The sequence below is a fragment of the Xenopus tropicalis genome, chromosome 8 (genome assembly GCF_000004195.4).
Source record: "Xenopus tropicalis strain Nigerian chromosome 8, UCB_Xtro_10.0, whole genome shotgun sequence".
Taxonomy (NCBI): Eukaryota; Metazoa; Chordata; class Amphibia; order Anura; family Pipidae; genus Xenopus; species Xenopus tropicalis.
Window position 1 is genome coordinate 37,096,093 of NC_030684.2, and position 285,490 is coordinate 37,381,582.

Sequence of the window (285,490 nt, forward strand, 5' to 3'; positions counted from 1 at the left end):
TTTTTTGTGTCAGTATTGAAATATTTAACAAATATTTAAACATTAAATAAACCCAATATGGATGTAAGCAGCTTAGTTAGGAACAAGTATAGTGAACTGTTTTATTTAGTAAAACAGTTCAATGTTGACAAGTGCAAAGTTATGCATTTTGGTAGAAATAATATCAACGCGAACTATCTCTTGAATGGTAGTTTGTTGGGGGGTTTCCTTAATGGAAAAGGATCTAGGGGTTTTTGTAGATAACAAGTTGTCTAATTCCAGGCAGTGTCATTCTGTGGCTACTAAAGCAAATAAAGTGCTGTCTTGTATAAAAAAGGCATTGACTCAAGGGATGAAAATTTTGCCTCTTCATAGGTCCCTGGTAAGGCCTCACCTTGAGTATGCAGTGCAGTTTTGGGCTCCAGTCCTTAAGAAGGATATTAATGAGCTGGAGAGAGTGCAGAGACTGCAACTAAACTGGTAATGGGGATGGAAGATTTAAACTATGAGGTTAGACTGTCGAGGTTGGAGTTGTTTTCTCTGGAAAAGAGGCGCTTGCAAGGGGACATGATTACTCTGTACAAGTACATTAGAGGGGATTATAGGCAGATAGGGGGTGTTCTTTTTTCCCATAAAAACAATCAACGCACCAGAGGCCACCCCTTTAGATTAGAGGAACGGAGCTTCCATTTGAAGCAGCGTAGGGGGTTTTTCACGGTGAGGGCAGTGAGGTTGGGGAATGCCCTTCCTAGAGATGTGGTAATGGCAGATTCTGTTAATGCCTATAAGAGGGGCCTGGATGAGTTCTTGAAGTTGAATATCCAAGGCTATTGTGATACTAATATCTACAGTTAGTACTAGTAGTTGTATTTATAGTTTATGTATGTGAGTGTATAGATAGATCAGTATAGGTTTGTGTGTGCTGGGTTTACTTGGATGGGTTGAACTTGATGGACTCTATGTAACTATTATGACAGAGAAAATGAAGTCATTAAAAATTAGAAATGATTAGAAATTAGAATTATTTTTTGTAAATGGATTCTATGGGAGATGGGCTTCCAGTAATTTGGAGCTTTCTGAATAAGGGGTAGCATACTATACAATAATTGGACAATCGGGGCTCTAAATGTATGAGCTAACAGGCTAACAACATGAGGCAGGGACTGGTGTAAATAATATATTTGTAGAGTATTCTGATTTTTACATTATTCGCCATGTGAATGCACTAATAAATAAAATGCACTAAATTTGCCCACATTAAGTCATACATAGCAAACCAATAAGATCTGCTTTTTAACAGGTCACCAGTAAATCTGCTTCTCTACAGGGCTTTGACTTTGCATTTTGAAGGCCTAGAGGAGGGTGAAAAGGGAGGCTGATATCCTTATATTGTGATCTTACCATTTCTCAGGTCCAGTCCACATGGAAATGCATTATGCCTTTACTGAAGGCTATTACTCTCTAGCTTTGATATAGCTATGATATTTAATATTAAGCACTGTTAATAAAACTGCCTTCCTACAGTTAATTTGCCAAATCTAAATTTAAGATGCAGTATAATTATAATCCCTTCTATAGTGCTTAGTTTAAAAAATAGCATATTTTTTCCTATTAAAAACATGCTATTATCAGTTTAAAAAATACATGCTTATTTCTATTAAAAGAATAGTCAGAATACATCCTGATAACGTCACATTTATTTATTGGGTTTTATCAACCAAATCTACACATGCCCTTATTAGCTCAAGTCAAGTCAAGTCACTATCAAGCTGCCTATCCAGAATTTATCATTTTCTCTCTGTGTAGGGTAGTAAAGGAACCATCATTTTCAATTTTAGTGGCACTGGACTCTTAATATTTTCCACACAGTCCCATGATTAACAGCAAACACTTGCCTTGCTGCAGTCATAATACATTATTATAAATATTTAAAAACATACACGGTGTGATCTGCCGTGGCGAAGTCGCCAAATGAGTGGATTGTTTCCGGATATGCCCACCTTGGACCAAACAATCAAATTAAACTGGCGGGCATATCAGGGCAGACCAACAACTTGCATTTAAAAGAACAAATGGACTGGTAACTTTACCCAGTCCTTCTAAGATGTACATTCACACACCCCTGGCCTGGAATTTGTGTCTGTACAGCTGTATAGGCAGATAATGGTGGGACGTGATGTCTGGCAGTGGCTCCATACGAGGAGCTGCACTTGCGCCTGAATCTAGCAAACTAAAAAAAAAAAAATTTGCACAGATTTCTTGAATTATGAGAATGAAAAGCTGTGATTCTGAGAGCAAGCATTTGTACCCTGAGATATATCTGCTGTCACTTTATGGTAAACTATGTGTATATTTAAAATCTATATATGGATCATTTTTGCATTAGATAAGCTTAGATATCAGATTTTCTGAAAGCTACAGAGCTTTATTCACATATAAGAAAAGAGGCTGAAGTACAAGGCAAGGCACTAGAAATAAAGGAGAAGTTAAATGACAGAGCAACTCAAGCATTTGTACTTCAGATTCAGCCTATCAGTTGTTTACATGTCCAGCCAATCAGTGAAGAGCAGAGGTGACTTGTGGATAACGGATACTTGGTCCCAACAGTCTTTTGTGACAGTTGGTGAGAGAGGAGCTAAATGATGGAGATTCTGAGCGTTGGCATGCGAAAAAGAAGAAGAGAAGAAGAAGAAGAGCAAGAAGAGGAGATCATTTCCCCTGGGTGCAGCCCTGAATTCAAAAGGGCCAAGCCCCAGGGTGATCTGCGTGGGACCAGCACCCCTACAGCTGAGGAACCGGTGCCAGAGGGGGAGCCATGGAACACCCTGACCAACCTGGCTGATGCCCTGCAGACCTTCAGGGAGTATGGAGAGGAGTGTTACCTCTATAAAAAAGGCCTGGAGGGAGGTTATCAGCTGGAAAATTTCCTAGAAAATCAGAAGGATATAAATCCAACATCCTGGAACCACATCACCACCCTAATGATTAATGTGCACAGGTACCTGAGATTGGACTTTCAGACCCTGTGCCTGGGTATAAACTTCCTGGAGCGGTATGTGTCCTGCACTCCTACTAACCCCGACACCCTAACAAGAGTGGGAGCCACTTGCCTCTACATGGCTTACAAAGTGGCTGAATTACGGTACCCCCTCCCCCCCAAGCTCTTCCTACCTCTGTTTGACTACAGAATGACACCAGCTGAAATGCGTCACCTGGAGAGAACCATCCTAAGGAAGTTGCTGTTTCGCCTGGGGGTACCAACCATCGATTTCTTTTTGGAGCACTTCTCCCTGTTGAGACTGACCAACCAGGAGGAGTGTTCCCCTGCCCAGCTCACAAGAGCAGCCAAAAGCCTAACAGCTGCCCGAGGCATCGCAGCACTGTGCCTGAACCAACATCAAGACTTCTACATGCACAAACCATCTCTCATGGCACTGTGCTGCCTCAATGTGGCAGATAAAATCTATTCTTATAACAACCCTGTCAAAGTGGCCCCCACTGACTACCCAGAACACCAAATTGAGGAGTGCATGGAAAAGATCTGCCATCTAGTCTCTATAGGCCACTATTTTTTACATCCGCTTCTGCCAGGAGTTTATCCAGCAATCTTTCCAGCTTTTAATCCTCCCACCACAAGGCCTGCAGCAACACCTACCAACCAACATCTACCTGAAGGCAGAGAGAGAACACCAGAGGTGGCATCAACATCCAGGGACACAGCAGGTTCCCAGCACTTAGAGATGGCAGAAAGATCCAGCCATTCTCAGGACATGGAAGGGGCCGGTTATGTGCTACACAACACATACTGGCCCACTGATCCATACGGGCAAGTATACATGCACCCCTACATGCCAACACCTCCATACTGGCACCCATACATGCCCCCAGTTTCCTACTGGCACCCATACATGCATACACTGCTGTACCTTCACCCATACGGATACATATTTCCTTACTGATAGACACACGCACACACTGAGGCCTACATGTCCATACTACTTACCATTTAATACAAGTGACAGTATTGGGGATCACTATTTCTGGACCATGGGTGGGTGACATTGCCAGGGCACCCAGTACCATCATCAAGCAGAGCTGTCACTTTCCATACACTCTTAATTACCTATGAACACATTTCCCTACAGACAAACAGAGGCAAACATGTATTTATCCATTACTGTACATTTATTAACTCTTTCAAAGCTCCATAAGGCGTATTGATCCTGGGAATAATTCCGATTGCCATTTAGGAGTCAGGAAGGAATTTTTGCCTCTAGTGAAGCAGATTGGCTCAAGCTTCTCTCTAGGTTTTTCGCCTTCCTTGGGATCAAACAGCCCTATGTGGTGGGGTTACCAGACCCTCTGGTGATGGGAGGACACATATAGAAGGTGCATTTATATTGCAGCGTGCAGCTCTTTCTATATGTGCCCTCTGATTTCCAGTGATCTGATAACCCTACAGTGAGCATCACATTTCATAAATTATATTTTTAATAAAGCTGTGATCTTCACATATTTAACATAAAGTTGTTGTCTGCATCATTATTTATGGGTTCTGGGAACCAAATTAGTAGGTATATTAGCATTAGTTAGATATATTAGTATTAGGTATATTAGCTGGGTAATAAATGGTCTTATGTAGTAACAGAGCAGTGCCATTCCTTCTATGAGGCAGACTTACCCTTTTATTAGATTATAATAATAAAATAAATCTAAATGCCTAATTAACATCATTGTTTCCCTTTACAATCTGCCTAAGGAAAATATTAGCGGGGGAGGGGGGGGGGGGTTGTTTACCCAGCATTTTGAAACCCACCAGTGAAATAGACCTTTGTGCAATTGCACATGGAGAAATTCTGGGCCAATGCGCCATAGAAAAAACTGAAATTGCCCTTCTAGTTTAAACAAGAGCTGGTACAAATGCTTTTTAGGGTCCCAGCTTAACCAATCTATGCTTTGCGCCCATCTATGCACTGAACATGACTTCTGCCTGAGGGTTTACAATAAAACTCTATGGTCAGTTCTGAGAGAGATTTGTCTGCAGTAAGAGGTAATGTACATGGCAGCCAAAACACATTTTGGGACTTGCATAGGCACAATGTAATAGAAACGGATGTTTTGCCTTTTTAAACAAAATATGCCCATACAAATGCAGGGAGGCTCGGTAGGCCCGTATTTCCCTCTGGGTGCATCTGTGCAGGGAGGAATCCCCTCCCCAATGAGCTGGCAGGAAGGAAGGCCTGCAGAGGCAGTGCTGGGGAGAAGCAGAGAGTAGGGTGAAGGCACAGAGATTATTGTGTGTAGGAAGTAAGTGGGGAAACCCCAGTGGCAGGAAAACATGCTCTGTTTAGGGTGCAGAAGCAAAGGGAGTCCTTGTCAACAAAGCTTGCTCTTTTCAGGACATGGAAAGCCAAAGGAAGTCTTTCTCAGGGCTCTAAAGAAACTGCCACATAAGTGAGGATCCCCCAGCAACTCAGCGACCAAACACGTCTGCAATATTATGCACCTTATTTAAAGTTACAGTGTTCTGAAAATAAACCTATTAACCTTTTCTCTGTGAGTGACTGTGGTTTAGAGACATCCCCAGGGAGGGGTATTACAGCCCAGTCTGTCCTGACCCTGGGCACAGCCATGTTACAGTATACCTGCTCTCCCATATAGCGGAGGCACAGGACTCCTGTAGCACCAAAACAAATTGGAAATCAGGCAGGATTTCCTTTTAGTAGCAGAACAGTGTTGGCTACACAAATGAACAAAAAAACCCACAGAACTACAGTGTTGGGCAGTTTTATTAAACAGAAATGTAAACATCTTACAATCATCACAAAAAAAAATAATAGCAAGAAAATATAGAACTTTAGTTATTATTCATTTCAAAATAAAATATAGTTTTAGGTCTCCAAATTAAAATAATACTAGCAATAATATTATTGAGGATGGCAGCTGTTTAGGGAAAGGAAAACTATGTAATAAAAAAAAAAAAGCATCTGTGACAATATTCACCTTTTCTTTAAGGTGTTTGCTTTGATTTTGCTGCATATGTGCCAATATATAGGCCTCTTCAAAAATAATATTCTTTTGTGATATACTCACAGCAATGTTGGTATGTGAATGCTGAACTGCCCTTTTCAGTTGTGGCTGGAAATCTGCCTAAGCAGTAGGTTGTACCATGGCTGTAAGGGTCAAGATACACAGAGCTACTAGTATCAGCTTTTATTTCATAGCTACTAAACACCAGAAAATACCTGCCATAGACAATACTGAGAATTCCCTCTGCTAAAACACACGTAGAGACAACTATCAGTGAATGAACAGCATTGCCTATCTTAGTAGCCATGACAAGTAGCTGCCACTAAGTAGCTCTGTGTATCTTCACCCTAGGGGCTGTGGCACACGGGGGAGATTAGTCGCCCGTGACAAATCTCCTTTGTAACGGCGACTAATCTCCCCGAAATGCCATCTCACTGGTGAAAAATGTAAATCTCTGGTGGGATGGCATACGCTGCGCCGCGATATCCCAAAATCGCAGAAGTTGCCTTAAGAGGAAACTTCCGAAATTTCAGGAATTTGCGGAGCCGTGTATGCCATCCCTCCGGCGATTTACATTTTCGCCAGTGGGACGGTGTTTCGGGGGGGATTAGTCGCCCGAGACAAGGGAGATTTGTCACGGGCGACTAATCTCCCCGTGTCACAGCCCTAAGAGTGATGGCACACAGTAAGACTTATCGCCGATGGTTAAATCTGCACTATCGTGCGCAACAAATCTACCAAAAATGACTTACTAAAGTATAACATTAAGATCACTGCAAGTAAAGCCTATTACTCATGGTGGTCTGGCTTAATTGTTGGAAATTGCCTCCCTTGGCATTTTCTAACTTTTAAAGAACTTTTGTGTTTCAATAAAAACAGTATTATTCAGGGAAAATATACATACAAATTGCTGACAATATTGCAAGAGAACTATCAACATGGCTCATCTCCTAACAGTGCAATTTGCAAATTTTGCCGTTTCTTTACCCAGAATTCCCAGCGTAATAGGAGATGCCTCCATGACAATCTGGGTACAATGCACAAATATTAAGCAGATTGCAGCTTATGTTTATATTAAATATGAAGCATTATGTATCCTTTCCAGAGGCCCGTGCATGTCTCATTCTGCAGAGGCATAAGGCCAATAAAAAAAAAAAATATATATATATATATATTCCTAAACATAAAACTTTTATGTCTATTTGGATAAATTATTACAAGCTCAAAAAACAGTATAGAATTCACTAACGCACAATATGAAGTAACAATTATATGTTCTTGCAAAACACAAGTTCATAAATAAAATGGATGGAGTGGTAAAATAAAAAGAGACACAACAAAAAAATCTTCCAAATGAAAATGGGGAGAAATAATTAAAATGAAACCAGCATCAGAAAGAATTCAGAGAAAGCCCTAAAACGGGCAAATCCTATGTGCAGCCCGCTAGAACTTGCTGAACCATAATTTTTCAGCCTCCATCAACCACATCTGTAGGGCGGCAGGTTTTCCATTATTTCCCTAAAATGGTATGTTTGTACACATACATGGAAGATAATGGACACATTTGAACAATATGAAGCTATCTTGCATTAGAATCCTATTGGCCAAGGCCTACAATGATGACTGCATGTGATTTGATTGCTGGCTTAAGGGACAAACATTTAGATCTGCCCAATTCACCCACACTGTGTGTGTGATTAAACTGGATAAAGATCCACTTGTCTGGTGACTTAGCCATACCAGAAAAACATTAAACATATGGCTTTTACTCATCTAAAGGGGTTGTTCACCTTTAAATGAACTTTTAGTATGTTCTAGAGGGTTAGTATGGGTAGAGGGTTTTAGTATGTTGTAACGGGCTATTCCAAAACAATTTGCACTTGGTCTTCATTTTTAATTATCTTTAGTTTTGTAAATATTTAGCTATTTGTTCAGCATATCTCTAGTTTGGAATTTTAGCAACTATCTGGTTGCTAGGATCTAAATTACCCTAGCAACCAGGCAGTAGACTGAATGAGAAACTGGAATATGAACAGGAGAGGCCTGAACAGAAAGTAATAAAAAACAACAATAAAATTGTAGCCTCAGAAAGTAATAGTTTTTTGGCCGATTGGGGTCAATAACCCCCAGCTGAAAGAATCAAAGAGGAAGAAGAGGAAGGAAAATAATTAAAAAACTATAAAAAAAATAAAAAATGAGGAAAAGTTGAGAAATGGCCAATCTATAACATACTAAAAGTTAACTTAAAGTTGTACCACCCCTTTAACCCACTGTACCTGTATACTTGTTGGTTGAAGGAGGCGAGTAACAGATACAATGCTAGAAGTACTGGAAGGGTGCTGGAAGCAGCAATTGTACAGCAGTCTTTACAAGAATAGATCTCAGTGCATTTACTGCAATAGATGGTATAACTGATCCCAGACAATCTGAAATCTCTACACTGGCGGTACATGCACATCTTGTACATGCACATCAAAATTGTAACTGGCTGTTATGGGTTACTATACCAGAGCAAATTTGCCCACCTTCAGTAAATCTTACTATTTTGTACAAGGGATACGCTGAATCCATAATTTTTGCATTCAGCTAAATACTGAATCCTTTGCAAAAGCTTTAGATGGATACCAAACCCTAAACCTAATTTTAACATGTAAATCAGAGGATCCTCCATTAATATTGTATATGGAAAACTGTGTCTCTGCCAATTGTAACATGATAATAAAGGACAAGGAAAGGGAGAGTCACTGAGGTGTGGCAAGTTATCTGCCCACCCTCCTCCAGTGATTTTAGTAGCCACTTATTTCAGACCCCAGCAGCACCCCTCATTGTTTTCCAGAAATTCACAGCCCCAGGTACTATTCATTTGCTATACTCTTCCAATGTCCCAGCACGCTGTACACTTGTAGATCACTGAAATCAGCAAAGATTTAACTCCTGCACATGTGATCACCTAAGCCTAGGGTAATGCAGGGGATGCAGGGGCACCATAGAAGCAGGGAGAGAAGTAAAGTACCCAGGGACAGTGCTTTTATGGGAAAAAAAAAGAGTGGCAGCCTGTGGTCTAAGGTTACCAAATAGAATCAAAGACAGGGTGGCAACTTGGCACCTCCCACCTTTCTCCTTTCAGCATTTTATTCAGATTTGCAGAAACTAAAAAATTAGCTACTGTGAACATAGTTAGGATTTGTTTAAATGCCTAACTAAATCCTGGATCTGGTGCATCCATAAATGTCACACAGGAACAGAATTTTAAGTGCTAACTTCAAGTGTACAATGGTATAACTGATCTGGTCTTCCTTCCATCAAGATATGTACAGTTGCTTTAGGAGTTCAATTGCTATAGAACAATTTCATTTTTACTGCAATTTGGTAACTACACTGGGATTAACAGTACCAAGTCCCTCTGCCAGCTATGCAGGTTATAAGACATTTTTCTTTTTGCTATGTCAAAGAAAAATTGATCTCCTTTTACATTTTCATATCTAAACTGATTGTGTTGTATAACTTTTTCAGTTGTATAGGGTATACGTATATTCCTTTTATGTTCGATTTTTACTTTGAAGTATACTTTCCTTGAACAATTTGATTTGTTTTGCGTGTCTGCTTCTTTAAATATATTCTTTCACTAGGATATGCAGAAGTATCAGGATCATATAGCAGGTCCAAAATCCTTATGTAAAAATCATGTTAGAAAACACTGCTAGTGCCTGCACTTGAAGACTAGTGCTGATAATTGCACATCTTACCCATTACTTTTGGTTACTCCTTCACAGTGGCTCTCAGGATACCAGCAGCTTTAGTGTAAACAGACTGTATATGTCACTGCATGGAACATCCGCTGTGGGGTAAGGACTCCTGCAGGGTGATGGCTACTGATTTAGAGAGATAAGTCATTGTCCCAAAACGTCCACTGGGGGCACTGTCATAGAGCAAATGGCAAATACCAGTCGTTGGATCAACATTCAACATGGTGTCATCCGCACCAAGCACCTTCTGTGAATGATAGAGATGAAAGAGAAAACCATGTTAGCTGTACCTCAACAGGATATGGCCATAACATATTTACCCCAATTTCCATTATTTCATAGTCCATTATTGCTGTTTCAAGTAAGGGTTAGGAAATATGGGCATGAAAAAATGGCAGAGAAAAGGGAAGCGGGTATTTGCAAAAGTCTGTCATCCTTTACATTTAGCGCCTTCATACGTTACCATTTATTATCTGACACATTAGAGGTCAGATTTCATACGGACATGTTTGTTTGCTTTGCATCAGCTAAACTTCCTTAGGGCCGTGACAGACGGGGAGATTAGTCGCCCGCAATAAATCTCCCTTGTTGCGGGCACCTAATCTCCCCGGAATGCAATCCCACCGGCTAGAATGTAAATCGCCGGTGGGATGACATATGCAGCGCGGCGATTTCCCAAAATCAGCAAAGTTGCCTTGAGAGGAAACTTAGGCGATTTCGGTGCTGCGTATGCCATCCCACCGGCGATTTACATTGGCATTTCAGGGAGATTAGTCGCCCGCGATAAGGGAGATTTGTCACGTAGCGACTAATCTCCCCATTTGACACGGCCCTTAACTCTTACATTTAAACAGAGCAGATAAGCTCAGGCAGCATTGCATTCAAAGTAAAGTAGATTTTTAAAAGGATAAATTATCCTGCCATGTAATGTGTGAGACACTTGCTCTGTACCTATAACCTGTGCCAAAAAGCAAGATGGGACAGCGGTTTTTAAAAGTACCATAAGCTATTTTAAAGCTTAAGAATATGCTTCATACTTAGCACTTCTTTAAATGGAACTCCAGCTTCCAAACCAAAATTTGTTAAATAGCCCCACACAAAACAGAAACCTCTAATATACCTATCAATGTAATCTGTTTCTTTAAAAAGTATAAATAAATAACCTCTATATAAGATAAAATCCAGCGGCAAAACAGTTCTTCTCTTTCTGCATCATTTGAAATCCTGGCAGGGAGAAGGGACTAAAACATTGATGTTGCAAACTGTAACAACTTCTCCGCAGCTTAGATGGCATGCAGGAACTACATAATCCAGAATGCATTGCATTGTGATGGAGAACAGGGGCCAAATCTTAGGTAACTGTTCCAAACCATATTATTACATTAATATTTACATTAATAATAAATTACTGCATAAATGAATGTCATACCCAATGTGTAAGGCACCAGGAGTTTTAGAGCTTTAGATAGTAGGCCTCAAACCAGCATTAAATGCTGTAGTATTAGCTACCACCCTGCACACAGATTTACTACTCTCTCCCTGGTGCATATAAAAAGAAGCTATGCATCTACTATGGTTTAGTAAAATGGTTTGACTTTACAAAAACAAGGTTTCCCACCAATATAATAGTTTAAAAAAATAAATGTCTCTATTATATGCAATAGATAAACTATGCATGTGCCTTTTCGATCATGCAGCCATTTCTTCCATAGATGCAACCTTTGGCTTCACTACCCTAAATAAATAAAATGACAGAAAAGAATGAAGCTAATGCATGGGCATGGCAGGCTATCCTGGCATTCATTATAACTGATAATTAATGACAATTAAAAGTGCACCCTAATCAGTCTTACATTCATTTGATCTGAGGGTTTGCATGCCCTTAAAGTGCCATGGCCACAGTATTTTCCATGAGATAAAAGTAATCTAGGTTAAAAACTATAAAATAGTTTTTAAAAACTAAAAATCATGATCAAAATAGTCAGCAATAGTGCAATAGCAATAGTGTCAGCAACTAATTACTGATAGCTGCACAACAAATAGTACCTGGGCATAATTCTTTCTGAGAGTGACTGATACAATGGCAGTATCTGACCTCACCTAATCTCTTTGAGCAGCCCATATGCCTCTATTAATGAATGCACCATGCTGGCCTAGGAAGGAAAAAAAAACATGATTTGTATGTGCAATGCATTTTAATCTTATATATAATTGACATAACCTTGCATCATAACACTAACACTGAAAAAAGTTGTTCCTGCTGGCCATTCACATACATTTCTTTCATAAAAATTTCAATACGCGATTGGCGGCCCACAAATTATGATTATCACGTGTATTATAAATACTGGTTGGTTATGGGATCAGTTGGGTTAGAAAATATCTATTAATGCACCATATCGGTCAGTGTGTAGTACATGAGCAGATGAGGGCGTGAATGGGAGCTGAAGCTCAGCCTACTGCTGCTCTGATTGTCTGGGGTGTCCTCCCAAATGATCACAACAATAAAAAGGTGGCAGTGCACTGTATTGCTGTTCTCTTACTCTCACACACGCGTAAATCAGTGCGATAGAATATCAGGTTGGCCCACATACATCTTTTGTATATTGCATATACTGCCTACTGAACACAAATATTGGTAACTTAGGACTGTGGCAGACGGGGAGACTATTCGCCGCATGACAAATCTCCCTTGTCGCGGGCGACTAATCTCCACGAAATGGCATCCCACCGGCGAGAATGTAAATTGCCAGTGGGATTGGCATATGCGGCACAGTGATCGCTGAAGTTGCCTCTCAAGGTGATTTTGGCAAATCGCTGCGCCACGTATGCCATCCCACCAGTGATTTACATTCTAGCCGGTGGGATGCCATTTCAGGGAGATTAGTCACCCACGACAAGGGCAACTATACCCACGACACCTGTTATAATGCTAATTGCATTATTTGCCACTGTTCATTTCCCTTATCCATTAGCACTGAATGTTGTCTTATACCTGCTGATTACCATCTACCTGTGTTCATTATCCTGTATTTCAGTAACCTTAGTTCTGTATCCCTATAAGTACCCATTACTCTCCAGGCTCAATATATAATAATATAAACCAGTCCAACCAAGCCTCATAATATTGTGCAGTGCAACAACTCCCACCCACCTTAACACACTTTCACATTACAACAGCTGGGGGGGCTTCAGGACTGACCCCCTGACATATGTACAGAAATTAACACTTAATGCCCTAAACCAGAAGCCCCTGCAATGCCAGGGGGCCAGAGACAACTTAAAACCAGCCCTGGCTCTTGGATTCTTCTCTCCTTCTTATCGTTACGGCTTTTCCTTACATGTCCCTACCCCTTCAGAGACATATATTGTTTGTGCAATAATGCCCTCTGCCCAATAACATAACGCAAAATTCGGCGCTGTGAATATAAACCGGAAGCAGCGACTCCTCCTGCGTTCCCAGGACCGGAAGTTTCTCTGTGCCACAGAAGCCCTCCGAAAACTATTCAGACGCTCAATGGTTCCGACCCTACAGTTCCCCGCAATGTGAGGATCGCTCAGCCCAGTGCCACAGGGGGTCGCCAGAGCTCACTCTTTATAGCTGTATAGGGTGCACTTGCTTAGTCCAACCTCCTGCTTCCTTTTATGTGGATAGCTGCGCTGTTACTGTGTATCCAGTCGGAGAGGATCAGGAGGGTTGGGTTTCATACAGGTGCCGATCCAACAGGAAACAGTGAGGGAGAAAATGTGCTGCAGCCACAATAAACTGTATGAATGGAGCAGCTTATATTCCGCACTAAAACTCCCTTACTTTGCTGTCCCGGTGAGCTCTAGGCAAGTGCCCTTTGCCTATTTATGGCTCTAGTACCTGTCCCAAATGCACAAGCATCACAGTGTGACATATACTTGGGAAAGTGCATTCCACAGAACAGAGCTTTAGGCCAAAGCAGCTCTTCCAATAAAGGCTTCTATTACTGGCACATATAAAAGTACATCATTGAGCCCTTGCCGTGCTGATACCTCACAGGCTCTGCCTTAAATTACAGCCATTTGGGTATGTGCACTTGCAGTAGCCCCTGCCCCCCTTCCCACATGGCTGCGGGGTCGGCTCCCTCTATATTTACATCACTGAGCACTTGTATTCTGATATCACATCATATCAACCCATGTAATTCCCTCTGTTTCACCTAGTGTTGGACTGGTGTGCCACCATATTAACCCCAGATATGCCTGCATAATCCCTACATAAAATGGAAGAGTATATTAACCCTAGATGTGCCAGTTTATTTTCACCAGAAAATGCAAAACTAGCATATTAATTCCACACGTGCCACTATAATCAATAAAGAAAATAGATAAATAGCATATTTCAGAGATATGCCTGTAAGATTACTGTAAAAATTGCAAATAAACACCCTATTAAACCCATGTGCTCCCATGCTGCTTGTCTCTCTTGTAAAAAAGTGGCCAAAAGTTCAAGAAAAATCATTTATTTATAAAGTGCCAACATATTCTGCAGCGCTGTACAATAAGTGGTTTTCATACATTGGACATACAGAGTAACATATAAAGCAATCAATAACCGATACAAGGGGTGAAGAGGACCCTGCCTAAAGAGCTTACAGTCTATAGTGAGGTCCTGTAAAGAAATCAGATAATTTCCCACACTGTTCCTAATGGCTCAATCACAGCCAGCAATACACATCAGTGGAAGTTGGGGATAAGGCCCCGGGGAATGAGGGAAGCAAGTGCTACAGCACACTAAGGGAGAGAGGATCGGCGTCCTTTATAGCTGAAGTCAAATTTTTCTCTACCATTTGCAGAGCAACCAGAAATCAGCGGCTTGCTCACATAACTTCAGAGTGAATGGCCCAAGAGCCTGCCAGTTATATTCACATGCATGTGCTTAATAGTCCCAACACGGCTGCCCAAACTGGGACCCTGGAAACTGTAGGTGGCATAGCACTTGCTATCGGCATTTTCTGGCCAAAGTATCATTATTTCCCCCAACTGGAGTGTGGGCTATTGGTGTGGGTTATTAAAGATCCAAAGTTGCATTTTGTACTGCTTTAATAAAGATTTACACCAACCCTCACTTGGGCCAGCTAACCAGCATCTCACCCTTCTGCTGGCTGCTTTCCCTGGCTGCATAGCAGAGCCTGAGGCACTCAGCACAGCGATCAGCAGTTAGGTGGACCTGAGAGGGGACTGCAGTATATTTTTCCCTGTGTGAAGGCAGCAGAACTGTAATTGGCTAACCGCAACTAGAGCTGTGATTGGCTGGCATCGTTAGGATGTGCCCAATACTCAAATGTAGAAAGTAAAAGTGTAATTTTTATAGTTACCAGCCCTCTGTAGCTCACACTGAAAACAGGCACCAAATCTTATTCGTTATTGCCTACATGGTGAGGGTGACAAAAGGTAACATGTCCCCTTCAGTGTTCCTTCAGGCAGGGGTTTGAATGGCTCCTCTTGTACTTGCCAATCATTTTACACTGGATTCCCCTTTGCACAGAAAATAAGTGCTTTCCCCAAAATCACAGCCCAGAACTCCTCTTTATAATTTGCAGTATGTGGGATACCTTTAATATTATAATACATGCCTGATGTTTAGAGCTTCCTGCCCTGTATGACTTGGCCTGCAGCCTTTTACATTTATACGGCCACTGAACATTTCATTAAAGCTCATTTATTAACAGTGGGCAAACCTACTGTTTGCAGGAAAATCCAGGGAGGCTGTTAATTATTAGAATTATATAAAACCAGCAGAAAGGGGTTATTTGTGAGGAATTTGTATAGGTTTACTTGCCAAAGCTGCACCGTAAACAGCACAGGGATAGAGAGATTCTGCCTGCCCCCTGTCTGTCTGAGCTATTCCCTGCAGTCTGTCTGTCCCACTGTATTGCTCTGTGCTTTTACACAGCTTGCACAGGAGAGCACAGCTGGCCACAAGGAATTATGTGGGCATGAATGTGCCTCACACTGGTTGCTACTATATCTCTATATATATATATAAAATATTTCCCACAGACCTCAGGCATCTAGTGTGCAAACTGTTTTTTGTTTGTTTTTCTTTTAAAAAGTGCCTTCTTAACTATAATTGATTAAGGAATCTCTCAAACATGGGGATATCAGTGTTTTCTCAGATGAAAATGTTTTAGGGAGTTGGCTGGTGGGCCCTTGATACCCGGCTCTCTAGTGGGCCCTTGGTGCCCCAGTCTGACACTGATTTAGGTGCAGCACTCTGAAGGCCTGACCAATAAACCCCTGGCTCAAATAGACAGATGCTGTACAAGGTGCTGCATATATACAACCCCGTTTTTTTAAAAAATGGGTAACTGTAAAATATAAATATATATGTAAATCATATAAACCCTATATCTAATTGCAAACAGTACAAAGACAAGATATGACTGGTTTGAATTTGATGCAGCAACTTGTTTAAAAAAAGCTGGGACAGGGGCACACATATGTTGCTTTAAACCCAGTAAATATCTTTTAGCATTAATAGTTCCTCCCCAGCTTGCCATGTCACTAATGCAGCCAAATACCTTTATGGATGGAGGCTTTCGAACTGTGCATTGATACTCCTTCTCCTCTTTAACCAGGAGGACCTGGTGTACATGATTTCCAAAAAGAAATTCAGATTTTGATTGGTCAGAGCTCAGGACAGTTTTGTATTTGTGGATGCAGAGACAAACTATGTTCCCACACAATACAGTGATTACATTTTTAAAGCAGTGCCAACTGAGGGCCCAAAGATCACTGCTATCCAGTATCAACTTCTTTCGCTTTGTTTTATGCATACGGAGATTTATTTGGATTCACTGAACATTTTAATGAATTGATTTACTGTAGATGATGGACTCCCCAAATTCTTAAAAAATGATGTTGAGGAACAGTATTGTTAAATTGTTGCAATATTTGCCCGTGCAGTGTTTCACACATTGGGTACCCCCTCCCCATCTTTATTTCTGAGAGACCCAACCTCTTTGGGATTTTGTCTTCTTTAGCAGGGGTGGGCCAAGCCGACCGGGCGCCCTAGGCAACCCGGTCGGCCACCTCGCGTTTCAGCGCGCATGCGCAGTTCCGGGGGAAGGGGGGGCAGCGGCTACGTGAAAGTTCATTGCCCCCACCGCGTATTGACAAGCGGTGGGGGCAATGAAAAAGGAGCTAGGGGTAGGCAGGAGAGGCTCCTGCTTGGCGCCCCTCCAGTGTTTGCGCCCTAGGCAGCTGCCTCTTCTGCCTACCCCTAGTTCCGGCCCTGTTCTTTAGCAATACACAACTTTTCCACTCTGTCCCAACTTTTTTGAAATAAGGCTTAGAACACGTCTTCTATCCACCGAGTGCAGGCAACGCCCCCTGTTATTTTTTTTTATGAAAGATTTGGCAGCGAGCCAGATGCAGCCATCAAAAGAGACACATCTGGCTCGCGAGCTATAGGTTCCCTACCCCTGGTTTAAATGATGGCAAATCATCCCGTTATCTTTTTATTTACATTTTACACACTGTCCCAACATTTTTGGAAACAGGGTTGTACAGTATCACCTTGTATTGTTCCATTCTTTGGGCCAGCCACCCAGGTGATCAGAACAGCAGGAGGTGTATTATCTTTTTAAATCCCCTTCACCGACTTGTCATACATGCCCAGATGGTTGGGCAGTATGGTCAAATTTGGCCAAACTGTCAGGCTGAGAAGGGACAGTCAGGTTTAGAAACTTCAAGTAACAATTACTTAAAAAGCAAACCTGTTAACGAAAAACCATCAACATGGCCTATAGGTAACTATCTATATTCATATTTGGAAAAGTAGTATTTTCATGTCAGTATCAAAATATTTAACAAATATTTAAACATTAAATAAACCCAATATGGATGTAATAAACTTGTTAGTGACAAGTACAGTGAACTGTTTTATTGTAACAGAGAAAAAAGAGTTATTTTTTGTAAATGAATTCTATGGGAGACGGGCTTCCTGTAATTTGGAGCTTTCTGGATAATTGGTTTCTGGATAAGGGGTAGCATTCTATACAATAATTGGACAATCGGAGCTCTAAATGTATGAGCTAACAGGCTAACAACATGAGGCAGGGACTGGTGTAAATAATATCTGATTTTTACATTTAGGCAATGCTACATTGAAAAAGGGAATGAGAGGTTCCCGAAACTTCCGTATTCCTTTTTTACTGATTACTCCAATAAAACTGCATGGAGGCAGTATTTTGCACCTACTGAATCGTGAGTGACTTCCTTTTTTGTATTTTGCACTGATTTTTACATTATTCACCATGTGAATGCACTAATAAGTAAAATACGCTAGATTTGCCCAGGTTAAGTCATACATAGCAAACGAATAAGATCTGCTTTATAACAGGTCACCAGTAAATCTGCTTCTCTACAGGGCTTTGACTTTGCATTTTGAAGGCCTAGAGGAGGGTGAAAAGGAAGCTGATATCCTTATATTGTGATCTTACCATTTATCAAATGGAAATGCATTATGCCTTTATTGAAGGCTATTACTCTCTAGCTTTGATATAGCTATGATATTTAATCTTTAGCATTGTTAATAAAACTGCCTTCCTACAGGCAATTTGCCAAATCTAAATTTAAGATGGGGGTATAATTATAATCCCTTCTATAGTATTTAGTTTAAAAAATAGGAAAACGGGCGCATGCGCGGCGCCATCAGGAACAGACGCACCTGATGTGAGCTCCGCACCCAGGTCCGGAAAACAGCAGTAAAAACAGCAATAAGAGATCCAGCAGAAAGCAATCTGACCTCCGCAACTCAGCTGCTATACAATGGCACCCCCGGGTCCGAAAAAAAGAACGACAACCCAGAGCGCACATAAGTTTTTTCAACAACGGGGCCCAGACACTCCGCCATCTTTGCCCACTACGCAGGAACCTGATGAGACATACCTGCAGGCTGAGCAAACCACACTATCAGATGCTCCAGAATTACTACAATCGATACAGAAGCTATTCCGAATGGAGCTAGCTGCCGCGGTAGCAGAATTTGCGAAGCAGATACAGGAGCTAGGTACGCGAACTAATATATTAGAGCTCCGTACCGAAGAAATAGTAACGGCAATGCAGGCGGACCATGAAACCCTGGAAACGTACAAAGAAAAAATGTACCTAATGGAGGAAAAGCTAGAGGACCTTGAAAATAGGTCGAGAAGGGCAAACCTCCGCCTGAAAGGAGTACCTGAAACAGAAACAGACCTGGAAAAATTTGCGCTAAGTCTTTTCTCAAAGATTATCCCAAACATGCCCCAGGAACAGCTACAAATGGTTCGGATACACAGGGCACTTGCAAAACCACGCAACAAAGAATCCCCAAGGGACATTGTACTTAAATTCCAATACGAAGCTACCAGGGACGCAGTCTTACAGGCAGCACGCTTACTTACAAGAAAGGATGCCAGCCAATTACCCGCAGACATATTTGCTGACCTTGCTCCCACCACGCTTCAAAAAAGGAGACAAATGAGAGAGGCAACCCAAATTCTGCAAAAAGCAAAGATCAAATACAGATGGGGCTTCCCCTTTGCGCTCCACTGCATTATCAACAACAGGTACTACACCTTCAAATCAGCAGACGCAGCTCTCCTGGTACTGGGCAAGGAAGGCCTCACCGCACTAACACCAACGATGCCGACTACTAACAGCCCGAGACCACATAATGAATGGCACACAGCTAGGTCCCCACGGTCTCCCAGTACTTCAGATCGACAAACTCCTTCACCTAAACCCCAGAGACCAAAACCCGACAACCCACAGGAGGACAACAACGGATGAATGTCTAATCATCTACCACCACTGCTGGATCTAACACTGGACGCCATTACGGTATCCATGGGCCTGGAACAAATGCTGCCCACACCACCTAACTCTGAGGCGACAACTTAATATTAGTCGCCACCCGGTCAGGACATATATCCCCTTAGTGGGACTCTACAACAAGATGGTAACGTTGCAGAATTTTCACTGCCAGTTAAATAACTTTTTTGCTAAGTTTAATTTAGTTAAAGTTCAAATGTTTACAAAGCGCTCTAGGTTGCAGATAACTATATGGTGTATCACTGTGAAATGTATGCATGTATCTCCCTATCCGCACTCCCATCTATGGAAATGCAGATACGGATCAATTAACCTGAAAGGTCGAGGGATAACGGGTCCATCCGGTTTCAGCCGATCCCCACATGAACTAAAAAAGAATGATGGCACTGAAAATAATTACCCATAACGCTAGGGGCCTAAATTCCCCCAGAAAACGTAGACAAGCCTTTCAGTGGTATGAGCGGCTGCACCCGGATGTAATCTGTATTCAGGAAACACACTTTACAAAAACCTCGCACCCACAATTTTTCCATAGACAGTACACTAGATTTTACTTAGCATCTACACCCCAGAAAAAACATAGAGGAGTCGCTATACTATTACACAACAACCTACCCGTAATAATAACCAACACAGAGTCAGACAAGGAAGGGCAATTCATTTCTATTATGGGCACATTATACGAGAAAACCATTCGTATAACAGCAACTTATGCACCAAACGATAACCCTAAAGCCTTTTTCAATCGCACAGCCAAAAAACTTACCCAAACCCCAGTTAACATTGACATATGGTGTGGTGACTTTAACTTTCCGTTTAACCCAGTGATGGACAAATCCAACTCAACACATCTAGCAAAAGATATTAGAGCAGCAAGGGCAACTCAAGACATACTCAACACAAACCATTATATAGACACATGGAGGAAACTACACCCCAAAACGTGAGAATACACCTATTATTCCGCTCCACACAAGCAATACTCTAGGATAGACACTATCCTAATAAATTCACTAGCAACACCTACTCTAAAGGAAACATACATTAAACCGTGTGTATGGTCTGACCATGACTCGGTGGCTATCTCCCTACAAGTAATAGATATCCCCAAAAAAACCACGCAATGGCGACTTAACGAAAATCTTCTTAGCGACCCACAATTAATCATAGATTCCAAAATTGCCCTCAACAATTATTTTAGGGAAAATACTACCCCAGAAATAACGCCAGACATTATCTGGGCAGCCCATAAGGCAACCATAAGAGGCCACTTCATCCAACAAGCAGCGAAAAAACAAAGAAAAGCACGAGAAACACAAAACAGACTAGAAAAATCCCTACAGATACTGGAAAACCAAAACCAAACAAAATACTCCCACCAGGCCACTAAAAGAATCAAAGCGATCAAGCAAGAATTAGACGCACTGCAGAAGCACAAGGTAGACAAAGCAATAAGGTGGACAAACTTTAAATACTATAAATACTGCAACAAGCCAGATAGATTCCTCGCAAACACACTGAAAGACAAAACTCAAATCAACCAAATCCCACGAATCAAGACAACCCAGGGAGACATCACTTCTAACCCAGAAAAAATACGGGATACTTTTTTAGAATTCTATAGAAAGCTATATACCCAATCCCACAAACCCCCCAAAAAAATAATAAGCAAATTCCTAGCACAACACCCACTCCCAACATTAACAAAAATAGAACTAGACAGACTTAATGGGGACATCACACTTGAAGACATAGGAGAAGCTATCAAAACCCTTAAATCAGACAAGGCCCCAGGGCCAGATGATCTATCAGCTGGCTACTATAAAAAATTTTCGGAAATATTAATACCACAACTAAAAACCTTATTTGACTACATAGCCCAGGGTAAGACCATAACCCCAGAACTACTAGCTGCACACATTACATTAATCCCGAAACCCAATAAAGATCCTCTACACCCCAAACACTATCGCCCTATCTCCCTACTAAATTTGGACCTTAAAATACTTACCTCAATCCTAGCTAAAAGACTATCAGCATTACTCCCCCGGATAATACACAAGGACCAGGTAGGATTTATACCCTATAGGCAAGCAGGAGACAACATTAGGAAAATACTAAATATTATCCACCAAGCTAACAAAACAAATACACAAATGGGAATCCTAGCTTTAGATATCGAAAAAGCCTTTGACTCCCTTAATTGGGACTATCTAGAAGCAGTAATGCAATCGATAGGAATACAAGGCCCCTTCACGAAAATTATACAAACATACTACTCCACCCCCACTGCTACACTAAAACTACCAACATCCACACAACAAACCATTGAAATACAGAAAGGCACCAGACAGGGGTGCCCACTATCCCCAGCATTATTTGCCCTGGCAATGGAACCCCTGGCCATAGCGATTAGGCAACATCAAAGCATTAAAGGAGTAGAAATGGCAGGGGCAGATCAAAAAATCTCTCTATTTGCTGATGATCTATTGCTCACCATCATGAATCCATTAATCTCTCTTCCCAACCTGCTAAAACTGATACAGGAGTTCACTCAGGTCTCAGGACTTAAAATAAACCAGGATAAAAGTGAATTCCTACCATGCAACATTCCCAAAAACACAGTGAAACTTATAGAACTCAATTTCGAGTTCCAGATTAGAGAGAAATATTTACCATACTTAGGCATAAACTTAACCCCAACTTTAGACACTATGTATACACGCAACTACACCCCACTATATAGAAACTTAGTGCTAGAACTACAGGGTTGGAACAAGAAACAGATCTCTTGGGTGGGAAGGATTAACTGTGTGAAGATGATGACTCTACCAAAAATATTGTATTATTTTAGGACCTTACCCATAGCAATTAAGCAGACAGACCTACAAAAATTCCAAAGAACTATAATGACTTTTATATGGGCCAACAAAAGACCAAGGATTAATAAAAAAATAATGTACCTACACAAATCAAAGGGGGGACTGGGAGTCCCAAACTTACAACAGTACTACAGAGCGGCAAGGTGTGCCCAAATCACCGCACTGCATGGAGGAAAACTAACTCCGCTTTGGGCAGAAATGGAATCTGCTCTTATACACCCAACCTCCCTAACAAGCCTAATCTGGAACCCATCCCAAGACACCAAACTACACAAAGACCTGTCACCAATAACCCGCCAAATGCTACAACTATGGACTACACTTAGATACAAATATAGACTGGCATCAAACCCCTCGAGATTGACCCCGATTTGGGGAAACAACCTTTTTGCACCAGGATACAACAATAACCTATTCCAGTGGTGGAAACAACAAGGAATAATATATGTCTATCAGCTTACAGATGGAACAAAACCATTACAACCAACTCAAATAATACAAAAATACAAAGTACCAATAACTGAACATTACCGGACGATACAAATAGCCCATTTCGTACAACAGCTCTGGGGAAAAGTGACAATACAAAACACACAGATGGAAACTATCTGTGAGAAAACACCGATGGGACGGAAAACATTGTCTATGCTATACTACCAATTAAACCATACGCATACAAACAACAAACTACAATGCATGAAAGACTGGGAACATGATTTAGCCTGAAAGACATTTTCGTATCTACCCCACATCCTCACCACTTTGCTTCAGGAAATGTACCGCACGAGGTACTATGTGGCACATCTGGTGGACCTGCCCAGTGGCCCAAGAACTCTGGACTAAAGTTGCTGGTATCCTTTCCAAAATATTTTATACAAACATTACCCCATGCCCAAAGGTAATGCTCCTAGGACACAAACTACAAAACCTCAACAACCCGGCACAGCGACTAACACAGCACATATGCATGGCAGCAAGGATCCACATCGCAGCTCAATGGAAATCAAATTCATTACATATTGAAAAGGTCCTGGAAAAACTCAAATATATACACACAAACGAGACCCTCAAATACCAACTGGAAAATGAAACAGAACTCTATTTCCAGATATGGGACACATGGATACTAAATAAGGACAGTCTTTCTAGAGCACAAAGCTATGGGTAAGGTCCCCCCCCCCCCCAACTTGATAAAAAACAACAGATAACTGTGGGAGGTTCTAAATTAAAGACAACGAACATCCCACATTAGCAGTGAAACCTAGAGCGCAAAAAAGTTATATTGGTTATTGTTTTGTCTTTTCCCCTCCACCCCCTCCCTTCCCTTTCCCTGTTGTCTTTGCCCCCCCTCATCCTTCCCCTCCTCCCTCCCTAATATGCAACAAGCTGAATGAAAAAATCATCTAAGCCTAATAATGTACCTAACAAGCAATGTGCTATGTTTATAAAAATGTGTTAAAAATCAATAAAAACGAAAGTATACAAAAAAAAAAAATAGGAAAACATATTTATTCCTATTAAAAACATGCTATTATCAGTTTAAAAAATACATGCTTATTATTATTAAAAGAATAGTTAGAATACATCCTGATAACTTCACATTTATTTATTGGGGTTTATCAACCAAATCTACACATGCCTTTATTGGCTCAAATCAAGTCAAGTCACTATCAAGCTGCCTATCCAGAGTTTATAATTTTCTCTCTGTGTAACTAGACCCACAAACTCAAACTAAAGCCCTATAATGATGCTTATGGCATAGGGCTGATGAGACTCCAAGCACAGGAAATAGAGCACATGCAGTATGCTGCCTCCTTGCTGACCATCAGATACATCCAAGAACAAACAGAGGTGAAAGGCTGTGGCATTGGGGTCTGAAAGGCAAGTTAAGGACGAAGGTGGGGCTCAGTCATTAGTGTGATAGGGACACTAGCCATGGAAAATGGCATGGCAGCCCTATGAAATATAACTAACGTGCTGAATGGACTTGATTTTTTATTACTTTACTAAAAACAGAAAGGCATGTTTCAGATATTGATTCAAACAGGACAGGCCAGAGTGTTTGCTTCACTGTCACTTCTGGTTGTCTGTTGCAGTTGGAAGTAACGGGGCCAGGCCAATCAAACTCAAGGTTAAGTAAGTTCAATGATTCAGGGACTTGAGGCTGAATTGCTGTGTACTGTGTAGGGTAGTAAAGGGATCATCATTTTCAATTTTAGTGGCACCGGTCTCTTAATATTTTTCACACAGTCCCATGATTAACAGTAAACATATGCGTTGCTGCAGACATTTTTATAAATACTTTAAGACATACACGGTGCCCTATAGTGGCCAAATAATCCCGATATGCCCATCTAGGACCAAACAATGAAATTAAACTGGCGGGCATAGGCGCCGTTGGACTGAGGACCGCATCAACGATTTGATGCGGCCTCCAATCTGACAGCAAATCAAACCTGCCCAATTGAGATCTGGCCAGTTTTAGGCCAGATCTCGGTCTGCTAGGCCTGTCTGGGGTGCCCATACACGGACAGATAAGCTGCCAAATTGGTCTAAAAGACTTGAATTGCAGTTAAAATCCGCACGTGTTAGGCCTCCTTAACAAATATAATCCTACATTGTATGGCAACTGAAATCAAGAGCTAATATACAGAAGATGGTCTTAACACTGAATACAATATATACAGTATATATAACTCTATAATACAGTATATAATAACTATCTGTACTAAAGAATATTTGTCTGAATAAGGCAACTCAACACTTCCTGCTGTTCCAATTTTGTGGGGGGGGGTCAATCTGAATGAAGAGTATGATCCGTCCCCCAGATACTGTGCCTGGTTGGCCTGCATATACCCACCTTTTGATTACAGCAACCACTACTGTGACTTGTGCTTTACACAAACAGCTGGAGTTTTAAACCATATTGTTGAATGAAATATAGACATCTAACCCATTTGTGAACTTCTGAACAGCCAAAGTAAAATCTAAACAAATTAAAAAAGAACAAATGTTGACTCATTTATTAAAAAATCCAAAATAGCATGAACGAATAAAAATACAGAACCTAGAAATCCCTGTTTTTGTAAGAATTTTCATGAACTTGAACATGAAAACCTCTAATTCCATGAACTGAATAAAGATTTTACAATTTGATAAGGACAAGTCCCACTGACTGCTACATGACCCCTCCAGCTTTAAAATGGCAACGTTTTGGATTTGAGCTTTTATTATAATTTTTTTTTTTACACTTGATAAATACTGAGCACACTATTTTGTGTGTGCATACACAGCCTGCAAATATCAGAGCAACCACTGCATGGCACCGTCACCAGCTTAATTATAACACTCACGCTTGATCCTAATGGCAAATTACAATAAGGACATTATACATGGTGTGTGAGTGATAAGCATAGCATGGGGGCCCACAAATCACAATCACTATCCATGTACTTAGAATATTGGTTGGTTCAGGGATCAGTTGGCTTTGAAAATTGTATCTATTGATGCACCATATTGGTCAGTGTGTGGGTCATTGGCAGATGATGGTGTGAAAAGGAACTGAAGCTTCACCTCCTGCTGTTCTGATCGTTGGGGCTGCCTCACCATGCTGGCCTATGGAGGTAACACATAACATATATATGTGGAATGCAGTCTAATCTCTATATTTATCATATCAATGTATAATTATTATCAATGTATAATTATCAAAGCTGCATTATGTCATATTCTGAGCTGACACTGAATATAAATCCCTGCTATAAATCTATTGTTGTCACCTTTGCTCTTCTTTACACTGATATCTCTAACAGAACAGAGCACCACCTTCTTGTCCTATAGCTCTAGGGATGATTTATTTTAGGCTGGTACAGTTTTTGCACTGGAGGGTGCCAAATATATTGCCATTACAGAGTAATATAGGAATACAAACTATACCATGAAAATCAGGACAGAATCCATTTAAGTTACCTAACGCAGTTCATTTATTGCTTACTGTACAATTTAAATAATTATTCCCATTATTGAAAAACAGTTAATTCATATGCAAATAAATACTGGCACATTGGGCACTCATATATATATATTTATATAGATCAGAAGCAAAACTGGCATCTGTTGGGCATAACAGGCTGCCTTTGTACTACTAGCTTAGCAAAAGGGTTGTATTTATTGCATTTCATTTAAATGCCAGCCACTGGTGATGTGAATATGTCAAGTTTCACTTTGCCAAAATATTTGCAAATCGAGGAAAAAATTTGTGAAACGCATAAAAAAAATGATGCTAGAAAAATTTTGCTCATCGCTATCAACCACTTGCAATCAGGGCAGACCAACAACTTGCATTTAAAAGAACAAATGGACTGGTAACTTTACCCAGTTCTTCTAAAATGTACATACACACACGCTGGCCTGGCATTTGTGTCTGTACAGCTGTATAGGCAGATAATGGCGGGGCGTTATGTCTGGCAGTGGCTCCATACGAGGAGCTGCACTTGCGCCTGAATCTAGCAAACTAAAAAAAAGAAATTTGCACAGATTTCTTGAATTATGAGAATGAAAAGCTGTGATTCTGAGAGCAAGCATTTGTACCCTGAGATATATCTGCTGTCACTTTATGGTAAACTATGTGTATATTTAAAATCTATATGTGGATCAGTTTTGCATTAGATAAGCTTAGATATCAGATTTTCTCAAAGCTACAGAGGTTTATTCACATATAAGAGAAGAGGCTGAAGTACAAGGCAAAGCACTAGAAATAAAGGAGAAGTTAACTGACAAAGCAACTCAAGCATTTGTACTTCAGATTCAGCCTATCAGTTGTTTACATGTCCAGCCAATCAGTGAAGAGCAGAGGTGACTTGTGGATAACGGATACTTGGTCCCAACAGTCTTTTGTGACAGTTGGTGAGAGAGGAGCTAAATGATGGAGACTCGTTGGAAAAGTGAAATGATGGCGAGCGTTGAAAAGCGAAAAAGAAGAAGAGAAGAAGAAGAAGAGCAAGAAGAGGAGATCATTTCCCCTGGGTGCAGCCCTGAATTCAAAAGGGCCAAGCCCCAGGGTGATCTGCGTGGGACCAGCACCCCTACAGCTGAGGAACCGGTGCCAGAGGGGGAGCCATGGAACACCCTGACCAACCTGGCTGATGCCCTGCAGACCTTCAGGGAGTATGGAGAGGAGTGTTACCTCTATAAAAAAGGCCTGGAGGGAGGTTATCAGCTGGAAAATTTCCTAGAAAATCAAAAGGAAATAAATGCTGCATCCTGGAACCACATCACCACCCTAATGATTAATGTGCACAGGTACCTGAGATTGGACTTTCAGACCCTGTGCCTGGGTATCAACTTCCTGGAGCGGTATGTGTCCTGCACTCCTACTGACCCCGACACCCTAACAAGAGTGGGAGCCACTTGCCTCTACATGGCTTACAAAGTGGCTGAATTACGGTACCCCCTCCCCCCCAAGCTCTTCCTACCTCTGTTTGACTACAGAATGACACCAGCTGAAATGCGTCACCTGGAGAGAACCATCCTAAGGAAGTTGCTGTTTCGCCTGGGGGTACCAACCGTCGATTTCTTTTTGGAGCACTTCTCCCTGTTGAGACTGACCAACCAGGAGGAGTGTTCCCCTGCCCAGCTCACAAGAGCAGCCAAAAGCCTAACAGCTGCCCGAGGCATCGCAGCACTGTGCCTGAACCAACATCATGACTTCTACATGCACAAACCATCTCTCATGGCACTGTGCTGCCTCAATGTGGCAGATAAAATCTATTCTTATAACAACCCTGTCAAAGTGGCCCCCACTGACTACCCAGAACACCAAATTGAGGAGTGCATGGAAAAGATCTGCCATCTAGTCTCTATAGGCCACTATTTTTTACATCCGCTTCTGCCAGGAGTTTATCCAGCAATCTTTCCAGCTTTTAATCCTCCCACCACAAGGCCTGCAGCAACACCTACCAACCAACATCTACCTGAAGGCAGAGAGAGAACACCAGAGGTGGCATCAACATCCAGGGACGCAGCAGGTTCCCAGCACTTAGAGATGGCAGAAAGATCCAGCCATTCTCAGGACATGGAAGGGGCCGGTTATGTGCTACACAACACATACTGGCCCACTGATCCATACAGGCAAGTATACATGCACCCCTACATGCCAACACCTCCATACTGGCACCCATACATGCCCCCAGTTTCCTACTGGCACCCATACATGCATACACTGCCGTACCTTCACCCATACGGATACATATTTCCTTACTGATAGACACACGCACACACTGAGGCCTACATGTCCATACTACTTACCATTTAATACAAGTGACAGTATTGGGGATCTCTATTTCTGGACCATGGGTGGGTGACATTGCCAGGGCACCCAGTACCATCATCAAGCAGAGCTGTCACTTTCCATACACTCTTAATCACCTATGAACACATTTCCCTACAGACAAACAGAGGCAAACATGTATTTATCCATTACTGTACATTTATTAACTCTTTCAAAGCTCCATAGGGCGCATTGATCCTGGGAATAATTCCGATTGCCATTTAGGAGTCAGGAAGGAATTTTTGCCTCTAGTGAAGCAGATTGGCCCAAGCTTCTCTCTAGGTTTTTTGCCTTCCTTGGGATCAAACAGCCCTATGTGGTGGGGTTACCAGACCGTCTGGTGATGGGAGGACACGTATAGAAGGTGCATTTATATTGCAGCGTCCAGTTCTTTCTATATGTGCCCTCTGATTTCCAGTGATCTGATAACCCTACAGTGAGCATCACATTTCATAAATTATATTTTTAATAAAGCTGTGATCTTCACAGATTTTACATAAAGTTGTTGTCTGTGTTATTATTTATGGGTTCTGGAAACCAAATTAGTAGGTATATTAGCATTAGTAGGTATATTAATATTAGGTATATTAGCAGGGTAATAAATGGTCTTATGTAGTAACAGAGCAGTGCCATTCCTTCTATGAGGCAGACTTAACCTTTTAATAGATTATAATAATAAAATAAATCTAAATGCCTAATTAACATCATTGTTTCCCTTTACAATCTGCCTAAGGAAAATATTAGCGGGGGGGGTGGGGTACCCAGCATTTTGACACCCGCCAGTGAAATAGACCTTTGTGCAATTGCACATGGAGAAATTCTGGGCCAATGCGCCATAGAAAAAAACTGAAATTGCCCTTCTAGTTTAAACAAGAGCTGGTACAAATGCTTTTTAGGGTCCCAGATTAACCAATCTATGCTTTGCGCCCATCTATGCACTGAACATGACTTCTGCCTGAGGGTTCACAATAAAACTCTATGGTCAGTACTGAGAGAGATTTGTCTGCAGTAAGAGGTAATGTACAAGGCAGCCGCAACACATTTTGGGACTTGCATAGGCACAATGTAATAGAAACGGATGTTTTACCTTTTTAAACAAAATATGCCAATACAAATTCAGGGAGGCTGGGTATACCCATCTCTCTATCTGGGTGAGTCTGTGCAGGGAGGAATCCCCTCCCCAGTGAGCTGGCAGGAAGGAAGGCCTGCAGAGAAAGTGCTGGGGAGAAGCAGAGAGTAGGGTGAAGGCACAGAGATTATTGTGTGTGGGAAGTAAGTGGGGAAACCCCAGTGGCAGAAAAACATGCTCTGTTTAGGGTGCAGAAGCAAAGGGAGTCTCAGGACATGGAAAGCCAAAGGAAGTCTTTCTCAGGGCTCTAAAGAAACTGCCACATAAGTGAGGATCCCCCAGCAACTCAGCAACCAAACACGTCTGCAATATTATGCACCTTATTTAAAGTTACAGTGTTCTGAAAATAAACCAATTAACCTTTTCTCTGTGGTTTAGAGACATCCCCAGGGAGGGGTATTACAGCCCAGTCTGTCCTGACCCTGGGCACAGCCATGTTACAGTGTACCTGCTCTCCCATATAGCGGAGGCACAGGACTCCTGTAGCGCCAAAACAAAGTGCAAATCAGGCAGGATTTCCTTTTAGTAGCAGAACAGTGTTGGCTACACAAATAAAAAAAACCCACAGAACTACAGTGTTGGGCAGTTTTATTAAACAGAAATGTAAACATCTTACAATCATCACAAAAAAAACATAATAGCAAGAAAATATAGAACTTTAGTTATTATTCATTTCAAAATAAAATATAGTTTTAGGTCTCCAAATTAAAATAATATTAGCAATAATATTACTGAGGGTAGCCGCTGTTTAGGGAAAGGAAAACTATGTAATAAAAAAAAAAGCATCTGTGACAATATTAGCCTTTTTTTTAAGGTGTTTGCTTTGATTTTGCTGCATATGTGCCAATATATATAGGCCTCTTCAAAAATAATATTCCTGTGGGATATACTCACAGCAGCATAGGTGGCTTTTTGTTGAATTAAATGCGGGGAGCCAACAATGTTGGTATGTGAATGCTGAACTGCCCTTTTCACTTGTGGCTGGAAATCTGCCTAAGCAGTAGGTTGTACCATGGCTGTAAAGCTGGCCATACACGCACCGATAATATCGGCGAGTTGACCGGTATTGCAGGAAGCTGCTATCGGTCGACTCGCCGATCGGCCAGGTCAAAAGATTTTGATCGGGTGCCATTGAAGGCGCTTGAGCAAAATCTGCCGTCAGGGCTGAATCAGCAGAAGGAGGTAGAAATCCTATTGTTTCTACCTTTTTATCTGCCGTTTCAGCCCTGAAGGTTAGTGGCGAGTCTGATGATCTTTCGTGTGACCGATGACACACAGAGCTACTAATATCAGCTTCTTTTTCATGGCTACTAAACACCAGAAAAAACCTGCCATAGACAATACTGAGAATTGCCTCTGCTAAAACACACGTAGAGACAACTATCAGTGAATGAACAGGATTGTTTTAGTAGCCATGACAAGTAGCTGCTACTAAGTAGCTCTGTGTATCTTCACCCTAGGGGCTGTGGCACACGGGGGAAATTAGTCGCCCGTGACCATCTCCCCGAAATGCCATCCAACCGGCAAAAAATGTAAATCTGGTGGGATGGCATACGCTGCAATATCCCAAAATCGCAAAGTTGCCTTAAGAGGAAACTTCCGAAATTTCAGGAAATCGCGGCGCCGCATATGCCATCCCTCCGGCGATTTACATTTTCGCCACTGGGACGGCATTTCGGGGAGATAAGTCACCCGCGACGAGGGAGATTCGTCACGGGCGACTAATCTCCCCGTGTGTAACAGCCCTAAGAGTGATGGCACACAGTAAGACTTATCACTGATGGTTAAATCTGCACTATCGTGGGCAACAAATCTCCCAAAAATGACTTACTAAAGTATAACATTAAGATCACTGCAAGTAAAGCCTATTACTCATGGTGGTCTGGCTTAATTGTTGGAAATTGCCTCCCTTGGCATTTTCTAACTTTTAAAGAACTTTTCAATAAAAACAGTATTATTCAGGGAAAATATACATACAAATTACTGATAACATTGCTAACAGTGCAATTTGCAAATTTTGCCGTTTCTTTACCCAGAATTCCCAGCATAATAGGAGATGCCTCCATGACAATCTGGGCACAATGCACAAATATTAAGCAGATTGCAGCTTATGTTTATATTATATCATATTATTATATGAAGCATCCTTTCCAGAGGCCTGTGCATGTCTCATTCTGCAGAGGCATAAGGCCAATAAAAAATATATATATATTTTCCTAAACATAAAACTTTTATGTCTATTTGGATAAATTATCACAAGCTCAAAAAACAGTATAGAATTCACTAAAGCACAATATGAAGTAACAATTATATGTTCTTGCAAAACACAAGTTCATAAATAAAATGGATGGAGTGGTAAAATAAAAAGGGACACAAACAAAAAAAATCTTCCAAATGAAAATGGGGAAAAATAATTAAAATGAAACCAGCATCAGAAAGAATTCAGAGAAAGCCCTAAAACGGGCAAATCCTATGTGCAGCCCGCTAGAACTTGCTGAACCATAATTTTCAGCCTCCATCAACCACATCTGTAGGGCGGCAGGTTTTCCATTATTTCCCTAAAATGGTATGTTTGTACACATACATGGAAGATAATGGACACATTTGAACAATATGAAGCTATCTTGCATTAGAATCCTATTGGCCAAGGCCTACAATGATGGCTGCATGTGATTTGATTGCTGGCTTAAGGGACAAACATTTAGATCTGCCCAATTCACCCACACTGTGTGTGTGATTAAACTGGATAAAGATCCACTTGTCTGGTGACTTGGCCATACCAGAAAAACATTAAACATATGGCTTTTACTCATCTAAAGGGTTTGTTCACCTTTAAATGAACTTTTAGTATGTTCTAGAGGGTTAGTATGGGTAGAGGGTTTTAGTATGTTAAAGCGGGCTATTCCAAAACAATTTGCAATTGGTCTTCATTTTTAGTTTTGTAAATATTTAGCTATTTGTTCAGCATATCTCTAGTTTGGAATTTTAGCAACTATCTGGTTGCTATGATCTAAATTACCCTAGCAACCAGGCAGTAGATTGAATGAGAAACTGGAATATGAACAGGAGAGGCCTGAACAGCAAGTAATAAAAAACAACAACAATAAAATTTTAGCCTCAGAAAGTAATAGTTTTTTGGCCGATCGGGGTCAGTAACCCCCAGCTGAAAGAATCAAAGAGGAATAAGAGGAAGGAAAATAATTAAAAAACTATAAAAAAAAAATAGGAAAAGTTGAGAAATGGAAAGAAATGGCCAATCTATAACATACTAAAAGTTAACTTAAAGTTGTACCACCCCTTTAACCCACTGTAGCTGTATACTTGTTGGTTGAAGGAGGCGAGTAACAGATACAATGCTAGAAGTACTGGAAGGGTGCTGGAAGCAGCAATTGTACAGCAGTCTTTACAAGAAGAGATCCCAGTGCATTTACTGCAATAGATGGTATAACTGATCCCAGACAAACAGAAATCTCTACACTGGCGGTACATGCACATCTTGTACATACACATCAAAATTGTAACTGGCTGTTATGGGTTACTATACCCGGGCAAATTTGCCCACCTTCAGTAAATCTTACTATTTTGTACAAGGGATACGCTGAATCCATAATTTTTGCATTCAGCTAGATACTGAATCCTTTGCAAAAGCTTTAGATGGATACCAAACCCTAAACCTAATTTTAACATGTAAATCAGAGGATCATCCATTAATATTGTATATGGAAAACTGTGTCTCTGCTATTTGTCACATGACAATAAAGGACAAGGAAAGGGAGAGTCACTGAGGTGTGGCAAGTTATCTGCCCTCCCTCCTCCAGTGATTTTAGTAGCCACTTATTTCAGACCCCAGCAGCACCCCTCATTGTTTTCCAGAAATTCACAGCCCCAGGTACTATTCATTTGCTATACTCTTCCAATGTCCCAGCACCCTGTACACTTGTAGATCACTGAATTCAGCAAAGATTTCACTCCTGCACATGTGATCACCTAGGCCTAGGGTAATGCAGGGGATGCAGGGGCACCATAGAAGCAGGGAGAGAAGTAAAGTACCCAGGGACAGTGCTTTTATGGGAAAAAAAAAAAAGAGTGGCAGCCTGTGGTTTGAGGTTACCGACTAGAATCAAAGACAGGATGGCAACTTGGCACCTCCCAATGATTCTACCTTTCTCCTATTTGATTTTATTCAGATTTGCAGAAACTAAAAATTTAGCTACTGTGAACATTGCTGGTATTTGTTTAAATGCCTAACTAAATCCTGGATCTGGTGCATCCATAAATGTCACACAGGAACAGAATTTTAAGTGCTAACTTCAAGTGTACAATGGTATAACTGATCTGGTCTTCCTTCCATCAAGATATGTACAGTTGCTTTAGGAGTTCAATTGCTATAGAACAATTTCATTTTTACTGCAATTTGGTAACTACACTGGGATTAACAGTACCAAGTCCCTCTGCCAGCTATGCTGGTTATTAGACATTCTTCTTTTACTCTATGTCAAAGAACAATTAATCTCCTTTTACATTTTCATATTTAAACTGATTGCGCTGCATAACTCTTTCAGTTGTATAGGGTATACGTATATTCCTTTTTTTATGATTTTTACTTTGAAATGATCATGGGCACATTCCAGCCCATAACTGCTTCCTCCACAGGAAGCTGTGTGTCCACAAAGAGTTGTGCCAAAGTATACTTTCCTTGAACAATTTGATTTGTTTTGCGTGTCTGTTTCTTTAAATATATTCTTTCACTAGGATATGCAGAAGTATCAGGATCATATAGCAGGTCCAAAATCCTTATGTAAAAATCATGTTTGAAAGCACTGCTAGTGCCTGCACTTGAAGACAAGTGCTGATATTTGCACATCTTACCCATTACTTTGGTTACAGAACAGCAGCAAATGATAGGAAGCAGCATTTAATGCCAAGGCAGAATGAGGTGACCAAACTCCTTCACAGTGGCTCTCAGGATACCAGCAGCTTTAGTGTAAACAGACTGTATATGTCACTGCATGGAACATCCGCTGTGGGGTAAGGACTCCTGCAGGGTGATGGCTACTGATTTAGAGAGATAAGTCATTGTCCCAAAACGTCCACTGGGGGCACTGTCATAGAGCAAATGGCAAATACCAGTCGTTGGGTCAACATTCAACATGGTGTCATCCGCACCAAGCACCTTCTGTGAATGATAGAGATGAAAGAGAAAACCATGTTAGCTGTACCTTAACAGGATACGGCAATAACATATTTACCCCAATTTCCATTATTTCATAGTACTTTATTGCTATTTCAAATAAGGGGTAGACAATATGGGCATGAAAAGAAGGCAGAGTAAAGGGAAGTGGTTATAGGCCGAAGTCTGTCATCCTTAACATTTGTGCTTCAGATGTTACCATTTATTTTCACATTAAGGGTCAGATTTCATATGGACATGTTTTTGGCTTTGCATCAGCTAAACTTCATTAACTCTTACTGCATACAGGAACTACATAATCCACAATGCATTGCACTGTAATGGAGAACAGGGGGCTAAGCTTTGGTAACTGTTTTAAACCATATTATTACATTAAAATGCATATTATGAAAAGGCTACATATTTTTCAATTGATATATATTGCAAAGTTGCTTGAAATTATGTTTGCTTCTTAAAAAGCTAAAGTTGTTTTAAAGTAGAGTTCCCATTTAATCACAACTTTCTTGTTCAGATGCTTGGGAGAAAATACAAAGAAACTCTGTCAACTTTGAAAAAAACCCCAAAAGACTTGATGGCTGTGTGTGTCTTCAGACTAAATTATTACATAACTTAATGTCATACCCAATATGTAAGGCACCCAGAATTTTAGAGCTTTAGATAGTAGGCTTCAAACCTGCATTAAATGATGTAGTATTAGCTATCATCCTGCACATAGAATTACTACTCTCTCCCTGGTGCATAAAAAAGAAGCTATGCATCTACTATGGTTTAGTTCTTTGGATACAAAGCCATATGTGTCCACTGTTCTCCAAGGTCCTTTCAAAGTGGTTTAACTCTACAAAATAAGGTTTTCCCCCCATTGTAATTGTTTAAAAATAAATGTCTCTATTACATGCAATAGATAAACTACGCATATGCCTTCTTGATCGCGGGGACTTGGATCCTCCTCTAGAGAAGGGGTAACTATGCAGAGACAGAGATTGGCAGTAGGAAGAGGGAAATCAACTTCAGTAAAGGTGGCCCATACACGGGCAGATCTAGACTGCCAATTTGGGTTCTTCAGATCGATTAGGCAGCTTATCTGCCAATTTATGTGCATCCCTGAAGAGCCTACCAAACTGATATCTGGCCTAAAATTGATGTGGTCAGACTGGGGATGGCATTGGCTCATTGATAGGGTACTGTACCTGTCATTGAAATTCAATCATTTGTTTCAAGGGCCAAACGATTGGGTTACACCAAATACCACCCACCTTAGGTGGGCATATCGGAGAAAAGAACTGCTCGTTTGGTGACCTTGCCAAACAAGTGGATCTTTTAGTGTATGGCCACCTCCAGGCTCAAGTGCTTCTGTTCATTCCTAGTCTAGTCCTTACTCACTTGCATACTATTAATCTATCGGCACGCAACAGCAATAATATTATGCGAATGATGAGGAAACTGGTGCATGTGCAGTAGTTCCTAACAGCATGCACACACTGTGTCTATCTCTGCATTTGTCCTATATAATATAAATATACAAATGCTGCATTTAAATTTAAAAAAAACACAAACAAAAAATCAAGCGTTTTTTTTCCCAGGAAAAGTCCTACTGTTTTGATATAAATTTTCGTATCACTAGGCTACGCCCAAAATACATTTACGCACAATGTTCGCCTAGCTTGTAAACATTCTGCCCCTTTTATTTAAATGGATTTCTGCTTGCAGGATATGAATATGCATGTACATGGGATGGTACAAAGTAGTGAGAGGCTGACTTCCCAGCATGAACAGCAGTGCCTTTGTTAACAATAGACAGTTTGCCCACTGCTGCCATCTGGCTGACAATAGCAGCCAATAACCGTAGACAAAAACCAGGGTGTGGATACCATGAAACACACATTACTTTCTACAGGTGGATAGTGTTACTATAACATGCTTGATGTAGATTAAATTTCAAATATGGATAAAATAAAGAATACATTATGGATTTACACTCAACTGATATGGGCTTTGATAATGGTAAAGCAATGTTGTCCCCTGGATGGGTGGGCATGTGCTTATTCCGTTTGTTACTCAGCTAATATGGTAACTAAGATCCAGCCATAGTGGAAATCCTTACCTGCTCCTGACAGAACAGTTCATTTGCAATATGCACAATCTTTTCCACGTGGATGATACCCCCAACACTCTGGATATCTACATCAGCAAGCATGGTCAGCACCAAAATAGCTTCCACTAGGAGCTGGCGGTACTCTGGCTGAGGCACACGATTCAAAACAGATTCCACATGGGCAGAAAACTTCAGCTCACCCGGTGTCATCTGCATCAAAGAAGGAGAGGGACATTTATCAGCAGTAAAGTATAAAACACTGATAATAAAGATCAGGGGAGTGTTGCTGGTAAACTTGTCATGTGACCAGCAGCATTGATAACACAAAAATTGCTGTAAAAAATAAAGGATGATCTACAACATTTTTATAGAAAAAGAGTACCCTCATTATTGCGGCTTCTCTGGTGGATCATGGCTGATAAAAATGAAATATATTAATATCACTTAAACTAATGGTTTGGGGAACTCTCACCTCACGCGTGCTTGATGATGGTAAAACAAAACCTTCCACAGACAATCCATGGCACTGATGATAAACAACAAAAAAAAAACAATAATAATGGTAAAATGAAAAAAAAATAAAAGTGTACAAACAGCATAGCACATATTTGTGCAGTTTAATATGCTCCACCTTTTGCAGGATTAGCCAAACTTTCTGGTAGAACCCAATAGGCACTCTGTTTAAAGCTCCATCAAGGCGCCTTCTTCGAAGCCACTGGCCTTGGCGGCTATCATTGGCACTATCGCTGTCTGATATAGTGGAAGTAGAAAGATCACCAGACACAGAGAGGGAATCGCCGGGTTTCTTAAGTGGAAAACAGAGAGTAGATTGTTAGACACAATGGTGCATCTTCTGCTGTTCTGTCCAGGTCTGCTGACAATTCTCTACTCAATTCTATCATCCCAATCACAGGGAACAGAATAAGAGAGCAGAGAAGCAACAGAAAGCTCTTCTTGCATCAGTAACAAACTTCTGGAGATCCGTCTGATCTCCAAGTACACACCGATCAATTTTAAATTCAAGAGAAAATATACCCCCCTCTTTGACATGAGCTCATTCAGTTGGGCTTAAGTATAAAAGGTACATCAGGAGATACATAAAATGAAATACATTTATATTTATATCTGGAAGTTCAGATAGTGTTTATGTATCTTTCCTACACAAGCTCAACAGATTGAGTTCATGTAAAAAAAAAAAAAAGGGGGGGGTTATTTTCTCTTTAAGGTATGTCAGTGGGTATAGGTCCCCTTCAAGTAAAGGGAAACTGACCAGTTACAATATGACGGGATGTGAGAAAACCCCCCAGGAATATTGGATCCTGCACTAATATGTGCCAGCACTGTCCTTAAGAAGGATATTAATGAGCTGGAGAGAGTGCAGAGACTGCAACTAAACTGGTAAAGGGGATGGAAGATTTAAGCTATGAGGTGAGACTGTCGAGGTTGGAGTTGTTTTCTCTGGAAAAGAGGCGCTTGCGAGGGGACATGATTACTCTGTACAAGTACATTAGAGGGGATTATAGGCAGATGGGGGGTGTTCTTTTTTCCCATAAAAACGCACCAGAGGCCCCCCCCCCTTTAGATTAGAGGAATGGAGCTTCCATTTGAAGCAGCGTAGGGGGTTTTTCACGGTGAGGGCAGTGAGGTTGGGGAATGCCCTTCCTAGTGATGTGGTAATGGCAGATTCTGTTAATGCCTATAAGAGGGGCCTGGATGAGTTCTTGAAGTTGAATATCCAAGGCTATTGTGATACTAATATCTACAGTTAGTACTAGTAGTTGTATTTATAGTTTATGTATATGAGTGTATTCTGATTTTTACATTATTCGCCATGTGAATGCACTAATAAATAAAATGCACTAAATTTGCCCACATTAAGTCATACATAGCAAACCAATAAGATCTGCTTTTTAACAGGTCACCAGTAAATCTGCTTCTCTACAGGGCTTTGACTTTGCATTTTGAAGGCCTAGAGGAGGGTGAAAAGGGAGGCTGATATCCTTATATTGTGATCTTACCATTTCTCAGGTCCAGTCCACATGGAAATGCATTATGCCTTTACTGAAGGCTATTACTCTCTAGCTTTGATATAGCTATGATATTTAATATTAAGCACTGTTAATAAAACTGCCTTCCTACAGTTAATTTGCCAAATCTAAATTTAAGATGCGGTATAATTATAATCCCTTCTATAGTGCTTAGTTTAAAAAATAGCATATTTTTTCCTATTAAAAACATGCTATTATCAGTTTAAAAAATACATGCTTATTTCTATTAAAAGAATAGTCAGAATACATCCTGATAACGTCACATTTATTTATTGGGTTTTATCAACCAAATCTACACATGCCCTTATTAGCTCAAGTCAAGTCAAGTCACTATCAAGCTGCCTATCCAGAATTTATCATTTTCTCTCTGTGTAGGGTAGTAAAGGAACCATCATTTTCAATTTTAGTGGCACTGGACTCTTAATATTTTCCACACAGTCCCATGATTAACAGCAAACACTTGCCTTGCTGCAGTCATAATACATTATTATAAATATTTAAAAACATACACGGTGTGATCTGCCGTGGCGAAGTCGCCAAATGAGTGGATTGTTTCCGGATATGCCCACCTTGGACCAAACAATCAAATTAAACTGGCGGGCATATCAGGGCAGACCAACAACTTGCATTTAAAAGAACAAATGGACTGGTAACTTTACCCAGTCCTTCTAAGATGTACATTCACACACCCCTGGCCTGGAATTTGTGTCTGTACAGCTGTATAGGCAGATAATGGTGGGACGTGATGTCTGGCAGTGGCTCCATACGAGGAGCTGCACTTGCACCTGAATCTAGTAAACTAAAAAAAAAAAAATTTGCACAGATTTCTTGAATTATGAGAATGAAAAGCTGTGATTCTGAGAGCAAGCATTTGTACCCTGAGATATATCTGCTGTCACTTTATGGTAAACTATGTGTATATTTAAAATCTATATATGGATCATTTTTGCATTAGATAAGCTTAGATATCAGATTTTCTGAAAGCTACAGAGCTTTATTCACATAAAAGAAAAGAGGCTGAAGTACAAGGCAAGGCACTAGAAATAAAGGAGAAGTTAAATGACAGAGCAACTCAAGCATTTGTACTTCAGATTCAGCCTATCAGTTGTTTACATGTCCAGCCAATCAGTGAAGAGCAGAGGTGACTTGTGGGTAACGGATACTTGGTCCCAACAGTCTTATGTGACAGTTGGTGAGAGAGGAGCTAAATGATGGAGATTCTGAGCGTTGGCATGCGAAAAAGAAGAAGAGAAGAAGAAGAAGAGCAAGAAGAGGAGATCATTTCCCCTGGGTGCAGCCCTGAATTCAAAAGGGCCAAGCCCCAGGGTGATCTGCGTGGGACCAGCACCCCTACAGCTGAGGAACCAGTGCCAGAGGGGGAGCCATGGAACACCCTGGCCAACCTGGCTGATGCCCTGCAGACCTTCAGGGAGTATGGAGAGGAGTGTTACCTCTATAAAAAAGGCCTAGAGGGAGGTTATCAGCTGGAAAATTTCCTAGAAAATCAGAAGGATATAAATCCAACATCCTGGAACCACATCACCACCCTAATGATTAATGTGCACAGGTACCTGAGATTGGACTTTCAGACCCTGTGCCTGGGTATAAACTTCCTGGAGCGGTATGTGTCCTGCACTCCTACTGACCCCGACACCCTAACAAGAGTGGGAGCCACTTGCCTCTACATGGCTTACAAAGTGGCTGAATTACGGTACCCCCTCCCCCCCAAGCTCTTCCTACCTCTGTTTGACTACAGAATGACACCAGCTGAAATGCGTCACCTGGAGAGAACCATCCTAAGGAAGTTGCTGTTTCGCCTGGGGGTACCAACCATCGATTTCTTTTTGGAGCACTTCTCCCTGTTGAGACTGACCAACCAGGAGGAGTGTTCCCCTGCCCAGCTCACAAGAGCAGCCAAAAGCCTAACAGCTGCCCGAGGCATCGCAGCACTGTGCCTGAACCAACATCAAGACTTCTACATGCACAAACCATCTCTCATGGCACTGTGCTGCCTCAATGTGGCAGATAAAATCTATTCTTATAACAACCCTGTCAAAGTGGCCCCCACTGACTACCCAGAACACCAAATTGAGGAGTGCATGGAAAAGATCTGCCATCTAGTCTCTATAGGCCACTATTTTTTACATCCGCTTCTGCCAGGAGTTTATCCAGCAATCTTTCCAGCTTTTAATCCTCCCACCACAAGGCCTGCAGCAACACCTACCAACCAACATCTACCTGAAGGCAGAGAGAGAACACCAGAGGTGGCATCAACATCCAGGGAAACAGCAGGTTCCCAGCACTTAGAGATGGCAGAAAGATCCAGCCATTCTCAGGACATGGAAGGGGCCGGTTATGTGCTACACAACACATACTGGCCCACTGATCCATACAGGCAAGTATACATGCACCCCTACATGCCAACACCTCCATACTGGCACCCATACATGCCCCCAGTTTCCTACTGGCACCCATACATGCATACACTGCCGTACCTTCACCCATACGGATACATATTTCCTTACTGATAGACACACGCACACACTGAGGCCTACATGTCCATACTACTTACCATTTAATACAAGTGACAGTATTGGGGATCACTATTTCTGGACCATGGGTGGGTGACATTGCCAGGGCACCCAGTACCATCATCAAGCAGAGCTGTCACTTTCCATACACTCTTAATTACCTATGAACACATTTCCCTACAGACAAACAGAGGCAAACATGTATTTACCCATTACTGTACATTTATTAACTCTTTCAAAGCTCCATAGGGCGCATTGATCCTGGGAATAATTCCGATTGCCATTTAGGAGTCAGGAAGGAATTTTTGCCTCTAGTGAAGCAGATTGGCCCAAGCTTCTCTCTAGGTTTTTTGCCTTCCTTGGGATCAAACAGCCCTATGTGGTGGGGTTACCAGACCCTCTGGTGATGGGAGGACACGTATAGAAGGTGCATTTATATTGCAGCGTGCAGCTCTTTCTATATGTGCCCTCTGATTTCCAGTGATCTGATAACCCTACAGTGAGCATCACATTTCATAAATTATATTTTTAATAAAGCTGTGATCTTCACAGATTTTACATAAAGTTGTTGTCTGTGTTATTATTTATGGGTTCTGGGAACCAAATTAGTAGGTATATTAGCATTAGTAGGTATATTAATATTAGGTATATTAGCAGGGTAATAAATGGTCTTATGTAGTAACAGAGCAGTGCCATTCCTTCTATGAGGCAGACTTACCCTTTTATTAGATTATAATAATAAAATAAATCTAAATGCCTAATTAACATCATTGTTTCCCTTTACAATCTGCCTAAGGAAAATATTAGCGGGGGGGGGGGGTTGGGTACCCAGCATTTTGACACCCGCCAGTGAAATAGACCTTTGTGCAATTGCACATGGAGAAATTCTGGGCCAATGCGCCATAGAAAAAACTGAAATTGCCCTTCTAGTTTAAACAAGAGCTGGTACAAATGCTTTTTAGGGTCCCAGCTTAACCAATCTATGCTTTGCGCCCATCTATGCACTGAACATGACTTCTGCCTGAGGGTTTACAATAAAACTCTATGGTCAGTTCTGAGAGAGATTTGTCTGCAGTAAGAGGTAATGTACATGGAAGCCACAACACATTTTGGGACTTGCATAGGCACAATGTAATAGAAACGGATGTTTTGCCTTTTTAAACAAAATATGCCTATACAAATGCAGGGAGGCTCGGTAGGCCCGTATTTCCCTCTGGGTGTGTCTGTGCAGGGAGGAATCCCCTCCCCAGTGAGCTGGCAGGAAGGAAGGCCTGCAGAGGCAGTGCTGGGGAGAAGCAGAGAGTAGGGGGAAGGCACAGAGATTATTGTGTGTGGGAAGTTAGTGGGGAAACCCCAGTGGCAGGAAAACATGCTCTGTTTAGGGTGCAGAAGCAAAGGGAGTCCTTGTCAACAAAGCTTGCTCTTTTCAGGACATGGAAAGCCAAAGGAAGTCTTTCTCAGGGCTCTAAAGAAACTGCCACATAAGTGAGGATCCCCCAGCAACTCAGCAACCAAACACGTCTGCAATATTATGCACCTTATTTAAAGTTACAGTGTTCTGAAAATAAACCTATTAACCTTTTCTCTGTGAGTGACTGTGGTTTAGAGACATCCCCAGGGAGGGGTATTACAGCCCAGTCTGTCCTGACCCTGGGCACAGCCATGTTACAGTGTACCTGCTCTCCCATATAGCGGAGGCACAGGACTCCTGTAGCGCCAAAACAAATTGGAAATCAGGCAGGATTGCCTTTTAGTAGCAGAACAGTGTTGGCTACACAAATGAACAAAAAAACCCACAGAACTACAGTGTTGGGCAGTTTTATTAAACAGAAATGTAAACATCTTACAATCATCACAAAAAAAACATAATAGCAAGAAAATATAGATCTTTAGTTATTATTCATTTCAAAATAAAATATAGTTTTAGGTCTCCAAATTAAAATAATACTAGCAATAATATTATTGAAGATGGCAGCTGTTTAGGGAAAGGAAAACTATGTAATAAAAAAAAAAGCATCTGTGACAATATTCACCTTTTCTTTAAGGTGTTTGCTTTGATTTTGCTGCATATGTGCCAATATATAGGCCTCTTCAAAAATAATATTCTTTTGTGATATACTCACAGCAGCATAGGTAGCTTTTTCTTGTTGAATGTAAATGCAGGGAGCCAACAATGTTGGTATGTGAATGCTGAACTGCCCTTTTCACTTGTGGCTGGAAATCTGCCTAAGCAGTAGGTTGTACCATGGCTGTAAGGGTCAAGATACACAGAGCTACTAGTATCAGCTTTTTTTTCATGGCTACTAAACACCAGAAAATACCTGCCATAGACAATACTGAGAATTCCCTCTGCTAAAACACACGTAGAGACAACTATCAGTGAATGAACAGCATTGCCTATCTTAGTAGCCATGACAAGTAGCTGCCACTAAGTAGCTCTGTGTATCTTCACCCTAGGGGCTGTGGCACACGGGGGAGATTAGTCGCCCGTGACAAATCTCCTTTGTCACGGCGACTAATCTCCCCGAAATGCCATCCCACTGGTGAAAAATGTAAATCTCTGGTGGGATGGCATACACTGCGCCGCGATATCCCAAAATCACAGAAGTTGCCTTAAGAGGAAACTTCCGAAATTTCAGGAATTTGCGGAGCCTTGTATGCCATCCCTCCGGCGATTTACATTTTCGCCAGTGGGACGGTGTTTCGGGGAGATTAGTCGCCCGAGACAAGGGAGATTTGTCACGGGCAACTAATCTCCCCGTGTGTCACAGCCCTAAGAGTGATGGCACACAGTAAGACTTATCGCCGATGGTTAAATCTGCACTATCGTGCGCAACAAATCTCCCAAAAATGACTTACTAAAGTATAACATTAAGATCACTGCAAGTAAAGCCTATTACTCATGGTGGTCTGGCTTAATTGTTGGAAATTGCCTCCCTTGGCATTTTCTAACTTTTAAAGAACTTTTGTGTTTCAATAAAAACAGTATTATTCAGGGAAAATATACATACAAATTGCTGACAATATTGCAAGAGAACTATCAACATGGCTCATCTCCTAACAGTGCAATTTGCAAATTTTGCTGTTTCTTTACCCAGAATTCCCAGCGTAATAGGAGATGCCTCCATGACAATCTGGGCACAATGCACAAATATTAAGCAGATTGCAGCTTATGTTTATATTAAATATGAAGCATTATGTATCCTTTCCAGAGGCCCGTGCATGTCTCATTCTGCAGAGGCATAATGCCAATAAAAAAATATATATATATATATATATTCCTAAACATAAAACTTTTATGTCTATTTGGATAAATTATCACAAGCTCAAAAAACAGTATAGAATTCACTAACGCACAATATGAAGTAACAATTATATGTTCTTGCAAAACACAAGTTCATAAATAAAATGGATGGAGTGGTAAAATAAAAAGAGACACAACAAAAAAATCTTCCAAATGAAAATGGGGAGAAATAATTAAAATGAAACCAGCATCAGAAAGAATTCAGAGAAAGCCCTAAAACGGGCAAATCCTATGTGCAGCCCGCTAGAACTTGCTGAACCATAATTTTCAGCCTCCATCAACCACATCTGTAGGGCGGCAGGTTTTCCATTATTTCCCTAAAATGGTATGTTTGTACACATACATGGAAGATAATGGACACATTTGAACAATATGAAGCTATCTTGCATTAGAATCCTATTGGCCAAGGCCTACAATGATGGCTGCATGTGATTTGATTGCTGGCTTAAGGGACAAACATTTAGATCTGCCCAATTCACCCACACTGTGTGTGTGATTAAACTGGATAAAGATCCACTTGTCTGGTGACTTGGCCATACCAGAAAAACATTAAACATATGGCTTTTACTCATCTAAAGGGGTTGTTCACCTTTAAATGAACTTTTAGTATGTTCTAGAGGGTTAGTATGTTGTAACGGGCTATTCCAAAACAATTTGCAATTGGTCTTCATTTTTAATTATCTTTAGTTTTGTAAATATTTAGCTATTTGTTCAGCATATCTCTAGTTTGGAATTTTAGCAACTATCTGGTTGCTAGGATCTAAATTACCCTAGCAACCAGGCAGTAGACTGAATGAGAAACTGGAATATGAACAGGAGAGGCCTGAACAGAAAGTAATAAAAAACAACAACAATAATATTGTAGCCTCAGAAAGTAATAGTTTTTTGGCCGATTGGGGTCAATAACCCCCAGATGAAAGAATCAAAGAGGAAGAAGAGGAAGGAAAATAATTAAAAAACTATAAAAAAATAAAAAATGAGGAAAAGTTGAGAAATGGCCAATCTATAACATACTAAAAGTTAACTTAAAGTTGTACCACCCCTTTAACCCACTGTAGCTGTATACTTGTTGGTTGAAGGAGGCGAGTAACAGATACAATGCTAGAAGTACTGGAAGGGTGCTGGGAGCAGCAATTGTACAGCAGTCTTTACAAGAATAGATCTCAGTGCATTTACTGCAATAGATGGTATAACTGATCCCAGACAAACAGAAATCTCTACACTGGAGGTACATGCACATCATGTACATACACATCAAAATTGTAACTGGCTGTTATGGGTTACTATACCAGAGCAAATTTGCCCACCTTCAGTAATTTTGTAAAAGGGATACACTGAATCCATAATTTTTGCATTCAGCTAGATACTGAATCCTTTGCAAAAGCTTTAGATGGATACCAAACCCTAAACCTAATTTTAACATGTAAATCAGAGGATCCTCCATTAATATTGTATATGGAAAACTGTGTCTCTGCCAATTGTAAAATGATAATAAAGGACAAGGAAAGGGAGCGTCACTGAGGTGTGGCAAGTTATCTGCCCTCCCTCCTCCAGTGATTTTAGTAGCCACTTATTTCAGACCCCAGCAGCACCCCTCATTGTTTTCCAGAAATTCACAGCCCCAGGTACTATTAATTTGCTGTACTCTTCCAATGTCCCAGCACGCTGTACACTTGTAGATCACTGAAATCAGCAAAGATTTAACTCCTGCACATGTGATCACCTAGGCCTAGGGTAATGCAGGGGATGCAGGGGCACCATAGAAGCAGGGAGAGAAGTAAAGTACCCAGGGACAGTGCTTTTATGGAAAAAAAAAAAGAGTGGCAGCCTATGGTCTGAGGTTACCAAATAGAATCAAAGACAGGGTGGCAACTTGGCACCTCCCACCTTTCTCCTTTCAGCATTTTATTCAGATTTGCAGAAACTAAAAAATTAGCTACTGTGAACATAGTTAGGATTTGTTTAAATGCCTAACTAAATCCTGGATCTGGTGCATCCATAAATGTCACACAGGAACAGAATTTTAAGTGCTAACTTCAAGTGTACAATGGTATAACTGATCTGGTCTTCCTTCCATCAAGATATGTACAGTTGCTTTAGGAGTTCAATTGCTATAGAACAATTTCATTTTTACTGCAATTTGGTAACTACACTGGGATTAACAGTACCAAGTCCCTCTGCCAGCTATGCAGGTTATAAGACATTTTTCTTTTTGCTATGTCAAAGAAAAATTGATCTCCTTTTACATTTTCATATCTAAACTGATTGTGTTGTATAACTTTTTCAGTTGTATAGGGTATACGTATATTACTTTTATGTTAGATTTTTACTTTGAAGTATACTTTCCTGGAACAATTTGATTTGTTTTGCGTGTCTGCTTCTTTAAATATATTCTTTCACTAGGATATGCAGAAGTATCAGGATCATATAGCAGGTCCAAAATCCTTATGTAAAAATCATGTTAGAAAACACTGCTAGTGCCTGCACTTGAAGACTAGTGCTGATAATTGCACATCTTACCCATTACTTTTGGTTACTCCTTCACAGTGGCTCTCAGGATACCAGCAGCTTTAGTGTAAACAGACTGTATATGTCACTGCATGGAACATCCGCTGTGGGGTAAGGACTCCTGCAGGGTGATGGCTACTGATTTAGAGAGATAAGTCATTGTCCCAAAACGTCCACTGGGGGCACTGTCATAGAGCAAAAGGCAAATACCAGCCGTTGGATCAACATTCAACATGGTGTCATCCGCACCAAGCACCTTCTGTGAATGATAGAGATGAAAGAGAAAACCATGTTAGCTGTACCTCAACAGGATATGGCCATAACATATTTACCCCAATTTCCATTATTTCATAGTACATTATTGCTGTTTCAAGTAAGGGTTAGGAAATATGGGCATGAAAAAATGGCAGAGAAAAGGGAAGCGGGTATTTGCAAAAGTCTGTCATCCTTTACATTTAGTGCCTTCATATGTTACCATTTATTATCTGACACATTAGAGGTCAGATTTCATATGGACATGTTTGTTTGCTTTGCATCAGCTAAACTTCCATAGGGCCGTGACAGACGGGGAGATTAGTCGCCCGCGATAAATCTCCCTTGTTGCGGGCGCCTAATCTCCCCGGAATGCAATCCCACCGGCTAGAATGTAAATCGCCGGTGGGATGGCATATGCAGCGCGGCAATTTCCCAAAATCAGCAAAGTTGCCTTGAAAGGAAACTTAGGCGATTTCTGCACTGCGTATGCCATCCCACCGGCGATTTACATTGGCATTTCAGGGAGATTAGTCGCCCGCGATAAGGGAGATTTGTCACGCAGCAACTAATCTCCCCATCTGACACGGCCCTTAACTCTTACATTTAAACAGAGCAGATAAGCTCAGGCAGCATTGCATTCAAAGTAATGTAGATTTTTAAAAGGGTAAATTATCCTGCCAAGTAATCTGTGAGACACTTGCTCTGTACCTAATGTAAATTGCCAGTGGGATTGGCATATGCGGCACAGTGATCGCTGAGGTTGCCTATTGAGGTGATTTTGGCAAATCGCTGCGCCACGTATGCCATCCCACCAGTGATTTACATTCTAGCCAGTGGGATGCCATTTCAGGGAGATTAGTCGCCCGTGACAAGGGCAACTATACCCACGACACCTGTTATAATGCTAATTGCATTATTTGCCACTGTTTATTTGCTTTATCCATTAGCACTGAATGTTGTCTTATACCTGCTGATTACCATCTACCTGTGTTCATTATCCTGTATTTCAGTAACCTTAGTTCTGTATCCCTATAAGTATCCATTACTCCCCAGGCTCAATTGCTGGGCCAAGGGTGGAAATAAGAGCGTCCCTGGGAATGCAGGAAGGCCAGGATTCCCATCTGGAGGGTATAATAATATAAACCAGTCCAACCAAGCCTCATAATATTGTAGTGCAACAACTCCCACCCACCTTAACACACTTTCACATTACAACAGCTGGGGGGGCTTCAGGACTGACCCCCTGACATATGTACAGAAATTAACACTTAATGCCCTAAACCAGAAGCCCCTGCAATGCCAGGGGGCCAGAGACAACTTAAAACCAGCCCTGGCTCTTGGGTTCTTCTCTCCTTCTTATCGTTACGGCTTTTCCTTACATGTCCCTACCCCCTCAGAGACATATATTGTTTGTGCAATAATGCCCTCTGCCCAATAATATAACGAAAAATTCGGCGCTGTGAATATAAACCGGAAGCAGCGACTCCTCCTGTGTTCCCAGGACCGGAAGTTCCTCTGTGCCACAGAAGCCCTCCGAAAACTATTCAGACGCTCAATGGTTCCGACCCTATAGTTCCCCGCAATGTGAGGATCGCTCAGCCCAGCGCCACAGGGGGGCGCCAGAGCTCACTCTTTATAGCTGTATAGGGAGCACTTGCTTAGTCCAACCTCCTGCTTCCTTTTATGTGGATAGCTGCGCTGTTACTGTGTATCCAGTCGGAGAGGATCAGGAGGGTTGGGTTTCATACAGGTGCCGATCCAACAGGAAACAGTGAGGGAGAAAATGTGCTGCAGCCACAATAAACTGTATGAATGGAGCAGCTTATATTCCGCACTAAAACTCCCTTACTTTGCTGTCCCGGTGAGCTCTAGGCAAGTGCCCTTTGCCTATTTATGGCTCTAGTACCTGTCCCAAATGCACAAGCATCACAGTGTGACATATACTTGGGAAAGTGCATTCCACAGAACAGAGCTTTAGGCCAAAGCAGCTCTTCCAATAAAGGCTTCTATTACTGGCACATATAAAAGTACATCATTGAGCCCTTGCCGTGCTGATACCTCACAGGCTCTGCCTTAAATTACAGCCATTTGGGTATGTGCACTTGCAGTAGCCCCTGCCCCCCTTCCCACATGGCTGCGGGGTCGGCTCCCTCTATATTTACATCACTGAGCACTTGTATTCTGATATCACATCATATCAACCCATGTAATTCCCTCTGTTTCACCTAGTGTTGGACTGGTGTGCCACCATATTAACCCCAGATATGCCTGCATAATCCCTACATAAAATGGAAGCGTATATTAACCCTAGATGTGCCAGTTTATTTTCACCAGAAAATGCAAAACTAGCATATTAAATCCACACGTGCCACTATAATCAATAAAGAAAATAGATAAATAGCATATTTCAGAGATATGGCTGTAAGATTACTGTAAAAATTGCAAATAAACACCCTATTAAACCCATGTGCTCCCATGCTGCTTGTCTCGTAAAAAAGTGGCCAAAAGTTCAAGAAAAATCATTTATTTATAAAGTGCCAACATATTCTGCAGCGCTGTACAATAAGTGGGTTTCATACATTGGACATACAGAGTAACATATAAAGCAACTAATAACCGATACAAGGGGTGAAGAGGACCCTGCCTAAAGAGCTTACAATCTATAGTGAGGTCCTGTAAAGAAATCAGATAATTTCCCACACTGTTCCTAATGGCTCAATCACAGCCAGCAATACACATCAGTGGAAGTAGGGGATAAGGCCCCGGGGAATGAGGGAAGCAAGTGCTACAGCACACTAAGGGAGAGAGCATCGGCGTCCTTTATAGCTGAAGTCAAATTTTTCTCTACCATTTGCAGAGCAACGTGCTTACCAGAAATCAGCGGCTTGCTCACATAACTTCAGAGTGAATGGCCCAAGAGCCTGCCAGTTATATTCACATGCATGTGCTTAATAGTCCCAACACGGCTGCCCAAACTGGGACCCTGGAAACTGTAGGTAGCATAGCACTTGCTATCGACATTTTCTGGCCAAAGTATCATTATTTCCCCCAACTGGAGTGTGGGCTATTAGTGTGGGTTATTAAAGATCCGAAGTTGCATTTTGTACTGCTTTAATAAAGGTTTACCCCAACCCTCACTTGGACCAGCTAACCAGCATCTCACCCTTCTGCTGGCTGCTTTCCCTGGCTGCATAGCAGAGCCTGAGGCACTCAGCACAGCGATCAGCAGTTAGGTGGACCTGAGAGGGGACTGCAGTATATTTTTCCCTGTGTGAAGGCAGCAGAACTGTAATTGGCTAACGGCATCTAGAGCTGTGATTGGCTGACATCGTTAGAATGTGCCCAATACTCAAATGTAGAAAGTAAAAGTGTAATTTTTATAGTTACCAGCCCTCTGTAGCTCACACTGAAACCAGGCACCAAATCTTATTCGTTATTGCCTACATGGTGAGGGTGACAAAAGGTAACATGTCCCCTTCAGTGTTCCTCCAGGCAGGGGTTTGAATGGCTCCTCTTGTACTTCCCAATCATTTTACACAGGATTCCCCTTTGCACAGAAAATAAGTGCTTTCCCCAAAATCACAGCCCAGGACTCCTCTTTATAATTTGCAGTATGTGGGACACCTTTAATATTATAATACATGCCTGATGTTTAGAGCTTCCTGCCCTGTATGACTTGGCCTGCAGCCTTTTACATTGATACGGCCACTGAACATTTCATTAAGGCTCATTTATTAACAGTGGGCAAACCTACTGTTTGCAGGATAATCCAGGGAGGCTGTTAATTATTAGAATTATATAAAACCAGCAGAAAGGGGTTATTTGTCAGGAATTTGTATAGGTTTACTTGCCAAAGCTGCACTGTAAACAGCACAGGGATAGAGAGATTCTGCCTGCCCCCTGTCTGTCTGAGCTATTCCCTGCAGTCTGTCTGTCCCACTGTATTGCTCTGTGCTTTTATACAGCTTGCACAGGAGAGCACAGCTGCCCACAAGGAATTATGTGGGCATGAATGTGCCTCACACTGGTTGCTACTATATCTCTATATATATAAAATATTTCCCACAGACCTCAGGCATCTAGTGTGCAAACTGTTTTTGTTTTTTTTAAGTGCCTTCTTAGCTATAATTGATTAAGGAATCTCTCAAACATGGGGATATCAGTGTTTTCTCAGCAAGATGAAAATGTTTTAGGGAGTTGGCTGGTCGGCCCTTGATACCCGGCTCTCTAGTGGGCCCTTGGTGCCCCAGTCTGACACTGATTTAGGTGCAGCACTCTGAAGGTCTGACCAATCAACCCCTGGCTCAAATAGACAGATGCTGTACAAGGTGCTGCATATATACAACCCTGTTTTTTTAAAAAATGGGTAACTGTAAAATATACAGTGGTGTAAAAAACTATTTGCCCCCTTCCTGATTTCTTATTCTTTTGCATGTTTGTCACACAAAATGTTTCTGATCATCAAACACATTTAACTATTAGTCAAAGATAACACAAGTAAACACAAAATGCAGTTTTTAAATGAGGGTTTTTATTATTTAGGGAGAAAAAAAATTCAAACCTACATGGCCCTGTGTGAAAAAGTAATTGCCCCCTGAACCTAATAACTGGTTGGGCCACCCTTAGCAGCAATAACTGCAATCAAGCGTTTGCGATAACTTGCAACTAGTCTTTTACAGCGCTCTGGAGGAATTTTGGCCCACTCATCTTTGCAGAATTGTTGTAATTCAGCTTTATTTGAGGGTTTTCTAGCATGAACCGCCTTTTTAAGGTCATGCCACAACATCTCAATAGGATTCAGGTCAGGACTTTGACTAGGCCACTCCAAAGTCTTCATTTTGTTTTTCTTCAGCCATTCAGAGGTGGATTTGCTGGTGTGTTTTGGGCCATTGTCCTGCTGCAGCACCCAAGATCGCTTCAGCTTGAGTTGACGAACAGATGGCCGGACATTCTCCTTCAGGATTTTTTGGAAGACAGTAGAATTCATGGTTCCATCTATCACAGCAAGCCTTCCAGGTCCTGAAGCAGCAAAACAACCCCAGACCATCACACTACCACCACCATATTTTACTGCTGGTATGATGTTCTTTTTCTGAAATGCTGTGTTACTTTTACGCCAGATGTAACGGGACACGCAAGTTCCCTACCCCTGGTTTAAATGATTGCAAATCATCCCATTATCTTTTTATTTACATTTTACACAGTGTCCCAACATTTTTGGAAACAGGGTTGTACATTATCACCTTGTATTGTTCCATTCTTTGGGCCAGCCACCCAGGTGATCAGAACAGCAGGAGGTGTATTATCTTTTTAAATCCCCTTCACCGACTTGTCATACATTCCCAGATGGTTGGGCAGTATGGTCAAATTTGGTCAAACTGTCAGGCTGAGAAGGGACAGTCAGGTTTAGAAACTTCAAGTAGCAATTACTTAAAAAGCAAACCTGTTAACGAAAAACCATCAACATGGCCTATAAACTTGTAATAAACTTGTTAGTGACAAGTACAGTGAACTGTTTTATTGTAACAGAGAAAAAAGTTATATTTTGTAAATGGATTCTATGGGAGATGGGCTTCCTGTAATTTGGAGCTTTCTGGATTATTGGTTTCTGGATAAGGGGTAGCATTCTATACAATAATTGGACAATCGGAGCTCTAAATGTATGAGCTAACAGGCTAACAACATGAGGCAGGGACTGGTGTAAATAATATCTGATTTTTACATTTAGGCAATGCTACATTGAAAAAGGGAATGAGAGGTTCCCGAAACTTCCGTATTCCTTTTTTACTGATTACTCCAATAAACCTGCATGGAGGCAGTATTTTGCACCTACTGAATCGTGAGTGACTTCCTTTTTTGTATTTTGCACTGATTTTTACATTATTCACCATGTGAATGCACTAATAAGTAAAATGCGCTAGATTTGCCCAGGTTAAATCATACATAGCAAACGAATAAGATCTGCTTTATAACAGGTCACCAGTAAATCTGCTTCTCTACAGGGCTTTGACTTTGCATTTTGAAGGCCTAGAGGAGGGTGAAAAGGAAGCTGATCCTTATATTGTGATCTCACCATTTATCAAATGGAAATGCATTATGCCTTTATTGAAGGCTATTACTCTCTAGCTTTGATATAGCTATGATATTTAATCTTTAGCATTGTTAATAAAACTGCCTTCCTACAGTCAATTTGCCAAATCTAAATTTAAGATGGGGGTATAATTATAATCCCTTCTATAGTATTTAGTTTAAAAAATAGGAAAACATATTTATTCCTATTAAAAACATGCTATTATCAGTTTAAAAAATACATGCTTATCATTATTAAAAGAATAGTTAGAATACATCCTGATAACTTCACATTTATTTATTGGGGTTTATCAACCAAATCTACACATGCCTTTATTGGCTCAAATCAAGTCAAGTCACTATCAAGCTGCCTATCCAGAGTTTATAATTTTCTCTCTGTGTAACTAGACCCACAAACTCAAACTAAAGCCCTATAATGATGCTTATGGCATAGGGCTGATGAGACTCCAAGCACAGGAAATAGAGCACATGCAGTATGCTGCCTCCTTGCTGACCATCAGATACATCCAAGAACAAACAGAGGTGAAAGGCTGTGGCATTGGAGTCTGAAAGGCAAGTTAAGGACGAAGGTGGGGCTCAGTCATTAGTGTGATAGGGACACTAGCCATGGAAAATGGCATGGCAGCCCTATGAAATATAACTAACGTGCTGAATGGACTTGATTTTTTATTACTTTACTAAAAACAGAAAGGCATGTTTCAGATATTGATTCAAACAGGACAGGCCAGAGTGTTTGCTTCACTGTCACTTCTGGTTGTCTGTTGCAGTTGGAAGTAACGGGGCCAGGCCAATCAAACTCAAGGTTAAGTAAGTTCAATGATTCAGGGACTTGAGGCTGAATTGCTGTGTACTGTGTAGGGTAGTAAAGGGATCATCATTTTCAATTTTAGTGGCACCGGTCTCTTAATATTTTTCACACAGTCCCATTAACAGCAAACATATGCGTTGCTGCAGACATTTTTATAAATACTTAAAGACATACACGGTGCGATCTGCTTTGGTGAGGTCGCCAAATGAGTGGATTGTTTCCGGATATGCCCTATAGTGGCCAAATAATCCCGATATGCCCATCTAGGACCAAACAATGAAATTAAACTGGCGGGCATAGGCGCCGTTGGACTGAGGACCGCATCAACGATTTGATGCAGCCCCCAATCTGACAGCAAATCAAACCTGCCCGATTGAGATCTGGCCAGTTTTAGGCCAGTTCTCGGTCTGCTAGGCCTGTCTGGGGTGCCCACACACGGACAGATAAGCTGCCAAATTGGTCTAAAAGACTTGAATTGCAGTTAAAATCTGAACGTGTTTGGCCTCCTTAACAAATATAATCCTACATTGTATGGCAACTGAAATCAAGAGCTAATATACAGAAGATGGGCTTAACACTGAATACAATATATACAGTATATATAACTCTATAATACAGTATATAATAACTCTAGCTGTACTAAAGAATATTTGTCTGAATAAGGCAACTCAACACTTCCTGCTGTTCCAATTTTGTGGGGGGGGTCAATCTGAATGAAAAGTATGATCCGTCCCCCAGATACTGTGCCTGGTTGGCCTGCATATACCCACCTTTTGATTACAGCAACCACTACTGTGACTTGTGCTTTACACAAACAGCTGGAGTTTTAAACCATATTGTTGAATTTGTGAACTTCTGAACAGCCAAAGTAAAATCTAAACAAATTAAAAAAGAACAAATGTTGACTCATTTATTAAAAAATCCAAAATAGCATGAACGAATAAAAATACATAACCTAGAAATCCCTGTTTTTGTAAGAATTTTCATGAACTTGAACATGAAAACCTCTAATTCCATGAACTGAATAAAGATTTTACAATTTGATAAGGACAAGTCCCACTGACTGCTACATGACCCCTCCAGCTTTAAAATGGCAACATTTTGGATTTGAGCTTTTATTATAATTTTTTTTTTACACTTGATAAATACTGAGCACACTATTTTGTGTGTGCATACACAGCCTGCAAATATCAGAGCAACCACTGCATGGCACCGTCACCAGCTTAATTATAACACTCACTCTTGATCCTAATGGCAAATTACAATAAGGACATTATACATGGTGTGTGAGTGATAAGCATAGCATGGGGGCCCACAAATCACAATCACTATCCATGTACTTAGAATATTGGTTGGTTCAGGGATCAGTTGGCTTTGAAAATTGTATCTATTGATGCACCATATTGGTCAGTGTGTGGGTCATTGGCAGATGATGATGTGAAAAGGAACTGAAGCTTCACCTCCTGCTGTTCTGATCGTTGGGGCTGCCTCACCATACTGGACTATGGAGGTAACACATAACATATATATGTGGAATGCAGTCTAATCTCTATATTTATCATATCAATGTATAATTATTATCAATGTATAATTATCAAAGCTGCATTATGTCATATTCATCAAAAACCGTTAACTATTAGTCAAAGATAGCATAATTGAACACAAAATGCAGTTTTTAAATGAAGGTTTACGTTATTAAGGGAGAAAAAAAACTCCAAATCTACATTATATGTTTCAATCAAGAAATCACTTAAATAGGAGCTACCTGACACAGAGAAGTAGACCAAAAGCACCTCAAAAGCTAGACATCATGCCAAGATCCAAAGAAATTGAGGAACAAATGAGAACAAAAGTAATTGAGATCTATCAGTCTGGTAAAGGTTATAAAGCCATTTCTAAAGCTTTGGGACTCCAGCGAACCATAGTGAGAGCCATTATCCACAAATGGCAAAAACATGGAACAGTGGTGAACCTTCCCAGGAGTGGCCGGCCGACCAAAATTACCCCAAGAGCGCAGAGACAACTCATCCGAGAGGCCTCAAAAGACCCCAGGACAACATCTAAAGAACTGCAGGCCTCACTTGCCTCAATTAAGGTCAGTGTTCACGACTCCACCATAAGAAAGAGACTGGGCAAAAACGGCCTGCATGGCAGATTTCCAAGGCGCAAACCACTTTTAAGCAAAAAGAACATTATGGCTCGTCTCAATTTTGCTAAAAATCATCTCAATGATTGCCAAGACTTTTGGGAAAATACCTTGTGGACCGACGAGACAAAAGTTGAACTTTTTGGAAGGTGCATGTCCCGTTACATCTGGCGTAAAAGTAACACAGCATTTCAGAAAAAGAACATCATACCAACAGTAAAATATGGTGGTGGTAGTGTGATGGTCTGGGGTTGTTTTGCTGCTTCAGGACCTGGAAGGCTTGCTGTGATAGATGGAACCATGAATTCTACTGTCTTCCAAAAAATCCTGAAGGAGAATGTCCGGCCATCTGTTCGTCAACTCAAGCTGAAGCGATCTTGGGTGCTGCAGCAGGACAATGACCCAAAACACACCAGCAAATCCACCTCTGAATGGCTGAAGAAAAACAAAACGAAGACTTTGGAGTGGCCTAGTCAAAGTTCTGACCTGAATCCTATTGAGATGTTGTGGCATGACCTTAAAAAGACTGTTCATGCTAGAAAACCCTCAAATAAAGCTGAATTACAACAATTCTGCAAAGATGAGTGGGCCAAAATTCCTCCAGAGCGCTGTAAAAGACTCGTTGCAAGTTATCGCAAACGCTTGATTGCAGTTATTGCTGCTAAGGGTGGCCCAACCAGTTATTAGGTTCAGGGGGAAATTACTTTTTCACACAGGGCCATGTAGGTTTGGATTTTTTTTCTCACTTAATAATAAAAACCCTCATTTAAAAACTGCATTTTGTGTTTACTTGTGTTATCTTTGACTAATAGTTAAATGTGTTTGATGAGCAGAAACATTTTGTGTGACAAACATGCAAAAGAATAAGAAATCAGGAAGGGGGCAAATAGTTTTTCACACCACTGTAAATCCCTGCTATAAATCTATTGTTGTCACCTTTGCTCTTCTTTACACTGATATCTCTAACAGAACAGAGCACCACCATCTTGTCCTATAGCTCTAGGGATGATTTATTTTAGGCTGGTACAGTTTTTGCACTGGAGGGTGCCTAATATATTGCCATTCCCAGTGAATCTGGCTTTCTTGTCCTTTATGTTGTGACATGTTAAGTGTTAAACATTAGAATGTTATTTTTTTAAAGACAATTATGAAAGACCAACAATACAGTCCAACAATTGGCTGTGGGCTGTGAGCTTATTATCCCAGAACATAAATACAGTGCAATAATGGACTGCAATAGACCTCCAATACAGTGCACTTATGAGTGAACAGCACAGTGTTATCCATTCATGGTACAACCAATATAGTTGGGGTCCTTATGCGCATTTGCGTCAATCTTAATAAGTTTATTGGTTATGACCCTCTCTGTAGACCACAAATTAGAATAGTCCTGCCTGAAACAAAAGAATTGGGAGGATTACGATCTGCGTTTAACTGTATTGGGTTTCACTATCAAACCTTCATCATTATGTACAGCAGCATATTAACTGGCCTATTTATTATATTGTGTAACATGAAATTCAGCAATCAAACGGTATAAAAAGCTGTGTAAGATAAATGACAAGTTTACAAAGGTGTGTTCATATAGCACTCTCAGAACGCCAGCTTTGTGTGATCTGCATATAACTATATTGGGTATCATTGTCACATGATCATCATTATCTCTGTACAACAGCATATTAAGTGTTCCAACTTTTCTTGGACGAAAAACTCACTGCTGAGTTCCAAACTGTGTCCGGAAGCAATGTCAGCACAGAAACAATTTATATTGGGGATATTATGGGTGATCACATGCAAACAAACCTAACACTATGTGCAATGCTACAACGTCAGCTCAAGTGGTGTAAAGGTCCCCTCCCGGGAAACTTGTCCTCTGAAGCTATTAATGGCATTTCGGCATCAGGCAGTCTGATGGATAAGTCTGGGTTTGGCAAAGCAGGGAACATTACCTGCTCACTACATGAGGCCAAAGGTACAGTTTGTGTACGTATATTTATGTTTATTGTTTTGGCAACATATAATTCCTTTTTTGATATTATTAAGTAAACAAACAACTTTGTGTGAGACTTGATTCATTTTGCATTGGTTTAAAAATAAGTTTTTTTTGTACCCTTATAACATTGCCTATTTGTTTTCTGCCTAACTGGAGAGCCTACAATATTTTCAGTATTGTCGATGGAGGAGGAAAATGGTCTAGGTCTGTTCACAGAGTAATATAGGAATACAAATTATACCATGAAAATCAGGACAGAATCCATTTAAGTTACCTAACGCAGTTCATTTATTGCTTACTGTACAATTTAAATAATTATTCCCATTATTGAAAAACAGTTAATTCATATGCAAATAAATACTGGCACATTGGGCACTCATATATATATATATTTATATAGATCAGAAGCAAAACTGGCATCTGTTGGGCATAACAGGCTGCCTTTGTACTACTAGCTTAGCAAAAGGGTTGTATTTATTGCATTTCATTTAAATGCCAGCCACTGGTGATGTGAATATGTCAAGTTTCACTTTGCCAAAATATTTCCAAAGCGTGGAAAAAATTTATGAAACGCATAAAAAAAATGATGCTCGAAAAATTTTACTCATCACTATCAACCACTTGCAATCAGGGCAGACCAACAACTTGCATTTAAAAGAACAAATGGACTGGTAACTTTACCCAGTTCTTCTAAAATGTACATACACACACGCTGGCCTGGAATTTGTGTCTGTACAGCTGTATAGGCAGATAATGGCGGGGCATTATTTCTGGCAGTGGCTCCATACGAGGAGCTGCACTTGCGCCTGAATCTAGCAAACTAAAAAAAAAAAATTTGCACAGATTTCTTGAATTATGAGAATGAAAAGCTGTGATTCTGAGAGCAAGCATTTGTACCCTGAGATATATCTGCTGTCACTTTATGGTAAACTATGTGTATATTTAAAATCTACTGTATATGTGGATCAGTTTTGCATTAGATAAGCTTAGATATCAGATTTTCTCAAAGCTACAGAGGTTTATTCACATATAAGAGAAGAGGCTGAAGTACAAGGCAAAGCACTAGAAATAAAGGAGAAGTTAACTGACAAAGCAACTCAAGCATTTGTACTTCAGATTCAGCCTATCAGTTCTTTACATGCCCAGCCAATCAGTGAAGAGCAGAGGTGACTTGTGGATAACGGATACTTGGTCCCAACAGTCTTATGTGACAGTTGGTGAGAGAGGAGCTAAATGATGGAGACTCGTTGGAAAAGTGAAATGATGGAGAGCGTTGGAAAGCGGAAAAGAAGAAGAGAAGAAGAAGAAGAGCAAGAAGAGGAGATCATTTCCCCTGGGTGCAGCCCTGAATTCAAAAGGGCCAAGCCCCAGGGTGATCTGCGTGGGACCAGCACCCCTACAGCTGAGGAACCGGTGCCAGAGGGGGAGCCATGGAACACCCTGACCAACCTGGCTGATGCCCTGCAGACCTTCAGGGAGTACGGAGAGGAGTGTTACCTCTATAAAAAAGGCCTGGAGGGAGATTATCAGCTGGTAAATTTCCTAGAAAATCAAAAGGAAATAAATGCTGCATCCTGGAACCACATCACCACCCTAATGATTAATGTGCACAGGTACCTGAGATTGGACTTTCAGACCCTGTGCCTGGGTATCAACTTCCTGGAGCGGTATGTGTCCTGCACTCCTACTGACCCCGACACCCTAACAAGAGTGGGAGCCACTTGCCTCTATATGGCTTACAAAGTGGCTGAATTAAGGTACCCCCTCCCCCCCAAGCTCTTCCTACCTCTGTTTGACTACAGAATGACACCAGCTGAAATGCGTCACCTGGAGAGAACCATCCTAAGGAAGTTGCTGTTTCGCCTGGGGGTACCAACCATCGATTTCTTTTTGGAGCACTTCTCCCTGTTGAGACTGACCAAGGAGGAGTGTTCCCCTGCCCAGCTCACAAGAGCAGCCAAAAGCCTAACAGCTGCCCGAGGCATCGCAGCACTGTGCCTGAACCAACATCAAGACTTCTACATGCACCAACCATCTCTCATGGCACTGTGCTGCCTCAATGTGGCAGACAAATTGTTTGATTATAACAACCCTGTCAAAGTGGCCCCCACTGACTTCCCAGAACACCAAATTGAGGAGTGCATGGAAAAGATCTGCCATCTAGTCTCTATAGGCCACTATTTTTTACATCCGCTGCTGCCAGGAGTTTATCCAGCAATCTTTCCAGCTTTTAATCCTCCCACCACGAGGCCTGCAGCAACACCTACCAATCAACATCTACCTGAAGGCAGAGAGAGAACACCAGAGGTGGCATCAACATCCAGGGACGCAGCAGGTTCCCAGCACTTAGAGATGGCAGAAAGATCCAGCCATTCTCAGGACATGGAAGGGGCCGGTTATGTGCTACACAACACATACTGGCCCACTGATCCATACGGGCAAGTATACATGCACCCCTACATGCCAACACCTCCATATTGGCACCCATACATGCCCCCAGATTCCTATTGGCACCCATACATGCATACACTGCCATACCTTCACCCATACGGATACATATTTCCTTACTGATAGATAGACACACACACACACACTGAGGCCTACATGTCCATACTACTTACCATTTAATACAAGTGACAGTATTGGGGATCACTATTTCTGGACCATGGGGGGGTGACATTGCCAGGGCACCCAGTACCATCATCAAGCAGAGCTGTCACTTTCCATACACTCTTAATTACCTATGAACACATTTCCCTACAGACAAACAGAGGCAAACATGTATTTATCCATTACTGTACATTTATTAACTCTTTCAAAGCTCCATAGGGCGCATTGATCCTGGGAATAATTCCGATTGCCATTTAGGAGTCAGGAAGGAATTTTTGCCTCTAGTGAAGCAGATTGGCTCAAGCTTCTCTCTAGGTTTTTTGCCTTCCTTGGGATCAAACAGCCCTATGTGGTGGGGTTACCAGACCCTCTGGTGATGGGAGGACACATATAGAAGGTGCATTTATATTGCAGCGTGCAGCTCTTTCTATATGTGCCCTCTGATTTCCAGTGATCTGATAACCCTACAGTGAGCATCACATTTCATAAATTATATTTTTAATAAAGCTGTGATCTTCACATATTAAACATAAAGTTGTTGTCTGCATCATTATTTATGGGTTCTGGGAACCAAATTAGTAGGTATATTAGTATTAGGTATATTAGCTGGGTAATAAATGGTCTTATGTAGTAACAGAGCAGTGCCATTCCTTCTATGAGGCAGACTTACCCTTTTATTAGATTATAATAATAAAATAAATCTAAATGCCTAATTAACATCATTGTTTCCCTTTACAATCTGCCTAAGGAAAATATTAGCGGGGCGGGGGGGGGGGGGTTGGGTACCCAGCATTTTGACACCCGCCAGTGAAATAGACCTTTGTGCAATTGCACATGGAGAAATTCTGGGCCAATGCGCCATAGAAAAAACTGAAATTGCCCTTCTAGTTTAAACAAGAGCTGGTACAAATGCTTTTTAGGGTCCCAGCTTAACCAATCTATGCTTTGCGCCCATCTATGCGCTGAACATGACTTCTGCCTGAGGGTTTACAATAAAACTCTATGGTCAGTTCTGAGAGAGATTTGTCTGCAGTAAGAGGTAATGTACATGGCAGCCACAACACATTTTGGGACTTGCATAGGCAATGTAATAGAAACGGATGTTTTGCCTTTTTAAACAAAATATGCCCATACAAATGCAGGGAGGCTGGGTAGGTCCGTATCTCCCTCTGGGTGCGTCTGTGCAGGGAGGAATCCCCTCCCCAGTGAGCTGGCAGGAAGGAAGGCCTGCAGAGGCAGTGCTGGGGAGAAGCAGAGAGTAGGGGGAAGGCACAGAAATTATTGTGTGTGGGAAGTTAGTGGGGAAACCCCAGTGGCAGGAAAACATGCTCTGTTTAGGGTGCAGAAGCAAAGGGAGTCCTTGTCAACAAAGCTTGCTCTTTTCAGGACATGGAAAGCCAAAGGAAGTCTTTCTCAGGGCTCTAAAGAAACTGCCACATAAGTGAGGATCCCCCAGCAACTCAGCAACCAAACACGTCTGCAATATTATGCACCTTATTTAAAGTTACAGTGTTCTGAAAATAAACCTATTAACCTTTTCTCTGTGAGTGACTGTGGTTTAGAGACATCCCCAGGGAGGGGTATTACAGCCCAGTCTGTCCTGACCCTGGGCACAGCCATGTTACAGTGTACCTGCTCTCCCATATAGCGGAGGCACAGGACTCCTGTAGCGCCAAAACAAATTGGAAATCAGGCAGGATTTCCTTTTAGTAGCAGAACAGTGTTGGCTACACAAATGAACAAAAAAACCCACAGAACTACAGTGTTGGGCAGTTTTATTAAACAGAAATGTAAACACAAAAAAAACATAATAGCAAGAAAATATAGAACTTTAGTTATTATTCTTTTCGAAATAAAATATAGTTTTAGGTCTCCAAATTAAAATAATACTAGCAATAATATTATTGAGGATGGCAGCTGTTTAGGGAAAGGAAAACTATGTAATAAAAAAAAAGCATCTGTGACAATATTAACCTTTTCTTTAAGGTGTTTGCTTTGATTTTGCTGCATATGTGCCAATATATAGGCCTCTTCAAAAATAATATTCTTTTGTGATATACTCACAGCAGCATAGGTAGCTTTTTCTTGTTGAATGTAAATGCGGGGAGCCAACAATGTTGGTATGTGAATGCTGAACTGCCCTTTTCACTTGTGGCTGGAAATCTGCCTAAGCAGTAGGTTGTACCATGGCTGTAAGGGTCAAGACACACAAAGCTACTAGTATCAGCTTTTTTTTCATGGCTACTAAACACCAGAAAATACCTGCCATAGACAATACTGAGAATTCCCTCTGCTAAAACACACGTAGAGACAACGATCAGTGAATGAACAGCATTGCCTATCTTACTAGCCATGACAAGTACCTGCCACTAAGTAGCTCTGTGTATCTTCACCCTAGGGGCTGTGGCACACGGGGGAGATTAGTCGCCCGTGACAAATCTCCTTTGTCACGGCGACTAATCTCCCCGAAATGCCATCCCACTGGTGAAAAATGTAAATCTCTGGTGGGATGGCATACGCTGCGCCGCGATATCCCAAAATCGCAGAAGTTGCCTTAAGAGGAAACTTCCGAAATTTCAGGAATTTGCGACGCCGTGTATGCCATCCCTCCGGCGATTTACATTTTCGCCAGTGGGACGGCGTTTCGGGGAGATTAGTCGCCCGAGACAAGGGAGATTTGTCACGGGCGACTAATCTCCCCGTGTCACAGCCCTAAGAGTGATGGCACACAGTAAGACTTATCGCCGATGGTTAAATCTGCACTATCGTGCGCAACAAATCTCCCAAAAATGACTTACTAAAGTATAACATTAAGATCACTGCAAGTAAAGCCTATTACTCATGGTGGTCTGGCTTAATTGTTGGAAATTGCCTCCCTTGGCATTTTCTAACATTTAAAGAACTTTTGTGTTTCAATAAAAACAGTATTATTCAGGGAAAATATACATACAAATTGCTGACAATATTGCAAGAGAACTATCAACATGGCTCATCTCCCAACAGTGCAATTTGCAAATTTTGCCGTTTCTTTACCCAGAATTCCCAGCGTAATAGGAGATGCCTCCATGACAATCTGGGCACAATGCACAAATATTAAGCAGATTGCAGCTTATGTTTATATTAAATATGAAGTATTATGTATCCTTTCCAGAGGCCCGTGCATTCTCTCTCTCATTCTGCAGAGGCATAAGGCCAATAAAAAAAATTTATATATATTCCTAAACATAAAACTTTTATGTCTATTTGGATAAATTATCACAAGCTCAAAAAACAGTATAGAATTCACTAAAGCACAATATGAAGTAACAATTATATGTTCTTGCAAAACACAAGTTCATAAATAAAATGGATGGAGTGGTAAAATAAAAAGAGACACAACAAAAAAATCTTCCAAATGAAAATGGGGAGAAATAATTAAAATGAAACCAGCATCAGAAAGAATTCAGAGAAAGCCCTAAAACGGGCAAATCCTATGTGCAGCCCGCTAGAACTTGCTGAACCATAATTTTCAGCCTCCATCAACCACATCTGTAGGGCGGCAGGTTTTCCATTATTTCCCTAAAATGGTATGTTTGTACACATACATGGAAGATAATGGACACATTTGAACAATATGAAGCTATCTTGCATTAGAATCCTATTGGCCAAGGCCTACAATGATGGCTGCATGTGATTTGATTGCTGGCTTAAGGGACAAACATTTAGATCTGCCCAATTCACCCACACTGTGTGTGTGATTAAACTGGATAAAGATCCACTTGTCTGGTGACTTGGCCATACCAGAAAAAACATTAAACATATGGCTTTTACTCATCTAAAGGGGTTGTTCACCTTTAAATGAACTTTTAGTATGTTCTAGAGCAGTGCTGTCCAACTGGCGGCCCGCGGCCCGCGGCCCGCGACCCCCCTCTGTGTGGCCCCCCACCTGTCTTGCTGCTTTGATGGCTTACCTTTGAGTAAGCATTAAATGGTATCAGTACTGAGATTAACTGCCCCCCCTGCATGGTTCTCACCTCAGATTCAGGCTGTAATCCCTATGTATTGTTTAAACATGTAATCCCCTGTGTTTTTCACACCTTTTAATACCTGTATTGTTCACCCCCTGCAGTATTCACACCTGAGGCTCAGACTGTAATCACTTCCATTGTTCACTTCTTCACACCTCAGAAGGTACTGTAGGCAGAGTATGGCACATACAGCCAGCATAGGGCAGGTAGAGTATGGCACATACAGCCAGCATAGGGCAGGTAGAGTATGGCACATACAGCCAGCATAGGGCAGGTAGAGTATGGCACACACAGGCAGCATAGGTCAGGGAGGGTATGGCACACACAGGAAGGGTAGGGCAGGCAGAGTATGGCACACACAGTCAGGGTAGGGCAGGCAGAGTATGGCACACACAGGCAGGGTAGGGCAGGCAGAGTATGGCACACAGAGGCAGCATAGGGAAGGCAGAGTATGGCACACACAGGCAGGGTAGGGCAGGCAGAGTATGGCACACACAGGCAGGGTAGGACAGGCAGAGTATGGCACACACAGGCAGGGTAGGACAGGCAGAGTATGGCAGCCCTATGCTGCTTGTGGGAGGTGAACCTGGCAGGGGTTTGTTGTGGGAGTTTGTTAGCAGTTGGAAATAGCCATTAAATGGTCCCAAAGGTGTGTAATTATGTACTGGGGGTTGCTCTGCTATCCACAGGGGAGGAGGAGGCATATGGAATTTAAGGGTATATCTTAATATGACATAATTCTTTCACATATGAATGATGGTTGATATCCCCACAGTAAGGACCAATCATTTGGGATTTTGCTGTGCTACCACCATTGTGATAAAATAGGTGTGGTTTGAAGTGGGTGTGGTTTCAAAAAGGGGAGTGGTCAAAACTGGCTTCCATTAGCGGCCCTCCACCATGTAAGCTAGAGAAATTCCGGCCCTCGGCACCGTAGAAGTTGGACAGCACTGTAGCCACTTATTTCAGACCCCAGCAGCACCCCTCATTGTTTTCCAGAAATTCACAGCACCAGGTACTATTCATTTGCTATACTCTTCCAATGTCCCAGCACGCTGTACACTTGTAGATCACTGAAATCAGCAAAGATTTCACTCCTGCACATGTGATCACCTAGGCCTAGGGTAATGCAGGGGATGCAGGGGCACCATAGAAGCAGGGAGAGAAGTAAAGTACCCAGGGACAGTGCTTTTATGGGAAAAAAGAGTGGCAGCCTGTGGTCTGAGGTTACCGACTAGAATCAAAGACAGGATGGCAACTTGGCACCTCCCAATGATTCTACCTTTCTCCTATTTGATTTTATTCAGATTTGCAGAAACTAAAAATTTAGCTACTGTGAACATTGCTGGTATTTGTTTAAATGCCTAACTAAATCCTGGATCTGGTGCATCCATAAATGTCACACAGGAACAGAATTTTAAGTGCTAACTTCAAGTGTACAATGGTATAACTGGTGTATAACTGGTGTCTTCCTGACCTCAAGATATGTACAGTTGCTTTAGGAGTTCAATTGCTATAGAACAATTTCATTTTTACTGCAATTTGGTAACTACACTGGGATTAACAGTACCAAGTCACTCTGCCAGCTATGCTGGTTATTAGATATTCTTCTTTTACTCTATGTCAAAGAACAATTAATCTCCTTTTACATTTTCATATTTAAACTGATTGCGCTGCATAACTTTTTCAGTTGTATAGGGTATACGTATATTCCTTTTTTTATGATTTTTACTTTGAAATGATCATGGGCACATTCCAGCCCATAACTGCTTCCTCCACAGGAAGCTGTGTGTCCACAAAGAGTTGTGCCAAAGTATACTTTCCTTGAACAATTTGATTTGTTTTGCGTGTCTGTTTCTTTAAATATATTCTTTCACTAGGATATGCAGAAGTATCAGGATCATATAACAGGTCCAAAATCCTTATGTAAAAATCATGTTAGAAAGCACTGCTAGTGTCTGGACTTGAAGACTAGTGCTGATATTTGCACATCTTACCCATTACTTTGGTTACAGAACAGCAGCAAATGATAGGAAGCAGCATTTAATGCCAAGGCAGAATGAGGTGACCAAACTCCTTCACAGTGGCTCTCAGGATACCAGCAGCTTTAGTGTAAACAGACTGTATATGTCACTGCATGGAACATCCGCTGTGGGGTAAGGACTCCTGCAGGGTGATGGCTACTGATTTAGAGAGATAAGTCATTGTCCCAAAACGTCCACTGGGGGCACTGTCATAGAGCAAATGGCAAATACCAGTCGTTGGGTCAACATCCAACATGGTGTCATCCGCACCAAGCACCTTCTGTGAATGATAGAGATGAAAGAGAAAACCATGTTAGCTGTACCTTAACAGGATACGGCAATAACATATTTACCCCAATTTCCATTATTTCATAGTACTTTATTGCTATTTCAAATAAGGGGTAGACAATATGGGTATGAAAAGAAGGCAGAGTAAAGGGAAGTGGTTATAGGCCGAAGTCTGTCATCCTTAACATTTGTGCTTCAGATGTTACCATTTATTTTCACATTAAGGGTCAGATTTCATATGGACATGTTTTTGGCTTTGCATCAGCTAAACTTCATTAACTCTTACTGCATACAGGAACTACATAATCCACAATGCATTGCACTGTAATGGAGAACAGGGGGCTAAGCTTTGGTAACTGTTTTAAACCATATTATTACATTAAAATGCATATTATGAAAAGGCTACATATTTTTCAATTGATATATATTGCAAAGTTGCTTGAAATTATGTTTGCTTCTTAAAAAGCTAAAGTTGTTTTAAAGTAGAGTTCCCATTTAATCACAACTTTCTTGTTCAGATGCTTGGGAGAAAATATAAAGAAACTCTGTCAACTTTGAAAAAAAACCCAAAAGACTTGATGGCTGTGTGTGTCTTCAGACTAAATTATTACATAAATGAATGTCATACCCAATATGTAAGGCACCCAGAATTTTAGAGCTTTAGATAGTAGGCCTCAAACCAGCATTAAATGCTGTAGTATTAGCTATCATCCTGCACATAGAATTACTACTCTCTCCCTGGTGCATAAAAAAGAAGCTATGCACCTACTACGGTTGAGTTCTTTGGATACAAAGCCATATGTGTCCACCGTTCTCCAAGGTCCTTTCAAAGTGGTTTAACTCTACAAAATAAGGTTTTCCCCCCATTGTAATTGTTTAAAAAATAAATGTCTCTATTACATGCAATAGATAAACTACGCATATGCCTTCTTGATCGCGGGGACTTGGATCCTCCTCTAGAGAAGGGGTAACTATGCAGAGACAGAGATCGGCAGTAGGAAGAGGGAAATCAACTTCAGTAAAGGTGGCCCATACACGGGCAGATCTAGACTGCCAATTTGGGTTCTTCAGATCGATTAGGCAGCTTATCTGCCCATTTATGTGCATCCCTGAAGAGCCTACCCAACCGATATCTGACCTAAAATTGATGCGGTCAGACTGGGGATGGCATTGGCTCATTGATAGGGTACTGTACCTGTCATTGAAATTCAATCATTTGTTTCAAGGGCCAAACGATTGGGTTACACCAAATACCACCCACCTTAGGTGGGCATATCGGAGAAAAGAACTGCTCGTTTGGTGACCTTGCCAAACAAGTGAATCTTTTAGTGTATGGCCACCTCCAGGCTCAAGTGCTTCTGTTCATTCCTAGTCTAGTCCTTACTCACTTGCATACTATTAATCTATCGGCACGCAACAGAAATAATATTATGCGAATGATGAGGAAACTGGTGCATGTGCAGTAGTTCCTAACAGCATGCACACACTGTGTCGATCTCTATCTCTGCATTTGTCCTATATAATATAAATATACAAATGCTGCATTTAAATTAAAAAAAAACACAAACAAAAAATCAAGCGTTTTTTTTCCCAGGAAAAGTCCTACTGCTTTGATATAAATACATTTACGCACAATGTTCGCCTAGCTTGTAAACATTCTGCCCCTTTTATTTAAATGGATTTCTGCTTGCAGGATATGAATATGCATGTACATGGGATGGTACAAAGTAGTGAGAGGCTGACTTCCCAGCATGAACAGCAGTGCCTTTGTTAACAATAGACAGTTTGCCCACTGCTGCCATCTGGCTGACGATAGCAGCCAATAACCGTAGACAAAAACCAGGGTGTGGATACCATGAAACACACATTACTTTCTACAGGTGGATAGTGTTACTATAACATGCTTGATGTAGATTAAATTTCAAATATGGATAAAATAAAGAATACATTATGGATTTACACTCAACTGATATGGGCTATGATAATGGTAAAGCAATGTTGTCCCCTGGATGGGTGGGCTTGTGCTTATTCCGTTTGTTACTCAGCTAATATGGTAACTAAGATCCAGCCATAGTGGAAATCCTTACCTGCTCCTGACAGAACAGTTCATTTGCAATTTGCACAATCTTTTCCACGTGGATGATACCCCCAACACTCTGGATATCTACATCAGCAAGCATGGTCAGCACCAAAATAGCTTCCACTAGGAGCTGGCGGTACTCTGGCTGAGGCACACGATTCAAAACAGATTCCACATGGGCAGAAAACTTCAGCTCACCCGGTGTCATCTGCATCAAAGAAGGAGAGGGACATTTATCAGCAGTAAAGTATAAAATACTGATAATAAAGATCAGGGGAGTGTTGCTGGTAAACTTGTCATGTGACCAGCAGCATTGATAACACAAAAATTGCTGTAAAAAATAAAGGATGATCTACAACATTTTTATAGAAAAAGAGTACCCTCATTATTGCGGCTTCTCTGGTGGATCATGGCTGATAAAAATGAAATATATTAATATCACTTAAACTAATGGTTTGGGGAACTCTCACCTCACGCGTGCTTGATGATGGTAAAACAAAACCTTCCACAGACAATCCATGGCACTGATGATAAACAAACAAAAAAAAAAACAATAATAAGGTAAAAAGAAAAAAAAATAAAAGTGTACAAACAGCATAGCACATATTTGTGCAGTTTAATATGCTCCACCTTTTGCAGGATTAGCCAAACTTTCTGGTAGAACCCAATAGGCACTCTGTTTAAAGCTCCATCAAGGCGCCTTCTTCAAAGCCACTGGCCTTGGCGGCTATCATTGGCACTATCGCTGTCTGATATAGTGGAAGTAGAAAGATCACCAGACACAGAGAGGGAATCGCCGGGTTTCTTAAGTGGAAAACAGAGAGTAGATTGTTAGACACAATGGTGCATCTTCTGCTGTTCTGTCCAGGTCTGCTGACAATTATCTACTCAATTCTATCATCCCAATCACAGGGAACAGAATAAGAGAGCAGAGAAGCAACAGAAAGCTCTTCTTGCATCAGTAACAAACTTCTGGAGCTCCGTCTGATCTCCAAGTACACACCGATCAATTTTAAATTCAAGAGAAAATATACCCCCCTCTTTGACATGAGCTCATTCAGTTGGGCTTAAGTATAAAAGGTACATCAGGAGATACATAAAATGAAATACATTTATATTTATATCTGGAAGTTCAGATAGTGTTTATGTATCTTTCCTACACAAGCTCAACAGATTGAGTTCATGTAAAAAAAAAAAAGGGGGGGGTTATTTTCTCTTTAAGGTATGTCAGTGGGTATAGGTCCCCTTCAAGTAAAGGGAAACTGACCAGTTACAATATGACGGGATGTGAGAAAAACCCCCCAGGAATATTGGATCCTGCACTAATATGTGCCAGCACTGTCCTTAAGAAGGATATTAATGAGCTGGAGAGAGTGCAGAGACTGCAACTAAACTGGTAAAGGGGATGGAAGATTTAAACTATGAGGTGAGACTGTCGAGGTTGTTTTCTCTGGAAAAGAGGCGCTTGCGAGGGGACATGATTACTCTGTACAAGTACATTAGAGGGGATTATAGGCAGATGGGGGTGTTCTTTTTTCCCATAAAAACGCACCAGAGCCCCCCCCCCCCCCCTTTAGATTAGAGGAATGGAGCTTCCATTTGAAGCAGCGTAGGTGGTTTTTCACGGTGAGGGCAGTGAGGTTGGGGAATGCCCTTCCTAGTGATGTGGTAATGGCAGACTCTGTTAATGCCTTTAAGAGGGGCCTGGATGAGTTTTTGAACAAGCAGAATATCCAAGGCTATTGTGATACTATGATCTACAGTTAGTATAAGGGGTTGTATATATAGTTTATGTATGTAAGTGTATAGATTGGTAAGTATAGGTTGTGTGTGCTGGGTTTACTTGGATGGGTTGAACTTGATGGACAATGGTCTTTTCTCAACCCTATGTAACTATGTATACACGGCAGGGGAGCTTCTCTTTGCATGCAGTAAGAATAGGAAGCAGTCTAATTGGGTGAGGGGGTAAAGGTTTTGTCCATTAATAACCTAAATAACTGAACTCATAAAATTAATCTCTTATTACATTCAGAAAATTAATGTTTAGATTAATCTTTAATGGGTATGTTCAGCTCAGACAATAGTCTGCATTTCAAGAGTTTATTACTGAACTAGTTCTGTGCATGCCTTCCCTCTCCTGCTTCATTTTCATATCTTTAATATTGCTGTCTGGCAAGATTTAGCTAATCTGATCAATAAAATGCAAACAATGCAGGAGAGGATGGAGTGAGCAGTAACCAGTTCCTGTTTGGGCAGAATGCAAGTTGGCATTGGCAATCCCTTCCAAAGGGAGAACAGAGGAGAGAGAGATTTAGCAGTATTGATCCTGGTCTGAGCGGTGTTCTTTAAATTCAGACAACTGCCTGAAGGTGAACATACTCTTCCCCCTTTGACACACGGGGAAATTAGTCACCGCGCGCCAAATCTCCCTTGTCGTGGGCCGAAAATGCAATCCCACCGGCTAGAATGTAAATCGCCGGTGGGGTGGCATACGCGGCGGTGCAATTTGCCAAAATCACGGAAGTTACCTTGAGAGGAAACTTCCGCATTTTGGGGAGATTAGTCGCCCGCAACAAGGGAGATTTGTCGCGCGGCAACTAATCTCCCCGCGTGTCACAGCCCTTCATGTGTGTCTGGTTTACAGTATTAGTGCTGGTACAGAAACCAAGATGGCTGTGGGTAGCCTTCACAGTGTTTAGCCTTCACTTTGTTTAATATAAATAGAAGGCAAAGCCTACTTATATGTGTTATGCATCAATTTGTTAAAGCATTATGGTATTTCAATCCAAGTAACATAATAATTACCAGTGACATTCCTGAAGATAGATCCATGTCCTGTTTCAAAAAGCACACAATAAAAAAAATTAGGGACAGTAGCCTTATAAATAAAATAGGACTAAATATTTAACTATGTGTACGCAGTTAGTGGGCAAAGCGACATGAGGCATGCTAAACCCAAAAGATATGGAGTCATTATTTATTCCAAATTAACATCAATCAAAGCAGAATTTTCTCAAGGTGAATTTTACCTTTTGGGACTTTCTGCACTAAAAAGCAAAACCGTGTTGTGATTAAGCGGCAAAGAATAAGAGATTAACTATTACATTATGCATGGATGCTTAACGCCAGCCCTTAAGAACCTCCCAAGTGCAGGAGAATAGCAGACTTGTTTATTCTGACACAAGAACTCTCCTGCAGCCATCCTAGATAAATGAAGATCCGTAAGGACTGGGTTCTGAAGACATTAGAAATTTTGATATTTTATATATTGGATGTTTAATAAGCACTGGCAGAGAAGCAGAACTCATTAAAAATTACAATTATAGCAGTGTTACATCACTGGAGAAGACTGGAATATTTGGCACATCAATGAAAAAAACTGAAGCATTCCACAGCAGTACTGTATATTGTTGGTGAGGATTGTATGCGGCAGTCTTGCATCATCAGAGAAGACTGGATTATATGGCAGTGCTACATTACTGGGGAACACTGCAGTGTCTGGCAGTTTTATATCATTGTAGGAGACTTGAGAATTTACAAGTGTTACATTATTGGAGAACTGGAGGACTTGGCAGTGTTTAGAGAACCCACAGGCACAGCCAACCTCTCTGTATAGTTATACTCCAGTGATCCGTACTGAGTGGGATTGGTGCGCCTGGAATACTCATAAAAAACACAAAGGGGTATGCCCCCGAAACACGTTGTGTGCAGCCTGTTTAACACAATTAACACAGGGGATCACCCCTGTGGAAGAGCAATTCTGTGTGCCGGTTCTGTGTTTTCTATCCCCCTACACTGAGCTGTATATCAGTACTGTGGATGTTGCTCTGTGGAAAGCATTAGCGCAGCACTGTATTGCAGGCAGTTTAACAGGGAGGAGAGGCAGGAGCTGTCAAATATGTTGGCTGGGTGCAGAGTTCTAGTCGAGCAGAAACAGAGGGTCAAAGCCTCATGGGAATCAGAAGGCTGGTTGCACATTTATCAGCTGCATTTTGTCCACCTCCGGTTCTGGGCAGAAGAAAGGATGATGATGGAGAATAAAATTTGAGGCAGGAGTTAATTTCCTCTGCCCATATTTTTGCATTTTGCACACAGCGTATTGGCTTTCTTGTATTACTGCAGGTCCCTACGCCCCATTTCAGACAGCAGAGACCTGGGGCATCAACTTTCTCTAATTTAGATGACTATACCTTAAAGAGATACTGACACCAGAAATCTTTTTTTACATATATCATAACATTGTTTTCTACAAAGAGAAAGAAAGTTTGCCAGCGCTTAGTTTGCCTTTAAAAATAATTTTTACAAAAAATGAGGTGTTAGTACCACACTTTGGCCAAAATATGTAAGCTCACGTGCCACATCAAGGCCCCTCATTGTACGTGAGTCCTACACTGTCTAATGACTTTGAGTCTGTGATGCAATTAAAGAAACAGTAACACCAAAAAATTAAAGTGTTTTAAAGTAATTAAAATATAATGAACAGTTGCCCTGCGCTGGTAAAACTGGTAAGTTTGCAACAGAAATGCTACTATAGTTTATATAAATGAGCTGCTATGTCAACACAGGGGCAGCCATTGAAGCTGGGAAAAAGGAGAAAAGGCACAGGCACATAACAGATAACAAATAAGCTTTGTAGAATATAATGGGGTTTTATCTGTTATCTGCTAAGTAACCTGTGCCTTTTCTCCTGTAAATGGCTGCCCCTGTGGCTACACAGAAGCTTTATTATATAAACTATAGTAGTCTTTCTAAGGAAAACACACCAGTTGTACCAGTACAGGGCAGCATTACATTATACAGTAATTACTTTTATACACTTTCATTTTTTGGTGTTACTGTCCCTTTAACATTGTTTTCTGCAAGAACTTTATAATTTTGCCATAAAAGTCTGATGCTTTAACAATACCTGATCTGATCCCCCATGTTCCTCTATGAGGGGGCTGCCATGTTGGTGCAGCAGTAGGCCATTAGCATCAGAAGCTATAACTGTCAGGCTGAAAAGGGACAGTCAGGTTGGCAAAACAGTCAGATTCAGGAACTTCAAGTAAAAATTACTTAAAAACCAAACCTGATAGCAAAAAACCATCAACATGTATATTCATATTTTGAAAGGTAGTTTTTTTGTGTCAGTATTGAAATATTTAACAAATATTTAAACATTAAATAAACCCAATATGGATGTAAGCAGCTTAGTTAGGAACAAGTATAGTGAACTGTTTTATTTAGTAAAACAGTTCAATGTTGACAAGTGCAAAGTTATGCATTTTGGTAGAAATAATATCAACGCGAACTATCTCTTGAATGGTAGTTTGTTGGGGGGTTTCCTTAATGGAAAAGGATCTAGGGGTTTTTGTAGATAACAAGTTGTCTAATTCCAGGCAGTGTCATTCTGTGGCTACTAAAGCAAATAAAGTGCTGTCTTGTATAAAAAAGGGCATTGACTCAAGGGATGAGAACATAATTTTGCCCCTTTATAGGTCCCTGGTAAGGCCTCACCTTGAGTATGCAGTGCAGTTTTGGCTCCAGTCCTTAAGAGGGATATTAATGAGCTGGAGAGAGTGCAGAGACGTGCAACTAAACTGGTAAAGGGGATGGAAGATTTAAACTATGAGGTGAGACTGTCGAGGTTGGAGTTGTTTTCTCTGGAAAAGAGGCGCTTGCGAGGGGACATGATTACTCTGTACAAGTACATTAGAGGGGATTATAGGCAGATAGGGGGTGTTCTTTTTTCCCATAAAAACAATCAACGCACCAGAGGCCCCCCCCCCTTTAGATTAGAGGAACGGAGCTTCCATTTGAAGCAGCGTAGGGGGTTTTTCACGGTGAGGGCAGTGAGGTTGGGGAATGCCCTTCCTAGAGATGTGGTAATGGCAGATTCTGTTAATGCCTATAAGAGGGGCCTGGATGAGTTCTTGAACAAGTTGAATATCCAAGGCTATTGTGATACTAATATCTACAGTTAGTACTAGTAGTTGTATTTATAGTTTATGTATGTGAGTGTATAGATAGATCAGTATAGGTTTGTGTGTGCTGGGTTTACTTGGATGGGTTGAACTTGATGGACTCTATGTAACTATTATGACAGAGAAAATGAAGTCATTAAAAATTAGAAATGATTAGAAATTAGAATTATTTTTTGTAAATGGATTCTATGGGAGATGGGCTTCCAGTAATTTGGAGCTTTCTGAATAAGGGGTAGCATACTATACAATAATTGGACAATCGGAGCTCTAAATGTATGAGCTAACAGGCTAACAACATGAGGCAGGGACTGGTGTAAATAATATATTTGTAGAGTATTCTGATTTTTACATTATTCACCATGTGAATGCACTAATAAATAAAATGCACTAAATTTGCCCACATTAAGTCATACATAGCAAACCAATAAAGATCTGCTTTTTAACAGGTCACCAGTAAATCTGCTTCTCTACAGGGCTTTGACTTTGCATTTTGAAGGCCTAGAGGAGGGTGAAAAGGGAGGCTGATATCCTTATATTGTGATCTTACCATTTCTCAGGTCCAGTCCACATGGAAATGCATTATGCCTTTACTGAAGGCTATTACTCTCTAGCTTTGATATAGCTATGATATTTAATATTAAGCACTGTTAATAAAACTGCCTTCCTACAGTTAATTTGCCAAATCTAAATTTAAGATGCGGTATAATTATAATCCCTTCTATAGTGCTTAGTTTAAAAAATAGCATATTTTTTCCTATTAAAAACATGCTATTATCAGTTTAAAAAATACATGCTTATTTCTATTAAAAGAATAGTCAGAATACATCCTGATAACGTCACATTTATTTATTGTGTTTTATCAACCAAATCTACACATGCCCTTATTAGCTCAAGTCAAGTCAAGTCACTATCAAGCTGCCTATCCAGAATTTATCATTTTCTCTCTGTGTAGGGTAGTAAAGGAACCATCATTTTCAATTTTAGTGGCACTGGACTCTTAATATTTTCCACACAGTCCCATAATTAACAGCAAACATTTGCCTTGCTGCAGTCATAATACATTATTATAAATATTTAAAAACATACACGGTGTGATCTGCCGTGGCGAAGTCGCCAAATGAGTGGATTGTTTCCGGATATGCCCACCTTGGACCAAACAATCAAATTAAACTGGCGGGCATATCAGGGCAGACCAACAACTTGCATTTAAAAGAACAAATGGACTGGTAACTTTACCCAGTCCTTCTAAGATGTACATTCACACACCCCTGGCCTGGAATTTGTGTCTGTACAGCTGTATAGGCAGATAATGGTGGGACGTGATGTCTGGCAGTGGCTCCATACGAGGAGCTGCACTTGCACCTGAATCTAGCAAAAAAAAAAAAAATAAATTTGCACAGATTTCTTGAATTATGAGAATGAAAAGCTGTGATTCTGAGAGCAAGCATTTGTACCCTGAGATATATCTGCTGTCACTTTATGGTAAACTATGTGTATATTTAAAATCTATATATGGATCATTTTTGCATTAGATAAGCTTAGATATCAGATTTTCTGAAAGCTACAGAGCTTTATTCACATATAAGAAAAGAGGCTGAAGTACAAGGCAAAGCACTAGAAATAAAGGAGAAGTTAAATGACAAAGCAACTCAAGCATTTGTACTTCAGATTCAGCCTATCAGTTGTTTACATGCCCAGCCAATCAGTGAAGAGCAGAGGTGACTTGTGGATAACGGATACTTGGTCCCAACAGTCTTTTGTGACAGTTGGTGAGAGAGGAGCTAAATGATGGAGACTCTGAGCGTTGGAAAGCGAAAAAGAATAAGAGAAGAAGAAGAAGAGCAAGAAGAGGAGATCATTTCCCCTGGGTGCAGCCCTGAATTCAAAAGGGCCAAGCCCCAGGGTGATCTGCGTGGGACCAGCACCCCTACAGCTGAGGAACCGGTGCCAGAGGGGGAGCCATGGAACACCCTGACCAACCTGGCTGATGCCCTGCAGACCTTCAGGGAGTATGGAGAGGAGTGTTACCTCTATAAAAAAGGCCTGGAGGGAGGTTATCAGCTGGAAAATTTCCTAGAAAATCAAAAGGAAATAAATGCTGCATCCTGGAACCACATCACCACCCTAATGATTAATGTGCACAGGTACCTGAGATTGGACTTTCAGACCCTGTGCCTGGGTATAAACTTCCTGGAGCGGTATGTGTCCTGCACTCCTACTGACCCCGACACCCTAACAAGAGTGGGAGCCACTTGCCTCTACATGGCTTACAAAGTGGCTGAATTACGGTACCCCCTCCCCCCCAAACTCTTCCTACCTCTGTTTGACTACAGAATGACACCAGCTGAAATGCGTCACCTGGAGAGAACCATCCTAAGGAAGTTGCTGTTTCGCCTGGGGGTACCAACCATCGATTTCTTTTTGGAGCACTTCTCCCTGTTGAGACTGACCAAGGAGGAGTGTTCCCCTGCCCAGCTCACAAGAGCAGCCAAAAGCCTAACAGCTGCCCGAGGCATCGCAGCACTGTGCCTGAACCAACATCAAGACTTCTACATGCACAAACCATCTCTCATGGCACTGTGCTGTCTCAATGTGGCAGATAAAATCTATTCTTATAACAACCCTGTCAAAGTGGCCCCCACTGACTACCCAGAACACCAAATTGAGGAGTGCATGGAAAAGATCTGCCATCTAGTCTCTATAGGCCACTATTTTTTACATCCGCTTCTGCCAGGAGTTTATCCAGCAATCTTTCCAGCTTTTAATCCTCCCACCACAAGGCCTGCAGCAACACCTACCAACCAACATCTACCTGAAGGCAGAGAGAGAACACCAGAGGTGGCATCAACATCTAGGGACGCAGCAGGTTCCCAGCACTTAGAGATGGCAGAAAGATCCAGCCATTCTCAGGACATGGAAGGGGCCGGTTATGTGCTACACAACACATACTGGCCCACTGATCCATACAGGCAAGTATACATGCACCCCTACATGCCAACACCTCCATACTGGCACCCATACATGCCCCCAGTTTCCTACTGGCACCCATACATGCATACACTGCCATACCTTCACCCATACGGATACATATTTCCTTACTGATAGACACACGCACACACTGAGGCCTACATGTCCATACTACTTACCATTTAATACAAGTGACAGTATTGGGGATCTCTATTTCTGGACCATGGGGGGGTGACATTGCCAGGGCACCCAGTACCATCATCAAGCAGAGCTGTCACTTTCCATACACTCTTAATTACCTATGAACACATTTCCCTACAGACAAACAGAGGCAAACATGTATTTACCCATTACTGTACATTTATTAACTCTTTCAAAGCTCCATAGGGCGCATTGATCCTGGGAATAATTCCGATTGCCATTTAGGAGTCAGGAAGGAATTTTTGCCTCTAGTGAAGCAGATTGGCCCAAGCTTCTCTCTAGGTTTTTTGCCTTCCTTGGGATCAAACAGCCCTATGTGGTGGGGTTACCAGACCCTCTGGTGATGGGAGGACACGTATAGAAGGTGCATTTATATTGCAGCGTGCAGCTCTTTCTATATGTGCCCTCTGATTTCCAGTGATCTGATAACCCTACAGTGAGCATCACATTTCATAAATTATATTTTTAATAAAGCTGTGATCTTCACAGATTTTACATAAAGTTGTTGTCTGTGTTATTATTTATGGGTTCTGGAAACCAAATTAGTAGGTATATTAGCATTAGTAGGTAAATTAATATTAGGTATATTAGCAGGGTAATAAATGGTCTTATGTAGTAACAGAGCAGTGCCATTCCTTCTATGAGGCAGACTTAACCTTTTAATAGATTATAATAATAAAATAAATCTAAATGCCTAATTAACATCATTGTTTCCCTTTACAATCTGCCTAAGGAAAATATTAGCGGGGGGGGGGTGGGGTACCCAGCATTTTGACACCCGCCAGTGAAATAGACCTTTGTGCAATTGCACATGGAGAAATTCTGGGCCAATGCGCCATAGAAAAAAACTGAAATTGCCCTTCTAGTTTAAACAAGAGCTGGTACAAATGCTTTTTAGGGTCCCAGATTAACCAATCTATGCTTTGCGCCCATCTATGCGCTGAACATGACTTCTGCCTGAGGGTTCACAATAAAACTCTATGGTCAGTTCTGAGAGAGATTTGTCTGCAGTAAGAGGTAATGTACAAGGCAGCCGCAACACATTTTGGGACTTGCATAGGCACAATGTAATAGAAACGGATGTTTTACCTTTTTAAACAAAATATGCCAATACAAATGCAGGGAGGCTGGGTATACCCATCTCTCTATCTGGGTGAGTCTGTGCAGGGAGGAATCCCCTCCCCAGTGAGCTGGCAGGAAGGAAGGCATGCAGAGGCAGTGCTGGGGAGAAGCAGAGAGTAGGGTGAAGGCACAGAGATTATTGTGTGTGGGAAGTAAGTGGGGAAACCCCAGTGGCAGAAAAACATGCTCTGTTTAGGGTGCAGAAGCAAAGGGAGTCTCAGGACATGGAAAGCCAAAGGAAGTCTTTCTCAGGGCTCTAAAGAAACTGCCACATAAGTGAGGATCCCCCAGCAACTCAGCAACCAAACACGTCTGCAATATTATGCACCTTATTTAAAGTTACAGTGTTCTGAAAATAAACCTATTAACCTTTTCTCTGTGAGTGACTGTGGTTTAGAGACATCCCCAGGGAGGGGTATTACAGCCCAGTCTGTCCTGACCCTGGGCACAGCCATGTTACAGTGTACCTGCTCTCCCATATAGCGGAGGCACAGGACTCCTGTAGCGCCAAAACAAAGTGCAAATCAGGCAGGATTTCCTTCTAGTAGCAGAACAGTGTTGGCTACACAAATGAACAAAAAAACCCACAGAACTACAGTGTTGGGCAGTTTTATTAAACAGAAATGTAAACATCTTCCAATCATCACAAAAAAAACATAATAGCAAGAAAATATAGAACTTTAGTTATTATTCATTTCAAAATAAAATATAGTTTTAGGTCTCCAAATTAAAATAATATTAGCAATAATATTACTGAGGGTAGCCGCTGTTTAGGGAAAGGAAAACTATGTAATAAAAAAAAAAGCATCTGTGACAATATTAGCCTTTTTTTTAAGGTGTTTGCTTTGATTTTGCTGCATATGTGCCAATATATAGGCCTCTTCAAAAATAATATTCCTGTGGGATATACTCACAGCAGCATAGGTGGCTTTTTGTTGAATTAAATGCGGGGAGCCAACAATGTTGGTATGTGAATGCTGAACTGCCCTTTTCACTTGTGGCTGGAAATCTGCCTAAGCAGTAGGTTGTACCATGGCTGTAAAGCTGGCCATACACGCACCGATAATATCGGCGAGTTGACCGGTATTGCAGGAAGCTGCTATCGGTCGACTCGCCGATCGGCCAGGTCAAAAGATTTTGATCGGGTGCCATAGAAGGCGCTTGAGCAAAATCTGCCGTCAGGGCTGAATCAGCAGAAGGAGGTAGAAATCCTATTGTTTCTACCTTTTTATCTGCCGTTTCAGCCCTGAAGGTTAGTGGCGAGTCTGATGATCTTTCGTGTGACCGATGACACACAGAGCTACTAGTATCAGCTTCTTTTTCATGGCTACTAAACACCAGAAAAAACCTGCCATAGACAATACTGAGAATTGCCTCTGCTAAAACACACGTAGAGACAACTATCAGTGAATGAACAGGATTGTCTTAGTAGCCATGACAAGTAGCTGCTACTAAGTAGCTCTGTGTATCTTCACCCTAGGGGCTGTGGCACACGGGGGAAATTAGTCGCCCGTGACCATCTCCCCGAAATGCCATCCAACCGGCAAAAAATGTAAATCTGGTGGGATGGCATACGCTGCAATATCCCAAAATCGCAAAGTTGCCTTAAGAGGAAACTTCCGAAATTTCAGGAAATCGCAGCGCCGCATATGCCATCCCTCCGGCGATTTACATTTTTGCCAGTGGGACGGCATTTCGGGGAGATTAGTCACCCGCGACGAGGGAGATTCGTCACGGGCGACTAATCTCCCCGTGTGTAACAGCCCTAAGAGTGATGGCACACAGTAAGACTTATCGCCGATGGTTAAATCTGCACTATCGTGCGCAACAAATCTCCCAAAAATGACTTACTAAAGTACCTGCCACTAAGTAGCTCTGTGTATCTTCACCCTAGGGGCTGTGGCACACGGGGGAGATTAGTCGCCCGTGACAAATCTCCTTTGTCACGGCGACTAATCTCCCCGAAATGCCATCCCACTGGTGAAAAATGTAAATCTCTGGTGGGATGGCATACGCTGCGCCGCGATATCCCAAAATCGCAGAAGTTGCCTTAAGAGGAAACTTCCGAAATTTCAGGAATTTGCGACGCCGTGTATGCCATCCCTCCGGCGATTTACATTTTCGCCAGTGGGACGGCGTTTCGGGGAGATTAGTCGCCCGAGACAAGGGAGATTTGTCACGGGCGACTAATCTCCCCGTGTCACAGCCCTAAGAGTGATGGCACACAGTAAGACTTATCGCCGATGGTTAAATCTGCACTATCGTGCGCAACAAATCTCCCAAAAATGACTTACTAAAGTATAACATTAAGATCACTGCAAGTAAAGCCTATTACTCATGGTGGTCTGGCTTAATTGTTGGAAATTGCCTCCCTTGGCATTTTCTAACTTTTAAAGAACTTTTCAATAAAAACAGTATTATTCAGGGAAAATATACATACAAATTACTGATAACATTGCTAACAGTGCAATTTGCAAATTTTGCCGTTTCTTTACCCAGAATTCCCAGCATAATAGGAGATGCCTCCATGACAATCTGGGCACAATGCACAAATATTAAGCAGATTGCAGCTTATGTTTATATTAAATATGAAGCATTATGTATCCTTTCCAGAGGCCCGTGCATGTCTCATTCTGCAGAGGCATAAGGCCAATAAAAAATATATATATATTTTCCTAAACATAAAACTTTTATGTCTATTTGGATAAATTATCACAAGCTCAAAAAACAGTATAGAATTCACTAAAGCACAATATGAAGTAACAATTATATGTTCTTGCAAAACACAAGTTCATAAATAAAATGGATGGAGTGGTAAAATAAAAAGGGACACAAACAAAAAAAAATCTTCCAAATGAAAATGGGGAAAAATAATTAAAATGAAACCAGCATCAGAAAGAATTCAGAGAAAGCCCTAAAACGGGCAAATCCTATGTGCAGCCCGCTAGAACTTGCTGAACCATAATTTTCAGCCTCCATCAACCACATCTGTAGGGTGGCAGGTTTTCCATTATTTCCCTAAAATGGTATGTTTGTACACATACACGGAAGATAATGGACACATTTGAACAATATGAAGCTATCTTGCATTAGCATCCTATTGGCCAAGGCCTACAAGGATGGCTGCATGTGATTTGATTGCTGGCTTAAGGGACAAACATTTAGATCTGCCCAATTCACCCACACTGTGTGTGTGATTAAACTGGATAAAGATCCACTTGTCTGGTGACTTGGCCATACCAGAAAAACATTAAACATATGGCTTTTACTCATCTAAAGGGTTTGTTCACCTTTAAATGAACTTTTAGTATATTCTAGAGGGTTAGTATGGGTAGAGGGTTTTAGTATGTTAAAGCGGGCTATTCCAAAACAATTTGCAATTGGTCTTCATTTTTAGTTTTGTAAATATTTAGCTATTTGTTCAGCATATCTCTAGTTTGGAATTTTAGCAACTATCTGGTTGCTATGATCTAAATTACCCTAGCAACCAGGCAGTAGATTGAATGAGAAACTGGAATATGAACAGGAGAGGCCTGAACAGAAAGTAATAAAAAACAACAACAATAAAATTGTAGCCTCAGAAAGTAATAGTTTTTTGGCCGATCGGGGTCAATAACCCCCAGCTGAAAGAATCAAAGAGGAATAAGAGGAAGGAAAATAATTAAAAAACTATAAAAAAAAAATAGGAAAAGTTGAGAAATGGAAAGAAATGGCCAATCTATAACATACTAAAAGTTAACTTAAAGTTGTACCACCCCTTTAACCCACTGTACCTGTATACTTGTTGGTTGAAAGAGGCGAGTAACAGATACAATGCTAGAAGTACTGGAAGGGTGCTGGGAGCAGCAATTGTACAGCAGTCTTTACAAGAATAGATCCCAGTGCATTTACTGCAATAGATGGTATAACTGATCCCAGACAATCTGAAATCTCTACACTGGAGGTACATGCACATCTTGTACATACACATCAAAATTGTAACTGGCTGTTATGGGTTACTATACCCGGGCAAATTTGCCCACCTTCAGTAAATCTTACTATTTTGTACAAGGGATACGCTGAATCCATAATTTTTGCATTCAGCTAGATACTGAATCCTTTGCAAAAGCTTTAGATGGATACCAAACCCTAAACCTAATTTTAACATGTAAATCAGAGGATCATCCATTAATATTGTATATGGAAAACTGTGTCTCTGCTATTTGTCACATGACAATAAAGGACAAGGAAAGGGAGAGTCACTGAGGTGTGGCAAGTTATCTGCCCCCCCCAGTGATTTTAGTAGCCACTTATTTCAGACCCCAGCAGCACCCCTCATTGTTTTCCAGAAATTCACAGCACCAGGTACTATTCATTTGCTGTACTCTTCCAATGTCCCAGCACGCTGTACACTTGTAGATCACTGAATTCAGCAAAGATTTCACTCCTGCACATGTGATCACCTAGGCCTAGGGTAATGCAGGGGATGCAGGGGCACCATAGAAGCAGGGAGAGAAGTAAAGTACCCAGGGACAGTGCTTTTATGGGAAAAAAGAGTGGCAGCCTGTGGTTTGAGGTTACCGACTAGAATCAAAGACAGGATGGCAACTTGGCACCTCCCAATGATTCTACCTTTCTCCTATTTGATTTTATTCAGATTTGCAGAAACTAAAAATTTAGCTACTGTGAACATTGCTGGGAATTGTTTAAATGCCTAACTAAATCCTGGATCTGGTGCATCCATAAATGTCACACAGGAACAGAATTTTAAGTGTTAACTTCAAGTGTACAATGGTATAACTGGTGTATAACTGGTGTCTTCCTGACCTCAAGATATGTACAGTTGCTTTAGGAGTTCAATTGCTATAGAACAATTTCATTTTTACTGCAATTTGGTAACTACACTGGGATTAACAGTACCAAGTCACTCTGCCAGCTATGCTGGTTATTAGACATTCTTCTTTTACTCTATGTCAAAGAACAATTAATCTCCTTTTACATTTTCATATTTAAACTGATTGTGCTGCATAACTCTTTCAGTTGTATAGGGTATACGTATATTCCTTTTTTTATGATTTTTACTTTGAAATGATCATGGGCACATTCCAGCCCATAACTGCTTCCTCCACAGGAAGCTGTGTGTCCACAAAGAGTTGTGCCAAAGTATACTTTCCTTGAACAATTTGATTTGTTTTGCGTGTCTGTTTCTTTAAATATATTCTTTCACTAGGATATGCAGAAGTATCAGGATCATATAACAGGTCCAAAATCCTTATGTAAAAATCATGTTTGAAAGCACTGCTAGTGCCTGCACTTGAAGACTAGTGCTGATATTTGCACATCTTACCCATTACTTTGGTTACAGAACAGCAGCAAATGATAGGAAGCAGCATTTAATGCCAAGGCAGAATGAGGTGACCAAACTCCTTCACAGTGGCTCTCAGGATACCAGCAGCTTTAGTGTAAACAGACTGTATATGTCACTGCATGGAACATCCGCTGTGGGGTAAGGACTCCTGCAGGGTGATGGCTACTGATTTAGAGAGATAAGTCATTGTCCCAAAACGTCCACTGGGGGCACTGTCATAGAGCAAATGGCAAATACCAGTCGTTGGGTCAACATTCAACATGGTGTCATCCGCACCAAGCACCTTCTGTGAATGATAGAGATGAAAGAGAAAACCATGTTAGCTGTACCTTAACAGGATACGGCAATAACATATTTACCCCAATTTCCATTATTTCATAGTACTTTATTGCTATTTCAAATAAGGGGTAGACAATATGGGTATGAAAAGAAGGCAGAGTAAAGGGAAGTGGTTATAGGCCGAAGTCTGTCATCCTTAACATTTGTGCTTCAGATGTTACCATTTATTTTCACATTAAGGGTCAGATTTCATATGGACATGTTTTTGGCTTTGCATCAGCTAAACTTCATTAACTCTTACTGCATACAGGAACTACATAATCCACAATGCATTGCACTGTAATGGAGAACAGGGGGCTAAGCTTTGGTAACTGTTTTAAACCATATTATTACATTAAAATGCATATTATGAAAAGGCTACATATTTTTCAATTGATATATATTGCAAAGTTGCTTGAAATTATGTTTGCTTCTTAAAAAGCTAAAGTTGTTTTAAAGTAGAGTTCCCATTTAATCACAACTTTCTTGTTCAGATGCTTGGGAGAAAATACAAAGAAACTCTGTCAACTTTGAAAAAAAACCCAAAAGACTTGATGGCTGTGTGTGTCTTCAGACTAAATTATTACATAACTTAATGTCATACCCAATATGTAAGGCACCCAGAATTTTAGAGCTTTAGATAGTAGGCCTCAAACCTGCATTAAATGATGTAGTATTAGCTATCATCCTGCACATAGAATTACTACTCTCTCCCTGGTGCATAAAAAAGAAGCTATGCATCTACTATGGTTTAGTTCTTTGGATACAAAGCCATATGTGTCCACTGTTCTCCAAGGTCCTTTCAAAGTGGTTTAACTCTACAAAATAAGGTTTTCCCCCTATTGTAATTGTTTAAAAATAAATGTCTCTATTACATGCAATAGATAAACTACGCATATGCCTTCTTGATCGCGGGGACTTGGATCCTCCTCTAGAGAAGGGGTAACTATGCAGAGACAGAGATCGGCAGTAGGAAGAGGGAAATCAACTTCAGTAAAGGTGGCCCATACACGGGCAGATCTAGACTGCCAATTTGGGTTCTTCAGATCGATTAGGCAGCTTATCTGCCAATTTATGTGCATCCCTGAAGAGCCTACCAAACTGATATCTGGCCTAAAATTGATGCGGTCAGACTGGGGATGGCAGGGTACTGTACCTGTCATTGAAATTCAATCATTTGTTTCAAGGGCCAAACGATTGGGTTACACCAAATACCACCCACCTTAGGTGGGCATATCGGAGAAAAGAACTGCTCGTTTGGTGACCTTGCCAAACAAGTGAATCTTTTAGTGTATGGCCACCTCCAGGCTCAAGTGCTTCTGTTCATTCCTAGTCTAGTCCTTACTCACTTGCATACTATTAATCTATCGGCACGCAACAGAAATAATATTATGCGAATGATGAGGAAACTGGTGCATGTGCAGTAGTTCCTAACAGCATGCACACACTGTGTCGATCTCTATCTCTGCATTTGTCCTATATAATATAAATATACAAATGCTGCATTTAAATTAAAAAAAAACACAAACAAAAAATCAAGCGTTTTTTTTCCCAGGAAAAGTCCTACTGCTTTGATATAAATTTTCGTATCACTAGGCTACGCCCAAAATACATTTACGCACAATGTTCGCCTAGCTTGTAAACATTCTGCCCCTTTTATTTAAATGGATTTCTGCTTGCAGGATATGAATATGCATGTACATGGGATGGTACAAAGTAGTGAGAGGCTGACTTCCCAGCATGAACAGCAGTGCTTTTGCTAACAATAGACAGTTTGCCCACTGATGCCATCTGGCTGACGATAGCAGCCAATAACCGTAGACAAAAACCAGGGTGTGGATACCATGAAACACACATTACTTTCTACAGGTGGATAGTGTTACTATAACATGCTTGATGTAGATTAAATTTCAAACATGGATAAAATAAAGAATACATTATGGATTTACACTCAACTGATATGGGCTTTGATAATGGTAAAGCAATGTTGTCCCCTGGATGGGTGGGCATGTGCTTATTCCGTTTGTTACTCAGCTAATATGGTAACTAAGATCCAGCCATAGTGGAAATCCTTACCTGCTCCTGACAGAACAGTTCATTTGCAATATGCACAATCTTTTCCACGTGGATGATACCCCCAACACTCTGGATATCTACATCAGCAAGCATGGTCAGCACCAAAATAGCTTCCACTAGGAGCTGGCGGTACTCTGGCTGAGGCACACGATTCAAAACAGATTCCACATGGGCAGAAAACTTCAGCTCACCCGGTGTCATCTGCATCAAAGAAGGAGAGGGACATTTATCAGCAGTAAAGTATAAAACACTGATAATAAAGATCAGGGGAGTGTTGCTGGTAAACTTGTCATGTGACCAGCAGCATTGATAACACAAAAATTGCTGTAAAAAATAAAGGATGATCTACAACATTTTTATAGAAAAAGAGTACCCTCATTATTGCGGCTTCTCTGGTGGATCATGGCTGATAAAAATGAAATATATTAATATCACTTAAACTAATGGTTTGGGGAACTCTCACCTCACGCGTGCTTGATGATGGTAAAACAAAACCTTCCACAGACAATCCATGGCACTGATGATAAACAACAAAAAAAAAAAACAATAATAATGGTAAAATGAAAAAAAAATAAAAGTGTACAAACAGCATAGCACATATTTGTGCAGTTTAATATGCTCCACCTTTTGCAGGATTAGCCAAACTTTCTGATAGAACCCAATAGGCACTCTGTTTAAAGCTCCATCAAGGCGCCTTCTTCGAAGCCACTGGCCTTGGCGGCTAAACAGAGAGTAGATTGTTAGACACAATGGTGCATCTTCTGCTGTTCTGTCCAGGTCTGCTGACAATTCTCTACTCAATTCTATCATCCCAATCACAGGGAACAGAATAAGAGAGCAGAGAAGCAACAGAAAGCTCTTCTTGCATCAGTAACAAACTTCTGGAGATCCGTCTGATCTCCAAGTACACACCGATCAATTTTAAATTCAAGAGAAAATATACCCCCCTCTTTGACATGAGCTCATTCAGTTGGGCTTAAGTATAAAAGGTACATCAGGAGATACATAAAATGAAATACATTTATATTTATATCTGGAAGTTCAGATAGTGTTTATGTATCTTTCCTACACAAGCTCAACAGATTGAGTTCATGTAAAAAAAAAAAAAAGGGGGGGGTTATTTTCTCTTTAAGGTATGTCAGTGGGTATAGGTCCCCTTCAAGTAAAGGGAAACTGACCAGTTACAATATGACGGGATGTGAGAAAACCCCCCAGGAATATTGGATCCTGCACTAATATGTGCCAGCACTGTCCTTAAGAAGGATATTAATGAGCTGGAGAGAGTGCAGAGACGTGCAACTAAACTGGTAAAGGGGATGGAAGATTTAAACTATGAGGTGAGACTGTCGAGGTTGGAGTTGTTTTCTCTGGAAAAGAGGCGCTTGCGAGGGGACATGATTACTCTGTACAAGTACATTAGAGGGGATTATAGGCAGATGGGGGGTGTTCTTTTTTCCCATAAAAACGCACCAGAGGCCCCCCCCCCTTTAGATTAGAGGAACGGAGCTTCCATTTGAAGCAGCGTAGGGGGTTTTTCACGGTGAGGGCAGTGAGGTTGGGGAATGCCCTTCCTAGAGATGTGGTAATGGCAGATTCTGTTAATGCCTATAAGAGGGGCCTGGATGAGTTCTTGAACAAGTTGAATATCCAAGGCTATTGTGATACTAATATCTACAGTTAGTACTAGTAGTTGTATTTATAGTTTATGTATGTGAGTGTATAGATAGATCAGTATAGGTTTGTGTGTGCTGGGTTTACTTGGATGGGTTGAACTTGATGGACTCTATGTAACTATTATGACAGAGAAAATTAAGTCATTAAAAATTAGAAATGATTAGAAATTAGAATTATTTTTTGTAAATGGATTCTATGGGAGATGGGCTTCCAGTAATTTGGAGCTTTCTGAATAAGGGGTAGCATACTATACAATAATTGTACAATCGGAGCTCTAAATGTATGAGCTAACAGGCTAACAACATGAGGCAGGGACTGGTGTAAATAATATATTTGTAGAGTATTCTGATTTTTACATTATTCGCCATGTGAATGCACTAATAAATAAAATGCACTAAATTTGCCCACATTAAGTCATACATAGCAAACCAATAAAGATCTGCTTTTTAACAGGTCACCAGTAAATCTGCTTCTCTACAGGGCTTTGACTTTGCATTTTGAAGGCCTAGAGGAGGGTGAAAAGGGAGGCTGATATCCTTATATTGTGATCTTACCATTTCTCAGGTCCAGTCCACATGGAAATGCATTATGCCTTTACTGAAGGCTATTACTCTCTAGCTTTGATATAGCTATGATATTTAATATTAAGCACTGTTAATAAAACTGCCTTCCTACAGTTAATTTGCCAAATCTAAATTTAAGATGCGGTATAATTATAATCCCTTCTATAGTGCTTAGTTTAAAAAATAGCATATTTTTTCCTATTAAAAACATGCTATTATCAGTTTAAAAAATACATGCTTATTTCTATTAAAAGAATAGTCAGAATACATCCTGATAACGTCACATTTATTTATTGGGTTTTATCAACCAAATCTACACATGCCCTTATTAGCTCAAGTCAAGTCACTATCAAGCTGCCTATCCAGAATTTATCATTTTCTCTCTGTGTAGGGTAGTAAAGGAACCATCATTTTCAATTTTAGTGGCACTGGACTCTTAATATTTTCCACACAGTCCCATGATTAACAGCAAACATTTGCCTTGCTGCAGTCATAATACATTATTATAAATATTTAAAAACATACACGGTGTGATCTGCCGTGGCGAAGTCGCCAAATGAGTGGATTGTTTCCGGATATGCCCACCTTGGACCAAACAATCAAATTAAACTGGCGGGCATATCAGGGCAGACCAACAACTTGCATTTAAAAGAACAAATGGACTGGTAACTTTACCCAGTCCTTCTAAGATGTACATTCACACACCCCTGGCCTGGAATTTGTGTCTGTACAGCTGTATAGGCAGATAATGGTGGGACGTGATGTCTGGCAGTGGCTCCATACGAGGAGCTGCACTTGCACCTGAATCTAGTAAACAAAAAAAAAAAAAATTTGCACAGATTTCTTGAATTATGAGAATGAAAAGCTGTGATTCTGAGAGCAAGCATTTGTACCCTGAGATATATCTGCTGTCACTTTATGGTAAACTATGTGTATATTTAAAATCTATATATGGATCATTTTTGCATTAGATAAGCTTAGATATCAGATTTTCTGAAAGCTACAGAGCTTTATTCACATATAAGAAAAGAGGCTGAAGTACAAGGCAAGGCACTAGAAATAAAGGAGAAGTTAAATGACAGAGCAACTCAAGCATTTGTACTTCAGATTCAGCCTATCAGTTGTTTACATGTCCAGCCAATCAGTGAAGAGCAGAGGTGACTTGTGGGTAACGGATACTTGGTCCCAACAGTCTTATGTGACAGTTGGTGAGAGAGGAGCTAAATGATGGAGATTCTGAGCATTGGCATGCGAAAAAGAAGAAGAGAAGAAGAAGAAGAGCAAGAAGAGGAGATCATTTCCCCTGGGTGCAGCCCTGAATTCAAAAGGGCCAAGCCCCAGGGTGATCTGCGTGGGACCAGCACCCCTACAGCTGAGGAACCGGTGCCAGAGGGGGAGCCATGGAACACCCTGGCCAACCTGGCTGATGCCCTGCAGACCTTCAGGGAGTATGGAGAGGAGTGTTACCTCTATAAAAAAGGCCTGGAGGGAGGTTATCAGCTGGAAAATTTCCTAGAAAATCAGAAGGAAATAAATGCTGCATCCTGGAACCACATCACCACCCTAATGATTAATGTGCACAGGTACCTGAGATTGGACTTTCAGACCCTGTGCCTGGGTATAAACTTCCTGGAGCGGTATGTGTCCTGCACTCCTACTGACCCCGACACCCTAACAAGAGTGGGAGCCACTTGCCTCTACATGGCTTACAAAGTGGCTGAATTACGGTACCCCCTCCCCCCCAAGCTCTTCCTACCTCTGTTTGACTACAGAATGACACCAGCTGAAATGCGTCACCTGGAGAGAACCATCCTAAGGAAGTTGCTGTTTCGCCTGGGGGTACCAACCATCGATTTCTTTTTGGAGCACTTCTCCCTGTTGAGACTGACCAACCAGGAGGAGTGTTCCCCTGCCCAGCTCACAAGAGCAGCCAAAAGCCTAACAGCTGCCCGAGGCATCGCAGCACTGTGCCTGAACCAACATCAAGACTTCTACATGCACAAACCATCTCTCATGGCACTGTGCTGCCTCAATGTGGCAGATAAAATCTATTCTTATAACAACCCTGTCAAAGTGCCCCCCACTGACTACCCAGAACACCAAATTGAGGAGTGCATGGAAAAGATCTGCCATCTTGTCTCTATAGGCCACTATTTTTTACATCCGCTTCTGCCAGGAGTTTATCCAGCAATCTTTCCAGCTTTTAATCCTCCCACCACAAGGCCTGCAGCAACACCTACCAACCAACATCTACCTGAAGGCAGAGAGAGAACACCAGAGGTGGCATCAACATCCAGGGACACAGCAGGTTCCCAGCACTTAGAGATGGCAGAAAGATCCAGCCATTCTCAGGACATGGAAGGGGCCGGTTATGTGCTACACAACACATACTGGCCCACTGATCCATACAGGCAAGTATACATGCACCCCTACATGCCAACACCTCCATACTGGCACCCATACATGCCCCCAGTTTCCTACTGGCACCCATACATGCATACACTGCCGTACCTTCACCCATACGGATACATATTTCCTTACTGATAGACACACGCACACACTGAGGCCTACATGTCCATACTACTTACCATTTAATACAAGTGACAGTATTGGGGATCACTATTTCTGGACCATGGGTGGGTGACATTGCCAGGGCACCCAGTACCATCATCAAGCAGAGCTGTCACTTTCCATACACTCTTAATTACCTATGAACACATTTCCCTACAGACAAACAGAGGCAAACATGTATTTACCCATTACTGTACATTTATTAACTCTTTCAAAGCTCCATAGGGCGCATTGATCCTGGGAATAATTCCGATTGCCATTTAGGAGTCAGGAAGGAATTTTTGCCTCTAGTGAAGCAGATTGGCCCAAGCTTCTCTCTAGGTTTTTTGCCTTCCTTGGGATCAAACAGCCCTATGTGGTGGGGTTACCAGACCCTCTGGTGATGGGAGGACACGTATAGAAGGTGCATTTATATTGCAGCGTGCAGCTCTTTCTATATGTGCCCTCTGATTTCCAGTGATCTGATAACCCTACAGTGAGCATCACATTTCATAAATTATATTTTTAATAAAGCTGTGATCTTCACAGATTTTACATAAAGTTGTTGTCTGTGTTATTATTTATGGGTTCTGGGAACCAAATTAGTAGGTATATTAGCATTAGTAGGTATATTAATATTAGGTATATTAGCAGGGTAATAAATGGTCTTATGTAGTAACAGAGCAGTGCCATTCCTTCTATGAGGCAGACTTACCCTTTTATTAGATTATAATAATAAAATAAATCTAAATGCCTAATTAACATCATTGTTTCCCTTTACAATCTGCCTAAGGAAAATATTAGCGGGGGGGGGGTTGGGTACCCAGCATTTTGACACCCGCCAGTGAAATAGACCTTTGTGCAATTGCACATGGAGAAATTCTGGGCCAATGCGCCATAGAAAAAACTGAAATTGCCCTTCTAGTTTAAACAAGAGCTGGTACAAATGCTTTTTAGGGTCCCAGCTTAACCAATCTATGCTTTGCGCCCATCTATGCACTGAACATGACTTCTGCCTGAGGGTTTACAATAAAACTCTATGGTCAGTTCTGAGAGAGATTTGTCTGCAGTAAGAGGTAATGTACATGGAAGCCACAACACATTTTGGGACTTGCATAGGCACAATGTAATAGAAACGGATGTTTTGCCTTTTTAAACAAAATATGCCTATACAAATGCAGGGAGGCTTGGTAGGCCCGTATTTCCCTCTGGGTGTGTCTGTGCAGGGAGGAATCCCCTCCCCAGTGAGCTGGCAGGAAGGAAGGCCTGCAGAGGCAGTGCTGGGGAGAAGCAGAGAGTAGGGGGAAGGCACAGAGATTATTGTGTGTGGGAAGTTAGTGGGGAAACCCCAGTGGCAGGAAAACATGCTCTGTTTAGGGTGCAGAAGCAAAGGGAGTCCTTGTCAACAAAGCTTGCTCTTTTCAGGACATGGAAAGCCAAAGGAAGTCTTTCTCAGGGCTCTAAAGAAACTGCCACATAAGTGAGGATCCCCCAGCAACTCAGCAACCAAACACGTCTGCAATATTATGCACCTTATTTAAAGTTACAGTGTTCTGAAAATAAACCTATTAACCTTTTCTCTGTGAGTGACTGTGGTTTAGAGACATCCCCAGGGAGGGGTATTACAGCCCAGTCTGTCCTGACCCTGGGCACAGCCATGTTACAGTGTACCTGCTCTCCCATATAGCGGAGGCACAGGACTCCTGTAGCGCCAAGACAAATTGGAAATCAGGCAGGATTTCCTTTTAGTAGCAGAACAGTGTTGGCTACACAAATGAACAAAAAAACCCACAGAACTACAGTGTTGGGCAGTTTTATTAAACAGAAATGTAAACATCTTACAATCATCACAAAAAAAACATAATAGCAAGAAAATATAGATCTTTAGTTATTATTCATTTCAAAATAAAATATAGTTTTAAATCTCCAAATTAAAATAATACTAGCAATAATATTATTGAGGATGGCAGCTGTTTAGGGAAAGGAAAACTATGTAATAAAAAAAAAAGCATCTCTGACAATATTCACCTTTTCTTTAAGGTGTTTGCTTTGATTTTGCTGCATATGTGCCAATATATAGGCCTCTTCAAAAATAATATTCTTTTGTGATATACTCACAGCAGCATAGGTAGCTTTTTCTTGTTGAATTAAATGCAGGGAGCCAACAATGTTGGTATGTGAATGCTGAACTGCCCTTTTCACTTGTGGCTGGAAATCTGCCTAAGCAGTAGGTTGTACCATGGCTGTAAGGGTCAAGATACACAGAGCTACTAGTATCAGCTTTTTTTTCATGGCTACTAAACACCAGAAAATACCTGCCATAGACAATACTGAGAATTCCCTCTGCTAAAACACACGTAGAGACAACTATCAGTGAATGAACAGCATTGCCTATCTTAGTAGCCATGACAAGTAGCTGCCACTAAGTAGCTCTGTGTATCTTCACCCTAGGGGCTGTGGCACACGGGGGAGATTAGTCGCCCGTGACAAATCTCCTTTGTCACGGCGACTAATCTCCCCGAAATGCCATCCCACTGGTGAAAAATGTAAATCTCTGGTGGGATGGCATACGCTGCGCCGCGATATCCCAAAATCACAGAAGTTGCCTTAAGAGGAAACTTCCGAAATTTCAGGAATTTGCGGAGCCGTGTATGCCATCCCTCCGGCGATTTACATTTTCGCCAGTGGGACGGTGTTTCGGGGAGATTAGTCGCCCGAGACAAGGGAGATTTGTCACGGGCGACTAATCTCCCCGTGTCACAGCCCTAAGAGTGATGGCACACAGTAAGACTTATCGCCGATGGTTAAATCTGCACTATCGTGCGCAACAAATCTCCCAAAAATGACTTACTAAAGTATAACATTAAGATCACTGCAAGTAAAGCCTATTACTCATGGTGGTCTGGCTTAATTGTTGGAAATTGCCTCCCTTGGCATTTTCTAACATTTAAAGAACTTTTGTGTTTCAATAAAAACAGTATTATTCAGGGAAAATATACATACAAATTGCTGACAATATTGCAAGAGAACTATCAACATGGCTCATCTCCTAACAGTGCAATTTGCAAATTTTGCCGTTTCTTTACCCAGAATTCCCAGCGTAATAGGAGATGCCTCCATGACAATCTGGGCACAACGCACAAATATTAAGCAGATTGCAGCTTATGTTTATATTAAATATGAAGCATTATGTATCCTTTCCAGAGGCCCGTGCATGTCTCATTCTGCAGAGGCATAAGGCCAATAAAAAAAATATATATATATATTCCTAAACATAAAACTTTTATGTCTATTTGGATAAATTATCACAAGCTCAAAAAACAGTATAGAATTCACTAAAGCACAATATGAAGTAACAATTATATGTTCTTGCAAAACACAAGTTCATAAATAAAATGGATGGAGTGGTAAAATAAAAAGAGACACAACAAAAAAATCTTCCAAATGAAAATGGGGAGAAATAATTAAAATGAAACCAGCATCAGAAAGAATTCAGAGAAAGCCCTAAAATGGGCAAATCCTATGTGCAGCCCGCTAGAACTTGCTGAACCATAATTTTCAGCCTCCATCAACCACATCTGTAGGGCGGCAGGTTTTCCATTATTTCCCTAAAATGGTATGTTTGTACACATACATGGAAGATAATGGACACATTTGAACAATATGAAGCTATCTTGCATTAGAATCCTATTGGCCAAGGCCTACAATGATGGCTGCATGTTATTTGATTGCTGGCTTAAGGGACAAACATTTAGATCTGCCCAATTCACCCACACTGTGTGTGTGATTAAACTGGATAAAGATCCACTTGTCTGGTGACTTGGCCATACCAGAAAAACATTAAACATATGGCTTTTACTCATCTAAAGGGGTTGTTCACCTTTAAATGAACTTTTAGTATGTTCTAGAGGGTTAGTATGGGTAGAGGGTTTTAGTATGTTGTAACGGGCTATTCCAAAACAATTTGCAATTGGTCTTCATTTTTAATTATCTATAGTTTTGTAAATATTTAGCTATTTGTTCAGCATATCTCTAGTTTGGAATTTTAGAAACTATCTGGTTGCTAGGATCTAAATTACCCTAGCAACCAGGCAGTAGACTGAATGAGAAACTGGAATATGAACAGAAAGTAATAAAAAAGAACAACAATAATATTGTAGCCTCAGAAAGTAATAGTTTTTTGGTCGATTGGGGTCAATAACCCCCAGTTGAAAGAATCAAAGAGGAAGAAGAGGAAGGAAAATAATTAAAAAACTATAAAAAAATAAAAAATGAGGAAAAGTTGAGAAATGGCCAATCTATAACATACTAAAAGTCAACTTAAAGTTGTACCACCCCTTTAACCCACTGTAGCTGTATACTTGTTGGTTGAAGGAGGCGAGTAACAGATACAATGCTAGAAGTACTGGAAGGGTGCTGGAAGCAGCAATTGTACAGCAGTCTTTACAAGAAGAGATCTCAGTGCATTTACTGCAATAGATGGTATAACTGATCCCAGGCAAACAGAAATCTCTACACTGGCGGTACATGCACATCAAAATTGTAACTGGCTGTTATGGGTTACTATACCCGGGCAAATTTGCCCACCTTTAGTAAATTTTACTATTTTGTACAAGGGATACGCTGAATCCATAATTTTTGCATTCAGCTAGATACTGAATCCTTTGAAAAAGCTTTAGATGGATACCAAACCCTAAACCTAATTTTAACATGTAAATCAGAGGATCATCCATTAATATTGTATATTGAAAACTGTGTCTCTGCTACTTGTCACATGACATTAAAGGACAAGGAAAGGGAGAGTCACTGAGGTGTGGCAAGTTATCTGCCCACAAAGCAAGAAAAAATTTTCTGTGTTTGTGCCATTAAAAATTACCTTTTATTTCATACCATTAAAAATAATTCACAAATTGCTCAGAATTAGCTATCAATTATATGGATGTTAAAAAAAACCCTTGACCTACAAGGGTCATAGTGGGAATAAATACATAATATATAAGTAGTAAAAACAGGATAATCAGCCCACAATTCGTAATTGATATTGTTAGTTATACAGGTAAATTTATTAATCCATACTTCAGTGGATATTGATTAATCCTGAGAGAAGGTGCATATAAGGGGAGAATGGGGGAAGGCGAGAGAGTCAGTTCGGGGAAAACACTCCGAAAAAGACACTTATCCCCATAACATATCCCAACTATTAATTCATAGTGAGAGAAAATCGGATTACATTATTGTTCTATATATTGTTAGTGGCATTCAATCATCCACATTAAATAGGGTACTACACATGCGACATCTATATACACACATAGAGACTTTCTGTTTTAAGTATTCAAAGTCCCTCCGTGCCTGCACTTCCACAACCGCCGCTTTCAGCGGTAACTAATCACATGACCCGCCGGTCTTTTTCATAGCAGGTGCGCCCAACTGCACAGCCCCGCAGACCCGCCAAAGCCCGCCACACAGGGTCCGTGCCCGCGCCCACCCGCTCCAGTGGTATACCCTATGCAGAGGCCGGGCACTCCCTTTTGTTACGGGACAATCACCCTTTGCCTCGCACTGCCACCAACCCGTCTGTTAAAAGAACAGTCCTCCCTCCGATACTGATGCGGTTAGCACCGCCGCGTGCCCCCAAACACAGGATAAACCCGTCCCCGAGGTCACAGCTCTCCCTGTGTCCCCCACCTCCCCTGCAACCTTCAGTGCCCGCCCAACGCGTTTCGTCACGCCCACGTGACTTCCTCAGGGGCCCCCCTCCTCCAGTGATTTTAGTAGCCACTTATTTCAGACCCCAGCAGCACCCCTCATCTTTTCCAGAAATTCACAGCCCCAGGTACTATTAATTTGCTGTACTCTTCCAATGTCCCAGCACGCTGTACACGCTGTAGATTTCACTCCTGCACATGAGATCACCTAGGCCTAGGGTAATGCAGGAAATGCAGGGGCACCATAGAAGCAGGGAGAGAAGTAAAGTAGCCAGGGAAAGTGCTTTTATGGAAAAAAAAGAAGAAGAAGAAAAGAGTGGCAGCCTGTGGTTTGAGGTTACCAAACAGAATCAAAGACAGGATGGCAACTTGGCACCTCCCACCTTTCTCCTTTCAGCATTTTATTCAGATTTGCAGAAACTAAAAAATTAGCTACTGTGAACATTGCTGGGATTTGTTTAAATGCCTAACTAAATCCTGGATCTGATGCATCCATAAATGTCACACAGGAACAGAATTTTAAGTGCTAACTTCAAGTGTACAATGGTATAACTGATCTGGTCTTCCTTCCATCAAGATATGTACAGTTGCTTTAGGAGTTCAATTGCTATAGAACATTTTCATTTTTACTGCATTTTGGTAACTACACTGGGATTAACAGTACCAAGTCCCTCTGCCAGCTATGCAGGTTATAAGGAATTTTTCTTTTACGCTATGTCAAAGAAAAATTGATCTCCTTTTACATTTTCATATTTAAACTGATTGTGTTGTATAACTTTTTCAGTTGTATAGGGTATACGTATATTCCTTTTATGTTAGATTTTTACTTTGAAGTATACTTTCCTTGAACAATGTGATTTGTTTTGCATGTCTGCTTCTTTAAATATATTCTATCACTAGGATATGCAGAAGTATCAGGATCATATAACAGATCCAATGTAAAAATCATGTTAGAAAACACTGCTAGTGCCTGCACTTGAAGACTAGTGCTGATATTTGCACATCTTACCCATTACTTTTGGGTACTCCTTCACAGTGGCTCTCAGGATACCAGCAGCTTTAGTGTAAACAGACTGTATATGTCACTGCATGGAACATCCGCTGTGGGGTAAGGACTCCTGCAGGGTGATGACTACTGATTTAGAGAGATAAGTCATTGTCCCAAAACGTCCAATGGGGGCACTGTCATAGAGCAAATGGCAAATACCAGTTGTTGGATCAACATCCAACATGGTGTCATCCGCACCAAGCACTTTCTGTGAATGATAGAGAAAACCATGTTAGCTGTACCTTAACAGGGTACGGCCATAACATATTTACCCCAATTTCCATTATTTCATAGTACATTATTGCTGTATCAACTAAGGGTTAGGAAACATGTTCATGAAAAAATGGCAGAGAAAAGGGAAGCGGGTATTTGCAAAAGTCTGTCATCCTTTACATTTAGCGCCTTCAGATGTTACCATTTATTATCTGACACATTAGAGGTCAGATTTCATATGGACATGTTTGTTTGCTTTGCATCAGCTAAACTTACTTAGGGCCGTGACAGACAGGGAGATTAGTCGCCCGCGATAAATCTCCCTTGTCGCAGGCGACTAATCTCCCCGGAATGCAATCCCACCGGCTAGAATGTAAATCACCGGTGGGATGGCATATGCGACGTGGCAATTTCCCAAAATCGCAGATGTTGCCTTGAGAGGAAACTTCCCACCGGCGATTTACATTAGCATTTCGGGGAGATTAGTCGCCCACAAAAAGGGAGATTTGACGCGCGGTGACTAATCTCCCTGTCTGCCACGGCCCTTAGCTCTTACATTTCAACAGAGCAGATAAGCTCAGGCAGCATTTCATTCAAAGTAAAGTAGATTTTTAAAAGGGTAAATTATCCTGCCATGTAATGTGTGAGACACTTGCCCTGTATACCCCCAACCTGCGCCATAAAGCAAGATGGGACAGCTGTTTTTAAAAGTACCATGAAATAAGTAGCACAAGCTATTTTCAAGAATAAGAATATGCTTCTAAAGCACTTCTTTAAATGGAACTCTAGGTTCCAAACGAAAATTTGTAAAATAGCCCCACACAAAACAGAAACCTCTAATATACCTATCAATGTAATCTGTTTCTTTAAAAAGTATAAATAAATAACCTCTATATAAGATAAAATCTAGCGGCAAAACAGTTCTTCTCTTTCTGCATCATTTGAAATCCTGGCAAGGGAGAAGGGACTAAAACATTGATGTTGCAAACTGTAACAACTTCTCCACAGCTTAGACAGCATGCAGGAACTACATTATCCAGAATGCATTGCATTTTGATGCAGGGGCCAAATCTTAGGTAACTGTTCCAAACCATATTATTACATTAATATTTACATTAATAATAAATTACTACATAAATTAATGTCATACCCAATGTGTAAGGCACCTAGAGTTTTAGAGCTTTAGATAGTAGGCCTCAAACCTGCATTAAATGCTGTAGTATTAGCTACCACCCTGCACATAGATTTACTACTCTCTCCCTAGTGCATATAAAAAGAAGCTATGCATCTACTATGGTTTAGTTCTTTGGATAAAAAACCATATGTGTCCACCGTTCTCTGAGGTGCTTTCAAAGTGGTTACAAAACAAGGTTTTCCACCAATATAATAGTTTAAAAAATAAATGTCTCTATTATATGCAATAGATAAACTACGCATGTGCCTTTTTGATCGTGCAGCCATTTCTTCCATAGATGCAACCTTTGGCTTCACTACCCTAAATAAATAAAATGACAGAAAAGAATGAAGCTAATGCATAGGCATGGCAGGCCATCCTGGCATTCATTATAACTGATAATTAATGAAAATTAAAAGTGTACCCTAATCAGTCTTACGTTAATTTGAGTTGAGGGTTTGCATGTCCTTAAAGTGCCATGGCCATAGTATTTTCCATGAGATAAAAGTAATCTAGGTTAAAAACTATAAAATAGTTTTTAAAAACTAAAAATCATGATCAAAATAGTGTGTCAGCAACTAATTACTGATAGCTGCACAACAAATAGTACCTGGGCATAATGCTTTCTGAATGGCAGTATCTGACCTCACCTCATCTCTTTGAGCAGCCCATATGCCTCTATTAATGAATGCACCATGCTGGCGTAGGAAGGAAAAAAAAACATGATTTGTATGTGCAGTGCATTTTAATCTTATATCTTATTTATAATTGACATAACCTTGCATCATAACACTAACACTGAAAAAAGTTGTTCCTGCTGGCCATTCACATACATTTCTTTCATACAATTTTCAATACATGATTGGCGGCCCACGAATTATGATTTTCACGTGTATTATAGATATTGGTTAGTTCAGGGATCATTTGGGTTAGAAAATATCTGTTAATGCACCATATCGGTCAGTGTGTAGTACATGAGCAGATGAGGGCGTGAAGGGGAGCTGAAGCTCAACCTACTGCTGCTCTGATTGTCTGGGGTGTCCTCCCAAATGATCACAACAATAAAAAGGTGACAGTGCACTGTATTGCTGTTCTCTTACTATCCCATTGTATGTACGTTGATCAGTGCTATAGAATATCAGGTTGGCCCAAATGCATGTTTTGTATACTGCATATACTGCCTACTGAACACAAATATTGGTAACTTAGGACTGTGGCAGACGGGGAGACTAGTCGCTGCATGACAAATCTCCCTTGTCGCGGGCGACTAATCTCCACGAAATGGCATCCCACCGGCGAGAATGTAAATTGCCAGTGGGATTGGCATATGCGGCACAGTGATCGCTGAAGTTTCCTCTCAAGGTGATTTTGGCAAATTGGTGGGCCGCGTATGCCATCCCTCCAGCGATTTACATTCTAGCCGGTGGGATGCCATTTCGGGGAGATTGCACCCACGACAAGGGCAACTATACAACACCTGTTATAATGCTAATTGCATTATTTGCCACTGTTCATTTGCTTTATCCATTAGCACTGAATGTTGTCTTATATCTGCTGATTACCATCTACCTGTGTTCATTATCCTGTATTTCAGTAACCTTAGTTCTGTATCCCTATAAGTATCCATTACTCCCCAGGCTCAATTGCTGGGCCAAGGGTGGAAATAAGAGGGTCCCTGGGAATGCAGGAAGGCCAGGACTCCCATCTGGAGGGTATAATAATATAAACCAGTCCAACCAAGCCTCATAATATTGTGTAGTGCAACAACTCCCACCCACCTTAACACACTTTCACATTACAACAGCTGGGGGGGCTTCAGGACTGACCCCCTGACATATGTACAGAAATTAACACTTATTGCCCTAAACCAGAAGTCCCTGCAATGCCAGGGGGCCAGAGACAACTTAAAACCAGCCCTGGCTCTTGGATTCTTCTCTCCTTCTTATCGTTACGGCTTTTCCTAACATGTCCCTACCCCTTCAGAGACATATATTGTTTGTGCAATAATGCCCTCTGCCCAATTATATAACGCAAAATTCGGCGCTGTGAATATAAACCGGAAGCAGCGACTCCTCCTGTGTTCCCAGGACCGGAAGTTTCTCTGTGCCACAGAAGCCCTCCGAAAACTATTCAGACGCTCAATGGTTCCGACCCTACAGTTCCCCGCAATGTGAGGATCGCTCAGCCCAGCGCCACAGGGGGGCGCCAGAGCTCACTCTTTATAGCTGTATAGGGTGCACTTGCTTAGTCCAACCTCCTGCTTCCTTTTATGTGGATAGCTGCGCTGTTACTGTGTATCCAGTCGGAGAGGATCAGGAGGGTTGGGTTTCATACAGGTGCCGATCCAACAGGAAACAGTGAGGGAGAAAATGTGCTGCAGCCACAATAAACTGTATGAATGGAGCAGCTTATATTCCGCACTAAAACTCCCTTACTTTGCTGTCCCGGTGAGCTCTAGGCAAGTGCCCTTTGCCTATTTATGGCTCTAGTACCTGTCCCAAATGCACAAGCATCACTGTGTGACATATACTTGGGAAAGTGCATTCCACAGAACAGAGCTTTAGGCCAAAGCAGCTCTTCCAATAAAGGCTTCTATTACTGGCACATATAAAAGTACATCATTGAGCCCTTGCCGTGCTGATACCTCACAGGCTCTGCCTTAAATTACAGCCATTTGGGTATGTGCACTTGCAGTAGCCCCTGCCCCCCTTCCCACATGGCTGCGGGGTCGGCTCCCTCTATATTTACATCACTGAGCACTTGTATTCTGATATCCCATCATATCAACCCATGTAATTCCCTCTGTTTCACCTAGTGTTGGACTGGTGTGCCACCATATTAACCCCAGATATGCCTGCATAATCCCTACATAAAATGGAAGAGTATATTAACCCTGTGCCAGTTTATTTTCACATGTAGTGTATCGTGTTATAGACACGAAAAAGACAGGACTGGCACACCTCTTGTCATTAAAATATAACTTTTACTTATTACTAGTTAAAATTAGTAAGTTAAAATAGATAGATAAGAAAGTAAGGAAAAGTGTTAAAATGTTCAGAATCACACCTTGAAACCGTTTCAATTCTAGCTCTTATCCTCCTGGATATTGTTACTTTACAAAGTATCTTTATCTGTTGTAAATGGTTTCATTTGTATCAACACTGTGGTTGGTCTGCGTGTTACAATTTCCAAAAGAAGTCACAGTCCTTTCATTCAGGTACGTATTGACGGTCTTTATAAAGAAAGGTTAGAAGTAAACACACCATCCATTCAATAAACTTTAATTAACCCTTTGTGTGTCGTTTGATTTATTAGTTGATTAACCTCTATTTTACAAGGGATCAGGTGAGTATTGCACTATGTTTATTTAATCCTTATTTGCTGGATTACTGTACAACTTATCAGGTAAGTGTTGCTTATTATACTCAGGTAAGTGTCATTCTGGTGCTCTGCACGAGATAGATCTCCTAGTTATAGACTTACTCTATTTGTTTCTAGCGCCTCACCGAGTGTTTATTGGTATTCTGTTTCCAGGATCCTCCATCATGTGTGGCTCATCCTGGTACAGCTTAAAGGCATGTGCATCTTTATAGTAATTGTCCAACGTCCGATTAACACGGAATTGCTAACAGCACAATATTTATAAATTCCTTATTCTTGTGTTATAGCAGACCAGTTATAAAATGAAGCTTACTGTTGAGCCCAGCAGGGTAATGATCACTAATTAATCCTTATGGTATGCTTTTAACCGCAAATTGGTAGTAGTCCCAATGATTTATATCTCTGTCCGAAGTGAACTGACTCATCCGCTTATTGCAGCTTTCTTGCAAAAGGGCAGAGTCACTGATTACAATAGCACTGTTAACCCTTTCATTAACAGTTACTTGTTTTATCACAGATACTCATGATAATACATATAGGGGCCACATTCATGTTTACTACCTCAGTATACTTATAGTCACTATTGGCTTATTGATGCTCACGTTTTTTACACGGGAACGTTGAGACTTAAGGTGGCTATACACGAGCAGATCCGCTCGCTTGACGATGTCGCCAAGCGAGCGGATCTTCCCCCGATATCCCCACCTACGGGTGGGCGATATCGGGGACCATTTAGGTAAAAAAAATAATAATCCGATCGTTTGGCCCTGGGGCCAGACGATCGGATTATGTGGGCGGCAATGGGGCAGTCGGATCGGGGACCGCATCAACGAGCCGATCCGACCAGATTTTCTAACCTGGCCGATCGAGATCTGGCCAATTTCAGGCCAGATATCGGTCGGCCAGGCCGATCTGCTCTCCCCATACACGGGTCGATTAGCTGCCGAATCGGTCCAAGGGACCGATATCGGCAGCTATAGTCGGCCCGTGTATGGCCACCTTTACTTGCAAGTGTGCGATATACTACTTATGGGAGTCACGTTCGCAATTGCTGCCTCAATTTTACATAACCGCTCAATATGACCCTAAGCATGTATCGACTTTGCTTAGTTATATAATCGGTATACGATGCGCTGATACTGGTGATTTCCTTATGCGGCATATGAATTACTTTCTGCTTTGATAATTCGCCATGTTGCCCATTAGTGCCTAAAAGAGGAACTGCATTGGAATCCCAGCTTATGTTACCCCTATTGTTTCGGCGCCTAAATGGTTAAATATAATAGCTGACAATATTCAACGCTGTGAGTACTTTTGGTCAGTACAGATCAAACCAACATTTCCTTCCCGAAGGGACAAAGCCCTGGTGCCTACACCTCTATTTATTACCTCGGCACCCGGGATTTTACACAGCAACTAAACCATTAAGTATTTGTAGCTCAGTTCCATTTCTGACCTGAGATCCTGGTGCCTACAATTCTATTCGTTACCTCGGCAACCAGAATTTACCAAGCCACCAAGCAAAATACGGCGAAATTCCTTTAACACTGTTCCGTGTTACACCCAAATCCTGGTGCCTACCATTCTATTATTACCTCGGCAGACAGGATTATGAGACAAAATCGACGGTTGCAAATATTACCGCTTCGCATTAGACTCAGTTAGATCAATAGCCAGTCTACATTACTGGCTGAACATCACCTGAAAGTCAGATGGTGTTCCTATGCCTGCAGTCCTAGTTAATCACTCGGCGCAAAAGTTACTAAATCAAATCTGTGAGACACCAATTCTTAAGCCTAAATCCTGACGCCCACACATCCGCTTATTACCTCGGCAGGCAGGATTTGAAATGACCGATAGTTGCCAATGTTCCCAATTCGCATTTAAACTAAAATGTAAGTAGTCAGCCTACATTACTGGCTGCACAGAAAACAGGAGGTCAGAAAATATTCCTGTGCCTACAACCCTAGTTGTTACCTCGGCACAGGATTTGCTAGATCAAGGGTGTGAAACGCCGACGCGCGTTTCGCATAGAGCTTTCTCAAGACGAATTTTTGGTCATTTCCGTGGGGGTGAATTTAAACCCATTTTGGCCAATCAAATTACTAGTACTGTTTCAGCCAATCATTTTCTTATCGATTCAGCCCCTTCACCGCTACTTTTTGTTTTATTATTATTTCTTGATTTTTATTTTTTTATTTTTTATTTCTTATTAACATTTTAAGAGACTCAGGGACAGTTAATTGAAAACCTTATTTTTCTTTTTTATTTGCTTTGCCATGTTTGTTGTTGTTTGCTTCGTTTTCCGGTCTCTCACTAGTGGTCACGGGTTTGAGTAGTCGTGTATAGTTTATTTAGAGCATTTATTTATCTGACATTATATGATAGTGGAAGTGCGCAGTTGTTGATCTTTCTATTCCAAACTATATATATTTTACGCAAAGCGTCTACTTAAAGATGATTGTGCCAAATTAGTGAAGATTCTTGGTCCATCTATTTTCATTGGTGAAATCTAAAATGACAGGTGCAGAGAGAGTGAAATGAATGTGAGAAAGAAAAAGAAAAAGAAAGTGCTATGTGACAGTGTTAGAAGGTGCCGATTTGCAACAGGAGTAGGAACTCCCAAATATATTAGGGGATTTCGGATAGATAATCCTTGAATATACTGGTGAAAATACGAGTATATTGATACCATAAAAAACTACTAAAGAACTAAAAATAAAATGTGAAAATAATAAGTGCTGCAATATGGTCTATAATTATATAGACAAAATCATGTTGCATAATAATGTTCACAACAAAGTGAGTGACAATGTGTGTGTGAATATAAGTGAGGGAATAAACTCCATTTTGTATATTCATTGTGAGTGTGTCAGAAATTACTCAGATAGTTATTACGTTCGTAAAAACGTAGTAAAGTCAATGTTCTCATTCAAACCTTTTGGAGAAAGAGAGTCCAAAAGGTAAATCCATTTACTTTCTTTTTTAAGCAAGTGTTCAGTAATATTGCCTCCACGTATTCCTAACGATGCGTGTTCAATAGCCCAAAATTTAAGTTGACTGGAATTAGCTTTATGATACTTCCGGAAATGGCTAGCCACTGTACTCAGAATTTTATTATTTATCCAATCCGATTCTGCATTTTTTATGGTACTGACATGTTTTTGTATCCTCTTGTTTAGAGGCTGTGTTGTCATCCCCACATATTTTTTATTGCAGGGACACTCCAAACAATAGATTATATTCGTAATCTTACAGTTTATTTTCACCAGAAAATGCAAAACTAGCATATTAATTCCACATGTGCCACTATAATCAATAAAGAAAATAGATAAATAGCATATTTCAGAGATATGCCTGTAAGATTACTGTAAAAATTGCAAATAAACACCCTATTAAACCCATGTGCTCCCATGCTGCTTGTCTCTCTTGTAAAAAAGTGGCCAAAAGTTCAAGAAAAATCATTTATTTATAAAGTGCCAACATATTCCGCAGCGCTGTACAATAAGTGGGTTTCATACATTGGACATACAGAGTAACATATAAAGCAACCAATAACCAATACAAGGGGTGAAGAGGACCCTGCCTAAAGAGCTTACAATAGTGAGGTCCTGTAAAGAAATCAGATAATTTCCCACATTGTTCCTAATGGCTCAATCACAGCCAGCAATACACATCAGTAGAAGTTGGGGATAAGGCCCCGGGGAATGAGGGAAGCAAGTGCTACAGCACACTAAGGGAGAGAGGATCGGCGTCCTTTATAGCTGAAGTCAAATTTTTCTCTACCATTTGCAGAGCAACGTGCTTACCAGAAATCAGCGGCTTGCTCACATAACTTCAGAGTGAATGGCCCAAGAGCCTGCCAGTTATCTTCACATGCATGTGCTTAATAGTCCCAACACGGCTGCCCAAACTGGGACCCTGGAAACTGTAGGTGGCATAGCACATGCTATCGGCATTTTCTGGCCAAAGTATCATTATTTCCCCCAACTGGAGTGTGGGCTATTAGTGTGGGTTATTAAAGATCCAAAGTTGCATTTTGTACTGCTTTAATAAAGATTTACACCAACCCTCACTTGGGCCAGCTAACCAGCATCTCACCCTTCTGCTGGCTGCTTTCCCTGGCTGCATAGCAGAGCCTGAGGCACTCAGCACAGCGATCAGCAGTTAGGTGGACCTGAGAGGGGACTGCAGTATATTTTTCCTTGTGTGAAGGCAGCAGAACTGTAATTGGCTAACCGCATCTAGAGCTGTGATTGGCTGGCATCGTTAGGATGTGCCCAATACTCAAATGTAGAAAGTAAAAGTGTAATTTTTATAGTTACCAGCCCTCTGTAGCTCACACTGAAAACAGGCACCAAATCTTATTCGTTATTGCCTACATGGTGAGGGTGACAAAAGGTAACATGTCCCCTTCAGTGTTCCTCCAGGCAGGGGTTTGAATGGCTCCTCTTGTACTTGCCAATCATTTTACACAGGATTCCCCTTTGCACAGAAAATAAGTGCTTTCCCCAAAATCACAGCCCAGAACTCCTCTTCATAATTTGCAGTATGTGGGACACCTTTAATATTATAATACATGCCTGATGTTTAGAGCTTCCTGCCCTGTATGACTTGGCCTGCAGCCTTTTACATTTATATGGCCACTGAACATTTCATTAAGGCTCATTTATTTACAGTGGGCAAACCTACTGTTTGCAGGAAAATCCAGGGAGGCTGTTAATTATTAGAATTATATAAAACCAGCAGAAAGGGGTTATTTGTGAGGAATTTGTATAGGTTTACTTGCCAAAGCTGCACCGTAAACAGCACAGGGATAGAGAGATTCTGCCTGCCCCCTGTCTGAGCTATTCCCTGCAGTCTGTCCCACTGTATTGCTCTGTGCTTTTACACAGCTTGCACAGGAGAGCACAGCTGCCCACAAGGAATTATGTGGGCATGAATGTGCCTCACACTGGTTGCTACTATATCTCTATATATATAAAATATTTCCCACAGACCTCAGGCATCTAGTGTGCAAACTGTTTTTTGTTTGTTTTTCTTTTAAAAAGTGCCTTCTTAACTATAATTGATTAAGGAATCTCTCAAACATGGGGATATCAGTGTTTTCTCAGCAAGATGAAAATGTATTAGGGAGTTGGCTGGTCGGCCCTTGATACCCGGCTCTCTAGTGGGCCCTTGGTGCCCCAGTCTGACACTGATTTAGGTGCAGCACTCTGAAGGCCTGACCAATCAACCCCTGGCTCAAATAGACAGATGCTGTACAAGGTGCTGCATATATACAACCCCCGTTTTTTTAAAAAATGGGTAACTGTAAAATAAAAATATATATGTAAATCATATAAACCCTATATCTAATTGCAAACAGTACAAAGACAAGATATGATTGGTTTGAATTTGATGCAGCCTTTGAAGCTGGGACAGGGGCACACATATGTTGCTTTAAACCGAGTAAATATCTTTTAGCATTAATAGTTCCTCCCCAGCTTGCCATGTCACTAATGCAGCCAAATACCTTTATGGATGGAGGCTTTAGAACTGTGCATTGATACTCCTTCTCCTCTTTAACCAGGAGGACCTGGTGTACATGATTTCCAAAAAGAAATTCAGATTTTGATTGGTCAGAGCTCAGTACAGTTTTGTATTTGTGGATGCAGAGACAAACTAAGTTCCCACACAATACAGTGATTACATTTTTAAAGCAGTGCCAACTGAGGGCCCAAAGATCACTGCTATCCAGTATCAACTTCTTCCGCTTTGTTTTATGCATACGGAGATTTATTTGGATTCACTGAACATTTTAATGAATTGATTTACTGTAGATGATGGACTCCCCAAATTCTTAAAAAATGATGTTGAGAAACAGTATTGTTAAATTGTTGCAATATTTGCCCGTGCAGTGTTTCACACATTGGGTACCCCCTCCCCATCTTTATTTCTGAGAGACCCAACCTCTTTGGGATTTTGTCTTCTTTAGCAGGGGCGGGCCAAGCCGACCGGGCGCCCTAGGCAACCCGGTCGGCCACCTCGCCCCTGCACCTCCCCCCCCTCGCGTTTCAGCGCGCATGCGCAGTTCCGGGGGAGGGGGGGGCAGCGGCTACGCGAAAGTTCATTGCCCCCACCGCTTATTGACAAGCAGCGGGGGCAATGAAAAAGGAGCTAGGGGTAGGCAGGAGAGGCTCCTGCTTGGCGCCCCCCCAGTGTTTGCGCCCTAGGCAGCTGCCTCTTCTGCCTACCCCTGGTTCCGGCCCTGTTCTTTAGCAATACACAACTTTTCCACTCTGTCCCAACTTTTTTGAAATGTGTCGCTGACATCATAAATAAAATACAACACAACGTTTCTCAGATTCAACATTCAATATGCTGTCTTTAATAAAATATAGGGTTTAAATCAGGGGTCGGGAACCTTTTTGGCTGAGGGAGCCATAAACACCACATATTTTAAAATGTAATTCAGTGAGAGCCATACAATATGTTTGGCCGCGGATGCTGCGGGGCAAGGTAGGGTGGGTCCCAAGGATGCAGGGTGCGATGCGGAGGAGGGCGTGGCCTGCGCTCGGTGGATAGAAGACGTGTTCTAAGGCTTAGAACACGTCTTCTATCCACCGAGTACAGGCAACGCCCCGTTATTTTTTTTTTATGAAAGATTTGGCAGCGAGCCAGATGCAGCCATCAAAAGAGACACATCTGGCTCGCGAGCTATAGGTTCCCTACCCCTGGTTTAAATGATTGCAAATCATCCCGTTATCTTTTTATTTACATTTTACACAGTGTCCCAACATTTTTGGAAACAGGGTTGTACAGCATCACCTTGTATTGTTCCATTCTTTGGGCCAGCCACCCAGGTGATCAGAACAGCAGGAGGTGTATTATCTTTTTAAATCCCCTTCACCGACTTGTCATACATGCCCAGATGGTTGGGCAGTATGGTCAAATTTGGCCAAACTGTCAGGCTGAGAAGGGACAGTCAGGTTTAGAAACTTCAAGTAACAATTACTTAAAAAGCAAACCTGTTAACGAAAAACCATCAACATGGCCTATAGGGAACTATCTATATTCATATTTGGAAAAGTAGTATTTTCATGTCAGTATCAAAATATTTAACAAATATTTAAACATTAAATAAACCCAATATGGATGTAATAAACTTGTTAGTGACAAGTACAGTGAACTGTTTTATTGTAACAGAGAAAAAAGAGTTATTTTTTGTAAATGGATTCTATGGGAGATGGGCTTCCTGTAATTTGGAGCTTTCTGGATAATTGGTTTCTGGATAAGGGGTAGCACTCTATACAATAATTGGACAATCGGAGCTCTAAATGTATGAGCTAACAGGCTAACAACATGAGGCAGGGACTGGTGTAAATAATATCTGATTTTTACATTTAGGCAATGCTACATTGAAAAAGGGAATGAGAGGTTCCCGAAACTTCCGTATTCCTTTTTTACTGATTACTCCAATAAACCTGCATGGAGGCAGTATTTTGCACCTACTGAATCGTGAGTGACTTCCTTTTTTGTATTTTGCACTGATTTTTACATTATTCACCATGTGAATGCACTAATAAGTAAAATGCGCTAGATTTGCCCAGGTTAAGTCATGCATAGCAAACAAATAAGATCTGCTTTATAACAGGTCACCAGCAAATCTGCTTCTCTACAGGGCTTTGACTTTGCATTTTGAAGGCCTAGAGGAGGGTGAAAAGGAAGCTGATATCCTTATATTGTGATCTTACCATTTATCAAATGGAAATGCATTATGCCTTTATTGAAGGCTATTACTCTCTAGCTTTGATATAGCTATGATATTTAATCTTTAGCATTGTTAATAAAACTGCCTTCCTACAGTCAATTTGCCAAATCTAAATTTAAGATGGGGGTATAATTATAATCCCTTCTATAGTATTTAGTTTAAAAAATAGGAAAACATATTTATTCCTATTAAAAACATGCTATTATCAGTTTAAAAAATACATGCTTATTATTATTAAAAGAATAGTTAGAATACATCCTGATAACTTCACATTTATTTATTGGGGTTTATCAACCAAATCTACACATGCCTTTATTGGCTCAAATCAAGTCACTATCAAGCTGCCTATCCAGAGTTTATAATTTTCTCTCTGTGTAACTAGACCCACAAACTCAAACTAAAGCCCTATAATGATGCTTATGGCATAGGGCTGATGAGACTCCAAGCACAGGAAATAGAGCACATGCAGTATGCTGCCTCCTTGCTGACCATCAGATACATCCAAGAACAAACAGAGGTGAAAGGCTGTGGCATTGGAGTCTGAAAGGCAAGTTAAGGACGAAGGTGGGGCTCAGTCATTAGTGTGATAGGGACACTAGCCATGGAAAATGGCATGGCATTAACGTGCTGAATGGACTTGATTTTTTATTATTTTACTAAAAACAGAAAGGCATGTTTCAGATATTGATTCAAACAGGACAGGCCAGAGTGTTTGCTTCACTGTCACTTCTGGTTGTCTGTTGCAGTTGGAAGTAACGGGGCCAGGTCAATCAAACTCAAGGTTAAGTATGTTCAATGATTCAGGGACTTGAGGCTGAATTGCTGTGTACTGTGTAGGGTAGTAAAGGGATAATCATTTTCAATTTTAGTGGCACCGGTCTCTTAATATTTTTCACACAGTCCCATGATTAAGAGAAAACATATGCCTTGCTGCAGACATTTTTATAAATACTTAAAGACATACACGGTGCGATCTGCTTTGGTGAGGTCGCCAAATGAGTGCATTGTTTCCGGATATGCCCTATAGTGGCCAAATAATCCCGATATGCCCATCTAGGACCAAACAATGAAATTAAACTGGCGGGCATAGGCGCCGTTGGACTGAGGACCGCATCAACGATTTGATGCGGCCCCCAATCTGACAGCAAATCAAACCTGCCCGATTGAGATCTGGCCAGTTTTAGGCCTGTCTGGGGTGCCCATACACGGACAGATAAGCTGCCAAATTGGTCTAAAAGACTTGAATTGCAGTTAAAATCTGCATGTGTTTGGCCTCCTTAACAAATATAATCCTACATTGTATGGCAACTGAAATCAAGAGCTAATATACAGAAGATGGGCTTAACACTGAATACAATATAAACAGTATATATAACTCTATAATACAGTATATAATAACTCTAGCTGTACTAAAGAATATTTGTCTGAATAAGGCAACTCAACACTTCCTGCTGTTCCAATTCCTGCTGTTTCAATCTGAATGAAGAGTATGATCCGTCCCCCAGATACTGTGCCTGGTTGGCCTGCATATACCCACCTTTTGATTACAGCAACCACTACTGTGACTTGTGCTTTACACAAACAGCTGGAGTTTTAAACCATATTGTTGAATGAAATATAGACATCTAACCCATTTGTGAACTTCTGAACAGCCAAAGTAAAATCTAAACAAATTAAAAAAGAACAAATGTTGACTCATTTATTAAAAAATCCAAAATAGCATGAACGAATAAAAATACAGAACCTAGAAATCCCTGTTTTTGTAAGAATTTTCATGAACTTGAACATGAAAACCTCTAATTCCATGAACTGAATAAAGATTTTACAATTTGATAAGGACAAGTCCCACTGACTGCTACATGACCCCTCCAGCTTTAAAATGGCAACGTTTTGGATTTGAGCTTTTATTATAATTTTTTTTTTTTACACTTGATAAATACTGAGCACACTATTTTGTGTGTGCATACACAGCCTGCAAATATCAGAGCAACCACTGCATGGCACCGTCACCAGCTTAATTATAACACTCACGCTTGATCCTAATGGCAAATTACAGTAAGGACATTATACATGGTGTGTGAGTGATAAGCATAGCATGGGGGCCCACAAATCACAATCACTATCCATGTACTTAGAATATTGGTTGGTTCAGGGATCAGTTGGCTTTGAAAATTGTATCTATTGATGCACCATATTGGTCAGTGTGTGGGTCATTGGCAGATGATGGTGTGAAAAGGAACTGAAGCTTCACCTCCTGCTGTTCTGATCGTTGGGGCTGCCTCACCATGCTGGCCTATGGAGGTAACACATAACATATATATGTGGAATGCAGTCTAATCTCTATATTTATCATATCAATGTATAATTATTATCAATGTATAATTATCAAAGCTGCATTAAGTCATATTCTGAGCTGACACTGAATATAAATCCCTGCTATAAATCTATTGTTGTCACCTTTGCTCTTCTTTACACTGATATCTCTAACAGAACAGAGCACCACCATCTTGTCCTATAGCTCTAGGGATGATTTATTTTAGGCTGGTACAGTTTTTGCACTGGAGGGTGCCAAATATATTGCCATTACAGAGTAATATAGGAATACAAACTATACCATGAAAATCAGGACAGAATCCATTTAAGTTACCTAACGCAGTTCATTTATTGCTTACTGTACAATTTAAATAATTATTCCCATTATTGAAAAACAGTTAATTCATATGCAAATAAATACTGGCACATTGGGCACTCATATATATATATTTATATAGATCAGAAGCAAAACTGGCATCTGTTGGGCATAACAGGCTGCCTTTGTACTACTAGCTTAGCAAAAGGGTTGTATTTATTGCATTTCATTTAAATGCCAGCCACTGGTAATGTGAATATGTCAAGTTTCACTTTGCCAAAATATTTGCAAATCGTGGAAAAAATTTGTGAAACGCATAAAAAAAATTATGCTCGAAAAATTTTGCTCATCACTATCAACCACTTGCAATCAGGGCAGACCAACAACTTGCATTTAAAAGAACAAATGGACTGGTAACTTTACCCAGTTCTTCTAAAATGTACATACACACACGCTGGCCTGGAATTTGTGTCTGTACAGCTGTATAGGCAGATAATGGCGGGGCGTTATGTCTGGCAGTGGCTCCATACGAGGAGCTGCACTTGCGCCTGAATCTAGCAAACTAAAAACAAGAAATTAGCACAGATTTCTTGAATTATGAGAATGAAAAGCTGTGATTCTGAGAGCAAGCATTTGTACCCTGAGATATATCTGCTGTCACTTTATGGTAAACTATGTGTATATTTAAAATCTATATGTGGATCAGTTTTGCATTAAATAAGCTTAGATATCAGATTTTCTCAAAGCTACAGAGGTTTATTCACATATAAGAGAAGAGGCTGAAGTACAAGGCAAAGCACTAGAAATAAAGGAGAAGTTAACTGACAAAGCAACTCAAGCATTTGTACTTCAGATTCAGCCTATCAGTTGTTTACATGTCCAGCCAATCAGTGAAGAGCAGAGGTGACTTGTGGATAACGGATACTTGGTCCCAACAGTCTTTTGTGACAGTTGGTGAGAGAGGAGCTAAATGATGGAGACTCTGAGCGTTGAAAAGCGAAAAAGAAGAAGAGAAGAAGAAGAAGAGCAAGAAGAGGAGATCATTTCCCCTGGGTGCAGCCCTGAATTCAAAAGGGCCAAGCCCCAGGGTGATCTGCGTGGGACCAGCACCCCTACAGCTGAGGAACCGGTGCCAGAGGGGGAGCCATGGAACACCCTGACCAACCTGGCTGATGCCCTGCAGACCTTCAGGGAGTATGGAGAGGAGTGTTACCTCTATAAAAAAGGCCTGGAGGGAGGTTATCAGATGGAAATTTTCCTAGAAAATCAAAAGGAAATAAATGCTGCATCCTGGAACCACATCACCACCCTAATGATTAATGTGCACAGGTACCTGAGATTGGACTTTCAGACCCTGTGCCTGGGTATCAACTTCCTGGAGCGGTATGTGTCCTGCACTCCTACTGACCCCGACACCCTAACAAGAGTGGGAGCCACTTGCCTCTACATGGCTTACAAAGTGGCTGAATTACGGTACCCCCTCCCCCCCAAGCTCTTCCTACCTCTGTTTGACTACAGAATGACACCAGCTGAAATGCGTCACCTGGAGAGAACCATCCTAAGGAAGTTGCTGTTTCGCCTGGGGGTACCAACCATCGATTTCTTTTTGGAGCACTTCTCCCTGTTGAGACTGACCAAGGAGGAGTGTTCCCCTGCCCAGCTCACAAGAGCAGCCAAAAGCCTAACCGCTGCCCGAGGCATCGCAGCACTGTGCCTGAACCAACATCAAGACTTCTACATGCACCAACCATCTCTCATGGCACTGTGCTGCCTCAATGTGGCAGACAAATTGTTTGATTATAACAACCCTGTCAAAGTGGCCCCCACTGACTTCCCAGAACACCAAATTGAGGAGTGCATGGAAAAGATCTGCCATCTAGTCTCTATAGGCCACTATTTTTTACATCCGCTGCTGCCAGGAGTTTATCCAGAAATATTTCCATCTTTTAATCCTCCCACCACGAGGCCTGCAGCAACACCTACCAACCAACATCTACCTGAAGGCAGAGAGAGAACACCAGAGGTGGCATCAACATCCAGGGACACAGCAGGTTCCCAGCACTTAGAGATGGCAGAAAGATCCAGCCATTCTCAGGACATGGAAGGGGCCGGTTATGTGCTACACAACACATACTGGCCCACTGATCCATACGGGCAAGTATACATGCACCCCTACATGCCAACACCTCCATACTGGCACCCATACATGCCCCCAGATTGCTACTGGCACCCATACATGCATACACTGCCATACCTTCACCCATACGGATATATATTTCCTTACTGATAGACACACACACACACACACACTGAGGCTTAAATGTCCATACTACTTACCATTTAATACAAGTGACAGTATTGGGGATCACTATTTCTGGACCATGGGGGGGTGACATTGCCAGGGCACCCAGTACCATCATCAAGCAGAGCTGTCACTTTCCATACACTCTTAATTACCTATGAACACATTTCTCTACAGACAAACAGAGGCAAACATGTATTTATCCATTACTGTACATTTATTAACTCTTTCAAAGCTCCATAAGGCGTATTGATCCTGGGAATAATTCCGATTGCCATTTAGGAGTCAGGAAGGAATTTTTGCCTCTAGTGAAGCAGATTGGCCCAAGCTTCTCTCTAGGTTTTTTGCCTTCCTTGGGATCAAACAGCCCTATGTGGTGGGGTTACCAGACCCTCTGGTGATGGGAGGACACGTATAGAAGGTGCATTTATATTGCAGCGTGCAGCTCTTTCTATATGTGCCCTCTGATTTCCAGTGATCTGATAACCCTACAGTGAGCATCACATTTCATAAATTATATTTTTAATAAAGCTGTGATCTTCACATATTTAACATAAAGTTGTTGTCTGCATCATTATTTATGGGTTCTGGGAACCAAATTAGTAGGTATATTAGTATTAGTTAGATATATTAGTATTAGGTATATTAGCTGGGTAATAAATGGTCTTATGTAGTAACAGAGCAGTGCCATTCCTTCTATGAGGCAGACTTACCCTTTTATTAGATTATAATAATAAAATAAATCTAAATGCCTAATTAACATCATTGTTTCCCTTTACAATCTGCCTAAGGAAAATATTAGCGGGGGGGGGGGGGGTTGGGTACCCAGCATTTTGAAACCCACCAGTGAAATAGACCTTTGTGCAATTGCACATGGAGAAATTCTGGGCCAATGCGCCATAGAAAAAACTGAAATTGCCCTTCTAGTTTAAACAAGAGCTGGTACAAATGCTTTTTAGGGTCCCAGCTTAACCAATCTATGCTTTGCGCCCATCTATGCGCTGAACATGACTTCTGCCTGAGGGTTTACAATAAAACTCTATGGTCAGTTCTGAGAGAGATTTGTCTGCAGTAAGAGGTAAAGTACATGGCAGCCACAACACATTTTGGGACTTGCATAGGCACAATGTAATAGAAACGGATGTTTTGCCTTTTTAAACAAAATATGCCCATACAAATGCAGGGAGGCTCGGTAGGCCCGTATTTCCCTCTGGATGCGTCTGTGCAGGGAGGAATCCCCTCCCCAGTGAGCTGGCAGGAAGGAAGGCCTGCAGAGGCAGTGCTGGGGAGAAGCAGAGAGTAGGGTGAAGGCACAGAGATTATTGTGTGTGGGAAGTTAGTGGGGAAACCCCAGTGGCAGGAAAACATGCTCTGTTTAGGGTGCAGAAGCAAAAGGAGTCCTTGTCAACAAAGCTTGCTCTTTTCAGGACATGGAAAGCCAAAGGAAGTCTTTCTCAGGGCTCTAAAGAAACTGCCACATAAGTGAGGATCCCCCAGCAACTCAGCGACCAAACACATCTGCAATATTATGCACCTTATTTAAAGTTACAGTGTTCTGAAAATAAACCTATTAACCTTTTCTCTGTGAGTGACTGTGGTTTAGAGACATCCCCAGGGAGGGGTATTACAGCCCAGCCTGTCCTGACCCTGGGCACAGCCATGTTACAGTGTACCTGCTCTCCCATATAGCGGAGGCACAGGACTCCTGTAGCGCCAAGACAAATTGGAAATCAGGCAGGATTTCCTTTTAGTAGCAGAACAGTGTTGGCTACACAAATGAACAAAAAAACCCACAGAACTACAGTGTTGGGCAGTTTTATTAAACAGAAATGTAAACATCTTACAATCATCACAAAAAAAACATAATAGCAAGAAAATATAGAACTTTAGTTATTCTTTTCGAAATAAAATATAGTTTTAGGTCTCCAAATTAAAATAATACTAGCAATAATATTATTGAGGATGGCAGCTGTTTAGGGAAAGGAAACTATGTAATAAAAAAAAAAAGCATCTGTGACAATATTCACCTTTTCTTTAAGGTGTTTGCTTTGATTTTGCTGCATATGTGCCAATATATAGGCCTCTTCAAAAATAATATTCTTTTGTGATATACTCACAGCAATGTTGGTATGTGAATGCTGAACTGCCCTTTTCACTTGTGGCTGGAAATCTGCCTAAGCAGTAGGTTGTACCATGGCTGTAAGGGTCAAGATACACAGAGCTACTAGTATCAGCTTTTTTTTTCATGGCTACTAAACACCAGAAAATACCTGCCATAGACAATACTGAGAATTCCCTCTGCTAAAACACACGTAGAGACAACTATCAGTGAATGAACAGCATTGCCTATCTTAGTAGCCATGACAAGTAGCTGCCACTAAGTAGCTCTGTGTATCTTCACCCTAGGGGCTGTGGCACACGGGGGAGATTAGTCGCCCGAGACAAGGGAGATTTGTCACGGGCGACTAATCTCCCCGTGTCACAGCCCTAAGAGTGATGGCACACAGTAAGACTTATCGCCGATGGTTAAATCTGCACTATCGTGCGCAACAAATCTCCCAAAAATGACTTACTAAAGTATAACATTAAGATCACTGCAAGTAAAGCCTATTACTCATGGTGGTCTGGCTTAATTGTTGGAAATTGCCTCCCTTGGCATTTTCTAACTTTTAAAGAACTTTTGTGTTTCAATAAAAACAGTATTATTCAGGGAAAATATACATACAAATTGCTGACAATATTGCAAGAGAACTATCAACATGGCTCATCTCCTAACAGTGCAGTTTGCAAATTTTGCCGTTTCTTTACCCAGAATTCCCAGCGTAATAGGAGATGCCTCCATGACAATCTGGGCACAATGCACAAATATTAAGCAGATTGCAGCTTATGTTTATATTAAATATGAAGCATTATGTATCCTTTCCAGAGGCCCGTGCATGTCTCATTCTGCAGAGGCATAAGGCCAATAAAAAAAAAATATATATATATTCCTAAACATAAAACTTTTATGTCTATTTGGATAAATTATCACAAGGTCAAAAAACAGTATAGAATTCACTAAAGCACAATATGAAGTAACAATTATATGTTCTTGCAAAACACAAGTTCATAAATAAAATGGATGGAGTGGTAAAATAAAAAGAGACACAACAAAAAAATCTTCCAAATGAAAATGGGGAGAAATAATTAAAATGAAACCAGCATCAGAAAGAATTCAGAGAAAGCCCTAAAACGGGCAAATCCTATGTGCAGCCCACTAGAACTTGCTGAACCATAATTTTCAGCCTCCATCAACCACATCTGTAGGGCGGCAGGTTTTCCATTATTTCCCTAAAATGGTATGTTTGTACACATATATGGAAGATAATGGACACATTTGAACAATATGAAGCTATCTTGCATTAGAATCCTATTGGCCAAGGCCTACAATGATGGCTGCATGTGATTTGATTGCTGGCTTAAGGGACAAACATTTAGATCTGCCCAATTCACCCACACTGTGTGTGTGATTAAACTGGATAAAGATCCACTTGTCTGGTGACTTGGCCATACCAGAAAAACATTAAACATATGGCTTTTACTCATCTAAAGGGGTTGTTCACCTTTAAATGAACTTTTAGTATGTTCTAGAGGGTTAGTATGTTGTAATGGGCTATTCCAAAACAATTTGCAATCTTCATTTTTAATTATCTTTAGTTTTGTAAATATTTAGCTATTTGTTCAGCATATCTCTAGTTTGGAATTTTAGCAACTATCTGGTTGCTAGGATCTAAATTACCCTAGCAACCAGGCAGTAGACTGAATGAGAAACTGGAATATGAACAGGAGAGGCCTGAACAGAAAGTAATAAAAAACAACAACAATAAAATTGTAGCCTCAGAAAGTAATAGTTTTTTGGCCGATTGGGGTCAATAACCCCCAGCTGAAAGAATCAAAGAGGAAGAAGAGGAAGGAAAATAATTAAAAAACTATAAAAAAAATAAAAAATGAGGAAAAGTTGAGAAATGGCCAATCTATAACATACTAAAAGTTAACTTAAAGTTGTACCACCCCTTTAACCCACTGTAGCTGTATACTTGTTGGTTGAAGGAGGCGAGTAACAGATACAATGCTAGAAGTACTGGAAGGGTGCTGGAAGCAGCAATTGTACAGCAGTCTTTACAAGAATAGATCTCAGTGCATTTACTGCAATAGATGGTATAACTGATCCCAGACAAACAGAAATCTCTACACTGGAGGTACATGCACATCTTGTACATGCACATCAAAATTGTAACTGGCTGTTATGGGTTACTATACCAGAGCAAATTTGCCCACCTTCAGTAATTTTGTAAAAGGGATACACTGAATCCATAATTTTTGCATTCAGCTAGATACTGAATCCTTTGCAAAAGCTTTAGATGGATACCAAACCCTAAACCTAATTTTAACATGTAAATCAGAGGATCCTCCATTAATATTGTATATTGAAAACTGTGTCTCTGCCAATTGTAACATGATAATAAAGGACAAGGAAAGGGAGAGTCACTGAGGTGTGGCAAGTTATCTGCCCTCCCTCCTCCAGTGATTTTAGTAGCCACTTATTTCAGACCCCAGCAGCACCCCTCATTGTTTTCCAGAAATTCACAGCCCCAGGTACTATTCATTTGCTATACTCTTCCAATGTCCCAGCACGCTGTACACTTGTAGATCACTGAAATCAGCAAAGATTTCACTCCTGCACATGTGATCACCTAGGCCTAGGGTAATGCAGGAAATGCAGGGGCACCATAGAAGCAGGGAGAGAAGTAAAGTACCCAGGGACAGTGCTTTTATGGGAAAAAAAAGAGTGGCAGCCTGTGGTCTGAGGTTACCAAATAGAATTAAAGACAGGGTGGCAACTTGGCACCTCCCACCTTTCTCCTTTCAGCATTTTATTCAGATTTGCAGAAACTAAAAAATTAGCTACTGTGAACATAGTTAGGATTTGTTTAAATGCCTAACTAAATCCTGGATCTGGTGCATCCATAAATGTCACACAGGAACAGAATTTTAAGTGCTAACTTCAAGTGTACAATGGTATAACTGATCTGGTCTTCCTTCCATCAAGATATGTACAGTTGCTTTAGGAGTTCAATTGCTATAGAACAATTTCATTTTTACTGCAATTTGGTAACTACACTGGGATTAACAGTACCAAGTCCCTCTGCCAGCTATGCAGGTTATAAGACATTTTTCTTTTTGCTATGTCAAAGAAAAATTGATCTCCTTTTACATTTTCATATCTAAACTGATTGTGTTGTATAACTTTTTCAGTTGTATAGGGTATACGTATATTCCTTTTATGTTAGATTTTTACTTTGAAGTATACTTTCCTTGAACAATTTGATTTGTTTTGCGTGTCTGCTTCTTTAAATATATTCTTTCACTAGGATATGCAGAAGTATCAGGATCATATAGCAGGTCCAAAATCCTTATGTAAAAATCATGTTAGAAAGCACTGCTAGTGCCTGCACTTGAAGACTAGTGCTGATATTTGCACATCTTACCCATTACTTTTGGTTACTCCTTCACAGTGGCTCTCAGGATACCAGCAACTTTAGTGTAAACAGACTGTATATGTCACTGCATGGAACATCCGCTGTGGGGTAAGGACTCCTGCAGGGTGATGGCTACTGATTTAGAGAGATAAGTCATTGTCCCAAAACGTCCACTGGGGGCACTGTCATAGAGCAAATGGCAAATACCAGCCGTTGGATCAACATTCAACATGGTGTCATCCGCACCAAGCACCTTCTGTGAATGATAGAGATGAAAGAGAAAACCATGTTAGCTGTACCTCAACAGGATATGGCCATAACATATTTACCCCAATTTCCATTATTTCATAGTACATTATTGCTGTTTCAAGTAAGGGTTAGGAAATATGGGCATGAAAAAATGGCAGAGAAAAGGGAAGCGGGTATTTGCAAAAGTCTGTCATCCTTTACATTTAGTGCCTTCATATGTTACCATTTATTATCTGACACATTAGAGGTCAGATTTCATATGGACATGTTTGTTTGCTTTGCATCAGCTAAACTTCCATAGGGCCGTGACAGACGGGGAGATTAGTCGCCCGCGATAAATCTCCCTTGTTGCGGGCGCCTAATCTCCCCGGAATGCAATCCCACCTGCTAGAATGTAAATCGCCGGTGGGATGGCATATGCAGCGCGGCAATTTCCCAAAATCAGCAAAGTTGCCTTGAAAGGAAACTTAGGCGATTTCTGCGCTGCGTATGCCATCCCACCGGCGATATACATTGGCATTTCAGGGAGATTAGTCGCCCGCGATAAGGGAGATTTGTCACGCAGCAACTAATCTCCCCATCTGACACGGCCCTTAACTCTTACATTTAAACAGAGCAGATAAGCTCAGGCAGCATTGCATTCAAAGTAATGTAGATTTTTAAAAGGGTAAATTATCCTGCCAAGTAATCTGTGAGACACTTGCTCTGTACCTATAACCTGTGCCAAAAAGCAAGATGGGACAGCAGTTTTTAAAAGTACCATAAGCTATTTTCAAGCATAAGAAACCTCTAATATACCTATAAATGTAATCTGTTTCTTTAAAAAGTATATATAAATAACCTCTATATAAGATAAAATCCAGCGGCAAAACAGTTCTTCTCTTTCTGCATCATTTGAAATCCTGGCAGGGGAGAAGGGACTAAAACATTGATGTTGCAAACTGTAACAACTTCTCCGCAGCTTAGATGGCATGCAGGAACTACATAATCCAGAATGCATTGCATTGTGATGGAGAACAGGGGCCAAATCTTAGGTAACTGTTCCAAACCATATTATTACATTAATAATAAATTACTATATAAATGAATGTCATACCCAATGTGTAAGGCACCAGGAGTTTTAGAGCTTTAGATAGTAGGCCTCAAACCAGCATTAAATGCTGTAGTATTAGCTACCATCCTGCACATAGATTTACTACTCTCTCCCTGGTGCATATAAAAAGAAGCTATGCATCTACTATGGTTTAGTTCTTTGGATACAAAGCCATATGTGTCCACCGTTCTCTGAGGTCCTTTCAAAGTGGTTTGACTTTACAAAAACAAGGTTTCCCACCAATATAATAGTTTAAAAAAATAAATGTCTCTATTATATGCAATAGATAAACTATGCATGTGCCGTTTCGATCGTGCAGCCATTTCTTCCATAGATGCAACCTTTGGCTTCACTACCCTAAATAAATAAAATGACAGAAAAGAATGAAGCTAATACATGGGCATGGCAGGCTATCCTGGCATTCATTATAACTGATAATTAATGACAATTAAAAGTGCACCCTAATCAGTCTTACATTAATTTGATCTGAGGGTTTGCATGCCTTTAAAGTGCCATGGCCACAGTATTTTCCATGAGATAAAAGTAATCTAGGTTAAAAACTATAAAATAGTTTTTAAAAACTAAAAATCATGATCAAAATAGTCAGCAATAGTGCAATAGCAATAGTGTTAGCAACTAATTACTGATAGCTGCACAACAAATAGTACCTGGGCATAATTCTTTCTGAGAGTGACTGACACAATGGCAGTATCTGACCTCACCCCATCTCTTTGAGCAGCCCATATGCCTCTATTAATGAATGCACCATGCTGGCCTAGGAAGGAAAAAAAAACATGATTTGTATGTGCAATGCATTTTAATCTTATATCTTATTTATAATTGACATAACCTTGCATCATAATACTAACACTGAAAAAAGTTGTTCCTGCTGGCCATTCACATAAATTTCTTTCATAAAAATTTCAATAGGTGATTGGCGGCCCACAAATTATGATTATCACGTGTATTATAGATACTGGTTGGTTATGGGATCAGTTGGGTTAGAAAATATCTATTAATGCACCATATCGGTCAGTGTGTAGTACATGAGCAGATGAGGGCGTGAAGGGGAGCTGAAGCTCAGCCTACTGCTGCTCTGATTGTCTGGGGTGTCCTCCCAAATGATCACAACAATAAAAAGGTGGCAGTGCACTGTATTGCTGTTCTCTTACTCTCACACGCGCGTAAATCAGTGCGATAGAATATCAGGTTGGCCCACATGCATCTTTTGTATATTGCATATACTGCCTACTGAACACAAATATTGGTAACTTAGGACTGTGGCAGACGGGGAGATAAGTCGCCGCATGACAAATCTCCCTTGTCGCGGGCGACTAATCTCCACGAAATGGCATCCCACCGGCGAGAATGTAAATTGCCAGTGGGATTGGCATATGTGGCACAGTGATCGCTGAAGTTGCCTCTCAAGGTGATTCTGGCAAATCGCTGCGCCACGTATGCCATCCCACCAGCGATTTACATTCTAGCCAGTGGGATGCCATTTCAGGGAGATTAGTCACCCACGACAAGGGCAACTATACCCACGACACCTGTTATAATGCTAATTGCATTATTGGCCACTGTTCATTTGCTTTATCCATTAGCACTGAATGTTGTCTTATATCTGCTGATTACCATCTACCTGTGTTCATTATCCTGTATTTCAGTAACCCTAGTTCTGTATCCCTATAAATATCCATTACTCCCCAGGCTCAATTGCTGGGCCAAGGGTGGAAATAAGAGGGTCTCTGGGAATGCAGGAAGGCCAGGATTCCCATCTGGAGGGTATAATAATATAAACCAGTCCAACCAAGCCTCATAATATTGTAGTGCAACAACTCCCACCCACCTTAACACACTTTCACATTACAACAGCTGGGGGGGCTTCAGGACTGACCCCCTGACATATGTACAGAAATTAACACTTAATGCCCTAAACCAGAAGCCCCTGCAATGCCAGGGGGCCAGAGACAACTTAAAACCAGCCCTGGCTCTTGGATTCTTCTCTCCTTATTGCAGCGTTACGGCTTTTCCTGACATGTCCCCTCAGAGACATATATTGTTTGTGTAATAATGCCCCCCCTGCCCAGTTATATAACGCAACCCCCAGCACTTCAAATTAACCCTCACCCGCCGGGGCACTTTGCTCTGCACATTATCACACAATTCTACATATTCGGCGCTGTAAATATAAACCGGAAGCAGCGACTCCTCCATTTTGCCCAGGACCGGAAGTTTCTCTGTGCCACAGATGCCCTCCGAAAACCATGGTTCCGACCCTACAGTTCCCCGCAATGTGAGGATCGCTCAGCCCAGCGCCACAGGGGGGCGCCAGAGCTCACTCTTTATAGCTGTATAGGGTGCACTTGCTTAGTCCAACCTCCTGCTTCCTTTTATGTGGATAGCTGCGCTGTTACTGTGTATCCAGTCGGAGAGGATCAGGAGGGTTGGGTTTCATACAGGTGCCGATCCAACAGGAAACAGTGAGGGAGAAAATGTGCTGCAGCCACAATAAACTGTATGAATGGAGCAGCTTATATTCCGCACTAAAACTCCCTTACTTTGCTGTCCCGGTGAGCTCTAGGCAAGTGCCCTTTGCCTATTTATGGCTCTAGTACCTGTCCCAAATGCACAAGCATCACAGTGTGACATATACTTGGGAAAGTGCATTCCACAGAACAGAGCTTTAGGCCAAAGCAGCTCTTCCAATAAAGGCTTCTATTACTGGCACATATAAAAGTACATCATTGAGCCCTTGCCGTGCTGATACCTCACAGGCTCTGCCTTAAATTACAGCCATTTGGGTATGTGCACTTGCAGTAGCCCCTGCCCCCCTTCCCACATGGCTGCGGGGTCGGCTCCCTCTATATTTACATCACTGAGCACTTGTATTCTGATATCACATCATATCAACCCATGTAATTCCCTCTGTTTCACCTAGGGGCTGATTTACTAAGACACGAATTCGAATCCGAATTGGAAAAATTCCGATTGGAAAACGAACATTTTGCGTCTTTTTCGTATTTTTGCGATTTTTTTCGGCGCCTTTACGACTTTTCGGAAATTGTCGCGACTTTTTCGTTACCAATACGATTTTCGCGAAAAAACGCGAGTTTTACGTAGCCATTACGATTCGCTCGTATCTTGTCGCGACTTTTTCGTATTGAGCGCTCGGAAGCGGCGGGCGAAACTTTCAGACTTAGCATGATTTTGGAAGCCTCCCATAGGACTCAATGGCACCCTGCAGCTCCAACCTGGCCCAAGGAAAGCCTCCCATAGGGCTCAATGGCACTCTGCAGCTCCAACCCGGCCCAAGGAAAGTCTCCCATAGGGCTCAATGGCACTCTGCAGCTCCAACCCGGCCCAAGGAAAGTCTCCCATAGGGCTCAATGGCACCCTGCAGCTCCAACCTGGCCCAAGAAAAGTCACCATACTGAAGCTTGAATGAATCCGAACGCTACGAAAAAATCGCAACATTTTGCGCAACTTTCGGAATGGCTACGAAAAAGGCGCGACTTTTCGCGCAAGTTTTAACGCTATGAAAAAATCGCAAGATTTTACGCAACATTCAGATGGCAACGAAAAAGTCGCGATAATTTTCTGAAAAAATCGCCAAATACCGATCATTACGAAAAAAACGCAATCGGACGCATTCGGCCAGTTCGTGAGTAAGTAAATGGGCCCCCTAGTGTTGGACTGTGTGCCACCATATTAACCCCAGATATGCCTGCATAATCCCTACATAAAATGGAAGAGTATATTAACAATTGTGCCTGCATCCATAGTAGTTACGCCACTGGTGTGATGGGTGCTTTCAGTAAATAGCTTGATGGGGTGGTTCAGAACATTTTGTTACAGCCAGCAATACACATCAGTGGAAGTTGGGGATAAGGCCCCCGGGAATGAGGGCTTGAGTGCTAGGGAAGCAAGTGCCATAGCACACTCAGGGATAGCTAGTAAGAGCCGGTAAGGCGCCACTTGGCTTCCTTTAGAGCTTAAAGGAGAAGGAAAGGTTAAGTCACTTGGGGGTGCCAAAATGTTAGGCACCCCCAAGTGACTTAGAACGCCTACCTTGTACCCCGGGCTGGTGCCCCCGTACGGAGAGAACAGCACCAGCCCGGGGCAGCTGCCGGCGCTACCTGCTTCCTCCTCGCTTGCGCGCGCATGCGCAGTAGAGTGAAAAGCCGAACTTAAACATTAAAGTCGGCTTCTCACTCTACTGCGCATGCGCCGGCCCACGGATTTCGGCAGCAGCGCGCAAAGGAAGGAGGAAGCGGTGTCTACAGGTGCCCCGGGCTGGTGCTGTTTTCTCCTAACGGGGGCACCAGCCCGGGGTACAAGGTAGGTCATGTAAGTCACTTGGGGGTGCCTAACATTTTGGCACCCCCAAGTGACTTAGCCTTTCCTTCTCCTTTAAGCCAAATTTTTCTCTGCCATTTGCAGAGCAACGTGCTTACCAGAAATCAGCGGCTTGCTCACATAACTTCAGAGTGAATGGCCCAAGAGCCTGCCAGTTATCTTCACATGCATGTGCTTAATAGTCCCAACACGGCTGCCCAAACTGGGTCCCTGGAAACTGTAGGTAGCATAGCACTTGCTATCGACATTTTCTGGCCAAAGTATCAGTACCAGTACCAACTGGAGTGTGGGCTATTAGTGTGGGTTATTAAAGATCCAAAGTTGCATTTTGTACTGCTTTAATAAAGATTTACACCAACCCTCACTTGGGCCAGCTAACCAGCATCTCACCCTTCTGCTGGCTGCTTTCCCTGGCTGCATAGCAGAGCCTGAGGCACTCAGCACAGCGATCAGCAGTTAGGTGGACCTGAGAGGGGACTGCAGAATATTTTTCCTGTGTGAAGGCAGCAGAACTGTAATTGGCTAACCGTATCTAGAGCTGTGATTGGCTGGCATCATTAGGATGTGCCCATCACTCAAATGTAAAAAGTAAAAGTGTAATTTTTATAGTTACCAGCCCTCTGTAGCTCACACTGAAAACAGGCACCAAATCTTATTCGTTATTGCCTACATGGTGAGGGTGACAAAAGGTAACATGTCCCCTTCAGTGTTCCTCCAGGCAGGGGTTTGAATGGCTCCTCTTGTACTTCCCAATCATTTTACACAGGATTCCCCTTTGCACAGAAAATAAGTGCTTTCCCCAAAATCACAGCCCAGAACTCCTCTTTATAATTTGCAGTATGTGGGACACCTTTAATATTATAATACATGCCTGATGTTTAGAGCTTCCTGCCCTGTATGACTTGGCCTGCAGCCTTTTACATTTATACGGCCACTGAACATTTCATTAAGGCTCATTTATTAACAGTGGGCAAACCTACTGTTTGCAGGAAAATCCAGGGAGGCTGTTAATTATTAGAATTATATAGAACCATCAGAAAGGGGTCCTTTGTGAGGAATTTGTATAGGTTTACTTCCCAAAGCTGCACCGTAAACAGCACAGGGATAGAAAGACTCTGCCTGCCCTCTGTCTGTCTGAGGTACCCCCTGCAGTCTGTCTGTGTCCCACTGTATTGCTCTGTGCTCTTACACAGCCTGCACAGGAGAGCACAGCTGCCCACATGGAATTATGTGGGCATGAATGTGCCTCACACTGGTTGCTACTATATATATATACAGTATATATATATATATATATATATATATATATATATATATATATATATATACGAATTGGGAAAAGAAGCCGCACTCACAGGACTTAAGTGCAAAAATAAAAAACTTTTAATGGTAAATCAGTGAACTGACGTTTCAGCTGAACACCTCAGCCTTTCTCAAAGTTAAACCACACTGTGAAAGCTAACATTAAATACACTGACTGGCGGGAAAAAACAGACAACACAGGGGTGTGATGTATATATATATATATAATATTTCCCACAGACCTCAGGGATCTAGTGTGCATATTGTTTTTTTTTTTTGAAAAAAACTGAAACTGTTGTAGGGTGTTGGCTGGTGGGCCCTTGAAACCTGGCTCTATAGTGGGCCCTTGGTGCCCCAGTCTAACACTGATTTAGATGCAGCACTCTGAAGGCCTGACCAATCAACCCCTGGCTCAAATAGACAATCACAATGCAGTGATTAAGTTTTTAAAGCAGTGCCAACTGAGGGCCCAAATATCACTGCTATCCAGTATCGGTTTCTTTGGCTTTGTTTTATGCATACAGATTATTTGGATTCACTGAACATTTTAATGAAATTAATTACTATAGATGATGGACTCCCCAAATTCTTAAAAATGTTATGTTGAGGAACAGTATTGTTAAATTGTTGCAATATTTGCCCGTGCAGTGTTTCACAGATTGAGTACCCCCTCCCCATCTTTATTTCTGAGAGACCCAACCTCTTTGGGATTTTGTCTTCTTTAGCAATACACAACTTTTCCACTCTGTCCCAACTTTTTTGAAATGTGTCGCTGACATCATAAATTAAATACAACATAAAGTTTCTCAGTTTCAACATTTAATATACTGTCTTGTTTTAATATACTATACTGTACTGTTTTTAATAAAATAAAGGGTTTAAGTGATTGCAAATCATCCCGTTATCTTTTTATTTCCATTTTACACAGTGTCCCAACATTTTTGGAAACAGGGCTGTACAGTATCACCTTGTATTATTCCATTCTTTGGGCCAGCCACCCAGATGTCCAGAACAGCAGGAGGTGTATTAACTTTTTAAATCCCCTTCACCGACTTGTCATACATGCCCAGATGGTTGTGCATTATGGTCAAATTTGGCCAAACTGCCTAGCCAAATCATGCACTGACAGCTTAAATGGCTTGGTGAGATTCTCTCCCTGCTGCAAATCTACAGAGTACACCCTTTTTTGAGACCACATCGTATATATATTTCTACATGTTCTCCTCTGCCAATAATAGGACAATATTTAGTCCAGCGTTAGGTGGCATCCTGTTTCCCAGTATTACAGGGCACAGTGAATCCAGGAGCATTAAATAGCACAATGTATCCCCCAGCATTAGGTCTGTACAAATATTAAGTAGCAATCTCAGGGCATTCAGTGGTAAACTGTATAATTCTGCATTATGTGGCATTGGCACAGTGTATCCCCCTACACTGAGCTGTATATCAGTACTGTGGATGTCGCTCTGTGGAAAGCATTAGCACAGCACTGTAAAGCAGGCAGTTTAACAGGGAGGAGAGGCAGGAGCTGTCAAATATGTTGGCTGGGTGCAGAGTTATAGTCGAGCAGAAACAGAGGGTCAAAGCCTCATGGGAATCAGAAGGCTGGTTGCACATTTATCGGCTGCATTTTGTCCACCTCCGGTTCTGGGCAGAAGAAAGGATGATGATGGAGAATAAAATTTGAGGCAGGAGTTAATTTCCTCTGCCCATATTTTTGCATTTTGCACACAGCATATTGGCTTTCTTGTATTACTGCAGGTCCCTATGCCCCATTTCAGACAGCAGAGACCTGGGGCATCAACTTTCTCTAATTTAGATGACTATACCTTAAAGAGATACTGACACCAGAAATCTTTTTTTTACATATATCATAACATTGTTTTCTACAAAGAGAAAGAAAGTTTGCCAGCGCTTAGTTTGCCTTTAAAAATAATTTTTACAAAAAATGAGGTGTTAGTACCACACTTTGGCCAAAATATGTAAGCTCACGTGCCACATCAAGGCCCCTCATTGTACGTGAGTCCTACACTGTCTAATGACTTTGAGTCTGTGATGCAATTAACATTGTTTTCTGCAAGAACTTTATAATTTTGCCATAAAAGTCTGATGCTTTAACAATACCTGATCTGATCCCCCATGTTCCTCTATGAGGGGGCTGCCATGTTGGTGCAGCAGTAGGCCATTAGCATCAGAAGCTATAACTGTCAGGCTGAAAAGGGACAGTCAGGTTGGCAAAACAGTCAGATTCAGGAACTTCAAATAAAAATTACTTAAAAACCAAACCTGATAGCAAAAAACCATCAACATGTATATTCATATTTTGAAAGGTAGTTTTTTTGTGTCAGTATTGAAATATTTAATAAATATTTAAACATTAAATAAACCCAATATGGATGTAAGCAGCTTAGTTAGGAACAAGTATAGTGAACTGTTTTATTTAGTAAAACAGTTCAATGTTGACAAGTGCAAAGTTATGCATTTTGGTAGAAATAATATCAACGCGAACTATCTCTTGAATGGTAGTTTGTTGGGGGTTTCCTTAATGGAAAAGGATCTAGGGGTTTTTGTAGATAACAAGTTGTCTAATTCCAGACAGTGTCATTCTGTGGCTACTAAAGCAAATAAAGTGCTGTCTTGTATAAAAAAGGAATTGACTCAAGGGATGAAAACATAATTTTGCCTCTTTATAGGTCCCTGGTAAGGCCTCACCTTGAGTATGCAGTGCAGTTTTGGGCTCCAGTCCTTAAGAAGGATATTAATGAGCTGGAGAGAGTGCAGAGACGTGCAACTAAACTGGTAATGGGGATGGAAGATTTAAACTATGAGGTTAGACTGTCGAGGTTGGGGTTGTTTTCTCTGGAAAAGAGGCGCTTGCAAGGGGACATGATTACTCTGTACAAGTACATTAGAGGGGATTATAGGCAGATAGGGGGTGTTCTTTTTTCCCATAAAAACAATCAACGCACCAGAGGCCACCCCTTTAGATTAGAGGAACGGAGCTTCCATTTGAAGCAGCGTAGGGGGTTTTTCACGGTGAGGGCAGTGAGGTTGGGGAATGCCCTTCCTAGAGATGTGGTAATGGCAGATTCTGTTAATGCCTATAAGAGGGGCCTGGATGAGTTCTTGAACAAGTTGAATATCCAAGGCTATTGTGATACTAATATCTACAGTTAGTACTAGTAGTTGTATTTATAGTTTATGTATGTGAGTGTATAGATAGATCAGTATAGGTTTGTGTGTGCTGGGTTTACTTGGATGGGTTGAACTTGATGGACTCTATGTAACTATTATGACAGAGAAAATGAAGTCATTAAAAATTAGAAATGATTAGAAATTAGAATTATTTTTTGTAAATGGATTCTATGGGAGATGGGCTTCCAGTAATTTGGAGCTTTCTGAATAAGGGGTAGCATACTATACAATAATTGGACAATCGGAGCTCTAAATGTATGAGCTAACAGGCTAACAACATGAGGCAGGGACTGGTGTAAATAATATATTTGTAGAGTATTCTGATTTTTACATTATTCGCCATGTGAATGCACTAATAAATAAAATGCACTAAATTTGCCCACATTAAGTCATACATAGCAAACCAATAAGATCTGCTTTTTAACAGGTCACCAGTAAATCTGCTTCTCTACAGGGCTTTGACTTTGCATTTTGAAGGCCTAGAGGAGGGTGAAAAGGGAGGCTGATATCCTTATATTGTGATCTTACCATTTCTCAGGTCCAGTCCACATGGAAATGCATTATGCCTTTACTGAAGGCTATTACTCTCTAGCTTTGATATAGCTATGATATTTAATATTAAGCACTGTTAATAAAACTGCCTTCCTACAGTTAATTTGCCAAATCTAAATTTAAGATGCAGTATAATTATAATTCCTTCTATATTGCTTAGTTTAAAAAATAGCATATTTTTTCCTATTAAAAACATGCTATTATCAGTTTAAAAAATACATGCTTATTTCTATTAAAAGAATAGTCAGAATACATCCTGATAACGTCACATTTATTTATTGGGTTTTATCAACCAAATCTACACATGCCCTTATTGGCTCAAGTCAAGTCACTATCAAGCTGCCTATCCAGAATTTATCATTTTCTCTCTGTGTAGGGTAGTAAAGGAACCATCATTTTCAATTTTAGTGGCACTGGACTCTTAATATTTTCCACACAGTCCCATGATTAACAGCAAACATTTGCCTTGCTGCAGTCATAATACATTATTATAAATATTTAAAAACATACACGGTGTGATCTGCCGTGGCGAAGTCGCCAAATGAGTGGATTGTTTCCGGATATGCCCACCTTGGACCAAACAATCAAATTAAACTGGCGGGCATATCAGGGCAGACCAACAACTTGCATTTAAAAGAACAAATGGACTGGTAACTTTACCCAGTCCTTCTAAGATGTACATTCACACACCCCTGGCCTGGAATTTGTGTCTGTACAGCTGTATAGGCAGATAATGGTGGGGCGTGATGTCTGGCAGTGGCTCCATACGAGGAGCTGCACTTGCGCCTGAATCTAGCAAAAAAAAAATTGCACAGATTTCTTGAATTATGAGAATGAAAAGCTGTGATTCTGAGAGCAAGCATTTGTACCCTGAGATATATCTGCTGTCACTTTATGGTAAACTATGTGTATATTTAAAATCTATATATGGATCATTTTTGCATTAGATAAGCTTAGATATCAGATTTTCTGAAAGCTACAGAGCTTTATTCACATATAAGAAAAGAGGCTGAAGTACAAGGCAAGGCACTAGAAATAAAGGAGAAGTTAAGTGACAGAGCAACTCAAGCATTTGTACTTCAGATTCAGCCTATCAGTTGTTTACATGTCCAGCCAATCAGTGAAGAGCAGAGGTGACTTGTGGATAACGGATACTTAGTCCCAACAGTCTTTTGTGACAGTTGGTGAGAGAGGAGCTAAATGATGGAGACTCTGAGCGTTGGAAAGCGAAAAAGAAGAAGAGAAGAAGAAGAAGAGCAAGAAGAGGAGATCATTTCCCCTGGGTGCAGCCCTGAATTCAAAAGGGCCAAGCCCCAGGGTGATCTGCGTGGGACCAGCACCCCTACAGCTGAGGAACCGGTGCCAGAGGGGGAGCCATGGAACACCCTGACCAACCTGGCTGATGCCCTGCAGACCTTCAGGGAGTATGGAGAGGAGTGTTACCTCTATAAAAAAGGCCTGGAGGGAGGTTATCAGCTGGAAAATTTCCTAGAAAATCAAAAGGAAATAAATGCTGCATCCTGGAACCACATCACCACCCTAATGATTAATGTGCACAGGTACCTGAGATTGGACTTTCAGACCTTGTGCCTGGGTATAAACTTCCTGGAGCGGTATGTGTCCTGCACTCCTACTGACCCCGACACCCTAACAAGAGTGGGAGCCACTTGCCTCTACATGGCTTACAAAGTGGCTGAATTACGGTACCCCCTCCCCCCCAAACTCTTCCTACCTCTGTTTGACTACAGAATGACACCAGCTGAAATGCGTCACCTGGAGAGAACCATCCTAAGGAAGTTGCTGTTTCGCCTGGGGGTACCAACCATCGATTTCTTTTTGGAGCACTTCTCCCTGTTGAGACTGACCAACCAGGAGGAGTGTTCCCCTGCCCAGCTCACAAGAGCAGCCAAAAGCCTAACAGCTGCCCGAGGCATCGCAGCACTGTGCCTGAACCAACATCATGAGTTCTACATGCACCAACCATCTCTCATGGCACTGTGCTGCCTCAATGTGGCAGATAAAATCTATTCTTATAACAACCCTGTCAAAGTGGCCCCCACTGACTACCCAGAACACCAAATTGAGGAGTGCATGGAAAAGATCTGCCATCTAGTCTCTATAGGCCACTATTTTTTACATCCGCTTCTGCCAGGAGTTTATCCAGCAATCTTTCCAGCTTTTAATCCTCCCACCACAAGGCCTGCAGCAACACCTACCAACCAACATCTACCTGAAGGCAGAGAGAGAACACCAGAGGTGGCATCAACATCCAGGGACGCAGCAGGTTCCCAGCACTTAGAGATGGCAGAAAGATCCAGCCATTCTCAGGACATGGAAGGGGCCGGTTATGTGCTACACAACACATACTGGCCCACTGATCCATACAGGCAAGTATACATGCACCCCTACATGCCAACACCTCCATACTGGCACCCATACATGCCCCCAGTTTCCTACTGGCACCCATACATGCATACACTGCCGTACCTTCACCCATATGGATACATATTTCCTTACTGATAGACACACACACACACTGAGGCCTACATGTCCATACTACTTACCATTTAATACAAGTGACAGTATTGGGGATCTCTATTTCTGGACCATGGGTGGGTGACATTGCCAGGGCACCCAGTACCATCATCAAGCAGAGCTGTCACTTTCCATACACTCTTAATTACCTATGAACACATTTCCCTACAGACAAACAGAGGCAAACATGTATTTACCCATTACTGTACATTTATTAACTCTTTCAAAGCTCCATTGGGCGCATTGATCCTGGGAATAATTCCGATTGCCATTTAGGAGTCAGGAAGGAATTTTTGCCTCTAGTGAAGCAGATTGGCCCAAGCTTCTCTCTAGGTTTTTTGCCTTCCTTGGGATCAAACAGCCCTATGTGGTGGGGTTACCAGACCCTCTGGTGATGGGAGGACACATATAGAAGGTGCATTTATATTGCAGCGTGCAGCTCTTTCTATATGTGCCCTCTGATTTCCAGTGATCTGATAACCCTACAGTGAGCATCACATTTCATAAATTATATTTTTAATAAAGCTGTGATCTTCACAGATTTTACATAAAGTTGTTGTCTGTGTTATTATTTATGGGTTCTGGAAACCAAATTAGTAGGTATATTAGCATTAGTAGGTATATTAATATTAGGTATATTAGCAGGGTAATAAATGGTCTTATGTAGTAACAGAGCAGTGCCATTCCTTCTATGAGGCAGACTTAACCTTTTAATAGTTTATAATAATAAAATAAATCTAAATGCCTAATTAACATCATTGTTTCCCTTTACAATCTGCCTAAGGAAAATATTAGCGGGGGGGGTGGGGTACCCAGCATTTTGACACCCGCCAGTGAAATAGACCTTTGTGCAATTGCACATGGAGAAATTCTGGGCCAATGCGCCATAGAAAAAAACTGAAATTGCCCTTCTAGTTTAAACAAGAGCTGGTACAAATGCTTTTTAGGGTCCCAGATTAACCAATCTATGCTTTGCGCCCATCTATGCGCTGAACATGACTTCTGCCTGAGGGTTCACAATAAAACTCTATGGTCAGTTCTGAGAGAGATTTGTCTGCAGTAAGAGGTAATGTACAAGGCAGCCGCAACACATTTTGGGACTTGCAAAGGCACAATGTAATAGAAACGGATGTTTTACCTTTTTAAACAAAATATGCCAATACAAATGCAGGGAGGCTGGGTATACCCATCTCTCTATCTGGGTGAGTCTGTGCAGGGAGGAATCCCCTCCCCAGTGAGCTGGCAGGAAGGAAGGCCTGCAGAGGCAGTGCTGGGGAGAAGCAGAGAGTAGGGTGAAGGCACAGAGATTATTGTGTGTGGGAAGTAAGTGGGGAAACCCCAGTGGCAGAAAAACATGCTGTTTAGGGTGCAGAAGCAAAGGGAGTCTCAGGACATGGAAAGCCAAAGGAAGTCTTTCTCAGGGCTCTAAAGAAACTGCCACATAAGTGAGGATCCCCCAGCAACTCAGCGACCAAACACGTCTGCAATATTATGCACCTTATTTAAAGTTACAGTGTTCTGAAAATAAACCAATTAACCTTTTCTCTGTGAGTGACTGTGGTTTAGAGACATCCCCAGGGAGGGGTATTACAGCCCAGTCTGTCCTGACCCTGGGCACAGCCATGTTACAGTGTACCTGCTCTCCCATATAGCGGAGGCACAGGACTCCTGTAGCGCCAAAACAAAGTGCAAATCAGGCAGGATTTCCTTTTAGTAGCAGAACAGTGTTGGCTACACAAATAAAAAAAACCCACAGAACTACAGTGTTGGGCAGTTTTATTAAACAGAAATGTAAACATCTTCCAATCATCACAAAAAAAACATAATAGCAAGAAAATATAGAACTTTAGTTATTATTCATTTCAAAATAAAATATAGTTTTAGGTCTCCAAATTAAAATAATATTAGCAATAATATTACTGAGGGTAGCCGCTGTTTAGGGAAAGGAAAACTATGTAATAAAAAAAAAAGCATCTGTGACAATATTAGCCTTTTTTTTAAGGTGTTTGCTTTGATTTTGCTGCATATGTGCCAATATATAGGCCTCTTCAAAAATAATATTCCTGTGGGATATGCTCACAGCAGCATAGGTGGCTTTTTGTTGAATGTAAATGCGGGGAGCCAACAATGTTGGTATGTGAATGCTGAACTGCCCTTTTCACTTTTGGCTGGAAATCTGCCTAAGCAGTAGGTTGTAAAGCTGGCCATACACGCACCGATAATATCGGCGAGTTGACCGGTATTGCAGGAAGCTGCTATCGGTCGACTCGCCGATCGGCCAGGTCAAAAGATTTTGATCGGGTGCCATAGAAGGCGCCTGAGCAAAATCTGCCGTCAGGGCTGAATCAGCAGAAGGAGGTAGAAATCCTATTGTTTCTACCTTTTTATCTGCCGTTTCAGCCCTGAAGGTTAGTGGCGAGTCTGATGATCTTTCGTGTGACAGATGACACACAGAGCTACTAGTATCAGCTTCTTTTTCATGGCTACTAAACACCAGAAAAAACCTGCCATAGACAATACTGAGAATTGCCTCTGCTAAAACACACGTAGAGACAACTATCAGTGAATGAACAGGATTGTTTTAGTAGCCATGACAAGTAGCTGCTACTAAGTAGCTCTGTGTATCTTCACCCTAGGGGCTGTGGCACACGGGGGAAATTAGTCGCCCGTGACCATCTCCCCGAAATGCCATCCAACCGGCAAAAAATGTAAATCTGGTGGGATGGCATACGCTGCAATATCCCAAAATCGCAAAGTTGCCTTAAGAGGAAACTTCCGAAATTTCAGGAAATCGCGGCGCCGCATATGCCATCCCTCCGGCGATTTACATTTTCGCCAGTGGGACGGCATTTCGGGGAGATTAGTCACCCGCGACGAGGGAGATTCGTCACGGGCGACTAATCTCCCCGTGTGTAACAGCCCTAAGAGTGATGGCACACAGTAAGACTTATCACTGATGGTTAAATCTGCACTATCGTGGGCAACAAATCTCCCAAAAATGACTTACTAAAGTATAACATTAAGATCACTGCAAGTAAAGCCTATTACTCATGGTGGTCTGGCTTAATTGTTGGAAATTGCCTCCCTTGGCATTTTCTAACTTTTAAAGAACTTTTCAATAAAAACAGTATTATTCAGGGAAAATATACATACAAATTACTGATAACATTGCTAACAGTGCAATTTGCAAATTTTGCCGTTTCTTTACCCAGAATTCCCAGCATAATAGGAGATGCCTCCATGACAATCTGGGCACAATGCACAAATATTAAGCAGATTGCAGCTTATGTTTATATTAAATATGAAGCATTATGTATCCTTTCCAGAGGCCCGTGCATGTCTCATTCTGCAGAGGCATAAGGCCAATAAAAAATATATATATTTTCCTAAACATAAAACTTTTATGTCTATTTGGATAAATTATCACAAGCTCAAAAAACAGTATAGAATTCACTAAAGCACAATATGAAGTAACAATTATATGTTCTTGCAAAACACAAGTTCATAAATAAAATGGATGGAGTGGTAAAATAAAAAGGGACACAAACAAAAAAAATCTTCCAAATGAAAATGGGGAAAAATAATTAAAATGAAACCAGCATCAGAAAGAATTCAGAGAAAGACCTAAAATGGGCAAATCCTATGTGCAGCCCGCTAGAACTTGCTGAACCATAATTTTCAGCCTCCTCCATCAACCACATCTGTAGGGCGGCAGGTTTTCCATTATTTCCCAAAAATGGTATGTTTGTACACATACACGGAAGATAATGGACACATTTGAACAATATGAAGCTATCTTGCATTAGAATCCTATTGGCCAAGGCCTACAATGATGGCTGCATGTGATTTGATTGCTGGCTTAAGGGACAAACATTTAGATCTGCCCAATTAACCCACACTGTGTGTGTGATTAAACTGGATAAAGATCCACTTGTCTGGTGACTTGGCCATACCAGAAAAACATTAAACATATGGCTTTTACTCATCTAAAGGGTTTGTTCACCTTTAAATGAACTTTTAGTATATTCTAGAGGGTTAGTATGGGTAGAGGGTTTTAGTATGTTAAAGCGGGCTATTCCAAAACAATTTGCAATTGGTCTTCATTTTTAGTTTTGTAAATATTTAGCTATTTGTTCAGCATATCTCTAGTTTGGAATTTTAGCAACTATCTGGTTGCTATGATCTAAATTACCCTAGCAACCAGGCAGTAGATTGAATGAGAAACTGGAATATGAACAGGAGAGGCCTGAACAGAAAGTAATAAAAAACAACAACAATAAAATTGTAGCCTCAGAAAGTAATAGTTTTTTGGCCGATCGGGGTCAATAACCCCCAGCTGAAAGAATCAAAGAGGAATAAGAGGAAGGAAAATAATTAAAAAACTATAAAAAAAATAAAAAAATAGGAAAAGTTGAGAAATGGAAAGAAATGGCCAATCTATAACAAACTAAAAGTTAACTTAAAGTTGTACCACCCCTTAAACCCACTGTAGCTGTATACTTGTTGGTTGAAGGAGGCGAGTAACAGATACAATGCTAGAAGTACTGGAAGGGTGCTGGGAGCAGCAATTGTACAGCAGTCTTTACAAGAATAGATCCCAGTGCATTTACTGCAATAGATGGTATAACTGATCCCAGACAAACAGAAATCTCTACACTGGAGGTACATACACATCTTGTACATACACATCAAAATTGTAACTGGCTGTTATGGGTTACTATACCCGGGCAAATTTGCCCACCTTCAGTAAATCTTACTATTTTGTACAAGGGATACGCTGAATCCATAATTTTTGCATTCAGCTAGATACTGAATCCTTTGCAAAAGCTTTAGATGGATACCAAACCCTAAACCTAATTTTAACATGTAAATCAGAGGATCATCCATTAATATTGTATATTGAAAACTGTGTCTCTGCTATTTGTCACATGACAATAAAGGACAAGGAAAGGGAGCGTCACTGAGGTGTGGCAAGTTATCTGCCCTCCCTCCTCCAGTGATTTTAGTAGCCACTTATTTCAGACCCCAGCAGCACCCCTCATTGTTTTCTAGAAATTCACAGCCCCAGGTACTATTCATTTGCTGTAATCTTCCAATGTCCCAGCACGCTGTACACTTGTAGATCACTGAATTCAGCAAAGATTTCACTCCTGCACATGTGATCACCTAGGCCTAGGGTAATGCAGGGGATGCAGGGGCACCATAGAAGCAGGGAGAGAAGTAAAGTACCCAGGGACAGTGCTTTTATGGGAAAAAAGAGTGGCAGCCTGTGGTCTGAGGTTACCGACTAGAATCAAAGACAGGATGGCAACTTGGCACCTCCCAATGATTCTACCTTTCTCCTATTTGATTTTATTCAGATTTGCAGAAACTAAAAATTTAGCTACTGTGAACATTGCTGGGAATTGTTTAAATGCCTAACTAAATCCTGGATCTGGTGCATCCATAAATGTCACACAGGAACAGAATTTTAAGTGCTAACTTCAAGTGTACAATGGTATAACTGGTGTATAACTGGTGTCTTCCTGACCTCAAGATATGTACAGTTGCTTTAGGAGTTCAATTGCTATAGAACAATTTCATTTTTACTGCAATTTGGTAACTACACTGGGATTAACAGTACCAAGTCCCTCTGCCAGCTATGCTGGTTATTAGACATTCTTCTTTTACTCTATGTCAAAGAACAATTAATCTCCTTTTACATTTTCATATTTAAACTGATTGCGCTGCATAACTTTTTCAATTGTATAGGGTATACGTATATTCCTTTTTTTATGATTTTTACTTTGAAATGATCATGGGCACATTCCAGCCCATAACTGCTTCCTCCACAGGAAGCTGTGTGTCCACAAAGAGTTGTGCCAAAGTATACTTTCCTTGAACAATTTGATTTGTTTTGCGTGTCTGTTTCTTTAAATATATTCTTTCACTAGGATATGCAGAAGTATCAGGATCATATAACAGGTCCAAAATCCTTATGTAAAAATCATGTTTGAAAGCACTGCTAGTGTCTGGACTTGAAGACTAGTGCACATCTTACCCATTACTTTGGTTACAGAACAGCAGCAAATGATAGGAAGCAGCATTTAATGCCAAGGCAGAATGAGGTGACCAAACTCCTTCACAGTGGCTCTCAGGATACCAGCAGCTTTAGTGTAAACAGACTGTATATGTCACTGCATGGAACATCCGCTGTGGGGTAAGGACTCCTGCAGGGTGATGGCTACTGATTTAGAGAGATAAGTCATTGTCCCAAAACGTCCACTGGGGGCACTGTCATAGAGCAAATGGCAAATACCAGTCGTTGGGTCAACATCCAACATGGTGTCATCCGCACCAAGCACCTTCTGTGAATGATAGAGATGAAAGAGAAAACCATGTTAGCTGTACCTCAACAGGATATGGCCATAACATATTTACCCCAATTTCCATTATTTCATAGTACTTTATTGCTATTTCAAATAAGGGGTAGACAATATGGGTATGAAAAGAAGGCATCCTTAACATTTGTGCTTCAGATGTTACCATTTATTTTCACATTAAGGGTCAGATTTCATATGGACATGTTTTTGGCTTTGCATCAGCTAAACTTCATTAACTCTTACTGCATACAGGAACTACATAATCCACAATGCATTGCACTGTAATGGAGAACAGGGGGCTAAGCTTTGGTAACTGTTTTAAACCATAATATTACATTAAAATGCATATTATGAAAAGGCTACATATTTTTCAATTGATATATATTGCAAAGTTGCTTGAAATTATGTTTGCTTCTTAAAAAGCTAAAGTTGTTTTAAAGTAGAGTTCCCATTTAATCACAACTTTCTTGTTCAGATGCTTGGGAGAAAATACAAAGAAACTCAACTTTGAAAAAAAAACCCCAAAAGACTTGATGGCTGTGTGTGTCTTCAGACTAAATTATTACATAACTTAATGTCATACCCAATATGTAAGGCACCCAGAATTTTAGAGCTTTAGATAGTAGGCTTCAAACCTGCATTAAATGATGTAGTATTAGCTATCATCCTGCACATAGAATTACTACTCTCTCCCTGGTGCATAAAAAAGAAGCTATGCATCTACTACGGTTGAGTTCTTTGGATACAAAGCCATATGTGTCCACCGTTCTCCAAGGTCCTTTCAAAGTGGTTTAACTCTACAAAATAAGGTTTTCCCCCCATTGTAATTGTTTAAAAATAAATGTCTCTATTACATGCAATAGATAAACTACGCATATGCCTTCTTGATCGCGGGGACTTGGATCCTCCTCTAGAGAAGGGGTAACTATGCAGAGACTGAGATCGGCAGTAGGAAGAGGGAAATCAACTTCAGTAAAGGTGGCCCATACACGGGCAGATCTAGACTGCCAATTTGGGTTCTTCAGATCGATTAGGCAGCTTATCTGCCCATTTATGTGCATCCCTGAAGAGCCTACCCAACCGATATCTGACCTAAAATTGATGCGGTCAGACTGGGGATGGCAGGGTACTGTACCTGTCATTGAAATTCAATCATTTGTTTCAAGGGCCAAACGATTGGGTTACACCAAATACCACCCACCTTAGGTGGGCATATCGGAGAAAAGAACTGCTCGTTTGGTGACCTTGCCAAACAAGTGGATCTTTTAGTGTATGGCCACCTCCAGGCTCAAGTGCTTCTGTTCATTCCTAGTCTAGTCCTTACTCACTTGCATACTATTAATCTATCGGCACGCAACAGAAATAATATTATGCGAATGATGAGGAAACTGGTGCATGTGCAGTAGTTCCTAACAGCATGCACACACTGTGTCGATCTCTATCTCTGCATTTGTCCTATATAATATAAATATACAAATGCTGCATTTAAATTAAAAAAGAACACAAACAAAAAATCAAGCGTTTTTTTTCCCAGGAAAAGTCCTACTGCTTTGATATAAATTTTCGTATCACTAGGCTACGCCCAAAATACATTTAGGCACAATGTTCACCTAGCTTGTAAACATTCTGCCCTATATGTAAAATGCAGAATAGTATTATTCAGTAATAGATGCTTTTATTTAAATGGATTTCTGCTTGCAGGATATGAATATGCATGTACATGGGATGGTACAAAGTAGTGAGAGGCTGACTTCCCAGCATGAACAGCAGTGCTTTTGCTAACAATAGACAGTTTGCCCACTGATGCCATCTGGCTGACGATAGCAGCCAATAACCATAGACAAAAACCAGGGTGTGGATACCATGAAACACACATTACTTTCTACAGGTGGACAATGTTACTATAACATGCTTGATGTAGATTAAATTTCAAATATGGATAAAATAAAGAATACATTATGGATTTACACTCAACTAATATGGGCTTTGATAATGGTAAAGCAATGTTGTCCCCTGGATGGGTGGGCTTGTGCTTATTCCGTTTGTTACTCAGCTAATATGGTAACTAAGATCCAGCCATAGTGGAAATCCTTACCTGCTCCTGACAGAACAGTTCATTTGCAATATGCACAATCTTTTCCACGTGGATGATACCCCCAACACTCTGGATATCTACATCAGCAAGCATGGTCAGCACCAAAATAGCTTCCACTAGGAGCTGGCGGTACTCTGGCTGAGGCACACGATTCAAAACAGATTCCACATGGGCAGAAAACTTCAGCTCACCCGGTGTCATCTGCATCAAAGAAGGAGAGGGACATTTATCAGCAGTAAAGTATAAAATACTGATAATAAAGATCAGGGGAGTGTTGCTGATAAACTTGTCATGTGACCAGCAGCATTGATAACACAAAAATTGCTGTAAAAAATAAAGGATGATCTACAACATTTTTATAGAAAAAGAGTACCCTCATTATTGCGGCTTCTCTGGGGGATCATGGCTGATAAAAATTAAATATATTAATATCACTTAAACTAATGGTTTGGGGAACTCTCACCTCACGCGTGCTTGATGATGGTAAAACAAAACCTTCTACAGACAATCCATGGCACTGATGATAAACAAAAAAAAACAATAATAATGGTAAAATGAAAAAAAAATAAAAGTGTACAAACAGCATAGCACATATTTGTGCAGTTTAATATGCTCCACCTTTTGCAGGATTAGCCAAACTTTCTGGTAGAACCCAATAGGCACTCTGTTTAAAGCTCCATCAAGGCGCCTTCTTCGAAGCCACTGGCCTTGGCGGCTATCATTGGCACTATCGCTGTCTGATATAGTGGAAGTAGAAAGATCACCAGACACAGAGAGGGAATCACCGGGTTTCTTAAGTGGAAAACAGAGAGTAGATTGTTAGACACAATGGTGCATCTTCTGCTGTTCTGTCCAGGTCTGCTGACAATTCTCTACTCAATTCTATCATCCCAATCACAGGGAACAGAATAAGAGAGCAGAGAAGCAACAGAAAGCTCTTCTTGCATCAGTAACAAACTTCTGGAGATCCGTCAAGTACACACCGATCAATTTTAAATTCAAGAGAAAATATACCTCCCTCTTTGACATGAGCTCATTCAGTTGGGCTTAAGTATATCAGGAGATACATAAAATGAAATACATTTATATTTATATCTGGAAGTTCAGATAGTGTTTATGTATCTTTCCTACACAAGCTCAACAGATTGAGTTCATGTAAAAAAAAAAAAAAAGGAAAAAGGGGGGGGGGGTTATTTTCTCTTTAAGGTATGTCAGTGGGTATAAGTCCCCTTCAAGTAAAGGGAAACTGACAAGTTAAAATATGACGGGATGTGAGAAAACCCCCCAGGAATATTGGATCCTGCACTAATATGTGCCAGCACTGTCCTTAAGAAGGATATTAATGAGCTGGAGAGAGTGCAGAGACGTGCAACTAAACTGGTAAAGGGGATGGGAGATTTAAGCTATGAGGTGAGACTGTCGAGGTTGGGGTTGTTTTCTCTGGAAAAGAGGCGCTTGCGAGGGGACATGATTACTCTGTACAAGTACATTAGAGGGGATTATAGGCAGATGGGGGGTGTTCTTTTTTCCCATAAAAACGCACCAGAGGCCCCCCCTTTAGATTATAGGAATGGAGCTTCCATTTGAAGCAGCGTAGGTGGTTTTTCACGGTGAGGGCAGTGAGGTTGTGGAATGCCCTTCCTAGTGATGGGGTAATGGCAGACTGTTAATGCCTTTAAGAGGGGCCTGGATGAGTTTTTGAACAAGCAGAATATCCAAGGCTATTGTGATACTATGATCTACAGTTAGTATAAGGGGTTGTATATATAGTTTATGTATGTAAGTGTATAAGGTAAGTATAGGTTGTGTGTGCTGGGTTTACTTGGATGGGTTGAACTTGATGGACTATGGTCTTTTCTCAACCCTATGTAACTATGTATACACGGCAGGGGAGCTTCTCTTTGCATGCAGTAAGAATAGGAAGCAGTCTAATTGGGTGAGGGGGTAAAGGTTTTGTCCATTAATAACCTAAATAACTGAACTCATAAAAATAATCTCTTATTACATTCAGAAAATTAATCCTTAAATTAATCTTTAATGGGTATGTTCAGCTCAGACAATAGTCTGCATTTCAAGAGTTTATTACTGAACTAGTTCTGTGCATGCCTTCCCTCTCCTGCTTCATTTTCATATCTTTAATATTGCTGTCTGGCAAGATTTAGCTAATCTGATCAATAAAATGCAAACAATGCAGGAGAGGATGGAGTGAGCAGTAACCAGTTCCTGTTTGGGCAGAATGCAAGTTGGCATTGGCAATCCCTTCCAAAGGGAGAACAGAGGAGAGAGAGATTTAGCAGTATTGATCCTGGTCTGAGCGGTGTTCTTTAAATTCAGACAACTGCCTGAAGGTGAACATACCCTTCCCCCTTTGACACACAGGGAAATTAGTCACCGCGTGCCAAATCTACCTTGTCGCGGGCGACTAATCTCCCGGAAATGCAATCCCACTGGCTAGAATGTAAATCGCCAGTGGGATGGCATACGTGGCGGCGCAATTTGCCAAAATCACGGAAGTTACCTTGAGAGGAAACTTCCGCATTTTGGGGAGATTAGTCGCCCGCAACAAGGGAGATTTGTCACGCGGCAACCTATCTCCCCGCGCGTCACAGCCCTTCATGTGTGTCTGGTTTACAGTATTAGTGCTGGTACAGAAACCAAGATGGCTGTGGGTAGCCTTCACAGTGTTTAGCCTTCACTTTGTTTAATATAAATAGAAGGCAAAGCCTACTTATGTGTGTTATGCATCAATTTGTTAAAGCATTATGGTATTTCAATCCAAGTAACATAATAATTACCAGTGACATTCCTGAAGATAGATCCATGTCCTGTTTCAAAAAGCACACAATAAAACAAATTAGGGACAGTAGCCTTATAAATAAAATAGGACTAAATATTTAACTATGTGTACGCAGTTAGTGGGCAAAGCGACATGAGGCATGCTACACCCAAAAGATATGGAGTAATGAGAGCCATTATTTATTCCAAATTAACATCAATCAAAGCAGAATTTTCTCAAGGTGAATTTTACCTTTTGGGACTTTCTGCACTAAAAAGCAAAACCGTGTTGTGATTAAGCGGCAAAGAATAAGAGATTAACTATTACATTATGCATGGATGCTTAACGCCAGCCCTTAAGAACCTCCCAAGTGCAGGAGAATAGCAGACTTGTTTATTCTGACACAAGAACTCTCCTGCAGCCATTCTAGATAAATGAAGATCCGTAAGGACTGGGTTCTGAAGACATTAGAAATTTTGATATTTTATATATTGGATGTTTAATAAGCACTGGCAGAGAAGCAGAACTCATTAAAAATTACAATTATAGCAGTGTTACATCACTGGAGAAGACTGGAATATTTGGCACATCAATGAAAAAAAACTGAAGCATTCCACAGCAGTACTGTATATTGTTGGTGAGGATTGTATGCGGCAGTCTTGCATCATCAGAGAAGACTGGATTATATGGCAGTGCTACATTATTGGAGAACACTGCAGTGTCTGGCAGTTTTATATCATTGTAGGAGACTTGAGAATTTACAAGTGTTACATTATTGGAGAACTGGAGGACTTGGCAGTGTTTAGAGAACCCACAGGCACAGCCAACCTCTCTGTATAGTTATACTCCAGTGATCCGTACTGAGTGGGATTGGTGCGCCTGGAATACTCATAAAAAACACAAAGGGGTACGTCCCCCAACATGTGCGCAGCCTGTTTAACACAATTAACACAGGGGATCACCCCTGTGGAAGAGCAATTCTGTGTGCCGGTTCTGTGTTTTCTATGAACTTGGCAGTGTTACATAACTGAAGAGCAAATGGCAATGTTAAACCATTAAAGAAGATTGCAAAATTTGTCAGTGCAACATTATTGGAGAAGACCAAAATATTTGAAGTGCTTCATACTTGTTGAAGAGGCATCTTGCTGTGTAGAAATGAAGAAGATCAGAACATCTGGTCATTTTAAATCTATATGATTGTATGATGTAAGAGCTTATTGCCACATTGGCTGAGAAAACTGTAGCATTTGACAGTATTACATCAAAGTAAAGGAATGGAAAATCTAGCATTATCAAGCAATGTTTTTCATTTGGAGAAAACGTGATTAGGCAATTTTACACTTTATTTGTTGTACTGATACTGCTTGGGCTTGCAGTTTTATTCTTACCTATACTGCCACAGCCTAAACAGAGATCCTGACGAAGGGAGGGCATATCCCCCCCCCGAAACGTTGATCAAAGTGGTCATAATAAATGGGGTAAGCTCCCCAACTGCAAATGTATGTGTGTGCGGCTCTGTTACAGAAACAGCCTAAACAGAGGCCAGCAAGTGGAATGGGCTAGTTTCAAGAAGATGTGGCATGACCTAGCTAGTAGGTATTGCCAGTAAGAAGTAGCTGAAGATGGTGTAAAGAAGGTGTTCTCTGGGGTTGGTATTAGAGAAGATAACCTAAGTAACCTAAGCTAAGTAAAATTCTGCAGGAAAATGAGTTTTCTGAGAAGAAGTTGACTTCACCGCACAAGCATGGATTGTTTGTATTGTGCCATTCACAACTGCTGTCGTCACATCTTCTTGCTGACTATGAATGGACCATTTAAGAATAGCCTTGGAGATGCAGTACACATTCCACATAACCTCTGGCAGTAGTAAAGTTGGGTTTACGCTTTTGGAAACATTATTCTGCCAGAAGAATCCCTAATGCATGGTAATGGTAATGAAACTACATGCTACAGCCCCTCAGTAAATGAGCACCTTGTACAGTAGCTAAATATAATAAAATTATAAAAATAAAGTAAAGAGGAAGATCCAATGCCACCAACTCCAGATGATGTGATGACTTGGTGTCTAACAGGAAGCCCTATAAACCAGTCAGGGTAAGTGCTCCATCACCACAAGTGTGACATAAATGATTAATTTAATTATCAGTACATGTGCAATGTGCATTTAGAAGCGCAACAATTAAGAAATCAGTAAAGCAATTCATCCCCAAGTGAAGAGCCCATGCGGTGTTTCAGCAGCCGCGTGTAAACTCAGCAGTGATTTATGTACAGTGAAGGAATATTTCACCTGGCCTTCTGCAGCCAGAGACAGCCTACGTTTATCCAGCTGGAAAAAAACAATATCACATGACTTACAAAACCGGTATGACACAAGTAACGTCACGTTCTGGAAAGTGGCCTGAAGCATGGGATTTACTGGGATAGGCCACAGAATATACCAATACACAGGTATATAATACACACACACGTAAAACATAAGCAGAATAAAAGAGTGAATTACTCCAACTCTTAACATTGTCACCTTTGCCCCAATTATAGCTACTGTCTCCATCTATATCCACATACAGGGGGCTCATAGCATCTTAAATTCTGTTCATAGCCCCACCTCATGCCTGCAGGACCAATACATTTCCCAGCAAGTATTGTCTGTTTCCCCAGCACACTGGTTCGTTTTATCTCTCCCCCATACCCCATGCATTGTGTACTTAGCGGGTGTAATACTACCCATTCTCCAGCTTTATGCTTTTAAGGCTTCCTGCTTACTTGTCCTTTTGCTGGCAATTATAAGGTTCCCTGTGGCAAAAACATGATTTGCCAGCAAGTTACCTAGCAGTGTCAGGGACCTTATAGGGGTAGTTCACTCTTATATTAACTTTTTTTTAACTGTTCAGCAGCTCTCCAGTTGGGTAATTCAGCAAATGTCTGGTTGCAAGGGTCTTAATTACCCTAGTAAACAGGCAGTGGTTTGAAGGAGAGACAGGAATATGAATAGGAGAGGGGTTGCATAAAAAGATACTTAATAAAAAATAACAATAAAATTGTAGCCTCACAGAGCAATAGCTTTTGGCTCCTGGGGTCAGTGATCCCCATTTGAAATCTAGCAAGAGGCGGAAGCGGAAGGCAAATAAAAACAACTATAAAAATTGCTACGTTGCTATGTATTTAATTCCATGTACCTCTTTAAGAACACAAACACACACTTAATTCTGTATTTGGTACCTCGCCTTAGCCAATGCTAACTCACACCAACTCACTCAACAGTAGAAAGTCTGTATTTCTGGACCAAAGAGTTTCTTGTATCCTTGGGTGTCACCATTAAGGCAAGGTTTATGGTTAGTCTCTACAAAGGCACATGGCAACCAAGTAAAGAGGGAAGGCAGTATACCATGGCACATGGTGAGCAAGTAAAGCAGGGAAATAAAGCAACAAATATGTATCAAATGCATTGGTGTGTATAGAATTAAATAATACACACAGTGATCATAAGAAATAAATTTATCTACTTATCTAATGTAACTCACCAGCTTGATCTCACTCTTTAGTCGGGTAATACCTGCTCTTTCACTCTTTGTGGCTCCCACAGCTCCAAGTTCATGAATAGAAATCGCTGGACTGACCCAAGGTTCTCCACCTCGTACTGTGGGGTAAATAACTGTGAGAAGGATTCACTGCTACTATATGCCAACTATGGTTTAGTCTACAAAATATCAGTGGAGGCACCCACTTAATAGCTCTTAATTGCATCTAGGATGTTTACACTATGTTCTTGGGTACTATGTACTGAGATATCCCCCACTTATATCACATGTTTTTGCACACTCTTAGGCCTATGGCACACATCTGCGTGTTGGTAATGCTAAACCAGTCCCTGGACATTTATATCTAGTGCATATGTGGTTATTTATACTGAATGTTTTCTATTTTGTTGATCGGATATAAGGATTAGGCTATTGGTCATTAGGGAAATTCTACAGAAATTCCACTGTAAGAGGGAAAATTGAAATTGCTGATCCTAGCTTGGGATTGTTGGCATTTATTAAACCTACCACTTCTCTCTACCCCAAATTCCTTTCCGCTCAGAATATGGTGAAGAAGGTTCTTCATGTCAGACGGGCTGAGGTTCATAAGGCTTTCCGTGGCTTCCTCAGCTACACAACACAAAAGAAGACAGGAAATGTGACATGTATTGCATGATTCGAGCAAACCACAAAATATCCCTACTAAAGTCAGCCTCCATTTCTTCCCATTAATGTGTATATGTTATATCATGCAGTTATACGCACAGATATAGATGCAGTTATACATACAGGTTTATTTCTTAACTATACAAACAACACTGTAACTTGCTGCCCTGTGTTTGGGCAAGTTGTACAAATCTTGTTCACTGGAAATGCCTTAGAAGTTTTGTGACAAAGACAGATGGGAATCTATGTCTGGGAACTTATTATGTTGCTGGTGTGTGATTTGCACTGATATGCATATGAATAGGATCTTTCTCTATAGTATATAGCAATGGTTCTGAAATTGTAGCGCTGCCCCCCTCAGGAACCCAATGGAAAGGATGGCCCAGCCTGAAAGCCAGGCAGAATTTGTTGAATTCTACAGGAGTGTGAATGTTACAAATATGTTTTCATGTATCTGTAATCTTGTTATGAGCTGGGGAGACAATCAACTGTTTGACTTGTAAGAGTGGTATTTAACCCAAAAATATCTGGTATATAGTATGAATAGAAACGTGCCTTAAATGTGTTATCATCTTCATTTAAGGGACCAGACTGACACAACAGGGAAGCTGAGGGTTACAAAAGGTTCTCACCAGAGCAACGGAGTGAATGGGACAGTTCTGTAGCCATGACCTGTATGATGAGCCCAATGCGCAGTCGGAACATCTCAGCAAACAGAGATGGCTGGGTCCTCATGTACATTGCCAGATACACCATAATTTCCTGTTGCCAACACACAACAGCTGGGTTATAAGCCTTTAGCAAATCTCTTGCATACACATTACTATGCTCCTCAGTTGTTCTATTCTTTTTCACTAAGATCCTGGTTATTAAGGGCTCTGGCACACGGGGAGATTAGTCGCCCGCGGCAAAACTCCCTGTTTGCGGGCGACTAATCTCCCCGAGTTGCCTACCCCTGCCATCCCACCGGCGAACATGTAAGTCGCCGGTGGGATGGCAGACGCGGCGGCGCGATTTCGCGCAAATCGGCGAAAAAGACTCGCGAGTCTTTTTCGGTGATTTCCTGAAATCGCCCCGCCGTGTCTGCCACCCCGCGACTAATCTCCCCCGTGTGCCAGAGCCCTAACACTTAACACTCCCCTACCTTTGTAAGTTGACCCTCCCACATTCAGACAATTGTACAGCAAACCCTTAATGAATGTATTATTAACATTCTAACATTACCAACTATAAGTGTTTTCTGATATCTTTCTAACTTGTGCACACTACTGTCAATTGTATCAGGAGCCAATTAACCTGCCTGTAGTGCCAGGCCAAATGGTAAGGTAACCAAGACAAGACCCCGTGCCTTGGCACCCCACCACCCCCACCGCTTGTCACAATTCCTCCCCGTACCCTCTTGCTTGCTGCTGCCTTGCTGATAGCTGTGAGTTTGAGATGGGCTAGATTTAGGGGTAAGCAGGCAGGTATGTGCCTAGTACCCACTGTTGCCTCCTAGGCATGTGCCTCTACTGCCTACCCTAGCCTGCCCTAGTTCTAACCCTGTCTCCCTGTATATTTTTAGAGTGTGGAAGGTAAGCAGAGTACCTAGAGGAAACCAACAGACAAATAATAAGAACATTCAAACTCCAGTTTGTGCCCTGGTCAGATTTCAACAGTGACAAAAGAATCCAGACAAATTAGTTTATTACCTGAGTCAGGATGGATATGGTCCTATTTTGCTCACTGGCTTCATCAATAAGACGAATGAGTTTTTCATAAGGTAGAGGCCTAAAGAAGGGACAACAGAAATTTAATGAATGCCTCTATTATTACTTTGCATATTGTGATTAGATCCAGAACAAGAGATAGAGGAGAATTATGGGCATATGGGTATATGCTACTCCATCAGAGAATAATAAATCATTAAGGAAGCTTTAAAATACACATAAATTTACATGGAAAGTCCTGTAATTCCAACCTTAGCAGTCTGACAAGCAGTCTATAGGTGTAGGTCCTATAATGAGAGCTTTGAATAAGATCTGGTGAGACAGCATCATATATGACTGGAAAAACATTACACCGGGCTAGGCAATGTTCCCTTAATCATCCAACCCAATACAGAATAGTGGATACTGGATGGGGCCATCCCCACATTCTGAAGTCATTAAACAATAAATAAAACAAATGGCAACTGGTTATGTAATAAAAGGTGCAATGTTTTTTTTACAGGTTTAATCATTCCTTCAAATACACCTTATTTGCAGGTCCATAAATGGAGAATTCTATTATTTATCCATATAGCACTGGCATATTCTGCAGAGCTTTACAGAGATTATACATCATTCACATCAGTCCCTTCACCAGTGGAGCTTACAATCTAAGGTCCCTGTATAACATTCATACATACACAAGGGTCAGGTTTAGCAAGAGTCAGTTAACATGTTTGCATGCTTTTGGGAGGAAACCCAAGCAAGTACGGAGGGAAACATACAAAATCCTTACAGATGCATTGCTTGGGGTGCATTGGCTAGGATCAAATCAAGGACCCCAAGCAAGTTGTGCTGCCCACCACTGCTGCTAGTTTCAGATCATCAGGATTAAGTAACTTAAGTAACTAAGGACTGCATATACTGTATAAGTGACAGAGAAATTCGCCTGGCTCATCAAAACAACTTCTATCTCCCCCTGCATGGTTATGCTTATTAAGCAGATGATAGTAGGACTCTTTTTGTAGATCTATGTGCTTAATTAAGTGTAATTTTATTTAATTTCTGAGTCCCAAGGAATGATCTTGAGTCTCAAAAAAATCAAAGAGGTTTAAAGGTAAAGGTCTAGGCTTCAACAGACAGCCATGATGCACACAAACATACTGCAACAGAACTAAAGAGGTGTTACGTGGGCTAACAAGCACTCACGCTGTGATGGCTATTTCCCGTGGCTCAGGAGGCAGGCCTACGGTTAGTTGCTTCTGATGGGACAGAAGGTCTGTGCAGGCCTGAGGAAGACAACACAAAGTGTGAAACAATTTTGCACTATTTTCTGAAGCAGTATAACAAAGTAAATAGACTGAGGGATAGTTTGTGCGTCTATCCATAGAGTAAGTTTCTATAAGAAGCTTATCCTGTGGGAGGGGGGCAGATGCATTGTACATAAGCACAACAAAATGAGGAAGACTAAGTAGAGTGTTCCAATGAAAGGATGGAAATGCAACCAGTGTGTACTTATAGAACAATCAAGAGATATAAGGGGAATGAAGCACGCATGGAGCTCAGGTTAGAGGAGAAATAGAAAGTGCAATGTTTGTGTCTTTATCTCTTAGAGAAGAACCATTTGTGCAACAGAGCAAATAAATCCCCTTCTTACCTCATCCAGTGCCTCCACTTTCTTTTTCAGTATCCCAGAAATGCCTCGGATCAGTGCCCATTGCCGCATGGAACCCACTTTACCATACAGATCCTTCAGGAGATCCTTAACGGTCACACCTGGCTGTCCATATATTTTTGTGTCCCAATCTCCTCCTCTTTTGTAGGAAGAAAGGTAGCATTAAGCCTTTTAGTCACAGATAATTGCAAAAACAATAATTTTTTGCAATAGCACACTGCCCGAAACCAGCACTCCGAAATGCAGGCTGCCATGATGAATACAGCACTGCCTGCATTCTGCATTCAGATGCCAGGGGAGTAGCAGAGGACACAGGCTGCAGCAAACCCCTGTCTTTTCTGTTTGCCCAATTCATTGTGCTTCCTGGGGTTTTCAATAGTCTCAAGCAAGAATTCAAAATGGATTCCATTCTAATGGATTTTAATACCTTACTAAGCCTAGATCACATAAAAATCGCCTTTTAACCTGTTAGAACCCTCTTTTGACCTAAAAAACATGAATTGGGGGACACCCCATACCCCGTGTAAGTGTCCTACTTGCCCATATTCAAAAAATCAAAACATATTTGAGTATGACTGGATTGTGGTGTGGTGGGATTACAGCACTTACCACTGTTACAAAACAATTGACTTCAGAGGTTTCCACGTACCTCTGTCCATTGCCACTGGAGCTGGGGTAAAGCAAATACCCAATGGGCCAGAGATATTGTTTACTCTGGTACACCATACTACATCATATCCTTAGCAGCAAACATTCGAGAAGCAGGTGATATGTTTACTCTGGTTCTCCTGTCTATAGGGTCTTTGCCCAGCAATGTCACGGGAGAATATATATTTTTACTTATTTTTTTTGTATGTGTGTGTCTGTATGTCAAAATTTACATTAAGATGGTTTGTGTGCTTATAAAAACGCGCAGGTATGTGCACATACTAACTTCATGGTGTACAGCAGGTACAAGATGTCCGCTTGTTCCTGTAAATTGTTGGTTTCCCGTAAATGATCGACCATAGCTGCATAATCTACCTGCCCCTCTGTGTCCTTAGGAAGATGAAGTTCTGCATGGATTGTTGGGATCTTAAAAATAACCACATGTCAAATAGAGAGCATTTAATGGATAAAAGATAAACCCACAAACTTTCATATCAAGTCCAAATAATATTTAACGTGACATAAGCCTGGTAAAGCAAATTTAACTCAAAGGGGAAGTACAAGCATACACATCTGTTCAACATAAGCACAATTAATAGGACTCCTGTTTACTACCTCTTAATTTATCTACCTACCTTCTAATCTACCTCTCCCTGTTTGTTTAAATAGAAATAGTGAGCCCTGTAGTAACAAACCCCTTCCTTTCCCAGCTGTAACCTCTGCTTTAGGTTTACAGATAAGGAGAAGTTCATCATACAGAGGGCTTATTTTTTGGCATGGAAATAAACAGGTTGTAAACCTAAAAATATTATTTTGCCTAGATAAAGAAAGTATAATTATAAGCAGCAGTATAATATCATTACAAATTAGTGTGAAAACTAATGGGGTGATTGGTCGTTGCAATTATAAAAAAAGCAGGCAACAAATTCATACAAATGCTGAAGACACACGGACCTACATAGTAGCAACTACTTGTCATGGTTACTAAACGCCAGAGAATCCCTTGCCATATACAGTATTGAGAACTGTCTCTACTAAAACACACATAGGGACAATTATCAGTAAATGATTAGCATTGTCTGTTTCTGTAGCCGTGACAAGTAGCTGATACTAGTAGCTGTGTCTGTCTTTACCCTAAAGAATTTGAAGCAACTTATTGCCCGTTTGCCCTTATTAGTGATTTAGTTATTTGTACATGAAACTGAAAAAAATATAAAAATATAAAAATATAACTGTCGCTTTCAATAGCAATTACTTTTACAAAAAAAACGTTGAATCATTGAGAATTACATTTTCTTTCAATAGAATCTGCTTTCTACTCCACCTACAGCTGCTCTGAAGCAGCAGACATTGCCCTGTTTAGTTCAAGAGTAACACTGTTATGTTACTACAACAGGTCAAGGTAATTTTAGAACAGGACAACTCATGTTGTAGAAGTGGGTACACTGCCCCTTAAAAAAACTGTGCATATTGTAGAGACCTGCAGTGGGTTGGGGAGCTGTGGAATACCCACAAAGCAGTCAGGTTTTAGGTAGAAAGTTCCTGATTTCCACACTAGGCGGCAGTTTGTGTGTACCCTGCCTGGTTATCCAGGTCAGCTGTGGGTCTTAGTGCTCCCACCCACCCCTGATGATTAAGCACCCCGGTACCTGCTTGATCCAACTCTGGAGTGACGTCACTTTGGCCCATAGTGACGTCACTTCTGGACAGTTAGTAAGTAAACCACTATGGATGCGGGCCAGGTAGCAGGTCTCAGTAGGAGACATGGGTCTGCCCAACCAGACCCATGCAGTACTCTAGCATGTCAAATACCAAAAAAATCATTCTAAATGTATTTAAGATGCTGTTTTGCACCATTTAGCAAAGACAGGCCTATTAGTCTGAAATCACTGGGAATTGCATTTAAAACGTAGCAATTTCACAAATACACTAAAACTAAATTATCCAATGCCCCCCACAACAGTTAAACTTAATAAAAATGGATTTAATTTGATACCCTTCCTGAAGCCTGGTAGCTCGGAGCCGATTCCAGCAAATCAAAGGAGGGCTGTGATGCCAGGAACAGTTTTGATGGGAGGTACATCTGTATGTCTGGAAACCACAGAAGGACAAACATTTGTATCAGAGTGAAAGTTCCAGAGGCCAATGGTCTAATCAATCCGCTCCTTCTTCATGTGATGACAGACATCCCAGCTTATTTAGATTTCTTGGATATTTATAACTATATTAAAATATCTACTACTAATGTTTAACCTAACCTAGTGTGCTCTCCTCCACTGTAGCTTCTAAAACTGCCCCTGCAATTCCTTTTCAAATTAAATGCTTTACTGGTACGGCAAGTTTTCACCCCGAAAAAGCCAAAAGTGGGCATTTCTAGCCAATAAACCTGTACAAATGGTAAGAGGTGGCAAGAGTGGTTTCAGGCATTTCTGCACTAATTAAGGAACAAGCAAGTATGACATTAGCCTAATAAATTGGTTTTCACACTGTGAGGCTGCCCCCCTAGAGGGACCCAAAGCAGTATTATCAGGTATCTATGGAAGCCTGAACCAAACAGTCTAAAAGCCTGTGGCCTAATCGTTTTGGCATCCTGTTTCTTTTATGCCTACAGCCTTATTCTTCATTTTTGCTATCCATGCTTCTAGATAAACATCACCGGAAAACAGGTTCCCAGCACTTTTTATATCTCCCATTCTCACTATATCTCCTAAAAGCTACCTAGAAACACTTGACTTACCTTGCACATTAAGACCCTTGGCTTTGCTCCGCAGAGATAACATATCTCGTGTACTGTGAATGGCAGCTTTAAAGCGATGCCGACCCCCTCGCTGTGATGTAGGACTTGGTTTGGGGGAGCTCATGCCAAGTAGTTGATTAAGATACAGTGACACTTCGTCATCCACATCCTCTGCAAGGAACAAGGGATTTTATAGGAGAAAAGTATAACCCAGACCCTGATCACCCTCAGGATGCCAGAAAGAAGCAATGCAGTCATGGCAGTGACAGCACAGTAAAAAACTCCAAGGTTAATACAGAGAACATCTCTGCCTTGGCTTAGTATCCATGCTTTAAACACCACACTGCTTAGTTATAAAGGTTAATATAAGTTAGCCCTTGCATTGTCTTCCCTTGAATTTCTTCCTCTCATTTTCCGCTCTCGTTTGCTTCCTTCCCCCTCTTGGCAAATCTTTTAGTCTCTTCTTGGCAAATTTGCCATTTCTCCTTTGCTCTCTTACTACTAACTTTGGTTCCCTCCTTTCCTTCCCTCTCTTACCATCATCGGCTGATGGGGCCTCATCTGGCTCCCGCACGATGATTGGCTGGCCCCCACGGTTGACACTGCCCCAGGTGCTCAGCTTACCCTCCACACCGGCATCCATGAAGCTCAGGTGTTTGCAGCAGGATGTGTTTAGGAATTTCGACAGGAAGCCGGTCTGGGTCCTGAAATCAAATGTTTTGTCATTGCTTTAGCCCTTTTAGCTTGAAGGAGAATAATAGAATAATAATATTATATTTATATCAAAATTAGTGCACCAGACTAAAGGTTTAGCATCTCTAGAGAAGTTATTACCCAGATAATTGTGAACAGGGGGGTCACCATCTTAGATTCTGTTAGAAGTATCAATGACACTGCATATACTCAGTGTGCTCTGCAGGGCTGATTATTAAATTCTGACGCTAATTGCACTGGTTTCTTAGCTGCCATGTAATGTGAATCTGAATTAGTTCATAAGGAGCATTATATTGTGACATTTATATTCTATATATACAGTATATTGTGAGCCGCTCCCTAACTGACAGCAGCACAGGGCATGTGCAGGAAATCAGCAGAAAAAAAGATGAGGAGCTACTGGGGCATCGTTGGAGGCACAGATCTTCACTGCTAAAGGGCTGTGTTTGCCTTGGGCTGGTACAGAAGCCCAAAATGCTATGTACAATATTTCTGCCATTCTTCTTTTGTTAGGCTTTAGTTCTCCTTTAACACTTGTGTAAAGTCAGGATGCTCCTAGAGTACTATGTTCAGCAGTTAAGTCAGAGACCCAACTAAACAGAAGTCACTTCAGGAATGGGCACATAACCATAGCCTCTTCCAGGTCTGTAATGCAAGGCCATCAATAAATACAGTATTGTGCTTTATCTCTCAATAACAAGATCATAATATGGATTTCCATCTTCACAGTTTAAAGCACTTTAACATTTTAATCTCACTATATTACGTTACTGATTAAATCGAGGGGTAGAACAAACAACCCCTAATAATAACTACTTGGTTAGGTATTGTGAATAAGTAGATATTATTATGGACCTTTTCCCCATACTACATGCTTGTGTAGTAAAGTGCTTGAAAGATAATTCCAATTATGTTGTACCACAACTAGTGTAGTGTTAGTTTAGTTTTAGATCTTACAAACAGCCCACCTACTTTTCACTTTTCCCAATTTGCACAGGCATTGTATAGGCACAATATGGTGCTATGAAAGTTTAAAAGTGAGCTATAACTATACATATTGGAATTTCAGGTATACAATATAAAGCACCTGTCCATGGCATTAGCTAGAAGTTCCAGCTTGCTAGTCTGGACCCGATGAAAAACTTGTTCCACATCTGCTTGTTATATATATTATATTTGCCCAACATTACATGCTCTTACCTATGTACATTATGAATAAGACAAATGTTTACCTGGCACCCCCAAAATATCCATCCTGTAGTTTTCTGATTGTGGCAAGGACAACTGGGTCAAGGTCATTACCAGAATCATCTAGTGGGAAAGAACAAGAATAAAGCATAAGAAGACAAAAGGAATACGATACAGATTTCTCCAAGAAGTTCTTAATCCACATACTCTATTGAAACTTTCTTACAATAGTTCAGCAGTGAAGCAGCCTATACCTACCTGCCTAAATAGAGCATTGACTCAAGGAATGAAAACATATTTTTTTTTCCTTTATAGGTCCCTGGTAAGGCCTCACCTTGATTATGCAGTGCAGTTTTGGGCTCCAGTCCTTAAGAAGGATATGAATGAGCTGGAGAGAGTGCAGAGACTGCAACTAAACTGGTAAAGGGGATGGAAGATTTAAACTATGAGGTGAGACTGTCAAGGTTGGGTTGTTTTCTCTGGAAAAAAGGTGCTTGCGAGGGGACATGGGGACATGATTACTCTGTACAAGTACATTAGAGGGGATTATAGGCAGATATGGGGTGTTCATTTTTCCCAAAAAAAGGATCAGCGTACCAGAGGCCACCCCTTCATTTGAAGCAGCGTAGGGGGTTTTTCACGGTGAGGGCAGTAAGGTTGGGGAATGCCCTTCCTAGTGATGTTGTAATGGCAGATTCTGTTAATGCCTATAAGAGGGACCTGGATGAGTTCTGGAACAAGCATAATATCCCAGGCTATTGTGATACTAATATTTACAGTTAGTATTGATGTTAGTATATATAGTTTATGTATGTGAGTGTATAAATAGGTCTTTATAGGTTTATGTGTGTGCTGGGTTTATAAGGAAGGGTTGAACTTGATGGACTTCAGTCTTTTTTTCAACCCAACTTAACTATATAACTATGTAACTGTAAAATTGAGCAACATGTCTTATTAAAAATGTACACAATAGGATACTGTTCTTTTTTCCCTCGAGCTTAATTTGAGAAGAAAAATTGCTGCTTTTTCAGAAACTTATTGGTGCAACCGAGCCTGTTATAAATGATAAATTGTAAATCCTTTATCATTAAGGAAACAACTAACAGACACCCACTGAGATGAACAACATTAAGGATCCTGAATTGATTCATAAATATAACAGCAATGCATAAGCAAGGTTAGCCAGAGACCTATACTAAATGTGCTGCATACATCAAGCAAAATTCACTTAGGGTTCATACATACGTAAAAGTTTTTCTTACTGCTTTTGTGTGCAAACAGCTTCACTTCTGGCACTTAACACCACTAACTAAATTAGCATGTGATTCACTTATTTGTAGGTGCAACCAGCTAATGGAACCCTGGAAATAACACTTCCATAAGGCAGGTACCAGCTTGTATTTTGCACTCTTGCACAGTTCAGAGCACACTCAGCAAGCGCACTGGCACTCCATGCAATTTATAAGTGTATGGGAACAACATACCTTTGTGAATACTGTCCAAGCATGCACAACCGTGTATCCAAATTAAATCTTTAGCTCCCTTGTGATCTTAAAGGTCCCCTACATTCTCATATGGTCCACTAAATATGAGTTACACTAACATTCAAAGTACATTAATTCTGGTGTAGTATGAGACTACAGTTCACTTTACTTATACTATATACTACTACTACTTCAGTAAAAGGTTTTAAATGTTTTGTCTGTATAAGAAATGCACTGAAGTTGAATGTATAACAATACTATAGGAAAACTATACCCCTGAACAACGTAGGTCTCTACAAAAATGTATTGCACAAAATAACTCATATGTAAAAGTCTGCTTCATTTAAATAAACCATTTCCATAAAAATATAGTTTTTCAGTAGGTTGTGCCATTAGATACTCCTAAATAGAAAATGTAAGAATTAAGGGCCGCCTCCTGGGATCATACGATTCATGTACACATACATGTTAGATCGCATCAGCCAACAAATGGACAAAGTTCTGTCTTGAGCTCCCACACTTCTTCCTATTACAGTTAAAGCTGCATTATTTATTATTTATTTATTATTATTATAATACACAGCCCATCACAAAATGGTGGATCAAGGGAAAAGATGTAAAAGGACAATATTTACTGATTTATATTTTCCAGTTTTAGCAACAATCTTTAGTAGGTCACTTAACATAAATGCTAATATTTCATTCAAAATTTAATCTAATCACCCCCTCTTATATCCTAAGTGAGAAGTGTCAAATTGCCATTTTTATACAAGGTTTTTAGTATAAGGAACAAAAACCCGTAACAGCCTTGTGTCCCATTGCCCTAAGTTTTATCAGTTTGTCCACAACTACAGACAGGGGAGATTACCTAGCATAGTGTGAGAGATTGGGAAGGTGATGGTTGGGCGGCCGGTCATTCTCCAGCGACTGCACAGGTAAGATAGGTCAGTGCGCAACATCTCCACAATCATCCGGTTATCCAAAGCCAGATAGAACTGCTGCTGATCTATGAACTGATATAGCAGAAGCAAATTCAAACTGCTGGATTCATTTCATTCTTTATTCATTTAAATAGAAATACTGGACCAGTACTACCCCCTCTTGCAGAACCTTAAAGTAAGCTTATTCTAACTCTCCAGAATTCTAGCAAAAGCCAGTGTCCTCTCACCTGTGGGGTGAAGGCAAAGATGTTCTGGCGAATGGTGTAGAGCTTTGAGGTACCCAGAACGCCCATATTTCTGTAGGGTCTTCCACTGAGATTCATTTTCCGGTTACGACCTGGTAACACAAATAATTTTAAAAAGGACATTATAAATAATCCAAATCCAGGGTTTATCTCAAAGAAAAAGGGCCCAAGTATTAATCTTGCCAGTCTAGTCAGTTTGTATTTTGGTATCCATAACTACATATAGGAACATAGCATTACAGAATATTACCTATGCTAGAATAAAAAATATATATATTGCTCTCTCACCATCTTATTGTTTGAGAACCTGTAACTGCAAATTATTGAATTATGGATAAAAAATAAAAAAAAAGAAACTCAGTCAGGGTTTGATATTCTACCATTCTGAAGCTCCAGTACTGATTATAAAGTACCTACTCTTCATAACTTAAGTACACTCACCAAGCCGTGCATAGATGTGACTCAGAATCCTGGCCGGCTGCACTCTAATTGGGTACACTCCAGCAACTGTCTCTGCTTCAATTCCATGCTTCTTCAATATTTCTTGAATCTCATCGGTTTCTGCTAGGATAGAAACTGCAGAACACACCCCAACATGGTAATAGTCAGTGGAGCAATGTATCACAGCAGCTCACATTATATATACAATATATAAATGCTTTCTTTTTAAGTGCCTCTACCCATAGTTATGGAGACAAATATCTGGTCAGTGAGATTCTATACTTACCTGGTTAACTTGAAAGTATATGGTGACACCTAGGCACTAACATTAGTATTTTTCTTTTTGTACTTAGTTTGTAAAATGCTATATGTTATATTACTGAAAGTGGCAAACTTAAAATGTTGCTATGAGACACCTAAGAGGGTAACACTGATGACAGTGGCTGAAAAACACTAACCTTGGACAACCACATCAGGCTTAGGGACTGTAGAGAATCTCCTGTTCAGGGGATCAATCTCCCCAGGAGCCAGGAAGCCCTGAGTCAAACAAAGAAGAGATTAGCTAAGAGGCTTCCATGCAACACTTTCCTAATTATTGTTTACGGATATTCCCATTTAGCTGTTTAACTAAAATAGGAGCTGCACCAATAGGAAAGAATGTGTCCAGAAAGCTCCAAATTACGTAAAGCCCATCTCCCATAGGCTCCATTTTAATAAAATAATTCAGAATTTTAAAACGGATTTCCTTTTTCTCTGTAGTAATAAAACAGTGCCTTGTAATTGATCCCAACTAAGATATAAATAATTATTAATGGACAATCCTGTTGGGTTTAATTAATGTTTTATTGATTTTTTAGTAGACTTAAGGTATGGAGATCCAAATTACGGAAAGACCAAGGGGAACACCCTTGGTCCCGAGCATTCTGGATAATGGGTCTTATATCAGTACAAGAAAGAACAAGTATATTCTTGCAAGCTCAAGAATAACGGAGTTTGAATTTTTAAAATAAATCTCTCTACGCTCAAAATAGCCAACTTTACATGACACTTTGCTTTCAGGCACAAATAGAACGTTATTATTATTTGATGACAGAGTGCTTATTAAGATAAAGATCCAAAATAGCTCTTAAATAAGTAACATGTATTTTACAGTAGCTGTAAAAGTTTCTATTTACCTGCAATTTTCTAGTTCCTAAAAGGCAATTTAGCAGAGCATTTGTCAACCTGTCAGTCAACCTCTTACCCCTAGGAAGCCCCAGAAATAAGAAGGCCATACATGTTACAATAACGTTCTTTTCTTTTCACAGGAAAGATCGTTCGTACACTCCACTAACGCTAAGAGCTGAATCGTCAGATATGCAGGTAAATACAGTAGGAATTCTATCCTTATCTAACAATTCAGAATTAATGTACAGTCTATGTTTGGGAAAAATTTTCCATCCTGACCAATCGAAAAAACGACTGATATCGCTTGCCTTGACAACCCATCATACACGCACAGAATATCGTATGAAAACTTGTTTCGTACAATAATATCAGTGTGTGTGTATGGGCACCTTATGTAGACAATTAGTAAGCAATCTTTATGCTATCAGCATTTGTTACTAGACACTCGATCTGGGGCCGCTTTTTTGGGGTTACTTTAAATGTGGTGCTCAAAACACCCAAAGCAGCATCATGTGCCATACTGCTTTCTGGAGAAAAACTGCATTCCCATTTGTGGGTATGACCCCGGCAATTGTTCACATGGAGGTAGTCTAACCATGAGACACCAAGTTTTTGCTTCTTTATGTCATATGCAAAAGCAGCATGTGCAACAAGGTCAGAGCTACACTAAACATGGTTTCATCGCACATGCATTTTTCACTTTAATGCTGAAAAAAGGCCCATGGGGGTGCTCATACACAGGCAGATAAGCTGACCTGCCCATGTATGGCCACCTTTTCATTACACGTCTATTAAGGAAGGGTCCTATCTGCGTTATTAATTGATAAAAGGGTAGAGCTGAGTCTCTTACCTCAGACATTAGACATCCCAGTATATATAAAGATTGTCCCCACATGTGTGGCAGCTTCCCCAAGGGTATGCGATCTACTGTGTGTGGGTGCTCATATTCCACCTCCACCTGAAAGGCAAGTAGATGGCTTTATATTATCAGCCAAGCTTCATGCATTTAGAACCGCTGGTCTAATAGCACAGATACAGCCCAATAATTCAGAGCCATTTATCCAAAAGTGTAGACAGCTCATTACTATCTCAAACATGGCTTCTGAGGGGATAGGACTTTGAAAGCAGTGAAGCAAAGAACCCATTATGGTTAGGATGCAAAAGGATGCAAGAGAGAAAAAGTTAAATAAATGTTTTAGTAGTGCCCAGGGTCACTTTCAGAAAGTGAGTTCAGGGCCAGAACTAGGGGTAGGCAGAAGAGCCACGTATCTAGGGAGTCATGGTGGGGGAGCTCTGAGTGAGTTTGGCTTCTTGTACACAAATACACATAAAGACAATTATCCATTTGGTTCAATCCCATATTTTAGATTAATTGATCTCCAATATATATTCTGTCAGAATACTCACTTTGTCCTCTGGGACACTGTACAGCTCTGGGACCAGTCTCACTCCGGACTTTCCTTTTATTAAGACCTCATCAATGGCTTGCTTGTATTCTTGAACCTAGTACACATAAAACAGAGTGAAAATGAACGAGAAAATAAGGATGAAAGTGATAGGAAGGCGAGATGATGCAGTGGCAAAACAGCCTTTGCTAAAACAAGAACGAGAGTGAAGTGCACAACTCTCACCTGCTCATGGTTACTACTGAATATCCCATCCAGAATAAAATAGGTCCAAAATAACGGCCATTCACATTCAATATTTTCAAAGAGTTTGAGTTCTGCAGGCTCATAATATAGTCTGCCGGGATCCTGTGTAAACAGAATAATAAAACTAAATGCAGAATACCTTGGTAGGGAAATATTTATGGGGTGTGGGAGGAAACTGGAATATCTAGAGGAAACCCACACTGACACAGAGGGAATATACAAACTATCCGCAGATAGTGTCAAAATTAAACACAGGACCCCAGTGTTAACTAATCACAAAACCAAAGTGATGCCCACAACAATAAGCATGTGGAACCTTCCATTCCAGAACCCTCCATTTCTCTTTTAAGTCATTCCTTGGTGTAATGCTCAGAATCATTGTCATGTTGCAGGGTCCAATCTTCTAACAGACTGTCTCATATTAGTCTTAAGTCCCCTTTGGTACAGTGAAGAATTAACAGTGGAATTTATAATGGTGAGCTGCCCATGCCCTGAGGCAGCAAAGCAGTTCCAAACAACAATATTTCCACCCTCCACCACCATTTTTTTACAGTTGGTATCAGGTTCTTCTGGTGAAATGCAGTCTTTGGTTTTCACCAAACATGTCTTCTAGTACTGTGGCCAAATCTTTCATTGTTGAAGGTGTTCATGGGCACCCTTGCCCTGATGTTTTGATAATTTGTGCAGCTTTTTTTCTAATGGTAGACTTATGCACTTTGACATTGGAAGTGGCAAGAGCTACCTGTAGGTCCCATGATGAAAGTCTGGGGTTCTTATAAACCTCTTTTTTAGCATCTTGTGTTCTGCTCTTGGCCAAACTTGCCAGTGTGGCCTGGCCAGGGCAAGTTGTAAGTTATTTGACATTTCTCCACTTGTAGATGATCATCCAGACAGTGAACGTCCAATTGTTTGCAATCTTTTTAAATCCATTTCCATTTCATTGGCACCTATAATCTTAATTTTTAAATCCCTGAAAGAGCTTTTAATCCTCCAAGGTATTTAAGAATACTGTATAAGGGTGTGCTTACTTTTTCCACATGTGAAATTTGCATTTTAAAGCGGACCTGTCACCCTAAGAAATAAGTCCAAATTATTTTCTATATTGTTAGTTGAGCAAAATAAACTTTACTTACTCTATATAAATAATATAAATCTTGTTTCCTTCCGTCTTGGAATTACTCAATCAAAGCAAGCAGGCAGGCACCATTTTGTGGACACTGTTATTAAGGCAAGCTTTGTATCATGCCAAAATCTTGTTTATGTGATAGAATGGGGGACCTGATGCCCAGGCCCATGCACTGGCTACACAGTTAGATAAGGAGGAGGGAGGGGAAAAGTGAGATGTGCAGTGACATCTAGGAAGTGCTGAATGGAAAGCTAAAGTTACTGTCTGCCCCACCTCTATGCCTAAGGCATAGAGGCGGGGCAAGCAATATATGATTGACAGCTGTGATTTTTAAATGCCTTTATAATGGGTTTGGATGTGTTAATATAAAAATGAATTTGGGTTTCATGTTTAATTTGAACAGGACTTTTATTATACAGATTTTCATGTCTGGGTGACAGGTCCACTTTAAATGCAATTTAAAATGTAAACAGTGCATGATATGTATGTTGAAAAAGTCAAAAATTGCCATGAGATGTACTTACTTTTCAAATGACTGCATGTGCAGGTATGTCAGAACATAAATACGCACATAAACACACAAAGAGGCTACGCTGGATAATGCATGTGAATCCATATTTATGAACATTATAAACATTGTCCCTTTTTATATTCTATTTTTGTGCCTACCTCTTTTGGAGTTCTGTATCCATCTCGGAGAAACCTACAGCATCCGTAACGGCCCTGGAAATTCGGATAAGAACATAAATAAAATAATTGGATTCAAATTCTCTTAAAGAGAGTGGAGTTTGGGTCCCCATGATTGGCTTGATGAACCTGTGACATTGCTCATGTCTAGCTCTCTAGCATTATGAGTAACTGTGGTCTAGGCCAGTAAGGCTTATAAGGAGCTTAGAGCCTCACCAGTGTAAATCTCAGCTGTTCCACTCAAACAGCTGGTTGTGCCATGACCTATAAGATATTTACTATGATTGTTTTGCATTGTGTTTAAAGAAGGTACAATAATTCCCTGTTGGGCTGCAGCTAAAATGAGCACCACGTCTGTGCCAATTGTTTTAAAGGTGATCAATTCCTGTTTCAGGTCCATGCAAGCACAGGGATCCAAATGTATAACCTAAGAAGGCTGTTTGAAAATTGTTCTACCTACTGCAGCCCTGTTAAAACTGCATATCATAAAGCCCATAGCCTAAGCATAGTATATATAACTTAACTGCAAACACAAACTGCAAGCTAAACCTCATTTTATAGGCAAATGCTTGCTCTGAACTGGTTATGATATCTTCTTGTTTTAAATAAATCCTATTCAGTTTTGTGCTTTAAAAGCCCAGTGGGTGCACTTCAGCCTATAGGGTAGAACAAAAATTTTAGCTGTGTTGTCCCCACAAACAAATATTGCATCTAGCAGTAAGGTTCCCTTGAGGGCAAAACTGAGAACAGACATTGTGAACAGCAACAAATGATGATAATTTGTAGTTAAATAAAGTGTCACCTGTAACTTGTCAATGATCTCTTGTTTAGTAATCCGCACTAGATGACTGTCCTCCACAGCAAAGGCTGGAAATGAGATAACAGACAGAACCCCTGCATCTATCTCCTTAGAGGTGGAAGCTCTTGGAAGCATGGAGTGTAGGATAGACTGAGAAGAGAGGCATGATTACTTTACAGTGGTCAGCTTCATGCAAACTAACAGTTCCTGCTTTACCTGGCAGTGCTGGATTTCATCAGACAGGACATGTATGACAGACTGGGGACCTCCCTTAGCACCAAACAAGTTCAGCTCATCTAAAGACTCAAGGGCAGCCTTAAAAAAGAAACCATATTAAAAGTAAAAATTATAAAGTAAAGGAGATTTAATAAATGTTTTTGAAAATAAGTGGATGAGTACAGAAATGAGAAAAGGTCAAGTACAAAGATAAAATAAAAAGAAAGAGATATGCTCTCTATGAGAAAGCTGCAAGGAGGGATGGGAGTTACGGATGAACAGAGTCCAGGATTCAGTTCAGGATTGGCCAGGATCCAGCCTTTTTCAGCAAGATTCAGATTTAGCCGAATCCAAGTGCATGGCCAAACCGTATCCAAAACCTTAAAATCAAGTGAAACCCCTTCAAAGCCTAATTTGCATGTGTAAATTAGGATTTGGATTCGGCAAATCTTTCATGCAGGATTCGTGGTTCAGCTGAATCCCCAAATAGTGGATTCTGTACATCTCTAGAGGGCTGGAACCCTCATAAGAAAAAGGTTTCTCAACAGTGAGACTGGTTCCCCTATTGTCCCCAGGCAAAAGGCCAATTAGAGTGGGACACAGGATAAATTCTTATTTGGTCTTCTATATATTCCTTGCAGGCCAATCCTTACACTAGTTACAGTAAGCTTTGAGAAGAACAATTCCTTGCTGCCACAGATATTCTTGGAGCCATAGCAGGCCAACTATTTTGCCAGTGTTTCAGATCACTGAAATTTTGGATTACAAATGGTGTGGGAGGAATGCAAAAAGTGAAAATAAATGGTTGCCATAAAGACAATTAAAGAGGTTGTTCAGCAACTATCAATTTTAGAATTTCAGCAGTTACCTGGTTGCAAGCATTCAAATTACCGTAGCAACCAGGCAGTGGTTTGAATGAGAGAGTGGTATATAAATAGAAGAACAACTGATTAGAATAATAAGTAATACAATGTAACAATAACAATAAAATTGTAGCCTCGCGGATAAATCTTTTATTGCTGCCGGGGTCAGTGACCCCCATTTGAAAGTTAGTACGATAAGAAAGTGATAAATAATTAAAAAACTATAAAAAATATATATATTATGAAGACCAAATGAAAAGTTGCTTAGAAATGGCCGTTCTATAACATACTAAATTTTAACTTCAATGTGAATCACCCCTTAAATGGCCAGAAGACTGGACAGATGAGCAAGGTTGCACCTCCTTAAAGTTAGCTACTTGTTTTATTCTGAATCACCTTGGCCATGCCCACAGAGCTAGCATTCAACTCAGTAATGCCCTGGTTGGTTTTGTCACCTCGTTCCCACATTCCAAAATCCTGCGGAAACATGACAAATAGGTTAAATGCATGTTACAATGTTTGAAAGCACCTGCGTCCCTTGCTTTGTTATTACAAGCACTCACCGCTGTTTTGTATGCTGCTTCAACATAAAAGACCAGGTTCTGTATAAAATTCACTTCATCCAGATTGTAGATTATGTGCAGGCCTGAAAATACACGGTGACAGAAAGTACTGTGAGTAATGAAGGATCACAAGCTCATAAGAAAAAGCCACATTCCCTTTGCATTCTTATTCAGAATCATACACGGGCCTCATGAATCACAATAAAGGAGTGTCAAGTAGAGCTGATGAAAAATACAGAGCATCAGCATGGCTGCCCTGCTTGCTCTGAATGCTGGATATTTCTTTCCAGCATTTCTGCTGCATCACAGATTTTCATCAAAAATAAAGTGGAAACGGAAAGATTCCAGAAGTCTATTAAAATCCATTTATGTCACGTAATACAGTAGTTCTCGTTCAAATACAGGTATATAAATCTAAATAAACACTTAAGCAATGATCAGTGCACATATCTTAGAAAGCACTTTTGCCTAATTGCCTATTTAACAGGGACATGTATCATCTCTTACAAAAACACTTCAACCTCATCTCAAGTCATTTCTAAGAAATGCTTCCGACAGATGTTGTCGCTATTGGTACTTGTAGTACCATCTTGTACCTGCTGGGACTGCTCCCCAATAGCAGCAATACAACAACACCAATGCAATATATTTTGAATGAAGCATCTTAGCTGTTTGTATCCAGTGGAAGAGTTTTATATGGTTTTCAAAACAAAAAGATGCTACTGCCTGGTTCAATTCCCTGCGACTATTCATTGTACTCAATCACCTGGCGTCCTGGCATACTTGGTGTGCCTAGAATGGCAGCCTTTATCACTGTGCAGTATTTTCAGTTGCAGGTAAGAAAAACACTATACAGGTATAGGATCTATTTTCCAGCATGCTGGGAACTTGGGTCCTCCGGATTAGGGATCCTTCCTTAATTTGAATCTCCAAACTAAGTTTACTAAAGACATTTAAACATTAAATAAACCCAATGGAATTATTTTGCTACCAATATGGATTCATGCCGACTAGTTAAGATCAAGTACAAGGTACTGTTTATTACAAAGAAAAGGAAATGATTTTAGAATTATTTGTTTAAAAAGGAATTATGGGAGATGGCTTTCCTGTAATTCCGAGCTTTCTGGATAACAGGTTTCCAGATATGGGAAGAATATTGACAATATTTTCCCTTTAACAGGAAGTGTAATGGAGTTCTAATGGTGAAATTTGAAATTTCAAGTGATCTGGTCACTCTAATCTAAGGGCAGTGGATATAAACTCTGTCATATTCTGTAAAATCAAGGGGTAAAGCAACCATATTTGAAAGTGAAGGTTATACCCCAGCTGCCCATGGTATAGCCCTTGTGAAGTGTGTGTACTTACAGAACAGGTAAATGCATTTGTCGGTTCAAGAATAACATTTTAAATGGTAGTAGAACATTATTATCTACAATGCAGATGTTCAATTTATAGATGGTTTTAAAGGAACAGTAGCACCAAAAATTAAAGTGTATCAAAGTAATCGATATATACTGTTGCCCTGCACTGGTAAGGGTGAAGACACACAGAGCTACTAATCACAGCTACAGAAATAGACAATGCTGATCATTTATTGAGAACGGTTTCTATGTGTGATTAACCAGAGGCAATTCTTAGTATTGTCTATGGCGGGGTAATTTCTGGTGTTTAGTAACCATGATAAGTAGCTGCTACTAGTTACCAGTGCAGGGCAACAGTACAGAAGATATCAATTACTTTGATACACTTTCATTTTTTGTGCTACTGTTCCATCAGTGAACCCCAACCAGTGGTTCAGGAGCAACATGTTGCTTGCCAACCCCTATGGATGTTGCTCCCAGTAGCATCAAAGCAGGTGCTTATTTTTGAATTTCTGGCTTGAAGACAAGTTTTGGTCGCATAAAAACCAGGTGTATTGACATACAAACCTCATGTAGGCTGCTAGTCCTCACAGGGGCTACCAAATAGCCAATCACAATCCATATTTGCCACCCTCAGGAACTATTTTTATGCTTGTGTTGCTCTCGGGTTGGGGACCTCCGTTCTACATCATACTAAAAGTTGAGTTAAAGGTGAACTTCGCCTTTAATGGTTCCCATAAAGGCATAGTGAATGTGATGCAGTACATAAAACATCACCTTGGATCTTTGCAGTTATGATTCTCTTTACACTAATACTCAATCAAGCTACTTTGCTTCCCTGCAACCTGCGAATCCAGGACTGATAGGTCCATGGAGAGAACTGGAAAGAAAATAACTGTTACTTGATCTAAACCTATGAGGCACAATAATTACTATAAGTACAAGCTCCCATAAGAGTAGTTCCCACTTTAATAGCCATATCTTTATTTACCCAACAGGACTGTAGGGCTTATCCTGGGTGGATAAGCAAAAACAAGATCTATTAGACTTCCTTGGGTACCAGTGTTATCAGTGGCAGCTCAATGTGGCATTTGGGAAAGAAATGTAATGGTATGTGGCAGCAAATACACCTTAGGTGTTGGTTTCCATTTAACTTAACTGCTGCAATTTAAAATACTTAAATTGACTGTATACTCAGCTATGGCCTGTTGTGTACATATGAATCATCTCTCAAACCAATATACAGTACTAACTACATATTTATTTAGCATTTTGATGGCTGAGATCATTACCTGATGCAGTCATTTGTGCCAGGAACAGCAGGTATATGGATGTGGCATCAAGCTGTAGGTGGCCCCACTGGTCATCGCCCACCACAGTGGAGCAGGTGTTGGTATTATATTTAGCATGTAGGGCATCCTTGGTATTCTGGCTATATTTAAACTCTTCCACTTTGGAAACCTGTAAACAAGACATATAAAAAGCTTACCGAATATTACAACAATTTGTCTGTTAACTGTTTTTTTCTTGCATGCCCATAATAGATTTCCCCAGACTGTACTACTTGCATTGCCCATAGATCTAGCTAATGATACCGTAACCATTCCATGAGTCCCTGTTATACACAATGTTAGGACAACCACAAACACAGTGTAAATAAATCAAAATAGTTAAGCCACAGATTAACCTATGATGTTTTTATGATCTTTAGGCCAGACCATCTCTTCAGCATCACTGAAAATCATTAAAACATTAGCAGCAATGTACATTTTTAATGACATTATTAGGCCATGTTTGCCCATAAACGTATACAAATCCATATTTTGGTGTTTAAAATAACTGAATAATTTGATTGAGATTACTAACCTGTCTCATCATACATTGAAGCAGGCCTCTCATCAGCTTGACCACATTCTAAGAAGAATGGCAGGTAGATTAAGTTAGTGTAACACAGAAATGCTTTAGATAAGCACAACATTTGACATATTTTATAAAGCAATCATAGGAAAAGTAAACCAGATATTTAGGAAAAAGCAAAATTTTAATAAAAAAAAATAACGGGGGGCGTGGCCTGCACTCAGCGGATAGAAGACGTGTTCTAAGCCTTAGAACACTTCTTCTATCTGCCGAGCGCAGGCAATGCCCTCCTCTGCATCGCATCCGGCATCCTTGGGACCCACCCTACCTTGCCCCGCAGCATCCGCGGCCAAACATATTGTATGGCTCTCACTGAATTACATTTTAAAATATGTGGTGTTTTTGGCTCTCTCAGAAAAAAAGTTCCCGACCCCTGCTCTAAACTTTCAACAGACATCTACAGAGCCCTGGTTAAGTACACACAGGATGCTATACAGACATATAGAGGACAAGAATTCTTATTTTCTACTCTCAGGTTGCACTCCTCAGAGTTTTTGCATGATCTGGGTAGATACAATGGCAACAGCTCTCTATTAATTTATTACTACGCTTTATGTCACAACTGGTCTTTTACTTAGGGAAGCAGGTTTTGTGGTAACCAAAACAATACCCAGTAAACAGTATACAAGAGGGTGTATACTATAAGCACTTATATTTGAATTTCCTCCAAGCACCGTATGGCATATAGCTTAATAACTGTAAATACAGTTATAGGCTATAGGTGTATAGGCAGTGAGCTATGGAGTGCCTGAACTCCCAGGGCTTCCTCTGGGAGAGGTGCTCTAGGACATGCATCTGACACTAGTAGTAAGGGCATCTAGACAGCATGACACAAGAGATGGAGAATGACCTTTAGCAGGGTGGCTGCAGTGAAACCCTACACGGGGCTAGCCTCAGCAAGGCCTTTAAACAGAGGGGTCGTGGGAAGGTAGTGGTACAGTCATGCAGAAGATCCTATATTGAGATACAGATGAACTGGATAAGATTAAGATCCTACACAGCAAAAATGCAAAGTCAAAGTCAAAGGTCACGTACTGGCATGTACACTTTCATTTCTGGTGCTAAACAGCATTCTCATATTACATGTCTATGCAGAGAGAACTGCGCTGATATTTATATTCTCAGTAAGGAAGTACTGGTGGTACATGCTATTTCTCATTAGAAGAGAAAGAGACAAGTAGAGACTCTTTCCTTCATTACCTTAAACTTAAAAATGCCATTTTATTCTTAATGCCAGTTTACCAGGGATGATAGGCAGCATTACCAGCATGTATGACATGCTGCACTTTTTGTACTGCATACTAATAAGCTAGGTGTGACCAATGTGGCCCTTGGGTAGAATGCCTTGGCCAGAACACCCGACTGCCACTGAGGAAAATAGCAACTACTATTTACCATACTGCAAGCAGAAGTAATAAGGCACTGTTTAAATGATCTAACCACAACAGGCAGCCTCAGCTTTGTGAACCAGACAGCAGGAGGTGTAGACAAGCACCTACAGAAGCAGCTTTTAAACAAGGACCACTACACCTTACTAGACCCCCCAGTATCAGACGAAACCGTGAAGTAAAATACTCCTAAAGGAACATATTGAGCTCCCTGCATGCAACAACATTTTGTCCTAGGGGTGAATGGGAATCGCACCAATTAAAATATCTGAGATGTGTAATCAAATGCAAATATTCAGAGGCAATTCTGCACGATTAAGCAATTCAATTGTTTTACACGCAGCGATTTCCATTCACCCCAAGGAAAAGGTATATTCAAGCACTTTGCCGTCCGCAGGGAGCCGTCACCTTTAATGAGGCCCTTCTCAGCTAAAAGACTGCCAACAGGCAATCTATTTTTACCTTAAAAACACTCCTCACAGAATCAGACCATACCTTTTATTAAACTTTCCTTATTATCTAGGGGTTCCCTCAAAAGATTTGAAAGAATCTGGAGTCCATAGTGGGAGGTAGGACTGGGTAGGCAAGGCTCTCTAATATAAACTTAGGCGCTTTTCAAGAATCCGAATCTGATATACAGAACTCTATATGGTCAACAGCAGCTCTTACTACCTTTGTAATGGGTATAACGCTAACAATGAGCATACACTAACTGCATGTAAATGCTCAAATGCCAACTGTAACACTGTGTTAAACAGGTTGTTGTTATGTTTTTACTTGTGTTTCTTTCTTTCTATGTTTAAATACAATAAAGCATTATGTATAAAAAAAAAAAACACACAGTTTGGGTAATTTTGCTTTAGCTAAAGGATTTGTGTCAGTGAACAAGTTATATAGGGGGAGGTTAGCAACAGTGGTATAACTATAGGGGAAGCAAACTGGTTGGTAACCAAAGAGGGGGTCACTGATGATGCATGAAAAATTACAATCCACATGAAGGGGGCCCTACATTTTTGTGGTTGGGTTCCTGTGACCCTTAAGTTATACATTATTTGTGCATGGCAAATTCCACTACTGTACTAGGGGGCAGTTGAATACCAGATATCATCACTATTGCCACACTGTGTAAAATCTCATATATTTATAACAACTGTGTTGTGTGCTTTTATGCTAATATGTAGCCAGGTATATTTAAAAGTGATTCTAGCATTAAAGAGGGATTAGCTTAAAAAAAAAAAAAAGCCTGCCCTTTTTTGGCATAAAATATTTTATACGCCTTTAGATATATGCAGCAGCCTGTCTCTGAAAAGCTCAGATATCTATTAGATGCCAAAATAATTTATTGCTGTGCTCAGTGCTGGAGCAACAGAGACACCCTCCCTTTGCATAAAAAAACAACCAAGAAACAGAGGCCAACCAATTGCGGTGAAAGGAAATACAAAAAATATAGTGTAAAAAAACAGCATGTTTGTTTTAAATATGTTATACTTTCCCTTTAATATACACAATATCAATAAATGCACATTCCTTGGGTGTGTTTTACTGGCAACTCATTTTGTGTAAGTGCATACAAGAGGATGCTAAACATGGTTTCCAGTACTTGCAGCATCCCCCAAACACTCTCTTTAGTCTTATGCCTTTTAAAAATGGGTGTTGATCTTGGAGGGTTTTCCTGTGAAAAAGCTACAGCTAAAAAGGATCAACCTGTGTGACCGATGCTTTGGACACGTTTGCCAAAAAATGTTACCTAGCAGGGAGGTACCAGAAAACATATGACTATATTATTTTAAATATGAAGACTTACCTCACTGTGTAAAAATATATGCACTTGCAGAGAGTGACCTTCTAGCAAAAAATAGGCCAGGAAATGTGCATTGATCAATCTTTAATTTATTCTTTCTTGAATGAGTTCCGCTTCGTATATGCTTTAATTACCTGTTCCAGCTCATATGCCTTTGCTTTATCTTCATCCCGATCAGCATTTTTCCGATATGCGAGACCAAGCCCCCACACGGCCAGAATTGTGTACACGTTGTCACGTACCCAGGCATCCTTCTGATCAGAGCTGGCTGGCAACAGACCCGTGACTGGATTCTGAGAAACAGAGACCCAGAAAAAAATAAAATAGATCTATTTATTTAAAGGCAGCGTCGAGAACAGAATTATTATTAGTGTCAGGTGGCAAATGGATCTACCCAGCATCCCTTTCACTGTGCCAACAAATCTCTGTATACACACAACTTATTACGGTCTATTTTGAGCTAATGGCCTCTCTCACTAACCTCAACTAATATTACATGTAATAAGGCAAAGCACAGAACTAGCAGCAGCTAGGGCAAGACACTTACATGGCTGTAAAGAACACACAGCCGACTGGGCCTTGCATAAGAAAGCTGCCTTTTCTTTCAAATGTAAACAGACTTCTATTGCCAGCTATATTTAGCTAAACCAGTACTGTCCAACCTGAGATCCATCAAGGTACGATTTCCCTTCAGGCTGCTCTTTTTAGGAAATCCCACATGGTTGTGATCTGTATCCCTGGACCCACAATTTTGCTAATACACATTTTTCTGCGGTAAAGCAGCCTCACGGGTGCAGGGGAAATACCATTAAGTAAATAGCAAACTGGGCTACTTGGAAAGTTTTGTCATCCAAGTGTTTAGTGGCTCTGTAGGAGGGGGAAATTACCCTTATTTCATTTGAATAGGAATAAGCCGGCTTGCAAGTGCCGGGGCTGTTGAGTGACAGGTGCCAATTGTGCAATTATAAGGAGCACAGTAGTAGACCAGCTAGTTGGAATGGTGTTGAATAAAATGCTTTTCCAACTGGCCAGCGTGCAACTGTGCTCATTTTCATTGCATAATTTTGAATCTCTCCAAGCCGCAGATTTATTTACGCCTCAGGCAACTTGTTTAGGTCAAGCCATCTCTTGTGAACTACTGTTTCACGAGCCTGAATATGCAATACACAAAGTCATGCCAAACCAAACAAGGTCTCTTAATGCTCTATAGCCCCTAAACTCCTCCCTCTTAACATGTCTCTTGCTGCTATGTGCTTTTTCAGGGCCCCAGCTCCAACCAAACTCCTCTGATGAAAAGAAACACGTTAGGAAGGAGGAGGATAGGGACTATGAGGCACTAAGACATCTCTGTGTGATACTGCCAACCTTGTAATTGTGTGTATGTGTATGCAATACTTACCAAATGAACTCTTTCTCTGAGAACTGCTGCTTCTAAAGAATTTGGACTGCTACATACTGCAGAGTGCCTTTACGGTTTAGAGCTTTTGTTTTTGCCAGTACACAGGTGTGTGTCAGGGGCTGCTGCCATATACTTTACCCCTTCTATGCTTACCTCTTCAGTGTTGGAATGGGTCTAGTGGGGGCTGTATCTTTTTGTTTTAAAAAAATTAAAATATCTCTCAAAGTTACCAAAGATGCCATTTTGCTGCTCCTAGTAACCTGCCGCAAACAATGCTCCTTGTGGCAAGGTTCTCACCTTTCTTCACGTCAGGAGTGGCCATGCTTGTACACTTAATTTTTGAATGAGAGCCATCTGCCACTTGCATGTGATTCCCATTCAAACTAATGTGGGGTGCAATTTTTAGTGTTTTGCTAGTAAACGTCATCAAAAAATCAGCCTATGTGCCAATACCCTGCTCGACTGACTGGTTCTAGATGCTCCATGTCAATACATTTGTGGGAAAAAAAAAGGTGGCCCCAGCTTGCTCTATTTGTGTCCTATTTTTATGCTCCATCTGCACGTATAATGTCTGGTCTCCAAGCATTCAACAAAAAACCTATTTACTCTAAATTTACCTTTGGCTGTTTGGGGGGATGATGCTATTAAAAAGAGAGGGTTTTATACCCATTAAAACTGCTACATTAAAACTGCTACACTTACATAAAGGCAAGCATAAGGGTTGCCACCTGGCCCGTGTCTTACCAGCCTCGGCAGTAAATCACCAGCTAGGGCAGGCACTGGTATTACCAATTTACCAGTAAATTTGTTATGGCCTATAAATCCCTCCCTTTGCTAACCCTCTCAGCTGCCAATCACCCTTTATAACTATGGTCCCATCCCAGCTCTGCCTAAACCCCACCCATTTAGCAGCCCTATTCACCTTCCCCCACTCAGCCTGTCCCTTTCCCCTTACATCATAAGCCTGCCCCTAAATGATGTCACATCCCGCCTCCAACGCCAAAGCCAGCAGAAGTCACAGAAAAAGGTGTAAACACTACTTAGCATTTGCCCAATCAACTAATATCAAACCCAACATAAGCATAAACACCTTAGCCATCTCAGCAATCTCTCTACTTAGCGATGCAACATTGTCAACGGTTACTAACCAAATTACTATAAGTTACTAGTACTAACTACTAACCCACACTGACCTGAACCCAACCTATTTCGGCCCAAAACCAACCAGCCTACTATACTGCTACCTTTTATATACCTGCACCGGATATGTCCATCTCTGACTCACAAGAATGGGTGGGAGAGAATAAAAATTAGCTCCAGAGGAGTTGGAGCCAACGAAACACAGGACAAAGAGATCGGGCTGGCGCTTTTGTATTTAGACCCACCACTATTCCTGTGTAAACTTAGCAAGCATGCATCGTAGCTAACTCATGTGATACAAATACACAGATTTCCTATTTGTTAGGCTAAAGGCACATCTAGTGAAAAGCAATAATACTCCTATCTGCCGTCACTGCGCATAATGCTATTATCTTAAAAGAAACAGGGATTGCAGGCTGATATAATCACTTCATACATTTCTTTCATGTGAAACAGCATGTACTGTGCCCAGAGGTGTGACTTGGGTGCCAATAAATAACCACACAGTTAGAGAAGGACACCATGTACTAGTAATAGGATATAGCAGGTTCCATGTAACACATCCCAATTAAAACCTACATATGATTGCTCTCAAAGCACATTGTACACTACAGGTATGGGACCTGTTATCCCAGAATTATCAGGACCATCGGCTTTCTGGATAACGGATCTTTATGTAATTTGGATCTCCATTCCTTAAGTCTACTAAAAAATGATTTAAACATCATTTAAACCCAATAGGATTTTTTTCCCTCCAATAAGGATTAATTATATCTTAGTTGGGATCAAGTACAAGGTTATGTTTTATTATTACAGAGAAAAATAAAATAATTTTTAAAAATCAGAATTATTTTCTTATAATGGAGTCTATGGGAGATGGCCATTCTGTAATTTGGAACTTTCTGGAAAATGAGTTTCCGGATAACAGATCCCATACCTGTATAAGTTATAATCCCATACCTGTGTAAGTTAGAATCTTTTTTTTAAGGATTTACACATAACAAATCAACACTTCTGTATTAAAAGAAATAATGTACCAACGAGTCATTTCAGAATCCCACACAATGCACACCATCTGTGGCCATGTGTTTTTTCCCTCACACTGATCAGCTCTGCATGTATTGGACAATGTTTTTTATAGACAGGATATGTGAGGGCGCAAAGTAAATATAACTCCCTAAAAAATTTGTAAGAGTTAACATGTTTGCTTTGTACGGTCATGGAACAATATCCCCATAATACAGATCTGGGGGTACATAATTATCTATTTGAAAGTAGTAAAATCAAGAGCACAAAGTGTTATGTATCCCGCTTAAGTACCGTGACACACGGGGAGATTAGTCACGCCGTGACAAATCTCCGTTGTCGTGGGCGACTAATTTCCCTGCAATGCCATCCCACCAGCTAGAATGTAAATGGCTGGTGGGACGGCATACGTGGCGCCGTGATTTGCCGAATTCGCCTCAAGAGGAAACTTCGGACGACTTAGGCAAAACGCATTGCCGCGTATGCCATCCCACCGGCAAATTGTTATCTGAGCAGGACTGGACAGTTTGCAGTCTCCTGCTAGTTACCTCTTCAGATTAAATCCTTGGTTCTAGCAGAAGGCTAGAGGAAAAGAAGTAGAACCAACTAACCTGGTGGCAGAGGATGGTCTGTTGGACAAGCTTGGCATATCTATCCAGGCGAACACCAGAGTTACTCCTGCTCCTCATAACTGGCTGAAATGTGGCCCCAAAACCTACAAAATGAAACAACCCCAACACTTAACATTGTGATTGAACTCAGATTTATTTCTACCAAGACTCCTTTTTTAAGCAAAGTAGGCACAAAGATACTTAAACACTCATCTTAATATAATGTTTAATGTAATGCAGAAAATAATATTACGTTGCAGTTATAAAATTGTTTTATTAAAGGGGAACTCTGCCCAAACATAACAAGTTTTTTTAAAAAGTAAGCATCAACAAATTTTGCAGTATACATGAATTAAAAATGTGCAGCCTTTTCATAATTTTTAATGTAATAATATGGTTTGGAACTGTTACCTAAGCCTGGCCCCCTATTCTCCTGCTGATCTGGCTGACTACCTTGACTAAAAAAATGTAACAGTAGTCGACTGTCCTCAGCCTGCCTTCAGCCTCGATCCTCCAAATCCCACAATTCCCTGCACATGTGATGTCAATAAAGAAAGGAACATCTTTGTGCAATGCATTGTGGGTTATGTAGTTCCTGTCAGTAAGCTTTGGAGAAGTTGTTACAATTTGTAATATTAGTATTTAGCCTCTTCCCCTCTGTCAGGATTTCCAATGATGCAAAAAGAGAAGAACTGTTTTGCTATGGATTTCAGCATATAAAAATGGTATTTATGCATACTTCATAATTTTGAAGGAACAGATTAGAATTTTAGCAGTCTGAGCAATAATAACAGTTGAATGGTTGCTATGATAACAGTAGCACCTGTATTAGAAAATGAGCACCAGTAACTCTATGAAGTTTTAGCAGATGATCTGATAAGAATCAGACCACAGATAAAGCCCTTTCTGTAAAAATATACATGTGTAAAAATTTAGGCTGTCTAATTTCTGGTCAACCTTTAGCCATGGCTCCTAGCTCATAACATGGTGACAGATTTAAGAACTTATGAGTCATGATAATAACTAGGGCATCACAGTGTTTACCCCCACCCAAACTTGAAGAGTAAATAAGCATTACCCCCAATCTACCCTAATAGATTATAGTAATGCCCCAGGGGCAGGATAACCACACATGGAGCTACTGATTGAGAGAGACAAGCATTTGCCCCCACACAACATAAATAACAGACAGCACTATAGTGCTCTTACCTTCCCCTTTAAACCCTTTGCCTTTACTTCCCCTCATCTACCAAGTTATCCTAAGTGACTTAAAGTGTAATGAAATATCCTGTATCTGTATTGCTTTTTAGCAAGTCCAGCCCTCCCCCTTGTTTCATCATTATAACTCACCCAGAGTACAGATCCGAGTTTCAGCTCTCCATTCCTTCCAGCACGTAACCCGATCTGCCCCTCTCTCACAGATATCACTGTGCCACTTGCCCTGACTCTTCACTTCCTGCACTCACTGCTTCACAACTCACAAACACACTGGAATCCGCAAAGCCACGCCCTCTGCCTCTGACTGGAGGAAAATCGAGAGGCGGGCCAGATTGATACATGCCAGACCTCCCTCTAAACCATCAACTGCATGGTGGGTAATGTAGTTCTGTTTTGAGCATTTGTTCGCAGCCAAGATTTAACTACAGTACCCAGCATGCAATGGAACTGGGTTGTGCGGTGCAACCAGAAACTATTGCTGCAGGCAGCACAATAGTTGCCAGAGTTGTGGTGTGATTTTTAAAAACAAAGTCAGTGACAAAACCAGCTCAAAAGAAGGCTCAAACTAGAACTATTTACATAGTGAAAAAAATCATGAAATGTAAAAAATATATGACAAAATATATCTATATATGTAGCCCACTATTGGCTAAGGCTTTACTTCTACCACACAACTACTGCATGTGGCGCTACAGGAGCCCTGTGCCCCCTGCTTATATGGGGGAGCAGGTATACTATTTACTGGCGTGCCTCCACCCAGGGTAGGGACAGGTTTAACTGTAACACCCCTCCCTGGGAAACTTCTCTTAAGTTACTCTGCGCAGTCTTCCAAATGTAATGGACTCCCTGCAGCTCCAGGGACTTTGCCCCCTTTGGGGTGGTTGCTTACCAGGCAGTTGAGGATCTACTCTTTTAGGAATTAAACAGGAGGCTGGAAGTGTCTCAACCCTTTCTCCTTGTAGATTGTAAGCTCTTTTGGGCAGGGCTCTCTTCACCTCTTGTATCGGTTATTGATTGCTTTATATGTTACTCTGTATGTCCAATGTATGAAACCCACTTATTGTACAGCGCTACGGAATATGTTGGTGCTTTATAAATAAATGTTAATAATAATAAGTGCTGAATAACCAAATAAACTTCTTTATTGTATCCACACAGTATCCAGTATTATGACATGCAGGTTCAGGTACTTTCTCCTTACTTCCCTTAGGAGACCCTCTTACTTAGGCTTATTCCCCGGAACTCCTGCCAAGAGATCCTTTCTTAGAGTTCTCCCTGCTACTCACGCCAAGAGACCCTCTCTTGGTTCTCTCCCCGGTACTCCCACCAAGAGACACTCCCTTAGGGCTCTCCCCGGTACTCCCACCAAGAGACACTTCCTTTAGGACTCTCCCCAGTACTCACGCCAAGAATACCCTCTCGCTTAGGCAATCTCCTTTCTGTGGTCCCTAGCTACCACCTGAGCTGGCCACTTAGTGTACCTGAACTCCGGCCAGTAATGCCAGGAGGTCATAACCTCACTATCGTCTCAGAGGGGCTTCAGACTGCCCTTTATAGATACTCTGTCTATTCTTTCACAAAACACTATAACTGGATCCTGTAGCTAACCTCTTACAGAGGGGGGTCCCAGGACTAAAGACCTTACACAGAATGTGTGTCATCCCTTTTTATATTGCAGCGCACCACCAGCTAGTGGTTGCTGCTAAACTACAGGGAAACTCCCTTTTCACACACAAACAGCTAGGACCACCTTTAGGTGTCCATATCCCACAAGGCCACACTCTGGTGCCTGTCTAAAGGGGAACCCAGACTAAGGGGCCCAAATCTTGGGATCCCTACATTCTCCCCCTGCTGAAAAATTGTCACCTCCTGGCTGACACATCTCATACAAACCCATATACCTTACTCATTACTTTTAACATCACACTTCAACAGCCTCTCCTGAGGACTGTCAAGGGTACAATGGCTTTCCTGCAAGAAAATATTAAATACATAGACATTTTCAATTGATCCCTTAAGTCTTTGGTGTAAGTCCCAATTAAGAGTCTCAGTTCTCTTACGAAATTACACACACTGCAAATAACTGGAGAGGACAACTTTTTGCCCTTAACCAACTTTAAACTTTATTAAACTGGAATCAATATCTCCACCTCTCCTTGAGGGAGTCCATGTCCCAAAGCTATCAGTACTGTGGGATACTTGCAACCAACCGGTTGGGCACTTTGGTCAGTCTTCCTTTGACTGATGGACCCTCCTGGGTCAACACAAGATCTCCCCTCCGGGAATTAGACAGGAGCAGTCCTTACTTCCCAACCAGCCGGTTGGCTGTGGTGTGGGTATCCTTTACACCACCCCCAACAGTCCCTTCTTAGGAAACACAAGTCCCTCCTGAGGGCCCTCACACCATGTATGTGAATCGCACCTTCACATCCTTATACGAAGCGTAGTATTTAGGGTGGGGCTTCTCCACCTTGGCTCCATTAGGTAAGGTGACTTCTGTACTGAAGCAGCGGGGCTCTGGGTTCTTTCTCCCACAGCTGTGGACAGTGTGGCCCAGCACGGTGTGCCCCCACCACCACTCCTTCTCTATGGCCCACACAAACCTCCATGCGGCCATCTGTCTGGCCTGTTCTGGGTGAGTAAGGGACTTTCCCACCCCTTTCTCTTTGGCAGTGATCCACCAGGCCCTCCATCTTGTCATACACCCACAGGGGTGCGTAGGGCATATAGTACCCCCAGAGCCTGAAAATCTTAAAGTTAATGACCCGCTGGATGCGGGACACCCTGCAGAATATGTCTGGGTCTGCCCGGCCGTGTAGACCCAAAAGTCCTTTTCCTCCTCTTTGGTGATTTTGTGTGGGGCCCAGAAGCTATCAGGCAGCTTGAACAAGGGGAGGCTAAAGGCACCGTCCTCCTCCATTTCCCCCAGGTCCTCCTCCCAGCCGGGAGTACTGCTGCTGGCGGACCCACTTGCCCTCACCAAAGGCCTAGCCCCATCCTTTAAGGCTTGTCGGTAGGATGGCGGAGCTAGCACCTCCTGAGGTATACTTTCACTGTAGGCGAGCGTGGTCTCTCTTACCACCTCCTCACTAAACTGCTGTCCCCTCTGTGGGACTCTCCAGTGCCATCCCCTGACTAAGTCCTCCACCCTGAGACCAAAAAACTGTAGAAGCATAGGTGCGTATACACAGCGCTGAACTACGTGTATACTACACAGCTTCAATAGGCTCAGGTGATGCTGGAAAAGTATGCCAGTGTAGGAACAAGTGACTAGAATCACTGTTGAATGCCTAAAGATTTGGTACCTCCAGTGATTCTACCTTTCCTTTTTTAAAGTTGTATTCCAATATCAGATCACACAGTCTATAACTTAAAGTGTCAAGCACACTACACTACCTCACTGTCAGTGCTACTGTCAGAACAGCGTCTATAGGAAAGCTGACGATTGGTTGGGTAGCATGCCCTTAGTTTCTGTGGACGCTGCTGTCAGACAGAATTTTGTATGATTGGCACTTTCAGTAAGTGGTCAGAACGATGCTGCCCACATGATTGCAGTCTTTTAAATTAATTGCTCCCTCAGTCAACTTAAATTGTAATCAATCGCAGGGCCGCCATTAAAAGTTTAGGGGCCCCATACAAGTTATTTGTCTGGGCCCCACTATGAACACAAGTGAGTAGTTCCAAAATGTTTGGCCATGCCCCTTGTGTGCACTACACAAATAATCAACTAGCAGTTAGACGGGTTTTTCTAAAGAAAAATGTTGAACTACTATTCCCAGGGAGTGTCTGAACCCTTTCTCCTTGTAGATTGTAAGCTCTTTTGGGCAGGGCTCTTTACCTCTTGTATCGGTTATTGATTGCTTTATATGTTACTCTGTATGTCCAATGTATGTAACCCACCTATTGTACAGTGCTGCGGAATATGTTGGCGCTTTACAAATAAATGTTAATAATAATAATACAAACCCCCAAATGATTTTACTGAAAAGCATATAGAGTAAACAGAACACCCCCAAAATTTAGTGGGCCATTCCACTCCCCTGTTCAAGTAGGAAATAGCTCCATTTAATAAACAGATCCCAATATAAACAGCTAATATTACCCTATAATAACTAGTTCATATAAATAGTTCTATTATTTAATGTGCTAAGAAGTCAATCAGTTCACTGGGAGTCAGTGGTGTTTGCCCCAAGTATTAACGCTATCCATCTACCTGCCCTGTCATGCTGCTCTGCCTTGTCATTGGTTAGTAGTTAGTAGTAGTTCATATAAATAGTAAAAACAATTCATTACTGGGCTTATAAAATCCATCAATCCACAAGGGGTCAGTGGAATTTGCCCTAACTTTAAACCTTACCTGCCCCTGTCATACTGTTCTAACCTGTCATTGCTTGATATAAAAGTTACATAGGCCTCCAAGTTTTTAGGCAAGTCAAGGACAGTTTTATGGGAGTTATGGGCTCAGGACAACAGCTACCCCCTTCCTACCCTTGGGGCAGCCCTGATCACCAGGATCAGGCAATCAGGCAATTATATCTCAGGAACACAGCAGTGAGCATTTCTAAGCCATCATCTGGCTCATGAGTCAACAGTGTGGGTCCAAGCGATTAAATTGCAGGGCAATATAGAGCCGGAAATTTTTGGGTGGAGCTTTTCACAGATTGCAAAGAGTCCAGCAAATTTGTAGGGGTATGCTATAGACTGGCTCAAGTTAAAGAAGAGGAAGAGGCTCAGCTCCTGTTGCAAATAAAAAGGCTACTGGTTTGAGAAAAGTAATGATAATGGGAGATTTGAATTACCTAGATATTGACTGGAGTAACAGTACTGCAGGGACAGCAAATGGGAACAAGATTATAATTTTTTTGCTTGACAATTTTATGTCACAGGTTGTTGAGTAGCCAACCAGAAACCATGCTGTACTGGATCTAGTGATCTCTAACAATCCAGAACGTATAGCAAATGTGCAACTGGTTGATCCCCTGGGTAATAGCAACCATAATGTTATCTCTTTTAATGTTTGTTGCAAAACAGAAAATTATACTGGGGCAACAATTCTGAATTTCAGAAAAGGATATTTTAGTTCCTTAAGGGCAATACTTCAGAAGCTAGTAGTCCTTATAGTTGTTCTTTAAAATGATAGTGACGCATTACTATTCTCAATTTATTCCCTTAAGAAGTAAATGCAAGTTTAAGAACCACCCTATGTGGCTTTATTCAGAAGTAAAGAAGTTAATAGGAAAGAAGAGGAAAAACTAGTCAGAGGGTAAAGAAGCTATGTTAAATGAATATAAACACTATAACAAATGTAAAAAGCCAAAGATAGAAAAAAAGAAACAGATTGTGGCAGAGGCTAACCCTAAAAAAATATGTAAATATTAAAGAGATGCAAGTTGAGAGTGTGGCTCCATTAGTGCCAGAAACTGGCAGATAGGGGAACCATCATGGCATTGGCATCCATGGAAGCTTCTGCATTGTCTTAAATGCATTCTGGGTACTGTCCTGCATACAAAAAGAAATTGCTGCATGGTAACCCCTTACAGATAATTTACACACACATGGGCCTAAAACTATACATACAGGGAATAACCTACTGGAGTGCAGAGACAACAGCTTGAAGAATATACAAACACAGACTGTGATATTATGATCATTATGTATTTTATTATTTCTACATTCCTCATTTTATCCAGCCTCTCCAATTCTCCTTCTCCCCGTGTGTTTCAGTATATTAAATCTAATTTTATCCTGTAGTCCTCAGAACCCATAAATAATGATACAGATAACAACTTTATGTTAAATCTGTGAAGATCACAGCTTTATTAAAAATATAATTTATGAAATGTGATGCTCACTGTAGGGTTATCAGATCACTGGAAATCAAAGGGCACATAAAGAAAGAACTGGACGCTGCAATATAAATGCACCTTCTATACGTGTCCTCCCATCACCAGAGGGTCTGGTAACCCCACCACATAGGGCTGTTTGGTCCCAAAGAAGGCAAAAAACCTAGAGAGAAGCTTGGGCCAATCTGCTTCACTAGAGGAAAAAATTCCTTCCTGACTCCTAAATGGCAATCGGGATTACTCACAGGATCAATGCGCCTTATGGAGCTTTGAAGGAGTTTATAAATGTACAGTAATAGGTAAATTAATTTTTGCTTCTCTGTTTGTCTGTAAGGAAATGTGTTTATTGCTAATTAAGAGTGTATGGAAAGTGACAGCTTTGCTTGAAGATGGTACTGGGTTGCAGTGATACTGTTCAATGTATGTATAGGCTCCTCCATATTTTTTTTTTATTTTTAAAAAGTTAACATTTTACAACAGTACAAATGAAAAGAGAAAAGAAGGAAACATAGGTGGCTAAGGGCTCTGGCACGCCCGCGACACATCTCCCTTGTTACGGGCGACTAATCTCCCCGATATGACATCCCACCGGCGAAAATGTAAATCACCAGTGGGATGGCATACGCGCCGGCGCGAATGCCATCCCAAATCAAATTTCCGCAAATCGCACTGCCGCGTATGCCATCCCACCGGCGATTTACATTTTCACCAGCGGGGTGTCATATCGGGGAGATTTAATCTCCCCGTGTACCAGAGCCCTTAGGCGAGCTTGGTATGGATATCAGGATTGTGCATTTTACCATACAACCCATACTGCATTAAATCTGGTTGGACATTTTCTAGACAAATGAACCAATTTCTGCTTGGGTAGCATATTATTGATGATTTTCTTCCAGAAAGTGAGGGTAGGAGCTGCGGTGGATTTTCAATTTAACAGAATAGCTTTTTTGACATAGAATAGGAGTTGCAGATAACACAACTGTTGGCATGATGATAGCCCCAGGTCTTCCAGCACCCCCAACAAGCATACCTTCGGAGAGAGAATCCTGGGGAGGGACACGTTTCATTTGGATATTGTAAAACTGCGGACCATAACTGTTGAATGCCCGGGCACTCCCAGAAGACATGCAGGAAGGTGCCCACAGCAGAATTAGATTTGGGACATGTGTCAAACACTTGAGGATATAACTTTGTCAGTCTGTGGGGTGTTAAATAGGCACGATTAAACTTTATTTGAATGAACCTGTCTCTGACTGCCATTGTTATTTCTGGGACTTGTTCTAGGGCATCATCCCACATATTGTCATCCAGGTCCGGCACATCTCTTTGCCATTTCTCTTTGGCCTTAGCTAATGGGTAGGCAATATATGATTGATAGCTCCGAATTTTAAATACATTTATAACAGGTATGGATGATTTAATTAAAAAAAGAATTTGTGTTTCATGTTTACTTTTAAAAGAACTTTTATTATACAGATTTTTATGTTTGGGCAACAGGTCCCCTTTTTCAGTCAGGATAGTCAGCAGGCGGGTAGATAGTTAATAATAAATGGTCAATGGTGGGGCAGGCAAAGATAAAGCTCATGGGACAGGCAAAAATCAAGTTCATGAAACAAGCCAGGGCTCAAAACCAGATGAGTGAATATAGGATAGGGCATAACTGGCACTCAGCAGCACAGAATACAGGTACAGGATGCAGGGGCACAGGAACACAGAGGCTCTGGGTTCCTGTTGGGCCTAAATTACAGGTGGGAGGGTGAGTAGGTCCCTTGGTAATTCAGTGTTTGGCCATATGGTGCCAGGAATCCAATAGTTTGTCAAAATGGGATCCAATATGTGCTTGGCGTATTTGGTTTTTGCATTTGCTGGAGAGGGTGGTGTGTGCTAAAGGTCCATGGATGGAGGTAAATTCCAGTAGATTAAGTGCTAGGAAAAATTTGCAAGAGCTCACTCTAAAAATTAGTACAGGGTCAGAGTTGTTAGCAGAGCAGCCAGAGGTTCCAAAGAGGAGACCAGGAAGGGTTAGTACCCTGTGGTAACAAGGTTGCTGGTAAAGTGACTCAAGTGCTTAGGTTCATTAATAGAAGGTTCTTGGAGCATGAGGCCACTGTGAGCTTTGCCTAGTAGGGATTGTTTGACCAAGGCAATGAGTATTAGCTCTGGGGTGTTTTGAACACTACAGCTGAACTGGGTAAAACCACTTTGTCAAGCATTTGTACCATTTAATGTTTGGTGGTCAATGCCTGTGATGCTAGATGTAACTGTGCCATTTAATGTTTTCAACACCTACTAAAGAGATTGAGAAGCTTTTTCATCTATAAAGAGTTTCATTTGTTTTAAAGAACCACTGACACACAAGTTTTTTAAAAAGATCAAATTCTGTGTGTTAAATTAGTGTAAACCCTTCCTCCAACAGTACAGCAAGGGCCCACCTGAGAGAAAAGGGTCCTTGTAACACTTGTTCTACCGTGAGTTGCTACTGCCGGAAGCCGGCCTGGGTAATTACAGTACAAGGTAGCAGGTAGAAAGGAATGAATCATTACCATTATTTACATGGGTAGCCTACAGACCCACCTGTGATTCAGCCAGTAGGTGACAGCATAAGGTCCGTGATTCTACACAGTACCAGACAGGCCCTGACAGGTCTGACACAGGAAATACAGTAGGTGGTGTTGTATTGTCACAAATGTTTTTCTACCTGTTATGTTTTTCATAATTTGAGACCCCATTTCCAGAATTAAGATTAGCAACACTATGAACTAATTTCCAAAAGCCTCTGAGTGAATTAACTCCTGTAGCCCCCCCAAAAAAATCATAATATGATCACTACAAGCTGGAAGAAAGTGGAAGTGCAATGGCAGTTCCCACTGGTGGGTGTGGGAGCCCCTGTAGCAGATGCCCCAGTGGGCCTTGGATACCTAGTCTGACACTGGTATCACACCTAAGGGTGCCAGGGAATCCACCCAACATATCATGAAATCTACATCACAAAAATGGGCCCCATTCACTTTGTATAAAAATGACTCTGTAAGCATTTCGGTGAAGCAGACTGTCCTATACCTGATTTGCTGCTAAATGATTCAGTGGTATAGAGGATTATAATCCTGTACACCATTACTAAACATATTCTGCTGCAGTAACCACTAGGTGGAAGCATTGCATGTGAAATAACTAATTACTTGTCAATAATTGTCTACAATTTGCAACGTACGTCAGGTATAGAAACATATGGTGCAGTAACAAAACCAGCTGAAGAGTACAAACAAATCAAAAAACTCAAATATAAGGAATAATAGTGATACAAATTATAATAATATTAATGCTGACCAAATTACTTCTGCATGCATTTAAGACGCTATCTTTAAGACATAACATTTCTATTTGTGCTTCAAAACAATAAGTAATGTCTAAAGTAAAGTGATGTTGCTAGAAGAGGCTAATGTATTTCACAAGCAAGTGGTCCCGCTGTGCAATAAAAAATAACATTGAGTCACAGGAGTCACAGATCCTTTATCTGTAATCTTTTGTTTGTTCTATCCCACTGACCACCCAAAATATTGGGCAATTTAACCACAAATGCACAAAGCAACATTACACTTGACTGTCTCAAAAATTGGTCCTCTTTCACAGACCCCTGTACTTAATATTCACAGCAAAGTATTGCTGTGTCCACTAGTTCCTTGAGATCTTTATCGCTACATACCACATTCTGAAGAAAGGGAGTGGGTAAGAGAATTCAGGAAGTCACCCCATACGATGGAATTAACCCATAATATGCTGACATTCTTTCAAAATGATTTCTAAATTTGTTAAATATTATTATCAAAAGCATGGTTGTACCATGGATATCACCTGTCAATGCCAGTCATATTAAGATTTAAAAATAGACTCATTAGTAATATATTCAAGAGCAATTAAAATCAATGCATCCAAACATACAGAATCAACCAGCTAGGTTTTGTTATATGTATTAAATACATAGTAAAACCTTGCAAAGATGCAAAGACTTACCTATAACTATAGATATTTATATAATTTACAATGCAGACATAAACTCAGTTTGCAAACTCCTTACTGTATCTCACCCAGTATCTGCTTGTTTTAATATAATTTCTGGCATGTTTTATTAAGATACAGCACTTCACCCTTTTTATAATTATAAGATATGCTCAAAAAGATAACTGCACCTAGACGTTGAGACCAAAAGCTCACTTTAATTTCCATAAAATAACATAAATTCTGATTGTCATGCAAATCAGGCATGCTTTCTTTCTTTACTTGAACCAAAATTCAACCTATTCACATCTTGGTTCCTAACTACTTTCTAATGGGGGGTCTCTGACCCCGGCAGCCCATAAACAATTGCTCTGTGAGGCTACAATTTTATTGCTATTGTCATTTTGTTATTACTTATCTATTTATTCAAACCCTCTCATATTCTAGTCTCTAATCCAGACCACTGCCTGGTTGCTGGTTAAATTGGACCCTAGCAACCAGATAACTGTCAAATTCCAAACTGGAGAAAGCCAAATAATTAACAAAAACACAAATAATAAAAAATGAAAACCAATTGCAAATTGTCTCAGAATATAACTGTCTACATCATATTTAAAACAATATTATCAACAACCCCTTTAACTCCAGCACTCTACTCACTGTACGGCTGAGCTTATTGTGAAACTGTTGTTTAAAAGTAGGATTTGTCCATCAACTATATCAAGTGATATTGTCTAGTTGAAGCCCAAACTGGAAGAGGATGTGACAGTTTTGCTTTCGTATAGAAAGAGAAGAAATTACTCGGGAAGCCCCATGTTACCAGAGTTGTTTCTTTTCTATATAATTTTCTTCACTATTCAATATTCACATCTTCTTTTGAATACTGAAGAAGCTAAAGAAGAAAAGAAAAAAACTGTAGTTGCTGCCTGCTTTATCTTGGTCCTGCAGACAATTTAGTAATACCCTATGGACAATTTAAAAGAAAATGGGCAATTTAGTGAGAAAAAGGTTTATCACATAAAAAGTCTATGGAACTGAATTAAGAGAAACGTTTTTTCTCCTCAAATTGAATCTTGTCCATGAGTTTTCATGTGATAAACCATGAGATAACTTTTTCTGTTTGCTTGGGTCTTAGAATGTTTGTACAGAATAAGGAATGTATCAGATGTCTCCAGGCACAGGTATTCCTAGTGACTTCATGGGTATAGGCCATTCTATTTGCTTGGGTCTTAGAATGTTTATACAGAATAAGGAATGTATCCGATGTCTCCAGGCACAGGTATTCCTAGTGACTTCATGGGTATAGGCCATTCTATTTGCTTGGGTCTTAGAATGTTTATACAGAATAAGGAATGTATCAGATGTCTCCGGGCACAGGTATTCCTAGTGACTTCATGGGTATAGGCCATTCTATTTGCTTGGGTCTTAGAATGTTTATACAGAATAAGGAATGTATCTATACATCTATCAGATGTATATATAGGTCAGTATGGGTTTGTATGTGAGTGAATAGATGGGTCAGTATGGGTCTGTATGTGAGTGGATAGATAGGTCAGTATTGGTCTGTATGTGAGAGTATAGATAGGTCAGTATGGGTCTGTTTGTGAGTGTATAGATAGGTCAGTATGGGTCTGTATGTGAGTGGATAGATAGGTCAGGCTGGGTCTGTATGTGAGTGGATAGATAGGTCAGTATGGGTCTGTATGTGAGTGGATAGATAGGTCAGTATGGGTCTGTATGTGAGTGGATAGATAGGTCAGGGTGGGTCTGTATATGAGTGGATAGATAGGTCAGTATGGGTCTGTATGTGAGTGGATAGATAGGTCAGGGTGGGTCTGTATGTGAGTGGATAGATAGGTCACTATGGGTCTGTATGTGAGGGTATAGATAGGTCAGTGTGGGTCTGTATGTGAGTGTATGGGTATATGTATGTGAGTGGATAGATAGGTCAGTATGGGTCTGTATGTGAGTGTATACATAGGTCAGTATGGGTCTGTATGTGAGTGTATAGATAGGTCAGTATAGGTTTGTGTGTGCTGGGTTTACTTGGAAGGGTTGAACTTGATGAACTCTAGTCTTTTTTCAACCCTATGTAACTATGAATTGAATCTGGTCCAATGTATTCTGTATTGTACAGTTTCCTCTTTTTCAGTTTTTGGTTGTTGTTCTAAAAAGAATTTCTTGATGATGATGATTCCTTTTTCCTTTGGGCCTCTATATAGATTTGCTGCTTTCATTTATTGAAATGAACATTCGTAACAGAATGAACAGTTGGTACAGGCAATCTCTGACACCTGTCATCATTATGTCATCGAAGCAGCGCCCCACACATGGGCAGTTTCCAAACGGATCGATGTACGATAGTTTGGTGCATACCCACCTTATGATAATTCAATGATTTTGTCCGACTGAAATTGTTTGTTAAGTAAAGATAAATTGTTACGTGTATGGACAGCTTAACTCTCCTTTGGATTTCAAGGAATGTACCCTTGCTGGAACTTTGTTGCATCAAGAATGGCCTACTATACAAACCTGTAAACCAGTGATCCCCAACCTTTTTTACCTGTAAGCAACATTCATATGTAAAAAGACTTGGGGAGCAACACAACCATAAAACATGTTCCTGGGGCTACCAAATAAGGACTGTTATTGGCTATTTGGTCGCCCCTATATGGACGGGCAACCTACAAGAGGCTCTGTTTGGCAGTACACCTGGTTTTTATGCAACCAAAACTTGCCCAAAAGCCAGAAACTCAAAAATAAGCACCTGCTTTGAGGCCACTGGGAGCAACATCCAAGGAGTTGGAGAGCAACATATTGCTCACGAGCCACTGGTTGGGGATCACTGCTGTAAACAAACACATGGTCTCTAACAGAACATTTTCTCTACATGCTTTCTGAAACATCTATGGAAGCTTTTGATCATCTTACTAATTATAGTTCATGGTAAACACACCACGCATCTAGTGCGAAATACCCTAACTTCTGGCAAATACACATTTTTATTAGTTGGTTCAACCCAGATTTATCTTGGAAACATATAGGGGCTGATTTACTTACCCACGAACGGGTCGAATGGAGTCCGATTGTTTTTTTTTCGTAATGATCGGTACTTTGCGATTTTTTCGTATGTTTTACGAATTTTTCGGATCCAATACGATTTTTGCGTAAAAACGCGAGTTTTCCTATCCATTACGAAAGTTGCGTAAAAAGTTGCGCATTTTGCGTAGCGTTAAAACTTACGCGAAAAGTTGCGCATTTTTCGCGTAAGTTTTAACGCTACGAAAAATGCGCAACTTTTCGCGTAAGTTTTAACGCTACGAAAAATGCGCAACTTTTTACGCAACTTTCGTAATGGATACGAAAAACTCGCGTTTTTACGCAAAAATCGTATTGGTAACGAAAAATTCGTACAGAATCCGAAAAAATCGCAAAACATACGAAAAAGTCGCAAAATGTTCGTTTTCAAGTCGGAACTTTTCCAATTCGGGTCGGATTCGTGGGTTAGTAAATCAGCCCCATAGTGATACAATTCCAGCAATATATGACATGAAAAGAATTTCCGAAACCTTGGTGGATGATCTGAAAATATTTCTTTGAATACTGGGTTCCCCAGATTAATATTGCATTTTAGTGTACCAGCCAACATGCATAATTTAGGATGATTACTAGCCCTTCAGTATATGTGTTTTATAGATAACAGAGATGTCAACCAGTCCATCATGAGAGAAAAACTTTAAAAAGGCAAGGACTGGATTACTATCTCCCTCCTGATATGGGCCAGGTTGATGTTGCTGAGATATGAAAATTATGTTATAAAATAGTTGTTTTCTGTTATAAAATAGAACTAGAGGTTTAAAGGTGAGAAATGTTGAAGTCAGGACTGGTACTAGGGGTAGGCAGAATAGGCACGTGACTTGGGCACAAAGGTGGGGGATCAGGCACATACCACTTCTGTCTACTTACCCTGTAGTTCATAGCTCCTGGGAATCTCTGCCCTATTTGTTGACCCCACACCTGCAACCTGATGTACGGCACCTCGGGGGGGGGGCGTGGATAACTTAGTTACATAGTTACATATAGTTACATAGTTACATAGGGTTGAAAAAAGACCATTGTCCATCAAGTTCAACCCATCCGAGTAAACCCAGCACACAACCTATACTAACCAATCTATACACTCACATACATAAACTATATATATACAACCAGTAATATTAACTGTAGATATTAGTATCACAATAGCCTTGGATATTCTGCTTGTTCAAAAACTCATCCAGGCCCCTCTTAAAGGCATTAACAGAGTCTGCCATTACCACATCACTAGGAAGGGCATTCCACAGCCTCACTGCCCTCACCGTGAAAAACCCCCTACGCTGCTTCAAATGGAAGCTCTGTTCCTCTAATCTATAGGGGTGACCTCTGGTGCGTTGATTGTTTTTATGGGAAAAAAGAACATCCCCCAACTGCCTATAATCCCCTCTAATGTACTTGTACAGAGTAATCATGTCCCCTCGCAAGCGCCTCTTTTCCAGAGAAAACAACCCCAACCTCGACAGTCTAACCTCATAGTTTAACTCTAACATCCCCTTTACCAGTTTAGTTGCAGTCTCTGCACTCTCTCCAGCTCATTAATATCCTTCTTAAGGACTGGAGCCCAAAACTGCACCGCATACTCAAGGTGAGGCCTTACCAGGGACCTATAAAGCGGCAAAAATATGTCCTCATGCCTTGAGTCAATGCCCTTTTTTATACAAGACAGCACTTTATTTGCTGTAGTAGCCACAGAATGACACTGCCTGGAATTAGACAACTTGTGATCTACAAAAACCCCTAGATCCTTCTCCATTAAGGATACCCCCCAACACACTACCATTCAGTAGATAGTTCGCGTTTATATTATTCCTACCAAAGTGCATAACTTTGCACTTGTCAACATTGAACCTCATTTTCCAGTTTGCTGCCCAGTTTTCCAATTTTGTCAAATCGCTCTGCAAAGCGGCAGCATCCTGCATGGAACTTATAGTTTTGCACAATTTAGTGTCATCAGCAAAAATAGAAACAGTACTCTCTATGCCCACCTCCAGGTCATTAATAAACAAGTTAAAAAGCAAAGGACCAAGGACTGACCCCTTCGGTACTCCACTAACCACACTGGCCCAATTAGAAAATGTTCCATTTACCACCACTCTTTGTACTCTATCCTTCAGCCAGTTTTCTATCCAATTACAAATATTATGTTCTAGGCCAATATTCCTCAATTTGATCATTAACCTTCTGTGAGGTACTGTATCAAACGCTTTAGCAAAATCTAAGTAGATGACATCAACTGCCATTCCAGCATCAAGGTTCCTGCTCACCTCCTCATAAAAGGCAACTAAATTAGTCTGGCAAGATCTGTTACGCATAAAACCATGCTGGCACAAACCTATAGTATTGTGAACTGCAATGTATTCAACTATCCTATCCCTTATTACCCCTTCCAGAAGCTTTCCTACTACTGATGTCAGACTAACAGGCCTATAGTTTTCAGGCTGAGAACGAGATCCCTTTTTAAATAACGGCACCACATTAGCAATCCGCCAGTCTCTCGGCACCATGCCAAACCTCAATGAATCCTGAAAAATTATGTGAAGAGGCTTGGCAATCACAGCGCTCAGCTCATTTAATACCCTGGGATGAATCCCATCCGGTCCTGGACCTTTGTTTACCTTTACATGTTCAAGTCTCTTTTGAATTTCCTCCTGAGTGACCCACGCGTCAGTAGCTAAATTACTAGCACTGGGTATATTACAAGGGAAGCCTTCATTATCTGGCTCCTCAGATGTATAGACAGATCAAAAATAAGAGTTCAAAATTTCTGCTTTTTCCCCGTTCTCATCAACCAACGTACCTCCCCGTGATAATAAAGTTCCCACCCCTTCTTGCTTCATTTTTTTACTATTCACATAATTAAAAAATAATTTTGGATTCTTTTTACTCCTAGCTGCAATATCCCTTTCCATCTCTATTTTAGCTTGCCTGATAGCTTTTTTGCATGCTTTATTTGCTTCCTTGTACCTGACGAAAGTTTCCGCTGTCCCAGCTAACTTGAATGCTTTAAAAGCACGTTTTTTATTACCAACCTCGACCTTAACTCTTTTATTCAGCCATAAAGGTTTTGCTTTGCGATGCCTCTCCTTGCTTACAAGGGGAATATACTGTTGTGTATGCTTGCAAAGCAATGTTTTAAAGATGTTCCATTTTCCTTCTGTGTCTAACCCCATGAAAAGCCTTTCCCAGTTGACACATTGCAGAGATGCCCTTAAACTGGCAAAGTCTGCACGTCTAAAATTGAGCGTTTTCGTTACTCCCTTATAGAGCTGTCTCTGTAGCATTATCTCAAAGGAGACCATGTTGTGATCACTGTTCCCCAAATGCTCACCTACACAAATGTTAGAGATAAGTTCAGTATTATTAGATATTACCAGGTCCAAAATAGACTCATTCCGAGTAGGTTCTTGAACCACCTGAAATAAAAAGTTGTCATTTAGCATATTTACAAACCTACTAGCTTTTTCTGACTTAGCCACCCCATTACTCCAGTCAATGTCCGGATAATTAAAGTCCCCCATAATAACAACTTGACCCAATTTTGAAGCCTCCTCCATTTGCAAAAGTAGCTGGGACTCATCCCCCTCATCTATACGGGGTGGTTTATAGCATACACCAATGATCATTTTCTTTGTGACCTTTAGCCCTACTGAAATTTCTACCCAAAGAGATTCAACGTTTTCATTTGTAATGTCTTTATTACATGGCTTTAAATCTGACTTTACATAAAGACAAACCCCTCCACCCTTTTTAATCCCTCTGTCCCTCCTAAAAAGCGTATACCGATTTAAATTCACAGGCCAGTCGCATTTTTCATCCCACTGGTGTTGAACAGCCCGGCACTGGTTGAAGGCATGAGATACAGTAACACCCAATAACCCTCAGTTTTAACACCATATCCTACATAGCTGTAATGAAATCTTTGTGGGAGGAAGGGTTGCACGGCTATCCGTTTCATTACAAACACTGAAAAAGTACATTTTTAGGGTTATGTACAAATTTATAGTGTCTTGGATTTGATATGCTTCATAAACATGAATGATTTGACACCATTCTTAGTGGATTCAAACTGCATGGCTGCATACAAACCAGTGCAGCTTCAGCTTGCAACATACATCTAAAAATCATTGCTAATTAGCCATTTTATAGTAATCTGAGTTTAAAGGAAAGAGCTGATAATTTTGATCGCCCATGTATGGATCACATCAAGCCCATATTTTCATCATAATATTGGATACTAGCAAGTGCCAATATTATATGACAGAAACTGGCCTGAAAATTGCAGCCCTCTACAGGGGGTTGTGAGTGACAAGTTCCTGGGCACTCCCTCCTCATGCATAGGGGATAAAAGGGCAAAAGATCCAGTAACTACAGCTCATACCTGAGGGCCCAATTCTGTTGGGGGTATGTGCTCAGGTTACCAACTCTTGCCTCAGGAGGACACACAGAAGTTACTTGGTAACGTACATAGGGTTTTATTCCCTCTTATTTTACTTACTCTTTTGCATGTGTATGACTTTTCTTTGTAATACAGGTATGGGACCTGTTATCCAGAATCCTCGGGACCTGGTGTTTTCCAGATAAGGGGTGTTTCTGTAATTCGGATCTCCTACCTTAAGTCTACTAAAAACATTGTTTAAACAGTAATTAAACCCAATAAGATTGTTTTGCCTCCAATAAGGATTAATTATATCTTAGTTGGGATCAAGTACAAAGTACTGTTTTATTATTACAGAGAAAAAGGAAACCATTTTTAAAAATGTGAATTATTTGATTAAAATGGAGTCTATGGGAGATGGCCTTTCTGGATAATGGGTTTCCGGATAAGGGGTCCAATACCTGTATCTTTTTTTTTTTTTGTATATGCACTGGTTACTTTTTTTAATATTAAATATAGAATTTAATAAGCTTTGTCCTTTGCTCTAAAACATATGCATGTATGAAAGCTTGGGCCTAAATGTATTAACTGTGTATATGCTAATTAACTAGTTGACTGCTAGCAACAGAGAGTGTTTGACTGTAATTTAACCCTTTGGCTGCTAGAGTACTTGTTGAATTAGTAGAAACTAACCCTAACTATAGCTAGAGAGAGAATATGTGATATATTTGTGTATTGGGGAATATTACCTGTTGTAAAGAGCAGGGAGATATTCATATTAGGTTTCTATCACCTGTTAATGATAGACGGTGGCTGCGTGTAAGGTGTAACCCCTTGTTTCCCCATCCCAGAGTCACGTGCGGCTGAGAGTGGCATGATCGTGACACCAAGGTTCATCCAAATGGAGATATACTTCACTACCGTGACGTATAGTCATGCAAAGTAAATCTCTTTTGTAGTCACGAAGGGATGCCCTTTTGTTTTGCACTGGCTGAACTAAATGGACTTTTGTCATAACCTCCCTAAGATAATATATACACTGTACAAGATACACAGAAAGGATATGGACATGACTATGATACTATAATACCATCATCATGGAAAAAACATCAAACCATTACAAAAAGCTATAAAGTAATAATATGTGGCAGTGAATAGATTTTCTGGGTGATGGCGTGTTTGGGGACATTTGAAGTTAGGTGTAACCCCTTGTTTCCCCATCCCAGAGTCACGTGCGGCTGAGAGTGGCATGATCGTGACACCAAGGTTCATCCAAATGGAGATATACTTCACTACCGTGACGTACAGTCACATGAAGTAAATCTCTTTTGTAGTCACGAAGGGATGCCCTTTTGTTTTGCACTGGCTGAACTAAATGGACTTTTGTCTCAACCTCCCTAAGATAATATATACACTGTACAAGATACACAGAAAGGATATGGACATGACTATGATACCATCATCATGGAAAAAACATCAAACCATTACAAAAAGCTATAAAGTAATAATATGTGGGAGACTCCTCTATAACTATCAGGATATCATAAATGTGGTTGCACAAGATGTGTGTGTGTGTGTTAATTCCTTTTACAAAGTCCAGAGATTGTGTAGTAATTTAAAAGCTGAAATATGAATCAAGACAATATTCCCATAAAAAATTACAATACAAAAAGTGGTTTCTGTGGTATAAACTGTGTTTAATATGGTTTCTGTTTGTTACCCCTGATTGGACATGGGACTTCATTGCACTCACTTGCACAAACATTTCTATCACCAATAAGATATATATAATACATTATATATATAATACAATATTTGTATTATGAAGTCCCTGAGTGTGTCACTGTGCTGCTATATAAATACATTTCCCTATCTGACAGTATCAGCATTTGTCTGATTTTTGTGTTTGTACCACCTCTTGGACTATATAGATAGAATAAATACTTGGGGACTAGGGTGTCATTTGGAGGGGCTAAATTTGATGGACTTTTTTTCATTACAGATAAACTATGTTCTATGTAAATTCTGTCATTCTCCTTTCTGGGAGACAAGATGGGTACTGCTAGATTGTTTCTGTAGTATGTGCATTGAGGACCAATAGTGAAGAGACTAAGATGGGTCAGATTTAAAAATCATAAGACTTTTTTTTATTACTTCATAAAGGGTTTTGCTTAGAATTACATTTTCGTTTATTATGTATAATGTTATATATGGGTTTACTATCTATTTGTGTGTAATTACTGCAAGTTACCTACTAATCAGCAGCAGTCTCAGGGCATCTCAGGATCACCCCTGCTGGTGCCACCATTACACTCTCCTGCAGAGAGTGTAATAAACATATAATGTATATATTACTATATAAATAGATGAACCAGTGATGATAGTGGAGTGCTGCTGGGGTCCTTCCTTGGTCCGTTGCTTTTTAATTTGTTCATAAATTGCTTTGTGGTTATATTGTAAGTACACTTTTTTACTGATGATACTAAATTTTGCAAAACTACAAGGACACAATACATTCATACATGATGCTGAGAGATGTGAATAAACTGGAAAACAGGAGCAGCAAATTATGGTCTATGTTGGGAGGGTCTTCTTAATTGAGAAGTTTAAGTCAATGGGGCTTATTTACCGAGAATGGTGAAGAAGTGCAAGGGCACATTCCTTAGTGCTCATTCAGGCAGGACTTCTTCCCCTTGTATGGCTGCCCTCTGCACCCTGTTCTGGATTTGGGTTTTGTGTTTAATTTGAAAATGACTTTTATTATTCAGCTTTTTATGTCTGGGTGACAGGTAACCTTTAACTAGAGAACTGAAAACTGAGTGTCTACTGTTTTATCATCTATCTGTCATCTGTATAAATGATTTTTCAGTGTGAGATGGGAGACCTGTAGTCACTGATTTTGTAGAATTTCATTGTCAAGTGAACAGCCTAAATGCCATGACTAGTAAGTAGGTACCTAAACCAGCAGATATACCACCACTTACACCATGTGCTATGGGCCTTTCCACTTGCACAGGTACAGCACTGGTAATGGGGGAGCTAGTCACCAAGGTTAAACATTTAAAAACGATTAATAAGGACTTTTCATGGCAACCTAACCTTTGTTTGCTTTCATACTCTCCCTTAGGTTTTTAATTTAAATATAAAGTTATACTCAGGATGAGGTAACAAGGGCAATTAAAAATTTGAAAATAACTAAATCCCCAGGACCGGATGGCTTTACAGGCCTTTATTATAAGAAACTAACAACCCTTTTAACCCCACATTTAACAAACATGTTTAACGCAATCAGACTGGGGGAGACATGCAACGAGGAATCATTAAAGGTGTAATTATCTTTTATACCGAAACCACGGAAGGATCATCTTGAATGTGCCAATTATAGACCAATATCGGTAATGAATATCGATATTAAGCTACTAACAAAAATTTTAGCAGATCGCCTCAACATGTTCCTCCCTGACCTGATTAATTTAGACCAAACAGGCTTTATTCTTAACAGACAAACCACTGACAACATTAGAAGAACTTTACAACTCATACATAATTTTCAGACCACAAAACAACAAGGAATGCTATTATCCACTGACATCCATAAGGCATTTGATTCTATTTCATGGGAATATCTATACTTCATATTGAACAAATGGGGAATCGGACCCTACTTCATCACAATTTTAAAATCCTTGTACCGCTTCCCCAAAGCTATCCTAAAATGGGGTCCATATCGGGGGAACCCGATCACTATAGAACGGGGTACCAGACAGGGATGCCCTTTATCCCCCACACTGTTTGTATTAGCAATTGAGCCCTTAGCCGAACTTATCAGACAGGACGTGAACATTACAGGTCCCCAAATTGGACAACAGATGCACAAACAATCCCTTTATGCTGACGACATACTAATGACCATAACAAAACCATTAACCTCACTACCTAATCTAATCCATCTATTAGATACATTCGGGAACATATCAGGATTAACTATAAATCATAGCAAATCAGAAGCCTTAAATATAACCTTACCAGAAAACACACTCAAACTTTTGAAGTTAAACTTCGATTTTAAATGGCAGCACTCGGCCATACACTATTTAGGAATTAATATTCCATCTCACTTACCAACCCTATACCAACATAATTACCCGCAACTTTGGAAAATGGCGAGATAAATTTTACAGTCATGGTCCAAAATGGACTTATCTTGGTTTGGGAGAATTAACGCCTTTAAAATGACCCTCCTACCCAAGATACTTTATTTGTTCAGAACACTATCCTATCCCCGACCAAGATCTCAAGACCATGCAGAGGAAAATATTTAAATTTATTTGGGCAGATAAACACCCCAGAATAACCCGACAAACCATGTATAGAACTAAACAACAAGGGGGTTTGAGTGTCCCACAATTACAAAACTATTATATAGCAGCACAACTGGTCCCCTTAGCCCATATGCATGCTCTCAACCCTCCCAAATGGGTCACTATACTAAAACATCAACTTTTCCCGATTTCCCCATGTTCTTTACTCTGGTCTCCCCCCCCTAAAACGGCCAAAATATCCAGATCCCTTTCTGACTCATTCCATGTCAGTTTGGGATAAATATAAATATTCTGCCTCACTTATGTCACCAACCCTTCCAGCAACTCCCCTGTTTGGTAACCCACTCTTTCCTCCGGGACTCTCCTTTGCTGCTTTCCAATGGTGGATGTCAAAAGGCTTTCAATTTATATATAATTTTTACTCCCTTTCAGGCCTTAAGACATGGCCAGCAATTCAAAACACTCATAACCCTCCTTCTTCAGAGGCTTTCCACTATCAGCAGATAAATCATTTTATCTGCACAATTAATAAAGATAAGGTTACTTTGACCCCCACCTATTTTGAAACAATCTGCATTAAATATCCATACTCCAAAGGGTTAATCTCCAATTTGTACGGCATGCTACTAAATGCACATTCAAAAGACCCCTTACCATATACACAAGCATGGCATAAGGACCTTAACGTTACGATTACTGATGAAAGTTGGACTCAGATATGGCAAACTACAGCCAACTGCTCTAGAAACACCTCATTATTAGAAACAACGTATAAGGTTCTTATGCGTTGGTATATGGTTCCCTCTCGCCTGCATAGAATAAACCCTCAAATCAGTAAAGATTGTTTTAGGAGATGTGGGCAAACAGGCTAAATGATACATATCTGGTGGGACTGCCCAAATGTTCAAAGGTTTTGGTCTAGAATATACAATATCATCTATTCGGTAACACAAGTAAATTTAAAGAAAGACCTTCAAAATGCTTTATTGAATGTGAAAATACCCAACATTAACAACCACACCAAATCACTAATAACTTTTATCTTCCTGACAGCCAAAATAACCATTGCCAAATTTTGGAAAACAACTCAAATCCCCATCTCCCATTTCAAAAACAAAATGAACTGGGTCATGGTTAATGAACGGCTAACTAGCGTTCTCACAGACAAACATGATAAGTTCATAAAGATCTGGGAACCATGGTATAGTTATGCATTCCCGAATTCAAATAATATATTTTCACTTACTTTTTGAACCAAATAATGAAGCAACACTCAAGAAGTTTAAAAACTAAAGGAAAGTTTATTTAGATTATTTCTTGAACCATACTCTCATAGACGCCAATCCTTCTGAACTGTTTTTTTTTTCCTACCTCAAAGGCACCTATATGTAAAATAAGTAGATTTAATGACCAAGTCAACCGTCAAATTCATCTATTGTCCATCTATTGTTTTGTTCTCAGGTATATTATGCCGCTCTTTCCTTTTTCATCCTTTGGCCCCCTCGCTAGTTAAGACGGGACCACTCTCCTTCTTCTTTTCCTTCCTTTCTATTTCTTTCAGGATATAAGATACTTAACATCAATATGTGATATTTTGTTATCCAACTCTGTAAAAGTTGAAAAGCAAATAAAAATTATTGAAAAAAAAAATATATATATACTGACACCTCTGAAATCATTTTAGAACCACTGCCAAATCACCAAAGTGTATTTTACAGGTCCAGTATTTTGACATGCTTAAAGCTGCAGTCCATGGAAAAAAATTGGACCTGTCAGTCATGCAGAATTTCACTGTAAATGTATCGGACCCCCTTATCTGGAAACCCATTATCCAGAAAGTTCCGAATTACGGAAAAGCCATCTCCCATAGACTCCATTTTAATCAAATAATTCACATTTTTAAAAATGGTTTCCTTTTTCTCTCTAATAATAAAACAGTAGCTTGTACTTGATTACAACTAAGAAATAAATAATACATATTCAGGCCCAGATTTGCGGCGAGGCCACAAAGGCCCGGGCCCAGGGCGGCACAAATCTAGGGGCGGCATGCCGCCCCACCGCAAAATAATTTTTAAATTTGGTTCCCATATTGGAGCAATGGGACTTTAAATGTTTGCGCATGCGCACTTGCACTCACAGCCGGGGGGGTGGGGGCACGGGGTGGCCGCGCGTTCGCGCATGTGCACGGGGGGGGGGGCCTAGGGGCGCCGGCAAGAGAAATCCGGCGCTGTACTTATTGGAGCCAAAACAATCCAGCTCCCAAACATTCTGGATATCGGGTCCCATACCTGTACTTGCAAACTGCAACCAGCAGTTTTTTGATTTGAACACCTCAAGTAACCGCAATCAGAAACCTAAAGAAGCAATCCCGGCCTCTGCTTAAACAAATGAATGCTGAAATTGCCTTGGCATCTGAAAGTTGGTGAAGATGGGCAAAAGCAGCGAAAGTTGGGCAAAAGGAGCAGAGTTGGTAAAGTCATGAACATTTTTGTCCCAGTGGAAATCTGGTCAAATACTACCAAAATAATAGGATTTCATTTACATTTTACTTCTTTGGCAACTATTCTCCCCTCCAACTACAACAAGACTTCATTCCTTTTTTATGCACAGCTTTGATGTAGTTTAGCCTACAACCGTCTGTACCTGTGAATTTTGCTGGACAGAAGATTCAAAGATTAATCTCCAGCCCCATTTATCCCACAGAATGCTCCTGATATAATGGGAGCACAGTAAAATAACATAAAAGTTGCATGAGTGGTTGCGTCAGGGGGCAATGGGAGGACACCTGAAGCCTTCAATACCTTTGAAGTCCTTTGCAGTTAAATACCAGTCACAATATAAGAGAATTACATTGTCATAACAGAATAGTTGGTCAGAGTAGAGTTCTGCACGGGTCTGTTTTTTTAGACCCGCACCTGACCCGGACCCCTCTATCTGCGATCTGATCCAGACCCATGCACCCCTATTGGCTTTGATGTCTTACCATACCCGAACCCACTCGAAGAAGTGCCTCCCTGAACCTGCCCCACACCCTGCTGAACATCTCTATAAACCCAAAGTGATGTCAGTATTTACTAATTTGGGAACCAGGTCATAAATCAGCAAGATCGCTGGGGAGCCTAAATCTTTTTTTTTTTTTTTTAAAGCTGCTTGTAACCTTCACAATACCTCCTGTGGACTACCCGCACATCTGGGATTTTCCACCCGAAACCTACTTGATTTGCAGGTATTCTCCGGGTACCCAACCTGCTGCAGGACTCTAGGTCAGAGTTTACAATGATAGCTCTATTAGCCTGCAACTGCACAATGCATTTCACAGCCTAATCATTTCTAGTAAATAACATTAATAATAAGGACTTGAAAGTAGTAATGATTGCCATGCCCTGTCTGACCTTAATAATTATAGTAAATAAACTATTAACATCTGATACCTGTTTTAAAAAACAAACAAGCTATTGTTTTCATCTATTGATTTATACTGCTGCACTTTTATTTTATATTATCTTATCTTCTTCTGTTTTATGACCATAAACGAGCTATGAAAAATTATTTTACAACATGATAAATTAAGTGCAAGTCAGCATATAACCAGATATTTATATAAATATTAGTCAAACACCGCTCAGTGACTTATTTCGCATGAGACTGGGGACAGTGCAGGGTTAATTACATTTATTAAGCTGACTGGGCTTCTTCAGTAGACCTCAATGCACAAGTAATTCAAGGCTAATTGGAAAAGGACTCTCAGAGATAGGAAGCGAGTAGGTGTGATTGAGAATGAGCCAGAAAAAAGCATGACAAGCGGTGGAACATTTTATGCATCATCTATTTAAAAGCAATTTACAAGTAGAGCGATGAGCGAACAAAATCCATGATACAGCATACAGGAGCGCAATGGCAGTACTGAAACTTCAATTTCTATACTGCACATGCTCTCTGATTCAACATGGCAGCACGGTGCTCACAGAAAACAGTACCCCAGGGTAGGAATAAATAAATAGAATTATTGGTGGGTTCTTAACAAATTGGTCCCCCCCATCCTCCCCCCTGCTGCCACTTTCCTTTAGCTTTGCATACCAATATCAGAACACAAGTGTATAACTGAAAAGGTCCACTCACACAGCTTCACTGCTGATGCTACCGTCAGAGCAGCATTGATAGGAAAGGTGAGGGGGTGTGTGCTCAGTTACTATGGACACTGCTGTCACACAGCGTTGTGTATGATAAGTACTTTCAGTAGCTGGTCTAATGGGGTATTTTTAAAGTTTTTGAATCTGTGATTTTCAGGCATTTATATGAATTGCCCCTCCATTCACTCAAGTGGTAATCAACTAGTGCCACACAGTCAGGCAATTCTATCTCTGATCTCTTGGTCCAGTATTGGTGATTGCCATTGATATAAATGGAAGGTCAATTTCAAATAGTTTGCTGGAAATCATTGCACAGGTGGCAAAACCCTTTGTATCACCCTGCATGCCAATGCCCTGAGTGGACCCAACTATTTGCATTAGGACCAAGAGATGCCAGCATTTTAAGATACAGTAAGCCCTGCCTCCTAACAACACCCTGTTTTCTTTTGTTGGACCCAACAGATTGGAGACTCTGGGGCCAATCATTCCCTATCTGATTTCTATTTTCTATACACAGAAACTGTGGTTAGATTCCTCAACTACATAATGTGAAGTCATGTAATTAAATCTTAAAATGAGGGTTTATAGTAAGTACTACAGTAGCAACTGTCCTAGCCACTATAGGAGTGTGACATAGAGTTAGCTAGTGTGAGGAAGAGTCAGCTAGTAAGAGGAGGACAGGGGCCACCTGGTGACTTCCTAAACTCTCTGATGATTGATACAATTAGAAAATCTCTTTCTGACCTCCATATTGCAGTCTGTTATTTCCAATAATTTATTTGACACAATCTATGAACACCAATGCACTGAAACTGATTTGGTCACTTGAATTATCTCATTAGCCTGTAAGGCAGCTTATGTGGGCAGGTGGTTGCAGAGTCAAAGAATCTGAAGTACATAATACAGGTGCCACTACACTCTCTAGCTAAATTCTCTGCAGAATACCTGCACTCAGCCCTAACCAGTTCTAACCCAACTCAGCCACAAAAACATTTTACACTCCTGCAACCAACCCTCCTCCTCTGATGATGTCAGAGATGAATGGGGTATAAATATTACATCACCACAGTGTGAAGGGTATGTGCAGTAATGGTACCACCAGAGAAGCCCACAACCTACCCAAACCTGCAGCTGGAACTAATTTGTAAGCTTTACCGCACCCAACTAATGGATTTTGGGCTAATCTGCACACCACTAATGCTAATGTGGCTATCCTGTCATAGTCATATTACTTTAGGTTGAAAATAGACACTCAATCATCAAGTGCAACCTTTTCAACTAAATAAGACACACATCCATCAAGTGCAACCTTTTCATCTAAATTAATAGGGTGTCATTTACCTACTTGCATAAAGATTTTGGTGCACTGTACATTCTGTGCATTCCCCTGTGCAGGGTAATCTTCCCCACTGTATTGGCAGTGAATTCCCCCGCACATTCAGAGATGAGTTATCAGCCACTTGGTATTTTGTAAATATGCTGTTAGGCACCTTAAGGTGCAGAAAAGGTCAGGGCTGCAGTAGAATTATACAATTCCTCCTTAGATAAAATACATCATATAGTCGCACCCAGTGTAGTCAAATACACATTAAAGGGATCCTGTCATGATTTTTATGGTGTCGTTTTTATTGCTAAATTACACTGTGTACATTGCAAATAATTCACTCCACCATTTAACATTTCATTCTTTAACCAATAAATGTAATTTATTTTTTTTAAGGGCAATGACATGCCAGGAGATTAGTCGCCCACAATAGTAGGGTATTCTTTACATTCACTACAGGTGAAATAGGACTGGGCACCAAAAGGCCATGGGCACAAACCATTTTTGTAGTTTTAAAAAGCCATGCTGGCAAATTGGTGAGTGGATTCAACAAAGAATACTGAAATTCTTGCTTGTAGGGAGGGTGTACCTGGCCATATGGATGTCCTTCTTGATTAATATCTGATCAGGCTCATGAAGGCTAAAAAATCAAGTAGGGACCATGAACTACAGTTAGCAAGTCTTGGTCACATCATGAGCAGGAGCTGGACAAGCAGTAAATCTGTTCCTTAGTGAAGTTAAAACACACTTTATTGTGGTACTTTAAAAACATACCATACATAGCACATAATAGGGCATGGAGAGTGCAAGGCTGCAAGTGTTATCTAGCTATATAAAGCCACTTCCTCAGAAGCCATTAGCACCATCTGTAGATGCACTGGAATATATAACTTTAATATCTAATGGCATCACATATTAACCTTACAAAGTCCTGTATAATCAAAAGCCACATCAAAAGCCATAAATAAAGTTCACGTGTGGAAATACTAGAAAATGTATGCAATAATGCAGCAATACTGAGTATAATACAAAAGGTATTTTTAGATAGCTGCCATTACATTTGTCTTTAGTGTAGGAATGCATGTATATGAACTTGGGCAGAGGTCTGGTATCACACAAGGTAAGCCAACAAGCAGACAGCAGGTGGTAGGAATCCAAAGACAAATCAAACAGGCAAGAAACTTCAAATAGCAGAAACAAAGTGTCAAAGGATGTGTATGTATAATTATATTTACATGCTGTCACAAACCACACAAAATGCCACACACCACACAGAATGCATAGTGCAACAATGAGGCATAAAGTGCCATGTGTGGTGTGACCCTAAGGAAATGCACTACCTTACCCACAGGAAGTACCCTAGGGGAGCAAAGAAAGGGAGGGAGCTAAAAACAGTTATGGTAGGAGAATAAGTTAAAGAAGAAGGAAAGGCTAAATCACATGCCAATTATTATGCACCCCCCAGTTTAGCTTATCATTCCACTGCACATACTCATACAGTACATACATACATAAGACCAAAGAAGGAAGAGGATCGCTTGCCTGCATACCCCCGGGCCGGTTTAGTGTTCTCTTAACAGGAGCACTGGCTGAGGGTATTAGGTAAGTGATTACAAACACAGGGGTGCCTGAAATTTTGGCACCCCCCAGTGATTGTAACTTTCCTTCTACTTTAAGAAAAAGTCATCGTAGCTTAAACTGAAGAATGGCCTTTGTTATACCTTATCTGTTTTGGGTCCAGAATCAAGGCTTACGCTTGCACATCTAGTTTTGTAGGGCAGTCACTGTTGGGTTGAAATAAATGCTAAATGTTAAATTGCTTCAAACATACAAAAAAGAACTGGTCAAAGCATATTCCCTGGTCCTTTGCTTTTATAGCAACTTATTCTGCATATATTTTCCAGAACATGTCGTATGATCATAAAATTACTAAGCCACCATACCACATTAAGGAAATTCCTTTATGGTGGGCCTAACGACTTACCTCTGCTCATATTTTTTTAGGTTGGCCTCCCTGCCTGGTTGCACTCCAACCGGTTGAACCTCCAGACTAAACGTCAATGACTGATCTTTCACTGCTGTAATTTTCATAGGGGAGAATTCTTCAAGGTCAACACATATTTTTTTAAGGCATAAGCTCATTAAAGAGACATACAACATATTGGATTTCTACACCCACATTGAAGTTTGGCCTGCCTCCCTGCAGAATAATTTCTAAAATACATTAAAATACAAAGGGGGTTGTGGGAGCACTGCAAGGCTAATTAAAGTGTAAGTAAACTACTGTATAACTGAACTGAGACTGACCTGGCCAAAAAAAACATTTTTACCCACTATTGAACTTTAAGTCACAACCTTATAATTGTTTTAATGCCACATGACACTAGCAATTAGCATTCCCTTATAAAGGTGAGTGACAGAGCCTGAAAAAGGTAGATACATGAGGCTTATAAACATATATGTCTCGTCATTATGTATAGTGAATTTGTCTTTATGTTTTCACACTGTTTCAGGATAATCTTATTTGTAGCAAACCATCTGTAGTACAGTACTACAATACAAATACTCAGACATCAGCTCTGCCATTACCAGTGCCAAGGCAAATATGCTGTTTAGTAGATTTAACCTTTTTAATATGTAAGCCAGTGTTACCCATAGCTTTTTATTATTTAAAGTCATCAAGTATTTTTTCCTTAATTGTGCCTAATAAAAGGAAATCAATATACTAAAGGTTTTTATTAGGAGGTTATCATTAGGCAAAGCTGTTTTTGGATGGACATCCACTTTTTCTATTCTTTGTAAGTTCTAATTAAAATGACTGTATCTTTGGACTTTGCATTACTCTTTTTAAAACCTACACAACAATTAAGGTGGCCATACACCTTAAGATCCACTCGCTTGGCCCTGGGGCCAAACAATCGAATTAGAACGATGGTAATAGGCACAGTTGGTTCAGGGACCGCATCAACGAGCCATTGTGGCAATTCCGACTACATTTTTTAACCTGCCCCATCAATATCTGGCTGATTCCATACCAGATGTTGGTTGGACAGGCCTTTCATTAGTGCCCATACTTGGGCCGATAAGATGCCGAATCGGTGTAAGGGACCAATATCGCCAGCTAGATTTGGCCTGTGTATGGCCACCTTTAGTCTGGGGCTGCAGTGGACAAGTTGTGTCCCCAATAGAAGCAAGTTAAGAGCACCCAACCATACTAATCATTAGGTAGCACATATTACAGGTGATGATAGAAGGGCCCTTTTTATTGGTAGATGGTTGAAGTGCAAAGCAAGGGTACTGAAAATTGTATTGTCTTGATTGCAAGAAGCAATCAAGAAGAAATAATATAAACCCGAGCTATCTACTAAATCATGGGTGGGCAAACTTTTTTGCTCAGGGGCCTTATTGACTTACAGATCGGCCAGGCCAGCATTACGCCCAGGGCCACCATCAGAAATCACGGGGCCTCTCAGCTCCCCCCCAGCAACCTCCAGCTCCACTCCCCAGCAACCTCCAGCTCCACTCCCCAGCATCCTCCAGCTCTCCCCAGCGTCCTTCCCAGCATCCTCCTCCACATCCTCCCACCAGCTCCCCCCCCCCAGCATCCTCCATCTCCTCCCCCAGCGCCCCGTGCGCGAGAGGCTTTGATGAGTTCTTGAACAAGCAAGGTATCCAAGGCTATTGTGATACCAATATCTACAGTTAGTATTGATGTTTGTATATACAGTTTATGTATGTGTTGGTATAGATAGATCAGTATGCGTTTGTGTGTGTTGGGTTTACTTGGAAAGGTTGAACTTGATGGCCTCTGGTCTTTTTTCAGCCTTATGTACCTATGTAACTACTAGAGCATCAACTAATATCTGTGGGAAACCACTCACATGTTCATGCCTCAGACTGCAATATTTACAGAATCTTGTTCTTGATACTTCCAGTTTTACCAAAGCTTATTTATGTTACCTGCTAACAAAGATTTCCAAACCTGACCTGCTGTGTGCATTCACACCAGGGCGGGAATTAAAACCGGAAGCAGAGGCACCTGCCTAGGTCTCACCATTTTGGGAAAAGGGGGAGAGATGGAAATATTTCAGAAATATCCATATCTAAACGGCTCTTCAATAGCCTAGCTCCCTTTCTCCCCCATACTTCCTGTGTCAGCTGGATTGTGTCTGCCACTAACTCTAAAAAATGGGAGAGCAGATTCCACCCTTGCTTTGATTGCCTGGCCCAGATATGTTTCATTACTATTAGATTGCTTAAGTAGAGGCCAAATGCCTCGAAGAACACAAACATGTCAGACTGTGGGTTCAGTCTTGAAAATGGTGATAAGTTCTATATTGACGGGATTCCTGAGTTTCTCAAAAAAGAAGTGTCTAATTTTAACAATGACATTTAATTTTACATGATGTTTTCCTGATGTCAAAGGTAAAAATGCCGAACTATATCCCAGAAGCATGAAAAACTGGGATTCTGGGCAGTCACGTGTCTGTTCTGATCAGGACTAACTAAATATCAACGTCTACATTTGTCTCTACCAAAAGCTTTTCTGTTTTTTATTATTTTATGATATTTTATTTATGATGAACACAAGGGGAAATATGGGCAGGAGATATTAGGCACAGTTTAATGGTCACATTACAAACATATGTAGTGGAACAGCAAGTGGAAGAGCAATTATCAAGTCAAGACGTTTATGTTTATTGTTTTGCATTGCAGCAGAATATCAAAGATCAAACATGCAATATACAGATAACATGCACAGGAGGTAATTAGAGCCCTACTCACTACGGCTTGCAATCTGAGGCAGGCGTTTAAGGAGGTCCAAAGCAATGAAAGAGTAGCCTAGCATGGATATGGGGTAACAGCATATCTTTAATCTTGTTGGGGGGGGGGGCTTTGGTGGTCTTGAACAATTATGAGAGTATAAAGAGGAGGCTTATATCCAAAAAATCTAAATCCAGATGTGGACACGTTTCAAGTACATGGTTATACTTGGAGAAGAATAAGCCCCTTAGTGAATACCTGGGAAATAAAAGGCTTTTTGGTTTGTGCAAAAGGGAGTAGTGTGCAAGAGGGGGCAGGATGTGCCCACTGAAAGACTGTTAGGGGGTAATTTATCAACGTTCAAATTCAAATTTTTTCCACGATTCAAATTCTTTTGCACTAAAACTTCCAGTGTTTAAATTATGGTTCAATAACTCGAATGTTCGATATTTATTAAGTGCAATGAATCCAAAAACTTGAATGTAAAACTGCAGCATGTAAAAGCTTGCAAGTTTATAAAGAAATCCTAGGCCTAATTTGAGATTTTCAAGTTTTTTTCCAGTTTTTTTTCCAGTTTGTATATGTACAGTTTTTTCTTTTACTGTTTTTCATATTTTTCAATAAATAAACAAACATTGACGTTTTTTAATTGGTGAGTTTATTCTAAGAGACACAGAACTGCTTAGTAGTCATGACTGCAAAACACTAGAAAATACCCTGCCCTGGCAGTACTGAGAATTGCCATAGAGACAATTATCAGTAAATGATGAGCATTGCCTATTTCTGTAGCTGTGACAAGTAGCTGCTACTAATAGCTCCGTGTCTCTTCACCCTAAAATTCGTAAACTCAAAAATTGAAAAATAAGCCCATTAGTTATTGCTACTTTTTGAGTGATACAGCCATTACAATGCCATTCAATAGAAAGGTATTTACTGGCATTTCTTTCACCAGTCCGCAAGTGAGATTTTCCTCAGGGGGCAAAACACCCCATTATTCTTAATCATTGAAAGGGTTAGGAAATTTCTGACCCTGTGTAATAATGAATTTCATAGGCAGGGTTCTGCTCTATAGGTTAGGTTTATACGTTTCAGAAATGTATAGGAAGCTAGTAACCAAGTTTTTCAGGAACTGGCATTTTCAATAGCAAAATAAAAATGAATGTAAAAATAATCACATTTATATTCACAGCTATGCCTCACCCCGTGTTATTGCTGGCAAGCAGTCATTGCTTCCAGTGGAGCAGTTGCACAAGCATTGCTAACAGTTTAGCACACTCTAGAAAGTTAGTACAATCAATCAACGACAACTCTGAAACAAATTATACCTCAACCCTTATGATTTATTTATGGGCCTACCCTCCTGGCTCTACCTAAGCTGACCAGAAAACCTTGCATTACACTGATGAGCCCCACGGAGGGCAAAACCGATCTGTAGTTGGGAATCTGATCAGCTATTATACTGGCTTCTGCTTTAAAACCCAGTGGGTGAGCTTTAGCCTATAGGATAAACCCATGTAATTGGGATTTTCTTGGAGCTCTTTCTTTGGATTAGTTCCCAGAATTCCTTGGGATTATATAACATTTATGAAACCAATTAAACCGTTCCCCTGGTAGTTATAAGGCCACTATCAAACACTGCATAAAAAATCTTCAATATAACTTTATAATGGAAGCACAAAATAAGTAACTTTATGACAAATATAATTGAATAAGCTTCCCTCACAGGAGCTGCACTGCCATTGAACATTGGCATTGCTGAACTATAAGTCTACGTAGAGGCTGCACAGCCCAACAACAGGGTTTATCTAATGTCACCCAATTTGAAAATCACTTGATATTGGTGTAATTAAGCTTTGGGATTGATTCAAATTTTTACCCTGAACTGTGGTTGATATTCCACTACTTCTATTTTGCTACTAATTGATAGCACGTTGTCAACAGTACGGAGGGGCCCCTCCTTGTACCCTCCTCTTCATGTTGTTATGGGCATTCACACAAATTGCAAAAGTGGTTTTACTTTTTTCAAAGTAAGAGAAAGGGAAGTCCTTTGTTGAAAATGATAAAAAAAACATGATACTGTATGTGGTCTTATATATAAGATGTCTTATGTCTTATGTAGTGGCCTTATAACTACATGGGCCACACTGGTGGAGCTGGTGAAACTTGTTGGTGGGGTGTAGGGTATTTATTCTGATTGCTATTATCACTCATGTATGCACCTGAGGAAGGCTGTTAAGCCGAAACATGTAGTGCTGTGATGTCTCAATCAACTTTCACTGCTTCACTGAGAACATGTGTACTCTCCAGGTTTCTTAAACTTAAATTCTGAATTATTTGCCTTTCTCTTCTGCCTCATTCCAGCTTTGGGGGTCACCGTAAAAAACCTACTGCTCCTTGAGGCTACAGTTCTATTGTTATCTTTTATTGCTTATATTTAGGCCTCCCCTATTTATATCCCTGTCTCTCTTTAAAACCACTCCCTGGTTGCTTGGGTAAATTGGACCCTAGCAACCAGATACCTCCTTGCATTTCAAACTGAAGAGCTACTGAATAAAAGCTAAAGAAATCAAAAACAGTAATTAATAAAAAATGAAGACCAATGGTAAATTGCCTCAAAACAGCCTTCTCTACATCAAACTAAAAGTTAATTTAAAGGTGAACAACCCCTTTAACAGGTAATAACATCAAAATGTAACAACTCCTGTTATTAAATTCTTACCTCCTGCAAATCACAATGAAAGTCAGATTGAAAGTTTTTAAGCCTTATAGGAATGTGAGCTCCAAAGCTTCTAAATTATAAACGACTAAATTAATTTTATCATCTTCTGCTTTATAACACCTCTAAAACTGAAGTATGCTGGCCTCATTTATTATTATGATCAACCATTACAGTATACTATATGCTCTCTCCCCATTTGCTGCAAAATTCAGGTATTTATCTACCGTTCATATACCAAGACGGTATAACACACACAATATATATATATGTACAGTGGAGGAAATAATTATTTGACCCCTCACTGATTTTGTAAGTTTGTCCAATGACAAAGAAATGAAAAGTCTCAGAACAGTATCATTTCAATGGTAGGTTTATTTTAACAGTGGCAGATAGCACATCAAAAGGAAAATCGAAAAAATAACTTTAAATAAAAGATAGCAACTGATTTGCATTTCATTGAGTGAAATAAGTTTTTGAACCCCTACCAACCATTAAGAGTTCTGGCTCCCACAGAGTGGTTAGACACTTCTACTCAATTAGTCAACCTCATTAAGGACACCTGTCTTAACTAGTCACCTGTATAAAAGACACCTGTCCACAGAATCAATCAATCAAGCAGACTCCAAACTCTCCAACATGGGAAAGACCAAAGAGCTGTCCAAGGATGTCAGAGACAAAATTGTAGACCTGCACAAGGCTGGAATGGGCTACAAAACCATTAGCAAGAAGCTGGGAGAGAAGGTGACAACTGTTGGTGCGATTGTTCGAAAATGGAAGGAGCACAAAATGACCATCAATCGACCTCGCTCTGGGGCTCCACGCAAGATCTCACCTCGTGGGGTGTCAATGATTCTGAGAAAGGTGAAAAAGCATCCTAGAACTACACAGGAGGAGTTAGTTAATGACCTCAAATTAGCAGGGACCACAGTCACCAAGAAAACCATTGGAAACACATTACACCGCAATGGATTAAAATCCTGCAGGGCTCGCAAGGTCCCCCTGCTCAAGAAGGCACATGTGCAGGCCCGTCTGAAGTTTGCCAATGAACACCTGAATGATTCTGTGAGTGACTGGGAGAAGGTGCTGTGGTCTGATGAGACCAAAATAGAGCTCTTTGGCATTAACTCAACTCGCTGTGTTTGGAGGAAGAAAAATGCTGCCTATGACCCCCAAAACACCGTCCCCACCGTCAAGCATGGGGGTGGAAACATTTTGCTTTGGGGGTGTTTTTCTGCTAAGGGCACAGGACAACTTATTCGCATTAACGGGAAAATGGACGGAGCCATGTATCGTGAAATCCTGAACGACAACCTCCTTCCCTCTGCCAGGAAACTGAAAATGGGTCGTGGATGGGTGTTCCAGCACGACAATGACCCAAAACATACAGCAAAGGCAACAAAGGAGTGGCTCAAGAAGAAGCACATTAAGGTCATGGAGTGGCCTAGTCAGTCTCCGGACCTTAATCCAATAGAAAACCTATGGAGGGAGCTCAAGCTCAGAGTTGCACAGAGACAGCCTCGAAACCTTAGGGATTTAGAGATGATCTGCAAAGAGGAGTGGACCAACATTCCTCCTAAAATGTGCGCAAACTTGGTCATCAATTACAAGAAACGTTTGGCCTCTGTGCTTGCAAACAAGGGTTTTTCCACTAAGTATTAAGTCTTTTTTTGTTAGAGGGTTCAAAAACTTATTTCACTCAATGAAATGCAAATCAGTTGCTATCTTTTATTTAAAGTTATTTTTTCGATTTTCCTTTTGATGTGCTATCTGCCACTGTTAAAATAAACCTACCATTGAAATGATACTGTTCTGAGACTTTTAATTTCTTTGTCATTGGACAAACTTACAAAATCAGTGAGGGGTCAAATAATTATTTCCTCCACTGTATATACTATAATACATATGATACAATGTGTATATTAAGCGCATACATGGCTCAAAATAATGCTTGCCTAGGTTTCTGCTGGAAGATGAATCTGTCTTATGAACCAAGGCCAAGAAGACCTATCGCCCAAAAGGGCCGAAAGAACTCCTTATACTGTGCATGTATGCAAAAAAAACAATTGCTTTATACTGGAAATCACCTGAGGATCCCAAAATTGCAGCATGGGAATCCATGATTAACAAAGCTATACCCCTGTATAAGCTTACATACATAAGGAGGGGGTGCCCCCCAAAATTTGATAGAGTATGGCCAGCATGGATAGATGCAGAACCCCCCTAAGACTCGCAAGCTGGGGAAGGTCCCGCATCCAAACTCCCCCTTAACCACTCTTACACCTAAATTCAATGTATAAAGAAGCATAATTGCAATATCCCAACTCTGCTTCGGATTGTATGCTAAATGGACATGAAGTAAAGGTTAAACGGCAAATAATGTATATATCAATAAAGAAGACACTGTGATGTTCTTTTTGTTACAATGTTAATTTATTTTATTTTACTTCTGTATAATAAGCACAAATGACACTGTAATCGTTATACTGCAAACTGTGTACATTCAAACTCAATAAAAGAATTGTTTAAAAAAAAAAAGAACCAAGGCCAGTCAAATGGGCTAGAATGTTAACCCTGATAGGCTCTTCCTTAGTTCATACAGATATAGGAATACATCGGTGTATCAGCAAATCTCCCTCAAATTTATATTCAAGCTGGGATCCCCTTCCAGGAGCTTCAGGAGCCCATTGGACTGTTCCATAGTTTGGTAGATTAGTTGCTGTTACTGCAAATGTCTCAGAGACATTATTCAGCAAAATGCAAAAAAAATGATTTTAGTGCATCCCTAGTTCATATGAATGTAAGCACACTGTGGCACAGTATCTGGGAAAATTCGAAAAGGAAGGTATATCCCTCCCAATATGCTCTATGAGACAGAGCAAAAGTGGAGAACAACATGGGTCATGTTCAATAAGGATGGTAAATCCAGTACAGGGATTGATGTATTACCACCTGTGAAAAAAGGGGAGGAATTTGTGATTGAGGTCTCTGTGCAGAAAATAGGAACCAGGAAGTGAGGGGGTACAGCTGGGAAGGCTGATGAAAATGGCTAAAGTTGTGAGTTACATTTCTATAATTGTCCTGCATCAATTTGCCATAATAGTGGGTGATTTACCATCCAAGAGCATTGTCATTTCTGTTTTAAGAAGAATGTTTATTGCATACAGTATATTTTGTACAGGTATGGGATCCCTTATTCAGAAACCCCTTATCCAGAAAGTTCCAAATTATGGAAAGGCCATGTCCCATAGACTCTATTATAAGCAAATAATTCAAATTTTTAAAAAAGATTTCCTTTTTCTCTGTAATAATAAAACAGTACTTTGTACTTGATCCCAACTAAGGTATAATTAATCCTTATTGGGGGCAAACCAATCCTATTGGGTTTATTCAATATTTAAATGATTTTTAACAGACAAGTTATGGAGATCCAAATTACGGAAAGATCCCTTATCCGGAAAACCCCAGGTCCCGAGCATTCTGGATAACAGGTCCCATACCTGTAAAATGCCCCTGTTTTGTGGAAACCCTGCTGCCCTGCTGGCAAATACATATTTGAATTTACATTGGGTGCTTCTGCTCTTACTTTGAAAAAAGGTAAAACCACGTTTGCAATTTGTGTGAATGCCCATAACCTCTACTTGTGGCTCTGACAGCTGCAGACCTCTCTCCATAATAATCTGTGACGCATTGTTTTTTTGGACTTATTCAGTTTTCCACTCTTTGAGGCTCAATTAGTTGATTAATCATAGTCCCAAGAATATCTAGGACAGCAAATACATGTTCATCCCAAATCTCATTCTTATTGTCCTTCAAGATGGGCTCCCAGTAATGCCTAGGAGAGGAAATAGATATTCTCCCAATTTCTATCCCTACCTGGCCTTCGTTTGCAAGATTGCAAACCCTGCAATGGGTTCCATTCCCCCCCAGACTGGGAACCACTGCTTTAATATGAAGCGGTGGCCTCTAGTGGCATAGAAATGCTTGCTTAACTTACCCACCCAGTAACTTTGCTTGTAATACTATTTCATGCGTGGGAGTACCAGAGATTTAAATGCAAACATAAAGCTTTAATTGCTAAGTATAATGTTCTATAAACACAACCTTTTAGAACTTTATAATAACTTCTTTAATTTCGTTTCACATGTCTACAGTATATGCTGGAGCAACAGTTAATTACTTTGTGGATTTAACATTCTGTTGCAAGCACAAGCAATACAGAGGGAAGGGGATAGATTAAAGTGTCCAAATTCCAGGGGGAATTATTTTTAATACGGGTGACGTGCAGCGCTTATACTGCTTTGCTCTCTATGTGCAAAGTAAATGAAAGTTGCAATAGAGCACCCAGGATATGGATTGATGGAATAAAATAGTAGATGGTGCAATGAAGCAATCTGATGCTGTTTATCTCCAAGATCAGGGGAGATAATACTCACCGGCAATCAGTTGGTTTATAAAGATGTCACAAAAGCAGAAGGTACGTGGGGTTGTTAAATAGCTACAAACATTATCATAAGGGGCACTAACAGACACGTAGTACAGTGTATTGACTTACATAACATGTCACAAGCGTGACAAGTTAGTCAGAAGCTGTCATACAGTGTGGAGGTGTTATAATGGCAATAAAGAATGATAAACTGCATGGGGATAGTAAAACAGAGGCGGTAGGTTACACAACATAGGTAGGTTTCTCTGACAAATGATCAAATGGCTGAGGATGGGGGAATGTTTGATTTCTATTTTTCAGAGATAACGCGGTCAAGGAGCATTTGGCTAATCAATTTGTTAGTGAATATTTAACCCCCCCCAACCTCCACCCTCACCCCTTCCGTCTCTGTTTTTTACCTTTTTTTATTTGATTGTAGGTCTATAAAGAGGACTCCACAGCCTATTATCCGATCCAGAGATTGTAAGATCAGAGGCTGTAGACAGCTGCCACATAGAAAGTGTGAGAAGAGGTGGCAGTGCCATTCCTGGCACTGTGAAAACTCCAGGAGAAAGTGCAGAGAGTGGAAAAGCCAAAACAGATGTTCCGTTTAAACTGGCTATATGTGTGCACACAATGACCGTGAGCTAAAGGCTACAGAAAAAGAAATACTCTGCTAACACAGAGATACACCACTACTCTGGAGACTGTCTTAATCAAAAACAAGTAGTCTTTTATACAAGAAGAGACAGCAAAATGACGTCTGTAGGCCTTCAGATGATGGGTTACTTCATGGGCATCCTGGGACTAGTTGGCTCTGTTGTTGCCACACTTATGCCCAACTGGAAGGTAAGCTCATATGTTGGTGCCAGCATTGTAACAGCTGTGGGCTTCTCCAAAGGGCTGTGGATGGAGTGTGCTTCCTATAGCACAGGCATCACACAATGTGACATTTACAACTCCATGCTGGGGTTACCATCTGATACCCAAGCTGCTCAAGCTCTCATGATCACATCTTGTGTACTGTCTTCACTAGCCGGCCTCTTCTCAATCTTTGGTATGAAATGCACCATCTTCTCTCAGGACTCCCCTGGGAAGGCTAAAATAGCCATTGTTGGAGGGGTTTTATTTATCCTAGGAGGTGTCCTATGCTTGGTGCCAATTTGCTGGAACCTGCATTCTATTCTAAGAGACTTCTACAACCCTATTATTGCTGATTCAATGAGGTATGAAATTGGACCTGCTCTCTATCTGGGCATTATGTCATCAATTGTCTCAGTACTTGGAGGCTCCATTCTCTGTGCTTCATGCCCACCCAGAGAAGAGGGTCATGAGTTCTACAGCAGGTACCAGAGGAAACCTCTAGTAGCCAACAAGGGAGCAAATGCTACTGTCTTAACAGAAACCTCTAAGCGTGAACAAAGTGGGTACAATCTCACAGGTTATGTATAGGAGGTTAGTAAAATAAAAAGGAATTGTCCTTGCTCACACCGGCATCTTCTTTCCAGGAACATGTATGCAATGTGAACAGTGCAAGAACTTAAATTATACTTAAACTAAACTACACTGGACTACTGTGTGTTGAAGAAACATTTGTTCAGAGAAACATTTGTGAAGAATGCACTGATAATGCAAAGGCAATACAAGTACAGGCTCTGAGGCTGAAGGCAGGGGGCGGTCGGTGGTTGAAATGAAATTTTACCTGACTGACAGTTATCAGGGATTTAAGTAATTTATACTTAAGGTGGCCATAGACCAGCAGATCCGCTCGCTTGGCCAAGCGAGCGGATCTTCCCCCGATATCCCCACCTACGGGTGGGCGATATCGGGGAGCATTATGTGGGCAGCAATGGGGCAGTCGGATCGGGGACCGCATCAACGAGCCGATGCGGTCCCCGATCCGACCGGATTTTCTAACCTGGCCGATCGAGATCTGGCCTATTTCAGGCCAGATATCGGTCGGCCAGGCCGCTCTGCCCTGCCCATACACGGGCCGATTAGCTGCCAAATCGGTCCAAGGGACCGATATCGGCAGCTATAGTCGGCCCGTGTATGGCCACCTTTAGGGTCCTGTCTTTATTATTGTTTAGCAAGGGCAAAACTAGGTTGGGCCCGTAACTAACATATTGTTTCCATTTGCAGATTACATGTTAATAAGAGAGGGATTTTTGTAATATATAGTTCCATATATAGAGAGATTTTTAGGTTCTGTGTATATATGTGACATGCAGCAATTGCCTGTTAAGTGTTATTTGGGACTTAATCATTTCTGACCTATAACATGGATGATGGAATTCTATCTGCAGGCTGTCAGTGTCAAACTCCAGTACTAAAAACTGTTAACAACGCAGCCTCCCTGTATTCCACTTTACGCTGCAGTGTATATAATGTCAGACTTTATGGCACAATAAAACTGATTAATCTAAATAAGTATAATCAGCTCATTGTTTCATATTATAGTATAAAATGTCTTTATAATTATACAGCATGGTGCATTCGTTATAGGATTTATAATAGACATTTGGCTTCATTATATAGTAATGAAGGGATCATTTCTGATAACGCAGAGCACTCTTTTTTCCTTCTCTCTCGCATTTGTCCTTTCATGCTTAAATCATATCTGAGGCTTTAATCAAAATAATCTGTTACTGTTGTTAGGCATCTTGTAGAATGTAAAAGCTTTTGTATTTTCCATTTAATCACCATTTTACATCAGTTCTGGCCTTACACGTAACATTGCACAAAACAATGTTTTTTATGATTATTGATATGTTGGGCTGCCAGTTCCGATTGATTTCCAGGTAAAGGACTTGTTATCTAGAAACATGTTATCCAGAAAGCTTTGAATTATAGGAAGGCTATAGACTCCAGTTCAAATTTGTAGAAATAATTTCCTTTTTCTCTGTAATAACAAAACAGTACCTTGAACTTCCCCAACCCAACTAAGATATAATTAATCCTTATTAGAAGCAGAACAAATACTGTATATTGGGTTTATTTAATATTTAAATGATTTTTTAATAGACTTTAGGCATGGTTATCCGAAGTACAGAAAGACCCTGGAAAACCGCAGGTCCAAGCACTAGATAACAAGTCCCATACCAGTACATGTACAGTCCTGAATTACAGAAAGGCCATCTCCCATAGACTCCATTATAAGCAAATAATTCAAATTTTTAAAAAACAGTTTCCTTTTAGTCTGTAATAATAAAACAGTACCTTGTACTTGATCCCAACTAAGATAATTAATCCTTATTGGAGGCAAAACAATCCTATTGGGTTTATTAAATATTTAAATGATTTATTAGTAGACTTAAGTTATGGAGATCCAAATTACGGAAAGATCCCTTATCCGGGAAAACCCCAGGTCCCGAGCATTCTGGATAACAGGTCCCATGCCTGTACTATGGATATTGGTCAGTTTGGGAGGTTTCAAAATTTTACCTGTCAGTGCACCCCTAGCCAAGTTAACCGTGCATCAAAGAGAAGCCACAGCTCCTCTTCTATTCCTGCTGTTCCAATTAGTTATATGGTCTCTGCAGATGGAAGGCAGCCTTACAATGTACGGCCCCTTGTCAACTCTCTATCTTGGGCAGTGGGCTGATTGCTCAGTCAGCTGTGTATGGCCTTCTTAAAGTTGAGTATTTTAAGACTAGAGGGCAGATTTGAGTAAGATCATACTGGGGAATCCTGAAGGCTTAAGCTGGCCATACACGCACCGATGATATTGTACAATACCTGGTTCAATGCGACTCGGCGAGGCGACCAATATCGCAGAAGGCTGTGGATATCAGTCGATTCGCCGATCAGGCGGGTTAAGATTTTGATCAGGCGCCTGAGCAAAATCTACGTTCAGGGCTGAATCGGCAGAATGAGGTAGAAATCCTATTATTTCTACCTCCATATCTGACGATTCAGCCCTGAAGGTAGATTTTGGCACTTCAGCAAAATGCAGCTAATGTTGGCTTGGTGAGGTTGTCAAACGAGCAAATACTCTGCCACTATGGCTACTTTGACTTAGGTGATATTAGGCTGATACAATAGTAAGTGACTATGAAGACCAATTTTCGCCAGATAGCTATTGGATAGGCTATTGGGGTCGTCCGATACACGTACAAATAAGCTGCTGAGTAAGCCTGAAGGGGCCGCAGCAGCTGCTTGAATCTGCCTGTGTAAGGCCAGCTTTAGAGAGACAACTATTTTCTGTGATGGAATGTCACATTCACACTAGGGTCATTTTTATCAAGAGCAAATAACCTGCATATATGGTTTTGGAATGTGTGAGGAAAGCTGCACAGGGAAAACATAGCAACCCCTTGCAGACAGTACAAAGGTTTAGAATCTACTCAGGACCTGTCCACTGCAAGGTAGCAGTGCTACTTAACATAACAAAAAAAACGCATCTATTTTTAAGTGCTACTTTTGTTTGTAAGAGGCTTGCACACTGGATAAAGATTTAAAGACCTTTATTCTGCATCAAAACCGCCTTTAATGTATGTATGTATATCTTTATTTATAATGCGCTACTTATGTAGCGCTATACAGTAGAATACATTAATACAAGCAGGGGGTTATTAAGATAATAATAGATAAATACAAAGTATAACAATAAATACAAATAAATACAAGGTACAGTTGCAATAAGTTAAGAGTCAAAGACACAAGAGGATGGAGGTCCCTGCACCGTAGAGCTTACAATCTATATGGGAGGGTAACTTACAGACACAAATAGGCAAATATAACTGCTGTAGGTCACAGTGGGTGACACTGCAGTATAAGTGGTGCTGGGTGAGTGCTCCAAAAGGTAGTCTTTAAGTTTAGTTTTAAAAAGACTGCGGGAGGATTCTCTCCGGAGGAAATCAGGGAGGGCATTCCAAATGTAAGGGGCAGCAAGGCAGAAAGGTTTAAGGCGGGAGACAGCAGTAGTAGAGGGAGGTGCAACTAAGCGGTTGCTCTGCGAGGAACGAAGGAGTCGGCCAGGAACGTACGGAATGTACGTTTCATGTAGAATAAAGGTCTTTAAATCTTTGTTTGGTATGCAAGCCTTTCACAAATGAATGATGGTTTGGGGCATCGGTACCTGGACCACCATAAGGTTTGGTTGAGTTACTGCCTATGTAAAGCTGCATTTGCCGATTGTGAATTCCTGTGCTCCTTCGTTAGTGCAGGACTCTGGGCTTTTTTGCACCCGGGTCATAGAATATACAGGGTGAGCTTTATTTGAGTTTATTTATTTGTTAACTGGCATTATGGTTTTAAAAGGTGTCCATACACACTAAGATCTGCTCACTTGGCTAGTTCGTGAAGCGATTGGATCTTCTCCCGATATCCCCACCTACGGGTGGAAGATACGGGGCTAAATGATTAAATTAGGACGATGGATATAGGCGTCCGTCGGTTCAATGCCCGATCCAACTAAAAATCAAACCTGTCCGATCAAGATCTGCCCGTTTTCAGGCCAAATGTAGGTCGGGCATACACAGGCCAATAAGCTGCTGAATCGGTCTAAGGGAGTGATATCGGAAGCTATCGGCCCATGTATGGCCACCTGGATAACGAGTACTCTGGAGCATATTGGTGAATTTCCTGGCTGAGTTTAATTTTTTTGAAGAAATATTATTTTTAAGCACTAGCCCCTCTGTGGCATTTCTGTTCAAAGAGTGATTGACCTGTATATATATATGTATATAAAATATGCATAACAGTAGTCCAACATGCCGTCTATATTTTATTATTCTGCTTAGTATTTATCCAGAGGAATTAGAAAATAAATGTTTAACCAAATGATAGAAATTCCCAGTGACATCAGTTTTCGCTTGAGAAATGACCGGTCAGCAGCAGGTTTTTGATCTCTCTTTTATGTACACATATCGTAGCACTCCCTGTGTCAATTCACTGAGTAAACTAAGAGCCTATACATAAAGAAATACACACACATATATATATATATACATACACCTTACTTAATAAACACATTCCTGAAGCACTATTTAAGATATAGTTTCATTTAGTATTACGTACATAATACAGTAAACAAACATCTTTTAGCTGTTTTCATACATTGAATTGATTTATATTAATACTACCTTGGCAAAGCTTCCACCCTTTTTTTACATTTTTAAGTATCTGACAGCAGTAACACAAACATGACAGTGTAGTATTAAGGTGGCCATACACGGGCCTATTGTAGCTGCCGATTTCGGTCCCTTGGACTGATTCGGCAGCTTATCGGGCCGTGTAGGGAATCCAACGACGGGCCTGCCCAATCGATATCTGGCCTGAAATCAGCCAGATATCGATCAGGCAGGTTAAAAAATGTAGTCGGATCGGGGACCGCATAGGCTCGTTGATGCGGCCCCCGATCCGACTTCTCCTATACCCGTCATTTTAATTCGGTCATTTGGCCCTGGATTCGCCAGATATCGCCCACCCATAGGTGGGGGGTATCGGGAGAAGATCTGCTCGACATCGCCAAGCGAGCGGATCTGAAGATGTATGGCCACCTTTAGTAGTAGTAGTAGTAGTCTGTGTGGTTTTTCCTCACACTCCAAGAACAAACAAACAGGTTAATTGGCTTCTGACTAAATAGACCATAGTGTGTGTGGATGTGATAGGAACCTTAGGTTGTAAGCTCCTCTGGAGCATGGCCTGATCGGGGAGATTAGTCGCCCGCGAACAGGGAGTTTTATCGCGGGCGACTAATCTCCCCCGTGTGCCAGAGCCCTTAGTAAAAACAGTAAACAGATTAAGGCTCCCATACAAACACTGATATTATCATATGAAACAAGGTTTCATACAGTATTCGGTGTGTGTATGGTGGGTTGACAAAGCAACTGATATGGGCAAAAGCCTTGGATATCGGTCATCTCGTCAATCAGCCAGGGTGGAAAATTTTGTCAAATAGGCGTAGAATTCTATTGTATGTACCTGCATATCTGATGATTCAGCTCCTAACATTAGTGGAGTGGACAAATAATCTTTCCTGCAACCAATGGTCCCAGGAAAGGTTGTTATTGTAACTTGTACGGCCACCTTTAGTGTGTAATACCCTCAGAGCATGTTCATTGTATGACCTATTTATTTTACAAATTGAACTGTAATATGTTGCCGCTTTAGAAATATTTATTAATAATCCTAATATATCTGAAGAGTTACAGAAAATTCTATTGACAGGACAACAGGGCTGTGCTCTGCACCTTGGTCAGATTAAAAATTGGGCTCAAGGTGCTGAAGGGAGCAGGGTAGCCCAGTTCTTAAGACCTGCTGTGGTTTTACAGGGTTCTCCTGGGTCTTGTGGGCCTGCATGTCTGCATGATGTTCATGCTAGGAGGTGATAATCCCCTAAAGACCCATGGTACATGCATGATCTTGCATATCTAATATCATGGGAGCTCAGAACTACATGTGTAAGTGCCAAAAATGTTCTGGAAACATATAACATCTACACAATGTACAGTATGTCAGTTATAATTTTAGCCTCTCCTTTGCATTATGGGGGTCCCTCTGATGCTTTTTCTGCTTTACACTAAAACCATATTTTTTTGTTGTGTCCATGTTGTAAACCACATATTCGTAGGAAAAGTATACCAAAATCATTGTACAGCAGAGTCTTTGGAACCCTTGGCCAGGCTTCAGCTAATAAATATACTGGATAGCTGCTTCTATCCCACAGGTCTAAACTTGGATCTATTTGTTGTAGATGTCTAGTTTAGGAGTGGGTAACCAGGGTACCAGTCTGTACTCAGTCAGATAATGAGATGGTATAATTCTGAAATAGCTGGAGTTGTCAATACCATGGGCTAATTATTTATCATTATACAACTCGTAATAAAGTTATTTGCTGCACAGAAACTTGGCAAAACAATATAGATCATAAATTCATTCATCAGTATCTAGGCACTCAGCAGCCACTCTGTTTGTTCTGATTCTCTCCCTGTATTGTATAATCAGCATTATTATGCATAGTTACAGTTACACATTTAAGCTGGATTGAAAAACAACCAAAGTTCTTGAAGTTCAGCCTCTCCAGATGATCCTCAGCGCACATAAATATATATATACATACTCATACCGCTCTAACTGTACACCCACATATATAAACTATATATACCAACATCAATACTAAGGGGCAGATTTACTAATCCACGAACAGACTGTAAGCGACCGAATGTGTTTGTGTAATGATCGGTATTTTGTCGCCGGCGCGACTTTTTTGGCGCCTTCACAACTTTTTTTGAATTGTCGCAAATTTTTCGTCGCCGTCACGCCACTCAATACAAAAAAGTTTCGACAATTCGTAACGGCTACGAAAAAGTCGCGACAATTCGCGAAAAATTCGCAACGGCAACAAAAAAAATCGCGAAAAAGTCGCAAAATGTTTGTTTCCAATCTGATTCTTTCCCATTCGGGATTCGGATTCGTGAATTAGTAAATCTGCCCCTAATTGTACATTTTATATCACAATAGCCTTGTATACTATGCTTGCTCAAGAAATCATCCGAACAGAATCTGCCATTACAACATCTCTAAGAAGGGCATTCCCCAGCCTCACTGCCCTCACCGTGAAAAAAAATACCTACACTGCTTCAAATGGAAGTTCTGTTCCTCTAATCTAAAGGGGGGGGCCTCTGGTGCACAGCATCTCTTATCTATCTATAACCTATCGCAAGCGCCTTTTCTCCAAAGAAAACAGCCCCAACCTCGACAGTCTCACCTCATATATTAAATCTTCCATCCCCTTTACCAGTTTAGTTGCAGTCTCTGCACTCTCTCCAGCTCATTAATATCCTTCTTAAGGACTGGAGCCCAAAACTGCACTGCATACTCAAGGTGAGGCCTAAGGAGGGACCTATAAAGGGGCAAAATTATGTTTTCATCCCTTGAGTCAATGCCCTTTTTTTATACAAGACTTTAGTCAGTAGCCATTGAATGACATTGCCTGGAATTAGACAACTTGTTTCCTAGAAAAAACCCCAGATCCGCAGTTGGGGAACAATGGGAAGGAAAGGAGCTATTGCACATGCGCAGGGGATGGGGTGCGACGTAAGGTGGCCTAGGGGTGCACCAACTATAAATCTGGGGCTGCCTTCAATAACTTTTTTTGTGATATTATAAGCCTCTAACCTTCATCTCTGTAGCTGTCTCATCAATGTCTCATTTTCCCAGTGTTGCTAAATGATCCTGAGCGACAGCCACCCATCCCAAGCACCCACCAACGTTACCTTTAAAAGTTTCTAAGGCTTCTCATCTCCAGACTAATAAGGGAATAAGTTTGGCTGTAAAGTTTTGTGTCATCTGCAAACACTGATACATTACTTACAATACCTTCCCCATAGTCATTATTGAACAAGTTAAATAAAAATGGACCCAATATAGAAACCTGCAGAACCCCACTAAGAACCCTACTCAAAGTAAAGAATGTACCATTAACCCCCACTCTTGTACACAATCATGTTGCCAGTTTCTTATCCATGTACAAAAATATTTATTAAGTCCCACAGACCTTAGCTTAGAAAGCAGTCGTTTGTGGGGCACTGTATTAAATACCTTGGAAAAAATCCAAATAGATCACATCTACTGCACCATCACTTGACTCATTTCTTACTAACCATCATAAAAAGCAATGAACTTTATCTGACATGACCTGCCCTTCATAAAGCCATGCTGATTACTGCTCATAATGCCATTCTCCAGAACATAACTTTGAATGTGATCCCCTAACAAACCATCAAATATAAATAATAAATAAGTGATTGCAAAAGTTATAAACCAAACACTTCAAGAGGCATGGCAGAAAAGAGGGCAAGGTTACACTTCTGGCAAAAAATTACATTAAATTGGATTCTTTAGAAAGACTAAATATTTCATGATATAGCAAGATAATTATAACTACATATGCTCCTTCTTTGTTCATTAACTCATCACCCATTTTCTAGGTATGGAATCAGATAATATAATTACCCTTAAGCTAACAGTACAAGGTATGATATTGGCTTCTGACATGTTCACTCTTCTCAGATTCAGCATATTATTGCCCTGTATATGGAGCAAAAACAGTGGCCCACTCCTGATTAGGGCTTTTTCAGATATTGATCAGGCTGGATGCAAGGCCACCCAGCAGGTCTGCTAGGCCCACTATGCTATCTGGTTGCTGACCCCAGTCCTGTATGATTAAATCTGCGTAAGTTTCCCCACTACTTGGGATGCCTAAAAAAGAAAATCTTCCCTTTTATCCCAAAGAAACATTTCTTCTGCTAATGGTAAAACAATGGATACAAGACTAGTATCATAGGGCCCAGGGCAACAATCTCATTAGCGGGAATCACATCCTTTATAAGGATTTGTGTCAGTACTGCCCTCATGCAGGTGAGCTTGAATATAATAATAATAATAACAATAATAATAATAAAAACAACAACAATAAAGAAGAAGTCAGTGAGATCTGGATGTACCACTCTAAATAAGCAGCCATCTGCTATATTAAAATGGTTGCCCACCTGTGATTATTTTCCACTACCCAATCCAAATTCAGTGAGTGTTCCGGGAAATGCATTTTATAATATACACAAATGACCCTTTGTCCTTTGATTATATTCTAATTTTTTTATCCATTCTAAGACTTTATTAGCTTTTACAGCAGCTATCCGGATCTAAGTGCTGCTACCAAGTATGCCTGATTAGCCTAAATGTATCGCATTTTTCTATTATTAGTTTTTTTATTGCAGCCTTACAGTTATTCACTCTGCATAAATGTATCACTATTCACACTGTGTCCAAACTAATCCTCCCTGCCTATACTAGCCAGGGGACAAATCTTATGAAACAAGCAAATAGTCAGAGGAATGTTGTTAGAACTACAGTTCCCTTTATACAAAATACTCTAGAAGCCACAATTAGTGTTAAAGTGGAGAGCTTTCACACATATAAAGCCCAAAAACAAATGAGTGCTGTACTTTTTGGGCTTTGGATTTATTTTTCTAGAACCTAGGAGGTTAATGTTTTTTAAGTGTGCTTATATGACCCAGATATAGGATAGTATGGCACACTGTTCTCTGAACACCATTTTCCTTGGAAGTTAACATACAGGTAAGAAACTTGTTATCCAGAACGCTCAGGACCTGGTGTTTTCCAGATAACGGGGCTTTTTTTAATTTTGATCTCCATACATTGTCTGCTAAAAAACATTTAAACATAAATAAGCCCAGTGGTGTTGTTTTGCCACCAATAAAGATTAATTATATCTTAGTTGGGATCAAGTACCAGGTACTGTTTTATTATTATAGAGAAAAAAAGCAAATCTTTCTAAAAAATCTGAATTATTTGATTAAAATTGAGTCTATGGGAGATGAACTTCCTGTAATTCAGAACTTTCTGGATAACAGGTTTCCAGATAAAGAATCCCATACCTGTAATTTTAAAAATGTGAATTATTTGATTAAAATGGAGTATTAAATTGGAGTTTCAGACCCTGTGCCTGGGTATAAACTTCCTGGAGCGGTATGTGTCCTGCACTCCTACTGACCCCGACACCCTAACAAGAGTGGGAGCCACTTGCCTCTACATGGCTTACAAAGTGGTTGAATTAAGGTACCCCCTCCCCCCCAAGCTCTTCCTACCTCTGTTTGACTACAGAATGACACCAGCTGAAATGCGTCACCTGGAGAGAACCATCCTAAGGAAGTTGCTGTTTCGCCTGGGGGTACCAACCATCGATTTCTTTTTGGAGCACTTCTCCCTGTTGAGACTGACCAACCAGGAGGAGTGTTCCCCTACCCAGCTCATAAGAGCAGCCAAAAGCCTAACAGCTGCCTGAAAACCATCTCTCATGGCACTGTGCTGATGAATTTTTATAATCACCATGTCATACCACCCACTGACTAACCAGAACGGCAAATAGATGAGTGCATTTAAAAGATCAGCCATCAAACATGCCCACACTTCCATACTGGCACCCATACTTGCATATGCAGCCATACATTCACCCATAGAGTTACATAGTTCCATACTAGAATACATAGATGCACACACCCATGAACATGAAAGCACATGTTTCTGCATGGGATTAGGTTGAGGACACATGGAGTGTTGGCTTGGAGTTTGTATTTGATTTTGCAGGCTGAGAGAAGGGGATCCACTCCCTTATTCACCTTAATAAAACATCGCTGAAAAGAGCAGCTTCAGCCTCTGCTAGGCTAAATGAAGTGGAGCCGAGTATGGATGGGACTGAAAATGTCTGCTTTCATGTTTTCAGAATTGGAGGTGGAAGCTATACCTGTAAGTGTAGTTTTACTGAGGTGCATAAGGGAGAGGATCCACTTCTCTCAGCCTGCGCTTTCTGCCCTCAGCCTTATGGCTTTCTATACTCTCATCCCATTCAATACAATTACTGAGGATCACTGTGCCTGGTAAGACCAAGGGTATCTTCTTTATATGTGCCCTGTGATCTGAACCCTACAGTGAGCCTCACATTCACATAAATAACATTCATAATAAAACTGCAATCACAGATTTAACATAAAATCATTGTCTGTGTAATTATTTATGGGTTCTGGGACTGGGGATAAAGTTATTCTTATATTTAATATACTTACAAATACAGGGAGAAGGAATGAAATAATGAAATAAAACTTTAGGTAACCATCATAATACCAGAATCTATGTATGTACAGTTTAAAGAGGTCAGTTACCTCAATTGTCATCCTTTAACTTTAGTTTGTGTGATAAAGAAATCAGCACAAAGTGAACAGAAAGGCTATTCTTTCAGAGACAGCAGATATCAGGTCCCCACTGGTTTCAGCCGGAAGAATTCAGGTGAAAAAGGCAACAACTTTCCACCATAGATAACGTGTGTGAGAAACTCATAGTGCTATAATCACAATCTAAGATGTATCTATCCAAGGTTGTCCTTAGTATTTGCAGGGCCCGGAGCAAAACAAATTCCGAGTAATTAAGGGTAAAGGGAACATTGAATGCTCTATCTGCTTTGAATCTCCCATGTCTTTTTTGATTGTACCAATCTTCATTAAAAGAGTGTCTCCTATTATTTCCATGCTTACAAGGGTAATGGCACATAGGGTGATTTAAGGCAATTTTTAATGGGGTTTAAATTTTCCAAAAGCTCCCACCACCATCACCTGCTATGGCAATGACATGAAAGCACTTTCAGGAGATTGCAGAGATGCCATCCAGGATCCCTGCCATTATGCCCGGATCATGACTATACTGCAAAGACCACACTTGCCGACTGCACTCCATCTGTTTTGGAGCATTTGGGTGACACTTCTGCATTTTAAAGGCAGGGGTAAGTAGAACTTTCTAGTGCCAGGGTGAGGGAGAGTTAAATTAGGTCTTTGCTCCAAACTTGTGATGTCATTTTACTGGAAACTAATAAAAAGCTAATTTTTAATTTATAATAATTTTTCTGGTGCTCCAGTGCTCCGTCCTTTTCCTTCTTTCTATATGCAGGATGGAATCCTGAATGCAACTGGCTATGCTGCCGTCCCTTATTTCAAAGCAACATTATGATAAAGTACAAATGTATATAAAGGCCATTTAGGACCAGAAGGAGTTTGCTGTGAGCCCTGAGGTCCCCACTGGATCCCAATAGGAACAGACAGAATAATAATAGTTATAAGCTAAACAGGGTCTGTCTTTAGATACTGTAAAGTGTCATCACATGCTGCTAACCTTTCCCTTAGCCCCTTCTGAGGGAACTAAGCTTACCATTCATAACAATAGCTATAATACTCCTTTAAGAACACAAGGACAAGTTCAAAGTACAACATTTTATGCAACACTTCCAAGTCTTAGTAGTTGTCCCTTTATGGTGCTTGCATGCATTCGTATGGTTCCCTTTGCATGTTGCACCCAAGACAAAGATGACTTGCACTCAGGTTACTACACCCTAATGCCAGTTTTGTAGCAGTGCACAGAGGAGATGCAATTTGTTACACATTAGCCAAGGAATTGCATTGTGGGCATTGTGCACTACTATTGTAAATGAGTTCTGTGGTGTAATACTTCTCTTCTGATACTTTTTTTAGTAATGCAACCATCTTGTAAAGTTATTACAAGCAATAAAAAAGGAGGGGCTTTCTGTGGTTTTGGCTCCAGGTAACAAGCCCACAGCTCCTGTTTGGGAGGCTTTGAGAGGTTATAGGAGCCCATTAATTGTGCATATTCTATGATTTTTTCCCCACACATATATCTAGAAAGGAAAAAAACAACAATACAAAGCTCATGCCATAATTCAGTCACTTTTATTGCTTTGTACAATAAGGAAATCATATCAGCAAATGAACTTACTGATCCTGGAAAACCCTGCCCACTGATCTCAAAAACACATCAAAATGAATGTTATCCTCAATTCCACTTGCTTTATCAGACTTTATAGTAGTTATATTTCTTACCTGCCAAGCCAGAGTAAAGGGAACGTTGCATTCTCTATCTGCTCTGAATCACCGGTAACTTTTCTGATTGCCCTTTAATAAAAAAGTGGCCGTGTTCATCCATTATTCCAAGGGCAATGGTACAAAGGGTGATTTAGGCAATTTTTAGCAGCATGGAAGGGCACTGAATCATCCAAAACTGCCTGCTTTGACAGTCACCTTAAAGTGCTTGCAGCAGAACATTCAGGTCATTGTTATGTTGTCAAGTGACCATAGCCTGAACAGCACTTGCACAAATAGAATTGGAACTTGGAACTAAAAGCAATGCTTTCTGCATTAGTAACTTAACCTTTTGGAGATCATCTACAGAAAAGCAGGGTAAAACTGCTAATATTGTAAAAATGTAGGAATTTCTACAAACCTAGTCGAGTGCTTTGACATCAGGGTCGTGGGTGGGACAAAGACCCAATAAACTGTAGCACCAATGTTAATAGTGTCTTCAGCCTCTTGGGCCTTTGGTTGGCCTACAACCCAACTTCAGAGTGCCCTGTGTGCCAAAAATGCTACGGCAAGATAAATACATACTGCAGATGGAGTAAACTTTATTTAGATGTTTGACTCACAATGACACAATGCCACTGCTAACCCCAACACAGATGTGTTACCTACCTTCCTCTATGTGGCACGTGAAAAAAAAATAGGAGGAAGGAGGTCCCTACCTATAGAGCTGACAGTCTTCCCTAGTTCATCAGAGCAATTGAGGGAGGAGTAGAAATGACTACCGTATATACACAAGTATAAGCCGATCCGAATATAAGCCGAGGTACCTAATTTTACCTAAGAAAACTGGAAAAACTTATTGACTCGAGTATAAGCCTAGGTGGGCCCTGGACACCCTGAAAACTCTAGTCCGATTCTGCTTTTGCTTTACATAATGCTCATTAGTGAACCAATCCTTGTGCCTCAGGGGTAGGCACCCTGGCTATTTACCGCTTCCGCTTCCGTTTCCAGCTTCAAGAACTCCATTAGCAAAGGGAAAAGTTGTGTCTGTTTTTTCTGTGCCTTATATTGTATTGTCAGTAGCCACCGGCAAGCAAGCTAGTATAGGCCACCAGTAGCAGGTAGGTAGGCAGACCTGGACTGGGATTCGAAATAGGCCCTGGCATTTCAAGTACACAGGGGCCCAAACAGTTCCCCAGCCCAATGGCATCTTACAGCAGCCCCTCTGGCATTTGCCAGAACCCACAGATTGCCAGTCCGGGCCTGTAAGTATAGAATACCTGCCTAGGGACCCGCTGACTGTGAGCTTTCCATATCTGCACAAGGTTGTTTCCCATAATTTCCATGCACACCGGCCAGGGCCCAACTAGAACATTCACAACACTCTCTGTAGGGCACAACTGTGATCCGAGGGGGTCAGCTGACATCCAGATAAATAAATGGCTCATGTACAGAATCTGTATATACAGTGATGCACTCGTAATATTATTGTACAAAGAACTACAATTCCCAACATGCTCCAAATGACCACAATGGTGATTTATCCTTTTGACTTTACTTAGCTAGCAGCCATAGAGCAGGTGGTAGTGATATCGGGTAATGTATAATTTAATAAATCTGGGAGATGTAGTTCCCAGATTGCCTTCTTATCTGTGCCCCCTTCCTTTGTTTCTCTCCTTATCACCCAACACCCTTTCTGCTCACACATTCCCTGTCATTTTATTTGTACTCGCCCAAAATATTGTTCTGCGCACCACCACCCCCGTCTGTCTGCGGGGGGGGGGGAGGGGTACGCCCTATTATATTTTAACCCACGTGACTACATCCAACTTGTACTATGTGTTTGTCACACATACTACATTAAAGGAAACAGACTGGTGGAGGTCATATTTTGTAGGATCTCTCAAAATCTTGTGCAGTTACGTGGTGTTTCATGACAAGATCAGATACAATCCGAATCACAAAATCTGTCCATTAAATCTCTTGTGGAGTTTAGCCCTTTAGGATCTTAAAATCTTTTGGAAAAATAAGCAACCAGGGACCACAATAAAAAAGGAGACAGTGTTCCTAATGGTACAAAGAGGGGGAATTCATAATCCCAGTCCCTAAGGGTAATACTCAATAATTCTGCATGACATACTGAATAAATGCGGGCATCACCCTGGGACACATGATAAGCTGCTGGAATAGTTGCAAACACTCCTTTCCTGTTGCTAAACAGGACTTACGGACAATAACAGATAACTGGCACATTATTCAGACTGGTAAGACCTTACCGCTTCAGAATTTTGAACTATTAGAAATTGGATTTTGCAGACAGTGCAAGCTGAGGGACATGATGGTTCAATACACCCATCCACTCAATCAAACTCCAGATGGCCATCTGGGATGATAGAGGCTTCCTAATTATCGTAGTCGTTTTCTGACCTGACGCTCCTTGTTATACTGTTTACTTTATTACATGTCCTGTTGGCATATATATATATATATATATATATATATATATATATATATATATAGGGTGTGGCTTATATAATGTATATATATCAGTAATTTGGTCAAACCGGTCATCAGACATTTCCCTGAGAAGAGACATCTTCTGTCAAACCCGAAATGTCTAAATATTGATTGTTGCTTGTTTTTACCTAGAGGTGGTGACAAAGCCACACAGATTCTTGAAAAAGAATGGAAATTGATTTTCCAGGATTACCCTGAATGAAATGAACAGTCATTGCTGCTTCTTGTAGATTTGCTTATGTTTTGGCTCCAAATATGTCTGATAATTAATTTTGATAATTAATATTTTCTACATTGTTATTTCTACATTTGTTATTTTTACATTTGATGCTTACTGGTTTATAATGTACGCACCAGATTGCTCCTAATATTTGCACAGCCCTGGCAATATCTGTGTAAAGGTGGGCTTCAGAGTGATTTTAGACCGATTTGGCAGCTTATCTGCCAGTGTATGGGGACCCCCAAATGGCCTCCCCGGCTGATATGTGGGCTAAAATGTAGCAGATATCGACGGGGCAGGTTTGATTTTCCCATCAGATTGAGGCCGCAATGGCTGATGTGTTGATGTGGTCATCCCTCCGACAGGTCCTATTCCCTTCACTTGGCCTGAGTGCCACATGATCGGATTACTTCAATACCTCCCACCTTAGGTAGTATATTGGTGGAAAGAGCCACTCATTTGGCGACTTCTTATATTGTATGGCCAGCTTTACTCTTTCGCTGTGACTTTTTCTTTCTTTCCTTTCCTTTTTCTCTTTATCAAAAATTTTGACCCCAATATCCTTGTTGTTTGTTTATGGTGATTTGGACAGTCCCACGGACTAGGGGGTTTATTTCAGGTGATCTAACTCTCCCTTTTACTAAACTTAATTGTGCAAATAGTTAAGAATCCGTGATTCTCTTCTGTATAAGAAAAAAATATTCTTTACATACTGCGACAGACTGGTGATCTAATGCTTAATTGTAATGCACATTTGCCGTCACAGGTCACTTTTGGCACCAATTTCACACTCACGGGCTATTTTAGTATTTAGAGAGTTTGGGTTGTTTGTTATGTCTTAAACCAAACATTGACTTTGAATAAATATTTTTTTTAATGATAGTTCCATGAGTTCCCCAATACTTGCTATATGAATATGAATTACTCTTCGGAGGTATCTGGGCTATTAACATTTTGCACTTGTGAGTGTGTCACACTTACTATATATATGTATTTTTTAAATATTTATATAACAAGCAAGCCCTTAAATGTTTTTTCTAAGAGCTAATAAATAAATTATAAGGTCACCTTGTGTATTAGGCCTAACCTTCTAACAAAATCCATCTATTTTTGTGTCCTCGTCTTTAGTATCTAAAATTATTTTCTGGGCTGAGTATTTGAGATTCTTGCTAATCAACTTGTTTATTCTCTGGGATTTGTCTGTTGCATAATGGATGAAATTTGTGTTTGGATGCTTGCAGCTCCCTGAGGGACTTGTATCAAATTATATGAAAAACTCCAAGATAAAAGAGACTTTTTGCTCAGTGCAGCTGTGAGAAAAACAGCAGAAGAAAAAAAAAAAGAGATGTAGATTAGAGGCAGAGCAAATGGTCCCCAAATGCTATTAAAAAAGCAGAATAATATATTTGATACAGAAGAGGGTTTTAACGGACTTTGCTTTCTCGGAGCCTCAGAATGGCACAGTGTTTGCATAGTACACTGAGGATGCAGTTTGTGTACAGGTATGGCACCCGTTATGCGGAATGCTCGGGACCTGGGGTTTTACGGATTGGGGTCTTTCCGTAATTCGGATCTCCTGCCTTAAGTCTGGTAAAAAAATTGTTTTGGCTCCAATTAAGATTAATTATATCTTAGTTGGGATCAAGTACAAGGTTCTGTTTTATTATTACAGAGAAAAAGGAAAACATTTTCAAAAATGTGAATTATTTGATTAAAACAGAGTCTATGGCCTTTCAGTAATTTGGAACTTTCTGGATAATGGGGTCCGATACCTGTACAAGTCTTGCTGTAAACCATCCCTGAGCTGTGTCAGTTCTGCTGATCAGAATCATATAGATGTGTGGAAGCAGTTGGAGAACTAAAACCTAGATAGAATCTAGATAGAAATGTCATATTTTATATACTAAACATACTGCACCAAGTTAGGAATGTCAGTGACACTGCACATGCTCAGTGTGCTCTGATCAGCTATTAAGAAGCGAAGTTTAGGGGTCGTTGGAAATTTTCATGCAGAAAATAAGGCAGATTATCTGATTATTAAATGAGCATGCTAATTGCACTGGATTTAAAGCTGTTATGTATAGAGAATATGACTTAATTACCAATCATTGTTGTATTGTGACATTTATATTCTGTATTTACATTATATTGTGACTTGGTTCAGGTAAGTGACAGCAGGACAGAACATGTGCAGCGAATCAGCAGAATAGGAGATGGGGAGCTACTGGGGCATCTTTTGGGGCACAGAGCTTCCCTGCTAAAGGGCTATGGTTGCCTTGGGCTGGTACAGAAGCCCAAACCATAATGTTCTGCATTTCTGCCCTAAATCTGTAGTTAGGCTTTCGTTCTTTTTTGTTTTTGGAAGAGACAGAGCATAGGTGTGCCATCATAGATGTAGGCTCCAGACTACACAGTGAGTAAGAGTACAATGTAGTACTGATATTGCATAAAGCAGTAACTCTATTGAGCAGGGCCCTCTATACCTCTTTTATCGGTTTTCAGATCAATTTTTGTATGTCATCTATATGTTTAATCTATGAACAAATCTATTTTCTAAGGTTTCAGAATATGTTAGTGATTTCTATGTACATGTTAAAAATAATTATATTAGCAATAGTTGTTATGAAAAGCTCCATTAAGCTGCCTTGACAGCTGTGCAGTTTGCACTGCTTGAGTCTCTAAAGCCAAGGGAAAATATTTAAAAGAACATACACGGTACAATGGCTTTCCATTACCACGCCATGTTAAGAGAGTGAATTAGCATGGTAGGAGCTGTTAGCTTGTTGCTTTGTTTAAATGCAATTCCATTGATTTGGAACCTCAAGCAGCGTGCCTGAATAGGGGAACAGGAATAAGGCGCTGTATACCATGGCAGACTTTCCAAGGCAGAGAAAAGCAAATCACTAGTCTGCATTAAACAGCAAAATGGTTTATTCACCTTACTGTTCTGTACTCAGGGCTGTATTTACGATACAGGCATCCGAGGAACCGTACAGCTTAAGAAAAGATGTCCTTACATCCAATATGGTAAATAAAATGAGTTCAGAAAATAAACAATCCCAAGCTTGATGCTGGATAATTAGCTAAATTTAGCTGAAGGACAGAAACTAGGGGTAGGCAGAAGAGGCACCTGTCTAGGGGGCACCAGCCAGTTACTTCTTCTACCTACCCCTAGTCTGTGCTCCTTTGACCCCGCTACCACTTGGCATTGCACAAGTTGCATTATACCCCCTCCTCAAGTGATGTCACACATGGAGGGTGGGCGAGGGGGCTGGCTGGGTTGGCCCATCTCTGACAGAAGGGTACCTCAGTGCGCCAATGTGTGCCAATTGCGGGACAAGGCGGCGGGGATGAGAGCCAATCCCTAGGACGCCAACAAGCCTTAATGCTGCTCTAACTGTACTTCTATGAAGATTATCCTACTTGATTCTTACAGCTGTCTTGGCTCACAACATTTCACACAATAAACATTTCAACACGCCCTGCGGATCATGTTAAACACGGGTTGATATTGCCCCTTTAAGGGCCCCATTTAGCCCTTATGATATGTGCTTTCGTTCAGTTCAGTAAATGGAAGAAACTTCCAATAATTAGTAAGGAGATTATTGTAGCATTCACTATTCAGCGCTGTATAAAGGAAAAGGAAAAACACTTAAACATGCGAGCAGGCATACTGTGCAAGAACATAATAGATGGAAAATGTGCTCTGATTTATAAAAGCCATCCTCCATCATTCAGAGGAAAATTATGCACACTATTAAGCCCTGGAAAATTCAAATTAACAGAAAAACCTTTACTGAGATATATTAAATATATACATAATTTATTACTGTGTATAGGAACACTTTTAAGGGCTAAATGTGTGAAACAGTAAAGCTGCGGAGGAAATGCTTTTGTGCGCAACATGATACTATAGAGATGTAAGGGGCGTGTGGGTTTAAGGGGCCCCAATTTTTTTTCTAGGGGCCCCAGGGCCATGCGTTACAGCAACGGGCTGACTGCTCCATAGAGACTGAACTCTTAAAGGACAAAGAAAGCTGTATTGACTCGGGGTGCCAATATATTAGGCACCCCCATTAGCTGCCCCGCTGAAGGCAATCAATACCCAGCCTGGTGCTTTTTTTGAGGAAATAACAGAGCAATAGACTCTTTACTTACCTTATCCAGGCATCCCTAACGCTGACACATATGTGACGTATGTAAGCTCCAAGGACGGGCATACGTGCGAACCTGGGGGAGTGGGGGCAGCGAATGAGGTCACCGCAAAGTGGAGTTATTGGAGGTGGGAGGCTGAAGTAGCCCTCCTATTAGACCATGGCCTGCAGCTAGCGGTGACCAAGCCTCCAGTTTCCCTGGTCATGTCCTTTCTCCAGTTCTTGTTCCTGTTTCCTGGTTGTGTTCTTGCTGTAGTTCCTGTTGACTCACTAGTTTTGACCCTTGGCCTGTCTTAGGCTGATGCCAGACGTTGCGCTTTTACGCTGCGTTTTTTCTAATTCTCTCAGCGGCTGAAAAACGCACAATATCATCATCCATAGAAATAACTTAAACAGTCTCGATGGAAAACACACTATGCGTAAATACGCTAGAAAACGGCTACCACGGACTTTTCATGCGTTTGCCGAAATACGCTGTTATTTGCACAGCAAGCTATTCCTATGTATACACAAAGACAGCTGCCAGACCTTGCGGAAATACGCAGCGTTTTTTACTATTTCGCACTATTAGCTCCATGGGAAACGGGATTTGCTATGTCACCAGTACTAGGCTGAAAAACACCATAGTCAGGGGCTGTGTGGCTTGTGCGGCGTTTTTAGGCGGAGAAAATACGCAGTGTAAAAACGCCACGTGTGGCATCAGCCTTAAGGACTGGGGTATTTGATTGCTGCCTGCTGAGACCCTGCCTGAACTCGAACTTGTGAAACTGTCTGCTCCATATGCGCAGACTTGTGTTTTTCTGTGTATATTAAGTAGGGATGCACTGAACCCACATTTTTGGGTTCCGCCGAACCTCCAAACCCACACAGCAGGATTCGGCCAAATCCTGAACTGAATCCGAATCCTAATTAGCATATGCTGATTAAGATCGGAAGGGGTTAAAAATCAGCATGAGCCGAAAAAATTTTTCACTGCCCATTTAACCCTTTCCAAATTCTAATTAGCATATGCTAATTCATGCTAATTAGGATTCATATTCGGTTCGCCCGGGACCACAGGTCCGCCGGGATTCTGCCGAATCCTGAACCAAATTTGGGATTCGGTGCATCCCTAATACTAAGGGGCCGAATTTGCATTTTTTAACGATTCGAGAAAAGACATGTAGACATACTCATGAATCTTCTTAACAACGATGAATAAGTCTGTATTTATTAAATAAAAACCCGGCAAGTAAAAGCTGGCAAAATTTAACAAAAGTCAATGAGAATTATCTTTATTTGTTGCAGTTATTTGTTTGTTCTTTTTAACACACTCAAATTTTGATAAATCTCCCCCATGTGCAATTCTAAACCAAAGCCTAAGCCTAAGAATAAGCTAAGCACAATGTCCCTTTGAACAAAAATACATGACCATTGGTCTACAAATTCCCCATGAGTGGATAACAATAATGAATAAAATAATTAGCACAATTAGAAGGTATAATATGACACTGACATGGAGAACATAAAGTCATGTGATTATAAGTGTGTCAGTAAGGAAAGGGCAGACACACCAAGAATAAACATATAGGGGCTGATTTATCATTGTCTGAATCTACATTTTTGTAATGATTTAAATTTTTTTGCGTGAAAACTCATAATTTCAAATGAAGTCTTCTAAAACTTGAATGTTTGGATATTAATTAAGCAAAAAAATACTTGAAAAACTCAAATGTAAATCTTTGGCATGAATACTTGGAATTCAATGGGAGTTGGCCTAAGCAAATTTATTAAAAAGCTTTAAAAATTTTTTGAGAGTTTGTAGACCCAGCAGCCCAGTCTGACCCTGAGTAGTGATGTGCCCTAACCCAGCCACTCCCCAGTATTTATAGACCTGCGACAGACCCACCCATCGCTAACATCGCTGAAAGGAAAACTATACCCCCAGAATGAATACCTAACCAAAAGGCAGAACTCTGTCCATTCATTGGCTGATGGGGCCTAGCATGTATGTGTGCCTTGGCTTGTTTAAGTGCACTGTGAATCCTATGATCCCAGGAGGTGGCCCTTAATTCTTAAAATGGCAGTATTCTATTTAGGATTACCCAACAGCACATACTAATAAAAAAGTACACTTTTATGAAAATGGTTTATTTAGATGAAGCAGGGTTTTACCTATGAGCTTGTTTATGCTATATATTTTTATAGAGACCTACATTGTTTGGGGGTATAGTATCCCTTTAAGGTGGCAGGGAAGAGTCTATTAATACAGGCAACTGGAGGAAGAAGAAAGTGATAGTGAAGTCACTAAGGGCAGGGTGGGCAGATGGAAATTTGGTCTGAACCTGTCCATGGCCAGGTTCAGGCCGCCATGAAATCTGTGGATAAGCACCCATTTGCTCGCTTGGACTTGCTTATCCACAGATTTCATGACGGCCTGCAAATTGCTAATACAGAGCTCATAGATAGATAATATTAATACATAATACTATGGCACAACGGTACTTTTATGCCTGGATATATGTCTATATGCCTATATATGTTTATTGAGTTAGCATAAACACAAGAACTGATAAAAGACTGATTCAAAGTGCAACATCTGAACAGATACAGGAAAGCAGGGAAAGGTAACAGGAACACAATAAAGCAATACACAAATGATACAGATGCACTATAATATACAAATCAAGGTCGCAAGATAAACATCACCGCCCTTTGAATGTTTCACATGATAATTCAGTCATGAAAATGTCATACAGGGGTGGTCAGTCCCATCGGAGCACAAACACGATAAAAGTGCAATTCCCAGAAACTGCTATAACCTGGCACAGGTTGCACAGGCAAAAGAAACTTCTTCATATGAAACACCAAACCGTAGATAGAGATTAGTCATAAATTCTCTCTAACTATAAAATCTGAGAATTGATCTAGTCCCAGGCTGTAATGTGTGACTACAAGGATGAAGATTTCAATATTTAATCTTATCACATCAGTGTTTATCTATTGTAATCTAATTACATTTTATTTAATTTATAAAAAAACACTCACACTTGGATTGATGTAAATGATGTCTGTCAATCATACACTTTGGGATGTAGCTACAATATTTTATTAAAGGGGAACGCCACCCAAACACAGCTAAAGCTTTTTAAAAACATAATTTAGAAAATATAATCTTTAAAAATATGCAGCATTTCATGATTTTTAATGTAATAAGTTGGTTTGGAACAGTTCCCTAAGCCTGGCCCCCTATTCTCCTGCTGATCTGGCTGACTACTTTGAGACTCAAATAAAATGTTAAGGTCCCCATACACGGGCCGACTATAGCTGCCGGTTCGGCAGCTAATCGGCCCGTGTATGGGGAGAGCAGAGCGGCCTGGCCGACCGATATCTGGCCTGAAATTGGCCAGATCTCGATCGGCCAGGTTAGAAAATCCGGTCGGATCGGGGACCGCATCGGCTCGTTGATGCAGTCCCCGATCCGACTGCCCCATTGCCGCCCACATAATCCGATCGTTTGGCCCCAGGGCCAAACGATCGGATTATTTTTTTTTTACCTAAATGCTCCCCGATATCGCCCACCCGTAGGTGGGGATATCGGGGGAAGATCCGCTCGCTTGGCGACATCGCCAAGCGAGCGGATCTGCTCGTGTATGGCCACCTTAACAGTAGCCGCCTGTCCTCAGCCTGCATCTGCCAAGTCCCACAATTCCCTGCACATTTGATGGTAATAAGGAAAGGAACATCCCAGTGCAATGCATTGTGGTTATGTAGTTCCTGCATGCTGCCTGTAAGCTGTGAAAAACTTGTTACAATTTGTTACATCAGTCTTTTAGTCCCTCCTCCCCTGCCAGGATTTCAAATGATACAGAAAGAGAAAAATTGTTTTTGCAGCTGGATTTCAGCATATAAAAATGGTATTTATTTATAGTTTTTGAAGGACCAGATTACAGAGAAAGGTATATTGGGGTTTTCAGTGTTGTGTGGGGCACTTTAACAAATTTTGGTTAGAAAGATGGAGTTCCCCCTTAAACTTCATCAGATAAATCAGTGTGGAAGCTCCCATTGTTACTATGAATATTCATATAACCAATATTCAGATAAATAAGAGTAATGGTGTGCAGAATAAGATATTGTAATGTGTCTCTAATTATTATAAAAAATAAAGATAATGTAGTTCTTACATTGGGGCAGATTTACTAAAAGGTCTGAACTGAAAAAGTACGAACGAAAAAAAGTTGCAAAAACGGTGACTTTTTTTTACTTGTTGAACGATAACCGAAACGTTTTCATATTGTCGCACAAAAGCTACTGCCAACAAAACGAATTCTGAATTGTTGTAGTCTAGTCACATAATAAATCTAGGAAAAGTCGCACTTTTTGTTAGGAAAAATTTGAGTTTTAGCACAAAAAAACCCCACGGATCATAAAAAAAAAAAGGAGGAACTTATGTTAGTAAATGCCCCTTAGACTTGAACCTTACCTGAGACTTTCGGGTGTAAAACCCTTCCCCAGATATAATGGGCAGTGTTAATGCATGAACTTTATGTAATAAGTAATAATCAGTTTGTTATCTGTGATTGAAAAATTCCTTTAGGTGATCTCCTATTTCCATCAGTATCATTTCTACCCAAACTCTTGCATGGTTTCTTTGTCAGAATGGGCAGTTTCATATGAATGGGGTTTTTCTTTTTTTCTATGAATCGGGGTTTTCTTCAGAACCATTCTTGCAGAACACTTGCAGAACCCTTGCAGAACACTGCACTATAATCTATCAAAAGAAACACAGGATTTATTTTCTTCTTTTGTGTACACATGTTCTTCATTATTAAACTTCCTGCTCTCAGAAAAATCCTTCAGGGCACGGCACGAGTCTGCTCAGTTTGCTCCTCTCTCCCCCTCCCATCATCTCTCTCTTCCCCTCCCAACTGTGCTATAATCTGAGCTACCAGCAGCCGGCAAACTGCCTTTCCTTCTCTTTTAAGATAGAATCATGTGGGATGCTCTGCCTGCTATGCCCACAAGGAAGGAGTGTGAAGCTAATATTTACCAATGATTAGAAATGCTTTAATAAGTTTAATGTGAAGGCAATCTACAAACCCACTTTGATTAGTTTTGCTACTGCCCAGAACTTGCTGTATCCTAAGTGCATTCAGTCAGAATGACGAAGAAGTATGTGTGTTTGGCGATTGGAGAACAATGTAAGAGAATTGCATTACATTACATTACATTACATTGTTCTCCAAACGCCAAAAACACATACTTCTTTGTCATTCTGACTGAAAGCACTTGGGATACAGCAAGTAATTCTTCAGCTCTCTTGCTGCTGCTATCAGCTATTATATTGTGACAATTCCTTGCTAAGTGTGTTCCTCCAGCAAGAACAATACTCTTGTTACCTGCAAAGGAGACCAGAGTGAGAGAGTATAAATACAAAGACTTGCAGTCCCTCTCAGCTATTATATAGTGACACTTACCTGCTCAGTGTGTTCCCCCAGTTAGGCTGACCCTACAGTTACCTGCAAATGAGAAAAGATGGAGAGAGCATAACTACAGAGACTTGTGGTCACTGTCAGCTATTATATAGTGACACTTACCTATTACCTGCAGGTTTCTCAAGGCTACTACTGGTCTCTGATTGGCCAAGGGATCTTCTGGATAACTTTGGGTTAGATTCCAGCCAAGTCAAATCCATGGATTCCCTCTGGGTACTCTGTTTTTCCCACACTCCACAAACAGGCAGGTAAAGTAAATTGGCTTCTGAGAAAACTGAAGATAGTGTTTTTGTGATAAGAACCTAAGTTTTAAAGTTAGACTGAAAATAATTAGGGATTCCTGGAATACCAGATTGAGTCAGTTATTAGGCAGAAGTGTCTGGCAAAATGGAAACTCAAACCCTAAATATTATGAAACTTAGACCAATTGACAACTGGATGCCTGGAACACCTTATTAGTCAATAAATATATACTAAATGGTTTGGTGTTACAATTATTATATATATATATATACCCTGCACTTTACTAGCTAAGGAAAACATGTCTAAGCTGCTCTTATCACAAGTGAGTCAGAATGTGGATTCCCCAACAAACGTGAGATGTAAAGGCAATCAGGAATCATATACATCGATAAAAGGCATAAATCAGCTTTATAGCAGGACATATATAGAACATAAGGAACTAAGTTCACTATTAGCCGGATGTGTTTATCTTAATTGCCAAAGACGTATCTGTTGACTCCTGTACAGCCACTGCACTGTGAACGTTAAAGAAGCCATCGAGTTTGCAGATGGTGAATTAGTAACCTCTACATCTGAAATCTATATCTGGAAGTAAATACAAGAAGATTAAAAGCCACAATATAACTATACTCAGTGCAGGGTATTAAGTATTAAGTGAATGACATCTAACACAGTGTAAGGAATAGGAAGCCCTATGGGAGGCCTCTCCAATTTGCCTCAGAAGGGAAAAAATCCTTCTTGACTTCCAAGAGGGCAATCAGACCAGTCCCTGGATTAGAGATTTTACACTTTTTTTCCTGGTACCCTGAAAAATGTAAATAGGGGTTCTTATTACTCTAATCTATTTGCCAATCTAACAGACCTGGGGAGAGAGTCTCACAACTTTCCATATTTTAAAATGGAGCCTCCTTTCTTTTAATCTGCAAGTGCAGTGTGCAAAGTGCAATTTCATACACAATCAACATGTTTTTTGCCCACACTGCAGTGTTTTTATTATAATTCCAGCATCATTGTGTACGCAAGGGAAAGATGCACCCGATGCACAAATAAATAAATAAGGAAAAGAGAAGGCATTTTGGCATTTTACCGTCAATAGATTTGCCACATTAGTGCCACCTAGAACACTATATTTATTCTACAGAAAGCATTACCATACCTGAGTAAAGAGCCCTTGAAGCTCCCTCTGTTTGCTTAAGATTGCAGCTGCCATTTTAGCTTGCTCCTGTAGCTTTAGCCGTTATAGCTCAGATCTCTCATTCCTAAGAAAGGGGGAGCAAATTCTTATGGGAGGGGGAAGCAAAAAAAGGAAGGGGGAGAAGGAGAGACAAGAGAACTGCTCAGACTTGTGCGCCAAACCTGAAGGAACCCTAAAGCAGAGAAAGTCTGATACCAAAGAACATGTTTACAAAAAAGGAGACAAGTAATCATGGGCCTGATTCACTAAAGTGCAATAAAAATTATCGCACGCTTTTTTGCGGTAAAAAAGACGTGACAATTAGTGCGCGATTCACTACAGCATTACCGCATGCGATAAGTCGCCATTTTCGCATGCAGTATTTCTCGCGCTAGTTTTACCACATCCGTTAATTTCCGCGCTGAAAAGAATACGATCGCATGATTCACTATAACTTTTGCGCGCTAAATATCGCAAAAATGAACTCCTACTACAGGCAGGCGAAAAATTATAGAAAAGTACAGTAAATGAGTTTTTTGCAATAAAATATGGACTTACAGTGTTATTTATTCAAGTATGTGTCTTTTTACTCAATTTCACTAAAGTCTTGGCATGTATGGAATTTCGCTACTAATATACAGTACTATAGCGGTAAAAATTTAGTCGCCAAAATATACAGTACAATAGTGGTAAAAATTTAGTCGCGATATTATACAGTACAATAGTGGTAAATATTTAGTCGCGATAATATACAGTACTATATAGCGGTAAATATTTAGTCGCACAAAATACATTACTAGGTATATGTTGGCGATTTGTTGCGACTTCGTAATCACGCGCGACTTGCGGCCATTTTGTGGCGATTTTGGAATCTCGTGACATGTGCGACTTGTGGCCATTTTGTGTCATTGAGCCTGCTGTCACCACACTGAGAGCATCATGCCTGGGGTGTCAGAGCTGCTAATAGAGGAGAGGTGCTATATTATAGAGTTCCTCCTGCGCTCAGGGTATGACAGGCTGCCGCTGAGGCCAGTAGGGGTCCATGAGAGGAAGAGGGCTATCCTGCGCAACCTAATAGCTGGGTTGCGCAGGGACTTTCACCTCAAAATGGACCTCTGCCTGCTCCAGCGGATTTGGTCAGACCTGAAGCGCAGGAGCTTTCAGGAGATTGCTGAAATAGCTGAAGGTAATTATTCTACTTTAATATGGTTTTACAAAATACGTTTCTTACAAGATTTAGCAAGTAATTTGAACTTGAAATGTATATTCTCTCTCTCTCTCTATATATATGTGTATATATGCATGTTTTTTCAAAAATACACAATAAAGTTGACAATAAAGAGGGAATTTTAAATATGTTGTGGCATTTTGAAAAACAAATACATATACACACACATATATATATATATATATATACAGCCAGAATGCTCGGGACCAAGGGTATTCCGGATAAGGGGTATTTCCGTTATTTGGATCTCCATCCCTTAAGTCTAATAAAAAATCAATAAAACATGAATTAAACACAATACGATGGTTTTGCCTCCAATAATGATTATTTACATCTTAGTTGGGATCAATTACAAGGTGCTGTTTAATTACTACAGAGAAAAAGGAAATCAGTTTTTAAATTATGAATTACTTGATTTAAATGGAGTCTATGGGAGACGGGCTTTCCGTAGTTTGGGGTTTTATGGATAACGGGTTTCCGGATAAGGGATCCCATACCTGTGTATATATATACACACACACACATTTTCTAATACATATGCATAAATGAGTTTAAAGCAGGGGGGAAGCAGCAGGGAGCGGCCCATAGTATGAGACATTTGGGGAAGGGCCACAAATGCTTTAGGGGGCCCTGGCTAACAATGTCTGTGTGTCCTTTGTATTGATGTGAGGGTTCACAGGGGGAGGGGCCAGTGGGGGCGTGGGACCCAAAAAATGTTGTTGTGAGGGGCCCCGTTATTTAGGATGGTGGCCCTCTGTGTATGAATATATATATGTATAATAGATTTAACTAACATCTTGCAATACTGTCTCACAGAACTCAACATCGACATTGCGCCTCTCCTCCCTCCGGAGGCACAACCCCAGGCAGACCAGGCTCAACAGGCCCCCGAGGCCCCAGGCCCCTGAGGCCCCAGGACTGACCCAGGCCCCAGACTCTGATGAGGCCGAGGAGGCCATGGAGGCCCCGGACAACCCCCCCCTTTACTCCTCCCCCAGTTTGTCCCCAGTTTCCCTGGCCCTTGAGTTCCCCTTCCAGCCCCCCGGATGCCAGCCACCAGGTTCTCCTACCGACGAGGGAAGATCACGTCGGTCCATGCAGGAGGACCTGGACAATATGAAGGCCAAGCTGGCCCAGCTCCGGGGGGAAGTTGCTGAACTGAGGAGGGAGGTCACCGAACTCAAGGGCAGCAAGCCCTAAGTTTCCCTCCCCCCCTTTTTTATTTTATATTATTAAGTAAAAGTTTTTAGTTTTATACTTTTGAATTGAGTAATGTCTCATTATTTTTCCTTCCTTGATATGGTATTCTATACTTTCATGTAGTTTCCCCTACACTCTTACATTTATCAGTAACAGCATCAATATGCTATATGGGTTAAATGTTTGCAAATATTCTAGCAACAATTTTGTCTTTAGCCCATTTTGCTGAATAGTAAAACTTGCGTTAATTAGTACGTAGCGTATTTTCTGGCGAGTGTGATAACTGCCAATCAAATGTTTTGTTGCCAGAATAATTGCAATATTATATTTGTCCCCGTTTAATAAAGTGCCCATAACATATTTGCCATTTATTCTGTGTCTAAAATCTCCCACTTAATTTAAGCCACTTTAGCAAACGGCTAATATATATATATTTAGGCTAAATATTCTTAGATGCCCCCCCCCCCATTTTATTATCTCTAACACTTCATTTTTTTTCTTACTTATATTTTTATTGTTTTTTTGGGGTTTTTTTTGCAAATAAACTTTTATACAGCACCTCTCTAGCACTCTGTGCTCTCCCAGGGCAAAATGTCGCCATTTTTATGCTGCCGATTGTCGCGTGCGTAATGTCGCGACAATTAGCGCATGTGATAAATAGCGTGCATGTGGAAAATACCGCACACGCTATTTATCACGACAAGAATATCGCATGAAACACTGCGCGTAAAATAGCGCAAGTGTACTAATAGTGAATCGTGCGAAAAGTCGCCAAAATTAAGAAGCGGTAAAATTTTTAGCACACACTAAAAATAGCGCACGTTATTTCGCACTTTAGTGAATCGGGCCCCATGTGTTTGTTTTGAAACAGCTTTTATGTGAGTGCTTATGGCTGTATTTACATAGACATTTTTGACAAAACATACTTAGTTTTTACCTTTACTTTTCCTTTAAAGTCCAGGTGATGTCACCTCCAGCACTCAGTGGCAAAATGATTTGTTCTCCCTAATTCTTTAGGAACAAGTTTGACGCAGCCCACTGTGAGAACCCTAAAGCTACCACGGTGGTAACACCAGGGTTCCTCTCTGCTGATGGATATACTTGTGCAAAATGTAGGAGGCTCTACGAACACTTATAGAAGTGAATGGAATGGCTTTGGACACAAGTGGCATTAGTGAATGGATTTTTTTGCACAATGACTGCAGCAAACTTTGTGCAACCACAAATGCACTTGTGGTTATTAAATAACCCCTACTGTACATGGCCATAAATACACTGGAAATTAGGTAAAAAAAGTTCTCTTTAACCAGAGTAAGTAACTCTAAGGGGCTGATTTACTAACCCACGAATCCGACCCGAATTGGAAAAGTTCCGACTTGAAAACGAACATTTTGCGACTTTTTCGTATGTTTTGCGATTTTTTCGGCGTCCTTACGAATTTTTCGTTACCAATACGATTTTTGCGTAAAAACGCGAGTTTTTCGTAGCCTTTACGAAAGTTGCGTAAAATCTTGCGATTTTTCCGTAGCGTTAAAACTTACGCGAAAAGTTGCGCCTTTTTCGTAGCGTTAAAACTTAAAAGGTGCGAAGTTTCGCGTAAGTTTTAACGCTACGAAAAAAGCGCAACTTTTTGCACAAGTTTTAACACTACGAAAAATCTTAAGATTTTACGCAACTTTCGTAATGGCTACGAAAAACTCGCGTTTTTACGCAAAAATCGTATTGGTAACGAAAAATTCGTAAAGACGCTGAAAAAATCGCAAAACATACGAAAAAATCGCAAAATACCGATCTTTACGAAAAAAACGCAATCGGACTCATTTCGACCCGTTCGTGGGTTAGTAAATCAGCCCCTAATTGTTAAATTAATAAGCTGATCTCTATGATCATTTGGGTGCAGCACCCAGTGGACATTAGGTGGCCATTTATATGTATATCTTAACTTTAGATACTTATGTATCATATCAAACAAATATGTAGGACGACCTGCTTCCCACTTGGTAGGGCAATAAAATACTACCAAGCAGCTGACTTTGATTTGGAGAACAAAACATGTACATCATTTTAAATGAAGCTAAAGGAGGAGGTCATTATGCATTTTTTTATTTAATATTGTTTTTCTTATATCAAACCAAATCACCGAAACCCGAAAAAGTTGCAGACAAAAAGTGCAACTTTTTCAAGATTTAATAATCGACAAAACTGAGACAATTTCAAATTCCTGTAGACGTCCCTTAAACAACTGGAACATCTTTCTTTACTTTGTGGCTTTAGAGGTTTTACGTTTCTTTTGTTGTTACGCTGGCTTTTGTGCAACAATATGATACTGTTTTGGTTATCATGTGACAAGAAGTCACGCTTTTTGCGTATTTTAGACAACTTTTTTGTTAGTGCTTTTTCAGTTCATATACTATATTTTAATAAATAACTGCCATTCATAGAAATAACTTTTTTTGTGCTTTCAAACAAATATAAATCCAAAAAAAACCCCAAGGTTTAGCAAATCCTCACCCCCTTGTATATGGGCTTGCACAAGGCAGAAAATTAACTTCAAACAAAGATATTAGAGAATAAACAAGAAAACAACAAAAAGGATACAGATTATTTAACTTCAGATGTCAAAAGTCTCTCTTCCTCTAAGTTTGGGGAACATCAAAGCTCTAATAATCAAAAGGTTTATTGAAATACATATGTACTGGCATAGCTTATCTATGTGTTTTAGCAGAGGCAATTCTTAGTATTGTTTATGGCAGAGGGATTTTCTGGAGTTTAGTAACCGTGACAAGTAGGAGAGTACCAGGGTGAAGACACACAGGGCTACTTAGTAGCAGCTACTTGCTAGGGTACAAGGGTACTAAATTCCAGAAAATACCCTGCCATAGACAATACTGAGAATTGCCTCTACTAAAACACACATAGTGACAGTTGTTAGTAAATGATCAGTATTGTCTATTTCTGTAGCTGTGACAAGTATCTGCTAATAGTAGCTGTGTGTGTCTTCACCCTAAGAACATTACTCCTTTGTAGCTTGTTCTCTAGATAGGAGACTACCCTGACTTTGCTCAACCTCAAGGAGGAAACAACGAGATATAAGCAAGTGTCCACTATAACTGTATAACTATAGCTCTGTTCTGCACTCAGTGGTGTAACAAATATATGTATACACTATTTCCAACACAATTACCCCCTTATATCTTTCCCCTGGCTGCCAGCAATACTCTCTTTAATGGTACGATGTGAAGATTAAGTATGTCTAATAACAATATTGAGATTTTTCTTTTTTAATCTATTACCGACCCTTTATATGTTAAAGTGTTAGAATTGGCTACTTTTGTTTCTGTTTCAGATGATGCATTGTCCCATGATAGGGTTAAACACTTTTGGGGCACATTTACTAATCCACGAATGCTCCGAAGGCGTCCGAATGCGTTTTTTTCTAATGTTCGGTATTTTGCGATTTTTTCGTAAATTGTTGTGACTTTTCCGTAGCCATTACGACTTTTTTGTAGCCATTATGATTTGCGCAAATTGTAGCGACTTTTTCGTAGCCGTTGCGCCAAGTACGAAAGTTTCGGATTCATTCAAGCTTCAGTATCGTGACTTTCCATGGGCCAGGTTGGAGCTGCAGAGTGCCATTGAGCCCTATGGGAGACTTTCCTTGGGCCAGGTTGGAGCTGCAGAGTGCCATTGAGCCCTATGGGAGACTTTCCTTGGGCCAGGTTGGAGCTGCAGAGTGCCATTGAGCCCTATGGGAGACTTTCCTTGGGCCGGGTTGGAGCTGCAGAGTGCCATTGAGCCCTATGGGAGACTTTCCTTGGGCTGGGTTGGAGCTGCAGAGTGCCATTGAGTCCTATGGGAGACTTTCCTTGGGCCGGGTTGGAGCTGCAGAGTGCCATTGAGCCCTATGGGAGACTTTCCTTGGGCCAGGTTGGAGCTGCAGAGTGCCATTGAGCCCTATGGGAGACTTTCCTTGGGCCGGGTTGGAGCTGCAGAGTGCCATTGAGCCCTATGGGAGACTTTCCTTGGGCCAGGTTGGAGCTGCAGAGTGCCATTGAGCCCTATGGGAGACTTTCCTTGGGCCGGGTTGGAGCTGCAGAGTGCCATTGAGCCCTATGGGAGACTTTCCTTGGGCCAGGTTGGAGCTGCAGAGTGCCATTGAGCCCTATGGGAGACTTTCCTTGGGCCGGGTTGGAGCTGCAGAGTGCCATTGAGCCCTATGGGAGACTTTCCTTGGGCCGGGTTGGAGCTGCAGAGTGCCATTGAGCCCTATGGGAGACTTTCCTTGGGCCGGGTTGGAGTTGCAGAGTGCCATTGAGCCCTATGGGAGACTTTCCTTGGGCTGGGTTGGAGCTGCAGAGTGCCATTGAGCCCTATGGGAGACTTTCCTTGGGCCGGGTTGGAGCTGCAGAGTGCCATTGAGTCCTATGGGAGGCTTGCAAAATCATGCCAAGTCTGAAAGGTTTGCCCGCCTTTAACGAGCGCTCAATACGAAAAAGTTGCGACAATATACGAGCAAATCGTAACGGCTACGAAAAAGTTGCGACAATTTACGGAAAAGTTGTAACGGCGACGAAAGAAATCGCAAAAAATACGAAAAAGCTGCAAAATGTTCGTTTTCCAATCCGAATTTTTCCCATTCGGATTCGTGGATTAGTAAATCAGCCCCTTTTCTGTCAGTTTCTTTCTCTATTTATATAATGGTACAGGAAGCTCATTATGGGCTTTTACATATTTTAATACGCCTTGTATAGTTAGTAATGATGTTAATAACATGTAAGTAGCATTAGCTGTTTAGTACAGGTATGGGACCTGTTATTCAGAAAGCTTGAGACCTGGGGTCTTCCGTGGAAGGGATCTTTCTGTAATTTGGATCTGCATGCTTTAAGTTTACTAAAAAATCATTTAAACATTAAATAAACCCAATAGCATTATTTCCATCCAATAAGAATTAATGATATCTTAGTTGGGATCAAGTACAAGGTACTGTTTTAAAAAATTAGAATCATTTGTTTAAAATGGAGTCTATGGGACACGGCCTTTCCGTAATTTAGAACTTTCTGGATAACGGGTTTCCTAATAACAGATCCTATACCTGTATACAGTAGCTACAAGTCATTCCTAAATCTTTCTTGACTTGTGTACTGGTAACAGTAAGGGCAGTAAGAGTGCATCCATGGGCCTGCCAGCAAAGTATATGTCTGAGCTGCGAAATTGCACATAACACAACTGCAATTTATCTCACTGATAGAAAAGAAAGGATTTCCCCCTAGTTGTGTATGACAGCCGCCCTTAAGTTACCTTCACAACCCACTGTGTTTCTGCAGTACAATACAAAGGTATCTCAGGGCCATGCTGTAAAGAAAAACAGGAGAAAAAAACAAAACAGCTTTGATTGTCTATGCAACACATTGTACAACCTTCTGTGTTTTCAGAAAAAAAACAAGAAGTGTATTGTGTCTATACTTGTACAGATTTGTAAAAGAATTACACTAGATAAGGCTGATGCCACACGGGCATATTCTCGGGAAGCCAAAAAATGCTTGCCAACAATTCGCCCCGCTAATGTACATTTACCCTACCTTGTGCCTGCACCCGAATAAATGAAATACACTCCGCCAAAAAATGCAAGACTTTGGGGCTGATTTACTAACCCACGAACGGGTCGAAATGAGTCCGATTGCGTTTTTTTCGTAAAGATCGGTATTTTGCGATTTTTTCGTATTTTTTGCGTTTTTTTCGGCGTCTTTACGAATTTTTCGTTACCAATACGATTTTTGCGTAAAAACGCGAGTTTTTCGTAGCCATTACGAAAGTTGCGTAAAATCTTGCGATTTTTCGTAGCGTTAAAACTTGCGCAAAAAGTTGCGCTTTTTTCGTAGCGTTAAAACTTACGCGAAACTTCGCACCTTTTAAGTTTTAACGCTATGAAAAAGGCGCAACTTTTCGCGTAAGTTTTAACGCTACGGAAAAATCGCAAGATTTTACGCAACTTTCGTAAAGGCTACGAAAAACTCGCGTTTTTACGCAAAAATCGTATTGGTAACGAAAAAATTCGTAAAGACGCCGAAAAAATCGCAAAACATACGAAAAAGTCGCAAAATGTTCGTTTTCAAGTCGGAACTTTTCCAATTCGGGTCGGATTCGTGGGTTAGTAAATCAGCCCCCTAGTATCTTCAGCGGATATCGGCTACATATGCCTGCACCCGAGCGTATTCCATTCAGGTAGGAGCGTATGGCGGTATTTTCGTTTGTTAGTTTAGTTAATCTGTGATTGGGTCAGTGAAAGATATAGGTCAAATTTATCGGGACAGATAAGCAGGAGAATCCAGGGGGAGTTTCCTAGGAAGAGTTTGCACAGGGTAAATGGGAGAGCAAGAGCTAAAAGATTCCCCAAAACAAATATATATTCTGTTCTGTAAACAGCAAAGGGACAGAGAGGTTTGGCCTGATCCCCATCAGTTATCTCACTTATTGCCCAAATCTTTCTAACTATAAATACTGTCCTTCCTGCTACATTTCAGCTTTAATATAATAATTGTCATACTAAAACTGACACACAAGCAACATTGTTGATTGCCCAATGGGAATTACTTGCTAATTTATTATATACCCTGCACTTTACGATCTTTCTAAAAAAGTGAATAGCTCAGCTGTTATTCTTATCACAAGTGAGTCAGAGTGCATGTCCTCCAAAACAATGTCAAATGTAAAGCCAATCAATGATCATGCACATTGATAAATGCCATAAATGAGTTTCATTACAGTATGTGTACATATATATATTTATTGTCTGCAGAGAATCGGCACTCACCACATCAAAGGCACTCGCTGGGTGCTGACCATAAAATACAAAATGCGTGTATAGAGAGCACTCACGGCATTATAGTATAGAAAAAGTCCTGATGACGATCCTGTGGGGATCGAAACGCGTTGATGCAGTGACTAAATAAACTGATTTTTTCTACACTATAATGCCGTGAGTGCTCTCTATACACGCATTATATGTATTTATATATATATATATATATATATATATATATATATATATATATATATATATATGGAACCTAAGTTCAGTATTAGGCAGATAGTTATGTGTAATCTTTATTGCCAACGATTCAGTATCTTGTGACTACTGTAAAGCCATTGCCCTGTGAACATTAAAGAGGCCATTAAGTTTGCAGCTGGTAAATTAATAACCTCTAAGCAAATATATTGTAGCATTTGTAACTCTAAGGGGCTGATTTACTAAGACACGAATTCGAATCCGAATTGGAAAAATTCCGATTGGAAAATGAACATTTTGCAACTTTTTCGTATTTTTGGCGATTTTTTCGGCGTCTTTACGATTTGCGCGAAAAACGCGAGTTTTTCGTACCCATTACGACTTGCGCGAAAAAACGTGAGTTTTTCGTAGCCATTCCGAAAGTTGCGCAAAGTCGCGATTTTTTCGTAGCGTTAAAACTTGCGCGAAAAGTCGCAATTTTTTCGTAGAGTTAAAACTTGCGCGAAACGTCGCGCCTTTTAAGTTTTAACGCTACGAAAAAGGCGCGACGTTTCGCGCAAGTTTTAACTCTACGAAAAAATTGCGACTTTTCGCGCAAGTTTTAACGCTACGAAAAAATCGCCTGATTTTGCGCAACTTTCAGAATGGCTACGAAAAACTCGTATTGGTAACGAAAAAGGCGCGATAATTTCCGAAAAAATCGCAAAATACCGATCATTACGAAAAAAACGCAATCGGACGCATTCGGCCCGTTCGTGGGTTAGTAAATGTGCCCCTAAGGGGCAGATTTACCATTGTGATCATACTTTTTAATATTAAAATTACATTGTTTTTCCTCCAATACCATAACAGATGAAAGCGAGTCTCAGAAAATAAAAAAGATACATACACCTGAGCTGGTGTAATAAGTCACATGATGTGGTGTGGGGGGGCGATATGTTGATTTAAGGATTCACTTCCAATGTTCTTTAAATAGCACCACAGGAAGGACCCATGATGTCTGAAACCTCATGTAGTGCTATGCATCTCAAATAAAGGCTTACAACTTTATTGCACTGTTTGGCTCTCCAGTGTATTCCTGAAGTAAAAGTGGTGAACCTACTACACTGTTTGAGAAGCTTGAACCTATCAGGAAAACCTTCTATTTGATACTGAGCCATCTGTCCCCTATCAGATGGGCCTTGAAACTTCTCACTTGTATACACTGAAGGAAAGAACTGATTAAGCCCATTTGCCTTTTCTGTATCCTTAGTCGCCCATGGTAGCTGAAATTAAAAAGCAGGCAACTAATCTCCCCAGGGACCATGGCCCTTAGGAACTAAAATTTGATTTGTTGCCCCAGTGTTGCTTTTTGCAAAACAACTGTCTGTACCTCTTCCAAATCTAGTCACTCCTTTTCGTGTCTTCTACAGCCCCTGCCAGTGCCTTTTCAACCCTGGACTCATTTGGCCATGGGCTATTGTCATTTGGGTGGTAATAAAATGCTGGCACAATTCCCTTATGTAAATCCCATCTGCTGTGTAACTTTCCCAACTCTTTATCCCTCACATTTTTTGCATTCATGGCTTTCTGGCAGATATTGTGCCTGACAGAGGGTCCCACTTAATTTCCAAATCTTGGCACTCTCTGTGTAAGTCACTTGCCAATTTTCCTCTGCCTATCACACTCAATCAAATAGAGCGGCGGAACAAGCAAATAAAACTCTGGAACAATTTAAATCCCTGTATCTATCTATCTACCAGGATGACTGGTGGGATGACTGATATCCCCTCTTGGACGAAGTTTGTCCATACCCATGCCTTCCTATACCTCTACAGAATGGTTATCAGCATCCTGGAGCCTTCCCTCAGAATTTTATTCTTTCAGATGTCCCAGATGCCATCAACAATAGTGCCCACATGTCTACAATTAACAATAACAATTATAATTGCATTTCCAACAAAAGTCTTACATCAGCTTTTTAGAGGGTAAGGGTAGAGGGCTGAAGAAGGCCTAGGTCGGTGGGGCCCACAGGGTTTTTTCTCAGAAGTTAAAGTATTAGAATTGTGTGTTTTTGTTTAACTAGTTGAAAACTCTACCCTTTTCCTCATGATAGGGTTAAATATTTTTCTATCAGGTTCTTTTTGTATTTATGCGGTTTATGTGGTGGAACAGGAAGTCCATTATGAGCCTTTACAAATTTCTGAAATCACAGATTTAAGGGTTATGACTAAGCCGCGCATAGCTAGTAATAATGATGTTATTAGGTAAGCAGCTTTAGCTGATTTTTTCAGAAAGGAGAAAGTAGTTGCTAAGCCTCTAATCTGTAACAGGTAACCCACGGACATCGGAAGACATGTTAAGAGACTTTAGTCAGTCACACTGGGAGGAAAGAATTCACCATTTGCCTGAAACTTTATTCCTCCAAAGATGCACAGCATTGTTTGCTGCTCAATGTAAATTGCTGCTGGTCTCAGAGCACAAAGACCCTTCCTGCATAATACAGCGCTGACCGTGGGAGGGAGGAACACAAGTGCTCCAACCCCCTAATCTGCACGCCATTCAGACACGAGCTCTGGGGAGATTACCTACTCATTAGATGTAGGTATTGAGGTGTATGCACCAAACATAATACATAAAATCTCCAAAACCTTTGGACTACAAGAGAGGAAAGACCAGATATTGAAGTATGCCTTTTTTAATAGAAGAACCCACATTACTACTTTCTCTGTCTATTGGAAAATCGTAGCCGTTAGGGTGCAAGTGTTGCCATGGTAATTGGTAAACATTGTGCGGACAGAGAAACTGAGAAGTCCAGCCTGGTCACTCTGCTATGCAATAAAGTCGAAATGAAGTAATCATGCACGGAAACGGACATTCCTTCGATAAATCCTCTTTATTTTTCCCAAACTGGAATTTCTCCAGCAGCCATTTTAGGAGCATTAGGGCTCATTCTTGGAAAACAATAATTTGTTTAAGTTTCACTTGAAACTGGGTGAAATAGAAAACAATGATGGGATTAATTTCCCTTTGAAAGTGTGTGAAATAAAAATAACTATGGGATTAATTTCCCCTAAAACTGGGTGAAAAAGAACATGATGGGATTGATTTCTCCTTGAAAATGAGAAAACAATGATGGAATTCATCTCCCCTAGAATCTGGGTGAAATAGAAAACAATGATGGGATTAATTTCCTTTGAATCTGGGTGAAATAGAAAACAATGATGGGATTAATTTCCTTTGAATCTGGGTGAAATAGAAAACAATGATGGGATTAATTTCCCCTTGAATCTGGGTGAAATAGAAAACAATGATGGGATTAATTTCCCCTTGAATCTGGGTGAAATAGAAAACAATGATGGGATTAATCTCCCCTTGAATCTGGGTGAAATAGAAAACAATGATGGGATTCATCTCCCCTTGAATCTGGGTGAAATAGAAAACAATGATGGGATTAATTTCCTTTGAATCTGGGTGAAATAGAAAACAATGATGGGATTAATTTCCCCTTGAATCTGGGTCTGGATTAATTTCCCCTAAAACTGGGTGAAAAAGAAAATGATGGGATTGATTTCTCCTTGAAAATGTTTAAAAGAGAAAACAATGATGGAATTCATCTCCCCTAGAATCTGGGTGAAATAGAAAACAATGATGGGATTAATTTCCTTTGAATCTGGGTGAAATAGAAAACAATGATGGGATTAATTTCCCCTTGAATCTGGGTGAAATAGAAAACAATGATGGGATTAATTTCCTTTGAATCTGGGTGAAATAGAAAACAATGATGGGATTAATTTCCTTTGAATCTGGGTGAAATAGAAAACAATGATGGGATTAATTTCCCCTTGAATCTGGGTGAAATAGAAAACAATGATGGGATTAATTTCCCCTTGAATCTGGGTAAAATAGAAAACAATGATGGGATTAATTTCCCCTTGAATCTGGGTGAAATAGAAAACAATGATGGGATTAATTTCCCCTTGAATCTGGGTGAAATAGAAAACAATGATGGGATTAATTTCCCCTTGAATCTGGGTGAAATAGAAAACAATGATGGGATTAATTTCCCATTGAAAATGTGTCAAGGACAGGCTGTCACTGACTATTCTATTCGTCTACTATTCTAAGCCTCCATAGGATTTAATGGTACTTGACAGATCATACCTGTCGATTTTTTTTCTTTCCAAATAAAAGTTAACTAAATGTTAATAAAAGCTTCAGAAAAAGTCAAAAAAACATTTTTTAAACGCTTGCATGTTTATTGAAAATGTTCAAACTGACATACATACAAAAAAGTAAAAAGAGTAGAAACATTTATGAAAAGGTAAAGATAAAATTAAATGGTATTCCTTGATCACTTGATGTTGTTTATCTAGTGGAGCATATGTGTATCAGTGTCACCGGGGCGGGGGGCAGTGTTATGATCTCCCGTCGTCGTGATTGTTTGGTGCGAAGTGTACAGGTGGGGAGGTTGTCTTTTCTCTGAAGGTTGTCCATGGGGTCCAGAAAAAGTCAAAATTTTTAGGGAAAATTTCTGAAAAACCCACATTTTTTGAGAAACAAAAATGGTCTGTTTCTCAAAATTGCTTTGTAAATGTGCCCCTATGTGTATGTTTATGCCTAGAAACATTATATCACTATATAACATTATATCATTTAGTGATCTCTTATACAATGCTATTTGTCATATTATGTTTGTGAGTATACCCAGTTATCTGCTATTAAAGGCATACTTCACTATCTGGTATTCCCTTTCTTGTGTTCCAAAGGTTTTAGAGATTTTATACCCCCTACACCTGGTGAGTAGGTAATCTCCCCTGAGTGACTGCGCTACACTTACTGGGATACAGTTATGTGCACTGAAACAAGAGACTCACTGCTCTAGAAATTCTGCACCAGGAAAATTGTTTTGCGCTTTTCCACAGAGTTTGTTCTTAAATGTCCATAGCTTGTCAGGGCCGGATTTCTCTGTGAGGCGCCCTGAGGCCGCCCCTGTGGCTATCCCCCTCTGCGCATGCGCAAACGTGGCCCCAAATGCGCATGCGCAAATGCGACCCCGTGCGCATGCGCGAACGCGCAAGCTCCCCAGTCCGCATGCGCAAACGCTTCTTTAAACTCCCATACGGAGCAGTGGGGAGAGGTCCCAACTGCTCCGTATGAGAGTCAAATTTAAAAACATTCTTGCGGTGGGGCGGCACGCCGCCCTAAATTTCTGCCGCCCTAGGCCCGGGCCTTTGTGGCCTTTCCACAAATCCGGGCCTGTAGCTTGTTGATTCAAGATTTACATCTGTACAGGTACAGCTCTACAGCCTACAGCCATAATCTACCATATCCACGATCGTATAGGAATACTGCAATATAAATATCCTGTATATATACAGATTTAGAGTAGAAATTAGCATTAACCAGAGTAATGGGAAATAGCATGGATCCAAAGAGCCAATTTACTATATAGATTTCTTGCACCCATTCACACCATGCAATTTGCAATTGTTCTTCATTTTTTATTATGTGTGTTTTTTTAATATTATCTTGCTTTTTATTTAGCAGCTCTCCAGTTGGTTGCTAGGGTCCAAGTTACACTGGCAACCAAGCAATGATGTAAGTGAGACATTGGAATTCACATTCACACAATGCAATTTGCAATTGTTCTTAATTTTTTATGTGTGTGTTTTTTTTTTTTAATTATCTTGCTTTTTATTTAGCAGCTCTCCAGTTGGTTGCTAGGGTCCAAATTACACTGGCAACCAAGCAGTGATGTAATAGAAAGAAAAGTAATAAAATAACTATAAAACTGTAGCCTCACAGAGCAATAGTTTATTGGCTTCAGGGGTCAGTGACCCCCATTTGAAAGCTAGAAAGAGTGGAAAGAAAAATACTTATAACTTAGAAACTATAACAAATAAAAAATGAAGACCAATTGAAACGTTGCTAAAAACTGGCCATTCTATAACATACTAAAATTAATTTGAAAGTGAACTACCCCCTTAAACACTGGAATGAAGCAAGACATGTTACATGGTGTTACATATGTAGATATTCTAGAAAGAAGATTTCAGAGTAGAAGTCCATTTTCTTTTAGTCAAAAACTACAAAGAGATCCCAATTCTTTATTAGTCAAAAATATTCATTATACGGCTTTAGTTTCCAATAGTTCATATACTCTATACCCTGCACTTATTCTATCTAGCTAAGAAAAAAAAAACAAGCCGTTATTCCTATCACAAGTTAGTTACACAAGTCCACAAGTCAGACTGGAGATTCCCCAAACCAATGTAGGATAAAGGCAATCAGGGATCATTAACATTGATAAAAGGCATACATGAGGTTTATTGCAGGATATATATATCAGGATATGCATGGTACATAAGGAACTAAGTTCATTATTAGTCAGATCATTATTTGTAATCTCTATTGATGCAATAGCCGCAGATTCAATACCTTGTGACTCCTGTAACGCCACTGCACTGAGAATATTCAAGAAGCAGCTGGTAAATTAGTAACCTCAAAGTGTGGAATCTATACCAAGAAGCAACTGAAAGAGGATTAAAAGGCACAATATAGGCATACATACTAAGCAGTACTGTAATCAATGATTATAGAAAGGTATTCCATGACACAGGTAATGACATCTAACATAATTTTATTCTATAGGGCACCTACTACACTATAGCATTTAATTGCAAGCAATGTTTCCCGATTAGCTAATGCTAATAATTGCCCTGAATTGTAATTGCTTGGGCCCTGCTTGTGCAGTTGTGGATCAGGTGATTATTAAATATAGAAGACAAATGATTTCTTTGAATATAAGGGTAATTACAGGTCCATTAGATGCAGTATACTTGTAGGATTAGGCAGCAAAACCCTCATGTTGATTTTCCTACTGTACTAGGTTGTAGTTTGAGACCTTGCATCTTCCTTTGTTATATATGTGCCTTTGCATTCCAGGCGTAGTGCCAGATATTATTTTCACATTGATTTTAATAATAAAGAGAATACACCATTGTGTAGGCACACACTAGCACTTATGATCCATTCTAAGCTGGGTTACATAAATAAGATAAGATTATGTGAAGTAAAAGGGGCAGTAGCATAAATTCATCCTATGAACTCCATTTTACTTCCCCTCCATTGAGTTTACTTTGCATGTAAAGTCAGAGGAAGACAGGAGAGTGGATCTATATCGCTGGTATGGGGAGGGGGGAAGGGTTGTAGGGCCCATGGGTTTGGGTGGTGGATTCCTTAATTATGTCCTTGAGTATGAGCAAGGTATCCATTAGAGGCTCATCAGTTTAATGGGTTAAAGTACCAATAAGTTATGTATTTACACTCCCCACCTCCCTCTACCGCACCCTAGGATCACCAGTTAATTTAAAGAGAGATAGTGAACATGGTAAATTAAGCCTTACCCCTCCCCAGAGTTCACCTTCACATTAACTCAGTATAGATGGACCTACTCTAAGCAACTTTTCAACTGGTCTTCATTATTTGTATGTTTTATTCTATTCTGCCCATTTACCACCTGCCTGCAACTTGTCTTGGAATAGTGCTGCCTTCATCATACTAGAAGTGAACGTCTTCTTTAAAAATAATGAAGAATTATTTATATTAAGAGGCAGATTTATCAGTTCAAAATTTACTACTGATAGAGGTCAAAATTGGCCAGACAAAAAGAGGCCAGAGTTATTAGGGTACTGCCCCCGATTAAAGGGCATATCTACAATCTATATCAATAAAGTATCCCAAAGTCTCTAAAAAAACTTTATTTAAAAATTGTATTTTTATTCAAATTTCCATATTAAAAAGCATACAGACCCCACAAAGTTCTGCTTTACGCGTTTCATACCCTTCTGGTACTTAGTCACATAAATAAAAGCATCAAAAAACCCCAAAAACTTCTAAAACCTCAAAGCAAAGAAGGAAGATCTTCTGTAGCTCTGTTTTGCACTCTTTGGGGCAGATTTATCAAAACACGTGTTCGAATCCCGAATGGGAAAAATTCGGATTGGAAACGAAAATTTCTAAAGATCGTAAATATCACGAAAATGCTTACGAAAAAATCGTATTAGTCACGATAATATCGTATTGGCGATCCGAAAGTCCCGAAATTTTCGTACCGAACGATTGTAAACGGCGGCAGAGCCTTTCCAAATCTTTCGTGCAAGCATCTGAAAAAGTCGTGAGGGCGTCCAAAAATGTTGTGCGGGTCGTCCAGAAAAGTTGCGCGGGCCCGAAAAAAACGTCAAAGATGCGCTCGGAGCGTTCGGATGAATGCTCCGAGCGTTCGTGTATCGATAAATCTGCCCCTTTGAAGCAACAAATACAAGCAGCAGGTTTTTCCAACATAAGCCTGAATGTGGCCATACATCGGCCAATAAAAGCTGTTGACGAAACCAGTTGGCAGCGCAGCCTAAGTACATGGCCCTCTGATGGACCTACATGACACATTTGGTAACACTTGTTATCTGCCCAGAAATCGGCCTGCATAGTGACAATTATGATCTGATACTTTGGCCCGAGGGCCAAAAGAGTAGTCAATCTAATATCATTCACCGCAAGGTGGGCATATCAGGAAAAAGTCCACTTATTGCCGACCTTGCCAAATGAGCGGTTCTTTCAAAGTATGGTCACCTTTACTTGTGCTTATGGCAGATATATATAGATATATATTTGTTAACACATTTTGGTCAAGCTGTGCCAGCATATGCAGTAAAAAAATGGGATCGGTTATCCGGAAACCTGTTATCCAGAAAGTTCCAAATTATGGAAAGGCCATCTCCCATAGACTCCATTATTTTTTGGATTCAGCCAATACTGAACGAAATCCTATCCCTAGTTTGCATATACAATTTTGAGAGAGTAAAAAATTGTATCATGTGTAAACATCATGTGTCCAGACCTGTAATGTCGGATTCAGTTCAGCTGAACACTCAGCCGAATAATTCAAAAAGACCTATGATTTGTCGACATTATGAATTGAATCCTGAATTTAACACAACCTTAAGGTCCCCATACATGGGCCAATTCTAGCTGCTGATATCGGTCCCTTAGAAAGATTCGGCAGCTAATCGGCCCGTGTAGGGGCACTAACGACGGGCCTGCCCGACAGATATCTGGCCTGAAATCGGGCAGATCTCGATTAGGCAGGTTTGAAAATTAGTCAGATCGGGGACCACATCGGCTCGTTGACGCAGTCCCTGAACCGATGGATGCCTATACCCATCATTCTAATTCAATCGTTTGGCCCCAGGGCCAAATGACTAAATTAGCCCGATATCGCCCACCCATAGGTGGGGATATCGGGAGAAGCTCTGCTTGCTTGGCGACCTCGCTAAGCGAGCAGATCTTAATGTGTATGGCCACTTTTAGGTAGAATTGTTTGATTTTTTCTGTTTACTTAGTATATACACTACTTTTACTTATGATAGGGTTGAACACTTTTCTGTCAGGTTTTTATCCTATAATACACCTTAAGCTTCTACTTTGTAACACATAATCCACTGAAACTGCAAAGAGATTTTAGCCAATCAAATTGATTCTAACAAGTCTGTTTCTGTTTACCATGTTTTTTTTAACAATACACGGGAATGGTGTAAAGACCAGTTACATAAAATGCAAAAGGACAATGAAGTGCATGACTGCAAGTAACTGTATAATTGTATGCAGGCATTACACCAGTAGGTTGGCCCTGTCTGTAGGTTGTCAGTTAAATGATATTCTGCTCATACCCTAATTCACCATATATGCAATTGCATGATAACATAGTTTTATTATAATTTATTAACTAATTATTAATTCTAAAAGCCAATAAGTTTAGCAAAAAAATGTCCCTAAAATTTGCTGGCAACAAATTTGTATTGTTCCAGTACATAAATAGCTTATACAAGCACATTCTAAGGTCGGCAGAAAATAATTCTCGTGGGAACTCTTTCTTCCAATAGTCATGCAAGTGTCAGCTGGCTGTGTCTAGTAACTGGAGGTGAGCAATTTCCAACACCAGCAAAGGAGGGGCTGTTTATAAACAGGTAATTAAAGCTGGGGAATTCCTCACAGACAGGCTACAAAAGCCAATTATGTTGATCAATTGAAGAATTTATTAGACAGTTGCATAGCAACGCAACGTTTTTAAGATTATTCCTGATTAATGCTATCAAAAAGGCGATTGATCAAGAATGAATACCTGGATGGAATTAGGTTTAATACTCTTTTTGTGGATGATTACTATGTACTGAATGGTAGTGTGTTGGGGGGATCCTTAATGGAGAAGGATCTAGGGGTTTTTGTAGATAACAAGTTGTCTAATTCCAGGCAGTGTCATTCTGTGGCTACTAAAGCAAATAATGTGCTGTCTTGTATAAAAAAGGGATGGAAACATAATTTTGCCCCTTTATAGGTCCCTGGTAAGGCCTCACCTTGAGTATGCAGTGCAGTTTTGGGCTCCAGTCCTTAAGAGGGATATTAATGAGCTGGAGAGAGTGCAGAGACTGCAACTAAACTGGTAAAGGGGATGGAAGATTTAAGCTATGAGGTTAGACTGTCGAGGTTGGAGTTGTTTTCTCTGGAAAAGAGGCGCTTGCAAGGGGACATGATTACTCTGTACAAGTACATTAGAGGGGATTATAGGCAGATGGGAGATGTTCTTTTTTCCCATAAAAACAATCAACACACCAGAGGTCACCCCTTTAAATTAGAGGAACGGAGCTTCCATTTGAAGCAGCGTAGGGGGTTTTTCACGGTGAGGGCAGTGAGGTTGGGGAATGCCCTTCCTAGTGATGTGGTAATGGCAGATTCTGTTAATGCCTATAAGAGGGGCCTGGATAAGGTTTTGAACAAGCAGAATATCCAAGGCTATTGTGATACTAATATCTACAGTTAGTACTAGTGGTTGTATATATAGTTTATGTATGTGAGTGTATAGATTGGTAGGTGTGGGTTAGGTGTGCTGGGTTTACTTGGATGGGTTGAACTTGATGGACTCTGGTCTTTTTTCAACCCTATGTAACTATGATTATTAGCATTTGGATCAGTAGACATTGGCTGTATATATAAGGCTGAACTTCCACCACTTTCAACTCGTTATTGTTAACAGCAGGGATTGTAGAGTTTAGTCCTTGCTTTGTGGGCCATCATTTGCTGGGCCCCATTTAGCTCAGGGTAACAGATATAATATAGATATCTATATATGTTTTTATTCCAAATCCATTTTGTTTCACTTTGGCAAAGAGAATATTCATTTTTTTCATCTCTATGAATTTTTGAGCTTAATTAATTCTTTAATTAAGAACTTTTTGCAAAAAAACACTCCTGGTAACTTTAGGAAGCACAATTTAGCTCTTCTTGTACAGAGTGTGCTATTGCGGCCTCTGCACTAGCAACACGGCCCCCTCCAATGCAAAAAACCTAAGCACAAGGGGCGGAACTACCAAGGCCACCTCAGGGGAGCGCTAGTGGCCAAAACACCCCTGGCTGGTAGCAAATCCACAAGATGTCAACTAGGCAACATAATGTACTGCAAAGTAGCTAGTGTCAGGTTGAAATCTATCACTCACTGAACGACCAGAGAACTACTATAATGGCAATTTGGGCAGTTGTCTGGGGCGCATGATTTGCAGGGGGCAGGAGTATAACAGGATGATTCAAAGGTGGAACAGGATAGGTCATAGTGAGCCTGAGAAGGGTTCCTGAATATAAAAGTTGCTCTGCTGTATCTACAAATCTCAGATTTTTTTTATTACTTAATTGTGAAATTTCACATGGGGCTAGCCATATTCTTCATTTCCTAGGGTGCTACAGCCATGTGACCTGTGCTCTGATAAACTTCACCCCCACCCCCCCCCAACAGCTGATCAGCAGAACAATGGGAAGGGAGCAAGATAGCAGCTCCCAGTAGGTATCAGAATAGCACTCAATAGTAAGAAATCCAAGTCCAGCTCATGACTCCTCCAGTTACATGGGAGTAGGAGAAACAATCTGAAAACAGTTCTAATGTGTAGCGCTGGCTCCTTCTGAAAGCTCAGACTCAGGCACAATGCACTGAGATGGCGCCTACTCACCAATATTACAGCTAAAAAATAAATTTGTTGGGTCAAGAATAACATTTTATATGGTAGAGTGAATTATTTGCAATATAAAGAGTGCAATTTAGAAATAAAAAGTATACCATAAAAATCATGACAGAATCCCTTTCAACATTAAATGAACAAGACTATAATGGAACACTTGGGTATACAGTATATGTTCCATATATATATATATATATACTGTGCCAACAAAGACTTCCTGAGACTATATTTTATTAAATGAAAGCTGTAAAAGTGTTTGTATCACCACTTATAAAAATAAATTTGCTTCTCAAAGTGAAGATGTTTTAGAGTTATTTCGAATGATTAAAATACACTACTGAAAATAGCTTAAAAGAATATTAAGAATTCCAATTTTTCACCAGACCAAGCAGCCACCTACTTTTTTTTCCAAAGGGCAATAATAGAACAGTATCTTTCGGCTGCAGATAAGGCATTAAGGTTTGAAATGGAATACATTTCTCTCAGAAATTGTAGTTTTAATCAGGTAGAAGGATTTAATATTTCATTTTTTATGAAAAATGCAATAGAGCTTCGTTAAACTATTACAGCTGTGAAAGTTTTCCCTTAGGAAAGAGCTATAGAACGTAAAGTCCCTGCTGATCTAGCTTAACTGAAATGAAAGGTAACAGATTCTGCAATTTATATTCCAACCTAATATAATTTATTTTATCATAAATAAGTAGCTTGAATCCCTAATCCTCACATTCAATTTGCTGTAGGATTAAGGATGTTAGAGCTCAGCACTACTGCTGAGTTCTAACACCTATAGAGCAGTCACATTCTTCACTTTCTCTGATTAATGTTCATTACAGCACTTTTGACCGTAAGAATATGTCCCCTTCCTGATAGGCAGGCAAGACAGGGAAAATATTGCTGGGAATTATTATGGTTTCCCCAGTTTGATATTTGACAAATGTGCCCTAAGGGGTTGATTGTGTGGGAACAATTCTGGTTACAGTAAACAGTAGAAAAGTAAGTGGAACCAGTACCCAGGGATATACAAACAGGGGAAGCACGTGAGACCATAGTCCATCATGTTCAACCCTTCCAAATGAATCCCAGTGCACATATATACACACACTTATACAGACCTATCTATACATTCACATATGTATATATATATATATAACTATTTATACCAACATCACTAACTGTAGATTTTAGTATGACAATAGCCTTGTAAATTATCCTTGTCCAAGATATCATCCAGGCATTGATAGAATTTGCCAATACAAAATCACCTGGCAGGGCATTCCCCACGCTCACCAAGAAGAACAACCATACATCTGACACACAGTACCATATATTTTAGCTGGGGAAAAGTAGTTACTTCACTTGCAGTACAGAAGGCTTAGCACAAAAAGGTGTTAATGAGGTTCCAGGATCCAAGGGCTGGAACTAGGGGTAGGCAGAAGAGACACATGCTTTGGTCACAACGGGTGGGAGGATATAGAGCACATACCTCAACTACCTACATACCCCTAGTGCAGCAATACATGAACATTGTGCATCACACTTCAGCTTGTCACCTACCCTTCTCAAGCCGCTCCCCCAACCTCACTGTGGCAGGAGGGGGTGTGATTAGGGGCAGGGGCTTGCCAAGGGCACCTCATAGATTTGGCACAGTGCCGGAATACACCCAAGTTGTGCTGAATTTTATCAAGGCCTTTGTTTTCAATCTTCTCAGGCTACATTTGCCCGGTAGGCACCAAACATTTATAGAAAGCTCATTTCAAAATGTAATTCTGGTCTCAATCTTAAGATGTAAGACTAATGTGTTTAAAGGAAACATATAATATACCTCACCTTTTTTACATAAGCTTATTAAGCTGGGTTTAAGATAGAAAGGTGCATTAACACTATCTAAACTACATGAAAATAAATATAAATGTATTTTTTCTACATAAACATATAATGCAATCACTGACTTACTTGGTTTCATTATAAAGTGATGGATTCTGGGACTTGAAGTTCCCCTGCCTTCCATAGTGGGTGGTGCACAGATATTTATAATATGGCTTGAAGAATAGCATCATAATTCATAATCAGCATGGTTTTATTAAGGACAGACCATGGCAAAAATAATTATTTTATGATAAAGTAGACTAGAAAGCTAGCCAGCAGTGGTATAGCAGATATGATCTGCTTAGATTTAGCCAATATTTTGATACAATATAAATCTTTTCTGTTTAGGCCTAGGGCACACATGGTGCAGATATGTTACTTTCAAGAAATGGTTGGATGCCCTTTTTTTGCAAGGCTACTGGTATGGTCACAATGTTAATCTATAGACTGTGTCAAGATGGATTTTTTTCACCTTATGAGGAAAACTGCAAACAGCTTTAGGTGGGGTTTCTTCGCCTTCCCTGTATTATTTGGGATGCAGCTATTGAATTACTTTATTTCTAATTACTATATCAGCAGTATCAAGTCCCATTTCATCCAGGAGGCAAAGTTGTGGAATTCTCTCCCTGAAGGGTTGTACTGGCAGATACATTGGATAGCTTCAAGAAGGGATTGGATGACTTCTTAGCTAATGAGTAAATACAGAATTACTGAAATTAGCTATTAATACAAAGTTGATCCCGGGACTGGTGCCCTCTTGGAGTCAGGAAGGGTTTTTTTTCCTTCTGAGGCAAATTGGAAAGGTTTCAGAATGGGGTTTTGCCTTTCTCACGACCAACTAGAAGTTTCATTTATTTTGTATTTATTATTTGTTACTTATATGGGGCTGATACATTCACACAGCTATTTACAGAGACTATATAGCTTACAAAAACATACAAACTCCTTGCAGTGCCTAAAATCAAAATCAGCAAGCCAGCACTGCAAGTGCTTGAACTTGTCAGATGTATATCTTTTTAAAGCCTTAGGGGCACATTTATAAAAGTACGATTGTTTCCAATTACAAAAAATTCTTATTTTTTTCCAAGTTTTCGTACTGTGCATATTTTTGCGACTTTTTTTATTAATTTGTCAACTTTTTCATACTTTGAGAAAATTTGGGCAACAAAATCGTATTATCGCGCCAAGTACGGAAGTTTCGGATTCATTCAAGCTTCGGTATCGTGACTTTCCTTGGGCCAGGTTGGAGCTGCAGAGTGCGATTGAGTCCTATGGGAGACTTTCCTTGGGCCGGGTTGGAGCTGCAGAGTGCCATTGAGCCCTATGGGAGACTTTCCTTGGGCCGGGTTGGAGCTGCAGAGTGCCATTGAGCCCTATGGGAGACTTTCCTTGGGCCGGGTTGGAGCTGCAGAGTGCCATTGAGCCCTATGGGAGACTTTCCTTGGGCCATGTTGGAGCTGCAGATTGCCATTGAGCCCTATGAGAGACTTTCCTTGGGCCAGGTTGGAGCTGCAGAGTGCCATTGAGCCCTATGGGAGACTTTCCTTGGGCCGGGTTGGAGCTGCAGAGTGCCATTGAGCCCTGTGGGAGACTTTCCTTGGGCCGGGTTGGAGCTGCAGGGTGCCATTGAGCCCTATGAGGGACTTTCCTTGGGCCGGGTTGGAGCTGCAGAGTGCCATTGAGCCCTATGGGAGGCTTTCCTTGGGCCAGGTTGAAGCTGCAGAGTGCCATTGAGCCCTATGGGAGACTTTCCTTGGGCCAGGTTGGAGCCGCAGAGTGCCATTGAGCCCTATGGGAGACTTTCCTTGGGCCGGGTTGGAGCCGCAGAGTGCCATTGAGCCCTATGGGAGACTTTCCTTGGGCCGGGTTGGAGCCGCAGAGTGCCATTGAGCCCTATGGGGGACTTTCCTTGGGCCGGGTTGGAGCTGCAGAGTGCCATTGAGCCCTCTGGGAGACTTTCCTTGGGCCAGGTTGGAGCTGCAGAGTGCCATTGAGCCCTCTGGGAGACTTTCCTTGGGCCAGGTTGGAGCTGCAGAGTGCCATTGAGCCCTATGGGAGACTTTCCTTGGGCCGGGTTGGAGCCGCAGAGTGCCATTGAGCCCTATGGGAGACTTTCCTTGGGCCGGGTTGGAGCCGCAGAGTGCCATTGAGCCCTATGGGAGACTTTCCTTGGGCCGGGTTGGAGCCGCAGGGTGCCATTGAGCCCTATGGGAGACTTTCCTTGGGCCGGGTTGGAGCCGCAGAGTGCCATTGAGCCCTATGGGAGACTTTCCTTGGGCCGGGTTGGAGCTGCAGAGTGCCATTGAGCCCTATGGGAGACTTTCCTTGGGCCGGGTTGGAGCTGCAGAGTGCCATTGAGCCCTATGGGAGACTTTCCTTGGGCCGGGTTGGAGCTGCAGAGTGCCATTGAGCCCTATGGGAGACTTTCCTTGGGCCGGGTTGGAGCTGCAGAGTGCCATTGAGCCCTATGGGAGACTTTCCTTGGGCCAGGTTGGAGCTGCAGAGTGCCATTGAGCCCTATGGGAGACTTTCCTTGGGCCGGGTTGGAGCTGCAGAGTGCCATTGAGCCCTATGGGAGACTTTCCTTGGGCCAGGTTGGAGCTGCAGAGTGCCATTGAGCCCTATGGGAGACTTTCCTTGGGCCGGGTTGGAGCTGCAGAGTGCCATTGAGCCCTATGGGAGACTTTCCTTGGGCCGGGTTGGAGCTGCAGAGTGCCATTGAGCCCTATGGGAGACTTTCCTTGGGCCAGGTTGGAGCTGCAGAGTGCCATTGAGCCCTATGGGAGACTTTCCTTGGGCCGGGTTGGAGCTGCAGAGTGCCATTGAGCCCTATGGGAGACTTTCCTTGGGCCGGGTTGGAGCTGCAGAGTGCCATTGAGCCCTATGGGAGACTTTCCTTGGGCCGGGTTGGAGCTGCAGAGTGCCATTGAGCCCTATGGGAGGCTTCCAAAATCATGCATTGAAGGATCAAAGTCAGAAAGGTTTTCCCACCATTTACAATTGTTCGGATACGAAACTTTCAGATCGCCAATACATCGCCAAATTATCATCACTATTACGATTTTTCCTTAAGCATTTTTGTGACATTTCCGATCATCAGCATTTAGTTGTATTCAGTCTCCTGAAAATAAAAGCTGCTTAATTGCTCTGGGTAACTGCAGCAAAGCGATCAGCTCCAGTGTCATAACTACCTGTACAGCAGACCCACCGGTCGCAGGGGAGGCACAGATCACAGGTCCGCTGTATTGCAGTCCCTCCTCTCTGTCCCTCTCCTACCTTTTTTTTTTTTTTTTTTTTTTAAATAGTGGCATGGTGCAATGGGGGTGGGGAAGGAGGGGCTGTTCTTGTCAGGCCCCCCTGCAAAAAAATCTTCTGAGGGGATCCGGTAAGAACAGTCCCTTTTCCGCCACCCTCTCTTCTGACCAATTTAGGCCACTGATCGGCTCCTATATGTATATCCACATCTAATTTGCAAAAGACTTTTTCACAACCGAAAATTTGCACAAGCCACATTGTCCTTATGTACTACCCTTTAATTAATGACACACAGGGCAAGCGGGTAGCTCATTTGTCTATTATTTATGCTTGCAAATGTCTCAGGTTACTTGCATACATATTAATGAATTAATTAACTGTCATACAAAGAGACCTGTGTCTGGATCACTTAGGGGTCAGACTAGTAAGACGCTAACAAACAAATGCATCTAAAAGTCATGATTTATGAATTGTATTTACCTTGCATTATATTCTGTATTTACCTTATCTTAATTTTGGGGCAGATTTATTAAAATTTGATAAATCTGCCCCTTAAAAACTCAGAAAACTAGAATTTACCATTTGATAAATACACTTTTAAAAATCCCACAGGAATGAATAGAACGTGGGTGAGTTTTTAAGGGGCAGATTTATCAAAATTTTAGATTACAGCTCACTCACTTAGTCGTAGTTATTCCTATGAGATTTCAAGAAGTGTAAAAGATCACATGTTAAGATCACATTTTAATAAATCTGCCCCAAAATGAATTATCAATTGGTGGGTTATGGTCTATAGTAAGAGAAAGCCCGTAGACTACTAATACCAACCTTTTAGGCGAAATAGAAGAGCCCTGGCAACCCCGGTTTGCAGAGGCAATGTCAGAGTCAGGCAAATGGTTAAAGGCAGGCAGTGGAGATTCAGCGTCAGAAACTAGGCAGAGAGTAAAAAAACGGTAGACCAAATGAAACGAGCTATGATCTAGAGAGTTTGAACCAACTTGGGCAATGAAAACAAACAAAGTAGCACTTTTTAATTGGTGCCAAAGTGACATCAGTGTGTCTGCTGATGTCACGACATAGCGCAGAACGGCGTTAAACCCCTATTGCCCAGAACGAGCACTGATGCCTGAAGAAGAGGACGAGTCTGGGGACTGGCATGCCTAGTGGTAAGAGCGCATCCCAGTCTCTCAGCACTCGTAACAGGGTGAAAATCAGAGCTCATCCTTTCATAAATATGCTTCTAAAAATCCCATATGAATGAACAGAAAGTGGGTGAATTGTTCTCTGATGTGCTCTAATCTAACATTTTGATAAAACTCCCCACTTAGGGGCAGATTTATCAAAATGTGAGTTTGGAGCTTAATACATAAAAACTCACCCACATTCTATTCATTTTTATGGGATTTTTAGAGGCGTATTTATCAATTGGTGAGTTCTAACTTTCACCCATTGATAAATACACTTCTAAAAATCCCATAGGAATTAATAGAAAGTGTATGAGGTTTTATGTATTAAGCTCTACAGTGTTGGACTGGCCTACCAGGATACCAGGAAAACTCCCAGTGGGCCCTCTTGCTTCTAACTAACTGGACTATCATGGTCATTCCCTATTTCTGTATGGGAACAAGGAAGCTTGATAGCTGGAAGAATAGGGTATAGTATGTACAGAAAAGAGACTTGGATAATAAAGAGTCTGAGGGAGGAGAGGAGGAATTAAAGTTCTGAGAGTGGGCCTATGGTCCAGGGTTTTCTGGTGGGTCCCTGCCATCTCAGTCTGACACTGAAGCTCTAAACTCACATTTTGATAAATCTGCCCCTTAGGGGTATATTTATCATGCTGTGTAAAAAGTGGAGTGAAGCATTACCGGTGATGTTGCCCAGGGCAACCAATCAGCAATTAGATTTCAACAGTTAGAAAACCAAAGCAAAGCATCTGATTGGCTGCTATGGGCAACATTGCCGGTGATGTTTTACTCAGCATGATAAATATACCCCTTAGTGTCAACTTGCTGACTTTTGTATCATATGTATAAGAGAAAAGTCAGATTCCCCTGAATAGAAAGTGTGATCTCCGTAAAAAAAAAAAAAAAATTAATATTATTGTCACTATTATATTTAAATTCCCTTGTTTCTTAATCGGCTTTCGTTATCAGTAAGCTAGAAATAGAGAAAATGAAGCCACAAACAGGGTGCAGAAGGAATGGATTGTTCAGAGATGACAACAAACCTGATGATCTTTTGGCAAATGAATGCCTTTATTACCCTTGAGGTCTTTCCAGCTGGGCCCAAGAGTGTCACTACCAGTGAGGCCAGTGACTGTAATGAAGGGCGACTCTTACCCCCACCTATCTAACATATCCTGCCACAAGAGATTTAGCAAGATATACAGATGATCATCGTGCAGCTTATTCTGCTAGTAAATGTGCTTCTGTATTATTTGTGCTTCAAAACACCTTATTGGCCCTGTCAAATCTCTTTATGCTTATTGAGTCCCAAGGTGCCCTGTGGCCTCAGTTAACAGTTTCTCTTGTGTTTTTAATACACTTCTCTTTTTATTTCTTTTTACCAAATATATGCTTTTATCTAGTCCACCTCAGTCTAATATTAGGCAACAGGCACCTACATACAGTCAATTTTCTATGTAGACACTTTTATTGGAGCTCCCCCATAGAAATTCTCTACTCCTTGTCTCTTACATATGAGCAGTGGTCACTTCCCATTGCCCCCAGCCCAGAAGGACAGAAGAATCTGGGGTTGCCAATCACAGCTCTGCTGGATGAAGGTAGCCAATTACAGCTCTTTTGCCTTAACAAAGGAAATTATTTGTTGCAGTTCCCTGTCAGGTCAAGCTAACTGCTGATGGTATCACTGTGGCCCCTGCTGACTACCAGGACCACCTAACAGAGGAGTGAGTGGAAATTATTATTATTATTATTAACCTCTATTTATAAAGTGCCAACATATTTCGCAGCGCTGTACAATAAGTGGGTTTCATACATTGGACAGAGTAACATATAAAGCAATCAATAACCGATACAAGAGGTAAAGAGAGCCAGGCCCAAAAGAGCTTACAATCTACATGATCTTCACTCTGATTTCATTCAAGCAAAGCATTTTACATGGACCTTAACAGCTGTAGAGAGGGGTTCTCTGTAGGTCTGGTAAAAGATCAAGCAGCACTATACAAAGAAACAAAGATAGGGGAATACTGGATGGCAAATGACCTGTGAGTACTAGGTCATGCAGTGTGACTTTTGAGTTAACTTTTAGTATAATGTAAATAGTAATATTCTGAGCCAATTTTCTATTGGTCTTCATTTTTTATTATTTGTAGATTTTTAAATTATTTCAATAATTGTTCAGTAACTCTCTAGTTTGGAGTTATCTGGTTGCTAGAGTCCAAATTACCTTAGTAACCAGTGAGTGGTTTGAATGAGATACCGATATATGAATAGGAGAGGAACTGAATGCAAAAAAAAATAATAAAAAGTAAGAATAACAATAAAACTATAGCCTCCGAATTGGAGCACAGAGGCCTGCGGCCATTTGCAGACAAGACCTTCAATGTTATTATTAGAGGCAAAATTCGGGACTCTTGAAGCCCAAGACTTATGAAGTCGGCCCAGAAATACAGAACTGTCAATTGAAAGAATAGTTTAATTGATAATAATAGCTAACCTCTATTGATATTGACAAATATATCTTTAATGCCGGTTCTTTGGTAGTTTAGCACCACCTTCAGGAAACTTCTGTGTACACTAATAAAGGATTGCACTTCATCTTATAGCAATATGATTCAAATCTCCCTGATAATACGCTGTGCCAAGTTTATCCCTGAGCGGATGTGCCATTTGTCAACAATATGAGTTTGCTTAAACTAAACTGTTATATCTCTTGTTTCTGAAGAGCATCTTGCCATTCATTACATATACATGTTAGTACAGGTATCGGACCCCTTATCCGGAAACCCATTATCCAGAAAGTTCCGAATTACGGAAAGGCCATCTCCCACAGACTCAATTTTAATCAAATAATTTAAATTGTTATAAATGATTTCCTTTTTATCTGTAATAATAAAACAGTGCCTTTTACTTGATCCCAACTACGATATAATTAATCCTTATTGGAGCCAAAACCATCCTATTGGGTTTAATTACTGTTTAAATAATTTTTTTAGTAGACTTAAGGTATGGAGATCCAAATTACGGAAAGATCCCTAATCCAGAAAACACCAGGTCCCGAGTATTCTGGATAATGGGTCCCGTACCTGTATATTTTTGTATGCTTTTTGTGTGTGTCTTTTATATACATACAGTACCTATGCTAAACTAAACCAATTTTAGATCATAAGATCACTGTAGCCTTGTCCAAGAAGTCATCTCTATTTTATGCAAGGCAGCACTTAATTTGCTGTAGTAGCTACTGAATGGCATTGCCTAGAATTTGTTATACACACAGTTTGTTATCCACATATATCCTCAGATCCTTAGGGGAAAGTCCTTAAGGATCACAGTGCCATTTCTTTTGCTCTGGTTCACTGAACTATTTTATGCTGGGGGATTTTGAAGCACTGCTTAGATAGTGTGCTGTTCTGCATACAATAATATACAGGTATGAGACCGGGGGTATTCCGGATAAGGGATCTTTCCGCAATTTGGATCTCCATAACTTAAGTCTGCTAAAAATCATTTAAATATTCAATAAACCCAATAGGCTTGTTTTACCTCCAATAAGGATTAATTATATCTTAGTTGGGATAAAGTACAAGGTACTGTTTTATAATTACAGAGAAAAAGGAAATCATTTTTAAAAATTAGAATTATTTGCTTATAATGGAGTCTATAGGAGATGGCCTTTCCGTAATTCGGAACTTTCTGGATAACGGGTTTCTGGATAAGGGATCCCATACCTGTACATATTTACTGGAATTGAGTCCCCCTTTTCCTGAAATACTTGCACCATTTATATGATAATATAATAATAATAATACTTGCCTCTGCTGCCTACCCCAACTTCAATCCCTCAGCCCAAAGGTCAGTGTAGTGCAACTGCAGCACGTTGGCTGTGTGTATGTCGGAGCCTTTTGATCAAAGAGTAGTGCTTACAAAGCTCATTGAAGAACAAGAATGTAGAAGCCTAGTGATGGTAAACAGATTCACGTAGATCTAAAAATATATATATGTGACGTATGTTATATGCTGGCTGATTTCTGTTAAATTAGCTATTATAGCCCAAGTGACAGACCTTAATGCAATCCCATCTTCTATACTGGCACATGGAAAACCTTGTACTAATGAGATGATCTTTTTCTTTCTTAGTAATTGGCTAGTCTCAGGGTAAAATACTTGTATGTGTCTGGGGGTGTATGGCCTCAGGAAGCTTTTAGCTCATAAGGCTGATTAACCCTTTAGGGCATCAATAGAGCAAGGGATGCATTCAGTGGCAGCTCCTTACACAGGCAAAGTTTTTTCATTGTACTATATGGGACCGAAAGAACAATACATGGATGCCTGGAGTTCCATAGTTATAAGCGAGAGTAATGGTTTATTTTGTTAAAAGGAAACTCATAGGGACAGAGAATCAATGAGATATGAGCAGCAGCACTTAGAACAATTGCTCACCGGCATTCAAAGGTCCAGCCTGCAGCACCACAGTCAATAAAATACAAATCCAGCTGTGTTACCAGTCAACTAAGGTCTGCACTTCCATTCAAGGGTTGCCTACAGTAGACTTCAGGTCCTTGCCTATGTGTCACTGTGTTGTGACCCCTTATCTGTCCGTTGTTAAGTCATCTCTCTCATTGCCCTCATGGGTCCCCATTCCTCCAGGCAGGCAGGGGTACTATGGCTGCTACCATGTGATAGACCTATTAATCAGAAACTAGCAGCATCAGCCCAAGCATGGGGTTTATGTTGTGTTTCAATCTGACTTTTGGCTCTCAGCAAAATACATTAACTACAACGGACGCTCAAAGATAACAAGAAACTGTCTGATTTCATCTGATGAGATTTGACATCACAGGAGGATCATCTGACAAAATCTCAAGCTATCTTGTGCATGACAACAAATTGTGGAACAGATACGAAGGTTAACTGTAATTCAGACATTATTTATTTCTGGTGGCTTTTCAGTATATAAAGCCAGGATTATTCGGAGCCAGTGGGGGTGTATGCAGGGCTACACATATGTATATACACTATACCGTATTTCAACCTCATACTGGAAAGGCTTTTAAAATTAACCAGCATCTAACTTCTACCAGAGAAGGAGTAATATACCTCATGCAATGGGAATGTGGATTAAATGATGTAGACAGAATGACACTGCATATATCTCAGGCATTAGAATCTGGATCAACACAATTTCCTATTGCTAAGCATGACTATTACAGGTATGGGACCTATTATCCAGAATGCTCAGGACCTAGGGTTTTCTGGATAAGGGGTCCTTCCATAATTTGGATCCTTAGTCTGTTTAAAATACATTTATATATTGAATTAACCCAGTAGGATTGTTTTGCCTCCAATAAGGATTAATTCTACCTTAACTGGGATCAAGTACAAGGTACTGTTTTATTATTACAGAGAAAAGGAAATCATTTTCAAAAATTAGAATTATTTGCTTATAATGGAGTCTATGGGAGATGGCCTTTCCGTAATTCAGAACTTTCTGGATAATGGGTTTTCCGGATAAGGGATCCCATACATGTACTAGAAAATTCAGTGAGTTATTTGACCGATATTACATCACTAAGCACTGATCATAACTGATGACATCAACAAGCACCATTTATAAGGATATCATTTACGGTATATTCATTGCAAGTACCTTTATCATTTCTCTTATTTTACCATATTGATAAAACTGGACAGTGTTAAAATGAGTCAATGCTATACTTGTACTAGGAAGTAGTTCATCAAAAAAGATGTACGCAGTTATTAAAAGCATTATAACATATTCCTTCTTGTTTTCCTTTCTTTTCTGCATTAACGGTAAGGTTACTCCTGCCTCTGGCCTAGCAAGCTGGCAATTCAGACTAATAAATGAAATTTGAACCACAAAGGAGGAATCACATCGCTTACTGAATCAATGCCGACAACACTTGTTAAATAATCTTAACTGTAATCGTCATGTAGAGTAAAGAAACAGGACACATGCATGTTAAATAAAAGCAAAATTGTACACTATACTCACAGTGAAGCAATGGCTTTTTACATACACAGGCTTATCTTTGCATCCCTCCACTTAAATCCACTTTAAATCATAAACTCATATGGGCATTTATACAGTATGTCGGTTTGAAGTGGTCTGATGTATTATTCCCCAGCTGTAGAAGTCACTGAAGGCCATGCAGGGAATTCAAAGCCAATACAATGAGGGATGGCTGCAGATTTAAACCAGGGTCTCTAGCTCTAGATGTACCTTGACACATTTAAAGGACATGTAAAGCCTACATTTCCCTACCATGTACTGTATATAAGTTGGACACATCATCTCCACCCAAATGGCATCATTTGTACTGAATATATCCCCTTCCTTTGCCAGCACTATCACATTTTCCTAGATAAAAAGCAGCTTTCACCCGGCAGCCATTTTCCCTCTGACACATTATCAGTGATGTTAACATATTCAAACAGCACATTTTTGCAAAGAGACTTATTCAGTGTAAAGTTTATACAATCAAGAATGCAGGCTTACATAGGCAGAACTCCTGCTTTGATTGAGCACTATAATGGTTAAGCTGAGCTCAGGAGAGGAGGTTAGGAGGAAAAAAATAGGAGCAGACAGCTGGAGCTGAGTGTCTATGGGAACCAGCAATGCCATCTCTTCATTTGGTGCTAGACTGGGGGGCGTGTTTAGTATTTATCTTAAAGCGGCTGTTTACTGATTACATTTTGTTGGGGGGGGGGGTACATGTTCTTTAAATCACTCAGGTGTTTGCACACCATTCAGCAATCTTTATGTGGCTACCACAGCTGGGGTATACACTAGCCCAGTGGTTTGCAGGCATTTTCTGTTTATCCCTAAACTTTTGGTCAGGCCGCCTTTTAGCTCTGCAAGGTTGTATATATAGGAAAACATTGCGGTATCAGCTGAAAATATATAGGACAGTAAATACATTTTCGCAGTTATTAATCTTCATGCAGGGTTGTGGATGTATTTAGGAAGACAGATATGTTTTGTTCCCAATTCTTTCCCTAACTGGCCTTTAGATTGGGTCCCCACTGTCAGTTCTCCAAGATCTCCTAGGGAGGTCAGCCCCACAGTCAGGGAGCCACTGCTTTAGACTAAGCCATGGGCATAAACCCTTATAATACACACACTAGCCTTTATAGCAACTGCCTGGCACATAATAATGTTGCCAGACTAAATCAATCAATGTAGATGTAGCTTGTTACACAATACTAATGTCATAGATCTCTTCTTCCCTGTACACTAGCTGCATCAGTATGCCTAAATGTTATTGTCCATCACCCAGGTCGGATCCAAGGGTAGGCACCTGCCTAAAGGTGGCCATACACGTTAAGATCTGCTCACCTGGGGAGGTCACCAAGCGAGCGCATCTTCTCCCGATGGGTGGGTGTTATCAGGGGAAATTTAGGCTAATTCGGATGTTTGGCCCTGGGGCCAAACAATCAAATAATAATGACTGGAATAGGCGCAGTCGGTTCAGGGACCGCATCAACGAGCCGATGCGGTCACCGATCCGAGTGCATTTTTTAACCTGCCTGATCGAGATCTGGCAGATTTCAGGCCAGCAACCAGTCGGGCAGTCCCATTGTTGTTTCCCCTACACAGACCGATATCGGCAGCTACAATTACATTATGGCCACCTGTAGGCGCAGTTTTGGGAAGGGCAGCGTTTCCATGTGATCACCAGCAAAGTTGTGAGTGACAGCTTGTGGGGAGGGCGACAAGGAGGGTTAGAAGTGTTCAGGGGCAGAAGGCTGGCAGGGTCCAGTTAGTATTGCCTTGGGCAGTATAACTGCTTGGCCCATCTCTGTTCGTCCTACTTCAGTTCTCCTGAAAGGTTTCTTAACATACAATTCATAAAAGTGGGCCTGTGATATGCTTTTAATCAGCATGTAAAAGGATTGCCCTGTTCTCTGATTTCCATATGTACAGGAAAAAACCCAGCTGAAGGACACTGTGCAGAGAGCAGCCATCAATGTTTCATTCGCTAATTGAAACAAAGTTAGAAGTGCTGTTCTGCAGGCCTCTGCCTTGGGGCCGCTTTTATTTAATTTGTTTATTAATGACCTACAAGCAGGCTTTGAAAGCAACGTCTGTGTTTGTGGAGGCTTTATATACCTTTCAAGAAGCCTGCTGTTTGCAGGATAAGTAGCCAAATCTGGAGATTTTCAGCATCTAAATGGCAGATGAGATCTGATGTAGGTAAGTGCAAAGTTATGCATCGGAGGTATAAAAATTTTCATGCAATAAAGTGAAATGAATGGTTGATGGAGACGGATCTAGCAGCGCTCATGGGCTTAGCTGGATAGCAAGAAATGTCATTCAGCAAAGATATTCACTCTCAGTAATAACATCCAGTTTAGTGTTATTTGGGTTTTACAATTGTATATGGAGAAGTAAGGCAGCCATTCCACCTCCTCCGTTCCATAAAGTGCCCTGTGCATCCTCACAAAAAGAGGGGGCCTGGGGTTGTTTCCATGTAGAGAGAACTGCCATTTTTTTTCAATTTACCCCAATTCCAAGGGTCTGCAGCTACCGGGAAGGTGAATATAAGAAGTATGATGTTAGGGGAAGGTTCTAGGGTTTGCAGCTACCAGCTGTTGCTGACTTACTGGTATGTATGTATGTATAACTATTTATAAAGCGCCCCAAGGGTACGCAGCACTGTACAATCTTACAATATACACAATTACACACTGGGAGGACAAGTGTTATAATA

At 40.6% G+C, this 285,490-nt stretch overlaps 10 protein-coding genes and 1 long non-coding RNA gene across 30 annotated transcripts; 9 read left to right on the forward strand and 2 right to left on the reverse strand.

Moving 5' to 3' along the window:
* The first annotated feature begins 2,598 nt into the window (after positions 1-2,598).
* LOC100127658 (uncharacterized loc100127658) lies at positions 2,599-4,505 on the forward strand. The gene is given in 1 exon segment (NM_001113002.1): positions 2,599-4,505. A coding segment is annotated over 1 exon segment (1,317 nt). The 5' UTR covers positions 2,599-2,621; the 3' UTR covers positions 3,939-4,505.
* Positions 4,506-9,329: 4,824 nt separating this feature from the next.
* On the reverse strand, positions 9,330-13,299 carry LOC108648361. Of its 3 annotated transcripts, none has more exons than XR_004219548.1 (3): positions 12,910-13,298; positions 11,802-11,908; positions 9,330-10,002 (listed from the first exon to the last, which is right to left on the reverse strand). It is a non-coding gene; the product is annotated as an uncharacterized LOC108648361 (long non-coding RNA). The 3 variants fall into 3 exon arrangements; XR_004219549.1 differs by having other exon boundaries at positions 11,856-11,908; positions 12,910-13,295; XR_004219550.1 differs by lacking the exon at positions 9,330-10,002 and adding an exon at positions 11,089-11,490 and having other exon boundaries at positions 12,910-13,299.
* Positions 13,300-27,434: 14,135 nt separating this feature from the next.
* On the forward strand, positions 27,435-29,312 carry LOC116406431 (cyclin-O protein B-like). The gene has a single exon (XM_031891683.1). The coding sequence runs from the start codon at positions 27,435-27,437 to the stop codon at positions 28,743-28,745; it is 1,311 nt and encodes a 436-aa protein (XP_031747543.1). The 3' UTR covers positions 28,746-29,312.
* Positions 29,313-33,678: 4,366 nt separating this feature from the next.
* phka1 (phosphorylase kinase, alpha 1 (muscle)) lies at positions 33,679-182,145 on the reverse strand. 18 transcript variants are annotated; one of them, XR_004219449.1, is made up of 43 exons: positions 181,953-182,143; positions 180,603-180,706; positions 176,561-176,719; positions 173,187-173,234; positions 172,613-172,781; positions 169,960-170,042; positions 169,793-169,873; positions 168,534-168,632; positions 168,321-168,467; positions 167,501-167,554; positions 165,685-165,807; positions 165,461-165,556; positions 164,904-165,011; positions 163,345-163,423; positions 162,887-163,021; positions 162,428-162,537; positions 162,128-162,272; positions 159,820-159,898; positions 158,411-158,577; positions 157,874-158,044; positions 157,133-157,227; positions 155,423-155,562; positions 154,471-154,627; positions 154,023-154,102; positions 152,817-152,895; positions 151,758-151,887; positions 150,988-151,089; positions 150,463-150,578; positions 149,229-149,267; positions 146,961-146,990; positions 144,784-144,957; positions 144,629-144,682; positions 144,166-144,366; positions 122,433-122,679; positions 88,534-88,630; positions 88,373-88,426; positions 87,910-88,110; positions 85,495-85,801; positions 72,721-72,750; positions 70,546-70,719; positions 70,386-70,439; positions 69,923-70,123; positions 67,554-67,827 (listed from the first exon to the last, which is right to left on the reverse strand). XR_004219449.1 is itself a non-coding variant. In XM_031890231.1 (35 exons), exons 2-34 carry the CDS (start codon positions 180,678-180,680, stop codon positions 141,882-141,884), a joined length of 3,702 nt encoding a protein of 1,233 aa, XP_031746091.1. In that variant the 5' UTR covers positions 180,681-180,706; positions 181,953-182,142; the 3' UTR covers positions 122,007-122,469; positions 141,846-141,881.
* On the forward strand, positions 40,299-42,366 carry LOC101733971 (cyclin-O protein B). Its single transcript, XM_004916752.3, has one exon. It carries the CDS (start codon positions 40,480-40,482, stop codon positions 41,797-41,799), a length of 1,320 nt encoding a protein of 439 aa, XP_004916809.2. The 5' UTR covers positions 40,299-40,479; the 3' UTR covers positions 41,800-42,366.
* On the forward strand, positions 60,170-62,053 carry LOC101733918 (cyclin-O protein B). Its single transcript, XM_004916751.4, has one exon. The coding sequence runs from the start codon at positions 60,170-60,172 to the stop codon at positions 61,475-61,477; it is 1,308 nt and encodes a 435-aa protein (XP_004916808.3). The 3' UTR covers positions 61,478-62,053.
* Positions 77,552-79,547, forward strand: LOC116406535 (cyclin-O protein B-like). Its single transcript, XM_031890648.1, has one exon. It carries the CDS (start codon positions 77,664-77,666, stop codon positions 78,978-78,980), a length of 1,317 nt encoding a protein of 438 aa, XP_031746508.1. The 5' UTR covers positions 77,552-77,663; the 3' UTR covers positions 78,981-79,547.
* On the forward strand, positions 91,374-93,257 carry LOC116406536 (cyclin-O protein B-like). Its single transcript, XM_031890649.1, has one exon. It carries the CDS (start codon positions 91,374-91,376, stop codon positions 92,688-92,690), a length of 1,317 nt encoding a protein of 438 aa, XP_031746509.1. The 3' UTR covers positions 92,691-93,257.
* LOC100487024 (cyclin-O protein B-like) lies at positions 115,440-117,456 on the forward strand. Its single transcript, XM_004919986.4, has one exon. The coding sequence runs from the start codon at positions 115,573-115,575 to the stop codon at positions 116,887-116,889; it is 1,317 nt and encodes a 438-aa protein (XP_004920043.2). The 5' UTR covers positions 115,440-115,572; the 3' UTR covers positions 116,890-117,456.
* Positions 134,333-135,941, forward strand: LOC116406534 (cyclin-O protein B-like). Its single transcript, XM_031890646.1, has one exon. It carries the CDS (start codon positions 134,374-134,376, stop codon positions 135,691-135,693), a length of 1,320 nt encoding a protein of 439 aa, XP_031746506.1. The 5' UTR covers positions 134,333-134,373; the 3' UTR covers positions 135,694-135,941.
* Positions 182,146-220,772: 38,627 nt separating the features above from the next.
* Positions 220,773-222,638, forward strand: cldn2 (claudin 2). Its single transcript, XM_004916756.3, has 2 exons — positions 220,773-220,863; positions 221,252-222,638. The coding sequence occupies exon 2, from the start codon at positions 221,569-221,571 to the stop codon at positions 222,262-222,264; it is 696 nt and encodes a 231-aa protein (XP_004916813.1). The 5' UTR covers positions 220,773-220,863; positions 221,252-221,568; the 3' UTR covers positions 222,265-222,638.
* The last annotated feature ends 62,852 nt before the right edge of the window (positions 222,639-285,490 follow it).

Excerpts from the sequence above, each read along its gene's own strand:
- cldn2 (XM_004916756.3), top strand. The coding sequence starts at position 221,569 with ATGACGTCTGTAGGCCTTCAGATGATGGGTTACTTCATGGGCATCCTG.
- LOC116406535 (XM_031890648.1), top strand. The coding sequence starts at position 77,664 with ATGATGGAGACTCTGAGCGTTGGAAAGCGAAAAAGAATAAGAGAAGAA.
- LOC116406536 (XM_031890649.1), top strand. The coding sequence starts at position 91,374 with ATGGAGATTCTGAGCATTGGCATGCGAAAAAGAAGAAGAGAAGAAGAA.
- LOC116406534 (XM_031890646.1), top strand. The coding sequence starts at position 134,374 with ATGATGGAGACTCTGAGCGTTGGAAAGCGAAAAAGAAGAAGAGAAGAA.
- LOC101733918 (XM_004916751.4), top strand. The coding sequence starts at position 60,170 with ATGGAGAGCGTTGGAAAGCGGAAAAGAAGAAGAGAAGAAGAAGAAGAG.
- phka1 (XM_031890233.1), bottom strand. The coding sequence starts at position 180,680 with ATGAGGAGCAGGAGTAACTCTGGTGTTCGCCTGGATAGATATGCCAAG. Across the intron at positions 165,808-167,500 it reads GATACAGAACTCCAAAAGAG|GATCCCGGCAGACTATATTA; the intron begins GTAGGCACAAAA and ends CTGTTTACACAG. Across the intron at positions 163,424-164,903 it reads TGGGATGTCTAATGTCTGAG|GGCTTCCTGGCTCCTGGGGA; the intron begins GTAAGAGACTCA and ends TGTTTGACTCAG.
- LOC101733971 (XM_004916752.3), top strand. The coding sequence starts at position 40,480 with ATGATGGAGATTCTGAGCGTTGGCATGCGAAAAAGAAGAAGAGAAGAA.
- LOC100487024 (XM_004919986.4), top strand. The coding sequence starts at position 115,573 with ATGATGGAGACTCTGAGCGTTGAAAAGCGAAAAAGAAGAAGAGAAGAA.
- LOC116406431 (XM_031891683.1), top strand. The coding sequence starts at position 27,435 with ATGGCGAGCGTTGAAAAGCGAAAAAGAAGAAGAGAAGAAGAAGAAGAG.